General features: G+C 37.4%; 3 protein-coding genes and 2 pseudogenes across 4 annotated transcripts in view; 3 read left to right on the top strand and 2 right to left on the bottom strand.

Annotated features, from left to right (window-relative positions):
- The window catches only part of Riok2 (RIO kinase 2), a 16,778-nt gene extending 5,590 nt beyond the window's left edge, over positions 1-11,188 (top strand). Inside the window, exons 5-10 of the mRNA XM_076926538.1 lie at positions 942-1,030; positions 2,208-2,399; positions 2,892-2,984; positions 4,270-4,791; positions 6,989-7,085; positions 10,666-11,188. Of these exons, the coding sequence (XP_076782653.1) occupies positions 942-1,030; positions 2,208-2,399; positions 2,892-2,984; positions 4,270-4,791; positions 6,989-7,085; positions 10,666-10,830 (1,158 nt within the window). The 3' untranslated portion in view covers positions 10,831-11,188. The remainder of the gene's footprint in view (positions 1-941; positions 1,031-2,207; positions 2,400-2,891; positions 2,985-4,269; positions 4,792-6,988; positions 7,086-10,665) is intronic.
- A 9,315-nt stretch (positions 11,189-20,503) lies between these two features.
- Positions 20,504-80,057, top strand: Lix1 (limb and CNS expressed 1). The gene is made up of 6 exons (XM_076926537.1): positions 20,504-20,828; positions 46,995-47,158; positions 64,759-64,899; positions 67,593-67,688; positions 75,528-75,605; positions 77,972-80,057. The coding sequence occupies exons 1-6, from the start codon at positions 20,747-20,749 to the stop codon at positions 78,257-78,259; spliced, it is 849 nt and encodes a 282-aa protein (XP_076782652.1). The 5' UTR covers positions 20,504-20,746; the 3' UTR covers positions 78,260-80,057.
- A 63,817-nt stretch (positions 80,058-143,874) lies between these two features.
- On the bottom strand, positions 143,875-238,298 carry Lnpep (leucyl and cystinyl aminopeptidase). 2 transcript variants are annotated; one of them, XM_076926536.1, is made up of 19 exons: positions 237,227-238,298; positions 195,663-196,503; positions 190,730-190,868; positions 189,417-189,548; positions 183,991-184,111; positions 183,224-183,378; positions 181,996-182,109; positions 180,129-180,260; positions 174,250-174,381; positions 171,499-171,659; positions 171,206-171,294; positions 165,875-166,058; positions 164,574-164,730; positions 158,897-159,081; positions 157,394-157,555; positions 151,684-151,824; positions 150,996-151,077; positions 150,242-150,393; positions 143,875-147,415 (listed from the first exon to the last, which is right to left on the bottom strand). In XM_076926536.1, the coding sequence occupies exons 1-18, from the start codon at positions 237,243-237,245 to the stop codon at positions 150,262-150,264; spliced, it is 3,078 nt and encodes a 1,025-aa protein (XP_076782651.1). In that variant the 5' UTR covers positions 237,246-238,298; the 3' UTR covers positions 143,875-147,415; positions 150,242-150,261. The 2 variants fall into 2 exon arrangements, with proteins under 2 accessions (XP_076782651.1, XP_076782650.1); XM_076926535.1 differs by lacking the exon at positions 143,875-147,415 and having other exon boundaries at positions 149,290-150,393; positions 237,227-238,297.
- A 5,482-nt stretch (positions 238,299-243,780) lies between these two features.
- Positions 243,781-250,901, top strand: LOC143439918 (prohibitin 1 pseudogene; annotated as a pseudogene).
- Positions 250,902-255,797: 4,896 nt separating this feature from the next.
- On the bottom strand, positions 255,798-275,807 carry LOC143439917 (endoplasmic reticulum aminopeptidase 2-like; annotated as a pseudogene).
- Positions 275,808-288,358: the final 12,551 nt, after the last annotated feature.

Below are 288,358 nucleotides of genomic sequence, written 5' to 3'. Positions count from 1 at the left end.
TCCACAAAAGGTGATGGTTAGGTTGAAAGCTTTTAAAATTAAGTACTGTGGTAATGCAAGGTAAAGGAGTGAGTAGCAATGCACTAGCCAGTCTAGACCACTTTAAAGTGAGGGAGAGAACAGACACAAAGAACAGTTACAGGTTAAGGTTAAACTAAAGAAGAAGATAGTATGAACTGAATGGGAGTTTAGTGGATTCATAAAGATGGATATGATTTGACTTTAAGAAAGGGACTTTGCAGAAGATAAGTATTGATCAAGGCCTGAATGGATGTGAGCCCTATAGTATAGGTGGTACTGAAGTGGCTGTCCTGGCTATACTTTTGGTACTTTTGGTATTGTACTAGACAGTTGAATTAAAGAGAATTTTGAAAACTGGTCCACAAAAATACAAAAGTAACTCAGACTGAAATAAAATATCTGCATCCATTGTAGATACTTTTAAATTATGCATTGACGTAGACAGCATCTGGTCTGATACTGGTCTGTCTGGCTTAGACTGTCACATGTATCATACAATGTAATATGAAGAACAGCATCAGTGATTTACAGACTAAAGTGCCTGACCTTCAAGATAACTTACTTCTTATGCCAGGAAACGTAAATCAAAATTTGTTACTACACCATTGTAAGCACATATCAACAAGTGACAGACTTAGAAATGTAGAAAGGAAATATCCTAAGGAACTATAAGATTTTCTTTTTAGCATTCATTTTTGTGACTTGATGTACATAATACATAGTAATTGTATGTTTTAAGGAATAAAGTTAATTCAAAGAAACTTAAATTATTTATATGTATAGCTAATTCTTACAGTAAGTTAACCATGCATCAAATACCCTTAAGTAGACTAAATTTTGTAAAGCCTTGTTTTAGGAAGATACATTCTTTTGTTCTTTTAAAAACACTCTTTTATTAGCTTCTCATATTTTTGTTTTAGGCATTATATGAGAGGAAATTTCCAGTTCCAAAGCCAATTGATTACAATCGCCATGCAGTGATCATGGAGCTTATCAATGGCTATCCCCTGTAAGTATTTATTAAGCTTCAAAGCACAGTTCCTAGTAAATGAATTTAAGGTTCATGTTTTTTAAGTACAACATTCAATTGGAATGTTGCTTCTTAAAGGTTAGAAATTAAAGAGGTATAGAAAACTTTGGAAACCCAGTTTCATCCAGTTTGTAATCTCTGCCATTTTTTCATTGATTTGTTTGGTATTTATGAAGAATTTGTTGCGTACCAAACACCTCAAGTCCAGCAGTGGGAAAAAAAAAAAAAAAAAAAACAGTTCCTCCTGCCCTCAGACTAAACAGCACATATCTAGTATATCAATAAGTGCTGTTGATAAAGGTCAGTGAAGAGGGTAGAGGTAGGAGATTCCTATTTAATATAAGATAGTTGGGAAAGTGCCACTCACAAGGTGAAATCTTAGGAAACTAGCTAGGGCAGTAGTCCAGGTAAAGGAAGTGTATTGATCCTTGGGTGCTCACAGCCATGGAACAAACCAGTATTTAGAGCAGAGGTACTTAAGTGGGCTGGGGCCAGAGGAAGGGGAGCTGTGTACAGTGAGAGCTGGTAAGTAACAAGGGAAGTTAAGTTAGGAAAATGAGAGCCATCCAGGCAAGAGATGGCAATAGCTCTGATCACAGAGACAGTCAGAGGGGTGAGGAAGGTGCTCAGATTCTCAATTCCAGGCAACAACATAGTTACTTAGATTGCGTTTGGATGTTAAAGAAGTGGGAAATCGTCCATAGTGAGGATTTTGACCTCGGTGATGAGCAGCGGGGAAAGAAAATCTGAAAAGTGTCATCCCTGATAATTCACAGAAGAAAGAATTTCAAGGAGAGGAAAGAAGTCAACTGACTAGAAATGGAAATGACTAAGAATTTAGATTTACAGCATAGAAGAAATTAAGTCTTGAACTATTTTGTTTAAATGAGGTGGAAGGAAGTCTGTTAAAAGTGGATCATTGAAAGTAGAAGGAATGAAATTAGAAAAGCATAGGGGAAAAAAGGTGAGCTGTAAGGAAGATGTGAGAAAGGACATAGTAGTGGGAAGCAGACAGGATTGGAACAGCGTTTGACCTTTTAGTAGTTAGGACAAGTACTTGTGATGAGAATGAGGAGGAAACTGGCAAGATCGGGAATGGAAATGACACACTCGTTAAAATGCTGACCATGTCCACATAACCTATTCATACTTTCAGGTGTCAGATACATCATGTTGAAGACCCTGCATCACTATATAACGAAGCTATGGAACTGATAGTCAAACTGGGAAATCATGGTCTAATTCATGGCGATTTCAATGAATTCAATCTCATGTTGGATAACGATGACCACATCACCATGATTGATTTCCCACAGATGGTGTCCACTTCCCACCAGAATGCTGAATGGTATATGCTAAAACTGAGTCCAGTTGTAGATGTGTTTGTATGTCATAGAATCACTTTGTATTTATATTTTTCCAGTTTTTTATTTGGATCAGTAAATGATTTCAATCATGGAGATTTGTTTTTCGATTAAAGGATTTCTAACTACTAGAATTTTTCCTGTAAGAAAATCTTTAAAATAGAATTTTTAAAAGAAAAAATATACTTAGATACAATTTTAAACCTAATCATTATGCTAGTCCTGTGTTCTGGAACTGACTGTCCACCTATCTTATTTATACATAAACTGCAAAGTAAATACCACTAAAGGAATTTGGACTTAACACTCAAATCAAGCTTTCATAGCCAGGGAGCCATTTATTCAAATAGCACTTTAAGAAGTCTGATTTTAAAACCAAAGCTTGTTCATACATAGAAAGAATATGTGTCCTGTATAGAAGTAAATAAATGAACACTAAATAGAAAAGAATTTAAAATGAATGTTTACTTTTACAGGTATTTTGACAGAGATGTTAAATGCATTCGAGAGTTCTTCATGAAACGTTTTAGCTATGAAAGTGAGCTCTACCCAACCTTCAGTGATATCAGGTCTGCAGTACTGCTTATAACGATAAAGCCCTTCAATAGATTACTTGCTTAACTCTAAAGTAAATGTCCAGATAATGTATGTCTGAGTACTCTGTGAATATATGGTACATGCTGGAGGAAGGCATCAGATCACATTACAGATGGTTGTGAGCCACTGTGTAGTTGCTGGGAATGAACTGAGGACCTCTGGAAGAGCATCCAGTGCTCTTAACCATTGAGCCATCTCTCTAGACCTTACAATTGTACTTTTGGATGTTGAATTTATTTTCTTATTTTGCATGCTGTATCAGATGTTCACAACCCATTTTTAAGAAATCAAGTGTCAAATATTAGTGACATTGGTAGTTTTCTTTTTTTTTCTTTTTCTTTTTTTAAGTTTTTGTGTTTTATTACATGTATTTCTGTGTCTTAATTAGGGTTTCAATTGATGTATAAAACTCTGTGACCAAAAGCAGCTAGTGGGAAAGAGTTTATTTGATTCACAGGTTACAGACCATCATCCAGGGAAGCTTAGTCAGGAACTCAGGACAGGTACCTGGAGGCAGGAACTGAAGGGAAAGCCATGGAGTTCTTCTTGGCGTGCTCTCTCATGGCTTGCTCAGTTTTGTTTCTTAAACCTTCCAGGAGGTGGCACTACGCACAATGAGCTGGGCTTTCCCACATCAATCACAAATCAAGAAAGTGCCAGCAGGCTTGCTTATCGGCCAGTGTGGTGGGGACATTTTCTTAATTGAGGTTCTTCCTTCCCATATGAGTCTAGCCTGCATTAAGTTGACAAAACACTAACTAGCACACTGCATAAGTGCATAGAAGTGTGAGTGCCAACAGAGGCTTGGAGATAGTCCACTGGAGTTGGTAGTCGTGAGCCAACCAGGGTAGGTGCTAGGAACAAAACCCCCCTCCACTAGAAAACTAGCATATGCTAGGCCATGTCTCCAGCCTTATGTTTTTCTCTTATTTATATTATATATTTTTTGAGTTAATCTTTATTGGTTTTATATGCTTTTAAGATATTTCCTGTTTTGAGTTTTATTGCTGCATACTTTAAACAGCAATCTTTAGCCCTTTTTTGAAAGTTAATTTACTAAGTTAATAGGAATCATTAGTGTGTTGTTTTTATTTTAGTCTTCAGTTCTCATCTTTTATATTTCCATAGTTATTTAAATAACGTGTATAAGATTAAAGTATGGAAAGCAGACTGAACTACTTCACATTTATTAGAGTAGTGCTATTCATCCCAGATATCTTTTTTCTGTTATTTAATGCTGATACCTTTGTTTCCTAGGAGGGAAGATTCTCTTGATGTGGAGGTCTCTGCCAGTGGTTATACAAAGGAGATGCAAGCAGATGATGAGCTGCTGCATCCAGTAGGTCCAGATGATAAAATTACCGAAACAGAAGAAGAATCTGATTTCTCATTTTCTGATGAAGAAATGTTAGAAAAAGCCAAAGTTTGGAAGTCAGAATTGGAAAATGAACCAAACCCAGTAAATGAGTCAGGCGGCTCCTGTTGCTGCTCATTTGCAGACAGCAAACAAATACAGGAAGAGAGTTTACCAGAGCAGAGTGCTGATGTGTCCAGTTTTGAAGTGACTAAATTAAGTCAAGCTGTAGAAGAAATGGAAAGGCAGGTTCTTACCCACAGGTCTGTTACTGAGTTTTCTGAAGAGAGCGATATAATTGAAAATGATACCAGGGAAGATGGCCAGCCAGGTCAGAGAAGCCCTGCTGGCTCTGAGGAGTGTGACGATGAACTCCCCCATCTGATTTCCCTGTCGTCATTGAACAAGGAGTTCAGGCCTTTCAGGTATACAGTTTTGTTTGCTTTTTACCTTTAATCTTGAGATCTTTGATTCTATAAAGGGAGGATATTTGAAGGAAAAAAAAACCAACATACTGTGACATTGTGTCATGCCATAATCATGTGTAACAAAGTTAATTTTATTATATTGAAACAAATTTATCTTTTCAATTAACCTGATTCCCAACACTCTATTGACTAAATTTCACAGAATGCTACCTTAAACTAAGACTCAATGAATTAATGCAGGTTTCTTAGTAAATAGGTCTGTTTTTAGACAGGGTAAGTTGTTGTTTCATTGATACATTTAATGTATGTTTAAACTATGAAGAGGCGTGTAAGCATGTAAGACATGCAGTAAACGTTATTTCTATGTTAATTTTCATTAACATGTTCTATGTTAATTATTGTTACAGAGCATGTTTCCTAGAGCTTTGGGGCTTCTGTCATTTTATTTTCTCATGTGCATGTAACAACCCACATAATAGTATTATGTTTTAACTTTGTTCATTTGTTTCTTTGTTGTCTTGAAAGTGTTAAGCTCAAATTAGCAAACAACCTAAAGCCTAATTTTTAGGTTTGGAATAGTTTATCCAGAAACAAACAATAGTTTATTGCAATAGGTATTTTTTTTTATTTCAAAACATTAATACAACAAAACTAGATCAGTAGAGTATTGTTAAGCATTTTCCAGTGTATGTTCAGGGATGGATCCCTTATTCCTTTTGAATTACTTTATTAAATTTTAAGAGTATAATGGCTTAAGTAATTTTTAAGGAAAGAAAATCGTTGTCTCCTTATATCGTGATCCCAACTGATACTTTTCAAAACCTTGAGAAACATTTTTTAAAAGTTTCACATCACCTGGCATCTATAACCTTAACATTACCAAAGAAGGAATGCTTCTTTCTGTGCTCTCAGAAGCCACTAAAAAGATAATTAAGAAGCTAAGAACCTGGCTCTCTGTGTCTGCTCTGCTGTCTTCTGCCTTATCACTGCAGGTTTATGTATGACTGAGGTAGAAATTTCCTTACCATTGTTTTTTCAATAACCGGAAGTGGTTTTGTTCCTCTGGGTTCTCATCCTATTCTTAGTGCACAATGGAGCCCATGGCAAGTAAGAAGCTCTGTATTAGCCCCTCTCTTCTTCATATCCACCATTTCCTAGACTACCTCCAGTACCTGTTTCCTACACCATGTGATCACCTTGTGTTCCTGCTACCACTAAATTTTCCAGTGTTCACTGGACCATCTTTCCAGTGTCACTGATTATAGTGTCCAGATCCCATAGTTTCTTCCTCCATAGTTGTCATAACCAATTCCAGAATTCCTGCTCTGATTGCCATATTCGGTTTGTTTTCATAACCAGGGACAGCTCCAAAATTACCAAATCCTCTTCCAAACCAGTTATATCTATGCATCTTAAAGACACCTTTATCTTTGCAGTCACTTGCTACCAAGCTTGACCCAAGTTCAAGTCCCAGGACCCATATGGTGGAAGGAAAGAACTGACTCTAACAAATCGTTCTCTGATTTCCACGTGCATGTTGTGGCATGTCCCATCTACACAGAAAGATAAATATAATTTTTTTTTAAAATAGATGTTTTAGAAAAATACTGGCTATAAAAAGTTAATGTTTTCTGGGATTTGTGTACATGTTTATATTAAAATATTGAGCACTTAAAAATCATATTCATGATGATAGTATTTATTCTGACTAACAGTGCCGTTTCAGAGAACTGTCTCTGGCTGGGCATAGTGGTATGTACTGGAAATCCTTGTAGTAGCACTGGGGGGGTTAGAGGCCTGAGGTAGGAGGATCAGCCTTGGATACAAATGAGACCCTGTCTCAGAAAGAGAATGAGAATATTAAATCTGTACTATGTATGCTTTTGTTCAGAATGTGGCAAGAAAGATATAAAGAGTATAAGAAATAGATTTTTATGGTTTAGTGAAAAACACAAATGAAATGGATACATTTCAGTTACAAAACATTCTATTTGGAAAGTTTAATGGTGACATTGTATCAGAACATGCTATGAATGTTAAAATATAGTGGACTGAGTTGTAGGTAGTTTCACTTTTGTTTTTATAAATATAATTCTGAGGCATTTCATCTTTGCTTCACTGCAAAAAATACACATTAATTTTACATTATAAAAATTAACTAGATAACTTGTTTCTTAAATTTTATTTATTCTAGAGATGAAGACAGTATGAGTAGTGTTACTCAGCATAGAACAAGAACATTGAGTGTTACATCTGCAGGCAGTGCCCTGAGCTGTTCAACAATCCCTCCAGTAAGTATTACACATGTGCCAGCTGGTAGGGCCAGAGCTGTGGACACAAGGACCTTGGGTACTGTGAGGATTTCAGGTCATTTAGATAGTTGGGTCTCATATGTTAACGATATAAAATGATCAGCACATAGAAGTTTTAGAGACAAGAGGGTTCAGCTGGAATGAGCAAAGCTTCCAGGAATAAGGCAGCATATAAATTAATTTGAATTTTAGAGATAAAGTGTCAATGTATTTTGTATCCAGATGGGATTTTGTAGTTTCCATGTGATTCAGTCTTTGATTTTTAATAAGGAAGGTTATATGACTTTGCATAAACGTAGCAGTATGGCTGAAATGTAGAGGTATGTCACCGTCACTACTATCAAACTTTTGTTGGTCCCTTGGGCACTTAGCATTTGTATCCTAACAGTTTACAAAGGGATATTTTCTAGACAGGACAGTGAGCAAAATATTCTAGCCCCAACTGAGGTTCTGGCATGTAAGCCAGCCTTTGTTCTGACCTACCCAAAAGGGAGAATCAGTGTGGAGATCATCATGCCCCAAAAAGCGACACACACCCCCACACCCCCCACACCCCACACCCCACACCCCCGTGGCCTGTGGAGGAGTGTTTCTCTAACTCCATGCACATGTAGATTATGGAGATAGATCTCATTCATATCTGACATTTGGAAAGAGCAAGGATTTACAAGTCATTATCTCTCAGGAATTAAGCAAAATTATGTTGGGTTTGCTTAGTTTCCTGATTCTCTGGCAGTCAACAGAAGCCACTATGTAAGTTTACAACCCACTCACCTACCTCACTTCAGGATGATGCATTGTTTTGAAGACTACTGTTTAATTGTGCTTCCTACAAAAAATTTTTTTTGTCTGACACTAAGAAAGTAAACTTGACAATAGCCATGCAGCAAAGTAGTAATTTATCAAATTTTCCATACATTAAAGCCAATTTTGTTGTGTTGGTTTCTTTTCTTGTGTTTAAGTAAAATTGTGTGTTATTAAAGCTAGTTTTTTGAGATAATTTTCTCATAGTGAACAATGAAGGAAATGGTTTAGAAGGGAAGAAATGAGAAAGTGAAATGGCTATATACAAAGTAAACTCAAAAGATAAATGACTTTGTTTTTCTAAGCTTATTAAAATTCAGATGTTATTAGTGAGTTAGAATGTTTTGTTTTGGATAGGATGAAATACTATAATATTAAATGAGAACTATCCAGAATGAGATTGTATCCCCAGTGCACACATAAAAACCAGAGGAGGTGATATGTCTGTAACTCAGTACAAACAAGTGGAGACCAGAGAGTTCTGGAGCTTGCTGACCAGGTAGTCAAATCAGTGAGCTCCAGGTTCAGTGAAAGACCCTGTCTCAAAACAAACAAGATGGGCTGTGCTAGAGAAAGACAGCATACATTAACCTCTGGCTTCAGCACACACATGTACACACGTGTTTGCACACAAAGAATAAAGTAAAAAATAGTTGATGGTAGTTTATATTACAGTTCTGAGGCTTTTCAGAAACATTTAAGATTTGCCATACCAGTAATGGTGTAATTCTCAAAACGTAGTTGTTTTCACAGTTTCTTTCTAAGGGTTGGATAATTTACTTGATTTTACTTTTTTTGTTGTTGTTGTTGTTGTTTTTGTTGTTGTTGTTGTTTGTTTGTTTTTTGGGGGTGTTGTTGTTGTTGTTGTTGTTGTTGTTGTTGTTTTGAGACAGGGTTTCTCTGTATAGCCTGGGCTGTCCTGGAACTCACTCTGTAGACCAGGCTGGCCTTGAACTCACAAATCCGCCTGCGTCTGCCTCCCAAGTGCTGGGATTAAAGGTGTGTGCCACCACCACCCGGCTTGATTTTCTAAATATAAAATTGAAATCTGTGAAGCATATATTATATTAAAAGATAAAGTCTTCATTATAGATATCTCACAGTTCGTAATAACCCTTTTGTTTTTCGCTTTTATACTCTTTGTTCTTACTGGGATTTATTTGACCCCCTTTCTTTAATTTCGCAGTATCAAAACAAAATTAAATAGGAGTTAATATTATGTGTTGTTTTAGCACTTTACTCTTTACCAGGCAGAGGCTATCTTAGAAGTGTGTTGTGGTTTCAGTCTTCAAGTTTTTGTCTTGAGCTTTGTGAATTGTATATGAGCCTGTATCCTAAAGAGGGAATAAGACCTTCAGCCTAAGTCCATTAACAAAGATTCCTGTGCAGACAAGGCTGGACTTGAACTTTTTTAATTGAAAATAACTTTTTTCATAGAATATATTCTGATCACAGTTTCCCTTCACCCCTCCTTCCTGGCTCGCCTCCTTTCGTTCACTCTTGCTCCTCATGCCTCTGCCCCTCAACTGCTAGGATTGCAAGATGTACACCAACTTCTCTTGATATTTTTCTCATACTGTTTCTTTTCTATTTTGTCAACGTGACAGGAGAGAACTGTTTGTTACTTCAATGGACTTGGTGGTGATGGTTTTGGAGTTTGTACAAAGACAAAAGGGCTTAAATTAAATTCCTTGAAATTATAATCATAAAATCTGTTTCCTCTTTAGTTCCTTTATTATTTCTATGTATTGGCTATTATGCTAAACATAAACTTTTAATACAATAGTCATTTATAAATTCTGTTCTTGAAAACATATAACAGGACTAATTAATTGTTGCCTTTTAATAAATATACATGTGGCTAGATCTAATGGGAGAACATTTTTTACTTTTAACAACAAATAATGGTTTTCATTCATTTTTATATACTTGCTAAAATAGCACATAGTATTTTACTTCATGTTGTACCCAAGTTTTTCTTAACACACACAAAAAAATTATCTTGTAGGATTTGTGAATTGTTAGGAATTAGGCTATAGAGAAGCAAAAGCTCCTTATGAACTGAATTTTTCAAAAAAAAAGTTTTTAAACTTCTCAGTCATGTGATTTGTACTTATGACATTTATGGTTGTTAACTATGAGACATTGTTCTGCATCTCTAAAAAACCCTGTGAAGTCTTCTCGTGAGTGACTGCCATCCTCAGTCCTCTTTTGTATCCCAAGCACCACAAACAAGGTGCTGTTTCGTAATTCTAGCATTTGGAAGGGAAGGAAGGAACTAGAAGATCGAGGTTATCTGACTACATTCCAGTTTAAGGCCAGCCTGGGCACCCAGGCCACATGAGAGTTTACCTCGTTCATGAATAAATGAATGAATGATCAATTGATCAATCGATCGAATGAACAAGTAAAGAAATAACTGATTACAAAATCATGTCCTTTATCAAGAAAGAAGTTTTCATCTTGGTTTTTCCCCCTCAGTGTTCATGATGGTCACTAGGTGGCACTCTGGTTTGTAATTTCAGCTGACCACTTTTGCTGCATAATCTGTATTTCTGCAAATAATATAAATTTATAAATTTTACAGCAGCTTCTCCTGGTTTATCTACTAGTTCATATAGTGTCATTAGGATTTTAAAAATTCATCTTCAACATATAAATTTAAAAAATACTAGCAGTGTAAATCTTTGTTTTAATGATTTCTGCTCCTTATCAAGATGGTTAGTAATGATACTAATTTACAAAATCTTTCTAGGAACTGGTGAAACAGAAGGTGAAGCGTCAGCTGACGAGGCAGCAGAAGGCGGCTGCCAGACGCCGGCTGCAGAAAGGAGAAGCCAATGTCTTTACCAAGCAGCGGAGGGAAAACATGCAGAATATTAAATCGAGTTTGGAAGCAGCCAGCTTTTGGGGAGACTAATAAATTTGTGATATGTATATTTGTTTAGATACTATAATTCTATTTTTAGCTACTACATTGGTCTTTTTGGGGCCAGGCCAGTATTTATGGAAATAAACCCTTTTTAGACTCATGGTTTCCAAAGACTAATTAATAGTAATTCTGCTAAGCACTCTTTTTTTTTTTTTTTAAGTTTTTCCAATAACTGATTTAAATCTAAAATAACTTGTAAAAAAAATCTTCATTAACAGTAATTGCAAAACATTGACATAATTTTTACTTTATTGTGATGTATGGGCTCTGCCTTAAACAGGTAGATAGATGACTTGTCTCAGATCCTGGGTTGACATGTAATAAATAATAGAACAACTTAATGCAATCTCTAATTCTCTCTTTCTCCTTCAGTCGTTCACTGTTGGGTTTTTACTACATTGGTGAGTTGGTTTTAGGATTACATCAGATAGTACACAATTATTTGGCCTCTTGTTTCTTTAGACTTCTGAGGTAGAGATAAATCAGTAATGGGTAGTTAGGCATCCTTCAATCTCATTGATGCTGTTCTCATTGGCTGTTGGTCATGGGGAAGGAAATTTTAGAGAATCCTACCAGGATTTTTCCCCAGATTTGAACAGAAGTGTGGCTAATGGAGGTGGGAGAGTGAGAGATAGTGAAGAGTGTATTCATGACTCCAGAATGTGTTCCTACCTCAGCATTAACAAGTGTCTAGTACAGGGAAGGAAATAACGCTTTGTTATGGTTCATTCCTCAAGCATGGTCTAATTCAGTAAGATGGAGATGGAGTCCTTAGGCTTCCCTGAGCAGACCACTAGTAGAAGAGCCTCTTCGTCGAGAAATGACCACCAGATGGCAGTGTTTGCCAACAGTGACATGATGAAAACACCAGATTCCCTTTTATCTAAGCGAAATTAATTGGCTATTTGTAACTGATCATTATCTAAATTCATTTAAACATTTTGATATATGAATATATCAGCCACAGTTTCTTTGAAAATTAGACTGATTTTGCATGTGTTTTTATAGTCCTTTAAAATGTGATTGTCTCTTTAAGCTCAGATATTCACTTTTTATACTCTGCTAAGTGTTTTTATAACATAACCTAATGTTGAAGGCAGTTTAATAAGACCATAGAATGTTTATTTTGTAATACATTTTCTTATATCCAAAGTATTGAAAGCAAATTGGGAATAAAAGTGACCTCATTTTTCTTGGCTTTACTTCACAACTACTACATAAGAAGCTAGTTTCTATTTGATAAAATTAGAAGACAGATTTACATGGTTCTTACCCTTAATAGCCTAAGATTTCAAGTGACCTGCTGAACAAATTTAAATCAGAAACAGAATTCAACGTAATAGGACAAAGATTCTTAGTAACTACTAAAGCTTTAGTACTAAGTGATAAGGAACTTGAATTTTGGGGGCTTTATTTTGGAACTAGGATCTGATTGCTACAGTGATTTTATTTTGTGATAAAGGTTTTTTTGGATAGTATCAGTTGGGTGAAAAAAAAGTTTATCTTGCAGACAAGTTCTAACCTACATTCAAAATATCCATAGTCAGCAATGAAAACACAAAACCAAACCTGTTCCAAATGCATTAAATCTGTATGTTGAATGTAAATATTCCTGGGGGACGAGGATGTACAAGGAAAATGTGATCGTGTCTATCAGAGTTGTGAAGACTAGATGAAAGAATATTTGTAAAAAGGACTAGACATGTAACTCGGTGGTAGAGTATGTTTTATTTTTGTGATACTTTTTGTATACACACACAACCCCTTACAAAGAGCCAGGATGGTGGTGCCTTCTTTTAATACCAAGCACTCAGGAGGCATCCTGGTCAGGATAGCCAGAGCTATGTAGAAAGACCCTGTCTCAAAATAAAATAAGTAATTAGACAGGCATGGTGGCATTCAGCAGATAGACTGGAGTTTGAGGTCAGCCTGGTCTGGACAGTGAGTTCCTGGAAAGCCAGGATTACGCCAAGAAACCCTGGGAGGGAGGGAGCTGGGGGGGGACAAAAGAGCTTAATTTAGTTTATCAAACATGGTGTGATTTTAGTAAACTAAAGTTACTAAAGAAAATTAAATAGACTAACCATCCTTTATATTTCATTTAAATGTAAGCTGTGAGCCTTTCTAGTATTACAACTCAGACTGGGTTAGCATAGTTGAAACCTTAGGTCAGTATCCACCCAAACCACCTACCAAAATGTGTGAGAGAAGCTTTGCTTTCCAGTTTCTTTAATAGTTGACTTTGTTCCCATTAAACAAGCTTTTTTCCATTCAACATGTGGCTTTTATTTGTACTAACCTGATACTAACTAGCCACTGGTGTATTCAGCATACACCTAGCTTTGAACTAGGTCCAGAACCATAAAGTGTTTAGAGGGTACTAATCATAGGGTTAGTGCAACTTAAAATAAGTATTCTTTTTGTCAGGTACTTAGAAAGATTTCTGACACATAGCAAAATCATCTCTCTGATGCTATCTCCAGGTTAGCAACCAGCCTCAGGATGGGCAGGGATCCATTATCCATGTCCTCTGTCCCTCAGAACATCTCTCAATAGAGCATTAGGCTACATCTTAATTTGCCACTGGTTTGAGATATACTAACTAAATTAATGGTGCCAGTAAAACACGTCAAATTGTTTTTAAAAAATAAAATAAAATTATATACCAGAAGGAGGTGGCTCATTGGTAAAGTGCTAGCTGTGCATGCATGAGGACCTACATTTTAATCCTCAGCACCCTTGGATAGACAAACATACACTGTGTTGCATGTCTGTAATTCCAGTGCTGGGGAGGTGAGGACTCAGAAGTAGGTGAGTCTCTGGGACAGGCTGGAGAGCTAGTTTAGCCAAAATATAAATTTGTTGCTTGGTATGATTGTCACAATATATGCCTTTCCCTCCCCCCACTTGTGTTTGTCATAGATTAAGAGGTTAAAAAATATGTTATTCCTACATCCATTTTTCAAAACCTTGGTAGTGTAATGCTACCATGGGTTTTTAAGATACAATTTGTAATTGGCGCATCACCTCAGACAAATTAGAACTAAGCAGTCCAATCTTATGACAGGAGAGCCTAGTATCAAACTGATGCAGATCAACAAAGGGTTCAGGGCAGGGTTCCTGGGGGAAGTAATCTGTGGAAGAGGGTTTTGATTGAATAGACAGACTGAGAAAGACAGAATGTAAAAGAGGAAGTCATGCAGAAAATTTGGAAGACAGAAGTATAGTGTGATTTGCTGTAATCAAAAGGAACCCTGCCACAGATGACTTCAGTGGAATGGACAATGTTGCATTAGTGAAAAGCAGCTAGGTTTTGAACAGTACAGTGGCTTGATTTTAAAGAGGCATAGGTGGGCCTCAGGGATACTTGTCAAAGTTTAAAAAGATGAAAGGCATTTGGACTGAAATGTAAAAGGCAGAGACATTGTGGATCAGGGTGTATGCTATCATACTAGAGTTACTGAGATTCTCTATAACTTCATTTTAGCTGTAGCTGTAAGCAAACACCTTTAAATGTCAACTCTCTTGCCTCAAGTCACAGAATGAGTACGGTTGAGAGAGGGTTGATGGCAAGATGGAGCTGATGAATGATAGCAAGGTGAATTGCAGGACAGTCACATTTGGCTGGTGTGGAGTCTCTGTAGAGTCTCTGTAGAGTTCCTGGCCACTACACCTGTCTTACAGACACTAAGAATTGCTAAGGAGACAGTTCACACAACCAGATTTTGGTATCTATTCTGCCATACCTAACTTTTTAGAAAACATGGCTTTTGTTCCTTTAGGTGTTCAAGAAAATCCATCTCAATAGGTAAGTCCTCCATGAGAAGATTCTTGGAGTTCGGGGGAAGAGGGGCATAGAAGGGAGCACTTTGTCCTTGAGCTCAAGGTTACCCAAGTATTTTTTCAGAGGAGTAGATTTACTATATTGTACTTTGGGCTCTCTCTGGTTTACAACTTGTGGGAAAATAGACCCCCTTTGTGTGCTGTTTTCTGTTCCTCAAAAAAAAAATATTAAAAGACATAGTTCTTTGTCAGCAGAATGCTCGATAAGTGCAGTTCTCTGGTCATGACAGCTTAGGAAGTACATGGAAACGCTGGTTTACTGTGTGAAATGGAAGGGCAGGAGGCTTTTATCTTAACGTAAGCATATCCATAAGTAGCTGGAACTGAATTAAGTGTCTACTGATGATGCAACCTTTACAGGAAACTTCATCTAAAATAGATGAAGCTGTGAAATTACTGGTTGCTGGAACCTTGCATCATCAGCTAATCTCATACTTAAATCATTTGTTTGTAACCAATAAGCATTCCCTATGTTTGTTTAAGCTGATACTTTTTCTTCTAGTCTCTCTGTGTGTCTCTCTCTCTCCCCCTTTATATATATGTATATATATTCACTTTGATTATAATTTTTGCAAAATTTAAGCATTCTACACAACCTTACCTCCGGGAACATGACTTTTTAAAATGGTGTCTCAGCCCCCAGCACACTCTATAGAAGATCCCATCTTCTGCATTCGAGGAGTGGATCAAACACTGCTGGAGTTCAGTAGCCTCTCCACAGACAAATCTCCATCTATGCCTGTATCTTGTGTCAGTTTTTTCAAACAACCACCTGTATAAATCTCAGTCCTGAAGGGGGAACTTTGAGAGAGGAGAAGAAAAGGAACTAATAATTGGTTAAACTTTGAAGGTATCATTGTTTTTTTTTTAAAAACAAACAAACAAACAAACATTGACAAACTCACTCCATGAGCCAAAATTTTTAAGCAATCCTTTTCAAAACATGAATTGTTTGGAAGTAAGCCAGCTATCATTAAAGTATCAGTTCAGTGTTCATGGATCCATATCTAACGACCAGATGGCTTGACATCATTATCTCCAATCTTAAAAAATGGAACAGCCAAATTCTTCCAGCTTTAAACAATTCCAAGTTTATTCTAAAATGTTAACCTGTGGACAAAACCTTCCCTAATGGTATGATTGACCTGTAACATAGTTCTTAAAGAATAAACTGTGTGCTTCTCTTGGAGACCAGATTCTGAGACAGAGCTGGACAATGGGTCATGGAAGACACAAGTAATTTATATCTATGCAGGGACCCCAAATTTACCAATCAAGAAGCTCTAGTAGATGAAACCTTTATTTTTATAATGTTTTCTGGCTAGGAGGGTAAATTCAGACATCCCTAGCAATAATAAAGGACAGCTTGTAATTGCTTTTTAAAAATATTTGTATAACAATGAAGAAACATACATTCCCTTGCTGTACAGATGGGATACTCATATTTTTTATCATGTGGTTCAATGGATTACTTATTGAAAATTTCCTAATGTAGTCAAATAACAATGGATTAAAAAATCTAGAGTAAAATTCTACCATGTTACTTGTGTTTTTTAAACTGTTGTTTGGAGAAAGTGTTGGCATTTCCCTTTTCAGCTGTCTCTTATAAAAGCCTTTGTCCAAATACCACATTGGTCTCCTCCCAGAAGACAATAAAACTCTGAGCTGTCCATTCACTTCTTTTAATTATTAAAGTAGATGCTTAAAAGCATTTATTCCCCTTTCTAGCTTCTTTCTTGCTGAGGTGACACTAAGTCTCAACAACATCAACTTCTGAGTCTCCTATCATCTCCCACCCTTCCTGGGAAATACTACTGATCGGTGGCTTTGACCTTTTTTTGCCAGATCCCCCATTTGGCCCTTTCCAGTACACCCTGCCCATCTTCACTGGAATCTGTCAAGGTCTGTAAATTCTTTGTCTTGACACTTTAACTCCATGCCTTAGATTCCTCTTGATTTCATCTATCTTGACATAAACTTAGCATCAAAGGAAGTGAGACTTTATTTCAAAGAGATAGTGTTCCCAGCTCTCCCTAGGTTCCTCCTTCCCTCCTTCCCTATCATCTGATTCACTGGAAATAAAAATATGTCAGTGGCCACTGAGATGGCTCACTGAAAAAAGGTGTTTAGCATATAAGCCTGGCTACCTGGGTTGGATCAGCAGAATCCCTGTAAGGGAGAGACCCAGCTCCCCGAATCTCCTTTGATTTCCACATGTGCTACAAGGCATGTGCACCTCATATTCACCATTTACTCTCTTACACACAATAGAAATACTTTTTTAAAAGAGTGTATGTTAGTTGAGGCTCTGACTACAGCCCTATCCTTTGGGAGCTCCCTTGACAATGTTGGTCACCTTCTCCAGAATACAGCATGCTGTTGGCATGAGACATTTTCTTTTTCACTTTTAACAAATGGTGACCCTCTGGAACACTTAGTGTTTTCTAAATTCCAATTGGTAGCCCTCATGCCCATACCATTCTTATAAATGTATAGTGACTTGTTATTTAACACTAAGCATGCTACTGTGAAACAAGCAAAGCTCTTTGCTTGTATTCCGTGTGAACATCTGGAAGCTTGGAATGTGCATTGTCTCACTGAAGGAGCCCTCTTTTACCATTGAGTGCTGAGTTTCCATCACTGACCATGTCATTTAGATGCCATTTCTCATCCTTTAGTACTCTCACAGTGTTTGTTAGAACATCATTTTCCTTACTATAGTCTCTTACCTCATTTCCATATTTCAATTGTGCCTCTGGCATAACCTTCAGGTAGGTAATCCTCACAGTGAAAGCTCTGAACTTTAAAATAGACTCATCGAATAGGCTCAATGTTTCCTTGACTCTTCCATCTCTATTAGTTGCTTTTTACATCAAAGAAAGTAAAGAAACCACATAGTAGTTTTTCTGACTGCTAGTAACATAAGTTTGACTTAAGAATGTTTTTGTTTGTGTTTTGAGACAGGGTTTTTCTGTGTAGCCCTGGCTGTCCTGGAACTAGCTCTGTAGATGGTTGGTCTCAAAGTCACATAGATCTTCCTGCCTCTGTCTCCTGAGTCCTGAGATTAGAGGTGTGTGTCAACACTGCCCAGTAGACCTAAAAAAATTTTATGAGCATTTAAAGAAGAATGTGGAAACAGAGGCTTAGAAAAACTTTTATTGAAAGATTGACTTAATGAGGAAACAATGCTGTGATGTTGTGTAATCTGCCTTTATTATTTCCATTTATTAAATGAGACTCATAACAGGCTATAATGTTTCTTTGAACTGTCTTGGTAAATTTGCTCTGAAGGTCTTGTGAAGATGCTCATAGTTTTCTTACAAATTTCTATGTAGCTGTGGCAGTGAGCATCTTTGAATTTATCATATTGATATTGGTTATGTTTACTACAGATAAATTGTTAGGTTGAATGGGACTAGAGGTGACTTTCTGAATACCAGTCTAGCATTTGTGAAATGAGTATATGACTTTCTATATATCTAGAAAATCTGTGCTAATATTTGTGTTTATTTATAACCATTGAATCATAGATTTTAGAACTTCAAGGGAACATTCAGATTAACTCCCTGACTTTATGCATGAGAAATGCAAACTCAGAGATGAATCACCTTTCACAGTTAGATGACAAAAATATAATCCTAAGTCTATTGAACTCATATTTATTGTTCCTTCTAACACGCTATTTTTAAGATTAGAATTTGAGCCTCAAGATATGGCTGCTTTTCCAGAATATCCAGATTTAAGTCCCAGCATCCACAGACACCAGGTACATATGTGGTGCAGACACATATGCAGGCAAAACACCAATACACATAAAATAAACAAAATGTTTTAATGAATTATTGCATTCAGTTTGAATCTATGGGAAAAGCCCATTCAGTGATTGAACTCCAGGCATCAATCATTTCTAACTTTTCTGTTTTCTATTATCAGTATCACTTTCTGGAAAATTTATATTATTTGTCCTGGTTCTATAATGAGAACATTAATTGTCTTGGTCTCCAGCACTATGTTATTCTCAAAGTACTTACATTCATCCATACTATGTGTCTAACCACTGCATAACAGAGTTTTTTTTTTAATTAACCAGTCATACAGATGAAATTAAGAACTTCTTTCCCCAAAATAAAAAATAAATTTAAAATTTTTGCTCTACAGACAGTAACATTTATATTTTTCTGCCCTGAATTTATTGCTCAATGATAGATTGATTGTCTTGCCTGTGCAGGTCTCTGGGTTTGGTCTTCAGCAAAACACACACACACACGTGCATTCACACCCACACATGCTCACAATTTGATGCAGGCCATATATAGTATACTTTGTGACCCAAGATAAGTTTCTTCACATCAGGTTCAAGCATATATATGAAATATACATAAATCTATGTATCATTTCATTTAATGTTTTTGTCTATGTCACAATCCTGAATTTCTTCTCTGAGTGGCCTATATTTCCTGTGGGTATTTGCCAGGGAATAGTCATTAGAACAACATTTACTATCACTGCTACTTTTTCCTTGTCTGTTTTTTATTAAGCCCACCCTTCCACAACTAGCTGAAGAAATTGATCACATGAAAGACATTCTATTTATACAGTCTTTAAATAATTAATTTCATAATAATGGAATGTGAAAATTGGAAGGAACATGAGAAGACAATCTGTAGTGAGTTCTGTGTAAAAAGAAGACTTTAAATGAAGCAAAGAAGTCCTTCACAGCTCCCTAATCATAAGAGCGTACAGCCTGTAAAGTCAGTTCTTTCTGATATTACATATTATTACAGTATGATGCTTGATCATATGACATGTTTGTCTCTTGTCAAAGTATTATTTTACACATAAATGTGGATGCAACAGAGAGCATAGGTAGCAAAGAATTGTATTCACTGAGTTCTTTTAATAACTATTAAACTTTTCTTTTAAAGGTATTGCTTTTTGCTCTTTGTCACTAGAATTCTTGTCACTGTTGTTGCTGCTGTTCTTTTTGGTGGCGGTGGTGGCAGTGGTAGTGTCTGTGGTGTGTGCAGGTGTGTATGCAGGGGCATTCCAGAGGAATGATAGATGGCTTCTATCACTCTCCACCTTATTTTTTGAAACAGCAACTTTTAGTGAATATGAAACTACCCATTCCTGCTAAATTGACGGTAGACAGGTCCTGGGATCCACCTGTCTCAGCTTCCCTACCCTAGCGTTACCTGTACATGCAGCCATGTGCATACAACCATGCCTTGCTTTTACATCCATGTGGGGGATTTAAACTAAGTTCCCTTGCTTTCACAAGACTCCTTACACACTGAGCCATTTCTCTAGACCCTCACCCTGAAATTTTTAACAGAATAAATTATCAGGATTAATTAAAGTCAATCTTGGAAATGATTTGTCTTGGAAGGTAATAGATAAAGAAATATGGTCATGCCAACTATAAAATAGTCTACTAGGTATTGCTTGCTACCGCTCACCAGAAGTGCCTATCATTGGAGGGAGGATTCTGATTTCAGACACCATGCATAATCTAACTCCAACCATAATCTTTATAGTATTCCCTCTTTTCCAGAGGGGAATTTAGATTATGTTGGTTGTAGTGGTTGTTCAATGATGGCAGTCCCAAACCTTCCTCTTGTAATTTAGGAAACTGCAGAAAGATGCTTCTTGAGTCCATATTCTGGGGGCAGCACATTTAAAGATGGAAGGCAAAAAGAAATGCCCAAATGGGAAAGCAGCACAGCATCCAGGCAAAATCTGGCTGGAGAGGAGATCTGTTCTCATGATTAGTGAGTTTCCCCAGCCTGCCTGTAGGTGGGTGTGTTTAACAGAACGAAGCCATGGGAACCAGCCTGTCAGCCAGCCTTTCAGGCTAATTAGCTCAGCATACAACAAAGATAAGTGAGCCCGAGAGGAGGGCCCTGGGGGTCTTTAGATTCTGGGAAATGTCTGATTGGCAGATGTTAAAAGGGATTCTTTGGTAATCCAGTGCATCAATGAGCTGCACAAATTCAGTCCAGAGCTGCAAGAATTCAGGCATGAGGAGACTGTGCAGGAGGCTTGCACAGGCAGACCCGAGATGGACAGAACCTTGGAATCTCTGAGGCACATCATTGCCCAAGCCTTGCCTCACAGAGACCCGGCTTTGGTCTTCAAAGACTGTAAGTACTGAAGGGGGAAAAAATGCTTTTTTTTTTCCCTGACTTTTTAGAAAATAGTCCTAAGTGTCTAGTCACATCCTATTTAACTACTATTGCTGCTAGATCTTTGTAGTCGTGTGTTATGGGCTAAGCGATATTTAAATTGTTCCCGACTTCAGTCAGGAGAATGATTTCCTTTTACCTACATCCACAAGACTATGGGCTATTTTGCCAAGACAGTACTGTGTAGATGACTCTTTTTCTAACGTCTAAAACCTGCCAAGTCTTAATGAACTTTTCCAGATGCTTTTTAAATAAAACAAAGCTGACTGGAACTCAGTGAAAACTAAAAATAACTTGGAAATGATAATAAAAAAAATGCACTGCGTGGTTAATCTATTTAATCTTCCACAACATAACTAGTCATATTAAGTCAGGTATTGTTTTTTTATCTAAATTTTTTTTTGTAGCAAACAACATTGAATTTTAACCACTGAACTTCTAAATTTTAATAACAAATTATAATGCCAATAAAATGAGATGCCTTCTAACTTCAGCCCCATTCCCGACATCCCCGCCCCCACCCCACATGGCATGGCAAAGTTATTTTTAAATCTTTTTCTAAAATGATTATGAAAAATAATTCAGTCAAGCTTTACAATTCCAGCAATACTATTAAACCATTTGTCATATAAGTTCGCTTCTGGAACCAATTTGATTTCTCGCTGCTGCAAAACAGACTATCTTCATAGTGTATCTTATCTACAGTGGGTGTCAGATTACAAAGGGCTTCTGAAATAGAATTGCGCTTTGGATCTGCCCAAAAGGTGAAAATGCATATGGAATGTTTTTAGCCTGCAATACGTTACAGCTTTCCTCCTTGTGACTCTAGTGATGTGTGTCTCCATCAAAGTATCAGTGGTTTGGATTTTGCTTTCTGATTAGTGAATAATGGTTCTTTCCAGATGTCCCTGCAGCTTATATTTCTCATGTGTGTGATGAAAAGAGAGAGAGAGAGAGAGAGAGAGAGAGAGAGAGAGAGAGAGAGAGAGAGAGAGTCTGGCCTCTTTATTCTATAAAATTAAATTGTAACCAATTTCTTAGAAATTAAATTGTAACCAATCTGTCCTCTAAGGCATAAAACAAAAGCTACTTTCTTTCTTATTTTAAAAAGAATATTGCTTGCAAGCATCTGTCAATAGCTGTGTTAGAAATAATAAAAATCACTCCATCCTCAAGCTTAGCCTGGCATCTACTCTGGCTTGGTATGTTTCTCTCAGTGAAAGAGAAGGAAAGAATGTCTTTCTCCTTCAATGCATTCAATTCTTAGTGAAGGGTAAAAGGCTTTGGCGTGTTCAAAGCTTTGGATAAATTGTAAGAACTTACATCTAAAATTTGGAGAGCAGAAGCAGTAAAAGGAAATGGAGGGAAAAGTTCAAATCTGAGGCTGTATGATCTAGTTCTTAAGCTGAACTAATTTCTTCCAATTGCATACAGCTTAGAAGAGAGACTAGGAGTTTTTAAAGGGACAATGTTCTGTCACCAAAATTTTTGCAAGAACACTACATTTTTTTGTTGTTGTTTTCTTCTGAGAACCTTGTAATCCACACAAAGGGTTTTTTCATATGGAAAAACTGTGTCACATTTCATATATTTCATTCATTAACAACTACAAAAATATCCCAGCATTAGCATTTGTCATTGCTGATGTACTCTGGAATGAACCGCTTGTTCTGCAGCTACTCAGCTCACTGGGTGTGAATATGAGAATGTTAGGTCCTCTCCTTTCTGGCTTCTCTAACCTGTAAATAAAATGACTAAATGACATAAGGTAAATGACAAATATCTCTACCAATCTTTGTGGAAATGGGTTTGCTTTCTGAGGCAGGACATCAGATGTCTGTTTGAGGATCCAGCCATACACTGGCAACTGTGGATGCCGCACATGTCAGTCTGGCTCGTGAACTTTATTACTTTGGTTCAATTTTAAATTGCTGCCACCACACTCTTGCTGGCAACCTAAAAAGCTGCCACCAGCCTTAATGGCAGTTCTTTAAAAGTCTTCTTCCTGTCCTCTTAGCTCACTCCTGGCTCCTCCCCTGCCGCCACCCATCTGGTCTCTGCCCTGAGGAACACATAAAAAGAATTGCTTCCTTGCTTTCCTGGAAGATGAAAAGGGACTCAGAGAAATCATAAGACACAACTCAAGTGAACAAAGGAGTTTTAAAAAGAAACTGCTGCATTGTTTCTAAACTTCTGTGAATGCAAAGTGGTGTTTCCTGTACTCTTTGGACACACAGTACAGAGAGCAGAAATTGGCCTTCTGAGTCATTCATCACCCTCGGTTGGCTTTTGATTTGCTTACAAACAAGCAACCATGGGTAAATTTTCTCTTCAAGTTGATTAGGAAAAGCACTCTGAGAGTTTTCTGGTCTGAGGCAGAACCATGTGGGAACAGTTACAGTCGCTTAAGGAAATAATATTGAATGCATGGTTCAGCCTTCAGATGGCGTTTTACAGTATGTTCAGTCTGTTATAGTTTAGATAAGCTGTTCATCTACGATAACTGTATTTTTAAAGGTATTATTTTCTCTTTTAAAAGGAAAGGACTCCCACAACATTTTCCTTTACTTCCTAGTAGACATTCAAATGAAGTTTGGGATAAGGTGGGCTCCCAATATGAAGTTTGCTTCTGAAGGCTGGCATGGAACTGATCTCCACACCAGGAGCATCTCTGCAGCACTGGATACTTCCACACGGCCAGACAGAATCTATTTGCAGAGAGATCATGGCATATGCCCGTGATTTCTTCCACTCTGAGCTCTGTGACATCCAGTATCATTCCATGAGTCATGAGTCACAATCAAGGATGAGCTGTCTTAAGAGCAGCCCCGTCCTCTCTTGTGGAGTATGTACTTGCTCTTTGTTTGCTACTGTTTGACCATTCCTTGGCTTTCTCAAAAGGAACTACTACATGATTTCAAGATGGCTGTGTAGCAGATCCTAACTCAGGCATTAATTTTTCAGGTTACCAAAGGATAAGATAGTTACCTATCTAATCTGTAGCGTGTTACTTCACTCATTTTATAGAAACTAGGATGATAAATCCTCATTGTATGACAGATACTATTCCAGTAATATTTAGTCTGCATAGCAAGCCAGTAAATGTAGATAGTGTTGTAGGTACTGTTGTTATAAGTGAAGGAACAGAAGCGAATTGACTAAGTCCCACCGAAGTAGGGGTTGGAGGCTAGATACAAATACTGTCTTCCAACTCCTTACCTTTAGTCACTCACTACATGACACTGCCTCTTAGACCTTCCAGTTTCCATATTATCTGGGCTGTAAGAGAAAGCAGAGAGGGGAGAGAAATGAGCTTGTCTGTGAGGTAGGGCAGCCTAATAAGTAGTTGTACCTGAACAGAGTATGACAGAAGTACAGAGGTGGGAGCATTTTTAGAGGAGGAGAAGCCACTTGGCCAAAGGCCGTATACAAGGAGCATGGATTCAATGAGAGCTGAAGAGAAGCAAGTTGAATCGTGTTGACACAAGTACTGGAGTTAAAAATGATCTCAAACTATGCAGAAGTTTATGGCTTTATGCGTCCTGGGACAAAGCATAGATTGCATTTGCTGGAGGTGTGTGTACTGATACCTATGCTAGGAAGAACTGTAGCTTTTATCAGTAGGAATCCATTGGCCAATCCAGGCAAAAAGTAAGGTGAGAGAATGGTAAATATGTCTCTGGGAAGAAGTTACTTGCACTAACTGAAAGCCACATCAAAACAACTTTCTCCAAGAGATAGTTTAAAAGCTATCTTGATTGTTATTTTAGCTACAAGAGTTAGTGGGTGACGGGTTACCTTTATAAAGTTTTATGTTAGATTTCACTGGTATTTTTTCCATACTCTATGATGAAAAGGTAAGATGGAATCTTTGCTAAATGTTGCTCAGTTAGATGCAAATTTCTCACATATTTGAGGTGCATTAACTTTTTTTTATTTGAAAAACATTTCTCTGCATATATATATATATATATATATATATATATATATATATATATCAGATAGGTGAATACTTAACTTCAAATAGTACATTTCTACCCTTTGGAAAACTCAGACCAGACTACAAGGCTATTAAAAACATCTTAGTAATCATGAATCTGGCAGTGTATAGCCTGGGAGAACAAAAAATCTCTCCAGTCAAGTATTTTTTCCGCCCCATTCTCTCTAATGTAGTTACTTGAAATCTATAAAATTGATGATACATTTATAGTTTTCACATTTCACAGAGAGGGGTGGATGTAAGAAATTTAAAATTCCTGCACATGCTGCAGTGTATTCCACCACATAAACTGCCCTTGAAAGAGCACCATTTCAGGCCAGAACAATGATTGCATCTTAATTGCAATAGAGTAAATGTTGATACTTTTAGGATTAAACTAAAAATGCATGTTTTATGGAAGCCTGTTCAAATGCCAATTTTATTTGTAACAGGATACAATGACTTTTATTTGAATTTAGACTGATAAAATGCAAACTTCAGCTCAGCTATCAGCGGTATAGAAGACATTCTTTTTATCTTTTATCAGCAAATGTTCATTTGACAGTTTAAATATTGAAGGACAGTCCAAGGAGAAAATATTTCAAAGTCTTTTAAATAGGAGAGTAACTTCTCAGTCACTTAAAGGTCATATCTGTCCTAATACCTTTTTTCTCGTATATAAATACATTTAACAGGTCAAAATAAAATATGATAGACACTTATTCCATGGGACCTCTTTATAAGCTGCTGCTCAATCTCACCAGAGGTTTTTATTTTATTTTCCTTTATTTTATTTAACAGTTGAGATTTGTTAGCTTGAACTCAATTTTAACAACTTCTGAAAGTCATGTGCTAAGTTACAGCCCATAATAGAACACAGCTGCCCAAGGGTGAGGTTCTAAGTTATGATCTTTCTGTTTAAATGATATGGTTTTACTGATTACGTGCTACAGATTGATTTAAGAAATGTTAGACAACTTTAGAAGCCTTTCATAAAGGAATTTTTATTTAATATATTTCATATTCAAGTTTTAACCCCGAAGGCTTTTATTTCTTTTCCTCCATGTTCAAATGCCCATGTAAATTTAGTCTGAAGAGGCGTTTCAAACAATACCATTTTAAAAGCAAAAGAATCCTATTGAAAGTTTAAAGCTAACAAAAGAGGCAATGACTTTGTCCCACAGTTATCCCCATTGTCTCTCTGGAGTCAATGGAATGTTACGGTTTTAATTTTTTGTTGGCTTTATTTTTGTCCACTAATGCGGTGATAATCAGTTGATCCCTACTTCGATCTCATCCTGTTGAGCAGCTGTGAGGACCCATCACTAACCCGCCACTCTGTTGGTACTTATGGCCTATACTTTTCCATCTGCATGTCTTGACCATGCTTCTGAAATACCTGTTATAATTTCCCCAGGGTGGTTTTGTCCGTAACTTAAGTCCCAGGGCAGAGACTGACCTTGTGTTTTTGTCACATGCCAGAAGCCTTCTACAGGTCAAGGTACCCGGAAGGTATATGGCAGACATATTTAAACTACTGATTGGCTAATTTTTCTCCCCCATGAAAGGGGAAGAGTTTTCCCACCATCAAGTAGTCTCCTTAAGGATGAAATAAACTTCCCAGCACTACTCTAAAGCTTCCTCAATTGACACAATTGTCAGTGAATGTAGCTGCCTGCAGCCACGAGTAACTGGGTTCTCCTGAGAGGAAGCCTAGGAATGAACGGGAATGGAAGGCAAGAGAAACGTGGGGCCAAGACAAAATATTCTGATCAAAGCCCGAAGTTTAATAATTTGCTTTCACATATAAAGGGGAAGCCCCACCCCCAGAGTCTCTTCTCAGTTCAGGGGCTGGGCAAGGAGATAGCAGTCTGGAAGATGTCAAGGCTAGCTCAGCAGGCAGTCCATTCTTCATAGCTCAGGTAGCAGGCTCCAAGGCACCAAGGCTAGTAATGCAATGCATCTCCTAGGTCCTACTGTTGCTTGGTCTATTGTGGTAAATGACTTTGCAGGTCTGCTCAGGCCTGGGGGAAGGGCACAATTCCCTTTCCCCCTTAATTTTTTAAGATGGCAGTGCCAATATCTGGACGGGGCACAATATTTCATCCCGTCTAGGGTCTAGAGTAGCCGGGTGACCGTGCCTGGCTTAGGTTGACCTTTATATTACTCCTATATTACCCATCATTGAGGAAATCATACATAGCATATTGATGTATGCCTCTGCCTTAGGTTTATAGGAGCTAAAAATTACTCCTATAATTACCCGTCATTGAGGAAAACATACATAGCATAATGGTGTATGCCTCTGTCTTAGGTTTATAGGAGCTCAAAACACTCTTACCTGTCATTGACTAACTGGCCATCATTGGCACACTCTTTGGACCCAGACCACATTCAGACCAAAGGACCTGTGGGCATGCACTAGATGCACTTCTTCACAGCGATGTGTAACTGCCATGATGAATAGCTGAGCTTGCTGAGAGCGATCCTGTGTGAGGGCAACCAATCTGCTTAAAATACAAGGTTCAAAGGTTAAAAGCAACATGATTATCCAAGCAATGTAGAAAATAAGGTTGGAAGTGGAAGTATTTCAGTATCTAATCCAACTGCTAATTAGCAGGGATCAGACACAAGTCTAGCCACCAGGTATATAGTGGGTGGCTTTAAGTAATGATAAAAAACACTCTCCATTAAGAGTGGAGATTATATGTCAAGTTAAATCAGCTGGTTGATAAAGATTTTGAGCCACCTTCATCATTATAATCATAATTACTAGGCTCAAGATCTGTGTCCACTTGACAGACCAGTCTTTTAGGCAGCCATCAGGCTCCAATTTCTTTTTCTGAAAAAATGTAGACTGACCCACGACCCCAAATTAAAACAGGATCAGGACCACACCGAGTATTATTAAGGGGTCTCTCCACAAGACCCTGGCAAATAAGTTGGAAGTAACTGGATGCCAATGGCGATCCGCTGCAGACTGACCTTTAGCATCAGTTTGCAGAAAATTTAAAACAAGACAAAAGCAAGGTATGCTTTTGGTGACCTTGTGGTATAATTCCCCCTTTCTAGTTTTAAAAAAGCCAATTTTTTAGAATTACTTGTAAAACCAGGGAAAAAGCACCATTAGTTGCTTTTCTTACACTCAGAGAGTTATGAAGATATTATTTTAAAGTTTCATAATCTCTCTTTTACAATTTATTGTCCTTGAGGATAATAAGGAAATATCAGTAATATTAAATTGTCAACAAACATCTCAAATGTTTGACTGTAGCCAAATCACTGTAATAGTCAGTTCCATTATCTATCTTAGTCTTATATGGAACACCAAGCACAGGAAAATAATATAGGCAATAACTAATTATATTTTTAGTTGCTTCTCTTGTTAAAGTAGTTGCAACTAAAAAGTCTAAAAGGTGTCAACTCACATGTACATATTTTAATTTTTCAAAATCAAAAATGAGTAACATCTATTTGCCAAAATTGATTACATATAAGTCCTCAAGGCTTAACACCATTATGAAAAGATTGAGAATATTGAGAACAAGTTTTTGCAATTTAACTTGCACACGTTTTAGAAATGATAAATTGTTGTCTTAAGTTATTATTTTGATGTCGGTAGAGCATGAGACTCTTAATCTCAGGGTTGTGGGTTCCAGCCCCACGTTGGGATCCATTCTGTAGCTGCCTGCAACCACAAGTAACCGGGTTCTCCTGAGAGGAAGCCTAGGAATGAACAGGAATGGAGGGCAAGAGAAACATGGGGCCAAGACAAAGTATTCTGATCAAGGCCCGAAGTTTAATAATTTGCTTTCACATATAAAGGGGAAGCCCCACCCCCCAGAGTCTCTTCTCAGTTCAGCCCAGGGGCTGGGCAAGGAGATAGCAGTCTGGAAGATGTCAAGGCTAGCTCAGCAGGCAGTCCATTCTTCATAGCTCAGGTAGCAGGCTCCAAGGCACCAAGGCTAGTAATGCAATGCATCTCCTAGGTCCTATTGTTGCTTGGTCTATTGTGGTAAATGACTTTGCAGGACTGCTCAGGCCTGGGGAAAGGGCACAAGTGAATAACTATGTTTAGGAATAAGCTGATATAAAAATAGGCGGGAGGGACCATGAAAGTAAAAACGCACCGGGCGGTGGTGGCACACGCCTTTAATCCCAGGACTTGGGAGGCAGAGGCAGGCAGATTTCTGAGTTTGAGGCCAGCCTGGTCTACAGAGTGAGTTCCAGGACAGCCAGGGCTACACAGAGAAACCCTGTCTCAAAAAAAAAAAAAAACAAAAAACAAAAGAAAAAAGAAAAGAAAAGAAAAAACGCTAGACAAGAAGCCCCTTCAGGCAGCTCAGCCAGGAAGCTGAAGAAAGCCAGCCTCAAGAAACACTCCACAGTATCAGAATTTACCATCCCTACATTCATCCTCAGAGTATGACTCCAGCTATGGGTCACTAGAACATTCTTCTATGGCCCAATGCTATGTGTGTCTTATACACTGGCCCTGTGGCAGATACTGAAAAGCACTCTTTAAATCATTATTTCCAAGGAAATACATTATATACCTGAGACCATATTTTTGCAGACTTAATTATTTTCATAAAACTAAATTGTTTTTCTGATCTTCAGCTAGTTATCTCACATGAGTGTCTTATATACAGTGCAATGTATACAGTGTCTTATATACAGCCCAATAGAACATGGGGGAAGATAGATAACCATGGTTAGTAAATAGGTCACATCTATACAGCTTTTAAAATCAGATGACATCATCTGGCCCATGCTACACATGTAAAACACACATGTAAACTCTACCATGCAGCTGCTGTTTAAGTGTGATACATACAATTTAATTGGCCTTTGTGGTTTCCTTTTGTTCTTCATACTTTCTCTTCTCCCCATATCCATGCAAATATATATAACATGAATGCTATTTAACTTTCTCATAAAAGAATTTACAGTTCAGCCTTTTTAAATTCTAAAGGTGAAATGTAGTAAAGCCCGACCCCGGGGTGGGGGGAAGGATATTACATTTAAATTTTTTGTAGACCCTCCTGAAAATTGTTTTTAAATCTGTAAAACAACTGAAAGGATTTCTATTCCTTTAGAGAAATGTTTGGGGGAGAGGATGGAAGTGAAGAAAAAAAAAGGGGGGGGGGGGGGAGAAAAAACAAACAAAAGCCAGCCAGCCTCCAGCCGCTGAAGGAGCTGGGGCACAACCCTTGAAGACTGCCCCTGCTGGGAACAGAGAGCACTCCAGCTGCCTGTCCCACTGGGCCAGAGCAGCTGCTTTAAAAGAACTTTTACATAAAAGGAAACGGGCCAAGACTTGCCTTTTGCTGCAGGACACAGAGGCAGTGTCCTGGCCAAAGCCAAAGCCTGTAAATGTCTGGGCACCTGGCATGGCTGTTCAGTTTCTGGGACTCAGAAATACCCAGCACAAGATCCAGAGGCACCCCATTTTTCCACCTATTGTGCCTGCACTATAAATTAATATATCAGGAGTTTGCCTTCTACGTTATTTGAGAGTCCTTTTCCTGTTTTTCCTTAATAAAATTAGAAAATCACACAAATGAGAACAAGTTTCTGAAACAGTAAATACTATTTAACATTGTATAAAATGTCACCTGTTAACAGGTTTTTTAAAATTAAAGGTGATATTAAAATATCATAAACATAAATCCATCTGTTTAAAAGCAGAGATTCAATTTAAAAATAGGCTGTTTTGAAAGTTGATTAATGATTTGTAGGTGGCAGCCTTTCCAATGTGTCTTAATTGGTTTTGGCAAGCGATATTTTACTCAGCTAGAAATTTTTCTGATAGAAGATGAATGAAATTGGTTCTTTTTTGTAGTAGATTTATAACAGACTGTTACAATCCTTTGTGTATATGTGTGTGAACAAATAGCCTCTTCTAGGACTTGCATCTTAAGTAATTGAACTGGGTCATGAATTATATTGTTTCTACTTTCTTGAGGCACATGAAGTTACTAAGTATTAATTTAAAATAAAAGTTTTTATTTTTTAATAAAAAATAATTTAAGAAATCCTCTGTAGTTTTTGCTGAGAGAAGATCCATTGCCTGAAGTATCAGAAACTGAAAATGTAGTATACTAATATCTTGGGATATTGAGACATGAAACATTTCATCCACCTACTTTTTGGCTATTCTAAAATTTTTACTTAACCAATGAATGTTCATAAGCGAGCTTGGTCTCTACAGTCTCTGAATTCCTCATGTATTTGGGCAATAAATAGCACAATGTATTTAATAGAAGTCTCAGACATGCAGACTATTTTTAGAGTATATAATGATAAGGTTTCCAAATTTCTATGAGCAATTAGCTTCAAAGAAGCATGTATGCAAATATATAATTATGTCTTCCTTCAACATCTCTGATCACAATAGCTAAGACACTAGTACTTAGTACTATGTGTGGAGCCCTACTCTGAGCATTTTGTTCTCTCTCTCTCTCTCTCATCCTGTCCTCTAGTCTGCCTGTCTTTTTCTTTCTTTCTGTCATTCGTTGTTGTTGCTGCTGCTGCTGCTGCTGTTTTGTTTTGTAATGCAGGATTTCTCTGTGTCATTTTGGCTGTCCTGGAATCCTCTCTGTAGGCCCCTTGAATTCACCCAACCCTATCTGCCTCTGCCTCCCAAGTGCTAAGATTAAAGGCGTGTGCTACCACCACCTGGCTGCATTTTCTTTTTAAAGACACATTCCTTTCCTCAGATGAGAAACTCCAGTTTGGATCAGTTAGGTATCTAACCATGGTACAAACAGGATTCAAACCAAGGCTTGTCTGATTCTGGAGCTCAGACTTTTATTTCAGCAACTGCCCATCTCTTAATGATAAATGGAGAGACAAAATGCAGTAAACCGTTTAATGTATGTCAATTAGTACTTACCTTTCAATGCACATATAAAACACACTTTATAATCCACAGAGCACAGAAAATCTCGCACTTCCTATTTTTTTCTCTTTCTCTGTGTATACACGCATGCATATGTCTCTGTGTCTGCATGCATCTGTAGCCTTGTTTTATCACCATGGTGATCTGGCTTTGTAGCCAAAAAGAGTTTGACAACCCTTTCCTACTTTGGAATATTCTGATGATCATTGATGTATGTAAGAAAGGGGCATATTATTTCTTTTTCCCCTTCTTCTCTTCCTCCTTCTTCTTCCCAGACCATGATATTTGAGACAGGATGTGTCTTGAACTTGCTATGTAGCCTACTCTAGTCTCAAACTCATAATCTTCCTGCTTTTGCCTCTATGATTACAGGAGTCCGGCATTGTCTTAGTCTATTGTTAGTTCTATTGCTAAAGAGACACCATGATCACAGCAAGTCCTATAAAAGAAAGATTTAATTGGGGCTTGCTTACAATTTCAGAGGCTTGGTTTATTATCATAATGGCAGGGAACATGGTGACATGCAGGTAGACATGGTTGGGGAAGTAACTGAGAGTTCTACATCTGGATCCACAGGCAGTAGGGAGAAAAAAAAACACTGGGCTTTTGAAACCTCAAAACCCACCCCCCAGTGACACACTTCTTCTAACAAAGCCATACCTATTCCGATAAGGACACACCTCTTAATCTTTTCAGATAGTGCCATTCCCTGGTAACTAAGCATTCTAATCTATAAGCTGATGGGGGCCATTCTCATTCAAACCACCAAAGACACCATATCCTTCTTAATGTTAGTTTTTCTTTAAGGGTCTGGTAGAATTTAACAGAGAATATATCCAAATCCAGTCCTGGGCTTTTCTTTATAGGAGACTCCTCATTGGCTATTACAGATATTCTTGGGCTTTTTTTTTTTTTTTTGATATTTTCCTGGTTCAATTTTGATATGTCAAATTCAAATTTATTAAATAAGAATTTTTCAAAATATTTGCTACCTATTGTTTGGGACAAATGCTATTTGCTGTAATTTCTGTCATAATTTATCATGCCTAATTGGAGGGTGAGTTTGTCAAGGGGTTTGTTTATTTATTTATTTTTAAGGAACCAACCCTTTCATTAGTCCTCTGTATTATTCTTTTTATTCCCGTTCTATTAGAGTCAGCTCTGATCTTTATTATTTCTTCCTTTGAGTTTTCGTTGAATTATTCTTGCTTTTATAAGACCTAGAAGTACATTATGGAATTATTTAATTAAAATAGGCTTAATTTTTATAAGTTTAGGTATTCATGGCTACAAACCTCCCTCTTTAAACTGCCTTCATTTTGTCCCACAGATTCTACCTGTTGTGTTTTATGAAAAGATAAGAGAAAAGGAATATGTTTGGTGGACATGAAGTCAGGTTTGGGGGATGGGGGTACCTCGGCAGGCCTATGCTGAAGCATCCCTTCTCCCTCTGAGGTAACAGCCCCATGAAGGTATAATATAGAATAGAGTTTATTCAGGACATGTGGAGGGGAGTTGAGAAAAAGGCAGAGAGAGACATGGAGGGTAAGGGAGTAGCAGAATAGAGGAATAGAGGTCAGGCAGTGAGCACATGAAGAGAGAGTGGGGAGGGGAATGGGGAGAGAGAGGGATAGGAGTTGGAGCAAGAGCAATAGAGCAAGAGAAGCAAGATAGAGGAGGGGGCAAGCAGCCCCTTTTATAGTGAGTCAGGCACACCTGTCTGTTGCCAGGTAACTGTGGGGCAGAGCCTAGATTAAATGCCAACACTTACCATTTTCAATTGACTCTAGGAAACTTCAGATCCCCCTCTATTTTCTTCAGTTATCTACTGATTTCTCAAAAAATATATTAGTTGATTTAGGAGTATTTGTATATCTTGTGTTTTCCCTTGCTATTGATTTTTGATTTTACCCCCATTATCACCTGATAATACACAACAGGTTATTTCAACTTTTTGTTCTGTTAAGCTGGCCTACAACATGATGTATTTTGGAGAAAGTTAAACAACAGGCTTTAAGCACATATACTTTACAGCTATTGGGTTGAATATTCTGCACTTGTCTGTTAAGTCCATTTTTATCTGTAGTACAGTTTAATTCTGAAGTTGTTTTAAATTAACTTTCTTTTTTCTGAAGGGTCTATCTACTAATGACAGAGATATATTAAAATCACTTACTGTTCTTTTATACCTAAGTATTGTGGCATTGGGTACGTGAATATTTGGTTTATATATTGACAATCATTATATTTTCTTAATGATTTTTCTTTTATTAGTATTGTCTTAGTTAGGGTTTCTATTGCTGTGATGAAACACCATGACCAAAGCAACTTGGGGACAGAAGGGTTTATTCTGCTTACACTTCTACATCACAATTCATCATCAAAGGAAGTCAGGACAGAAATTCACACAGGGTAGGAACCTGGAGGCAAGAGTTGATGCAAAGGCCAGCAGGAGGGATGCTGTTTATAGGCTTGCCCTAAGTGGCTCACTCAGAAAATTTTAAAAATAGAACCCAGGATCAGGAGCCTAGGAAATGCATCAAACACAATGGGCTGGGCCCTTCTCTATTGATCACTAATTAAGAAAACGCCCTACAGCCATATCTTATGGAGGCTCTCTGATAATTCTAGCTTGTGTCAAGTTGACATAAAATTAGCTATTACAAATATGTAGTGACTCTCCTCATTAATTTTGTCTTAAACTGTGTTTTGTCAGTTTTTTATACCGATACTCCATCTTGCTTTTATTTGTTGAAAAATTATTTTCTGCTCTTTCATTTTCCTTCCATGTGTTTTTGTCAAAGGAATGTGTTTCTTAGACACAACAGATGAATGAATCTTATTACTTTATCCAAAGGCAAACTTTTATTTTAATTGGAGAGTAAACTTTACATTCCAAAGTATTTAGGAGATATATGCTAATTCTATATAGTTTTTGGGGGGTATTCTTTGTTCTTTTCTTTCCTTCATCATAGTAGAAGTTTCCTATTTATTGGACTAAAAGTGTTTGAATCTTTGACAATTATCTTTGATTGCTTATTCTCCTAATTAAATTCACTCTTTCTCATGCTCATGCAATTGTGACCAACATTTGTGTGTGTGTGAAAATCTTTATTGGATATTTTATTTACATTTCACATGCCATCACCTTTCTCCATTTCCCCTTCCTAGAAAACCCCTATCCCACCCCCACTTTTCCTTTTTTGCTTTTATACTATTTCTTAAATGTTAATCAAAGGCTTTATAAGTTTGGTAATGCTCAATATCAATCAGAAGTGTAACCCAATACCCAACCTAGATATATCAACTATCTTTGACTGGCAGGGACACGCAAACATCCACCTCCATAACCCTTCCCCTACCCCCACCTCTTGTCACCTAGCTCCTCCTCTCCTTACTCCTTATCTTCCTCTCTTTACCCCTCCCACCTTAGCTACTCCTACATATCACCATTCCTGTTAAAATAAAACTTTTCTCTTAGAATACAATTAGAGCATAACTATACCAATTGGTAACAGTAAGGCACAAGATAGACCTAATACCCAGTCCATCATTTTGTTGACTAAACAGAAACTCTGTCGTCCCTCCTAACTAAAGGACTTAGTTCTGAACCTGGCTTTTTTTCTTGGCTTTAGAATGAATGTCAGCTGAAAACAATCCTCTCAAATCTTTTCTCTCAAACTAAAGAGCCGGGATTGGCTATGAGATGATAACTCTTCAATCCTGTCAGAAATCCAGAATAACTGAGTTAACTGAAATTATGGGAAGCACCAAGCATAGCTTCTAAAACTTAGCCAAATTATAGAGACCACTGAGCACCTGGACAGTCCCTATACTACAAAACGATGGAGCATTCCATCTTCAGCCTTCTGGCCCAGGATCATCTGACAGACCTACTGATGCAGAATTATTAAGGGCTGATTACTCTGTCTTGGCAGATATAATCAGTCGACTATTTCGCAAGTGTGTCCTTTTCTGGACAGTGTTTTGTCTGTAGACGAAAAGAGGCAATTCTTGCCTAGTGGCTGTCTCACCACAAATGGAGTAACTCCAAAGATGCTCAATTTCTTCTTAGAATCCAAGACAGGAAGCTGTCAGGAGCAGAGAGGTCTCTAATCAAAATGGACATCAATACTGAAATGTTTGTAATGTCAATTCTGTGGACTTCTGATGTTTTGAAAACCAACTATCCATGTAAGGTAATCTGGACTATTGTTTGTTAACTCCTCTCAGCTAAATAAAATATAGAAAACACCCTAACAATAAACTCAGAGCCATGAATTTGCTATAGGCCCTTAACTCACAGGCTAACCATCTCAAATCAGTTTAAAAAGTTAAAGAAGGACTGGGTCTAAGCCTTGTATTCCTAAATGTGTTATATAGGCACAATGCCTATGAGGGTAACAATATTAATCTCACTTTTATATCAATAAGAAGCTTGTACCAATGAAAACGTTAAATTTGAAATCAAAGTAAATTTTGTATGATTTAAGAAATTATAACTTCATCTTAACAACAATTATACATATTCCTACGAATAGGTTATGGCTATGCAATAAATCCTAGCTATTCCTCCCTGTTCCAACAAAACCACTACTTTTCCCTGGAAAGAAAGTCCAATATTAACCACCTCAGTCCCCAAGCTCAGGGAATAGGGGTGCCGACTCTTCATTAACTTCTTTAAGCTAATTAAGGGTGTTGAGATATTAGAAGAGGGGTTGGGGGGAAGAGTAAAATGATAAGCCTCTGATGTCTGTGTCTTCACTGCATCCAGCTGGAATTCCAGGACATCAGAGGTTTGAGCAGGTCTGCTCAGCTCACTTGATGAGTAGAAACACTGAGGCTGTGTATTCTGCAATATACAATTCTCAAAACAAATTTTAGTGTCAAGATAATTTTTTTGTTTGAATTCTGGAATCTAGTCTTCTGGTGGCCTGCCTGTGTCATGTCTAATCTATATAATTCTGGGAGTTTCTATGAGGGTGTGCTCCCACCATCCTCCCATTTTCACCTCCCTGGTCTCAAATTCCCCAACACTAGGGAATTCAAACTTTCAGGCACCAAGGCCCTCTACCTCCACTGATGCCTAGCCCCTTACCCCATCCTTTTCCTCCAATTACTATGAGGGTGTGCTCCCACCATCCTCTCATTCCCACCTCCTTGCTCTTGAAATTCCCCAACACTAGGGAATCCGAACTTTCAGGTATCAAGGCTGTCCACTTCCACTGATGCCTGGCAAGGCCACCCTCAACTACCTATACAGGTGGAGCCATGAGTCCCTCCATTTGTGTTCTTGGGCTGGAGATTTTAGAATGGCTACTCCAGCTGGTTTCTTAGGGCCATCTGCTTGAGAAATTGTTTTCAGCCTTTTACTCTAAGGTAGAGTCAATCTTTGTCACTGAGGTGGGTTTCCTGTATGCAGCAAAATGCTGGGCCCTGTTTATGTATCCAGTCCATTAGCCTATGTCTTTTTATTGGGGAATTGAGTTCATTCATGTTAAGAGATGTTAAGGAGAGGAGATTGTTGCTTCTTGTTATTTTTGTTATTAGAGGTGAAGTTATCTTTGTGTGGCTATCTTCTTTTGGATTTGTTGGAAGAGGATTACTTTGTTGCTCTTTCAGGGTATAATTTCCCTCCTTGTATTGGAGCTTTCCTGCTATTATCTTTTGTAATGCTGGGTTTGTGGAAAGATATTGTATAAATTTGGTTTTGTTGTGGAATATCTTGGTTTCTCCATCTATGGTAATTGAGAGTTTTGCTGGGTATAGTATCCTGGGCTGGCATTTGTGTTCTCTTAGGGTCTGTATGACATCTGTCCAGCATCTTCTAGCTTTTATAGTATCTGGTGAGACGTCTGGTGTAATTCTGATAGGTCAGCCTTTATATGTTACTTGGCCTTTTTCCCTTACTGCATTTAATATTCTTTCTTTGTTTTGTGCACTTGGTGTTTTGATTACGTGACGGGAGGTAATTCTTTTCTCATCTAGTTTATTTGGCAGTCTATAGGCTTCTTGTATGTTTATGGGCATCTTGTTCTTTAGATTAGGGAAGTTTTCTTCTATAATTTTGTTGAAGATATTTATTGGCCCTTTAAGTTGGGAATCTTCACTCTCATCTATACCTATTATCCTTACGTTTGGTCTCCTCATCGTGTCCTGGATTTCCTGGATATTTTGTTTTAAGAACGTTTTGCATTTTGCATTTTCTTTGAGAGTTGTGTCAATATTTTCTATGATATCTTCTGCACCTGAGATTCTCTCTTCTATCTCTTGTATTCTGTTGATGATGCTTGTGTCTATGACTCCTGATTTTTTTTCCCTAGGTTTTCTATCTCAAGGGTAGTGTCCCTTTGTGATTTCTTGATTGTATCTATTTCCATTTTTGTGTCCTGGATGGTTTTTTTCAATTCCTTCACCTGTTTGGTTGTGTTCTCTTGTAATTCTTTAAGGAATTTTTGTGTTTCCACTTCAAGGGCTTCTACCTGTCTACCTGTGTTCTCCTCAAATTCTTTGAGAGTGTTATTTATGTCCTTCTTAAAGTCCTCTATCATCTGTGACCAACTTTCTTCTTCATCATCATTTAGGCTATGTTAAATGTCTTCTGAGATGATTCCTTAATGGTTGTGAGTTGGTGTAGTTTGAGTTTATGCCTCTCAATTGTGAAGTGATAGCTTTACTGGATACAGTGGTGTTGATCAGCAGCTATTACTCTCGGGACATAATTACATCGGTTTACAATTTTCTGTTTGGATTTAAAGGTTCTGCTAGGGTTCTGAGATAAATCTGAAGAGTTCCGATTTAAAAGTGAGTTGGTATTTTCTTCTTTTAATATTCTTTCTTTTTTTTTTCTTGGCATTTTGTCTTCAGTGTATAGACATATCTATTTAAGGGTTCTATATATCTCTTTTCCTTCTTAACATCCATACCTTTATTTTGAGAATTTTTCTAACCATAATTTTATTAAATAGTTTGTCTATGCCTTAGTTTTACATCTCTACTACTTTTTTTATACCAGAGAGTCTTTGGATTGGTCCCTTATTAATCTCCCAGAATTCTTAAAAATTATTGTCATGATTTCTTCTATTTCTTTATTGTTATCTGAATGCAATAATCACTCAGTTTCATCTTATTCAACTCAAAGGATTTTTTTTTTTGCCCAAGTTGTTTCTTTTGCTTGTTAGTTGTTAGGTTTCTTTATTTCCTTCTTATTATTATTATATTTTTAATGTAAAATCTCTGGTAGTCCAGGCTGGCCTCAAACTCATTCTACTCTGAGAATGATGCTTGAACTTCTAAGTTCCAATCCTTCTGCTCTCATCCCAGTTCTGGAATTATAGTCATCATCTGCCAAGCTCCACTTTCATCTAAGTCTTAAATTCACTTCTCTGCTTCACCCTCTATCTCTTTTTCTAAATCCTCTTTGAGGTAAAAGATGATATCTAGAACTATACTTTTGAATTTTTTATCCAAAATTTTAACCATTTCAATATTATAGTATTTAGTTACTAAAGAATAGTGAATACTTGAAGAAGCTGTATTGCCTAATTTTTTTCATATTTTTGTTTCTAAGTTGCAATTTCCATATATTTTAGGATATATACATATTTATATCTCCTTATATATTTATAATTATATTTGAGAGACCTCTTAGTGAACAGCCATTTTTTGAATTCTGAATCATTACTACCCAATGAGTAAACACAGACCACAGCAACAGTAATTTCTTTTTTTAATGATTTATTTCATGTATGTGAGTACACTGTCGCTGTCTTCATACTTACCAGAGAGGGCATTGGATCCCCATTACAGATGGTTGTGAGCCATCATGTGGTTGCTGAGAATTTAACTCAAGACTTCTGGAAGAGCAGTCAGTGCTCTTAACCGCTGAGCCATCTCTCCAGCCCAGCAAGAGTAATTTAAAGAGAATTGGACTAACTAGGAATTACTAATTAAAAATTAATGAGTGAAAATAGTATTTGATAAGAAAATCAATAAGCAGTGGAGGCAAGAATGAAGAATTGGATAGGATAGTGCATTCATTACTTTTCTCATTTCTGTGAGAAAGTATCTGAGAGAAGTAATTGAAAAGGAAGAGTTTATTTGGGATCATGTTTTAGGGTGTAGTCCACATGGAAGAGAAGGCATGATGGATGGAGGGTGAGGGAGTTGGTCACAGTGCATCTACAATCGGGAAGCAGAGACCAACAAACGCTGGTGCTCAGCTCACTTTCTCCTTTTATTCAGTCAAGGCCTCCAGCCTGTGGATGGTGCCCACTACATTCAGGTGTCTTTTCTTTAATTAAGCCTTGCTGGAAACAGCTTCACAGAGATACACACAGAAGTGTAGGCCCATAATGGCTATAATTTAGTGGAGTTAACAATGAAAATTAAAATCATTCAGAGAGAATAAAAGTATATGGGATGAAGGTATGAAAATGAATGCTAAAACAATAAAACCAACATAGAGCCAAATGATTAAATAAAATACTGAAAAGATAAACGCTGATGTTCTTCTTTGGCTGAAGGATTAGAAGATGGGATGTTTTGCCTTTTTTCAAATGTTTTGCCAAACAGTTCCACAGAAAAAGAATGATATTAAGTCATTTTTGCCCTAAAGTCCTAACATGTTAGACTAGAAAGGGCTTTTTCCTAGATAAGCTTTCCCGAAGTACTTGCAGTAGCAAGGCAGTAAAACCAAAGGCTTCTTTGCATTGGTGGTGATTGCTTGGGTACTGTGTCATCCTGTGTGCCTGGCCATGCCGTCTCTGTCCTAGCATACACCTGATCTTGATCCTCTTTCTAGATGTCCCACTATAGTTTCCAAATGAAACCTTCCTCTGTGCATCTTGGCCATGTACACCTATATATGTGCCTATGTTCAAGTCACAGCTAGTTTCCTGGGCTCAAACTAATTATCTGGCAATCTTTTATTTATCCAGTGATGGGTAGAGGTCTTTGGATCTTGGGGATATAAAAGAACACGTGCAGGGCCTTCTGACAGTAGGATTTTACTATAAGCTCACTCTTTTTGTTTGTTAGTTTGGTTGGTTGGTTTGCTTGTCTTGTTTTCTTTTGTTTTTCAAGACAGGGTCTTTCTGTGTAGCCCTGGATGTCTGGATGTCCTGAAACTAACTCTGTAGACCAGGCTGGCCTCAAACTCAGAGGTTTGCCTGTTTTTGTCTCTGGAATGCTGAGACTAGAAGTCATGTGCCACCTTGCCCCAGGTTTGTAAGCACATTCTTAAGGTGGCTCCCCACTTGGCTCTGGCAATTAAGCTAGGACATACAGGGACCTTTAGCATCTGCTCACTGTGTAGATAGCATATCTACCATCTTAAACTATGTTTTTGCAGAGTATCAGATTGTGTATCATAGGCCATCCTATGTTTTTGCTTAAAACCCTGCAGCAGAACATATTCCCCTTTCTACCATTTTCTCTACTGCTCAGTGTTAAGATTCGCTGTTTATTTTTTATAAATCTGAGGTTAAATCCTCCTGTATTTCACCCGGTCTTTGTTTGCTGTTCACAGTTCCACACCCATGCCTTGCCTCACTACCCGCATTCCACAGTGGTCAAGCACTTAATGATAATTTCAGACTTGTAAAGGCCTCAGAAACTGCTAGATACCTCTAATCTGCTGTCCAATCACCTTCTTACGAAATTCTTCGAAGAATGAATGATTGACTCTATTCATTGTTTCGTTTGTTTGTTTTTTTGTTTCTTTTTAAATTTAATATCATTGTTAATGTTCTGAGAGTACAATTTCTCTTCTTTCCCCCAATACCTATCTATCTCAGTTTCCTAGGGAGAACTCAGCTTAGGCTCCTCCTACATAGACATTTCTCAGATGCCTCAGCTCACATCCATCTTCTTTTCACCTTGAAATTATTTAATTACTGAGCTATGATTTTTTTTAAGCTTTAAATATTAACACTTCATTCTACAGTTTGGCACTCTAATATTTTATTCACTAATTATATAATGAATATATTACTTCTCCAGACAGACTGTAAATCTTTGTGGGCTGAGAAGCCTGTTTTGAATTTTCTTATACTTCAGGATTAGGGGTCACACATAGAATGTGACAGTGCACAACTGCTCGTTAATTGGGATGATCTGTTCCACTGATCTTAGAAGATATTTTCAGTAGAACATTCCAGGCATGGAACATAAATAAATCAAAATTGGTACCCAAGACAAATGGACCTACCATCCCTATTCACAATTTCCTGGAGCCATAGTTAATAAAGATACAGACCAAATGAGGCCACAGTTATCAGTCATGTATGTACTAACTCTGACTAGGCTTCCCCTTTCTTCACTCCCTCTAGCACATCTAACTGGGCAGGTTACAGAACTTTCCCATTCTTTCTATTCTTTCTATTCCTATTCCTGAACTCTCCCAGAATCAGGGAAACTCACTTACTTCCTATACTTTCAGTCAGTTGCACAAATGTTCAGACTATGCAAAGTGTTATTTAGATTCCAAATGAATGTGATGACGATTTCTAAGAAGATAGCTCTCTTCTCTTGGTAGATACCCAATCAGAGCAAAGTAGAATGAACCAGAGTTCATTCCTTCTTGGATCCCATAATCTGCTGTGAATTAAATCACAGAAAACTATAGTTTATTAGATGAACTGTTACCACAAGACATTCCATTCTTCTAGCCAGAAGAAAGTCTAGCCAAGTCTGACTTGATAAATTTAGCCAGGAGCACCATATCCATTTTATGAGCATGGTTTATAGGAGATTAAGTGCTAAGACACAGGACCACTAATGGAATGAGAGCTCAGGAAAGGAGAGGCAAGTGGACTACACTTAGTGAATAAGGCATGATGGAGGATGTGGTGTTTCTTCTGAAGTGTAGTGGGCAGAAGCATTCAAGGTAGGAGGGAGAACTTGAATTAAGCTCTTGCAAAAAAAAAAAAAAAAAAAAAAAGTCTCAGAAGCTCTAAGACAAAAAGAGAATGTTCTTGCTGAAGCCAGTGGAAGATTTCTGCTGATGGGGGTTAAAGGTTAGGTAGCCAAGGTGTTTCATGGTTGCTGTTGTTGTTGTTGTGTTCTTAACTTTGTTTTTGGTTAGTTGTGAAAGCCTCAACACTGGACTTTATAACATCAATGGAAATCTGCAGAAGGAGAAAATGAAAATCTGCCATGGGGAAGAGCTTTTGGGCAGTCTAATTGCTACTCCGAAAACACAGTTATGGTCAAGTTTTAGAATACATTTTTTTTTAAAGGGATGATATTAGCCATGGTAATATTTATAAACTGTGTAGTAAATTGTCTTATTGATACACAAGATATTCAAACTGCTGAAGAGACTTATCACTGCATCCAAAGAAGCAATTCAAGGCAGGGAGATGGATTAAGCAGTTTGAGCGACAATGGTAATTAGAGGTAAATTGCTTTCTTTATTCTCAGATACTCTAAGATGGTAGAAGTTATGAAAGAGAACTGGGTTTCACATAGTTTCTACGATCACGTGATAGTTCTTGGCTCTACTTCCCCTTTCAATGCAGCCTCAGCCATTGGACATCATACTTCTTCATGGTGGCTATATCTCTTAGCATCAGTTACCTTGATGAAAACAAACGTTCTTATCTTTTCATTCTGACTACAGCATCAGCCAAACTGTCCCTATGTCCTTTCTCCAGGTATCCAGCCAAGGGTCACTATCACACCCTTTGTCTTGGTTGTTGCTAAAAACTGTTTTGCTTTAGTATCCATTGAGAGAAAGTGGAGACTAGAAAGGGAACCTTACTAAACTTTGAGCGAAACAGTGCATAGCTCCAAAAAATGTGTCATAGGAGCATGTGTAGTCAATTGAATGTAGAAGTGACAAAAACCATTGGCAACAGCCAAGTATTTCTGAATATACAATGACCAAAAGTTAATTCAAAATCAAATGCATACCATATCCAGGGTGTTTAGGACACCGCTTATTTATGTTGTATCCAATGACTTCACTGTAATCTTAGCTCTGAACATACAACATGTATAGTTCACATTTTGTGTACTATACACCATCAGCTACAAGAAGAGATACAGATAGAAATATGTACTATCAGATAAGAAATCAAATAAATGAGGACTGAAAAATCATAATTTGGTGATACTTGTCAAAGAATTTCACTGGACTAGTGCAGAAGGAAGCCAGGCTATGGCATGTAAAGAACATTAAGGAAGCAGAGACAGTTAACACAGAATATTCTTACTAGCAGCTTGATTATAACATGAAGATTTCAATAACCAGTAATCACAAGTAGTTCCAAGGAAAAGTGATAAATTTCATTGATTAATTACCTCATTATTCATTCATTGTCTCAAACACATTGATGGCTGCTGAGCAGCGACAAGCAGAGAGTAAGCATTTAAAAATAAATCAAAGAAACAATATCTAAGAGAAAGAGCAAGAATTATTAGAGATGAGGACTATCCCACACTTGGTAGCTCAAGTTTATTTTATAACACTGAGAAAGCAAGATTTGGGGTTGAGGCAACTAGAGAGTAAACTGTGCAATGAATCATCCTCCTCACAGCTTCTTTGAGATAGTCTATAAACCTCACTGATGCTCCATAAACAAAAAAGGGAGCATGTGTTGTATAAATAGAACACCCTCCGATATAACTGACCTTTAGAGCTGCAAACAGCAAAGCTTGCCTTCTTTCTTCCTCACTCCATACATCTTAGTTTCCAGTCACAAGAAGAGATAGAGATAGAAATATGCATGATCTGTGTGCATGCACATATGTTGTACTTTTAAGGGTGATGACATCTGTAGTACCATCAAAGGAATCTTTTGTGGTTACATAATGAAAAAGTCAAAAGCTGAGTTTTTTTTTTTATTCATACAGAAATCTAAATTTATACTTTCAAACTCTTTACCTCAAATCATTTATTTATGTGGGCCAAAATTCTTGTGTGTATCTTACCTATATAATCATGAGCCTTCACTTTTCTACTCTAATCAGAGGAACAGTCTCATTCAGAGATGAACTTAGAACAGGAAGTACTAGTCTTTGTTGACTAGAAGACCAAACAACCACTGGTTTCCATTTTATGCTTCATACTTCAGAACATTTTTTGATGAATTTAGAGGGCCAATCGCATATAGAGACATAAACTGAATTCTTTATAAACCTGTCTTCTCAGAACTGAAAAAAAAAAAGACATGGGCCAGAAACACCTAACCATGTAAAAATATCTAATTTATACTTTGAGTTTTATCAACTAGTATAAAACACTATTTTTAAATCTGTAAATAAATTAAAAGTTCTGTGTTCACCAATGTTTAACTTAATCCTTTCCCTATATATTAATCCACTTTCCCCCTGTTAAGCCTACCTTTTCTCAGTATTTCCCAAGACATTTAAATACCAAACTAGTTTTTTAAGATACAAAGGTATCCAATATCTTAGCAATCTTCTGAAATTTTCTGACCTAAAGAGAAGGTGTAAGAGCCTTGTAGTCTCAGAGACACCTCAGAGCTGTAAATGTGCAGTGCTTTTGCGGTTAGATCAAACACTGTGATGCTCTTGACTTGAGGAGGAAGTCAATGTTCAGCATTTTGAAACATCTAAAACTGTGTTGTTGTGCTGGAGGAGAACCCAGGGCCTCACCTTGCTATGCAAGCACTCTGCAAGGACTGCGCTAACCCACAGTCCATGCATTGTTACACTTTCAAATGCAATTAAGAGAGAGCAGTTCAACAGGTCTTAAAGGAAATACAGATGCTTGTTTCAGATAATTCACTGTAAAGCAAGGAGCCTAGGTCGCACAAAGGTAGCCCCAGGTGTTCAGCCTAGTTGGAATTTCTTTTCCATTGCCTCTGCCACGTGTCTCTGTGTTCACTTTCTTTTAAAACCACCTAGCTTCTATTCCTCCAACACACACATGAAAAAAAGGAGAATTTCCAACAAAAGTCTTGGACTGTTGCCTCTAAATGCATAAACTTTGGCCAAATCCCCAGTCCCAACCATAAAGACTATGTGATACTTCAAGGGAATCCTTTGTCCTAGTAACACAAAAAAGTGAGCAAGTTACCCCATGAGCAAAACCTACAAACATCCAGTGTTGCCTTTAAATATGCCCTGAGATCACTAGAAATGCAGGTAGATCCCTTCCAAAAGCCTTAAAGGAAAGTAGTGTCAGCTCACCTTTCCAGAGAAACTCTCTGTGTACAGGCCAGACTGACAGCTGTCCTGGAAGCAAAGCTGACAAGAGATTCCTGCATCAGGCAAGGCTTAGCCTACATGACTCATAAGGTCACGTTTGACTCCACAATTCCATTATCCTTGTTAATTTTCCCCAATTCAATTTGCAGTACAGGATAAACAAACCAGCCTAATTTGATCTGGAACCTCTGCAGGCTATCACAGGTCATTTAATCTAAAACACATGGCCCTACCCATTCCCGTGTTTTCCAAAGTCGTCTAACAGACCTTGTCTTTACAAAGACTCCGAGTTATTAGTTTATTCATGGCCTTTCCAGCCTCTTGCTTATTTGATAATTGCTTTGATTTTCCTTTAGATTGGGGTAGAGGGAACATAAAAGAGTTTTCTCCTTTTTAAAATTTCTCCTCTCAAGTCATATAAATAGTAAGTTCAGATTAATATTACATTGCTTACATTTTACTTCACAGTGTGCCTTCTCGTTTCAGGGTTGAGTCTAAGAAATTGGATATGGACTATAGATAATCACAGGTCTGGAAACATCTACCAAGGCAGATTTTCAGAGATGAATGGCCGGATTTTTAAGTTTCGCTATTAATATAATTTATAAAATAAATTTGATATACTGCAACCTTGTTAGAATTGGGGTACTAAAACCACTTAAGTCTTACCCATTAAGAAATGTACACATAGGCCAATCAGATGGCCCAGCCACCAAGCCTGACAACCTGAATTTGATTTCTGGGAACCACATAATAGAAGAACAAAGCCAACTCCCCAAAGCTGTTCTCTGACCTTCTTATAGGTGCCAACACATGTACATTCCCATACATAAGCCCACATTCTGTCTCTCATATACATAATAAAGATATAATTTAAAAGGGAAATATATTTCAACATCCTTTTCACATGCTTAACTAAAGTGTCTTCACAGTTGAAAGCCACCCCCATGCTGAGCATATTCTGTTTAAAATGGCCACTGACACGTAGCAGAATCCAGCCTTAAACACTCGGTGTGTACTCACCCACTCTTTATAGCTGATGCTCTTTCTTGTCTTTTTGCAGTGAACGTTGTGTCGATGTTACAGGAATTTTGGGAAAGCAAGCAGCAGCAGAGGGCCACATTCTCCAGTGAGGGTCTGGTGGTCTATGAGTCAATGCCCTCCTCTGGGCCTCCCTTTGTGAGCTACGTGACTCTCCCTGGAGGGAGCTGCTTTGGCAACTTTCAGGTAAGAGCAGCAGCCAACCCCTTATTAACAACAACAACAACAACAACAAAAAAGGTAACTGGGCTAGAGCAGAATTACCCTCTCACAAAATAGCTATGAGGGGTTTTTAGATATAGTGGATAAAGCTGACTCCTATTTATCACATATACTGGAAAATTCAGTGAGATGGTCTAATTTAAGAAAGGAAGAAGGAAGTAGTTTGTATTGTGATGTGCCCCGATAATTCCGTTTTTGGTTTTGTTTGTTTGTTTGTTTGTTTTGGTGCTTGCCAAGATTTTAATTCATCAGTACAAATCCAAGTTTACAAAGAACTAATCCCATATAATGGATAAAGGGAGGAGGATTAATGAGGGAGTTTTTGAATATGTACATCTCAGGTTCACTAAATTCCTCACTGAGACTGCTTCATTTTCTTCCTTTTTTCCAATAGATATTAATTTGTTTTTCTTCAGAAAAAATGATGGTGATGAATAGTTATGACCTAAGAACATGCATGTGTGCTTAACTGACTGGAGGTTTTTGGAAGGGGTGGAAATATGTTAGTGACTGGAGCGTGGGAAGATGGCAGTTTAGAGTAACGAATCCTTTCTCCATGGCTTGCTTTGCCCTTTCAGAGTCAAGGCAAAACTCTGTTCCTTCTTAAGTTTCTCTCTCAGGCATGGAAAGAATATTCTTCTGGTGACACCTCAAATGAATGACTCAGTTCACTACCCATCAACAAAGTCTTCATGGGCTGGAGACATGGCTCTGTGATTAAGAACACTTGATGCACTTGTAGAGGACCTGAATTTAGTTCCCCAGACAGTTTCAGGAAGCTCACAACTGCCTGTAACTCCAGCTTTATGGGATCTGATTTTCTCTTCTAGCCTCCATGGGCACTTGCGCATGCACACACACAAGCCCCGATACTTCCTTACAGAAAACAAATTTTATAGCATAGCATTTTGTTTCCAAGATAGCTGTTGCATTTTCCTTCAGTAAGATTCTGGGGTGGGGGGAATGTATAGGACTAAAAAACAGTGATGAAGTCTTTCACTGGGGCTTTTCTAACAGGTGAAAACCTACACTACCATAATTTTGTTGTAATTAAGTATTGATCAATTTGGCCATCCTTGTGGCATATACCTTTAATTCAGCATTCACGAGGCAGAGACAGGTGGATCTCTATGAGTTAAAGGCCAGCCTGATTTACACAGAGAGGTCTAAGCCATCTAGGGCTACATAATAAAACCCTGTCTCAAAACTAACTAAATATTAAAATAAAAATATCTAATATCTAAATATCTAATATCTTTGGTCTACCTTACATCAAAGCATGGGTCCCAGTTGAAAGCTGGGCTCAAGTACCTAGTCTTACATCAGGTTCTGCCTCTGTCTGCTTGTGATCCTTTGGAAAATTTATTTAACCTTTCACATTTCCAAGCTTTGAGATGGGAAATATCCACAGGATTAGCCAGAGCTCCTAGAAAGTACATTTGTAATGTGTTAGGATGATATATCTGCTAGATTGTAGGGAATCCAAATATCATTACTGTTGTGTTTTATAAAAAGCCAAGTATATGTTTTGTAGAGCTTGGTGTGGTGAGGTGGGAAAGGTGCCTCGTGGGCCCTTGCTGAAACATCCCTTCCCCCGAGACACCAGCTATAGAACTATATAGTATAGAATAGTTTATTTAGGGAATGGGAAGGGAAGTTGAGAAGGGAATAGAGACACACAGAGAGAGAGAGAGAGAGAGAGAGAGAGAGAGAGAGAGAGAGAGAGAGAGAGAGAGAGAGACAGACACAGACAGAGAGACAGAGACAGAGAAACAGAGATAGAAAGAGACAGAGACAAAGAGAGAAGGACAGGAGGAAGAGGAAGAAAAGGAGGAGGACTAGCCAGGAACATGTGAAAAGAAAGGGGGAAGGGAAAGAGAGAAAGGGATCAGGAAGAGGAGGGGAGACAGACAGACCGAGAGAGAGAGAGAGAGAGAGAGAGAGAGAGAGAGAGAGAGAGAAAGAGAGAGAGAGAGAAGAGGCAGAGAGAGTGAGAAGCCAAACAACCCCTTTTATAGAAAGCCAGACCTATGTAGCCATTGCCAGGTAACTGTTGGGTGGAGCCTACAAGGAATGCCAACAGTTATAACAATACTTGTACATTTGGTTACACTTTTTTTCTCTTTGTGTGTAACTGTAGACATATTTCCAAACACTTCTATGCAAAGCACTTGCCTACATTACAATCAACATCTGGCTACCCAGTGAGTCAATAGGAAATATCAAGCAGGCCGAGGATATGTTCTATACCCTTAGGAAATCAATGTAAAAAAAAAGTTATGGTAATTATGGAGTTATATGTAAGGGTCACTGCAAGCACAAGCAAGAGAGCGTCTGAAATTACTAGTCCTCTTTATAAGTACTCCTTTAATGCAATAAACCATCCCTCATTCAGGGACTAACAGTGGTGCCTCATTTCTAACATATGGAAAAACACACACAGCCAAGTTTCTTCTGAGCCTTGGCAACTAAGAAGCCCAGATGAAAGTTTTCAGTGTATACATTTATCATGTATGTGTACCTAACTCAACATTTTAAAAGCCATCATCATACTCGGTGCTATTTTTATTTCTACCTAAATTCTCCCTTTGAATTAATTAGTTCACTCTATTTTATCTCATTGCCTGGTATATCTGCTTTATACTGTTTCAAATCCTTTGAATAATGAGAGAATGGTATAATGTTTTTAAGCTTTTAAAATGTCTTAAATATTACATTGTGTTTGTGTGTGTTTGTGTTCTCACATTGCCATGGTGATTGTATGGAGGCCATAGTACAGCTGTGGGGGTCATTTCTCTCCTTCCATCATGTGGGTCCTGAGACTCACACTCATATCATCAGGCATGGTGGCAAGCACCTTTACCAGCTGAGCCACCTCACTGGCCCAAGAAAGGTATAATTTAATAAACAGACTAGCAGTGTAGTTGTTAGGGGTTATTGGGGACTGTAAGTTAAAACTGAGATATATATGGCTAAAGGTATCTTAGTCAGCTGAGAAAAATAAAGGGTTCTCACTATAAGGAATGGTATGTGCTAAGGATCACCGAAAGAGGAAACCACAAGCACTTCCGTGACTTTCAAAGTGTAAGTGTGGAAAGGACTCATAGAAGATGACATTCAGACACTTGGCCATCACATGTTGCAAAGGAGTAAAGGTTCTATAATAAAAAAAAAAATCAGAACCTTGAATGTGAACAATAAATTCAGATATGTTTCTGAAAGACTGCTCTTATGGCAACGTGAAAATGCTTCAGAACTAAATGGAGCTAAGACCAAGAGCTCCAGGGTGTGACTGGTGAATAGCTATGGTGGTGGCTGCATGCACAGCAGAGAATATAAAAGGACTGAAAGGTGGTTGGGAGTTGGAGAGTTAGGATGAAAGCGCAATTTAAGCCTTAGCCACTAACTAAGAAAGAAGAGGCAGGAGGACACTCTGGAAGTTGTGTACAGTGGCAATGAGTAGGGCATTCTGCTTAAAAGGTGTGCTGAGTTTTTTGATACTACATTTATCCATTAATCTGTTTTTTTTTTTTTTAATTAGGTTGAATATATTGAGTGTATAGGTAGCTTTTGGGAAAATTTTAACATCCCTGACATTAAAATGGGTCAAAACACAGTAAACTTGGTTGACAAAATGGCATGGGGTCACTGAAAAGATAAATAAGAAAGACATGGAATTTCTAATTTAATAAAAAAACAAAATAAGAATTAAAAAAGATACATGTCTCAATTCTTATGAGACAAGCCTTACAGTCATAAAAGTGTAATACAAGTATACTACAAAATATCATTAGGTTAAAAACAACACAAGGTGTCTGTAGAAATGGCTAGGTGGTTAGTGTAACACACACACACACACACACACACACAAATTTAAAGCATTTAACAACCCACAAAAATATGTACCACTTTCTGGCTAGTAGAAAACTATATTATCTATATAACTATATTATAAATCTTCTCTAAGATTATTTCCAAAGAAAAACCTTGAGTAGAGAGGAAAACTAGTGGTTGCCATTATCTTATTGAAGTACAAATCCTTCTGCAGCAATAGACTATTCAGCTAACCCAGTTCTCCAGGCTTTATCTCCTGGAATCCCTTTTCTCACACTTGATGCTATGGCCTAACCTCCACCTCAGCCATGTGTCTTGATCTCTTCCAGTCATCCTCATACTCGTACTGTGACCCACTAGCCAGTGCTCATGCCCTGCCCTCTAGAACTCCATGCAAGAATACACTCCATGTAGATTCTCTGTATCTTCTGTTGAAAACAATCTACCTCTTCAAATTTCCCAAAGCAATTATTTGTTTCTCTATTAGCACCTTATGCTAACTAAGGTAACCTATGTGTATGTTCTGTCTCTGTAATAAAATATAAACACCTCAGGGATGGGGACCATATCCTTACAACCTTCATAATCTTAAGCACTGCTGCTTCACAAGGTAACAGCCTAATAAATTTTGCTGAATCAATACCCAAATGACTAAATAACAAACTCCAAGAATAACTTAAATGTCATTACTTTTGTATGTAATCAATAATCTGCAAAGATATCCCACTTAACTTTTCAAGGTCGTGCTATAAAGGCTAAGTAACCCTGAGCCTCCATATTGTTTATGTCTATGGCTTGTTTATATCTTGTCTATCATTATCTTGTTTATATCTATGGCTAAATTACTGAAATTGGATGAATGTGAAATAATTGATCCAAGACCCCTTCATTCTCTCTGAATTTTATGACCATGAACAACCAATGATGGCTATACTTCTACCCAGGCATGCATTATGTTTACAGTCAATAAATGCACTCAATTTAATATATCTAAAAAGGAATGCATTTGTCATATAAAATATATATAAAGAACGTGCATCTAAGAATTCTAGTGCTCTTACTTTGTTTTAACTACCAGGAAAATTATACCTTTCCCTGTTGTCTCATAAATTTTGACTCAAATGATAGGACTTCCCTTACATGGTAGATCCAACATCCTCCTTGTGGTCTTAAAAAAATAAAAACGAAAACTCATCAGCAGGGAGGCCTCTGGGTGACTTCTCTGATCATCATCTTTTTTTTTTTTTTTTTTTTTTTTTAATGTTTAAATCATCATAGTTTAAGGTTCTCAGGAGAATTGTTAACATCCTTGCTTTAAAAGATCCAGGACTTCCTGAAGCAAATACATTTTGAAATGTCTTTGGGTAGTTGACAACCAAATAGGTCTCCTTAATCTATTTGTCCCTCCAAAATATGATTAGGGGAGAAAAACCAGGAAAGAAAAGGAGAATAAAAAGTTACCTAGAGATGATATCTTGCACCTTTCCTTTGTCAGTTCAAACCATCTTAAATGCTTTTTTTGCCATATAACATTTAACCAAGTTTTGCCAGCTGCTGGTCTTCAAGCACGTATATGCTTCATCATGCTATGGTTTTTCACATAACCAAACGCCACCCCTGTGCATTGCAAATCATCTCATGATGCAATTATTAATCCCATGACCATCGCAGAAGCATGGAAAACCCATTATGCCATAGTAGGCTTCTTGCTAGGCATGGACATCACCTCAGTGTACCAATTAATGGGAAATACTCAGTAGAACATGGACTGGGTTAAAGAACTAATCCCTCTGCTTTCAGTTTCATGAAAGCTGTGAGAAATTACACTCACTCATTCTTTAAAGCAGTGGTATTCAGAATGATCCTTAGGTTTCTGACTAGTAAAAGGAAAGCTGTCCAACGCTGTGATGAATAAAAGCTAACACTAATTTTTATGCAAAGCACCTCTCATTGGACTAAATGGGAAGCTTGTGTCCATGAAGGCTATTTAAGAAACTGTCAGTTAATCTTGACACTACAATCCTCCCTCAACAAAATCCAAATAGAGGAGGAATGAAGAGAGAGCAAGAGAGCACTATAGTCCTACCTTCAGATCAGACCTTCATACATTTCTATAGTATGGAAAAAGACAAGTATAAATACCGTATTCTTTTTAAATATCTAGACAGTAAACAACATAACCTACTGATACAAAAGTTTTCCCAAGAAGTCATATTGGAACACGTCAATACAGTTCCTTATCAAAGAAAGCATTGGATATTATAAGCATTAAGTAGAGATTTGTGCATCCTGAGTGTGTTTTCATTATGCCATTTTTTTTTTTTTTTTTTTTTTTTTCAAGGGAGGTCTGGTCAGTTAATCCTTCTCTAGGCACATACCACATCCATGAAAACCAACAGCATTTCCCACATTCTATCGTAAGAACAAACAAGGTCTCAGCTCATCGTCCAGGCCTCCTTATGAATTCAGAAGAAGACCACCCATCGTTCTAGCAACTGTTTCTGTTTCTAAACCCAAAAGAAAACTTGAGTATCTTATCTTATGTTTTTATTTTAAAAGTTAGTGATCCAATTTCTTTTTAAAGATCATGTGGTCTCCGTATAGAATTGGCTAGGATAATTTGGAATTGAGTATTTCATTCTTATCAGTAAAAGCAAAATTTCCTTTAGGTATAAGACTATATTATGCAATTATTTACGTATGTGAATTATGATTAAAGAAAAATGTAAAACATTGATGTGTTGTCTGATATACTTAAAATCTAGGTTGTTTAATTTATTATGGTATTGTACCTTTCTTAACCCTTTGGGTGCTATTGTTAAAAGGGTTTTATACAAAATAAGCAAAGATGTTCCGTGCTATAGAGTGATTCTTAGACTAGTTGTATAATGCCAGTTGTACATGAGGTTGCAACACTCAGTATCTCTACCAGCAGATTCTTGATTACCTCCCACAACCCATTTTTAACTTCTACCTGGTGTTGTTCAATGGGATGGACAGTAGGAAACCAAAGAGAAAACACTCAGAGTAGATGAATCCTTGCAAAGCTCTTTGTTTTCATTTAATAGACCTTAATGATTTTGCAACTCTGCTTTTCAAAGTCATTTCTTATGAAAATGCCTATGAAAACCACTTTTACAAGAACATTACTGAATACAAGGAAAAGAGGGCTGCGAGATGTTTTCTTTTACTCACCTAAGGTGATAAGCACTCGTTACCTGTAAAATCAGACACAAACCACATTTTATACTTTCATAAATTACATGAGTCTTCCCAAATCCCAAGAAAGTAAACGTATATCTAAATCACAATAAAATCAGTTTATAAAACTGAGGTTTTGCCCATGACTGAGAGAACATTTGATCAGTTCACATACTTGACTAAACAGAACTGCAATGGTTTTTTTTTTTTTTTTTTTTTTTTTTTTTTTTTTTTTTTTTTTTTTTTTTTTTTTTTTGCTAGTAATCAAATAAGCCCTCATCTTAAAATTCCATTCTCCAGATATAAGTGAAGTTCCTGCCATAAAATCAAGACTATTGCCCAGAACCAATACTGCTATAATCCTAAATATTTCTGTTTGAAACAATTCTTGGCTTTTTTCCTGCCTAGGATGGTACTAGGCTCAGATGCACCACACACTATATAGTATAACACCTCCTAAAGGAAGAATTTCCTGGTGGAAATCTGCACAGAAAAACATCCTGTCATAACTGATGAAACCCAAAGATAGCAAAGTTAGTTATGACCCCATTCCATCTGAAAGGCATGTCAGCTAATGACAAGTCTTTAACAACTTGCATGGAACTTGGAAGTATGTATTATTTTAATAAGATTCTTTATTCCTCAGCCTTCTTCCTTAATTCTAGCCTGCTTCTTTTCTTCAAAAAAAAAAAAAAAAAAAAAATTGAATAGAGATGCTTGACCTCCAGGGAGAACAGTAGCATAGAGAGAAAGGAAAGCTTAGAGAAGACCCCATGAAAAAACAAGTATGTCAGGATATATCCACAGGAGTCTTATGGCCCTTGTAATATACACTGTGGGAAGATGTTCACTGTCTTCCCTTGCTGAGCAGGGAAGACTGACTTTCTTTCCATGACCTTCCCTCATCCCTCTTATGTAATCTATTTACACCAAAACTACTATAATAAATAAGCCAATTTTTAGAAGAACTCTTTTTAAAATGTAAGAGTTTATGCATATTCTCTATGAGTGTGTGCTGTGCATGCAGGTGCTCTCTAAAGTCTGAAGAGGGTGTTGGATCCTCTAGAACTAGAGTTACAGGTAGTTGTGAGCTATCTGATGTCAGTGACAGGAACCAAACATTGATCCTCTGGAAGAGCAGTGAGTACTCGTAATTGCTGAGCCATCCATCTCTCTAGGCACCAAAATAAGCCAAAAAATTTGAGCTTTGATTAATTCATTGTGTCTTCAACTTAACTTGAAAAAAAATGATGGAGAGAGAGAGAGAAATGAAGGAAGAAAGGCTGGGAGGGAGGGAAAGAGGAAGGGGGAGAGAAAAGAGAGAAAGGAATCAAGAAAGAAAGGGAAGGAGGGAGAGAGAGAAGAAGGAAGGGAGGGAGAAAATCCTGAAGGAGCATAATACAATTTAGAATTATAATGATTACCAGGGACTTTAGTCTAGGTACATGTATAGAATAGCATTTCAAGCAGAGGTAAATGAGGAGGGGGGCAGATGGTTTATATTATGAAAATAACATTCTGACCCACCATATGCCTGAAATATTCCTCCAAGCTAACAGGAACTTGTGAATTTTTTCTGAACACTGGACTCTTAAATGAGCCCCTCCTCCATGCCTAGCAACCCCTGTTCTCAGTACACACAGAGCTCAGAATTGTCCCCCACATACTTGCCTCCAGCCTGACCTGCAGAGATGCTATTAACCTGAGTGATGGAGGCTCAAAGGTTGCCCTTCTCACATCAACATTTGGAAGGGGCAGATGCTAATACATCCACAACCAAATATATTGGAACACATGCAAATGTTCATGCTTTGACCAGAGAGGTCAAAGTGTTAAAGAACTGAGAGCAGTAGGGTCTGGTTTGTGGAATTCTTTTTGTTGAAAGCTTGCTTGCTGTCAGGATGAAACTGAGGTGTTGGTGACACTGACCAGAGCCCACAGGCCATACACACAAACTCTGCAAGTCATTTGCAGAAACTTAGACTACAGGTTGCAAAGGCGAAATGTTCTTAACCACATGAAAGACAGACATTACAACATCTAAGATTAAGAAAAGAATTTTCACCTCTTGCAGTTAGTTTATTTGTTTTGTCACTTGCAAAATCTTAGCCTAGGAGAGTCCCTTGGATACAATGCACTGTTGAATAAGGTCTACTAAATTATCACTGATCTGTCTTTAACCCCAACAAAGATGCATCCTTAACTTGAGTTTTCATATCCTTACAGTCTTTAACTCTTGCAGACACTTACATTACAGTTATTCAAAACCTTGCTCAATGTGCCTTTGCAGATCTGCAGCTGCTGTTAAAAGGCACTAAGTAGAGTGTACTTAATTTAGCTCTATAGATTTCAGATAAGAAGGACTTTTTTTTTTAATCTTTAAAGCACATGGATGAATAATTCTGGGAAGTCTATTCATATGGAGTTGATGTCTTTCCACATGCCTTCCAACAGAACCTACCATATGTAGGATATATGTTCAATACAACTTTGGGTATGAAAATGATGACTTGGCACATGTATCTTGATTATTTTCTAAAAAAGTTATGGATGAAAATTAATCCATTGACAGATTCTATAAAAGTTATTCTTCATTCTGAATTGTGTCAGAATGACAAGAAGATATCATATAAGGAACACATCTATAAACAGTTTTAAAGTGTTTCATAAATTACTAAAAATGATACTAATTTCTTGTTAGGCGTTTCTACTTAAAATTTGCCTGTGATTACCAAATTTTGTTTAAGTTATTCTTAGAACTTCTTTGCATTCAAAACAAGAAAGAAAGAAAGAAAGAAAGAAAGAGAGAGAGAGAGAAAGAACAATGATTAACTACTATCTGATTTGAGGACAGCCTACAGATTAATCTTAATTGTATCTTGACATTGTATTTTTCACATAAGAAATAAAAAACTTTTGAGAATGAAAGCAGAACTTTAATGTAATTTAGAAAAGCCATCAACTTACGGCAGATAATGCTGATAAAATTATTCATGGCTTGAGGTCAGTATTTCCATTTTGGTCGAGTGTCAAGAATGGCATGTATATCTTGATCATGCTAGCCCTTTTTGTCCTGGGAATACTTTTATTCCTGTCCATCAAGTGAAAGCTTGTCTTTAACAACATCAACATGTTGGCAGCCAAAGTACATGACTTGAAACTGAAAATGGCCCCCCAGACAGAGTTGTTAATTTAACAGACTGGCAAACCAAGGAGGGGTAAGATTCTGCACAGAGCCTTACCAACCTAAGACAGAAATGCATTGCTTTTGATAATGCGTATTCCACAACAGGTAAGAAAGGCATTCTTGTCAGAATGACCAAAGACAGGCTTAATCTTGTTTATGAAATAAAAAAGGGGGAGATGTGGAGAGCTTTGGGGGCTGCTTGGCAGGAATCTGACATTGGCCAAGGACAAGGAAATGGGCTGCTTGGCAAGAATCTGACATTAGGCTATAACAAAGAAGTAATTTCAGGCAGGAATCTAAATCTTTGGCTACAACAAAGAAATAATTCCAAGCAGGAATATAAATCTTAGGCTAGAGCAAAGAAGTAGGCTTCAGGCATGAAAATGACTTTGGGCTAGGACAGGGAAGTAGGCTCAGATATTTTGGTCAACCTGATAAACCCTTAGAAATAGTGATCACTCATGATCACAGGACTTTGTTTATTGCCTTGCTTATTCTTTAACTATTTGTGTTTATTGTCTTGCTTGTTCCTTCCCTATTTGCATCTATTGTATTGCTAATTCCTCAACCTAGAACTGACCTTAATACATGTATGTAATTAAAATGGTATAAAAGCAAAAATAAATAAATAAATAGCCATATATGAATATCTAAAGCAACATTACTTAAACCACTAGAGAAGAAGTAACTCAAATGACCACAATTTGATGGGTAATAAAATGAAATATGCCAAAAAAAAAAAAAGTCAACTTTTAGAAGGACTATCAAAGAACTTTTTAACCTGAATGTTGCCTTACTTGATTCTTATGTAGAATAGATCCTCTTTTGAGAAATTAGCATTGTTCTATGTTCACAAAGGGGGACTTACCACGAAGACAAGGAAGCTTCTACACTGGCTGACTAAAAACATAATGTCAACATATATTACTTGAAATTTTTCATTGTTTTTCGTAAATAAGGTTCATGCAATATTGTAAGTCTCAAGTCATACAAAACTGGATTCTGCCACTGCCAGTTAGAAATGAGATAGGTAGAAGCAGCTGAAATAGCATTCCTCTAAGAATAGGTCTAGGGACTTCAGACTCATCTGGAAGGCTTATTAAAATGCATATTTGGGAGCTGGGGAATCAGGTCAGTTGATAAAGTGCTACACAAGCATGAGGTTATGAGTTTAATCCCCAGTACCCACATTAAAAAAAAAAAAAAAAAAAAGCAAGGCATAAAGACATGTACCTATGATCTATGTACTCAGTCTTCAAGCTTGCTACTGAAATCCAATTAATTGATCACCTCCAAGTTCAGTGAAAGATCCTCTCTTACAAAATAAGGTAGAAGGCCGGCCAGCAAGATAGCTCAGCAGGTAAAACTTTTCACCTGATGCTAAATCTCTGGGACAATAGTAAAAGGAGAGAACCAACTCCCCAAATTTTCTGCTTACCTCTAGACATATTCCCCTAAAGACTGTCCTCCAGGCACATTCAATGGTGCACATATGCCTGAAATCAGCATCCCCCATTCTAGATACATACATGCATACCATTCACTGAGTCACCTATCTAAAGTTATTTTGACTCAATCAGTTTGGTGCCTGGAAATAGACATATTTAATAAGTCACCAGTAAACAGCAACATGAACATTTAAGGTTTTGAACTACTGGACTTGAGTTTTTGGGTAGATTCAGTGAAGATCTTCATTGGGTCATCTGTGGGCTCCTCGTGACTAGCAGACAACCTAAACTCCAAAATAAAATACAAAGCCAAAGGATTTGGGCTTGGGGAAATTTTCTTATCCAGTAGAATTTGGTTTAAAGCCTGAGGGAAATGACTTTTACTCTTGAAGAATTAGCAAACACTTCTTCCAATTGTTGGTCAGTACTTACATTACACAATAGCACTTAACCCCCATGATATCTATGAGGGCACATCCAGCCAGAGACAAAATTATATGTGTTCTCTGATCAAGTCATAGCTGACCTTTCTAACTCTGTCTTGCCCTACAGTCTAGAAAAGAAGAGAATAGGAAAGAAGACATTAAGGTGACCATATTTTCCTTCCCAATAAGCTAGGTTTTTGTTATAATGTACTGCATTTTCTTCAGTTTTTCTTTTATGTAAAGTCAAGTTTGGAATCTTCTGTAAAAGTGACCCAAAGAGTATCAAGTGAGAAATATGTCTAGAGTACTATATGGGTTTAAAGAATAGCATGTGATTTTAGCTAAACATGGGTTAGCCTTCCTATGAAGTACAAAATAACCTACTGGTCAGATATACTTGAAGGAGAATTTTTGTTTTCTTTTTAAATCAACAATGCCTTGGGATGCATTACCTTTTCAAAATAAGGGTAATAATAAAACCAACCTCATGGGATTGTTGTAATAACTAGACATGATATTAACCTTAAAGTACTTAGCACAGTGCCCACATACTCAAGGTCAGCTATAATCTCTCTGCTATTAAGCTCTCGCCAGGAGCGTGCTAAGAAACTTCTAAGTTACCTGAAGCAAGCAATGCCTCTGTGATAGTTATCTTTTGCTGCATAATAAATTGCCTCAAAACTTACAAATATGTTCAGGACCCTGAAATTAATTTATCTGGGAATTTCTGGCTCACCATCTGCTGGAGGTGCCAGTCAGACTGTCCGATGAGGTGCTATTATCTGGAGGTTGGATTGGATCTCCTTCCAGCCTCAGCAAGGTGGTTATTGACAAAAGGCTTTTGTCATGACCATGTGTGCCTTTCCATAGGGCTACTCACAGATATCATCTAACTTTTCCTCATACAGGTAATCAAAGAAAATGCAAACAGGACCAAGTTGAAAGCCACAGGGTTTTTTATGAACCAATATCAGAGAAATATACTGTCACTTCTACCGTGTTCCACTGACTAACGCTGAGGTGAAACTGTGAATGCTGGGAAATGGGATGGATCATTGAGGGTAGTGTTTGGCCCATCATTTCCCAATCAATACCATATTCTGTGTTTGGCGGGGGGTGGGGGGGGTGGCGGGTATGAGGGGTTTGTAGCTTAACAGGGAGGAGAGGTTTTGTTTGTTTTGCTTTAGTTTTAGAAGACATTACTGATTATAATGGTTTACAATCTACCCACAAATAAAAGGCAGCTGAGTAGCTAGAAAAAATGTCTGAGTGGGGTCTGTTGGCCACTCACAATGCACCCAGTTTCACATGCCTAAGAAGTCCACAGCTGACTTTGCTAAAGATCATGACTGTTGAATATTCAAGCTCAGAACTTTCAGAGTGCAGAGGATGGAAGCTGTCTCTGTGTATTAGCAAGTCAGAATAGAGATCACATAAGGCACAGTTTACAGATCTGTATTTATGATGAGGTCTGGTGGAAAAACAGCAAGAGTAAACCATACAGGGAAGTCTGATTCCAGCAGGGAGCTGCTTTGAAATACCATCATACTTCACTTATTCCCATTGATGTCCTTGATAGCCAGTTTGGAAAACAATAAAACACCCTGTAACTTGCCATGTCTTATTTTCTTACAGTGGTCCTCACTGTTTGGTGGTGACGATGAAAGTGCTTGCTCTTACAGGAGCATCTGGACTTTGGTTTTGACACCCCAAACAGACTACAAATGAGCTAAATTGCTTGCCCAAGTACAAGGTCTCATGGGGGAAAGGTCCTCCTTAAAGCTCTCAAAACCAAACCAGGCAGCAGTTACTGGCTTGGATTTGTAGTTTCAAAAGAAAGCAGCTGGCTAACATTATAGACATTCTGAGGAACTTGTCTTCCAGAGGAAAGATCTTTGATGGCTCTGGAATGATTTTATTTTATGTGCTTATTAACAGACACACTTTCTCCCCCATTGGGAGGGAAAAGCAAGCAAGCAAGCAAACAAACAAAAACCCAAAAGTACACTGAAATAATAAAACAAGTAAAGGCAGGTGTCTGATTTCACATCTTGATATTAGCTGAGTCTCTGGCCTTTTTTTTTTTTTTTTTTTTTTTTTTTCCATGCTTCCTGGGTAAAGGCTCTGTCTATGGCCTGCCTGCCTGACTCTACTTTGATCTATGAGGCCATGCTATTCTGCTGTAAATGCACATGCTTCTTTTGATCTAGTACTTAGCTGCTCTTAATTAGATAGCTTCTTTTAACTATGTAGTGTTCTCTCTCTCTCTCTCTCTCTCTCTCTCTCAAGTTGGCTTAAACTGCTATTATTTAGACAAAAAAATATTTCTTAAGATTGCTTTGATCTGACTTTTATTTCCCAAATTCTAAAATCCTAAAACTCTGTTGTAGATTTTGTAAAGCCAAACTTATATTAAAATGAGTTGCTGTTACAGATATTGTGTAATATTGGCAAAACCTTAGCTTTTTTAATGAAAAGCTAGCTTTACAGGGAATAATAAACATAACACTGTTTTGCCTATACATTGGCAAAAATGCTCATATCAGGATCTAAACATAATAGCCAATTATTCTTATGATTTTTAGTCCATGCTTAATATATTTTCATATTGCTGGATCACAATACCATAAAAGTATATAGGAATTGTACTTTTTAAGAATAAGTAATATATATATTTATTCTTGAAAGAACTTCTTATACATTTTATTAGGTGTTTTATTGATTTGTTACTGACTAGCCTATACTTCAGCCTGTTATTCATTCAGTAAATCATAATAGGGCAAGGATGCAAAGAAATTACATCACAATTGTATAATAGGGGAGGAACACAAAGGAAAATGTGTAAGAATCAAGCCATGAAGGTAGGAGACAGCAGGCAAAGACCAGCGAACAATTATATTCAAATATGGTCAGTGCCTTCAGCCTGGCTTGAGAGTAGTAACAAAAATTCTCAAAGAGGCAGCATCTAAGTACCATTGAAGGACAAAATGACTCAAACCTTATGGTCTTTTATATTTCTGGCCAAGTCTACAGCATAAAATAAAGCTATGTATGCAGAAATTCTCTGATCTAATACAAGTATTAGAACCCATGGAAGATGTCTAATGTTTGAAAGATTTGCTGACTCAAGCTATACCAAAAGCCTTCTTGCTTGTCATCCAACACGAAGGAGACCCAACTTGCCCACATATATATATTTTTCTACATACAGTTTAGAACTTCAGCTCTATTCATTTAAAGGTTCTATTCATTAAATGTTGGTTATTTCCTTTCACTATACCAAATATCTGACAGAATCTACTTTAAGAGAATAAAAGTTCATTTTGCTTATGGTATTGAAGATCTATATGGTCTCCAAAAGTCAATAGTCCATTGGCTCTTCTGCTTTGGTGCTTACAGTGAATCAGAACATCAAGGCAGAGAGCATGCATGGTTGACAATCAGGTGGCAAAAAGAGAGAGAAGAGGTTATGGGCTTCCAATATTTCCTTCTGGGGCATGTCTCTAAATGGCTTTACTGTCTCTTACACTAGGCCCCATTTCTTAAAGTCTCCACCACCTTCCAATAGCACTGTAAGCCGGAGTCCAAACCTTAAACTTCCTCTCCCTCTCTCTCTTTCTTTCTCTCTGTCTCTGTCTCTCTGTCATACACACACACACACACACACACACACACACACACACACACATACAACGTTGCCCCATTGTTTAGAAAGTACTTATAATTACTACCTTTTCCATGCCCTACTGTACACAAACATCTTAAAGCACTGATCTTGGCTTGGACACTGAAGACTGTTGAAGCATACTTAAGCCATAAGCACAAAAGTTTGTAGTGGGGTCAAAAGAAGTGATCAATTGTCAACTGCATGATCTTTACACTAGAACATCCCTACTATTTGGAAGGTTTGGAGACCAGGAATCTGATCACAAAGATTCTGATTGGGTTTGTAGTAGTTGGGAGGAGAGACTGAGCTCTAAATGATATAAGTGTGTAAGTGTCTGGGAACTGGGCAGAAAGTTCAGTATAGGGTGAAAAGTGCTGAATGCACACAGAGCGGGTTGAGTTTCACTGTGTTGGGGAAATAAAAACCTTGAGGCTGTGAAACTGAAAAAATCAAGTGTGACCCTTGGTACTTTGCCTCTCCTTTCACTCTTTTTCCTTTTCATTATGTTTCTGAAACCTCACATCTCATGTAGAAGAAACTGCACGAGGAAGAACAGCCACCAAAACTCAGATAGACTACATCTTACAAGCCTGGGCTCCTTGGCTACACAACTGACTTGTCTTGGGGCTAAACTTTTCTTCATGAGACTAGTTTTCCACTGAAAACCTTAGTGTCTATAGTTCAGTGTTCACAGGAACCTCTGCAGTAATCACACCTTGAAATGCTGTAAAGGTGTGGTCTCACTGTAGCTCTTATAGGAAGGACTCCGACCTCTCTCTCTGGACACTCAAACTCCATACCAAAGTAGAACTTGAAGAATGGGAACTTTTAAGTATTAGCAAAAGAGACTAGAGGATAGAATGAAAGTGAGGTGCAAGTGAGCCTGTGTGAACAATGAGGGAGGACAGAAATGAAGCAGGATGTACAGACAAGCCCATATGAACAATGAGGGAAGCATGATAGGAGGATAAAGACTAATATTACTTGAAGAGCACGGGCAAAAACATATTTTACAGTCTTGGGATTCAAACCCAAGGCCTTCTACATACTACGAAAGTACTCTACAACTCAGATAAGGCCTCACACTTCCTCTTTAGCCTAGGCTAGTCTCAAAATCATTATCTTCCCTCCTTCAGCCTTTAAAGTACTAGAATTGCATGGGGCTTTTTGCCATGCACTTTGCCAAACTTGTAAAACAAATTACTTAATGAGTAATTAAAATTACTTATTAAAAAAATTACTTACTGAGTACAGGCTGTCTGTAATCCCTAACTTTGGGAAAACCAAATGGCTTTGGTTAAGTCTGGTTAAGTTTATTTTTCCCCAAATTTAACCAACTAGTTTCCTACCCAAACTATATAAGCAAATTGTAAAGGGGAATTCTCAAGAAAATCGGGGAACTATTCCTAGAAAAAAAGGTGTGGAACAAATGGTGGAAAATTAAAATCAGTAGGTTTGACAGTAGTACTCTTTGCACTAACTTTACTCATTCTTATCAGTACCACAATGGTAAAACGTATATGACTGGCATGCTTTCACGGAGCATGCCAATGTATCCAATACCATGATCATGCTTGGCTTTCTCCATATTAACTACTCAATTTCAAATTCAACCCCACTATTATGTTACTAAGAAGGATATCATGCACAGAGAATAATTAACTAGTTCAAAGGCTTATACAGTTAAGAGATGAATACCAGCAGTTTGAGTCTAGAACCCATGTAAATGTATGTGTGGGAGTGCAGTGTTGGAATGGTGAGATGCTGACTTCTTTAATAACTCCCTCTCCTTCCTTCTCAAGTGCTGCTTAAGTAGGGCTGAGGCCAGGCGGGATGCTGCTAAAGTGGCTCTCATCAACTCTCTCTTCAACGAGCTGCCCTCCCGAAGGATCACCAAGGAGTTCATCATGGAGAGTGTTCAGGAAGCAGTAGCCTCCACCAGGGTGAGTACCGAAGGGAGACAAAAGGTGGCCTCTATGAGAAAATGGGGACATTTGACTTTTGGGAAATACTAAAGTAAGCAAATTTCTCATTCCAACAATGTGTAGGTTAAATTTTGTCCATTGACTTACTAACACTCAGCAAAATGGAACCTTAGGTTGGAAATCATGAAGGTGGAGCTTGCTGCCCATTGTACATCTTACTAATTAATACTCTTGGCAACCCAGGATCAAAACCAATAAATTTTCAGACTGAGGAAGATCACATGATTACACTGATTCCAATGTTTGCTTTGTGAGGAATATAGGTATTTGTTTTAGGGTCCAAGAATGTATGCAACGGAAGAAAGACTTATACTTTAATAACAAATTAGTTCTAATCTTTCCTCAACTTAACTAATTATGAGAAATCCTTACTGTAAGTGTTAATTCCCCAACTAGTGTGCACTCTTGCAATTTATAGTGTTAAAAAAAACTGTGGGCCACTTAGACAGCTCTATGTTAGAATAATCATGGTTCCTTCCATGTTTGCATCTTCCAGTAAGCTTTGAGACTTTCCGTGACAGATACAATAAAATGCTTTGAGAGAATAGTGACATAACAAAATGTGTCTTAGAAATTTAAAGAGGGATATTTCCCAGCCACCCATGGCTGGATATTTACTTGTCCAATAAATGGTGGAGAGTTCCTGCCCAATATCTCCATCTATAAGCCACAGAGGAAACCTGAGCCCCACCTACAGCAGTCATTTTTCTGTGTGTGCTCAAGGGCAGGAGTTTGAATTATAGAACAAACTGTTAATTTTCTTCTGTTCTTTTCCCTTCCCCTTCCCCTCCCCCTCCCCCTCCCCCTCCCCCTCTCCTTCCTTCTCCCCATCCCTTCCAACCCCCACCTCCCACCCCATCCTCTCTCAAACAGGATCTTACAGTGGAGTCCTGGCTGTCCTATGTAGACTCACTTGTAGACTAAGCTGGCCTTGACCTCACAGGAATCCTCTGCCTGCCTCTCTGCCTCTCTGCCTCTCTGCCTTCCTCTCTGCCTCTCTGCCTTCCTCTCTGCCTCTCTCTCTGCCTCTCTGCCTCTCTGCCTCTCTCTCTGCCTCTCTGCCTCTCTGCCTCTCTGCCTCTCTGCCTCTCTGCCTCTCTGCCTCTCTGCCTCTCTCTCTCTGCCTTCCTCTCTGCCTCTCTGCCTCTCCTCTGCCTCTCTGCCTCTCCTCTGCCTCTCTGCCTCTCTGCCTCTCTGCCTCTCTGCCTCTCTGCCTCTCTGCCTCTCTGCCTCTCTGCCTCTCTGCCTCTCTGCCTCTCTGCCTCTCTGCCTCTCTGCCTCTCTGCCTCTCTGCCTCTCTGCCTCTCTCTCTGCCTCTCTGCCTCTCTCTCTGCCTCTCTGCCTCCGCCTCCTGAGGGCTGGAATTAAAGACCGTTGTGTGGTCCCCATCCCCCACCCCCTTTTTTGCCTCCTGAGCTGTATTGACAGGCTCTGTCTTTACAAGGCAGCTGCTGCTGAAGGAGATGCTCAGACTGTTGGGGACTCTTGCCCCTTTTGAAGTGCTCTTGTCACTTAGGGGAGAGATGGAGCAGCAGGACAGTAGGACTAGTACCCTGGCTGGGAGAAAGTAGAGAGTTCTGCACTCTATCTGGTCTGAAGATAAAAGGAAGTCTTTATTTTTCTGACCCTGTAAATTTCAAGTGCCTTTGAGAAAGAGAAGTTAGGAAAATAATACCTGATTTATATACATGTGGAGTTTACTGAGCGACAGGAAAGGGCTCTCAATGTAAATGTAATTTGTCATTTTTCATGGAAATTTCTAAAGAGAGAGAATATATATGGCTTGCAGGCTTCTGGATGGATTTCCCATAGGATATCTAAAAGGCCAACATAAATATTTCAGAAGCAGTGTGTTAATGTTATTGCATTCAAAGCTATACATTTGCTGCTGTCTGATGCTGACAGTTGTTTGTTCAGTCTCAGAACCTTGCTATTGCCCACCATCCTGGGAATCCAAGGCCATGGGGTACTGAAGGAGGTCTGAGTGCCATTCCAGAGAGCTTGTGTTTGCTGCTTAGTGCTGCTCCCTACAACCAAGCTTAAAAAGAATTTCATTTTTTTTAAACCTGGAACTGGTCCTGCTTCTTAAAGATTAAATGGTCTGAGTATAAAAAATATAAGCCAACAGACACCCATGTTGTCAACCAACAGCAGCTTATTATGAAAACTTCCCTTTAAGAGACATGCAGAAAGAAAGGAATGGGCCACACAACTGTACGGTTGTTTTAAGTTCTATTATACAATCTTGCCTGATTATCATTGAAATCAGAGTAAGGTCAATGTTGCAAGATTTCAGTAACCCACAGTGACAGTCATAGAGAGCAGACACACAAGCATTAATATAGAAATTCGCATAGCAAATTAATAAAGCAAATATATAGGAATTCCTACTTCGGGATCATCATCCTATCAGCAGTTACACAACGTGCTACCATTTTAAGCAAAAGCCACATTCAAGTTGATTATGAAACACTCTTTCCTTGAGTCACGTGAGACTAAGTATCTTATCCAAGAGCAACTGTATATCAACACCCTTAGGCCAATATAATAGGATTAGGTCCTGATCATTTAAAGAAGGGAAGAAATTATCAGTGTTAATAGTTTGATAGTTATCAGTGTTGATAGTTTCCTTGTTTGCTTTCCTTCCCAAGGGCACTTTAGACGATGCAGATGACCCCAGCACAAGCGTGGGAGCCTATCACTACATGCTGGAGTCGAACATGGGGAAGACGATGCTGGAGTTTCAGGTGCCTAACTCCCTGCAGCTTATTTGTTTGATGAGCCAATCTGGAAGCTTGGGGGATGTGTGACTCTTTTCATCTTATTTATTTATTTTTAATAAGTGTGTGTGTGTGTGTGTGTGTGTGTGTGTGTGTGTGTGTGTGTTCGTTCAGGTGCTTGTGGAGGGCAGAGCATCAGATCTCTCTGGTACTGAAGTTATAGGACACACACACTTTAGCTACTGAGCCATTTCTCCAGCCCCAAGACATGCAAGTCTTATCACCTGCACTAATATCTTCTGTTCCAACAGTCTGCTTTGAAAAAATTTGCCCTTTTAGACTCCAACATGGTAACTTCATTTTAGCCATATGCAATAAGCCAAATCAAGTAGTAATCAAGGTAACAGGCACTTAGGAAGCTCCCTGCCCCCAAACTTCAAGGCCTCTGTCTGAAAACAAACCAACAAAATAAAAGGAGAACAATAAAGAGTCTAATTTTAAAAAAAAAAAAAGACAAACCCAAAACATAGAAGAGAATAACAGGAAAAAGGGGAATGGCCCAGGAGAAAAAACACACCCATTTAAAACCACAGAACTACATGTGGCACCAGCCACATTCTATTTCTTAGAAACAGGAGAGTAATGACCGTTTTGCAAGCTGGTAGCACTTCACCAGATCCTCAGGACTAAGACAAAATTAAATAGTTAAAAAAAAAAAAAACAAACAAAACCTGCTTATGGCTTATGGCCATTTCTTCTTTACTTTCCAGAAGTCACAGATAAGGGTTTTCATGGAGGTACCTTCTAAAGCACTACTTCAGTTCTGATGTTTCTATTGAAAAACATGTGCTTCTCCCTCCATAGAGAGAAACCAACATTAGCACCATGTCATCCACATCTGACAAACAGTAACAGCTGAGGAACTCAGTTACTTATCACACACAACCGTCAATTTACGATTTCCCACTTTTATGTTGGCATGAAAACAATACTGCTCCTTGTCTCTTCAGTATATTGCTCAATAAATCACAGAAGATATTTAATACTATATTATAAACGTTTGCCTAACTGCAAGCCAATGTAAATGTTTTGAGCATGTTGAAGGTATATACTGCAAGGCTCTATGGTTCACTGGGTTAGCTTTACTATATACATTTTGGGCTTACTGATGCTTAATTACAATTGGTTTATTGTATCTGTATTTGTAGTATGAAAAATTACATTAATAACAATGGCATCAATATCTGATTCTTATATTTTGGGGAGCATAATATTGTGTTGATAATTATTTCTATAATTTAACCCTTACACCAGCTATATAGAGTAGTTGTTATTATCCACGTGTTATTATCCAAGGGAGATTATCTTTACTTAAGAAATGGCTGAGCTCCTGGCTTCAGACCAGCACGAGGCAAAATTTTCTGTTTCTCTCACTTCTGATTCTCACATTCTGGTCTGGACAGATGGGAATTCAGCAGTAATTTGGCAGGAAATGTATGCCCCTCTGAACAGCTAAGCTAGAATGAACTAAAATATCTGACCACAGAGAACAACAGTTAAAAGTAATATGTAATAGTACAGCCTTACCCACGGTGCTTCTATTTTCTTAGGTTTGATTTCAAGAAGTAATCAGTCCTACAAAATTTTATGGCCAAACAATGTTTATCATGGTAAAACTTAATCATTGTATTGCAGCTGAGGCCCAACGCCACTGACTTTTCTCTGGAGTGGTTGAGGACACACGGGACTGACTGGATGGTTTTAGTCTTACTCTGTTCCTTATCTGTAGATTTGTTTCTTCATTTGTGTATAAATCTGAGGAAATACCAGTATTACTCCACAGTGCCAGGGTGAAGGTGAAATAGGATGCAATGAGGTAATAATGAGACAAGTCTAGAACAGCCTGGCATATGGTAAACACTCCATGAAATTAAGGATGACTCTGGAGGATTGTATTACTTTAAAACACCAGAGGGTACTTGATGGATGAATTCCTACCCCTCCCCACAACACACACACACACACACACACACACACACACACGCCTTTATATAACCAAAAGCTTCACAAAAGGTTAGGTAACTCCCTGCCAAAATACTTTATGGCTCCCTCCCTTACAATAAAAGGAGGAAACTATAAAGGGTCTATAATGCTCCCCTAAAATCTAACCTCTAATATATATATTACTGTCACCCCGTGTCACAAAGAAGCTGTATGTAATTTAGCAGAAATTTGAAAAATGATGATTTTGAATATAGGTGGCTTAGTCTGCCAAAGCTGGTGAGGCAAAATTAGTTTTTTAAAAAAATCTTTTTTCTTAAACCTTCTTCTAAGTACTATGAAAGACTCTACTCAATCTCTGGTCCGTATCACTTTAACCCTTGCCTTGCTGGTCTGCTTTCTGTGTGGTCTATATAGTAAGGTATTTAAATGACATAATCACTTAAATCATACTCTGGAAATGCTTCATAAAGAAGACTGGGAGCACGATAAGAACAAAGGGAAAAGACAGAAGGCTGGAAAACCCAAATCCTCGGGGCAGGAGGGAGGACCCAGGGAGCCCTGCTTTTCCTTCCGCCTGCCTGCTGTGGCCTAGCTCGTTCCATGGGGTCTGGGCAGATGTTATCAGCTTGTGTCTATACATAAAGGGAAGTGAATAGAGACTTGTGCTATTTCTGCAATGGCACAATTCGGTGCCCCCTCCCGGAGCGGGGTTTGTTACAGAAGAGTGTTTGGATCGAGAATGGTTGACTATAGCGTAGAAAAACAAGGCTGGTGTCTCCCGACTGCTCTGGGGTTTTTTGGTGGGCCAGTCCTGCTGCGCTGAGGAATTGCAATGGACTTCTGCTTACCTTCACTCCTTGGGAGGGAAGGAGCTGCCTATTGTGAAGTAAGCTCGCCAGAGACACAACTGCCTGCTGTTAGGGGGAGGGACAGGAGGCGCAACCAGCGGGCGCTGGGTCTTGTCAAGGTCAGATTCTAGGCAGAATTTGACTGGAGCTGGTTAATATATTTATTCTGCAGACTAATGCAATCCAAGGAAGAGTTGTTTATTTACATCTGCGCTAAATTCTCCAGGTCGCCTTTTAAAGCCTCATCCCATAAACAAATTTCCTCTTAAACTCATTTTCTTGGGTGGGGAGATGGTGCCCACCTGTTTTCCAAGTTCTCCATTTACAGTGTTTGTTTTTCTTATTTCTGATGAATCACAGAACCCAGTCAGCCTCGCAAACTTCTAGAAGAGGCAACTCCAAGCGGCTCAGAGCGGCTGAAAAGCCGTGAAACCCAGCAGGCAGTTTCCAGAACAGAGCCCAGTTGTTGCAGGATTAAACGAAATGAAAGACGAAGTAAAACAGGGAGCTGTGGCCTGTGAACAGAGAGCAGCAACTGCAATTTTCCCGGCCGAGCAAAGAAAACACAGGCTTTTACTCACCACTCAGTTTACAATTCACTTTGCTGATCAAGACCAGTTAAATAATTCGTGGGGCTCAGTGAAAAATAAAAATGCCAGGGCCTTTGCTCAAAAACTATTAAGTTAAGGATCAAACCCAGGGCAGTTTCCTGAGACAAATCCAGAAAGGCCCAGACTAGGAAGGGCAAGTGACACATCAATCTTGGCACAAAATCCAAAGATGCTTTAAAAAGCTCAGTGATTAACATAGGCCATATTATACAACAATGTATTTTAAGTTTAAAATGATTGCAAAAAGCCATCCTAATAAACAAAATACAAAGAAAAAAGCCATCGGGTTTTGTTTGTTTGTTTGTTTTAAGACAAGATTTCAGGAGGTAGAACAGGCTTGCCTTGAACCCACAAGATCCGCTGCTGCCTCCTAAGTACTGGAGGTGAACGAACATGTGTCCTACAATGCCCGGCACAAAATACAGATTTTTTAAAAGATCCAGAACATTTATGAATAATCCCACCCAGTTTAAATCTTGCCTCACATACCTCACCCCAATGAGCTAGCTTCTCAGGTTCCTTTCAATCCAGCCAGACTCCCAAACCTGACTATCGTATTTAACAAACTCCACCACAGAAGAACAGAACAAGTCCTCACAGAGCAGGTGACTCTTGGTCAGATGCAAAGCCAGGACAAAAACCAGGTAGCAGGAATCACAGTGAAACCAGAAAAAAAGTTCTTTACAGAAGACTTCTGAAGTTGTGCATGGATTTCCCTTTAAGTCAGACAGAGCATAGAGGCACTGGACTAAGCTTGAACTAATACTCAGGAAGTTGTAAAGACACCCGTAATCCCAGCCCTCAGGAGGAAGAGGCAGGTGGATCTCTGAGCCTTGTCCAGGGAAGTGAGCTCCAGGACAGCCAGAGCTACATAGTGAGACCCTGTCTTGGAAAAGAAAAACAAACAAACCAAAACAACAACAAAACCAAACAAAAAACAAACAAACAAACAAAAAACCGAAACAAATCAAAACAAACACAGCAAACCAAACAGGACAATAAAAAAGAATTTGGTCTCACAGAAGGAAATAAGGAAATGGAACAGAAGTATGTGTAATTAGGTATACCTTATACAATAATGGCGAGTGTTTCTACACAGCAGGGTAAAAGCTAGACCAGGATAGAAAGAATGTGGATGAGAAGGTTTATAGACCTTCCATTAAGAAATGGAAGAATCAGAGCCACACTCAGAAGAAAGTACTTTTTTAGATAAACCAGAGCAGTAGAGAGGTGAGTGACCTTCCCCCTAGAGGAAAGAAGAGTTCCAACCTTTTGGGGAAGCCTTTGGGAGATGAAAGTTGCCAAGGAGCATGAGAAGGCTTTCTGGTTCTGTTCACAGTATAACCATGGGTTGAAAAGTTCTGGGAAATTCTCCAGGTGGATGGACAACAGTGCATCTACAAGAAGCAGAGATGAGAAAGTGGTCTCGGAAGATCCTAAAGAAAGAAGAGTACACATCAACAACAAAAACCATCAGAGAGGAAATCAAGAACCATATTAGCAATAAATTATTTCTCAGGGTTATCTAAGGGAAATGCTACAATGGGTACTAGAAGCTGTAACACAAGTCCAGTCTCTCTCTTTTAGCTGCTAAATTTACATAGGGACTGTGAATGTATATCAGTGGTAGGGGACTTGCCAAGCATGGACAAGGTCCTGCATTTGATCTGCAGTACTAGGAAAAATAATAATTTTAAAACCAACTGCAGATTAGTGATAGGCAAGCGTTCAACTAAAGAAGCAGAGTGATTTTTTTTGTTGTTGTTCATTAAAAACGAATACAGGGCTGTAGAGATGGCTCAGGCTGAAGCAATTGCACACAGACAAGAGGACTTCAATTCTGCCCTCAGCATCGACATGAGAAGCCAGGCTTGGCAGCTCAAGCCTGTAGTCTGAGTAGGAAGATGGAGACAGGAAGATACTGAGGGCTTGCTGAGCAGTCTAGCCAAATCAGTGAGCTCCAAGTTGGGTGAGACCCTGTCTCAAAAAAAAAAAAAAATAGAAAAGGTGGCGGCTGAGTTATTGAGTCACTGAGTGAGTTACTGAGCAGGACATCCACTGTTGACCTCTGGCCTCTACACTCATTCATATTCATGTACACATCCACCCACATGTACATGTACACATACATGACACACAAATAAAATACATAATGAGTGCAAAATTCAAGTAGATTTTTAATGTGAAATCAAACAGACTTCGAATATCTGCCTTTTATTACAACATAAAGCATAGACAATCCATATTTGGTGGCTACAAAGCCACAATGGCAAGAACATCAATAGCGTGTATGGGTTTGAAGGGAACATTGGGGAAGGCAGCAGAGATTTACCCTCCTGAGCAACAGAGAATACTCTGATGAATGGATTGATAGGCACGGTGATGAGAGCCCTATTAGGCAAGATTTGGCAGTTTGTTGAGTGCTCTGACTTTTTCATATTAGCGTAGTGTGGCGCTGGCATCATGAAACTGCGTGAGGTCAGAAAGAAGGGCTGTAACTGGGAAAGTCTCTGAGCATTTGACTTGGGACACTGAACAGTGGGGTCTTTGTTCGGCATAGAAGGACCAATTTAGTTTATATTTGTGTTATATTTAATTGATGGAAACAAATGGTTTTGCTTTTACTTCAAGTGCAATGTCTCTTGGGGTGTGCAGTGTATGGTGGAGTAAAGACAATGTGCCCAACTGCATCTCAGGATGCAAAGCAGCCACACTAGATATAGCAACTGTAGAGCTGAGACCTGTGCTGCTCTTTCCACTGATAAGTCCTCATTTCTGAAACGCATCAGCTAATTTAAGGTGCCTGCGACCTAAGACTATACCTTTCAGAAGAAAACTAAGTTCTTGAGCAAACAGAACTGAAGACAGTCAGTAAAAGACTGTTGTTACGAATCATAAATAGGACATCTGTCTAGATGCTAAGATTTCATAACTATTTTCACAAGCAGGAAGTTTCTTAATTATATAATGTTATTTTCCAATGATTACATGGTTGTGGTTTATGGTGTCGAGCCATAATTTATGTCTAGCTAAAAGCAAAGCAAAACAAAGAACAAAAGCAAAATCCTGAATAAGTAAAACACAGCGAATTGCAGTGGAAAACTGTGAGCACATTAGGAAAATGGAAATATTCAGCCTGCTGGTCTTCTGCTCACCTTGACACCAGGCAGGGAAGTGGGAACAGACCTGACAGGTCCCTGCTGTGCTCACTCAAGGCTGAAAACACTGAATGTGAAACCCTTTGTTTTAAGGTCAATACAACCATACTCTCCATATTTTAAGGCATTCTTAAAGCAGAGAAGTTTGCCTCTCTTTTTAGGCTGGCAAAACTTCTCTCTCCCCTCCCCCATTCCTCCCTCCTTCCCTCTGTTTATCCTGCCCCCTTTCCTGCTTTATGAAAAAGTCAGGTGAATAGCATATTTCAACTTGTTGACATGAAACTTTAGCATGAGTGAGTCTATTTTGTTTGGTCCATTTTGAGTCAAATATTGAAAAGAGTGTGGTCCAAAGCAAGTGGACTCCTATAAATTTTACTTAGTAATATAGGCATATTTATTTTTCAGTTTAAATTTTTAAAATTTCAATTGTTTCCTTTAATGTCAAATAGTCACATGATTTAATACCTAAAACGTTTTCTCTAGAATGTTGGAAAAAATCCCTCCCACCCCTTTCGCTCAAGTCAGACATGTTAACTAGATCAATTTTGTTTATTGTTTTGGTGCTGGAGATCCAATATTGAATCTCATGCACACTAAGTACCTATCCTCCCACCAAGTGAGACCCTCGGACTCTCTATTACCAGAAATCTCTTTTGCATTTTTAAAAACTCTTATAGGCATTTACAAGTAAATATGTATATAGGGATTGTCTATTCTTTTAAAATAAGATACAAAGTATACATTGTTGTGTGCTTTTCTCTTATTTTAGCAATATATCATAGACTTCTCTGTTTTATAACTTAGAGGGTATTTGTATCCGTTATGTATGCAGTGTTCAGTAATATGGACAAATCATTTTTTAATTGTTCTCTAAATGTGAACATTTGAAATGTTTTTAATCTCTGCCTATTAAAAAATGATATACCATAGAACTTTGTATGTTAGTTTTCCTATGTTCTGACATACTTAAGTAACATTTGGTGTGTACAATTATATTAATGTGTACATTTTTAGTGTTGAAAGATACTTGTCAATCATTTAGTAATTTTGTATTGAAAATAGGCTAAAGTAAGGGAATGGAGATTATATTTCAGGGGCCTCAAGGCTCTATGGAAAGTCCCAAGATATATGACAATATCATATATCTTGTTTCCTTTGCTTTTTGGGGTCAGACTTACCTCTGCTCAGCTCTGACTGACGTGTACTTCAGCTTTAAGATCAATGACAGATGTTTGGGTTTTGTAGGAACTAATGACCATTTTCCAACTACTGCACTGGAATGGAAGCCTGAAAGCCCTCCGTGAAACAAAGTGCTCTCGACAGGTGAGATGTTCTGGTTGAAACAGGTTAGCATGATGAGAACAAGGTTGGGAACTTACCAAACATTAAAGAGAGTTTCTTTGTTCAGATGCTTCTGTTTACATTTTACACATATTGACTAAAACCTCCTTTGTTTATGCATTTCTGTGTTTTAAATTTATATTTACTTATTGAGTCAAGAGCGGGGACAAGGGAAGAAATATTGAGTCGAAGACTGTCCACACTAAGAATGTTGGCTTTGCGTAGGGTTGATCTGAACACCCATTATACTGAAAGCAGAGTGAAGCAACCATTAAGACAGGGTCAAATTCTCAGTGAGGTACTGACTTACCTTGTGCCTCCAGTCTCTTACCTGAATCTGTGCCCTCTTGCACTCTCTAGTACAGAGAGAAAGAGAATGAGCCTCTTTTGAAATCTTCTTGCTAAACACACACAGAGTCATTATACGAAAAGGTTATTTCTCAACCACCAAAAGTTCCTCAAAAGCAGCAGAAAGGATACTGGAGTTGGACACCCTCAAAGTTAGTCACCATAATTTTATGGTTTAGGAGTTTGCCCTTGCCGGGCGATGGTGGCACACACCTTTAATCCCAGCACTTGGGAGGCAGAGGCAGGCGGATTTCTGAGTTTGAGGCCAGCCTAGTCTACAGAGTGAGATCCAGGTCAGCCAAGGCTATACAGAGAAACCCTGTCTCGAAAAACAACAACAACAAAAACAAAAAACAAAAAAACAAAACAAAACAAAAAAAAAGGAGTTTGCCCTTTGTTTTCCAGAGGCAATGTCTCAGTATGGCTTCATTACTTAGAATAACAACGCTTCCTCTGTTTAATACCAAATGTAAACCCTGTCCTGTGTGCTTCATACTTTTTTCATGTTGCCCTCTGAGATGTATTCTTTCTCTATGCACCATTAGAACTTGGAAGACAAGAACTGATTTTTGAGAATCTCCTAATAAGAATTTGTATGAAGAACTAAGCCTCTTGTAGACAGCAAGATGAGGGTGGAGGCACTGCAGCCCCAGGAGATTTGAGTCGTTATTTGCTTAGGAAGTCTGGCTCTCAAATTGTCAGTGATGGAAAAGACACGAGTAGCTGACAATTTTTTCCCCTTTCCTTTGATTTTATTAAAATCCTTTGAAATATGTTGGGTTGGTTATAAACACTTTTCCATGATTGTTTTTAATTTGTTAAGGTCATAAATAAATACCATATGTTCTTGAAAATAAAAATAAGCAATGCATCCATTCCCCATGATCAAACATGTATATGACAACATGATAGGTTGATAGTTTTTCAGAGAAGAATTGAAAGGACTGGCTAATTTTTAATTTTTTGCAAAAGCAAGAAACAGTATATATTACAGAGGTATCCTTGCAATACCAATAATGATAACGGCCCATTCTACCATTTATTTTTAAATATTCTTCTGTGTTTATTGTGAGCTACTTGGAGATTTATGTTCCTTATGTTCACAAAGTGCTTATTAATCTAAATCTAGTCTATGTCTGCCACGTGGTCTGTTACCTCTCATTCAGACCAGGCACAGGTTCATTTCACCCCTGCTTCCTATCTCTACCTGGAAGTCCCACTTTTCCTCTCCCTCTTAGCTATTGGCCATCAGATCTTTATTAAACCAATCAGGAGGTGAGAGAGGTGCATGCTCACAAAGTATGAGCAAGGAGATGATCTATAAAAATAACAATACCAAAATCCAACAATACTCAACTCTCTGCCTGTACAGAAATCAACATTTGAATAATACATAGACAACCTTTACCCCAACAGTCTTGTCTTGGTGTTTTCTTACAAGCACTCAAGATTCTCCTCATAAGACCCCATTCTTGAACTGTGTCCCAGCAGCAAAGCACAGAAGCTAGGAAGTAGAGTTGTGGGTTTCAAAGTCTTGTTCTGAAGTTCCCTTGACTGACTCCTTCCTCATTTTTGTAATAGAAATGTCCAAACCTTATTTTATCTCAACTTGTTTGTGCAGCTCCTTTTCTGCTTCTGTCTTGTCAAAGGCAACGGTACTGGGCCCAAGGGTCCGATGAAGAATTAAGTCATATATATACTAGTTGTTACAGGAATACATTTTCAAAGGACAGGCTTGTATTTTTTAGAGCTTCATTTTGTGAACATTGTTGTAATTTCTAGTGTTATATTTTGACTTAGCCTGGAGTGACAGGCTTTGCAAGACCAGATTAGTTCATTATTTCCTTTCCAGAAGTATGTCGATGGGATTTGGTTTCAGGGTTTTAAAGTTAGAGTTAGTTGTTTGAAGGCCATATGATTGGGGAGGTATGGAAGGCCTTGTACACATGCACCTTTGTTTCTCTTTATTGACACTCTGAATTTTCGTTTCTTGGTTCTAGGAAGTCATCTCCTATTATTCCCAATACTCTTTAGATGAAAAGATGCGCAGCCACATGGCCCTGGACTGGATTATGAAGGAGCGTGAATCACCAGGAATTCTCTCTCAAGAGCTGCGTGCAGCCCTGGGGCAGCTGGAGGAAGCCAGGAAAGCTGGACAAGAACTACGATTTTACAAAGAAAAAAAAGAAATCCTGAGCTTGGCTCTGACTCAGATCTATAGTGACCCTGACCCTTCCTCTCCTAGTGATGACCAGCTGAGCCTCACGGCTCTGTGTGGCTATCATTAGCATGGCCAGGTATCAGGAATCTACTTGACAGAAGCTGTTAGAGATTTTAGCATGGTAGTCATTACCTGAAAGCTGTACTACCCACACAGTCTGTTCATAGAATGGGAGGCTAGGGTGGACTGGTCCATACCCCAGCTTCCTACTTCATGTATGTTTTCAACCATTCCCTTAGTGGTTCTACTTCAGAATGAAAGAATGACAACAAAATTCCTGTAGAAAGTATTCTTCAGGGTTTGATCTAATCTAAAAAGCCTAGTTGACATGTGCCTTGCTAAATTTTATGCATTGCTTCACACAACAGTCCAGTATAGAAGCCTCCAAGAAAACACCAGCCAGGACTAGGGAATATATCGTGATAATGTGGATTGTTTGTTTGTTTGTTTTTTAATGACACAGTTTCTCTGTGTAGCCCTGGCTGTCCTGGAACTTGCTCTTTAGACCAGGCTGTCCTTGAACTCAGAAATCTGCCTGGTTTTGCCTTCTGAGTGCTGGGATTAAAGACATGTGCCACCACCACCTGGTTTATAACAATGTTTTAAATACTTAAGATTAAATAAATAGTACAGATGATTTTTTAAATGCACAACAGTCAGCATGTTTTTGAACCCTCCTGAAAATTATTGTACTCATCATATATTTTGAAATTAGCTTTAATAACAAAAATTATCACATATATTTCTCAGACAAGATTAAATTAAGTACATAACTGCTCTATTCCAATGTCCTAAAAAGGTAATGGTGTGTAATGTTAGATAGATTTCATTTTAAAACGATATTTTAACAAAAATCATATCACTTCCCATAATGAGACTAGAAATGTCATCAGGAAGAAAACTTTAGATTATTGTAATCTTGAGAAGGAATTAGGATTTTTTTTTGTTTGTGGAATAAAATTTTAAGTGAAATAAATTTCTATTTCATTTTTTTTCCACAAAATCTCTATCATTTTAAATCCAACACATTTTCACATGGTGCCTGTGATCTCTATATGCAGTACATCTTCACTTTATTTGGCAATGTCCACCTCAGAAGAATGATATCTGATTAGATACACCAACAGGGATTGGATGGGTCAATGTCAAGCTTCTCTTCTGCTTTATAATCATGACGCGGTACAACTTCTCTGAACAGAAAATTACATAGACTGCTTTTTCTTGGAATATCCCCCAGAAGCTTCAGCAAAAGTAACAAAGGTTATGACCATGGCTGGCTCTATCAAATAACAAATCAACTTCAGCCAGGGCATTGGGCTGAGAGTATCACACATGTCGATAACACTCGCACAGAGAAACATAAAAGAGGGACAAGACAAACACTGCCTCTTGTCTTGTTCTTAATACTGCACTGTGGAAAGAGATGAGAACAAAAGAGTCTCTAAGAAGATGGAGCCCTGAAGGTGGTGGTGGTTGTTGCTATGAACTCCCTGAAAATTAGATAAAAAGCCACAGACTAGCTCATAGCCAAATACAACAATTTCATACAGCATATGGCCCTGTCCCAAATTTATGGATTAGACCAGAGCATCATTGACCTAAGGGTTTGAAACTCACAATTTTAAAAGCATACATAGTCTTACACTTCACAACAGATATCTAATAACCCATAGACCATATTTTTAAGATTACTACCATCATTCTGAAATAAAGAGTTGTATTGTTTGGGCCATGATAGTTTAATTTTTATAAAATCAAAATATATCTTGTTGTTATGGAAAAACAAATTAAGACAAACTAAACACTAAACGTTGGCAACTGTATCAGAATATTACAGATTTAATAAAATCATTATTCCTTCAGTATTCTGAAATTGGCTACACATTTTTTTTTAGAGCTACAGTTCATGTGTACTTTTGCTCTTAACATCAACTATATCTAGAAAAGGAAAAGAATCAAGTCCTAGGTGTGTTCTTCACTGGGAATCTGGTCACATCGGTCTGGACATAAACAAATGGGGGAAAAAAGTTTTTAACTCTCCTATTTCTTTGGAAAAATGTTTTCAGCCAAAATAATTGTTGTAGTTGACTATAGTCTGAATGTTTTAGAGTTCTTATTTTATTTTAGAGTGTCTTTCTTTGTAGCCAAAGTCAGACTATCAAAGTTTTCCTTACGTTTTACCATGTTCATAGGTAAACACTAGCCCAAACATTGTCACCTTCGGGTTTTGTGGTGTTCATAATAATTCAAACCACAGCCTTCTTCTATGCTGAAACTTAGAGCAAATGGTCTAGAGTGCTGATGCTGCTTTCATCTAGGGTCCCAGTGTAATAGAACTCATTCTCTCTACCACAGTGTTTTTGGTTGTGCATGTAAAATACCTAAAGAGCTTTAAAATCATACATGGTCAGACTGTTTCAAGGTGAAATCAGACTTTTTGGGTGCATGGTCCAGGCATCAGTCTTGTATATATCTCACCAGACAGTTCTAATGTATAGCAAAGTTGACAGCTACTGCTTGCTTTCTCCAGGCATTACTGACTCAAGTCCATTACCTAACCTGGAGAGCCACGGCCCCAATTTGGTCTTGGACCAAAACCCAAATTTTGGAACTCTTCTAGGCCTCAAGAGTAGATACTTTTCCTTGAACATGTTTTCTCTGTAACCAAGAACAAAAGGAGGAAAAATGTTCTCATAGGCACGCGCGTGCACACACACACACACACACACACACACACACACACACGTGCACTCTGGCAGTGGGGGGGAAGGTGTGGAGTCAGTTTACATTATGACAGCTAAAAAGCAGAAAAGATGAATGCAGGAAGAAGCCATGGCAAAAAATACAACCCCAAAAGACACACTAGGTAACATATTCTACCTAGTGTCTATGTCCTATGAACTCACAATGATACCATCCTATTGTAAATCTGTAAAGGCATTAATCCATTAATTAGGTTAGAGTTCTCATGGCCTCATTATTCCTGAAAATGTTATCATAGGCTAATCTAATCTCCTAGGTGGTTTTCAATATAACTAATAACTTATCTGATCCAGATTCTGCCCCAAGGTATGTGTGGACATCTTATACTATATGTGAACGATGTACACAGATTCACCTGAGATCCTTGTTTTTTTTTGTTTTTTGTTTTTTTTTTAAGTTCTACTGTATTGCAGAACTACTGAGCACATTCTAGGTAGTTCTAGGTTGTTTAATACTTCTTTCCATGCTTCTGACCACACTCAAGTCTTTGATATCCCAACCTGAAATTACTTAATACATCTTTCACTGAGCAGTGTAGCCCTGGCCTCTCAGGTAAGAACATGCAGAGGAGTACCTTTCTGGAAGCTAGAGATTAGCAGAAGGGGCAAAGAGCTGTTTTTCTTCTCAAAAGAGCACCATGGCACCAACATTTGGTATTACTTTTAAGCACCTTACTAAGAGCCAAACTATTACAACCTCCATTTATTAGCTTATAGAAAACTCACTTCTTTCAATCTAAGTGAACCTTGGTCATATTTTTTATCTGAGAGCAAAACTGATGTAGGAAAGTGAACAGAACCTTACTCTTTGGGGTTTTGTTGTTGTTGTTTTGGGTTTTGGGTTTTTTGTTTTGTTTTGTTTTTTCGAGACAGGGTTTCTCTGTATAGCCCTGGCTGTCCTGGAACTCACTCTGTAGACCAGGATGGCCTCGAACTCAGAAATCTGACTGCCTCTGCCTCCCAATTGCTGGAATTAAAGGTGTGCGCCACCACTGCCCGACTGTGCTTTACTCTTAGAGCTTTTGATTTCTAATGGATGCTGGCATCCAGTGGGAAATACCAGGTTGCAATTTACAGGCAGTTCCTAATTTCAGCATGAATTGTATTCAGTAAGTTCATTTGTAAACTAATTTAACTCTGAGGGTGGTGTGTGTGTGTGTGTGTGTGTGTGTGTGTGTGTGTGTGTGTGTGTGTTTAAGAGCAAGACCAGAATTGGTTGCAATTTTCCCAGACTTAACTATAAAGTACCTAAAATTTTGATCCACGAAAATGAGTCTGATAAACCAAGCAATCTGAGTTTAGCTCAATGGTCAAACACTTGCCTAGCATGAGCAAGGCCCTTATTTGGTCTCCAGATCCAAATGGTAGAACAAGGGACAGCTGTGGGTATGGGCCTTATACTAAAACACCTTCCTGGGCTAATTTCTCATTTCCAGATTAGTTGTCTTTTTTTTTTCCTTCCCTTTACTTCCTACTCCCATTTAATCTTGGTTTCTTCTATCAAATTTCTGAAAACAAACCAAACAAAAAGGATGACTTTTCCTACAGGACAAACAAACCAGGATTTGACATATTTACTTGTTTTTTTTGTTTTTTTTGTTTTTTTTTTTTTCATGGCTATGCACACACATATGCATTATTGCGCATGTCTCAGGATTTTTTTGTTTTGTTTTGTTTTTTTCGAGACAGGGTTTCTCTGTGTAGCCCTAGCTGTCCTGGAACTCACTCTGTAGACCAGGCTGGCCTCAAACTCAGAAATCCACCTGCCTCTGCCTCCCAAGAGCTGGGATTAAAGGCATGTACCACCACTGCCCAGCCAAGGATTTTCTTTCAAGTACCATCAGGTGGCTTCTGTCCCAAGTCTCTTTTTGAGTTGATGTTTGTGGTCAGACCTATGTTACCTGTCTGTCTCTCTGTTTACTCTGACCTGTGGTCAAGTAAAGCCCATCTAGACAACTTAGACATAGTAGGAAAGGAGGAGGGCAAAATATTGGTTCAGTTACCAGAGGGAAAAATGGCAATTTTCCAGATATTTAAAAACTATTTCCTTCTCAAAGACCTTCAAAGACAGCACAAACAATAGAAGAAATGCAGTCTCTTCAACCAGAAATTGGGAAAAAGACTTCTGGGTAGACAAAAGCAACAGATGTGTACCATGAATACGGTTTACCATTTCCAAAAAATCAAATTCTTCCTTCAAGGACAAACTGCCACTATTAAAGATACTCAAAAGAATGTTCTCCCTAGAGGGGAAATCTAAAAATGCTTCCAGACCAATCACATAGGAACACACAGACAGACACCCTAAGGACTCTTGAAGGGGATGTTGCTCATTTACATGTAAGAGCTCTGTTGCCCACAAAAATCTAATCACTCATATTACTCTGCAGTCACACTTCATAGATCTTCAGAACTGATGAATTGATGCTATGCAAGTGAGTCAGAAATTTTCCTCTAGTCTGTCTCTGCTGGGCACTGGCTTTCATTATCAGTGGCTGCCAATGCTCCCAAATGAAAAGGGAAATTGTTAACCCAACAAATGCAAACAGTTGGAACAAATAGCCCAGATTCATTATTCATCCCTACTTGAGACTGAGTTATTTAAAAAACTTAAGGATGCCTTGCTGACCTGTGAGTTGTGACTTAGACAGTCATAATGTAATGTAGGAAACATGTTATTCTGAGGTGATCTGCTGTGTCTACCCAGACATTGTAGTAGTCCCATAAATGATTTGTTGTTGATAGCAGGAAATAAAGTATTATTTGGTGAAAGATGGTTTCCAAAGAGAAAATTTGAAAACACAGATGATCTCTTGAGATTCCAGATTGCTAGGAAAACTGAAAAGTCAATTTGAGGCTATACCTATTTAAAATTAAAAAGAATGAAATGTTTTACCCTTTCAGTTAATAAGTAAAATGATTTCGGCTAGCTATCACCTATCTATCAATATATCACTCAATCTATTACTCAATCTGTCTGTCTGTCTGTCTATCTATCTATCTATCTATCTATCATTTACCATCTCTACCTATTTGTCTATTGGGTAAAAACCTTTGATCACAAAACCACTGGTGCAAATGAATTTTTAAAAAAAATAAGAGGGGTGACTTTATGTATCATAAATGCCAAAATACAGTTCCTTTTATCATAAATGGTGACATTTATTAACGATAAAGTTCAGTAATTTAAGACAACTTTCTTTTAACTTTGCCTTTTATTTAATGCATTCTTGTTGGCAACATGTTTGGGATCTTTCTTCATTCCTTCATCTTAATCAGGGACAGTATCTCCTTACCCTGTTTACCAGCTGTCTATGAAAAGCCAACAGGGCTTGGCTCATACTCTGTGGAAGATAGGTTTCAATGGGCTGTGTCTTCAAACAGGAACCTTCATCCCAGACACTGCAAGTGTTACACTTGTTGACAGTAGAATTTACAGGGGAGAAAAAAAACCTCAGAAACTATATATTCAGTTAGAAAAGAGTGTGTCAGAGTAAAAATAATGAGTTAAGCTGAAAGTCTTTCTATGCAAAAGATGGGAGCAAGTCCATGAGGGTGAGTGACTAATTGTACTATTGGGCTCAGAAAATGAGATCTGGACGGACAGTGCTTTGACATGTTGAGTTCTTTGAACTAAAGATCTAAAATCTCTTTGGTCTTCTGCCGTTCTTTTTTCCCTCAGAGCACCGGGAGGGCCTTTTTCTGACATCCTATTTTTAAAATGGTTGACCTTCCTAAAAGGAACTCTACTCTCTTGTCCTGCCCCCTGTGAATCTTGCCAACCAAGGAAAACGAGCAGACCCATTGCCATAAATGACACCCTCTTGACAGGCTTCTCTGGGGGTAGTTTCTATTTCTCAGAGAGTTTTCATCTTCATAATCAGAGAGTCTTTATTCTCTACACGTCTCTTTCCGTTTCCCTCCCACCACTACTCAGTCTGCCAAGTGCTTCCTCACTACCCAGACTGCCAAGCGCTTCTTCAAGCCTTTGTTAGTCTGTTATGCTCATAATGAAAAGGATAGTTTTCCTGCTAATCTCTCTTCTTAAATTTATTTTGTAGATTTAATTTTTAAAATTTCAGAACACAATGTGTTTTCTCTTCCTCACCAATACCTATTGCAAAACAGAAAGCTTTGGTAGTTAAGTCAGAAACCTTATTTTCCCATAAGCCTACAAAAACAATTCTTAGCTGGACTCAATCTTCAGTTTCTTTTTCATGTTGTCTAGTCACACAGTGCATTTATTTGATTCAAAATACTTTGTAGTCGTATCAAGAATTAAAGTTCTGTAGGACTAGTCAAAGTAAATTGACTTTGTAGTAATAAAGACATTCTCATTTACATTTATTCCCAATAAAACTAATCTGTTTCATTTTCTCCCTACCTTTCTCCTTTTCTCCTGCCTTACTTCCTTTTACTGTTGTATTGGCTTATTACCCATCATTTGCAAGCACTATTGCCTATGTGTGTCATTGTACAACTAGCTGATCTGCTAGAAAAGTATACAAAGCTTTTCTTTGCTGAGTTGGTTTTTGTAACTATGAACTGAAAGTCCTTTCTTTATATTCAATTTTATTCAATATATTAGTCCTTTATATAGATCCTGCCAGTTTCTGTCTTAATAGCAAAAATACTTCTTGTATTCAACAGTAAGAAAAGATGGAAACCTTGCATTTTTTTTTTTTTTATGTTTAACTTTTACAAAAATGGGGAGCTTTCTCAGTGGCCAGTTCTCAGATGTAAACCATGAGATGCTCCAGTGGGTACAAGGGAGAAGTCCCAAAATCAGACACAAATGAGAATCTTCTTTTTTTAGCCCCCAAAGAAGGCAAGTACTCCATTGTGGGAAACATTCAAGCTTAACAGGAGTGACAAAAGAAGAGACCCCAGCACTCATAAAAGTTTTCTGGAAACCAGGCGGTGGTGGCGCATGCCTTTAATCCCAGCACTTGGGAGGCAGAGGCAGGTGGATTTCTGAGTTCAAAGCCAGCCTGGTCTACAGAGCGAGTTCCAGGACAGCCAGGGCTACACAGAGAAACCCTGTCTCGAAAAACAAAAAAAAAACAAAAAAAAAACAAAAAAAAAACAAACAAAAAAAACAAAAAAAAAAACAAAAAAAAAAACAAAAAAAAGTTTTCTGGAAGATAAGTGACAAAGTGAATATTTTGGAGTCAAAGAACAAAAATGTTCTCATTACTATTATTAATTTATTTTTACTGCAAAAAAGTTAATTAGAAAACAAAATTTCTTGTTCCTGTGGTAGACAACAAACAGGATTCCTGTTGCTCACTAAGTTGGTCCTTGTGTTGTGTCCCTCAGCAGTTGGCAACAATGGATAACAATTCCATTCTCCTTTATCTATCTGATGCTTCTGTTGGAAAAGTGAAACCATAGTTGAACATTCTTTAGGAAAGGAAGTCTCATGTTTTATGAAAGTACATTTAGAAGGAGAAAAAGGTCTAATAAATGTTAAACTACTTTATCTCATTTTTATAGCATCTTTGTCTCTGATTTGCGTTTATATTATTTGATATTCTAGCTTAGTCATTTAATGCTATTCCATGTACTCCTTTCCATTTGTTACTGTGTTTACCGAACTTGTCCTGAATAGTATGTCATCAGCAAGTTTATTTGCTCTTCAGAGGAATTTTGTTTCCAGTCTCTGGTCCCTTCAGTGGCAAGCATAGCATACACTGTCTCCTTCTGATTTGTTTTTTCAAGCAGTAGTACCCAAGCTCTTATATTAAATAGTTTCAGTGATTGTTTTATGACATTCTTCATCTAAATGAACTTGATCACTTTTTGAAATCATGATATTATTTAAAGTAAAATTAATAACATATAGTTGGATATTTTAAAATTCTCAACATGTAAAAACTTCTTGGCATATAAATCAGATTACTCTCCAAAAAGGGAGATAATTTTAGATGTAACATATGTGGTATAACTTCCCACAATGCTACCATTTTAAGTCTCAGATTTATTGTGATTGCTATTCAATAGGCGGTTTTTTTCTTTAAAACTATATATATATATAGTTATGAAAAGCAAACATGTTAAATTTCAAAATTAATCCCATGATCTGACAAATATTCTACTCAGTAACTCATATTACTTTGCCCTTTGAGTTTTCTGTTTGCCCTAGTGAATTTTCATTCAATCAACGTGGAAAAAAAAGAGATATCTATTATCATATATCATATAATATCTCTTATCCTAGAGATAAGAGGCCATTATCAACTTTATAGAAAGGCAAAGACTTACTACTTATAGAAAGCGGCCATATAAAACATACTATAATTCATCCTCATTGCCACTATTTCTGCCAAATAGAATGTTTATATACATTTATTGTAGTTCTCTGTCTGTTCCAAGCTTGTCTTAAATACAAAAAGTAGCCACTGTGTCTCCTTGACCTCCCTTACTGATTTTGCTGCAACCAAAGGACAAGGAAGATGTGTGTATTCTGTAGCTCTGCCCTGCAGAGGAAGACTTGGTCTCCATTGGAGATCTGTGGAGCAGAAAGAATACTCAAAGGACAAACATTAAAGACCCCTTTCAAATAATACTGGCAACTTCTCCGTTCTGTGCCTTCTTTCCTAACACCAGTTAACTGGGCTTTGCCATTGTATATTTTTGCTTCTAGTCTTTGATTCCCACCAAGACATTCTGCTATGTTTTAGAATAATATCACACAGATGTTCCATAGTCTATAACAGCCTTTGTGTGTTCTTGTTCCCTCCCCACCAAGGGAAAGGGGTGAACTCTGAAGAGCCAAATAGCAACATGGAAAGACAGAGGCTCACACGGGGCCCATGTGCTGGTTACATACTTAGTTTCCTCAGCAAGATTGGCAAGTGATATTCTGAGTCAGTATATTATTAAACAAATGAGGTCCTTCACCCTCGAAGTAGATTCCTTGACAAATTCCACTGGAATGCACCAAGGAACAAGGACAGCTGGACAGTTGTGAATTCCTGCCTCCTTCTCTCATTTCCTCTTACAAATGAGTTCTGATAGTTTTAAGCTTTAACTAAACTTTGAGTACATAAAACAAAGTCACTTTTTGTACATAGAAGAAATGGTCCACACAATTAAAAAGAATGACAAAACTTCAGGACTATGATGCCCTAGTAGAGCAAACTGAGCAAAAGCTGATACAAGGAAACCTCTCCAGTGAGGTTTTCCCAGACTCTTTCTTTAGGCTTTCATTTGATTGTATTTTGATAGTTTCATACATAGGGGTTGTATTGTAGATAGATGATTAGATTTTGATAATTGTATATATATAGGGGTTGTATTATAGATAGACAATTAGATTTTGATAATTTCATACATAGGGGCTGTGTTGTATAGGTCATTAGGGTGGGGCCAAGTCTCTCATAGTCAACTTTTTCTCTCTATTTTGGTTTTTGTAATAGTCTTCATCCATTGCAAAAAAGAAGCTTCTTAGGCTTACTATCTATCGCTGTAAAGGCCATATGCCCTAGAGGAGAACCAACCACTGTAATTGCCCCCCCCACCAACATAATTTCTAATTATATTCTAAGTACTTATACTTACACCAGCAGAAGAATTTTATTTCTCAGAAAGATATTGCATTACTTTAGACAAATATTACCCAGCACAAAAGGCAAATAATATCATGGTCTCTGTTTAGGAATTTATGTGACTCTTGGGGTTGAAAAGCTGTATCACTGGTTGAGAGGACTTGCTGCTGTTGCACAGGACCTGAGTTAGGTTCCCAGCATCCATACTGGTGAGGTCACAACTACATGAAATGCCAACTCCAGGGGATCTGATGTCCTAATCTGGCCTCCAAGGGCAGCTGTACTCAAATGTTCACATTTATTACACATGAATAAAAAATAAAAAAGATAAATTTTAAAAGAAAATTTACATAACTCAGTTTGTATCTTAATTGTGATTGGCTACATACCTGTATCTATGTCAAGGTATGTATGTGGGTTTATAGAAGAGTTCCCCCACTTGGCTATTTGAAGGAATTGTATGTATAAGGATGGAAATGATTCAAAAGGCATATTTTAAGTCAAACTGAAAACAATTTACTCCAGTTACCATAGATTAAAGGTGACTATGATGAAATAATCATCTATAAGTTAACATTTCAAGTTTGTGAGGTTTGTAAAATATTAATTCAATCATGCCCCAATTATGTTCTGAACAAATAATTAGAATCTTTTCCCACAGTTTCCTTGATCTTTCTTAATTACATTAAGAATATATTTTGTATATCTTTTTATGTTTCTGTCCTTCTGCCCAAAATAATAGTCATACAATGATTCCAACATTTGATAATTGTAGTAAGGTTGGATTCTACAGAATGCATTTTACCTAGGTGCAGTGGCATGAGTCATAATTCCAGTTACTTAGGAGGCAGAAGCAGAGGGATCACTTAAGTCTAAGTGATTCAAACCAGCCAGGGCAATTTAGTGAGACCTATTCTTGCTAAAAAAAATATAACATACACTTTAAAGCTAATTTTCTATAACTTGTAAAATGTATTTTATATGGGCTGGAAGTATATTTTAGTGGTAGATTGTACACATACATGCGTAAGACTGAGTTCAAGCCGGGCAGTGGTGGTGCACGCCTTTAATCCCAGCACTTGGGAGGCAGAGGCAGGCGGATTTCTGAGTTTGAGGCCAGCCTGGTCTACAGAGTGAGTTCCAGGACAGCCAGGGCTACACAGAGAAACCCTGTCTTGAAAAACAAAAACAAAAACAAAAACAAACAAAAAACAAAACAACAACAACAAAAAAAACTGAGTTCAATTCCTAGAAGATATATCACACATATACACAATGTACAGTTTTAAAATGCCTTTCTCGGGCTGGTCTGTTCCTGTGAAGACACCTTATCCTGAACCTTCCTAGAGCAGCTGGTAAGAACCCTCCCCTACAACCCTATGCCCTAGAACTGCAACTGGGAGCCTGGGGTACTCTGGACTCATCACCCACAAAAACCCCACCCCTCCAGAATACCACTTGCCTTCCACCCCTTGTATGATCCTTTTGGCTGGGGCAGACACCTATTGGGTCTGCTCCTGTGAAGACACCATATTCTGAACCAACTTACAGAAGTGGTAGAACCACTGCATTTAGAGCAGCTGAGAAACCACTGCACTCAGAGTAGCTGAGGAGCCACCACACTCAGAGCAGCAGGATTTCAGGATCCCAGATGAAGCCTGAGTCCTAGGAGCTCAGGACCACAGGATCACAGAAACATTTGGACTCTGAGGAGTTCTGACACAAGCAAGATAACTGGAAAGATAGGCTCCAGTCAGAGACAGTGAGTGCAGATAGCTCTAGAATTAACCAAATGGCAAAAGGCAAGTGCAAGAACATTAGCAACAGAAACCAAAGTTACCTGGAATCATTAGAACCCAGTTCTACCATAGCAAGTCCTGGACACCCCCATCACACCAGAAAAGCAGGATTCAGAATTAAAATCACTTCTCATGAGGATGATAGAGGACTTTAAGAAGGACATAAACAACTCCCTTAAAGAAATACAGGCGAACACAGGTAAACAGGTAGAAGTCCTTAAAGGGAAAACACAAAAATTCCTTAAAGAATTGCAAGAAAACACAATCAAACAGGTAAAGGAATTAAAGAAAACCATACAGGAGCTAAAAATGGAAGTAGAAACAATGAAGAAATCTCAAAAGGAAACTACCCTGGAGGTAGAAAACCTAGGAAAGAAATCAGGAGTCATAGATTCAAGCATCACCAACAGAATACAAGAGATAGAAGAGAGAATCTCATGTGCAGAAGATACCATGGAAAACATTGACACTACTGTCAAAGAAAATGCAAAATGCAAAAAGCTCCTATCCCAAAACACCCAGGAAATCCAGGACACAATGAGGAGACCAAACCTAAGGATAATAGGTATAAATGAGAGTGAATATTCCCAAATTAAAGGGCCAGTAAATATCTTCAACAAAATTATAGAGGAAAACTTTCCTAACTGAAAGAAAGAGATGCTGATGAACATATAAGACACCTATAGAACACCAAATAGACTAGACCAGAAAAAAAATTCCTCCTGTCAAATGATAATCAAGACATCAAATGCACAAAACAAAGAAAAAATACTAAAAGTAGTAAGGGGAAAAGGTAAAGTAACATATAAAGGCAGACCTATAAGAATTACACCAGACTTCTCACTAGAGACTATAAAAGCCAGAAGATCCTGGAGTGATGTCATTCAGACCCTAAGAGAACACAAATGCCAGCTCAGACTACTAAACCCAGCAAAACACTCAATCACTATAGATGGAGAAACCAAGATATTCCATGATAAATTCACACAATATCTTCCCACAAATCCAGCCCTACAAAGGATAATAGATGGAAAACTCTAACACAAGGAAAGAAACTACAACCTAGAAAAAGCAAGAAAGCAATCTTCCAACAAGCCCAAAAGAAGATAGCTACACAAACATAATTACACCTTTAATAACTAAAACAATGAGAAGAAGAAACAATCACTTTTCCTTAATATCTCTTAAAATCAATGGACTCAATTCCCCAATAAAAACATGTACACTAACAGACTGGGTAAGTAAACAGGACCCAGAATTTTGCTGTATACAGGAAACACACCTCAGTGGCAAAGACATACACTACCTCAGAGTAAAGGGTTGGAAAATAATTTTCCAAGCAAATGGTCCCAATAAACAAGCTGGAGTAGCCATTTTAATTTCAAATAAAATCAAATTTCAACTGAAAGTTATCAAAAAAGATAAGGAAGGACATTTCATACTCGTCAAAGGAAAAATCTACCAAGATGAACTCTCAATTCAGAACATCTATGCTCCAAATGCAAGGGCACCCACATTCATAAAAGAAATTTTACTAAAGCTCAAAGCACACATTGAACCTCACACAATAATAGTGGGGGATTTCAACACCCCATTCTCAGCAGTGGACAGATCATGGAAAGAGAAACTAAACAGAGACACAGTAGAATTAAGAGAGGTCATGAACCAAATGGATTTAACGAATATCTATAGAACATTTCATCCTAAAACAAAAGAATATACCTTTTTCTCAGCACCTCATGGTACATTCTCCAAAATAGAGCATATAATTGGTCACAAAGCAGTACTCAAAAAAGATTGAAATAATCCCTTGCATCATATTCAGATCACCATGGACTAAGGCTGGTCTTCAATAATAACAAAAATAATGGAAAATCCATATATACATGGAAACTGAACAATGCTCTACTCAATGATGACTTGGTCAAGGAAGAAATAAAGAAAGAAATAAAAGACTTTTTAGAATTTAATGAAAATGAAGGCTTGTCATACCAAAACTTATGGGACACAATGAAAGCTAATGGAAGAACGCATAGCTCTACGTGTCTACAAAAAGAAACTGGAGAGAGCATACACTACCAACTTGATAGCTTACCTGAAATATCTAGAACAAAAAGAAGCAAATACACCCAAGAGGAGTAGTTAAATAATCAAACTCAGGGCTGAAATCAACCAAGTAGAAACAAAAAGAACTATACAAAATATCAACAAAACCAGGAGCTGGTTCCTTGAGAAAATCAATAAGATAGATAAACCCTTATCCACACCAACCAGAGGGCACAGAGACAGTATCCAAGTTAATAAAATTAGAACTGAAAAGGGAGACATAACAACAGAAACCAAGGAAATTCAAAACATCATCAGATCCTACTACAAAAGCTTATACTCAACAAAACTGGAAAATCTGGATGAAATGGACAATTTTCTAGACAGATGCCAGATACCAAAGTTAAATCAGGCCCAGATAAACTATCTAAACTGTCCCATAACCCATAAAGAAATAGCAGCAGTCATTAAAAGTCTCCCCACCAGGAGAGTCCAGGACCAGATGATTTTAGTGCAGAATTCTATCAGACCTTCAAGGGAGAACTAATACCAAATCTCTTCAAACTATTCCACAAAATAGAAACAGTAGGAACACTACCCAATTTGTTCTATGAAGCCACAATTATGTTCATACCTAAACTTCACAAAGACCCAAGAAAGAAAGAGAACTTCAGACCAATCTTCTTTATAAATATCAATACAAAAATACTCAATAAAATTCTTGCAAATTGAATCCAAGAACACATCAAAACAATCATCCATCATGATCAAGTAGGTTTTATCCCAGGAATCCAGGGATGGTTCAATATTCGGATATTCAGCAGTATAATCTACTATATAAAAAAACTCAAAGAAAAAAAAAACATGATCATCTCACTAGATGTTGAGAAAGCATTTGATAAAATTCAACATCCCTTCATAGTAGAAGTCTTGGAAAGATCAGGAATTCAAGGCCCATACCTAAATGTAGTAAAAAAAAAAAAAAAAAAAAAAATATACAACAAACCAGTAGCCAACATCAAACTAAATGGAGAGAAACTTCAAGCAATCTGACTAAGATCAGGGACTAGACAAGGCTGCCCACTCTCTCCCTACCTATTCAATATGGTACTGAGCTAGAGCAATTAGACAACAAAGGGAAGTCAAAGGAATACAAATAGGAAAGGAAGAAGTCAAAATATCACTATTTGCAGATGATATGATAGTATATATAAGTGACCCCAAAACTTCTACCAGAGAACTCCTAAACCTGATAAACAACTTCAGCAAAAGTAGCTGGTTATAAAATCAACTCAAACAAAATCAGTAGCTTTCCTCTACTTGAAAGATAAACAGGCTGAGAAAGAAATTAGGGAAATGACACCCTTCACAATAGTCACAAATAATATAAAATACCTTGGTGTGAATCTATCCAAGCAAGTGAAAGACCTGTATGACAAGACCTTCAAGTCTCTGAAGAAAGAAATTGAAGAAGATTTCAGACGATGGAAAGATCTCCCATGCTTAGTTTGGCAGGATTAATATAGTAAAAATGGCCATCTTGCCAAAAGCAATCTACAGATTCAATGCAATCCGCATTAAAATCCCAACTCAATTCTTCACAGAGTTAGAAAGAGAAATTCTCAAATTCATTTGGAATAACAAAAAAACCCAGGATAGTGAAAACTATTCTCAACAATAAAAGAACCTCTGGAGGAATCACCATCCCTGACCTCAAGCTGTACTACAGAGCAATAGTGATAAAAACTACATGGTATTGGTACAGAGACAGGTAGTAAGATCCATAGAATAGAATTGAAGACCCAGAAATGAACCCACACACCTATGGTCACTTGATCTTTAACAAAGGAGCTAAAACTGTCCAGTGGAAAAAAGGACAGCATTTTCAACAAATGGTGCTGGTTCAACTGGAAGACAGCATATAGAAGAATGCAAATCGATCCATTCTTATTTCCTTGTACAAAGCTCAAGTCCAAGTGGATAAAGGACCTTCACATAAAACCAGATACACTGAAACTAATAGAAGAGAAGGTGGGGAAGCACCTTGAATACTTGGGCACAGGGATAAAGTTCCTGAACAAAATACCAATGGCTTATGCTCTAAGATCAAGAATTGACAAATGGGACCTCATGAAATTGAAGTTTCTGTAAGGCAAAGGACACTGTCAATAGGACAAAACGGCAACCAACAGATTGGGAAAAGATCTTTACCAATCCCACATCCTATAGAGGGCTAATATCCAATATATACAAAGAACTCAAGAAATTAGACTCCAGACAACCAAATAACCCTATTAAAAATGGGGTACAGAGCTAAACAAAGAATTTCCAACTGAGGAAATTTGAATGGCTGAGAAGCACCTAAAGAAATGTTCAGCATCCTTAGTCATCAGGGAAATGCAAATCAAAACAACCCAGAGATTCTACCTCACACCAGTCAGAATGGCTAAGATCAAAAACTCAGGTGATAGTAGATGCTGGCGTGGATGTAGAGAAAGAGGAACACTCTTCCATTGTTAGTGGGATTGTAAGCTGGTACAACCACTCTGGAAATCAGTCTGGCAGTTCCTCAGAAAATTGGACATACCATTACCTGAGAGAACCCAGCTATAGCACTCCTGGGCATATACCCAGAAGATGCTCCAACATATAACAAGGACATATGCTCCACTATGTTCATAGAAGCCCTATTTATAATAGCCAGAAGCTGGAAAGAACTCAGATGTCCTTCAACAGAGAAATAAATACAAAAATTGTGGTATATTTACACAATGGAATATTACTCAGCTATTAAAAACAATGAATTCGAGAAATTCTTAGGTAAATGGATAGAACTAGAAAATATCCTCCTGAGTGATGTAGCCCAATCACAAAAGAACACACAAGGCATTCACTCACTGATAAGTGGATATTAGCCCAGAAACTCGAAATACTCAGGATTCAACTCACAGATCACATGAAGTTCATGAAGAAGGCAGACCAAGTGTGATGCTTCAGTCCTTCTTAGAAGGAGTAACAAAATATTCAAGGGAGCAAATATGGAGACAAAGTGTGGGACAAAAATTGAAGGAGGGGCCATCTGGACACCATTCCACGTGAGTATTCATCCCATGTGCAGTCACCAAAGGTAGATGCTGATGTGGATGTAAGGAAGTGCATGCTGACAGGAGCCTGATATAGCTGTCTCCTTAGAGGTCTGCCAGAGTCTGACATATTCAGAGGTGGATGCTCACAGCTAACCATTGAACTGATCAAAGGGTTCCCAATAGAGGAGGAGTTAGAGAGAAGACTGAAGGAGCAGAAAGGGTTTGTGGCCCCATGAGGAGAGCAACAATACCAACCAACCAGAGCTCCCAGGGTCTAAACCACCAGCCTGGGAGCACAAAGGGAGGGACCTATTGCTTCAGCTGTATATGTAGGGGAATATGGCCTTTTCAGGCATAGATAGGAGAGGAGATCCTTGGTCCCTGAAGGCTGGATGCCTAGTGTATGGGAATTCGAGGGTGGGGAGGTGTGAGTCGGTGAGGGGGTGTGGTGGGTGCACATCCTCATAGAAGCAGGAGGAATGGGGATGGAATAGGGGATTCCTGGGTTGGGGGAGGGGAATGGGGTAAGGGTATAACATCTAAAATGTAAATAAAATATTTAATTAAAAATAAAAATAAAATACCTTTCTTTGGATTCTTAATTTCTACTGTATATGCATACTACTGTTAAACTAGTTCACTTGGTTAGGGTCAAATCAGAGATGTAATCATAGATTTTTATCAACAGGTTAGAGAGTAAAATCAAATTTCTATTGTAAACATGGATGATATTCTTGTAAATGTCATTATAACAAGCATTTTAATCTCAGAGTTAGGCATCAGTCATGAAAATAATTAAAAACAGACGTCTCCATTTCAGTGGCAAGCACTCTGCTTTTCTTAGCAAACAGATTTGAAGAGAAACTGAAGTTTATGATTATGAAAGATGGAAGAAAGAATTTAAGTGCATCTGGCATGCAATTGGTATGTAGGAAGTTTGCTGACCTTTTTGAAGCTATCTGATGAGATTTCATAGCTGATCTACTCAAACCCAACATTTCTCTTCATAGTTCTTCACCTGCAGGAACCAGACTTAGAGGCTTCTGAGTTAATGGCTGGAGGCTTATACTTTTCTTTTTCTTTTTTCTTTTTTCCCCCCAGTGGTTTTCTCTTTATTGATGTGCCTCCTACCTCCCCCACCCAATGTCAATCCCTTCCATCTACCCCCCAAAAGAAGGTAGTGAGAGGAAGTGATTATTGGGGTTCTGAGCCTGATGGGCAGTTAGAAAGGGAATAAAACCAAAACAATCATCAGATGTGACAGAGATTGACAATCAAGAAGTCTAAAGCAGAGTGGGAATGGAGGGTAAACAAAGGGAAAGAGAGATGTACAGAGGCTGTATCTACCACTACCCCTCCTGCTGAGAGGGACTGGAGAGACAACCTCAAACATTAAGTGCAGGTCCTGAAGAAAGGATATGGTGTTTGAGCCTGAAGGAGGAACTGGATGTCAAGGAAGGAGCACCACCTCTCTTTGTAGAACGGAACCCCCTACCTCAGGTACAGCAGCTTCACACACGGTAGACACTTTCATCACTCTAGGCAATGTATAGAAAGAAGTCCTCTTCGTGGTGTTTCTTCAATCCCAGTGCTCTGGAGGCAGAGGCAGACGGAACTCTGTGAGTTGAAGACCAGCCTGGTTTACAGAGTGAGCTCCAGGACAACCAGGGCTTATAATTTTCTATTTCTACTCTTGTGTTATATGAGTTTGTAAAACACAAACACTTATTTCTCTTACTGTGTTGTGCTAATGTTTTATAATTGTCAGAGTATTTGCCCTTCAATGGCTCTGTGATGTAGGAACTACTATATCTCCAATTTATCCAAAGAGATTAAGTGGCTTGTCAAAAAGACAAAATAAAAACAACAACAACAACAACAACAAAAAAAACCATAAAATGAGAAGTTAGATGAATCTGAGTGTAAATCCTTCCTCATTATTGACCAATTCAGTATTTCTCAGCCTCTCATGAGCATAAGAATCAGCTGCTCATCTTTTGAAGTCCAGTCTCTGTGACAGTAGGTCTTGATGAAACACATGAATCTGCAAGTTTCCAAGTGACACTGACATTATAGGTCTGAAGATTCTTAAAGCTAGACTATTATCAACCATATCTGTCAGTTTCATGGCTCTGGCCTGCAGGGAGGTCAACAGGTCAAGTTGTAAACTTTCTAGTATGTATATTGAATGTGGAGGAGATCACATTGACATGCTGAGACTTGCTCTGACAATTCTTTGGAGTCATAGGACTTATCTAAGTTGTTGGTCTCCTGTCAAATCCATTCCCTATCAACAGTAGAGAAAACAGGGTTGCATAGCATTTTCAGTTCATTTCAGTTTATTTCATACAGTTGTACTCAAGAACTTTAAGGACGTAGAAGCTGATGTACAACTCTGTTGCTTTTGTCCTGGAGATTTTTCCAGCAGGAAAGCTACTGACAGAACCTCAGATTCTCAAGACAGCAGTTGCTCTTGGCTAGAAATTATGCTTTTTTTTCCTTAAAGATTTATTTTTTTATGTGTATGAGTACACTATAGGTGTCTTCAGACACACCAGAAGAGGTCATCAGATCCTATTACAGATGGTTGTGAGCCACCATGTGGTTGCTGGGAATTGGACTCAGGACCTCAAGAAGAGCAGTCAGTGCTCTTAACCACTGAGCCATCTCTCCAGCTCAGTTTACTTACAAGTGAAAGTTAGCAGTAAAAAAAGTGTGGTCATACCATGGAGACCGTAATGTCTTCATAATATTGATGAAGCTGTGAACTTTGTTGACCACTTCAATTATAATGGCTTTATGTGATTTACCCAAGGTCATAGTGTTTGCTGAAACACAGTCCAAGACTGGAGTCACATAAAGAGAATTCTGAGTGTTTACTTGTGAGAAAACTCCATGAAAATGGGATAAGAGTCTTGTGACCTCAGTGTTTTCTTCAAAAACACAAAACTGTTCTTGGAATATGTTTTCATGCTTCTTCAGGTACAGTGGATAAGAATGAGTTTATTTAAGATTATTCATTACAACTGGCTATTGTTATTTTTTATATACCTCTATAAAAATGTTTTTGTCATATGTGATTTGTCCACCACGTGTGGTGGTTTGCACTTTTTGATTGTATATGTTACTCATGCGACTCCTCTTAACCTTCAGAGTATTGCTACTTTCCATGTCTCTCTCAAGGGTGACACTACATTAAAGTTATCTACCTTTGCATTTTAGTCCTTTCTAGATTATAAGCCCTGTCTTATTCATATTTGAACTCTCTGTCCTACCACAGTTCATAAAACCTACTAGGCATGTAACACATGTATATTGGCAATCAGGGCTTGAGCAGTACTATCCAGGAATGTTGGTAAACCACTAACTCAAGAAAGCTACCATGTTCTACTACAGTCCTGCCTGAGAAGGTAAGATCAATGTTACATCCATTTACTCTTAATTTAATAAATAGTAACAGAGTAAAACAGTGGTAGGTACTATGATAAACCTTATGTGCAAGGAACTCAAAATACAGTGGGCAGCCACACCCAGCCAGGTTACTGTATTGTGTTGTGACAGTGGTATAGGGGTTCTATGGAAAGGTAGAAGAGACATAGCCATTAAGGAAGAGAGTTATATCTGAACTTGAGAGTTCTTATTTTCGGCCTCTCTCTGTAACCTTGGGCTGGAAGTTATTATTTAGGCAACAGGGTCTTGATCTCATGGCAATCATCCTTCTCATTGTTGTCTCACCCTACCCTACCCCAGGATGAGAGGTATGAGCTCCAAGTTGTCTTAATGAGAACAGGAATCTTTAAGGATGAATGAAATAAAAGTTTTCAAAAAAGAAAAATCCATCTGAACTAGAAACTTAAGGGTTCTTTGGAGAGTCACTTGTGTTGGATGCCATCTTGCTGGGACAAACACAAGGAGTATTTGCCTGAAGTGGACACAGGAGAAAGGATGTTCTGCTAAAGCAAGGTCATGAAAGGACACGTGATGAAAAATTCTTTGCTAACAACATGCATGTATTGGTCCACCTTACATTGTGTAGTTGAGCTCCTTTTGTTGGGGATTCATAGAGAGAAACACACCAAAAAACTTCTAGTGATGTGCTGCACTTTCTTGCTGTTTCTGTAGACTAGGGCTATCAGCTGAGATAGATGCACATGCTGAGGCAAGACCCATGGAGGACACGTGATGTTTGGAGGGGACAATGATGGATGGAGGCTGAGTTTGACTTGCTTTAGAGCTAGCTATAAAATGATTATTGGTCTCAAATCTTTCCTAATCTTCACTTTACTGAGAGATGCACAGCTGGGAACTTTTCCTGGTGTCCCTCAGGGTCCCTCCTGTAGACTTGTGCTGAGGCTGAGGCTGAGGCTGAGGCTGAGGCTGAGGCTGAGGCTGAGGCTGAGGCTGAGGCTGAGGCTGAGGCTGAGGCTGAGGCTGAGGCTGAGGCCTGGCTTTCTCTGCTAGGTAGTGCTACTGCTGCTGATTCTTATTTGCTGTCTGGACTCTAATGTCCAGAGAAGTGCTGGTGTATCCATGAAGTGTTTGAGAGTGGATTGAGCTGCTGCTGCTAACCTGTGAACTGAACTGCTGATTTCCAGACAAAATGGACTGGAGTTGCTCCAAAGAACCCTTAAAATTTCTACTTCATCCATCAGTGAAAAGTTCAAGAAATAACAAAGCATTCAGAATTGTTGGCTTGTGTTCTCTTTCATTACCAAATGTGATTCCCCTGTCAGTGCAGAGTTTCTTGACTCAAGACATAATTTCCTGTAACTTTTTAATGACAAAGATGCACATTCTAAAATACTAGCTATAATGTCACAGAGGTGGCCAAAGGCACTGCTGTTTCTGCCACTACCAGGGAACTAAGACTAGAAAAGAATGATGCTTCTGAGCCAGGGTGTCAGGGTGAGTTTTGGTCCCTCAGCTCTGTAGGATCACAGGGCTCCTCTGCTTCTGTAGTAACCCTGAGAGCTACTCATAGTCACTCGGCCTATAAAGCAGGTCTTCCTTAAATTCTGGCTGCCTTAATCAATGTGTAGAAAAAGCTCTCTGCAATCTTTTCCCCAAAGATAGAGCCATGAGCCCACAATGCCTGGTCTTAAACACCTGCCTCCTACTTATTGGCAGTGTAACCCCAGCTCATAACTCTAACATTAACCTGACTTTTCTTTTACACAAAGCTTCTTTACCTTCATGAAGCCAATGGAACTGAACCTTAGTGAAGCTTAACTGTAGGTTTCTGTTGGGATACCTGCTCACAGACAAAGCTCTCCTCATAGTTTATACTGCTTTTGTATCTTTCCTCTACTCCATATCTTAGACACATGATTGATGTTTAATTCTTTTAAGATGGAGAGCTGTTAAAATAAATGTACACAGAGTTTATGAACTACAGTTTATAAACTCTCAAAAACTACTCAATGTTTTAGGCTGGGATGTAGCTAAGTACCTGTTTAGTACACGGTTCATTCTCAGCATCTAATTAATTAATTTAAAATTCATAAAGAATATTTAACATTTCATTTCTACTGCCAGCAGCCTGGTTCTGCAAGCTTAGCCAGTGTCTAATGCCAGAATGATCAGTCCTCTATATATACATAACAAATGAGCCACTAGCAAAAATACCTTATTTGAAAAAACAAATAGTTCTTACCCATGGAAGGTGCTGGCCTCAGGACATGTCAGTAGGCCATGACCTAAAAAGATTAACTGTTAAGACTTTCAACAAAGTTGAAATCTTAAAGACAATGGTGCTTTCTTTCCAATTAGGATTCTTAAAATAATTAGGATCCTTAAAATAATAACAGGCATGAACAAAGAAGCAAAATGAAAAAAAAAAAAAAAAAAGTCCTGGGTGACTACAGTAAGTTGAAACAGCTTCCTAAAGTTTGCCGCTAATAGAATCATCTTGATTCTTGGAAAGCATTGACAGCAAGCTCCATGCCCATATAAAATCTCCATGTAATTGATATGACATGTGACCTGGATGACTAAATCATATTTTATTCAGTGTGTGCATGTGTGCGTGTGTATGTGTCTGTGTGTGTATAAGCACTTGCGCATGCAGAGGCCAGAGGAGGCCATCCTATCATTGAACATGAAGCTAACTACATCTTTCTGATGAACTACATCTTAGCAGATGATTACATCTGCTAGCCAGGGATCCCCAGAGACTCTCCTGTCATCCCACCTGAACTGCTGGAGTTACAATAGCTCATTACTACACCTACCTTTTCTACATGGATGTTGAGCATCTATGCATCCCTATGTTTGCACCGCAAGAACTCCTGCCCACTAAGCCATCTCTTCAGTCCTTATGATTCTATTTAGCAACAAAAGATTATATGCTGAAGATTGGTGAGATTGACAGTAATTTTAAAAATTTGATGTCCTAGTTTTAGATGTTTAAAGTCACCAAGAGACAGACCGATATAAGAGAGAAAAAAAAAAAAAAAACTTGTAGAAACAGAACTTTTATTCACCCAAAATATTGGCATAACAGGAGAAACATTTTAAGTAGTTAATATGTTCAATGAAATAGAGGAAATAGTGGTAAATTAAACAAAAGTTAGAATTTATATCTTTACAGAGTTGAATGGAAATATAAGAACTGAAAGGATAATATATGAATAAAGAACTTTATTATTAATTTATAAAATCAGTAATAACCTAATTAATGATCTATAAGTCAAATGAATAGATATCTTCCAAAACATAATAAAAATACTTCATGTCCAATATTTTATTTAAATTAAGCATAGATTTTAAAAACTGTATATCCCTTGAATATGTCCTTTTAAAAATGGTATCTCCTATGTAGCTCTGGCTATCCTGGAACTCACTATGTAAACCTCAGACTCACAAAGATCTGCCTGTCTCTGTCTCCCCGGTGCTGGGATTGAAGCTGTGTGTCAGTCCTCATTGAAGAACATGTCACATGCTTCACGGTACTGTCTGCTTAGAGGTTTGGATTATTACACCCTCTCTGGTTTTCAATAACGAATACACTGCTCGGGCAGAGGATTGCAGTGCCCATGTGATTGATGTCCAGTTCCTGGGGTTGCTGAGTAAGTCCCCTGAGGCTTCATTTACACATAGGAACCAGAAAATGAGTGACACAGAATAGTTTCCCTTCCTTGTAGGCTAGCTAAGCCATGGACTCGTTCCAAGGAATAATAAGGGCTTTTCTCACCCCCAACTTTCAAAATAAAGTAACTGAACCACTCTAAAAATAACAGCAACAAACACTATATCATCAAAAACCAGGTATCAACTGAAACAATAAACTTCTCCTCCCTCTTAGTGGGTGGGAGTCAAAACCAACTGTCAGACTCCAATGTCTGCTTCTTTTCCACTTAGTTCAGCGTTCCTTCAAGTGAATCTTGTAATAGTCTTGACTGCTATAGGTGGAAGAAAGCCAGGAAAAGTAACTGACTGCTATGTATAGATTGTAGCACGTGACCTGCCCTTGGAAAATCAGCCTCTTACTCTGTCTTCCCCATCCTTTCCTCTTTGTCTTGAAAACCCATTCCTCTCTCTACATGTTCTCTTGCCATAAGAATCATTTCACAAAACAAAATATAGGATAAAATACATTTCAGGCTAATGTAAACCATTACCCTCTTGAAAAGTCATACAAAGAAGCCAGCATTTGGTAGGTTCAAGGAAAGGATGGTGGTTACCTGGGGATTCTGTTCAACTTTAAAAGCTTTCAAATTAGATTATTTAACGAGCTGAGAGGAAAAAGGAACATCAGTTAGAAAATGAGTTTGTCTGTTTTCAGTAAGGGACCATTAGAGTAAATGGGCCAGGTTTTTCAAGGCTATTATGTTTCACGAATTCTACTTCAAAATTCATTAAAGAACTCTAAGGAAATAGAAACTTCAAGTACCATTTTGTCTAAGACAAAGGTGCCTGAGATACAAAGGAGGGGGAAAAGTTAAGAGTGCCTCTGTAAGAGTCTTAGAAGTTTCGTGGGCAGACTGGTCATAAGGACATAACAACAAAGGATAGCTGTGAGCATTCTGGTTCCAAATTACACCCTAACTTCTTCATTAAAGCATTCTAAAACGATGTTAGCTGCCTAGTTTCATAAACATTAATGACAATGGTGTAACAGACCTCACAGTTTGCACAGCTGATGATGTGTGTGTGTGTGTGTGAAAGAGAGAGAGACAAAGAGAGAGACAAAGAGAGAGACAAAGAGAAAGAGACAGAGAGACAGACAGACTGAGGTAGAGACAAAGAGAGAGGGGGAAACAGAGACAGACAGACAGAGACAGATACAGAGAGACAGAGAGACAGAGACAGACAGACAGAGAGAGAGAGAGTGTGTGTGTGTGTGTGTGTGAGACAGAGACAGAAAGATGAGAGACAGACAGAGACAGAGAAACAAAGACAGAGAGACAGAATGTGTGAGAGAGAGAGAAAGAGAGAGACAGACAGACTAAGGCAGAGACAGAGAGATAGAGGAAAGGGGGGAAGGAGAAGGGGAGAGAGAGAGAGTCTTGGAAAAAACAATGGGCAAAATAACAAACATACTCCTCCACTCCTCCACTTTTTTCCTTCCTTTCTTTTCCTGTCCAAGGTGTGATTTTTAAGTGACACTTCATCATTTCCTTTTCTGCCTCAACAGCCCCAATATACTTCATTATGGTCACCATAATGAAGTCATCTGTCAGGTCTGGCTAATTAGCAAAATTTAGTAGGTGTTTGTACTCCTGAAGGTGGTGATTTTTATTAAAAGGCACATTCAGGCTAGTTTTCCACACTGAATTGAAACCAGAATGTGGTAATAGACCCATTATTTAAATTAATAAACAGTTTGGGGACACTGTTTTAAAATAGTGACCTTATTTTGAAATCTTAGTGGCACACTGCCTAGCCTAGTTTTTGTCAAAAAAAAATTGTTATTTACTTTACAACTTATTTATCTACATTTTTCTGCCACTTCAAGTGAAAAATGTAAAAATTAAGTAGAAAAATAAATAACATGTTTGGGGTAATTTTTACTTTTCCCCCCTTCTCTTATTTTTTGGTTTTATTTTGTTTCGTCTTTAAAAAGTACCATGAAATAGGACTGATTATTTAAATATCTGGGGCAAAGAGACACGTGTCCATTTCAGGAAAGGCCCAGCATCAAGAGACCTGAGGACATTGCTGAGGGGAATGTTTATCAGGCAATTGTGTCTCAAAGGGGCTTCACTACTCAGAGGTACCTTTCCTACCCCTTTCTGTTTGCATTCCTTGGAGTCAGATTTCAGCTAAGGGGATGGAAATTAAATAAAGGTGCATTAGAGAACACACACTTAGTCTTTAAATCACATGGTCTCAAGTTCATGAACGCCATCAAAGATTTAACCAAAACTCTTTAAGGAAATAACTCTGGGTCAGTCTCTCCAAGTTTTCACCTCACTTGTAATGTGAGCATAATACACAAATGATCATCACTCAGTGAGATGCTGTGTCTTACTATGCTAAGTGTCTTTATGACAGTCTTTCCCATCTGACGAATAAAAAAATTCCACAGAAACACTTTTGCTCAGACATGTTTCCATATAAAGACTGCTTTAATTTCTTTCTTTGGGCTTCCAATGTTTCTGTTGTTTCTTATAGTTGTGTATGTGTTGGCTAACTCACACCACTGAGTATCATTACAGTCATCTCAGAGATCCTCTCTGTGTCTGTTCCCTTTATGTAAGAGCCATCCTATGAAGAAAAAAGATATCATATTTGGTGAGGAAGCCTGAACTAAACTATAGGGAAGTACAGTTTTCAATTAGTAGCATTTTAAAGGTAGAGTAACATGAAGATCTACTTTGAATTTGTGCTAGTTTTACAGTCTTCAACCCTTTGAATCATTAAACCCAAATCAAAACTCAAAAACAAAACAGAAGAGGAAAGGTAATTGAATATTTGAAGTGAGGTCACTCTGGGTATCCCTTGAAAGGGAATAGATATTAAGACCCCAGCCCTTCATTCTTTCTTGGCTTTCTTGGCTGCCATGAGGTAAGTAGCTTCCTCCCTCACTTGTTCTCTCCCTAATGACCATAGGCTATAGCTATTATACAAACGTATATACAGTAATAGATACAGTTTATATAATATATACAATATGGTCAACTGATTTTAGCTGAACCCTAAAAATGTGATCCAAAACAAACTCTTCGCCATTTACTTTGGTTTAACTTCAGTATTTGTTACACAAAGTAGTCTTATATACCATTATACACCAGAATCCAGCCCAGGATGCACCACACATTGTATTCTTTTATACCTGTATTGTGTACATGAAAGCAGAAACTGTATGCAGTGTTTTTACTGGATGTTAGTTTCTTATGTTCCAAGTTTTATCACACATTATGTAATGAAGTACTCAATAATTATAATTAGTGGGTTTTACCAGCACTTATTAAATACTATTTTATAATAGTCAAAAGTTATACATTTTGTGCATGTTTGTCTTTTTTTAACACTCAAGGAAAGATCTAGGCTGCCAGTTGCCAAAAAAAGTTCTTTGGTGCTACAAGGGCATGGCCTATGATTTGGAACCACTGTATCCATAAAGCAGAAGTCCTCTGTCAAGGGTCCATGGACTTATAAAGTGACAAAGTGACAATGTAATTTCCCTTGATTCTAGAAAACATTCAGAAACTCTAAAGTCTTTTTTTTTTTTTTTAATTTTTTCTGAAAGTTAATTTTTAAGTACTCCCATCATGTACAGCAGTCAGTGACTGTGTTGAGTACTGGTGTAAACAAGAATAATCATTTTAAAATCTTAAAATATTGCTTAGCCTATCTCAGGAGTGGAGTTCTTCATAAGAAATGGCAGCCTCGACCAGAATGGTGTAAGACAAAAAAGAGACATCATGAATTATGAGAAGGGGTTGCTGTTTGTAAAAGCAGGAAAACAAATACCAACTATAAATAACGACTGTGAAATTCACAGGGAAAGGACTGTACATATCTCTCTGTGCAAATGATCATGGAAGAGAACCTTATAGGCTCACCAAAGTGAGACCACAGTGAACTAGGCAGGGATCAGGTGCAGGTAGGAGACAGAAGAACTCTGATAACTAGTGCCCTAAGGAACTGTTGCCTCAGTTACCCCCAGAAAGCTGAGGACCTGCCTGCTGCAGCAGCAGCTGCTGGGTCCAGGATCAGACTACTGAAGTCTATTGAAGTCTAAATCTATCATTGAAGAAACTGACTCTGCACTGGGGGGTTTTAGGAACACCGTGAGTTGCTGTTAATTGAGGGAATGAATTTACCCCCCTCAAAACCCTAGGCTCCAGAACCATTCTGCATCTGCTATTCCTGGACCTGCTACTACAATGAATCCCTGCTGCTCACTCCCTTCTGATTTAACTCAGTCTGTGCACAAGTCTTGTAATTAAGCTAAAGAGAACTCAATTCTTCAAAAAGGTATAGTAGCAAAAAAAAAAAAAAAAAAAAAAAAAAAAAAAAAAAATGGGGAAAGTGTTTTTTAAGTTTTAACTGGGAGCTCTTAGTCTTATCCTTTGTACCATCAGGCACTAAGAGCAGGTTTAGGCAGTTTCTCAACCCAATTCATCAATAATTGGCCATTTTTTTAATGTTAAATTTTATTTATTTATTTATTTATTTATTTAGGGTGTGTGGTATGCCACCTCGAGTGTGAAGGTCATGAAACAGTCACTCACTAGCCTGAACTTCTCTAAATAGGCTATGCTAGCTAACCACAAAGTGCCACAGAGCTACCTGTCCTTGCCTCCTCGGCACTGGGATTAGAAACATGTGGCACTAGGCCCTGCATTTTCACCTGGATTTGGGGGATCCAACTCTAGTCCTGTAGTTGAAAGGCAAACACTTATTGAGTAGAAATTTCCTCAGCCCAAATAGTAAATTTTCTAAACAAAAGTTAGGTAGAAAGTACTGAGATATCAACATTAAACATTATGTTACCAGTATTAATATTAAAAGCAATAGTAATACCGGTTTAGGAATATAACTGAGGGGGGGTACAGCTTACAGTTGGCATGCATGAGGCCCTGGATTCAAGGTTTACCAATAAGAACAGGAAGGATGCCACATTGTCATCATTGCTTGAATACCATCGCTGTGTACAGGCCATTTTCCCTCAAGGAAATTCTCACAGAACGACCTGCACTGCGGACAACCTTTCCTGTACATTGTGATGTGCTGCTGACAGAGAGCCCATCAGCACAACACCTAATTGCTTCCACAGGCCGGTTGCTCCGGCTTGCAGCAGAGCCCTGGGGGAAAAGGCTCAAGCCTTTTGCCTTAAATTCCCTTCAGCATCCCTTTACAAATATGGTCAAGTGTAAGCCAGATCCTTGGCCCTGACTATGTACAAGCACTTTCTTCCCTTGGGCTAAAATTGCCAACCTTAATGGGTTCCAGCTGTTGCATGGTTGGTTGCCTGCTCAGTCAGCCTGCAGCTTGTCCTGGCATATCAAAGGGCTCCTACCAGGCCTGTGTCCCTCATCCTACCCCCACCCCTACCCACCCCCGCCCCATGTAAATGGTGAAGCTACCTTTGAACATGTGGCCCTACCCAGTGCCTGAGCATTGCCTCCAAGGGAAAGGAAATGGCTTCCTTCCGCAGCATGGGATAGTCTGAGAGCTGGAGAGCTCAGGTTACTGGATCACTCCGGAGGCCTGCACCGGAAAGCAGGGCTGAATCAGTTCAATTAGGGCGCCGGTTTGAGCTGCACAAGCTGGACTCAGAGGACTGGAGACAGCACATTTTTTTTTGTCTGTAAATCTTTGTAGCTCTTGGGAACTTTTACACGCCAACATATTATGAGGTGAAAATCCTGTGGACATTTAGGCTGCACTGAGAAACGACGAGCATTAGGTATTTGTGGCACAAAAAATGAATGTGTACGTGGAGGGAGGAGACATGGCAAGCATCGAATTCTGTGCACACATTACGTCTAATTTCTCACCAGTATTGCCATGTTGTGGTAAGATTCATATACACCCCACTTCCACCCCTTACCCCCTGTTGTGGAGCGTGACTTGAATTAGGGGACTTTGGTCTTTCCAAGCAAGCTTAACTGACATTTTAACTCTTAAACATCACCTAACTTCTTAGAAAACTGAGATATTCAAACATTTTTTTATGCCAGGAAATTGCTTTCTGTCTCTCTGTCTCAGTCTCAGTCTCTGTCTCTCTCTCTTCAGATTACTAAATTATACTGTTTCAATACGAAAAAATATGTATGTTAACAATTGTCAAGGGTAAAGATTTCCAAGCTAAGCCATTTAGTCTGAGCGCCCAAAACTATGAGCCCTTCTCGGATGGCAGAATACTAGGTGTGGCCTGCACAGGGGTTTCAAGAAGCAACAGGGTTATAAACTGAAGTTGAAAAGAGAGGCCACTGTTTTGGAAACTGGCCAACAGAGGTAGTCGTTTCAAACTAGGAGCTACCATTGGATTCAGAGTGCAGCTTTCACAGGAAGAGACCCAACTTTTGAACTGTTGCTGCCGTGAGAGACTACAGCTCTTCAGGTTCTCCATGAGTGTCATCAAGGAACCTGATGATGAGCAGGTCCTGGCCTTCAGTATGACATGTGAACAATAGTTTTGTGTTATAGATGCACTGCTCCAGCTAAGATTTAGTAACTCCTCCCAAACCAAATTAACATGAATGTGCTGAAGCAAAGGACCTGGACATCCAGAAGATGGTGGAGGAGGGATGTGAGTAAAAATAATAGAATTCTTATTAAGTGAATAAGTTACACAACACCATTTTATAGCTAATTTATGTTGCAAGGGATGGGAAGTGTGTATAAATAAGAGAGATTTCTACAAGGTATCCTTGGAACCATCATTCTGGATTTTTTTTTTTTTTTTTTTTTTTTTTTTTTTTTTGCCTGATTAAAAATAAAAGTTTTCCCCAGAGGTCTGCTTTAAAAGTAGCAATGAACTAATGCGCTAAGATAGTACTAATTCCCAAAAGCTTTCTCTCCAGTTCAATGAGTTTATATGTGTTTGTAAGTCATTTCCTTAAAGGGACACTGTGGTCATCATTTTGAAGAATTATTTGTAAGGGCAGGAGTCTCAAGCAGTTGACAGAAGGATCTGGAGGAGTTCTGAACTAAGGGTTGCCTGAGGAATACCTCTTATGTAGCATGGGTCACTTTTCATTCCAACATTAGCCTCTCCTTTGTTACACAACTGAGTCCCAGCTGAAGCCACTTACGCCAACATTTAAAAATTCGATTTCATTACTCATATGCAAAACAATCTGCAAGATCCCCAGGCAGTTTGACAAATAATAACTACTTATTTTGGATACATATAGTACTTCACAATCCTTTATAAATGTTGGTCTCAGCACTTGGTTTTAAACTTATCTCTTTGCTTGTCTGTTCTCTGTCTTCTCACTCTGTAGGCTCCTATTTCCTCCCACCAGCTTGTGAGGTTTGGACCTTTAATTCCCCAAAGGTCATATGCCTGGCAGGGAGAAGACCATTTAGGAGATGGAGCCTTTTGAAAGGAAGTCAGGTCTTTGAGGACGTGTTCTTAATGAGTATGCTGAGGACTCAGGTCTCTGCCTTTCTCTCTTTTCCTTCCAGGCTGGCATAAAGACAGCCACCACCTCTGTTTTGAATTCCCACAGTGATGATCTGCTCAGCCATAGACCCAAAGCTACATAGTCTTGAAACCATGAGTGAAATATCTGGAAACCTGAGCTAAAACAAAATCTTTCCTTCTTTAGTTGTTTATTTTAGGTATTTTGCCAGAGTGATGGAAAGCCATTTAAAAGTTTTAGCAGCTACCTTGGGCCATCACAAATCCTGAGACAACCAGCCTCAAGCATCTACTAACGGTCAGAATTTTCTTGGAAACTCAGCTGGCCTTGCATGCTTTGAGGATCTCCTGAAAACCCCAATTCAGCACAAATCCCCTTCTCTAACTTAACACATGAAGGTATACCTCTTACTCCTCACTCTTCAGGACCACACATGAATAGATGATGTCACTCACGTTTCTCGGCTAAGCCAGAACATAGTTTAGTACCTGCAATACCAAGTTGATGTCAGCATGGGAACTGTCCTTCAGTGATACTCAGTCCTCTGCAGGGTCAAGCTTAACTTGTTATTCCTTCTTAGTCTGTTAGTTTAGAACCACATTTCTGTCTTCTCTAATATCTGAAGCTATGGAGTGAATAACCGAGTCTCCTAAATAAGAATAGCCCACACTCCTGACTTAACTTCTGCAGGAATAGCCCACACTGCTCTTCCTGGTGCATCCTGTCTGATCTCTGGGTAGACCTCCTAGACTTGGGTTTTTGACTATATTGTTTTTATTTTATTTTTTTTTCCAGGAAGGCCAGCTTCTTTCTTATGCGTAGCTCTTTAAGATTACTCCCCAGTCTAAGGTACAAGCTACACTCTAGCTTCTCCTTCTTCTCTCTCTGCTTCTTAATCCTAGAAACAGCCAGCAGCAATGTCTTGAACTGCAGGAAAAAATTGCTGCATTAACAACCACAGGAGGGAATCGGAGGGCATTTGTTTTACCTCTTTTGTTGGCTGTGAAGTGGTGCTCTCTTTTTTTTTTAACGATTTATTTATTTATTTATTTACTTATTTATTTATTTATGTATGTATATGAATACACTGTAGCTATCTTCAGACACACCAGAAGAGGGCATTAGATTCCACTATAGATGGTTGTGAGCTACCATGTGGGTGCTGGGAATTGAACTCAAGACTTCTGGAAGAGCAGTCAGTACTCTTAACCACTGAGCCATCTCTCCAGCCCAAAGTGATACTCTTTTATTTCATGCTTCTTCTCTGTATGGACAAAGTGCTTGGAACACATCCTACATATGTTCAATAGCTTTGTAATCATCTGCTTTATATTCCTTTCTTCTAGGGCTTTCCAGTTGAGCTTGTGTGACTCTATGACTAGCCTGCCATGGATAGACTGAGAACAAATAAGAAAAGGCCTGCTGGTCTTATTTGGTTTTCACAAAATGGTTCCAATCATGGGCATAGTAAATACTAACCCTGTCCTGTAAAGTTCTTGAACACAGCATTGTTTTCCTGATACAGAGAGAGAACTGTTGCAGGTTTGTTAAGAAGTGATGCTGAAAGGAATTGTTTTGAATCTTTTCTTTTAGATGTTCTTTGAGATTATAATTATATTTTCCCTTCCCTTTCCTCCCTCTAAACTGTCCCATATATGCCTCCCATGCTCTCTTTTAAATTCAAGGACTCCTTTTTTTTTTTTATTAATTGCTAGTACATGGGTATATGCATATGTATATACACATATATTCCTAAATAAAACCTTCTCCATCTGCATAATGCTGTTCATATGTATGTTTTCTGGGCTGACTATTTGGTATTGGCTAACAATTAATGTGCTCTTCTCTGCAGAAGCCTATTTCTCTTACTCTCAGCATTCCTTAGTTGCCTGTAGTTCTTTGTGTAGGGTTGAAGTCTCATGGGCTTTCCCCCATGGACTTTGGAGTGTCTATTGGGGTCATCCTTGCTCTGCTCATGTTTAGGTAGTCAGGTTGACAGGACTTTATGGATATAGCTTCTGATATTACTAGAAGACAAATCTCACAGCAATTTCTCTGGTTCTACAATCAGTCTGTCCTCTCTTCTGCAGTGTCACCTAAACCTCAGGTCTAGGAGTGTTTTGCAAATGACTGCACTGGACTGGAGAAGGATATTTTTTTCTTAAGCAAGTACACTAGGATTGTATTCTTTTCCGGAGCAAAAGAATACTTTTAGCCTTGGAAAAACAGATAACATAATCAGATCTTCGTTTATCCTGTACCATAGGGAAGAGAATAGAGAGTTAAACTACCTCCAAACTCAAATCAAACATAAAAATTGAACCCTGCAACTTAGGCAAGAAGCTAAGAAGTGATTACAGCAAACAATCTGGGAGTCTGGGACTCACATCACGACAGTTGCAATCATAGCAGCTGCTGCATGTAGTATATTAAGGTCTGCTAAGTACTCTGCTATGAAAACCCTATGAGGTGTTGCCTCAGAGCTGAGAAGACTGTAGCTTTACCTGAGCCCTTGCCATATGACCACAGTGTTTATTTTAATTTTTAATTTTCTGTGATAAGAAAATTTAAAAATTCAAGTATTGTACAGACAGATTAGGAGAAAAAAGAAACCCCTATCATGTGTTTTTTCCTTAGTTTGTTCTTGGGGCTTGTCCTTCAGGAACTCATGGCCACTTTTTTTTATATATGTACAATTTTTTTTTTTAAGATGCTTCCATTGAAAGTGGATGTGTGGCTCATAAAATCTCTCCTACAGCACTCACAATTACTGGATTTGAGAGTTCACAACTGTTCCCAGCAAAGTTAGATGTTATTGGTAACAAATAACATCAGCCCTTCAGAGAAAATCTAGTTCCTCTTTTGGTCCTTGTTGGTTTTCCTGAATCCCCGCAGTCAACTTGACACAAGCTAGAGTTTTCTGGGAAGAGGAACCTCAATTGAGAAGATGTTTCCATTAGATTACCTGGAGGCACTATCAATGGTGCCATCTCTGGGCATCGGTTCTGGCTTCTATAAGAAAGCAGGCTGAGCGAGTATTGGAGAGCAAGCCAGTAAACAGCACTCCTTCATGGGTTTTGCTTCAGTTCCTGCCTCCAGGTTTCTGCTTTGAGTTTCTGCCCTGACTTCCCTCACTGCAGGAGGATTACCTGAGAGCTGCCAGGTAAAACAACGCTTTCCTCTCCAACTTGCTTTTGGTCATGGTCTTTATTACAGCAATAGAAACTTAAGACCATTTCTAATGTTTATTCCACATGAATTTTATTCCTCACTAAAATAAAGTGCAACATTTTAAAAATATCAGTGTAACTGGTGATAGTATGAGACTATAAACATAGATCCTGGAAAACCCTTAGAATGCAACAAAATGTTTGCAGGTCTTTATCTGTATTTCTCCAGAAAGTCTCAAATGGATTATGATCCAAAAGATACCAATACCTGTTGATTTAGATATGATTGTTACAGAAGAAATTCTCTGAAGCCGTTATTTCTCTACTTCTTGCCACCGATACATTCTCACATTTGAGAATTTACCATAAGTAATGATATTTATATATCATTTGAATTATCTCTTAGTTAAAGATGAAAAACAGGAATTTGTATCAAGAGATGAGACGGGTCTGGAAAAGGTTGATTCTAGTCTCCAGCTGGCTGCATCTGAAACTGGTTAGTGCTTTTTTTTTCTTTGTTGCCAAGAGACACTACTTGGCGTTAGTAATAACTTCCTGAAGCTTAGAGCTCCTTTCTCAGTGTTAGGATTTGTAGCAACCAGCTTTGTAGCATGTGACTATATTCAACTTTTCTAATTATACTCACAGATAAATCGTGCCTATTATTTTTGTATTTGGTACTGTAGCCAAGAATCATGGGTTTCAGTGGTACATTCATAAAGCCCTAAGTTTCTCTCTGACTCTGAGGGTCTTGTGATTCCAGGGGGACCAAGAAGAAAATCCTGGTTTTCAGGTCAGCAGATTAACAGCCTTAATTCCATCTGCAAACTCAGTTCAGTTTTGCTACATTAGGTAAGAAAGTAACAGTTTTGGGGATAAGCACATGCATATCTTTAGGGAACTGTTTGCTTCTCACACAGTAGTGCCAAATCTCAATCGGAAATAGAAATGAAAAGGCTGCATATGCTCCTCAGTGGTGCAGCATGTACTTAGAATGTCTGAAGCCCTGGATCCAATCTCCAGAACCAGGAAAGGAGAAAGAGTTGAGCCCAAAATGTACCTACATAAAATAGCAAAGTGGCAACAATTTTGCTCCTTCTCTGTAAACATTTATGTGCTTAATTGATTTTGGAGTATTTGACAAACTGATTTAGCAGGAAGTGCAACTGTTGTGCCAGGAAACGTTTGTGAGCCCCCCCCCCCCCCCCAAAGGCCACCAAAGTGCTGATGCAATCGCATTAGGGTCTCTTTATTCAAGCTCAAGCTGGGGCTCCCCGCCAACCCACAGCGGGAAGGTGGATCCCTGAGCTTAGTTTTAGGAAATCATTTATAGAGGCAAGAAGGGGGTATCTAGCCTGACACACATCTGATTGGGGGAGAGGGACATTATGGCCTTTAACATAATTGGGTGGTGCTGGGAGCCAAACCATAAACTTAACTTCTTTCTGTTTTCCTCCTGTTTGGTGGTTGTTAGGAAGTGAAGTGTTAGGGGCAGGCTTGTAACCTTGAGGTACAGACTTGTTGGGGAATAACCTGGAAACTGGTGCTAGATACAGGTCTTTTTAGGAGGTAACCTAGAAACTGGTGCTAGGTAGCAGCCTGTTAGTTAACTGGAGTTCACCTTCAAGTCAGGTTCTCTAAGATGGAGTCTGAACCCAAAAGGTTTGGTTTCTCACTACTATCTAGGAATGCACTTTTCTCTGAAATGAGATACAGAAATTTCCATTTATATGTATCCTGTGCCACTATGAAAGTAACACATTCATAAACTGGGTTGTAAGCACTAAATAAGACTAATCCTTGGTATCTATAGCATGGAAGGAAAAAAAACTGACTCCTGTAAGTTATCCTCTGATTTCTATGTATTTAACAAAACAAATAAAAGGAAATAAGACTAGAAAACACTGCCTATAGTGAAGGCAAATAATTATGAAATGGTCATTACAGCTAAGTATGGTTATTTGTATTTTGAGTTGGTAAACAAATTTTAAAAAACCAAAATTCTATTGGTTAATCTATTGGTTAAATTAGACCAGGCTGGCCACAAACTCAGAGACCCACTTGCTCTGTCTCCTGAGTGATAGAATTAAGGACGTGAGCCACCACCACCTGGCACAAAAATATTTTTTTCATAATTTACAAAAACTATGCAAATTAAAGAACAATATGTGTACATCTGCTTAATACCTCTTCATTGCTGAAGAGCAATCCATGATGCTATCTGACATATTTTTAGTCTGCTTTTCTCTAGGTCAGACTAAAAAAGGTTTGAATACAAATGTTTCAGTAGACACCTAGAATTCTTTAGGGAACTCTTTCTCATCCATACTGGCTACCTAATTATACTGTTCTCAACCATTAAGACACACAGCTGTTACTGTTCCAAAGCAGGTCCCACCTAGGAGGGCACTAGTTGACATGTGCTACAGAGTATAAACCATAAGAGTTCTTTATGCACTGATTCAAAAGGTTAAAAGGTTGTGAAACTTTCAAGTCATATTTTCTAAGCATTCTATTATCTTAGTAGAGAAATTATTTATTTATTTTTTTAGTAAGACATAGCTTGGTTATAAGGAATAAAGACCCATTCAATGAAACATCAGGCTTATTGGAAGGGCAATAAGTATTAGGAAAAGTGAGAAGTAACCTCAGGCCTTAAAGGTCTTCCTATACTATTAGGTTTCCAGGCATTAAGACAATGTTCAATAAGCTTTTGTATGAGTGGGCAACTGAGTAGGTGGTAGATGAAGGGACAGAGAAGCATCAGAAATCAAGGTAGATAATCCCACTGGCGCTAAGTTTGCCCATGTAATTCTACAGTTCTGCTTACATGCATCAGCTCTACCTGTCTATTTCTGATAGCTGTAGATGGCTACTGTATTGTGGTTCTTCTATGCAATGATTGACTTGTCCATTGGCCTGTGGTGGAGTTCCTGGAATGTGGGGCTTTTAAAGCTGACATAAGGAAAGTCTTAGGTAAAACAGCATTATTTCCATGCATTGCCTCAGGGTACCTTACAAATTAACTCCATAAATTTATACTCTATAGTCCCTTTGAGTTAATTAATGTCATGACATTAATATCATGACACGAGGTCACAATATTTAGTGAACCTCACTGGGTCAGCACAAATTGATTTGCTTCCCTATCCCTGGATTTGAGGTATAAACAGTCTTCACTGGGATAGGTGACAGTTGTAGGCAGACACAAACCCCATTCACAATTCAGTGTATTAAGGTCTCCAGGAAGGGGGTATTGAAGCATTGTGGACACTAATAATCCACAGACATAACTCAGCATATTATTCAGAGGTTTACAACAAAAGTGATTGTCCAGGATCAGGAGAAAGGGATAAGAAAAATGGTGAGATTGCTGGGTGTCCTAAGATGACTCTCCCCACTTCCTTCTTCTATCTTCTTTTGTCTCCAATTATGGAGCTACCTTTATTTTTATGTATTTAATGACAATAAGCATCAGGTATTTATATTTTTTTCTAATGAGGAAGTGATATGTGGATCTTTGTGCATACTTAACAATGGTTAATCTTGATTGTCAACTATAAGAAATATAGACTCTGAAGATAATCCTCCAGACACACCTCTGAAGGATTATCTAGGTTAGGTTAGTTTCTGGGCATGCATGCAGTGGTATTATCTAGTTTAAGTTCATTGTAGCAAGAAAACTCATTCAATGTGGTGGACCATTCTTTTAGGTGGGATTCTGAACTGCATAAAGAATGAGCTACACTTGCTTTTATCTTTATTTTTTTTTGACTATTTGTATTTATTGTCTTGCTTGTTCCCTGACTATTTGCATCTATTGTATTGCTAGACCCTCAACCTAGAACTGACCTTAATACATGCATGTAATTAAAATGGTATAAAAGTATATAGAAGGAGGGGGCATGGGATAGGGTTTCTAGGGAGGGGAAATGGGGAAAGGGGATGACATCTGTATGGTAAATAAATAAAATATCCAATAAAAAATTTAAAGAAAGAGAAAGAAAACCACAAGGGTAAGAGTAAGAGGAAACAGCAAAGGAATTCAGAGAGTCTAGATCAGTCCTAAATACCTATCAACAGAGACCAGAGAAGAATTACAGCAAAGGCAGCTGAGATCTTTGTCATTGCCTATTTTTATTAACAACATACAATTTTAAAAAGACCAAACAAACAACACAGAGCATGCTTCCAAAAGAGCATCAGTTTTCTATTGCTACAGCCTGGACACTGGCTGAGCATCAGTTTTCTATTGCTATAGCCTGGACGCTGGCTGCATTTCGGCCAGCTCCCTAGTCCTCTGCCAATATTCCATCCTCTCTCTGAGTCTCTGTTTGCGTCTCAATGTCACTTCCATAAAATGAGGTTGAGTTTAGGGGGTTTCTGATGGGAAATGGGGAAAAGGGATAACATCTGAAATGTAATACCCAATAAAAATTAATTTAATAAAAAAGACATTAAATTCCAATAAATGTATTCTTGTAGTTTAAAATGTTAAAAATAAATAAATACACAAATAAATAAATAAATAAATAGGGAAAAAGAGAGAGAACTAAGAACAAATGTTCATTGCTCTGTGCCTATTGATTATGGATCTATTATGATCCATTGTTCAAGTTACTGCTTCCTTTAATTCCCTCATCACAATGGACCGTACCCGTGAACTAAAATCAATTCTTTCTCCCTTGAGTTGTGTTTGCCAGGGTATTTTATTATAGCAACAAGAAAAAAAAAAAAAAAAAAAAAAAAAAAAAAAAAGACAACATGAAATGTTCCTTCAGGGAAATCCCAACTCAGAACTATTTTCCTAGCATTGCTCTTAATTTTTACTATGTTGATGTTTTTGCTGATAGTGTAAAAATCACTGGTGCTTTGGAATTATCATCACTAAAACATTCTAGTAGTCATTTTTTTCCCAAAAACGTGTGGAAATAGTAAAAGTTTGCAAATTTTAAGTATTTTGCATATTGGACTATAAAGTATTTACAATGTACTTATTTCTATTCATTTCTGAGGCAGATAGTTGCATAAGGGCAAATTACTTGCACAATTAAGATGTGAGCCAAACTAGTGAAGGGACACCATCGCTAATGAAGAAACACTAACAAATCATGGCTTCTCAATCATCAATATTAAGTGGGTAATTTCTCACAAATTAATGAAATAATAATGTATAAAAGATGTTGCCTGTAAAAGATGCTCTACATTAAGGAAATGCAAATTAGAGTGATGATATCAAATAATTAATTGTGTAAATATCTGGAAACCCCAAAGGGGAAGGGTTAAACAAACTGCCGTGCATTTATACCATGAAATGCTGTCTGCTGAAGCATGCAACCACTTGGATGGGTCTCAAGGAAACTGATGAGTGAAAAGAGCAAAGGTGAAAGGGTCACATACTATGTAGCCATTTATTAATATCCTGGAAATCAAATTATAGGTGGAATTCAGATTTGTTTTTGCTAGAAGTTGGGTTATAAAGGGAGAGGGGTTTCTAACCCTTTTAGAAGTTTCTATAGGTTAGTTGTCACTTTAGTTACATAACCCAGTGCATGTAATAAAAATGACACCCTATACCACTGCCAGTTTCTTTGCTTGGATATTGTATTGTAATTATATAGTAACCACTAGAGGCCATTGGGTGGGTGAAGAGTACATAAGATATTTTCTGTTCCATCTTTGCATTTTTTTCTGTGAAACTATAATTATTTTAAACTAAAAATGTAAAATCCTAAAAATCCTGAGTATTGAGGATCTAGCTTAAGTTGACAGAGTGCTTTCTTAACATGACTCAATCTCTGGTGTCAATCCAGAGCATTGCACAAACTGGGCATGGTAGTGGACACCTACAACTCTATCACTGGTGGGATGAAGCATTCGTATGAGAAGTTCAAAGGTCTTCTCTGGCTAAACAGCTTGTTCAGGGACAGCCTGGACTTGTGACATGAAAGAAAGGGGAAAGGAGTTGAGAGACAGAAAAGAAAAAAGAGAATTAAGCTTGTTCCTTTGACAATATTACCTATGATAACATTTGTACTTCTGTTATTCACAGACAGCTATTTAATAACTGTATCTCTTAATATTGTATAATAAGAATAGTGACAATAGTAAATGTATCTTTCTTTTTGATGATATAATGAAACTAAGAGCCATCTAGAGGATCTTCATAATTCTGAACAAGCTTTTCTAGATTACCACTAAATAATGCTTCAAAGTGTTCATGAATACTAGTCTCAGTTAAAGTTTTAGATACACCAGAGGTCTTTAAACAGACAGAAGAAAAAATATTTATTGAAATGTGTGGTGAGACTTTTAGTTTTTTTAAAAACAGAAATATTATGGGAATATATTTTTGTTTTAATCCCAGATGTGGCATATGAAGCTGCTTCAGACTCTCCACAGCAGCTGACTATAATTTGCCTCGTGCTCTAGCAGAGGCGTGGTTTTTGCCAGCTGCAGATAGTTTCTGAAATGTGATGTTTGGAATTCTGGGAACTTTTCTGAGGGTATATAAAGGATAGGGCCCCCAAGAGGCATTGTTTGTCATTGTTGGTAGGTTGTTGTTGGCTGCAGTTTGTTAAATAGTCATGCATGAAGTAGAAGTAGAAGAATGAGGAAGAGGAAGGGGAAGAGGAAGAAGAAATTAGATATCCTGACAGTGAAGATCAAACTTGCCCCAAGGAACTCAACACCTTTAATCAGCAGAAAGCAGTCTAACAATAACATTGCCCCCTTTCTTCTCTATCCTTTTTTTCATTTCTATCTAGGGTTAGGGGGTTGAAGGGGCAGAGAAGGGTAGAAGAAGAAAAGAACCCACAAAGTAGCCAATACCGGATACAGAAATGGCTTTTTATCCTATCAATACTGTAACTAGTCTTTTATAAATTACAACTTGTGGGTCTTTGGTGATCCACAAGAAATAGTAAAAGTTATCTGAATCCCCCTGTATCCAACTGCATATTTATGTGAGGCTAAATCTTGTTTTACATTTCAACAACAACATCAACAAAAGCATATAACAACAAATCCATGAAGAAGTAGGTTAGAGAATCCAGCTGACTTCTATTAGGTCAGACATTGAAAGGGCTTTACAAAAATGTAAAACAATAGCTTTTGTGTTTTGGAAAACGTAGTTATTTGTCATAAAAATGTAATTTATGTTAATAGGTAATCAGATTCTTCTGTTATAAGTTTCTAATTCAATGTTTTTCAAATTCTTACTTTTAGTTTCAAATAAGGATAATATTAGTTCTCATGCATAGAAATAAAATCTTACTGGGGTCCTCAATAACTTGGAAAGTGTAAAGTAGTCCAGAGAACAAAAAGTCTGAGAATCACTGTTCTGCTATACGTAATTTTAGTTTTTGTTGAGATATAATTCACACACTACAAAATGTGGATAGAATATAAAATTCAATAATTTTGAGTTCATAAGATCATCATCACCTGTGTTCAATTCCAGAAACATTTTCATCACTCCATAAAGAAATCCCATGCTCATTAAAAACAATTCTACATACACCTCCTCCCTCCATCTGGCAGACACAAATTTCCTTCTAATAAATAGTTTCAAACAATATGGGGCTTTTGTGTCTATCTTTTTACATCTAGCAGAACTTTTACAGGTTCATCCACATTGCATCATTCCTTCTTGTACTGAATGATGCTCTATTATATTAATGTACTATATTGTTTAAATCTAGGTAGTTGACGTAATAAGTTTTGATTTGTATTTTCTAGTGACTAATGAGGTTTAGTGTCTATTTGCATATTTTCTGTGGAAAATGTTCAGATTCTTTGCCTATTTTATTCTTCAACTTTTTTAATGTAAAAAAATTTGTTATGTGTATTTGGTGTTTTTCAGGCATCTGTCTGAGGACCAGGTGTGTGCAGTGCCTTTGGAGGCCAGAGGATGGTGGCGCATCCTATGAGGTTGGAGGTGCTGATGGTGGTAGCAAATCATGGATGTTGGGAATCTAACTCAGTGTGCTCTTAACCACGGAGTCATAGCTCCAGTCCTACTTTGCCCGTTTAATCTGGGTTATCTTTTCATTGTTGAGTTCACTGTGTAAGATTTAGAAATATTTTGTGGCATTCTCTGTTGTTTCTTCATTTTCTTGAAAATATCCTTTCAGAAAATCTTTAATTTTGGTGAACTTTCTTTTTTTTTTTTTTAACCTATCTTATCTTGTAGTCTATGCTTCTACTGTCATATATTAATAACTGTCCCCTAATACAAGGTCAAAAGTTTATTCACATTCTTCTAAGAGTTTAATAATTTTAGCCATTAGAATTGTCTTTGATCCATTTTGAATTATTATTTTTTTATAGAACTAGAGAAAGTGGTTCCAGTTTATTCTTTCATATGTGAATATCCAGTTGATACAATACTGTTGTAGAGAACTTTTCCCCCAATGAATTGCCATGGTAGCCTTGTCACCTCGTCACAATCACTATCCTTATATATAAGGATTTATTTAGGATTTTCGTTGTGTGTTGTTGATCAGCCTGCCTGTCCTATATCATTCCAAGTACCGTAGCTTTATAGTGAGGTTGAGTCTGTGTTAGTATAAGTCCTCTGGCTTTTTCTTAATTCTAGGCTGTTTTGGCTTTTCTGGATTCTTTGAGGTTTTTTGGGACTTTAGGTTCATTTATTTTTAGTTTCTACAAAGGGACTTGTAGTGTGTTGTTTTAAAAGGAACCCACTCTAAATCCGGCTAATCGCTGGCATCTGCGGTCATGCACAACCCCTGTGGTTAGCTTGCTGCAACAGACTTCACCTCGCCAGAGCTCACAGATTGCTCTCTTGGTCTCTGCTTGCTGCCCCCCCCCCCAAGCTCTAAGTGTCCATCAGGCCCTAGTTCCTGAGCTTGGCTGCTGTGTTGACCAAATTAGTTTTTCCTGAAAATGCCTAGAACAAGCAGTGTGCGCTCACCAGGCCATCCACCCCCTGTGGCTGGCCTGCAGAACACCAACTACTACTGCTCACTCAGCTCCACTTAGCCCTGTGAAATGAAAACACTAGAGACTTATAGCAGCCAGATTTATAATGGTAAATCTCCAACCCCAAAATGCCATGCAAAGAACACACAACTCAGTAATATAATTACAAGCTGCATTCTTAGATTAGACAAGTATACCACTACACTACTCTATTGCCCATCTATGAAATCCCTAGCTACTTGCAGCTCCTCCAGGCCACACGGTTCTGGTTCATCTTCTTCTTCTTCCTCCATCCTCTGTCTCCTTTGACCCTGATCTCCTCCCCCTCTCTTCCTTTTCTCCCCAGAAGATCCTGCCTCCATTATCTTCCACCAGTGACTGACTTCTTGTCATTCTTATCAGGCAATCAAATAACTAGGGGAAATTCCCCTCCATCTCACCCTTTCTGTCCAATTAAAAGAAAAAAAAAAAAAAACTCCAAGATATAATTGAAAAAGGTATGAAAAGTAAATAACATAGTATGAGGTACAAATGACATCTAGTCAATCAATTTGTCAATTTAGAAAAACACTCTACCATCTATGTAACTTAAAAGATGGCACCCAACGTGGGGCACAGAACCCATGACCCTGAGTCTCATTCTCTACTGATAGATCAGGGTTGGGCAAAACCACCAAGGCTGGCTGGCCCATAGCTGGATTTAGTGTGGGTTCCTTTTAAATCTACAGACTACAGGGACTAGGTAGGATTCTGATAGAAGTTGTATTGACTCATCAGATCAATTTAGAGATATTTTTATCTTAACACTATTCAATCTTCTCCAATTCATGAACATATAGAGCATTTAATAAATACATTATTGCTGGGGTCCAGCCTCGACATAAGTCAGGGATCATCAAGGACTAGGCAATACCTGGTAGATGAATAAGAAAACACATCAATTGAGGAAGCTGACAGGCTGTTCTTTTTCTGAACTTGGGAGTCAGAGTGTTCATATAGATTCGACTCAGTCCCAATTTTTTATTGAAATCATACCAGGAAGTTAGGTTACAGAGTTCATGGGGGTGGGGGATGGGGTGGGCAGATGTTTCTCTATTTTCCAGTGCCAACATTTTCTTGTGATATAGAGTAGTTCAGATTTAGAACAGAAAAAAAAAAAAAAAAAAAGAAACTATACAATCTCAAATGTAAAAGTTTTACAGCAAGCATAACTTTTTTTTTATATCTCCTGACCACCAGTCTCCAGCGAGGTCAAAGGCAGCAGGATTGTGGTTACAAAGTCAATATCTTTCAGACCTCTGTGAGACTGTATGGTTTCATAAAAGGGCAAACACGAGGTCATACAGCTAACTCTGTAGTTTTTGTCATTCTTCCTGGGCCCGACCTGTACACCATCTATTTCATTCTCCTGGCTGTTTTAATTTTTTACATTTTAATTCTTCTTGTAGATGCTTAATTCTCTTTTCTTTGGGAATACAGTCCTATGGCAATGTGCTCCAAGTTGATTTAAAAAAATATATAGCAAAGAGCACATTCTTTTGCTAATATCCCTTTCTAGTACTGGGTCCCATACCCCAATCCCACAAGACTCCAATCTGGGTCAAACATCCAGGACCCCATCTGTCAGTCTATGAAAACATGCTCACTTAATCTGTATAGAGAATTCCTAGGGGACTGCCACCATTGTCCCTGAACCCATGGAACCCATTGCTGACTTTCTGGGAAATATCTGTATGTTATTCCATCCTCAGTTTTATGATAAGAATGTCCTGTTTTTATTATACAGAATTGAGACTAAGACTGGGGAAACAACTGCAGGTTTACTCATTCCTGCCCGCAACTCTAGGTTACTTTCATTTCCAGCTCGAGCAAGTGAGTGACTGCAACATATATTTGGCTTGAATTCATGAACAGCTTTCACTTTAATATTATCAGCAGCATCTAGTTTCTGGATATCAAGTGGACTCCTACTAGGTCTTGCCAGGTCACCAAATACTGGTTTAATCAAGGAAAGAGGAAAAATAAGGAACAGTAAATAGATAAGGAGAATGATAAGTACTAAGAATAGTTGTAGAAATGACATCACAAGGTGCTTACACCAAAGAAGCAGGCCTTGGGGCCTCTCAGTACTCAGAGCCTCAAGCTCTGAAACATGGTACCTCTGTCAAGTTCTTTTTCCTTGTCATCAGTGGTCCCAGGCATCTCGAGCTTAATAATGCTTAATAACACATTATTAAGTTCATTATCTGGGCAATGTTTAATAGATTTCTGTGGACAAGTACTGAATGGCCTCCACCTTTTCCCCTTAGCCTCCGTTTGTTATGGCACTAGGGATTGAAAATTGTACTTCATGCATAATAAAAATAGCACTAACACTGAAGTATATATTTAGTCTATGGAATTAGTTTCTTTAATTCATACTGATCTCATTCATTGTTACTGTTTTAAAAGAAACTGCCTTTATATACTGATGTTATCCTCTGCAAACTTGTTGCCTAGAATAGGTTTATATTTACATTGGTGGGTGTGCACTTTAAGGTCTTTTACACGTATAATCAAGTCATTTGTAATGAATATAATTTGATATGTTGTTTTCTAATATTGACATCCTTTTCTTTTGATATAGTTTCTAGGATAGAATTTTCAAATGATGCTGGGTAGAAGTAGCTAGAAAAGACATCTTTATTTCTTCTGTTAAAGGAATACATTTTATTTTTTTTTCAGCACTAAAGATAATTTTAACTGTGTGGTTTTTACAGGTTCCTTTTAAAAGTTGAGGAAGCTCTATTCTACAGCTAACTTGTGTTTTTAATCATGAAATACTTTGTTAGCATCTAGTCAAATGCATAGGTTTTATATTTAATTCTTTAATATGATATGTTATATTAACTGGCTTTCAGATGCAATCCACCCTTTCACTTCTGGGATATCTTATTTTGTAGTGATGTATAATTTTTTTAAATGTATGTTCTGGAATTCAACTAGTCATCACTTCATTCAGTATTTTTACACCTGTATTTATAAAGGCTATTTACCTTTTAGATACGTATCTGTAAGGTTTTGTTTTTTTTGGTGGTGGTGGTAGTGATAGAGGGTGTGTGTGTGTGTGTTATATCTTTGTTGTGACTAGGTGTCAGGGGAATGGTAGCATCACAAAATTGATTAGGGAGTTTAACGTTTTTTATTATTTTTCTTCAGAATTTGTCAAGAAGTGATGTTAAGTATTTGATATACTTCACAGCAAATTTCATGCCTGGTTATGGATTTACTTGTATAAGCAGATTTTTTTTTGAGTAATACCCCAATCTCTACCTATTGTAAGTTTATCAAATGTTCTATTTATTCTAAAGTTTAGTTTCAGTAGATTATGTATTTCTAGGTATTTGATCATATCATATAATTATATCTGACTTGCTGGACACAATTGTTCAAACTATTTCCTTCCAATCTTTTTAAATCTATTAAGTCCTTTGTAACATCCGTTCTTTCATTCGTGACTTTAGTAGTTGGTCTTTGCTCTTTGTTCTTGTTTAACCTAAAGAACCTATTGGCTCTTTATGAGTGTAGTATTAAAGTTTATGCATACTTGTAACTCCTTCACACTTTCTTATTAACAGTTCATTCCAGTGTGGTCAGAAGATATAGTTCATACCTTGTTCTTGTCATTAGGTTTGTTTATGTTCTTCTATATGGTCTGTGTTAGACGATACTCTGTATGTACTTGCAAAGACTGTATGTTCTGCTGTTGCTGTGTGGGATGTTCTATGGCAATCTTCTAAGTCAAGTTAATTTGTGCTATTTTCAAGTTCTCTGTACCTTTGCTTTCTGTGTGACTTTTCTAGCCATCATTGGAAGTGCAGTTTAAAGTTTTAAGTTATCATTGAGCTGGACTGTATTTCTTATTTCAAGTTAATTGTTTTTTTTTTTTTTTTTTTTAACTTGTAATTTGTGCCTGTGTTTAAGGTGAATATTTGTAAGGACTGTGCAGGAGGAACAACAAACTGCTTTAGAACTCCGGTTAGCACAGTTATGATGGGTGAACCTCACACATCATGGCCATGACGACTACATGTCCTGAGAATTTCATGTTCTGCTTGTAGTCTTCACTAAATTTAATTCACTTCCTCTTAATCTAAAAATTGTGCAGAAGCCTTAAAGGGGTTTATAGCACCTCACTGGGCACTATCCTTTTTAGCCATTGTGGAGCAGATTAATGACTCAATCACCACCCTGGGAAAGAACTTTGAAATGTAGATTATGAGCAGTGAACACAACCATTAGAAAATATTTGGAAAAATAAAATTGTTAGTGCAGCTAGATTGAGATAATTTTGCTACTGGCTCTGATGTAGAAAATCTTAGGGAACAATTTGAAGTTTGGAAAGGCGTGCTTCTAATAGTTAAGCAAGTTTTTAAGGTTGGGGAACAAGAACAATGGCAGCACTGGCCAATGTGGCTCTCACTGAGGCTGGATTGGTGATGATAGATTTCTTATACCCATTTTGCCTCCAGCCTCCTGAAGCTGTATGACTAAATAAAAATTGCTGATGAGTAGATATGCATTCTGATAATTTAAAATAGATATCACTGCTTTTATATAAAAATTTAGATTTGTGGTTCTTTTAAGATTCTTATAAGATTACTTTTAAAGATAAATAACAAAATAATTAATCCTTTCTTTGTAATCATAAATTGCTGCCTGCCAGTAAGAGAAACTGGTTGAGAACTACCTTGCTTGTTCACACTTTGTTAATTTATAACAAATTGCTTAGTTACGACTGTATGTGGGTTCTTGGGAATAATTTGCTTTGTTTATATAATGTTTTTCATGTAAAGGTTTTGGGAACATACTGTTTTTCTATAGTCATTCACTAGAAGAAAAATAGAATGTAATTATATTGTAATTTTATACTGCTTGAAAAATTTTGCTGGGACATATAAGCAAAAAGAAAAAAAAAAGGTGTGTTGGAGTCTGATCCATCCACCAACTGTGTGTATATGTGCATATACATACAGCAGGTGGTTCTGATGCTAAGGTCCTGTTTCCCAATCAGTTCTTGATCAATCAAGAAAGATGCCTGGAGCTAAGTGCTGGGTGGAAGAGGTGGGACTTCTGAGTCCCTGCAGGAGGCTAAAGGAAGCAGGAAGAGAAAGTGAAATTTTGCAATGCTTTGGTAGGAGAAAGTTGACCAGCCATGTGAGATCTTAGGCAGAGTGGCCATAAGCCTCTTCTCTAGGCAGGAGGTTAGAAATATAACTAAGCTGAGGGTAAATTTAGGGTTCTGAGCTAAGAGTATTGGGAAGGGCACGCTAACCACAAGAGATTAGAAGTACCCAGCAATTGAGTCAATAAGGCAGGTTTTAAATAGGTGTGTGTGTGTGTGTGTGTGTGTGTGTCTGTCTGTCTGTCTGTTTCATCCTCAGATCCAAGGGAACCTGGGTGGGACTGGTAGTACTGTTTGCCTGGATCTTAAAGCAGGATAGCAAAAACTATATGCTACGTATACCCATAAAAGTAGATATGTAAACAAGTATATATGTGTATTTGTGAAATGCGTGAAGCCTGCTTGTTGGAGCTTTGCTCCATCCATTCAATGTGTGAACGTGTTATTTCTGTCTGCCTCTCTGTAGGCATGTATGTATGAAGTTATTGGAGCCTGCTTTGCTGCATCCACTCAGTGTGTGCGTGCGTGCGTGTGTGTGTGTGTGTGTGTGTGTGTGTGTGTATATGAATTTTCTCTCTTTCCTTTTCTTTCTTGCAGGCCTCTAAAGAGTTAGAAGAGTTCAGAGTTTTCCGCTGGGAGAAACAACCCCAATGGATCCAGCTTTGTTCCCTCAGAGAAAAGTTGGCTGAGTAATTTTTTAATCCCTGGCTGCCATCAGCAGCAGTGCTCCCTCCTGGCCCCCATCAGTTATTATCAGCACCGACCCTCATCAGCTCTTCTAGTGCTGACCTCCATCAGCTGCTATAGCACTGACCCCAATAGCCATTGCCACACCTCACTGCCTGCCTCTGTTTACCCTGTGATGTCAAAGCTGATCTTTGACAGTTTTTTGACAAATATTGTTTATAATTCTTGGTTTTTGGCATTTTACATAAAATAACATCCTTTGTCTTTAGTAACAATTTGGTATTCAATTTATTTTGCTTGTTATTAGTTTAACAACTTCAGATTTATTTAGTGATTATTATACTTTTCTTTCTTTGACTATCAACTTATTTGTATCATCGAATCTAAGTGTGTTTCTTATATACAAGATACAGTTGGGTCATCTAATATAGTCTACCAATTTTTGACTTTTAATAGGAGGATTTCATTTATTCATATTTCATGTCCTATGATGATACACTTACATTTCTATCTACCATTTATTTTTTATGAATTTTGCCTCATAGTTGTCTACTTTGTGTTAATATTTATATTTTAGTGTTCTATTTCAAATATTGTTGGTTCTGGGCTGGAGAATGGCTCAGCAGTTAAAAGCACCAGCTGCTTTTCCAGAAGGACCTAGAATTGATTCCCAGTAATCACATAGTGTTTCACAACCATTCTAACTTCAGTTCCAGAGGACCTGATATTTTCTAAACTCTACAGGCACCAGGCGCATATACAGCGCACAGAAATGTATGCAGGCAAAACACCCATAAGTAAATAAATAAATCTAAACATTAAACATTGTTGTTCCTTTAACCTGATTACATGTTAATATACAATGATATAACAGTTTGAAAATAATACCTGCTTAATTTAAATAGTATATTTCCTTTCATATTTCTAGTTCTTTTCTTATGATGCTGTCTTTATGTTTTACCAGCTAATTTTGATTTATAGTTCTAGTAAAATGTGATTGTCTTTTTAAAATGATATAGTATTTTTATTATTTTTATGGATTTTCATTTATGCATACAATGTATTTTGGTCATGTTCACCCCTTTTCCCCCACTCCCTCATTCTTGTGAGGTCCACCTGTGGTTGCCTTTTTAAAAAATTGGTTATTTTATTTATTTACATTTCAAATGTTATCCCTCTCTGAGGTTTCCCCTCTGCAAACCCTCTATCCCTTCCCTCCTCTCCCCTGCTTCTATGAGGGTGCTCCCTCACCCACCTGCCCACTTCTGCCTCACTGCCCTAACATTCCCCTACACTGGAGCATTGAATCTCCACAGGACCAAGGGGCTCCTCTCCCATTGATGCCAGGTAAGGCAATCCTCTGTTACATCTGCAGCTGGAGTAATGGGTACTTCCATGTGTATTCTTTGGTTGGGGGTTTAGTCCCTGAAAGCTTTGAGGGGTCTGGTTGGTTGATATTGTTGTTTTTCCTGTGGGGTTGCAAACCCCTTTACCTCCTCCACGCCTTCCCCTAACTCTTCCATTGGGGTCCCCTGCTCAGTCTGATGGTTGGCTATGAGCATCCCCATCTATATTGGTCAGGCTCTGGCAGAGCCTTTTAGGGGACAGCTATATCAGGCTCCTTGTCAACAAGTACTTCTTGGCATCAACAAGAGTGTCTGGGTTTGGTATCTGCAGATGGGATGGATCCCTAGATGAAGCAGTCTCTGGGTGGCTTTTCCTTCAGTATCTGCTCCACTCTTTGTCCCTGCACTTCCATTAGACGGGAGCAACTCTGGATTAATATTTTTGAGATGGGTGGGTGACCCCAGTCCTCAACTGGGAGCCATGTCAAAATATCATCCTGAGTCAAAAAAAGTTATATAGGTTATAGTTTTGTAACCCAGTCACAAAAGAACACACATGGTATATACTCACTGATAAGTGGATATGAATCCAAAAGCTCGGAATACTCAAGATACAACTCACAGACCATATAAAGCTCAGGAAGAAAGACCAAAGTGTGCAGGTTTCAGTCCTATTTAGAAGGGGGAACAAAATAACCACAGGAGGTAGAGGAAGGGAGAGACCTGGGAGGGAGAAAGGAGGAGGGAAGAAGAGGGGCAGGATTAGATGTGGGAGGAGATGGGGAGAAGTACAAAGGATCAGGAATTTAAATGGAGGTGTGTAGCAGTGGGGGATGGGGAGCCAGGGGTAGCCACTGGAAAGTCCCAGATGCCAGGGAAGCAAGAGGTCCCCAAGACCCAATGGGGATGACATTAGATGAAATACCATGATCAAAGGGCATTTCATATTCTGTGAGATAGAACCTGTAGAGACCATATTCTGTGGTTACCTTTTTAATAAAAGAAAAAAATTGAAAATAAATATGTCCTTGTTCTCTTTTTTACATTTATCTATACAGTTGATTACCCTGTTTCTTCCTTTGCTTTGCCTTTATTATCTGCTGTCTTTATTTCAACTAAAAAAGTCCTTCTAGTAATTCAGGTACAACAGCTATGCTAACAACAAACTCCCAATTTTTGATCATCTGGGAATTTATTTCCCTTATTTTTAAATAGTTTTGCAGAGCATACAGTTCCTTTTCAAGGTTTTTTTTTTTTTTTTTTTTTTTTTCTTTCTGTCACATTGTCAGTATGCCATTACACTCTTTTTGGTCTCCACGGCTTCTGGTGAGAAACAGCTACCATCTAAGGGATTTTACCATGTGGAGGTTTGTAATTTTAATTTTTTTATCGTCTACTTTTAATGATGATTCTTAAATGCTTTAACCTCCCTTCCAGCCCACCTCCCACCAGAGGTAGTGGGAAAAAAAGGATATGGAGGAAATGGACTTGTTTAGAAAAGTTCTTAGGAATACATCTCCTCTGCGTTGTCGGGAAATCAACAGTTCAGTTCATAGGTCAATAGTGATAGCTTGATTCACTTACAAGCACTTCACAGATATACCAGCAGTCCAATTTGGTAGAGTCAGGATAGCAAACACGAATCAGCAGCAGTGGCACTGCCTAGCAAAGACAGGCAGGCCTCAGCCTCAGCATGAGTCAGCAGGAGAGACCTGGGTCAACAGGAATGCCAGGAAAAGTTTTTGGCTGTCTCTCTCAGAGACCAAGAAGCATTTAGCTATGTAAGCAAACCATGCAAGCTCCTGTCACTGTCCTCCAAACATCATGTGTCCTCCATGGGTCTTGCCTCACCATGTGTCTTGTCTTAGCATGTGTGTCTGTCTCAGTCATCATCACTCTGGAAACCAGACTGAGTCTATAGAAATGGCAAGAAGCAACAACACCAGAATTTTTTTGGTGTTTTTCTCTATGACAAATGGAACTCAACAGTGTAAGGCAGACCAATACAAGTATGTTGTTAGTGAAAAATCCTTCTTCACATGTCCTTTTATGTCTTTGTTTTAACAGAACATCCTTTCACCTGTATCTGCTTCAGCGAAATGTTCCATTATGAGTTTGTCTTAGCCTTTCGTCTGTGTCTGCTTAAGTCAAATGTTTTTTTCTTATGTTTGCTCCAGCAAAGCATTATCTAACACAACTGACTTTCCAAAGAACCTGTAAGTTCTCACTTTGGAGATTTTTACTTCCCTCTTGTTCTGGGATGTAGTGATTCCAAATTGGCCCTATCTTCTCCGAGACCCCTCTGACTTCCCTGAGAAGGTGTCACCTTGCATTGTTACTGCTGAACAGAACCTTATCCAAGATGCTTTCCTTTTATCAGTGGTCGTCTTCCAGTTGAGGACAATTTCTAAGCCACCTAAATTGGATTATAGGTCAATTTAGTTATGCTCTAGGAAGGGATAGGCTATCCTTTAGATACCCTTTAAATATAAAAGGGACACTTTCTATTTTAGACCACTTTACCTGAAATTCCTTCTTCAGTATCTTCTCAACCAAGTGCACTGCTTTTATTAAAAAAAAATTAAGTTTCATTAAAAATACATGAATGGAAATAAGCAGCCTTGGGGAGTGAGAAGTAAGGGGAACCCTCTAGAAAATACCAGAGACCCAGGAGGTGAGACACTCTCAGGGCTCATTGGGGGTGACCTTAGCCAAAATGCCTAACATTGGGGAAAGGGAACTTGAAGAATCCATCTCCAGTAGGTAGACAGGGCCTCAAGTGGAGGGACAGGATTATTAACTCACAGTCCAAACTGCTGACCCAAAATTGTTCCTGTCTAAAAGAACTGCAGGGAAAAAATAGAGAAGAGACTGAAGGAAAGGTGGTCCAATGACTGGTCTAACTTGGGATCCATCTCATGGGGTGTGCATGTGTGACTAAGGCCTGACAGTATTACTGATGCTATGTGTGATTACAGCCTGATGTGGTTGTCTTCAGAAAGATCTCCCAGGAGCTGACTGAATCAGAAGCAGACACTTACATCCAACCATTGGACTGAAGTCAGGGTCCCCTAAGTTGAATTAGGGGAAGGATTGAAGAAGCTGAAAGGGAGAGTGACCCCATAGGAAGACCAACAGTTTCAACTAACCCAGACCCCAGGGAGCTCCCAGAGACTGAGCCACCAACCAGGAGCATACATGGGCTGGTCTGAGGCCCCTGGCACATATGTAGCAGAGGACTGCCTGATCTGGCCTCAGTGGGAGAAGATGTACCTAATCTTCAAGAGACTTGAGGCCCCAGGGAAGGTGAAGGCCTGGTTGGGGAAGGAAGCACCTTCTCAGAGGAAAGGGGGAAGAGGAATAGGATGAGGAACTGTGGGAGGAGTGACGGGGGTAGGGGGGGAGGGCAATGACTGGAATGTAAATAAATAAAGTAAAATAAAGAATAAAAATACATACATTAGTACCTTTCCTTCAGGATTATTTCAGTTTCTGAGTTTCTTCTGGTCTTGGTTTGAGTGTGGTGCTGCTTCCATGAAGACTATGTAGACCCTAAGCCATCTTACGATTGTCTGCCTATGATGAGAATTGGGTAGGGAGAAACTACCAACTCCCCACACCCTCACCCTCCTACTCAGTCAAGCTATATCCCAAAGAGAGTGTTGTTAGAACAAGAAACTTGGACACACAAAATATCAGAATTCTTTCTTTGATTACTGAAGCTAGAAGTAATGAAGTAAGGTAGACAGTTGTACCTGTCATCTAGAAACCAAACTGATGAAAAGGTGCATTTTCTGTTTGAGTCATTTAACAAACTATATATACTCTAGGCTCCAAGTGCTTGCAGACTCTTCTTCCTCTGAACTCACATCTACATTGAGATTTCCTGCTTTGTGATTCTGCTTTGTGACTCTCACTTGGCCACACAGAAGAAAGTAGAGGAGAAAGGGTGTCTTTGAAGGGAATTGAAGGGAACCATGGGGTGAAATAACTCATTGCCTCACTTGGAACACCCTTAGGAACCAATGCATGACTGTGGTGTACTCAATGGGGAACAAAGTGCCTCTGGGTTATCTATCCACCATGCAGGCTGCATTTAAAAAACCCAGGAGGCACTTGCAGCTCACATTGTAGCTAAGCCTCCTTCACTCAGCCTATGCACACTAGATAGATCACAACAGTTACTGAATAAATTACCCATGAAAAACGCATGTTGTATGTCTCTCCAGTCTGAGGCTGGTTTCTCTTACCCAGAGTTTTCATGTTATCCTAGAAAATTCTAACAATATTTGCTAATATAAAGATTTAAAGTTTCCTTTTAGAAGAACAATAGTTTTTCTTATAACAAATACTTAGTAACTTGTGAGAAGTGACTCCAAGACATGATCACAATACAAAAGGCCAGAAACCAGTCTTTAAAATTGTGAGGCCATTTTTGTGGAGCTCCTGATATACTGGCCGTGTGGATCTGGATTTTGACATTGAGCTCTAAAGGAAAGAGACACTTCAAATAGGTATCGAGAACTGAGGAATCAGCAAGGGCTCTATGTCCCTGCCTCTGTATGTGCATGCCATGCACATGCATGAATGTGTGAGTGTGTGTGTGTGTGTGTGTAAGAAGATCTCCTAGAAACAGACAGGTAAGGGAGAGGCTCAGAAGAAGAAAAAATATCAAGAGGCTCAAGAAAGTAAATTTTCTTTTAGATTTCTTCACTCAGATGCCTGGGAAATCCTACATTGTTCAGCAACATGTTGGCTTTAGCACATTATGTAGATAGGGATCTTGGACTAAGTGTTAAGTTCTGAATCCAAGTTTGCTAATGCAGAAGAGAAACTACAAGCTGTACACAAGGCAGGACATCTGACACTCAGGTTGTGCCCTCTCAAAAACAAAACAAACAATCAATCAAAAATGACCTGAAGACACTTTTTAAAATTTATTTTTTATTGGATATTCTATTTACATTTCAGATGCCATCCCCTTTCCACATTTCCCCTTCCTAGAAAACCCCTATCCCATGCCCCCTTCTCTTTTTTGCTTTCATACAACTTTTTTTTAATGTTAACCAAAGGCTTTATAAGTTTGTTAATGCTCAGTATCAATCAGAAGTGTAACCTAATACCCAACCTAGATATATTAACTATTTTAGACTGGCAGAAACATGTGAACATCCGCCTCCATGTCCCCCCCCCCTTCTCTCTCTCATCACTTAACTTTTCCTCTCCTTCTCCTCCTCCTCTCCTTACTGCTCCTACCTTAGCTCCTACTAAATATCACCCTTCCTGTTAAAATAAAACTTTTCTTTCAAAATACAATTAGAGCATAACTATACCAATTTGTGTCAGTAAGGTACAAGATAGACCTAATACCCAGTCCATCATTTTGTTGACTAATCAGAACCTCTGTCATCTAACTCCTAACTAAAAAACTTAGTTCTGAATCTGGCTTTTTTCTTGGCTTAAGAATGAATGTCAGCTGAAAACCATCCTCTCAAATCTTTTATCTCAAAGTAAATAGCCGGGATTGGCTATGAGACTATAAGTTTTCAACCCTGTCAGAAATCTAGAATGACTGAGTTAACTGAAATTATGGGAAGCACAAAGCATAGCTTCTAAAACGTAGCCAATTTATAGATACCGCTGAACACATGGACAGTCCCTATACTATAAAACATTGAAGCATCCGATCCTCAGCCTTCTGGCCCAGAATCATCTGACAGACGTAGTGATGCAGAATTATTAAGGGCTGATTACTCTGTCTTGGCAGATATAATCAGTTGACTATTCTGCAAGTGTGTCCTTTTCTGGACCATAATTTGTCTGTAGATGGAAAGAGGCAATTCTTGCCTAGTGGCTGTTTCATCACAACTGGAGTAACTCCAAAGATGCTCAATTTCTTCTTAGAATCCAAGACAGGAAGCTCTCAGGAGCAGACAAGTCTCTAATCAAAATGAACATTAATACAGAAATGTTTGTCACGTCAATTCTGTGGACTTCTGATGTTTTGAAAACCAACTATCCATGTAAGGTAATCTGGACAGTTGTCTGTTAACTTCTCTCGCCTATTTCTAAATAAAATATAGAAAACACCCTAACAATAAACTGAAAGACATGAATTTGCTATAGGCCCTTAACTCACAGTCTAACAATCTCAAATAAGTTAAAAAAGTTAAAGAAGGACTGGGTCTAAGCCTTGTATTCCTAAATGTGTTATATAGGTGCAATGCCTATGATAGTAACAATATTCATCTCATTTTTATATTAATAAGAAGCTCATACCAATGAAAACCTTAAATTTGAAATCAAAGTAAATTTTGTACCATTTAAGAAATTATAACTTCATCTTAATAACAATTATACATATTTCTACCAATAGGTTATGGCTATGCAATAAATCCTAGCTAATCCTCTCTGTTCCACCAAAACCACTACTTTTCCCTAGAAAGACAGTCCAATATTAACCACCTCAGTCCCCAAGCCCAGGGAATAGGGGCACCGACTCTTCTTTAACTTCCTCAAGCTGATTATGGGCATTGAGATGTTAGAAGAGGGGCAGAAGGAAGAGTAAATTGATAAGCCTCTGATGCTGTGTCTTCACTGCATCCAGCTGGAATTCCAGGACATCAGAGGTTCCAGCAGGTCTGTTCAGCTTGCTTGATGAGTAGATACACCAAGGCTATGTATTCTGCAATATACAATTCTCAAAACAAATTTTAGTATCAAGATAACTTTTTGTTTGAATTCTGGAATCTAGTCTTCTGGTGGCCTGCCTCTGTCATGTCTAATCCATATAATTCTGGAAGTTTCTATGAGGGTGTGCTCCCATCATCCTCCCATTTTCGCCTCCCTGCTCTCAAATTCCCCAACACTAGGGAATCCAATCTTTCATGCACCAAGGCCCTCCACTTCCACTGATGCCTAGCCCCTTAGCCCATCCCCCCTCCACCAATTACTATGTGCTCCCACCGTCCTCTCATTCCCACCTCCTTGCTCTTGAAATTCCCCAACACTAGGGTATCCAAACTTTCAGGCATCAAGGCCTTCTACTTCCACTGATGCCTGGCAAGGCCACCCTCAACTACCTATACAGATGGAGCCATGAGTCCCTCCTTTTGCGTTCTCGGGCTGGAGATTTTAGAATGGCTATTCCAGCTGGTTTCTTAGGACCATTTGCTTGAAAAATTATTTTCCAGCCTTTTACTCTAAGGTAGAGTCAATCTTTGTCACTGAGGTGGGTTTACTGCATGCAGCAAAATGCTGGGTCCTTTTTATGTATCCAGTCCATTAGCCTATGTGTTTTAATTGGGGAATTGAGTCCATTGATGTTAAGAGATGTTAAGAAACAGTGATTGTTGCTTTCTGTTATTTTTGTTATTAGAGGTGAAATTATCTTTGTGTGGCTATCTTCTTTTGGATTTGTTGGAAGAGGGTTACTTTCTTGCTCTTTCTAGGGTATAATTTCCCTCCTTGTATTGGAGCTTTCCCACTATTATCCTTTGTAATGCTGGGTTTGTGGAAAAATAGTGTGTAAATTTGGTTTTGTTGTGGAATATCTTGGTTTCTCCATTTATGGTAATTGAGAGTTTTGCTGGGTATAGTAGCCTGGGCTGGCATTTTAGGGTCTGTATGACATCTGTCCAGCATCTTCTAGCTTTTATAGTATCTGGTGAGAAGTCTGTTGTAATTCTGATAGGTCAGCCTTTATATGTTACTTGGCCTTTTTCCCTTACTGCATTTAATATTCTTTCTTTGTTTTGTGCACTTGGTGTTTTGATTGTGTGACGTGAGGTAATTCTTTTCTCGTCTAGTCTATTCGGCATTCTATAGGCTTCTTGCATGTTTATGGGCATCTCGTTCTTTAGATTAGGAAAGATTTCTTCTATAATTTTGTTGAAGATATTTATTGGCCCTTTAAGTTGGGAATCTTCACTCTCATCTATACCTATTATCCTTAGGTTTGGTCTCCTCATTGTGTCCTGGATTTCCTGGATGTTTTGTGTTAAGAACGTTTTGCATTTTGCGTTTTCTTTGACAGTTGTGTCAATATTTTCTTTGGTATCTTCTGCACCTGAGATTCCCTCTTCTATCTCTTGTATTCTGTTGGTGATGCTTGTGTCTATGACTCCTGATTTATTTCCTAGGTTTTCTATCTCCAGGTAGTCTCCCTTTGTGATTTCTTTAGTGTTTCTACTTCCATTTTTGTGTCCTGGATGGTTTTGTTCAATTCCTTCATCTGATTGGTTGTATTCTCTTGTAATTCTTTAAGGGATTTTTGTGTTTCCACTTCAAGGGCTTCTACATGTTTACCTGTGTTCTCCTCAAATTCTTTGAGAGTGTTATTTATGTCCTTCTTAAAGTCCTCTATCATCATCATTAGAAGTGATTTTAAATCTGAATTTTGCTTTCCTAGTAATATGGGGAATTCAGGACTTCCTTGTGTGGGAGAAGTAGGTTCTAATGATGCCAAGTACCCTGGGTTGCTGATGCTTATGTTCTTGCGCTTGCCTTTTGCCATCTGGATCTCTTTAGTGCTACCTGCTCTGACTCTGACTGGAGCCTGCCTTTCCTATTATCTTGGTTGTATCAGAACTGTGTGAGGTGGGTGTTACTACTGGGGTAAGAGCTGGGGCCCAAAATCTGCTCAGTGCTCAGGCGCAGACAGGAAAGTATCAGTGCTCCTGGCCAGGAGTGACTTCCTGGGTCCTAGTGGGTCCCAGTTACTCCCTCTTTGGGGTGGGTGTTGCTGTCTGCTTACCTAAGATACTGCCTGGGTTAGAGTGCCTGGTAGCCCCGCTTCCTCTGGGTTCTGTGAGATTGGGGGCAAAGCTGCCGCCCAGGATCTGCTCAGTGCTCTGGCCCAGACCAGAAGGCCTGAAGACACTTTTCTTAGAACTACACTTTCTGAAGGTCCTACCTCCCTCGCAATAGAAAGCACAGGTGTCTGCAGCTGAGGGTCAATGGTTTACTTGAGGCTGAATTCAAACTACTTTAGGAGAATTGATTGTTAAAACCCAGTTAGTGAAGCTAGTATTTATTTTCCTTCTGCTTGACCTGTCACATAATGCAGCACCTGTTTCATTACCAGTGGTAATCATGCTCCTTGCTATACATGATTTAGTGGTGATAGTCAGAACCTCCTGACAGTATTGCCTTCAACAGCGACCATGCTACTTCAATGCAATGTATTTCATCTAAACACACATAAAAAAAGTCTCCCTTTACAAGGTCATGGTATTTGTTTGGGTCATTTACATTATCAGTCAGTTTAAACCATTTAACTCCAATCTTAATTTTATTATAATGTACCACCTCTTTTGATAGTGAATTCATTAACAGGATAATTTTTTTCTCATTAAGCAATTCTTTGAATTCCTTCAAATTCCAAACAGTGTCCTATAGGCAACATAATGTGCATCTAAGCTAGATGCACATATAAACATGTTACATGAGATTTTAGCTAAGGTATAATCTGTTAACTTAGTCTATAAAATGGTAGGAATAGACTAGATCATTTAGAAGGCTCCTTCCAGCACTAGAGATCTGAGATCTTAAGACATTTGATCAACATCTCTGTATAGGACATAATATATTTGTGTCATATAATACACACACACACACACATATATATGTATGGCCAAGTAAATATTGTTGCCAAGTAAATATTATCTCCACTATAAATCAGTCAGTAAGAGTTCACAGTTCCTTTTAATTAATCAAAATTCACCAACAGTCAGGGTTTTATTTCAGCTGTAAAACCAATATAACTGCATGCATTTGAATTTTCTCTTTTCTTATTTATATGTATGTGTGGGGACAGGATGCACATACTACAGCACATGTAGAAGTCAGAGGACAATATGGTGTGTGTGTGTGGGGGGGTCAGTTCTCTTCTTCCATGGGGTGGATCAAATTCAGGTCATCAGGCCTGACAGTGTGTACCTTTATTGACTGAGCCATTTTGCTGGCCTGTTTTCTAACATATAATGCTATTCCTCAAATAAATATAAGCAAATTCAAGGCTTACATTTGAAAAAAAGTGTATTAGACTTTATTTCTATAATTTCCTAGTTGGTATGCTGTATAACATTACTCAATTTACAGGAATCATCTCTACACACAGGCATCTTAGGAAGCACCTGGTACTTTTAATGACCAGAGTTGGATTTATGCTTCCTGAGACAAGTACCATCATGCAGTTACAGATGTTCTTATCTCATGTTAACATACCTAGAAGATAGGTAAAGGAGAAATATCTTAGCTAGTGGAACTAAAAACATCTTTAAGTAGAAAATAACAGGTGAGAAAGACATCCTGGTTCTAACTAGTGCCCATCTGTCCTGAAGCTTTTTCAGTATTGTAATTTCTTCAAATCATGAAGCTTTTGTTAACCATATGGTAACAGTAATATCTCAGTAATTTCTGCTCATGAAGCTTTTGTTAACCATGTGGTTGACAGTAATATCTCAGTAATTTCTGCTAAAATAAAAAAAGTAGACACATTTGAGATACACAGAATGATACCAAAACTAGTCACTGTGCAAAGTTGCATGTGGCAGCGACATGCATGAAGAAGAGACACTGGGAACAAAAAAGGCTTCCCATTTCCCAGATTTGACTTGTCAATCAAGAGCTTGTCACCTTAATAAGCAATACATCAACACCCTAGGCTTTTCCTGCCTAGGATTAACCTCTTTTAAAAACCCAGATTTCTCTTTCAAACTACTGCCACCTGGTGCTTGTCAACAACTTAATTTTGATACCTATTTTAATTGCATTATGTTCTTTTATAAAAGTGAGTGGGAAAGATGGATTATTACAAGTGAAGGTCTTGATAATCCCAAACCAAAAATATGTGATCTCAAAGTTGCATTTAACCTCACCTGGACTCTGACCAGTTAACTGGATGTCATACACAAAGGAAAATAAAAGCACATAAGCACAAGGCATTGGAAACTTATCAATTATGGGCATCAAGGTGAGTGAAATTGGTTATTTAAAGAGATATTTTTGCTTTGATAATAAAATACCACTCTGGCACATGTCAACTGTTCAATCCACATACAAATCTAAGTAAACTCTGGAGGCTGTGTGTGTCAAAAGAGGAAAGTCTTTTTGGAAATAAAGAAAAGCAGAAAGCTAATGTCAAATCAAATTCTTCTGCATCATGATTTTGAAAAATAGGGAGAGGTTTATCAATTCGAAACCCTCCCCCAAATCTAGTGGAATTAAGTGTTCCTTACTTCCTAAGTGTTCAAATATTTAACAGTTGATATCTGTGATTATAAAACATGTAGCCAGTTTTAAAAAATAAAAATCTGTGCAATTTCTGAGCATTTTGTAAATATTGGCAATGATCATCATAATTTTCTTTTTAAAAAGATACAACATAAAGACTTTTAAATCACCAAACCAGGTTCTGTGGGGAAATTAAGAGATTCGCTAGATTTGTCTTCAAATGCCCAACATTAAATTCTAGTAATTACAAGAAAAGAACACTAGTTATCATTCCTGTATCAAGAAACCTAAAACTTTCCCAATTCTCGATCAAAGCTACTAATGGAGATAGAATAGGTGAATTTTGTGGACCTAACTAGGAACATAACTGTAGCAATGCCCTTCCAGTAGGGGTGGTACCTGTATTCCAACTTACATGATCAAAGCAGGGGCAACTGTTAGCTTTCTGTGTTTTTATACTAACCTAGGTAGGAAATTATTGTGGAGCCAATTGCTATTTACAGGATCTGAGTGTTCATAAGGATTGCACCTGTGCAAGTAAGTAACTGTCCTAAAACCAGCTCCCATTACTGAGCCTGTTGTCCCAAACATCCACACACTTTTAATTGCCAATCCAGGGAACATTTTTCTATTTTGAACATAGTAAACATTTTTGTTTTTCACAAGGACTAGGGAGTGAGGGGTTGCTATGGGCAGCTGGTTTTCTGTAGATGCAACTGGCACCAGTGCATGCTGAAAATCTACGGTGTGCACAAGAGTCTCTCAAAACAAATAATTGCCCAATCCAAAATGTTCACAGTGTGTTTGGGTTTCTTTGAGTTTCATGTGTTAAGGACACTGGGTGAGGCAGGAAGCAATTCAGATAATGTATATGGGAACAGCTCTGATGAAACTCAGAATCTAAGATGAAAGACTTTTTATATAACCTGTCTAATAAGTTGAATCCAAACACTATTTGTATTTAAATACTTTTATTTTCATTTCACAAAGAAAGCAACAGTGTTTATAGTTAAACATGCCTTTCAGTCAGTGCTGGTCATATGCAAAACAAGTAAAACAACACAATTTGCATATATAATATTACACATACATACTATTTTCAAAATTTTGCACGAAAGACAGATTAGAATACAAATTCAGAATTCTACCCTTAAACTCAGACTGAAGGAACTGAAGGTCTTTACTGGTGATTAAAAAAAAAAAAAAAAAAAAAAAAAAAAAAAAAAAAAAAAAAAAAGGCAACAGCTTTGTAAGTTTCCAAGTAATCACTTTCCAAAGAAAAACTCTTCCTCACAGCCGCAGGAACACTTGGCTTTAATCAAGACAGCCAACTACAGTTTGTCTCAACATGATTTGCTGATGAATGCAAATGCTCCAATTATGTGACAATTCTCATTTCACACACACACACACACACACACACACACACACACACACACGTGTGCACACACAATATACTATTGTACTGATGATTTCTACAGCCCAACTTCTGGAGCATTTCTTTGAGCTAAGCCATGACCTTTACTTCCTTTGAAGTATTTCAAATTAAAAAATGGTTCAAAATTATCACTAATGACTACCATGACTAATTCCAAAAAGGTGGCTCTTTCTCTTTTATTTATGATCAAAGTTAAATGTGTCATGAATAAACTTTTTAAATGGATATGGCAAACCTTTCTCACGGAATATCAGTAAAAATGTGAGAACAAAACAAATCTAAGATGCAAGGAGAACAGGGAGGTTTTTACATGCATTTTCTTTGATGTAGACGATGTGATGTGGTGGAAGGGTGTGGTGGAAGAAGAGACAGTATGAAATAGAAGAATGCTGAGAGCAAACATACAGGCTCTGATGCATGAAATGCACACAGAATCACAAAGCTAACAAGAAGGCAGCGTTTGCTTAAACTTGTGAGTGTAACTTCAAATGACATCTAACAACAATGAAGGTACTAAAGGCAAAAGGACAAAGAATAGGAATGGTCCAGCTAAGAGAGAACTGGAGAAAGAAATGCAGCCACACGAAAGAGTTCTGGGTAAGAAAGGGCCAATGTGCCCTGCCATGTGTGGCTGTTCTAAGGGCTTGCCCCTGAAATTCTTTTAGGACCATGTTGTCTGTCAGCCACCAGAGGAGTAGCAATCACTCAAATGGTTCATTGTACAAATCACAATGACTTCTCCTGGGTACCTAAGAACATTCAACAGAACTCCGGAGGCAAATATGAATTCCAGGCCTCACAGGAGCACTACTCTTGAGGGCTCTTCAAACTAGTTACAAGCCACACTGATACCGGCTCCCTGGCTTCAAAGCTTGCCTCAACCACTGAGGCCATTTAAACTCACGTTTGCTCAGCAATGCCCTCTGTTTTTCTGGTATTTACAAAACCAAAGCTTGCCTTTCACCATCTCAGTTTAAATCAACACCAAAAACCGCTGGATCTGATTAGTTTCCGCAACGCAGCCAGATCTGAGTGTCTTCTCCCATCTTACTTGCTGTAAGCCCATTGCCACTGTTACACATGGAGTCCTAGGGCTACACTTTCAGTCAGATACTCAACATGTAATGAGCCTTTGTTTTGTTTTTCTTTCTTTTCCTAGGTTCATGTAAAAACTTTCAAGGGAATAAGTATTAAAGGGAAAGAATATGTATAAAAACCAAAACCAAAAAAATATGTATGTATAATATTTGTATACTTAAAGATATATATTCTACAGACTAACCAGGAAAAACACAAAACAACTGTAGTAGCTACTACTAGTAAGGAAATATGCAAGAAATGATGTGCTCTGTCATCTTATAAAACTAACTTTCATTATGTTCTTTATAGTTAGGCAAACGGCTGAACACAAGATGCAATAAAGAAAATAAAAACTTTATATTAAGAATAGTCTAACTATCAAAAATATAAATCCAAACCAAGTAAATAACATACAGCTGCTTTACTCACTATTGCCAATACAGACATACAGGAAAGGGTAGAATGGGAGATATGTCATACACTGATCCTCAATTTTGATTAGGTACCATCTATCCATGTAAAGGACTAGGGGCCTAATCAGTACCATGAAAAAAAATATATTTGAAAATCATGCACTCGGGGCTGGAGAGATGGCTCAGTGGTTAAGAGCATTGACTGTTCTTCCAGAGGTCCTGAGTTCCCAGCAACCACATGGTGGCTCACAGCCATCTGTAATGGGATCTGATGCTGCCTTCTTCTGGCATGCAGGTATACACAGAGCACTCATATGTTAAAGTAAATAAATCTTTAAAAAAAACATCATGCACTCATCCCTTTCCCCTAACCACTACCCACCTAAGCAATCCCATTCCCACCCACCCACCCACCCCCCCCCAAAAAAAAACAAGTTATAAAACTATTGCCTCTGTAGGCAATGAGGAAAAGGGAGCAGGGGAGAATTATCATACCTCTGGACCTCAATGTTGCATTATCTATCTACAAATCCCAGCAAAGAACTGGTGCTATGTGGAATAATATATAGAATATAGCAATATTGTATATACATTAAAAATATATAAACACCCAGACCCCCACAAAGCAAACAAAAGATAAGCAAATAAAACATCTAGTCTACCACTGCCCACCAGGCAATGAGGGATAGGGAGTGTGGAGAGTTTTCATAGAATCAATCTCAGTGTTCATTAAGTACATAGTAAAAATAGTCGCACCAAGGACCACGTTCAACATGAAGTTAACACCACAAGGCATTTACAATCATATATACATATATACTATATGGTTATCTTTTTTTCTAACAAGCTATGTTATAAGCAACAGACAGAACAAGAACTCAAGCCTTATACTACTGCAATATGGCACAGGTGACAGAGTGAGGGGTAGATGTTCCACACTTCTGGGTATAGATACAGACTCTTGCTTTGTTTGATAAGACAAACACAGACTGAGAGTGAAAAACTGAAATAACTGACAGACTTTTAAATACATCTAAAAAAGTAAAGTCCCAGAACTCTTTTCACCCTACACTCCCATGCCAAAGCTAAACAACTACTCTACAAGCCATTGCCCAAACAGGCAATGAGGGAAGGGAAAGGGGAGATTTTTCATAGAATGAACCTCAATATTTCTTATGTACCTAAGTGTCCACAAATAGATTTAGGTACAAATGAAGTAACAACAAAAATATTAAAAAATTTTATATTTACATTTTAAAGTATATATACATACAGCACCCCTCTGGGTGGAAGAGAATAGAAAATCTATGCTACTCTACAGCTATTGCCCACAGAGGCAATGAGGAAAAGGGAAAAGAGGAAGTTTTCATACATCCGGACCTCCACGTCTCATTAGGTACTTTTATGCCCATGTAAAGGATTCAGTACCAAATGAAATAACACAGTATAGTAACAAAATTATTTATATTTATAGAGAATATATTTCTCGCCCTTAGTCCCCACTAAAGCTAAGAGAAAAAACTGAAAAGAAAAATCTACTCACAGAGATGGAATAGGGATAAAAGGACACTAAATTCAGAGCTCTACAGTTCATCAGGATAGGTACTCAATGAAATGCAGTGACTAAGAAGCAAGAGCACCTAGGGAAACATAGGAAAAGCAGATGCCAGCTCCTCAGCCCCCAGGAGTAGCTCCACATCATTGTCAATGCTACTAGATACTCACTGCATGGCCAATGTAACAGAAGGAAGAAACCTCTTAGAGAGATCCCTAACTTTACTCATAAATCAATAGAAAGGATAGGGAAAGCAAGGAAGTAAAAACACAGCAACATGTTTATACACTTGAAAAGTATATACTCTGCCCCCAAACTACTTTAGGAACTTATCAAAAACAAACCAACCAAACAACCACCATAAACCCAAACCCAACTTTCAAACACTCAAAATACTTTAACAAGTATTGTACCCAGGCAAAAAAGGGAAAGAGGGCTCTGTTATACATCTGAACTCCATGGTACACTGGGGACCTTCCACTCTGACCACTCAGTGAATTAATACAATACAGTGTAGTAAGAACATATATACAGACATTAAGTACATTTCCCTCCATCTTCCACTCAGATAGCCATTCTATTAGCTATCAGGCCGTAAGAGGTGAGAAGAAGAGAGGACTGTTCACATGTAGTCTTCCACATTTCATCAGGTATTTTCACATGTGTTTGAAGGGCATAGGACCTAATGAATTAGTAATAAAAGGCCATAGCAAGCACTACTCTACTCTTCCACAAAGTTATTGCCTTAAGAGGCAACAAGAAAAAGGGAAGAATCTGTCATACTCAATCACAATGGTTATTAAGTGTCTATGTGATAAGTGAAATACAAAGTGGCACTGCATTTATAACATGTTTGAAAGAATGAGAGACAGCCTAAGTTCCTAAGACTAGAACAAAACAATAGGTACTACTACTATACAGCTATTGCCAAACATCTGTGTGACCTTGCATGGGTTATGTACATGTCTACAAGAAAAATGTACAGAGGGCAGCATTAAAAAAGTCCTAAATAGTAGCAAAACTATTTCTGCACACTCTTAAAAGAAGCTACCTTGTTCCCCTCTTGAAACCCACATTGTTTCAAAACTTAAAATCAAATTATTCTATAACTCTTGCCTACAGTAGCCAATATGGGAAGAGGAGAGATTATAAGAAAGCAGTACTTTACTCTTTCATTAACAGGACAAAAATTATAAAATATAAAAACACCTAAAAATACATGTATATATTTCAAAATATATATCACCCCCCCCCAAATAAACCTTACAAACTCTCTAAAAGTCAATCACTTATTCTACTAGTTATTGACTAACCAGGCAATAAGGGGTGGGGAAAGAGTAATCTGTCATTACTTTGGGACCTTATTTTTCATTTGGTACTTTTTTGATATTTTAGAGGTTTAAGAACAAAATAAAAGAACGACAACAACAACAACAACAAAAAACCCCAGCAAAAATATATACCTGAGTTTCAAGAAATACAATGTAAGGAGACAGAACATTTCCAGAAAAGAGAATTAATTCCACATAAACAAAAGTAAGGCAAAGGTGAGAAAACCTACATTATACCCATGGTCCCAATTCTTAGAGGCCTATGTAAAGCAGTCCATTCCTAACGGCAAACTCATTACACTCCTTGGCAACAAAATACCTGAGACATACCGTGCCATCCCGGAAACTCACCGAACACATGGTCTTATATAAGTGCTCAGATTTGGCTGAAGATTATCATTTCAGGTGCTTTAGATTAAGTAACCATCTTTAAAATCCAAATTAACAACAGACTAACTATCATGCAACAACACAAGACTTGATTTTAATTTCTTGCTTCCCAATATTCAAAGAGGATTGTTGGTTACTCAGTAAACCTCATGCAGCTGGATGTGTGTGTGTGTGTGTGTGTGTGTGTGTGTGTGTGTGTGTGTATGTGTTTTAAAGTTTTACCCAGGACTCTTCTGGCAGCTTTTGCTCTAATTGTGGCTAAATTAATTTCATAAAATAAAAGCACATATGGCAAAGAAAATTAAGCAGAACCTGTGATAGCAAGAAAGTCTGTGAACACTCTGAAGCAATGACAAATACAATGAGACAGAAAAAGGCTTAAGCTTCTGGGGTGGGGGCACTGCCACTACTTTATTAAAGCTAACTTCATAGCAGCAGAGTAAACTTGTCTCCTCCAATTCCTAGCTTTAATAAACTCTCAGATCTCCAAAACAACTCTTGTCCTCAAGTCTAGATTTCCAATTCTATCTTTCCTAATAATCAAGCTGTATCTTTCACATCACATTCAAGAACAGCCTTTCTCTGTAGTGAGCAGAATCCTCATCCAATTGCTACCCAATGATGTCAGGTATTTGTGTGTTTATGCCCAAAGCACGAGCTGACTCCTGTGATTCAATCTTCCTTCCTAAAAGTACAGAGAGAAGAACTTCTCAGACTATAAATACTATCTCTCAGCCTTATTGCCTTGACTTTGAGTTAGCTAAGAAGCTGCACATAAACAGAAAACATACAGAATTCTGTGGGCAAATTAAGAGGCCTGCTAAAATTTTTAAAAAGTCAGGTGAAGGTTATCGGTAAGACTTAAAATATGGCTCCCGTATCCTGGGAACGAGCAGCTACTAAGAGCACTGGATCAAGAATTACCTCTTCCTAAGCCCACAACCTTGTAAGGCTTTATTTACAACCCAGCACACCACAAACATTCACACTCATACATGGAAAAAAGTGTTATTTAAGACGAGATTTGCCATATGCAGAATTACAAAGAGTTTAAGATCAACACTAAGATGGGCAGGTAAATCTCAAGACTGAACTGATCTTGAGAAGTAGCAAACGTTAAACTCTGTTATCAAGGTATAATTTAGTAATACAACATGGTAAAAAATGAAAAGGGGCAACCAAAACCCACAAGAGTATTTTTCCTTCACTCTAAAAATATAAAACTCTACTAACTTCCAGTATCAACTGAACTGTCATACATTCACCAAAAGCACAAGGGGAATAGAGATCTATAATTACCTATTTCAGTAAAATATCAAGATGATTCTATGATTCTCAGGAATAACATTTTCTACTAAAAAAAAAAAAAACCAAAAGCATAAAACCAAAAAATGTTTAGAAAAGACTAAATTGGGAGCAAACTCTAGGATTAAAGCAGGCTATTTTTCAGCTTGTCAGCCATTAAAATTTTGTTATATAAAAATATTCTCATAAAATAAACTATAACTTTGTATATAACTCCACATATTTTAACATTACAACAGCCGAATTTAAAAAAAAAAAAAAAAAAGTGGCGGCCCCAGTCTTCCCGACGCTCCGTGTCCCACCCCCTTCTCCCGCAGCCTTCCGCAGGCCATTTCCACCGAATAGTATTGTATGTCTGATATCCAGAACCTCCACTCTTTCGACCCCTTTGCTGATGCAAGAAAGGGTAATGACCTGCTTCCTGCTGGCACTGAGGATGATATCCATATAAGAATTCAACAGAGAAATGGCAGGAAGACCCTTACAACTGTCCAAGGGATCCCTGATGATTAAGATAAGAAGAAACTAGTGAAGGCGTTTAAGAAGAAATTTGCCTGCAATGGTAATGTTGGACTGGCTAAGGATGATCAGCTGAAGGTTCATGGGTTTTAAGTGCTTGTGGCTCTTGGAAGCTTAAGTGAGGATTTCCTTGCAATGAGCAGAATTTCCCTTCTGTCCCTTGTTATAAGTTTTAAAACCTCACAGCTTGTATAATGTAATCATTTGGGGTCCGCTTTTAACTTGGACTAGTGTAACTCCTTCATGCAATAAACTGAAAAGAGCCATAAAAAAAAAAAGTGGCCTTTCTATGGTCTGACTCTGTGGAGTGTTTTCGGTGTTGACAAATGAGTAATTCCCTTTTTATGTACAGGGACACTGTTTTCAAACAAAATATAGAATTCTCATGAGATATTAAGAAGAAAGCTTCTCTCCTAAGAATCAAAGAAACACAACAATCTAGAAATAAGTCTGCATAGCTCAAAAAATTCAAGTACAAGACTTCTCCTTCAGAAGGAGTGAAAGTGTCCACATTCTGCTCTGGGTTCCTCCCTCACTTGTCCTCTGTTTGATCCTCGGCCACTCTAAAGTAGTTTGGCCATGATAAATGAAACAAAAAACAAAAAACCCACCAAATCTATAATTTTTTTCAACTAAATAAAAGCAGTTTTTAACAGTGAGAAAAGAATTCACAGCCCACCATATTTTCATCTTCCTCCTATTCCACGTTCGCATTGTTCTTTTAAGGTACTATGGTGAACTTCAAAATAAAAAGCTTTAATTTCTTGAAGAACCTATTTAAGAAATGCTTCTAATATACACTCTAATATAAAGTAAAAACCCGCACATGGGTATGATTCACAGAGAAGAGGGAACGATTTGTTAGGTTCAAAAGGCAACTTAAACAAATGACATTCTTGGGTCAAAGTAAAGATGAAGTCACCAGTTCTCACAGAAAGCCGACGGACAGAAGGATACAAAGGTGGGGGTATTGGAATTCATGAGTAAAGTAATTAATGTTAGTTAATGCAGTTCAGAACACTTCCTACATAGTACCATAAAGATGAAGCAGAAAGTGTTAAAAATTTGGATAACTGAACTTTGGGCCTGACTAAAGTTCAATTTAACAGAACTTTCAGCTATTCAATTTAACAGAAATATGAAAAATTCTTTAGAACCTGCCTATCCTGCAGGAAAATAAAAATCTGGACATAAACCATAAACCTTTTTAAAGAACCCCTAATCAGGTTTAAAGAACACCTGAGGTCATCTGTCTAGAGCTACACCTTCAATGCATTTGTCACTGCACTCTTTAGAGTAACTACCAAAATCCAGGTGTATCTATTTAACAAGAAGCAACAAACAGCTGCCCAATCAGCAACCTATAAACACAGTTGTTCTTACAGCACAACTGTCTTGGTTGCACTGTAACAGTAACACTCTGGACACTAAGAAAGAGAACAAAATTTCAAATCTGACTTTTTTCTCCATTTGTGTGTCAAAGAAAAATTATTCATTCTTATTGTAGATGGTTGTCATACAGGTGAATACAATTTTGTAATAAATAACTACTGCCTAAAGACATTTCAGAAAATATATGAAAAATACAATTGGGCCCTGAGCTAACTAGAACTCCTAACAGTGCAAACAACTCAGCAGCACGCCAGCCTTCACTCAACCTTTGCAAAAGCAGCAGAGCTGTGGGCACCTGAAGATCAGCTGTGAGTGCTACAGCCACAGTGTCAGAGTTTTCAGATTCCTGGCCATCCACTGGATATTCAGTTGAATCACTTCCAAAGCCTCCTGAATACACCGAAGCTGCAAGGTTGACTCTGACTGATTTTCAAAGAATGCCTGGACCTGCAAGTTCCATAAAGAAGTATTTTAAACAAAGAAAGGCTGAGGCTCCCTGACTGGTCTTTGGAAGTAAGTTTTAACTGTGATGGTGGCTCAAAAGTCTGACACGTAGAAGTAGGGGGAATATGGTAACATATAGGAGCAGCCCTATACTTTAACACTCAAGTATTTGCCTCAACCAAGTGGGTAATATCTGAAGTGATCTTAAAAACAAAAGCAACCTTTTCTTCCCTGCTGGTGCCTTTACTACTTTGTCTATATGTCTTCTTTCCTTATTATTTCTTAAAATAGAAAAAGAACTCTGAAGAAAAATGAGTCAATCTAACATTAGGCTTGATAAATAAAGTCTCATTTTTGAATGGGATTCCTCAAAATAATTTTATTACTACTTAAATTATTTGTATTGAGGATATAGCAAGTAGTGCTGAGAATGGAATCAGAATTTTATCTCCTTGCTATACATGCAATCATTTAAAATAATCTCAATGCAGAATCATTAGAGTTGATCAAAGAAGACAGAAGGACTAGAATTCACACAAAAAGCCTCCATTTCACTTCAACAGAGAAGCATTGCAATTTCCCTGCTAGCATTTTGTACAACCAACCTCAGATAAATGTGTCTTTGTTGAAAATAAGTGAGTAGATCCAGCAACAATACTTTGTATGGTATAGGAGCCCAGATGGAACCTGAAGAAACACAAATATAAGAGAAAAAAAATGAAGCAGCTGCTGACATCCAAAGCACTGTTCTAGAGCATGAAGGAAACACTTTAATGTGCAGGCATAGTAGGGTCTTCCTCTTGGAAATGCAGCCCAGAAGCTGGGGCATGTTTACACACTGCTGCTGGGCAGGAGAGGAGGTAGGGGCTTGAGATATTTTGATAGAATTTTAATTTGGTTCTCAATAATTATCTATATCCAGAAAAATCATTATTGCTTTAAGAGAAGAAGAAAACACCTATATGTGCTATCTAGCTGATGTCTTGGCAATCAAGAAATATTTCTAATATTTCTAATATTTCAGAATATTTCAAATATTCTGAAATAGTCCAAGGCCAGGTTAGGATGACTAGCTGATCAGGTGTACCTGGCCTTGATCAGTATTTCAATGGAACACCATGGCTAAGTGGCATGATGTTTATAAATATAGATATCAAATAGAAAGCTGCTGAGTACGAAGTGCTTCACCACTTAGGATGAGTCAGAACCCCAAAGAGCCAGCAAGGCACCCAGAGCATTTTGCAAATGCACAGCCTGAGAATACGAAAGTCATTCATTTTCCAAGAAACTTACTTATGTACAAGCTTATTCCAGTTTTCTTTAACAAAATCCCATGCCAGCAAATGTCCAGGAAAATGTCTGCCTACTGTTCTAATGATAAGTGACAACTTCTGTGTTCGGATGATATCACCATCAAGGCTACTTTTCATTAACCTGGAAAAGAAAACAGATTTAGTCTTCAAAATAATTGTGTCTGAAGTGATGACTAAACTTAGATTAGTGTTGGGTTCCAATGTAAAGCTTTTTATCAATTCAAGGTAAATCAGGTTGGACTACACTTAGTATACAAGTTAAAACTTGTTTGATTATTTTATTAGTCATTATACACATTCAAGTTTTGGCACATAATGATTTATGATATATAAAGGAAAAACTGCAACTTCAATTTTGAAAAGATTTTTTTTTTTTCAGGTAGGTCAGGACTACTCAGTCTACTGGACACAAACACACAGACAAGCAGTAATTCTACTAAAAGACAAATAAAAATAGGACAAAGTGAAGGGCCCTAAAAAATTAGAGCCCCAGGACCATTCAGGTCCACCTGGGGGAACAGCCAGCAGAGGTAAGCATCACACTCTTCCCTGAGCTGCACCACAGCTTTGCATGTCTCCTAGAGGAGTCCTACTGGAATAAGGAATATCCAGCCAACACCAGGGACAATCAGATGGCTAATGGCCAGGGCAATATGGTAACACCAGAGCCCAGCTATCCTACTACAACAAGCCCTGGATATCTTAACATAGCCAAAGCACAAGATGACCTTAAATAAATAAATCCCTTAAAGAAATACAGGAAAATAGAATCAAACAGGTTAAGGACAGGAATACAGTGGTTCAATACCTAAAAATGGAAATAGAAGCAATAAAGAAAATACAAACCAAGGGAATCCTGGAAATGGAAAAACCTAGGGAAGAGAACACAAACTATGATGTAAGCATCACCAACAGAATACAAGGGACAGAAGAGAAAATCTCAGGCTGAGAAGATACTATAGAAGAAGCTGATACATCAAAGAAAATGTTAAATTCTAAAAAGTTCCTGACACAAAACAACCAGGGAAATCTGGGATACCATTAAAAAAAAAAAAAAACCAAACCAAACAAACAAAGAAAAAAAAACTAACCTAAGAATAATAGGAACAGAAGAAGGTGAAGAGGCCCAGCTCCAAGGCCCAGAATATATTTTTAACAAAAATCATAGAAGAAAATTTCCCCAACTTAAAGAACAATAGACATATAAACATACAAGAAGCTTATAGAACACCAAATAGATTGGGCCAGAAAAGAAAATCCTCCTGCCACATAATAATTAAAACACTAAATGTACAGACTAATGAAAGAATATTAAAAGCTGCAAGGGAGAAAAGCCAAGTAACATACAAGGCAGACCTATTCAGAATTACACCTGACTTCTCAACAGAAACTTAATTTTTTCTTTTTAATTTTCATTTGTGTATTTTATATGTGAATGTTCTATTTGCCTACATGCCAGAAGAGAGCATTGGATCGTTGTGAGTCACCATGTGGTTGCTGGAGTTGAACTCAGGGCCCCAGGAAGAGCAGGCAGTGATCTTAACCTGCTGAGTCATCTCTCCAACCCTCAACAGAAACTTTAAAAGCCAGACTCCAAGAGACCACAGACGTCGACCTAGACTTCTATACCCAGCAAAACTTTCAATCACCATAGATAAATAAAACAAGATAATTCCATGACAAAAGCAAAATTAAACAATATCTATCCACAAAACCAACCCTACAGAAGATGCTAGAAGGAAAACTCCAACCCAAGAAGGCTAACTACACCAAAGGAACCATAGGAAACAGATAACCCCACATCAGAAAAAAACACAAGCAAAAAACCCCCAAAATGCACACATACGAGTGTGTGCCTGCATGCACATGCGCGCGCGCGCACACACACACACACACACACACACACACACACTTGCCAATTATTGGTCATTAATATCTCAATCAACATCAATAGACTCAATGGACTCAAAACCTCAATAAAAAGCACAGGCTAACAGAATGAATATGAAAACAGGATGTAGATGGCAAGAAATAATCAAACTCAGAGCTGAAATCAATCATTTAGAAACTGAGAGAACAATGAAAAGAATAGACAAATCCTTAGCCAAACTTACTTAAAGGCAGAGAGACAATATCAAAATTAACAAAATCAGAAATGAAAAGGGGGACATAAGAATAGACACTGAGGAAACCCAAAGAGTTATTAGGTCTTACCTCAAAAGTCTGTACTCCACAAAGTTGAAAAATCTAAGCAAAATGAATGATTTTCTTGATAGATACCACTTACCAAAGTTAAATCAAGATCAGATAAACAAGTTATAAATAATGATAGTCCCTATTGAAATAGAAGCAGTCATTAAATGTTCCTCAACTAAAACAAGCTCAGGTCAAACAGTTTTAGCACAGAATTCTATCAGACTTTCAAAGAAGAGCTAATACTAATACTTTTCAAATTAGTCCACAAGATAGAAACAAAAGGAACATTGCCAAATTCATTCAATGAAGTCAGTCATCCTGATACCCAAACCTCACAAATGCTGAAGAATTACAGACCAATTTCCCTTGTGAATATTGATACATAAATACTCAATAAAATACTCGCAAACTAAATCCAAGAACACATCAAAAGTCATCTACCAGGATCAAGTAAGTTTCATCCCAGAGATACAGAGATGGTCTAACACATGAAAATCCATCAATGTAATCCACCATATAAATGAACTGAAAGAAAGAACCACATGATTATCTCATTAGATGTTAAAAATTCTGTGACAAAAATCTAATACCTCTTTGTGTTAAAGTCTTGGAGAGATCAGAGATACAAGGCACATATCTAAAAACAATAAAGACAATATACACCAAGCCAATAACTAACATCAAATTAAACAGAGAGAAACTTAAAGCAATCCCACTAAAATCAGGGACAAGACAAGGCTGCTCACTGTTTCCATATCTATTCAATATAGTACATGAAATTATAGGTAGAGCAGTAAGACAACTGAAGGAGATCAAGGGGATACAAATTGGAAAGGAAGAAGTCAAGGTATCTCTATTTGCAAATGATATGATAGTATATATAAGTGACCCCCAAAATTCAACCAGAGAACTCCTTCAGCAAATAAACACCTTCAGCAAAGTGGCTGGATACAAAATTAACTCAAAAAGAATCAGTTGCCCTCCTTTATACAAATAAGGATAGGGCTGAGAAAGAAATTAAGAAAACAACACCCTTTACAATAGCCATAAATAATATAAAAGATTGGTCTACCAAGCAAGTGAAAGACCTGTATGACAAGAACTTCAAGTCCCTGAAGAAAGAAATTGAAGACGATATAAGATGGAAAGATCTCCCATGCTCATGGATTAGTAGGATTAACATGGTAAAAATGGCCATCTTACCAAAAGCAATCTACAGATTCAATGCAATCCTCATCAAAATTTCAACACATTCTTTACAGACCTGAAAAGAACAATTCTCAACTTTATATGGAAAACCAAAAAACTCAGGATACCTGAAACAATCCTATACAATAAAAGAACTTCTGGAGGTATCACCATCAAGTTGTACTACAGAGCAATACTGATAAAAACCACATGGTATTGGCATAAAAACAGACAGGTTGATCAATGGAATAAAATCAAACACTCAAAATGCACCCACACACTTATGGACACTTAAGTTTTGACAAAGAAGTCAAAACCATACAATGGAAAAAAGAAAACATCTTTCAAAACACAAATGCTGCTGGTCTACCTAGATTTCTGTTATGTAGAAGAATGCAAACAGACCCATATCTATCATCCTGCACAAAGCTCAAGTCCAAGTAGATCAAAGACACACTGCAGCCAGACACACTAAATCAAATATGAGAGATAGTGGGAAACTGCCTTGAACACATTGGCACAGGAGACAAATTCTTGAAGAGAACACCAATGGCTCAGGCACTTAGATCAACCATTAATAAATGGGACCTAATGACACTGAAAAGCTTCTGCAAGGAAACAGACACCATCAATAAGACAAAACAGCAGCCTACACAACAGAAAAAGATCTCCACCAACCCTACATCTGACAGAGTACTAATAGCATATATATATATATATATATATATATATATATATATATATATATATATATCTTGATATATATATATCTTGATATATATATATCAAGAAATTAGGGACAAACAAACCAAATAATCAAATTAAATGGGGTACAAAGCTAAGCAGAGAAATCTCAACAGAAGAATCTCTAAAGACTGAGAAGCTCTTAAAGAAATGTTCAACCTTCTTAGTCATCAGGAAAATGCAAATCAAAATGACTCTGAGATTTCATTTTACACATGTAAGAATGGCTAAGATCAAAAACGCATGGTGGCGAGGGTGTGGAGCAAGGGGAACACTTCTTCATTGCTGGTGGGAATGCAAACGTGTATAACCACTTTGGAAATCAATTTGGCATTTTCGCAGAAAACTGGGAATAGTTCTACCTCAAGACCCAGCTATACCACTCCTGAACATATACAAAAGATACTCCATCATACTACAAGGTCACTTGCTCAACTATGTTCAGAGCAGATTTATTTGTAGTAGCCAGAAGCTGGAGACAACCTAAATGTCCCTCAAGGGAAGAATGGATACAGAAAATGTGATATATTTATACAACGGACTACTACTCAGTTATTAAAAACAAGGACATCATAAAATTTGCAGGTAAATGGATGAACATAGAAATATCCTAAGTGAGGTAACCCAGGCCCATAAAGACAGGCACGGTATGCACTCACTTATAAGTAGATATTAGCTATAAAGTACAGGATAACCATGCTATAATCCACAGACCCAAAGAAGCTAAATAACCAGTATGGTCTATGGGAAAATAGTTGATAGTTGAGTCTTACTCAGGATGGGGAAAAATATAGACATCAGAATCAGATGGAAGGAGGGGAGTAGGTGGGAGATGGGGTAGGGAAGGGACAGGGGTGGGAAAAAATAAAGAGAAAAAAGTATTTACAGAGTATCATTTAGAAAGTAGGTCTGGGCAGGGCCCAAGGATGTCTCTGGGAGACTGTTAGGATTTAGCTGAGTGAATTTATGTTACAGAAGCAACAGGCTAAAATGCTCCCTTTACCCTCTGCATGGCTCTCAGTGTCCTAAATTGTATGCACCTTTGAATTTCTTCTGGCCACTTGAACCTTTATTCTGCTTTTTCCTATTCTTTGTCAGAACTTCCTGCCTTTTTTTCACCCACAAGCAGCTCCTGTTCATAGGCCATGCAGTTGGACATTAAGATGTAGAAGCAATAAACTTATAGAAAGGTAGAATGTACACAATTCTATAGTTGTCTTTTTCTGAACTGTTTGTATTTTCAAAACGACAGAACAAACAGATCAATATCTATTACCAGCAGGGTTTAGAACATCATGCTAAGGGAGGACATTTCCCAGCAGGGCACACATGGAGTTTGTGATTACTAACATCTTCACATCTCTCAAACCAAATCTATTCTGTACATATGTTAAGGTTGAGTCCCCAAGAGGAAATCCAACTCACGGAAACTCCTCATCATAATGTCCAAGTCAGGAGCAAGTCAGAGTGCAAACTCACAAGAAAATGGCCTCCTGCTCTAAACAGCAAAGTGCTTTTATCTTTTGGTTTTTTTCTATCACATTCTTTGAGTGGTTCCATACCAGTAAAGTTTATGTACATCATCTGAGCTGGCAAGAGCTTCAAGTATTTTATTCTTTTCTGCTTCAGAGCCCATGGAAGAATACATGCTTAACAGGAACAGCCAGCCTTTCTCGGTTCTTGCTCCAGCTTTGAACACAGTGATCATAACATCAGTAGGTAGGCTGCAAGAGATGTAATGAAGAATGAGAACAACAAAGAAAAAATATTTGACTATAAAGGCGAGGAGTTGACTGGTTCAGATTAAATAATAATTGTAAACCATACAAATCTAGAGTTAATTCAGTGATGGTTAAGTTTCATGATATAAAGCAGTACATGTATATTTGAGAGGCAGGGTATAAGAAGGGGATGAAACATGGCCAACTGCCTTTATTAAAGTCTCAGAGCTAGGAAAGACTGCAGACCATTATTAAAATTTCCTATTTCAACTTTCCAGATGATATTTTAATCATTGCTCCAATATTCTCAATAAGGAGCCTGGAAAGAATTAATTACATCCAAGAGCATTTCTCCTAACTGCTCACTTCACCAGTCATTTCATATCCAAATTAAAGGAGACCTCTCTCACCCTCTGAGAAGTATCTCCTATCAAAAACTCAAAAAATTGGAGTCATGGAGTTAGCTCCATCATTTAAAGTACTTGCCACACAAACATGAGGACCAGAGCGCAACAACTTCCCACCCAGCCCCAACCTGCTTGTTTTAATGTCAGTACTCAGGAGGCAGAGATAGGTCAAGCAGGGGTACACAGTTAGACTCCATCTCCAAACTAAATCCACCAAGCAAACCCAGAAAACATGTGTTGGCAAGGATGTTAAAACAAAAACAAAAACAAAAACAAAAACAAAAACAAAAAAACACCACACCCTGGAATGTTTCTCTGTTGGTGGAAACAAAATCACACAATTACTATGTGAAACATGATATCATGAAAGTTCTTTAAAAATTAAAAATGGAATGCTAGGGAAAATAGTTTAATCATAAAGAGCTTGCCAAGTAAGCATGAGAACTTGAGTCTGATCTCCAGAAACCCATATAATAAAGTCAAGGAGGCGGTATGATATGAAATACCGACATTCAGGAGACAGAAACAGGCAGATCCCAGGGACCCTCTGGCTAGCCACTCTAGACTATTTAGTGAGCATCAGGCCAATGAAAGCTGCTGTTTCTGAGGATTTACATTAGAGATTGTTTTCTAGTATCCATACACATGTGTACTTACACAATCACATATATAGATATATGATAAAACAAAATGAATACTAAATTCTCTATAATCCAGCAATATCACTTTTGGATATATACGAAAAGAGTTTAAATCAGATCTACAAGAGCTAAAAATTATATGCTTCAATTCGCGGCAGTAATATTTACAAGGGCCAAGAAGTAGAAGCAATTCAAAGGTCATGAAAACATATTAATAGGGCAAGTGCATACAGTGGGCTATCTTTCCTTCTTTAGGAAATAATGGAAAGACCCATTCAAGTAAATGTGCATTTCACCTCTGAGTTCCATTTGATGCCATCCAATTGTCAAACAGTTTTGTGGCCATAGTGGTACAGTTCTCTAGGCTGTGGGCACAGGCAAATTCCAGCAAGGCTGACCGAAGCTCTCGCATGGATGGTGTGCCTTCATCCGTCCAAGTCTGCTGCTGGATTTGGTTCTGTAGCAATTTATGTACTCTGGTCTACAGACATGAAATATGATTGATTAAAATGGTATTGATAATAATTTAATCAATCAGGAAATCAGGATTACTACATATCTTTTCTCCAACATTTACCCAATAATGAAAAAAGACATACATATTACTTATTAAATGTTAACTGAAACATAAAGTCCAAGTTTAGTTGGAATGAAATTATCCAATAATAAAGCTACAAGTAGGACTTAAAATGATACAACTCAACTCAGGAGTTTCCCCCATCCCCTGATTTAATTATACAGCTCACGCTGACCCTGAATATACAATTCTCTTGCTGAGATTATAGGCACATGTCACCATCTTCTGCTAAAATATACTTCTTTACCAATGATTTAATGTTTAAAAAGTTCTAAACTTATTAAAAGCATATTAAAAGTATATTATTATTAAAAGTATATTAAACATACCACCTAATTTTAGACTATTAGCAAATTAACCTAACAAAATTGAAGAGAAAATGGCATTACTTATCCCATTTTTAATGTAAAAAATTCAAAACTACAGAAAAATGCAGAAATAGATGTATAGTACATATCCATGTTATTTACCTAGATTTATCAGTTTCTAATTCTTCATTTTTATACATATAGTACATATATACTTTATTTTAGCTAACCTGTTTGTAAATTATAAATATCATGAAATTTCATTTTTATACCTAGTTTGTATATGATCAAAATTCCCTGTTATACTTCAGAAAATAGACACTTATTCAATACTATCATCACCTGCTATTCTAACCAATTCATTGTTACAGTTACTTCTGAATGAAAGGACATTGTGAAATATATGTGTATTATAGAATTGGCAATCCCCTTTTCATTTTTTTCCTCTGAAGAAACATAAAAGCTATTCACAGTATGTGGAAATCCTTCCATGTTACAAGTTATTATGCACCAGGGAGGGAGAAGATACACAAAATTTAACAATAGTGTAAGAAGTATGCACTCAGGAAATATCAATGGGAAAAAACTGATATAAAATGCTATTTTTTTCCTGTAAGAAATATCTTCAAGCTATACATAAGAAGAGTCAAATTAAAAAAACAAAAAACAAAAACCCTACAGGTGTCCGTCCCCTCTGCAGAACCTTAGCACCAGCAAGTTTCTCCTCACCAGTTACTTCTTTACTATTACCCATGCTGACTACTTTTATGTCAACTTGACACAAGCTATAGTCATCTGAAAGGAGGGAACTTCAAATGAGAAACTGTCTCTGTAAGATCTGGCTGTAGGCAGGCTGGTAGGGCATTTTCTTAATTAGTGATAAGGGAGGGCCCAGCTCATTGTGGGTAGCTGACTGGTTCTGTGTGCTATAAGAAAACAGGCTGAGCAAGCCACGAGAAGCAAGCCAGTAAGCAGCACTCCATGACTTCTGTTTCCAGGTTCTTGCACTACTTGAGTTTCTGATTTTCCTCAATGGTGGCTTATTACCTGGAAGTATACGTGAAAAAACTTTTTCTTCCCAAGTTGCTTTTGGTTGTGGTGTTTCATCACAGCAACACAAACCATAAATAAGACACTACTTTATCTCAATATAAAGCATCACAGATGAGTTATAAAAAAAAAAAACAGCCCCTTTAAACTCCAAACTTCAATTTAAGTTCTTTCAAAGTATTATGCTCTTTTTAAAAATCACTGTCCATCTCTAAAACCGAAAGAACTAGTAAAAGAAGCTCTCAAAGCTTGTGATAACACATCAACTTGCCTCTGTTTGATTAAAGGCAATAAAATAAAGATCAGACACCTTGTTGAATGTGTGAGGTGGGGGAGCTTGAGAGTTACTGGGTAAACGTGGAATCAAAACATACTGCCATGCTAGCTGTCATTTGCAGGACATTCCATGGGGCTCACTTGGCTGTGTTGGTACCTGCTATCTGCAACTGACTGACCCATTTAATATCATCAAGACAGCACTATCCCTGATTGTAGACACAGACCCTAAGCCTGATGTTTTTGTCCCAAATGAATGGAGAGTAAAAGAAAAAAAATAAAGGTATTTATAATAAAAACAAAGAAACAATGTATAAGAAAGTTACAACTTGGAATCCTATCTTCAAAAATCTCAGTGGAGAGCCACAGCAACACCAATTGGAATGGCACTGTGACACACTGCAGCAGAGAAAGGCTGACACTTGAAGGTGCTTAGACTAAGCTCTGAGTATTCACACCCTACAATCAGAGGGCACAGGTTTTGCTAGTCTCTTTATGCCAATAATGATTAAGAGAGAATCTCAAAATATGTTAAGTATATTTGAAAGTATGATAAATATTTTACAAAGATAATTCTATTTTCATAAAAATCCTGCAGTTTTAAATGTGACCATTTAATAAATGATTCAGGTTATATCCTCAATATTATTTATATTAATAAGAGCATAGCAGGTATCTCAAGTTGCCTTTTCCTCTTATACAATAAAGTGAATTATACTTTTCATATGGTTTCTAAATGAACCTCTTTTGAAATTAAGGCAATTAAACAACTAACACTAATTTCATATAGAATGGCAAGAAGAGAAAGGGTATAGAGAGATGCACCACAGAAGCTACCAACACTGTGTATGCCACACAATGCAGCAACAGTAACAAATGGACTTTAAAACAGGAAAAGATCCCAACAATTGGCTATATATTACATTTTTATTTACTGCTTTAATTTTACACCTATATACTCGGGAAAGTTCTTTCCTAAGTTAACAAAGTTTCTTAAAAGAGAACTGTCAGTTTTATTGCAAAGGTTTATCCCATCAATTCTTCATATGTAAGAGAATGACATTTGTAAGTTATAAAACAGGAATCTGGCTAAAACCAGACACTAATTTCAGATGTGAACAACTTCACACAATTCAAATATACCTCCAGACCCTACCCACCAAACCATGGCATATTTCACAAAATGATGTATACATCACACACAGGTTTTATAACAAAATGAATGTGTTTTGGTTATAATGATAAAAATATTAATCAGGCACCAATATTAAATACCAATACACTTGAACATTGGATTCAAGGGCTTGAAAATGCCTGCCATCCCACTTCCTGAAGTGGTTTCATGGTTTGATTAAAGATTAAAACAAGAATTTTAATGTTTTTCTCTTTATGCATCAAAGCCAAGTGTGGGTCCGTGTTCCACCCTGCTACCAGGCACAGCTGCTGGGGAGATGAAATGTGGGGAGATTTATATGGTGCTTATCCCAGTGCCGCAGCAAGGCAGGTGCTGGGCTTCAGGGAACCATTGAGACACTGATCATGGGGGAGGGGGGATGAGATGCGAGAAAGCTGAAGCTGGCATTCCCTAACTTCCGGGCATCTGGTTTTAGCTAGAAAAATCACACAGAGAAGTCGGGCACAGAAAACGACGACGTGTGTCTTGGGGGAGGGGAGGTCCACAGGCAGGCTGAATTGTGAGGAGTTGAGAGCAGAGAATGGGGACTTGCTCATCAGTGAAGGCCTTTAGCTTGGCTGCAGTTGTGGCTGGGAGCGCAGAGAGGCCTTCTGTGGGAGAATTAAGGGGTGGCTCTGTAGCTGAAGGCCTGCTCCGTGCTCCCCATGGCGGTTCTGGATGAAAGAGACAGTCCTTGGTTCCAAACTGTTTATTGGTTGCTCATCGTGGAAAATGGATGCATGCCATACCGAGTTCTCAGGGTGGACCAGAGATTAAATACCTTTTGCAGGGAGGAATGTCTGGAAGGGGAGCTTATTGACTAAACCCTTTAGGGTTTAGGCCTTTAGGTACCTCATTAGCATTTATGTGGAAAGTATGGCACGCGTTCCAGGCCAGGAATTTGGCAGAAAGGTGCCTCCGTCTCAGGTGTGCATCCACTGAATTTCTGGGGTCTCAATCCTCTCTACCCACCAAGATTCCTGGCATGGTTTACCATCCCCCAGCCAAGTTGGTATTTGGTATTTAACAAAAAAAAATTTAAGGAGTTATAGCACTGATGGGCCTAAGTCTTAGAAATAGGCACCAAGCCTCCCACCCCTGCCCTTACCAGTCCCTCAGATCTTACTCTATAGTATGTTCCAAACAAATACCTGAAACCAGAGGATGAAGATGCATTATTTGAACATCAACAGGAAAATATTCCAAAGACCCAATTTGTGTTTTCAACAAAGGGATAGCTTTCGATAATTACCAAATGCTTCCTAAAACTAATCTTTTTTTAAAAAAGATTTATTTACTTAGTTTATGTATATGAGTACACTGTAGCTGTCTTCAGACACACCAGAAGAAGACATCAGATTCCATTACAGATGGTTGTGAGCCACCATGTGGATGCTGGGAATTGAACTCAGGACCTCTGAAAGAGCAGTCAGTGGTCTTAACCTCTGAGCCATCTCTCCAGCCCCCTAAAACTAATCTTAACAAGAACAGAGAAAGGCATGTGGAAGAAGGACTTCTGCTACCATGAAACTAACTCGTCAGACAGCTTTAGAATAGGTAGACGTTCTGTCTCCATTTAGGGTATTTTTAAATCCCTTCAAATCAGTGTCCTTCAAGAGTGATGAACATGAGCGATGTGTATTATCTTGTCTGCTACTATTGACACTACATTGAATAGTGTATTTCCCCCCAATTCATACAATCTTAATTAGGCACTGTCTCTGTAGATATAATTAAGTGAAAGTGAAGTTATACAGGGTTACTATGAGCTCTGACCTAAGGGTTAATATATCTATGACAAGTGGCAAATTTGGGCACAGAAACACAGACAGTATAGTGCCTTGTCAACAGAGATAGGACAGGAGCGACATAAATTTAAGGAAGGAATGCCAAGGCTTGCCAGCATTCACTTGAAGCTAAGGAAAACGCATGTAGTAGATACTCTACCCTGCCATCACCTTGACTTTAGTCTTCTAGCCTCTAGGGGCATAATAAATAAGTTTCTGGTATTTTTATATAACAAGTTTGTAGTAATACATTAAGGCAATCCTAGGTAACTAATATATGACTTTAATTGTTGAAGTATCAAAAGTAATAGCTGTTAAGATGAAGTGACTGGTCTTAAGAGAGGGGAGGTCTAATACTAAGACTCCTTGAGAGCTCATACTCTTACTGCCACCTAGTAGTCAGCAACAACTACTAAGCAGAATATTTTCAGTACAAACATGCTACATTTTATAATGAACACTAGCAAATTAATAGGATCTCTCTTTTTTAAATGACTCTATTTTAATGTTGTATAAAAACAAAAGAGAGTCCTCAGGGACATTTTCTTTTTAGATGGCTCTACTTAACAGTAGTCAAAGGTCTACATTTTGATATTAGAAGAATACTATTTCATATAAAAAGCTTCATCAACTTTTCATGGTAAATCATGGCATTTTGATCCAAAATAGATATTTTACAACCAGTAAAATAAAGAAATTAGAATTTAACTGCTTTTTAAAAGAAAGGAATGTTAAAAGCTGAATAGAATTGCGAGTAACAGTATTAAAGGTAGGCATAAGAGAAACTGAAGGAAGACCTACCACCAATCTGGAGGACAGGTCCATGTATCCCAGTTTTTCCAGGAGGTTATAGATGAGGTCTGTCTGGAACAGGGCTTCAGTGATGGGTGCAGTGTGGGTCTCATTTCTAAGATAGTCAATCAACTCAAATGCCATCCGAATATGCACTTTGCCAAGGCTAGAGAATAAATGAATATGAAGTATAAATCTTCTGAGACACACACATAACTTCATGGAGGAAAACTTTATAGTGAGTACTGAGTTGTGCAGACAAGAAACTTAGGTTTACAGTAGCATCAGACAAAGTTAGACTCAAGTAAATGTATTTATGTGGCTCATGGGTAAAGATGCACTTTAATAGAAAGCTCACTTTTGGATCCAGAAGTCATCTATTATTTGGCACTAATTAAAAGCATTACACTGTCTTGGAAATGACAACTGCTATTAATTTTATTTACTAATTACTTCTATCTACCACAAGATTAGGGGTAGCATACCCCCTGTCTAAATTAGTATCTGATTCAGAATACCTGAATCAGAAAATGGACAAATCTTATTTCTGGCTGTAAATTCAGTTTGCCAAACTGTAAACTCTCTGAAGCCAGCCTAATGAAGTTCCAAGCCAGCCAAGGCTACAAAATGATACCCTGTCTCAAACAAAAAAGTAAACTACTAACTAACTAGGCAGTTTGTAAAAGTCATAGCAGTAATCATTGAAAGAACATAACAAGGCTACTTCATATTTAAAACATAAGTCAAAATTTGGAAAGTAATAATGATGAGTAATCTTTGTGTTTCTAGGTCTGGAGTCAATCAAAAATTGTAAACTCCTCAGAAAACACTTCTACAAAAGACCACTGCCATTTCTTGGCTTTGGGCTTCTATCACGTATATGGTGGTTGGAGAGGTAACCCCCACATATATAAGGAGGCTCCAGTCACTAGAGAGGCTATTCAACCAATAGATTAGCACTAAACTTTAAGCAGAAGCCAATTGCTACAAAATAACGTGAATCTTGAATTCTTAAAACATTTTTACTAAACAAAATATGTATCCTACTTGTTGGTATCTATTCTTGAACTAGTAGTGGATCCTATTTTATGTTAACTATTCAATGTGTCCATAGCTAATGTTTCTAACACATTATAAAATCTCTGAAAGCAATGATCATGCTTAACATTTTCCAAATCTTCTAAAACTCTACCTAACAGTCAATATATACTTGTTCTTTCAACCTGTTTCAACCTGTTCTCTGACTTGATCTTTATTGCAATAACATTTAAAAAACATGACAATAACAATGCAAATCAAGCATACTCTACCCTGCAAGTTCAAAGATGTTATTGATCAGGTTGGCTCGGTCTTTGTCACTCAGAACATAAGGATTTCTTTTTAACTGATTGATTAGAGCTGCCCAGTCATCATCAGCATAGTGAACAATGTAATAGCCAGTCATGTTTGTATTGACTTTGACCCATTGCACTTGTTCTGTAAGATTGATGACATCTAAAATAGAGAAAAAAATTAAAACATCAAGAGAGAAGACAATAGAGGGCTTTGGTTGTTTCAAAGTTAACAAAGTATGTTTTCATATCTATGCTTCTTTTAAAAAACTAAATGCCTATGTGCTGGTACAGTAAGTTTCACATTAATGAGGGTTGCTACTCATTCATTTAAACATTATTTATTCATCATACATTATTAGTTCTAGGATTAGGCACTGGAGAACAAATGACAAAGAAGACAGAGGAACCTGTTTTATGGTCTAATAAAAGCACGTAGAAACAACATCACATAAGTGTCACTCACGGAAAAAGAAAACACAACATCCATGGAAGCACATAGAAACATCTCACTCTAAAGGGCAATCTGGAGAGGCTTTGTGATGGAAGAAATGTCTAAGATTGTCAGAAAACACAAGCCTTAGGAAATTATGCATGGGGGAAAGGGATGGTCTAAAGAATGAAGTTTTACTTAAAGACTGTCAAGTTCAAAAGCATAAATTATTAGAATTTATCTGATTCCCTTTATTACTCTAATTTTGCTGATATTCTGGACGTTCTGAAGATGGAAATGCTTCTAAGTATATCTTAATAGAAATATCAGTCCTTTTCATTAAAAGAGTCAATATTTATTTTTTTATTCTTGATAGATGGGAAGGATCAATTAGGTGAAATAAATTCATATTACTCTTTTTCAGAGTAATATGTAGTTCTGGTGAGTATTTGTGAAGAAATAAGTCATGTTTCCAGGTTAGGGCCATTGTAAATAGGCTTCTAATTGATGAGAATAATTCTATTATTAGCTAATCCAAAAAGTACCAATTTTCTCCATTTGGGTTAGCCAGCACAACCTTGTGTGGCACTTTTAAAAATAAAGCCTGGTCAAGAGGTATTACACAGCCCCATCTCCACTGACCTAAAAAAAAAGTTTTTAATTTATTGTAATAATTAACAGATTAACAGTTTGGTTTTCATAGTCTACTGTATAGTAAAATAAAGAGTGAACAATTTAATCTTAAATGGCAAAAACCAAGACAAAGTAATCTAATTGTGATTTTAAAAAACATTTGTTAATAAGCTATGAAAATCAACTACTGTTTTATGAGGAAATATTGAAGTCCTGAAACAAACAAATAAAAATATATGTTTTTACTATAAAATTAGGAAATGTGACATCCAGGGAGTTACCATCCCACAGGTTAGCTACAGCCCTTGCAAAAGCCCTTCTTTGTATCACTTCCTTTACCCTTTATCTTATTAAGTAGAAACAAAGACAAGATAACAACACACAAAAGCATGTCAGCAAATTACCTCCCTTCTTTTCCTTTCTAATTGCTTTCCTTCCAATGATACAACTTTTAGTTTCATAGAAATATTTCTGAGATAATGATATACTTTTTCAGAAACAGACCATTTCCAGTTAGAATTAAGTATCTCCTAGAGTTAAATATTTTGGGTTTACATATAAAAGCTAGATAACAGAAAGGTAAGAAAGACAAAGTAAAAAAAATTTTTTTAGCATAACCTAAAATAGGATCTCCTTTAGCCTGTTACTATATGTTATTATTCAACAACAACATGTATGGGAAAAGGTGGCAAAGACTATTACATAAAACTGAACTAGTAAATTAAGCTTAGAGCCCTGTTGTAGACCTAAGAAACCAGAGGATCTTATAGTTCCGTAATTAAAGTCATCTTCTCTGCTACATTTTGAGAATAGAAAAAAAAAGAAAAGAAAAAAAGAAAGAAACTCAACTAAGTTGAGAGTAATTACTATTGGGGTATCAGGGACCAAGAAGACTCAAGTATCCTTAGGGTCAAGCATTTCCTTATAAGAGGAAAGTGGTTTCAGCGTGTACAATTAAAATCTGAACTGGCAGAAATTAAAGCAGCAACAGTCAGAGGGGAACTATGTTATTAGTGACAATTATATCAAATTGAGCAAGTTCTATCTGGAGACTCAACAATTATATTCCTTTTTGTATATTCCCTTTTACTGTGAGTTTTACCAATGAAGAAAAATAAGACATCTCATCTGGCTGTAAATGATCTTTCTTGAAAAGTTTTTATAGTCAACATTATAATTCAGTGATTTCATTTAGCCATTCAGTAATTGTTTATGCACCTACTACACATTAAGTTTACAAATGTGATTTATAAGCCACAATATTTACCCTCAAGGGGAGATAAGTATAACATGGGGAGAGACACAGTAGACAGTATTTACAGAATATTCTGAGTAGAAAGTACAAACTGTTATTTGAAACTATAAACTAGAAATCTGCCTTTTCTTGGGATGCTGAGGTCTTTGAGGAGCAAGCCATGGCTTAGCCAATGGCTGAGGAATGAATAGGAGGTCAAGGGGGTGGGAAGTCAGGGTGTTCTTCAAGGAGAAAGCACAGCACACAGAAGAGTTTAGACACAAACATAGCCTGTTTGAGGTGCTAGAAAATATTCTGTGCAGCAAAAACAGGTAAGAGAGATGGGTGGGGAGTAGGGGGAGGAAGGGTGGGAGGGGGATCATAGAAAAGAAAAGGAGAAGGGGTAGAGGAGGGAATAGAGGAGAATCCGGGGAAGGGAGAAAAAGGAGGAAAGAGAGAGAAAGGTGAGAAGTAAATCGAGGTGGAAAGAGAAGAAGAGAAGGAAAGGAGGAGACAGGGGACAGGGAAGGAATGAAGACGAGAGGGAAAGAAAAACAGGGAAAGATAAAGCATAGTGGGGAGCGGGGGGAAGGCAGGCTATGGTTCCAGCATATTTGTCTCTCTACATGCATATGTTGAAAGCTCAGTCTCAAGCTAGAAGATCCAGTCATTGAGAAGGAACTTCTTATCTCCCTGGTAAACTGGTAGAGAATGGGCTTGGAGGAAATAGGGTCTGGAGGAAGAAGGTTATTACTCTGGAATGTCTCCACAAAAGTATAACCTGCTAATGTTTTTCTTCTCTTCGACCAGATGCCAGGATCGGAAAACTGTCAAACTGTGAGCTAAATCTTTCTCCCCTTTAAATTATTTTTGTTTTTCTGTTATAGCAACTAAGAGTTGACTATGGTAAGGAATAAGTCAGAAAATTGGAGCTATTTTATAAAGCATAAATCTCAAAAACAGTTTACCACACACATATAAACGGAAGCAGATTTCTTATTGCCAACAAAATACCAACAAAAATTTAAATACTATTTTGAAGTTTGCACATTTTCTTTACTGGCTCCTTTTAAATGCTGCATTGCATTTGGACTATACTACTTTATGCCTGGAGGGGAAGGTTGCTCCTCTTCTTTAGGTCAGAGCACCGTTTTAGGAATTCCTAATGTTTAGAGTTCTGTTTCACCAGGGAAGACAACACTTTTTCATACATTAATCAAAGAGACGGTGGGCTCACTTTCTGCTTCCAGCACTATACACAGTGAGAGTGTTGTGTGGGTTCTGTGCTCTGCTGTAGTGTGTGGTAAAGCTACAATGAAATGGTACATTCATTGTTACTAAGTTGCTCTTCCCAGTAAGTAACAATCTTAGTGTCAAGTACCGGATCTCAAACCTAACAGTCTACAATTTTGAGAAGCACAGATTAAAAAAAAACAAATCATACAATAGGAAAAAAAATCTTATCTAATATTTTTATTAGGAAATAATTTAGTAAGACAATTGATGAATCATGGCTATATAAGAATAAATAGCAATTACCATATATTTTTAAAAGGCAAGATATAGAAATCATATGTACATAATGATTTCAAGTAGAAAAATTGTAAAATGATACGCAAGCACTAAAGGTTGTTTAGTAAGGACATTAGTAATAGTGTCTAACATGATCTTAACACATGCCAGACATTATTTTAGGTGCTTCATATAAATAAACTCTAAGAACCCTTATCACACCCCTATTGTAGAGTAGGTGCAGGGAGGCCAAACACGTCATCTAAAATCTAGTTAAATGGAAATGGGAGAGCCATGGTGTGAACCAGACAACTGGGCTTTACTCACCCATCAAAATGTAGATTTGAAAACAGATTCAAATTTAAGCAAGAATGTTCCCTTTTCATAAGTCTAAAGTATTCATTGCTGATTCACACATAATCCAAGAGCCTTATGTTCTTTTGGGATGTAAATTAAAAAGACATATATGTAGGTACCACAGATGTATTTCACAAATGGTTAGAAATCACATTTCAATAGTTTTTATGGATTCCTTATGGTTAAATGTATACAGATCAACTACCAATTTTCTGAAAAGTTTGGGGCTAGAGGTTTTTCAAATCTGGAACACTGTAGATTTTCTACCATTTGTACAGATTTTACTAATAGAACATTTGTAGTCTGGAAATCTGAAACCTAAAATGATCTAAAAATCTGAACTATACTGAATGTTATAATGAAGCTCACGTAGGAACACTTGGTCTGCATCACTGTCATGACTTATTATCTCCTTGTTATCATAGCTCCTTGGGCCGTTTTCATTACCAAAGAATGTACATGTCTAAGATACGTTGTTATATGCATGTACTGTAAATTTAAGTTATGAATCAACTTTTATTATGCATATAAAGAAGCTATAAAATGCTTGTTAAAATGCATTGGCTCCAAGACAGACCTTGAAAGTAGATAATAACATTGTAAGCAACTGCTCTGGTTCTTTTACTTATTTTAGAACATAAAATATTTATCTAGGGGGCTGGAGAGATGGCTCAGTGGTTAAGAGCACTGTCTGCTCTTCCAGAAGTTCTGAGTTCAATTCCCAGCAACCACATGGTGACTCACAACCATCTGTAATGGGATCCAATACCCTCTTCTGGTGTGTCTGAAGACAGCTACAGTGTACTCACATACATAAAATAAATAAATAAATCTTAAAAAAAAATATTTATCTAGGACCTAAAAATAAAATATTGTCAAAATATTCCTTAACATTTCTTTAACCTTTTTAAAATTTAAATTTATTATCTTATTTATTCACTTTACTAACCTTATTTCTTACAACTAAAAGCCAATTCTATACATATAAAGAGTTAACCTTATTGTAGTCTAATGTTGGACGGTGATTTATGACATTAGATCAGAGAATGTACATACTGGAAAATATAATCTATTATCTGCCCTATGTTAAAATTACACTATTAGTAATTTTCTATCAGAAAGGTATTAACTATAGTCACACCTGATTTCTTGTCCAGTAGTGAAACTGATCGATATTCTGAATAGTTTCTTCCATCAGTGACATAGGATATTGGAATATGCCAAAGGTGTCTGCAGAAGGAAAAGATTGGAGGTTAGCTCTCTTCCTGTTATTTAGACGTGATTTCGGACAGTGACTGGAAATTGAAAGCTTCCAAACTCCTTCTAGAGAGGGAAGACCTCATTGGATTTCACAAGAAGGATGGTATAAAACATGTAAAATTCTTATGCCTGAAGGTGGAAACAAGACAAGCTGGGAAAAAAAATGGATGATACCTTGTATCTGAAGCTTGAATTTCTGGTTGCATGCTTAGAAAAAATCTTTCTTGTTGTAGATGAAGCTCAGTCCCTTTCCTCTGGACGGTCACTAATGGGAATCCTTTCTGTAGGGTCCAGGTTTTCATCATTTTCTTTACATCTAGAGTTTTGTCTGTGACCTATTAAATTAAGAAGAATAATTTCTTAATTCTTAACATAAAATCAGTATAAAAGTTTTAGTCTACTTTGCTTGTACTTTTTCCTTTTTCCTTAGTCTATTCCATGAAGACCACATAGAACTGATACTGAGTTGAGTTTACACTTTTTATCACACTAAGTAAGGAGCTGCTTAAGCAAACTAGCTTGGAATGTAAGGGGTAGTTTCAGCATAAACAATACCATGCTGAAAAGCAGCAGGTGCACTACCAACCTGCAGAGTTTAACATCAGAATTCACAGAGGGTAGAAGTGAACTTTTGAGCCACAGCACCTCCACTTCACAAAGATGCAATGGGTGATAAGTATTCTAGGATTCTAGCATTGTGACTCAGTCCTGAGAAGCACTACACTCTTCTTTATCCCCTACTCTGTGTCTTCACTGTCTTTTAAGTACACAGTTTTGGGCGGGGGAGGTGATAAAGGGTGACAGATAATGCCAGCAGAGGCTACAAAGAACTCTGCTCCCTTAACTGACTCTCTTAGAGAACAACAGTAAACTCTTTTTTGGTAATCGTAGATCTTATTTCCCCAAACATATATACAATTCCCTGCAAAATCTAAAATCTAATGTCACAGGTTATTTAGACATTCTAAAGCTCATTCCCTCCAAGACATCTGGTATCAATGATCAAAAAGTAGTTTATGATAAATGGTCTCTTTAAAGTGGGAAGGTTATATTTTTGATTTAGCCCATTTTCCTGGATTACTCATAGATGTAAATTCAAGCCACCACATCATCATAAAACCTGAACTATTACATCACCAAGGCAGGTTCTAACTCAATCACTACAAGCTGTTTAAAGTATAGAAGTATGAAACAATGTTTCCCAGTTTCATTGAGGTATTAATTTTATCTTTCTCATGGCTACAACCTATTTATTTCAGGTCCAGTGGCTGGGAAGAAAAGCAAGATACTTTGAGAAGTTTAAAGCAGTAATCTGAAAAGAAGAGACTAGTGTATAGTTTGATGTGGATGCTGAAAAAAACTGAGAGTGTTAGAAAATAGGTTGGGATGGAACAACATTATTTGCAGTGACTGATGAAGGCAGGCATATGTTCCACATTTCAGGATATGTGTGATGGGAATCAAATAAGCAATGGCTCTTGACTGAAGTGCCAACATATGACTGGAGGGAAGATAATACAGAAACTAATGTTAGGAAATAAAAATTATTTTCTTCTCCAAAGCAGAAATCATTAGGAAAGTTCTATCTTTTGGGTGAAAAGTTAATACTAGAAAACACTACCATTCAGAGTAGGTGATGAGACAGATCCAAAGTAAGGGTTCCTGACCCAGCATCCATGAGATTGAAACTATGTGTGGTGTTTTGCATGCATGTGGTTTTGCTGAAGCAGATGACATGAGATTGTATCAGATTCTCAGCTCTATCTGTGATTGTGCAGAAAACAAAGAACCACCAATTTAGATCAGAGTAACAAACTTAAAAGCCTACAAGGATTGTGCAGTCAACAAATACGCATAGGCAAGCTGGGCTCATACACTGAACTGAAGAAGAACTTCTATCTAATTACACTGCTAGTTATAAAATGTCAGTGTAACAAAAACCAAGAGACAAACAATTCAAAGACAGTATGGAACTTGTAGCAGTATAACCTTTCCCTCCGCCTCCCCTCCCCATTTTACAATAAACTCAGTAATTTGGGAGGAGCTAATGTGGGAGGAGCAAATGAGAGGAAGATGAGAAGGAAGAGGAGGAGCTAGAAGAAGAGGAGAGATGTAGGAACCATGGAGAACCATGCATGGGTCCAGGATGGTCCTGGGTAACAATTTATATCTTAAGGTTAGATACTGGAAAACAACTCTGTGTGGGCAAATTGTTAACTGAGCATTTCTAAGTATATAAGGTCTTTGGATAATAATTAAGCTTTAGAGTTTCATTTCTACCAGGTACTGCGTGGATGGTGGGTACTGTCTGGGGCTCGGCCAAGCTTTGTGGAGACAGCGTGGTAGATTGGCAGAGACATATCATGGATGTCAGGGCCGGTGCTTCTGGCTAGACTGAGCCAGTGGCCTGAGCTGAGCAGCAGAGGGAGTATACCATGGCTCATGGCCTCAGGCTTTGTCTAGTTGGGCCCCATAAAAACAAGCCAGACTGGGCCAGCCATTTTAAATTTTAACTGCAACAAGAACTCATGGTGATCATCTTGTGATATATCACTGAGAGGTATCAGGGCTCCCAAATCAAGAAGGTCATAGGGCTCTATATAGAATTATTAATTGAAAATAGAAAAACTAGAAAAGGTAACTACTTCAAAATAAGTGTTTTGCAAAAAGTATCAAAAATATGTAATATTCATTACTATTGAGGAGAAAATTTTTCCTTACTTAGCAAACTATGAATGTAGATTCAGGTACAGAATGATATGAACATCCATGGCCAGATATACTTTTTTAATACAACAAACAGTATTTTCATTTCTTGACTTTGATAATACTTACATGCGTAGTTCTATCTTCTTTCTTTTAAATAACTCTCATTGGTACCATTTCTGTATGTGTTAACTAAATTGAGTTATCCACATTACTTACCTCATTGAAGCTGTCCCAGAGATCATCACTTTCAATAGCTGCATAGCTGTGGTTGTGCAAGTAAAGAATGATAGCATGCTGAAACACATCTTCACTAAGGTAACTTTTCAACATCAATAAGAGAGATGCTCCCTGTTCAAAACATTGAGAAAGAGAGAAGAAAATACCAGGCTATTATAGGCTATCGAATCAAGAATCTAAAACTGAAAATATATTATTTCTAAAATACATGATTTTATATATACAACATAGTACATTGTTAGTCTTCCATGTTCATAGATGTAGACTATATTTAAATACAATTATTTAAAGATATAAACATTAGCAAAGGGAGTTAGATTCCTATGTACATTAAATTGGCCATGAGCCGTTCTTTGTGGCCTTTCAGTGTACTTTCATGTCAGCATTGAAACGGTCAGCATGTGTGTATTTTTAATAGAAAAATGACAAATTTTCTATGGCATCTCTTTCTTTATCTCCAATGAATGCACCCATGAGCATACAATGAGGAAACACAATCAGTTAGCAAAGCTTTGCAAATCTCTCTGGTGGCAGTAATTACATTCTGATTTTAGTCTCCCATGTTACTGAGACTATCAGGATCTTTCTTCTTCTGAAGAAATGTATTATACTAATAAATGTACAGATGAACGAGCAAACACTAAGACTCCAAACTGGGCTTGCAAGTATTCAAGCAATAATATACTCCCTCACACACACATCACATTTCTAACCACGAGACAACTATCTGGTGTCATTTCTGATTTGTAAGAGAAATCAGGTTGCTCTATCAGCAACTGATATTATTTTCTATCCCTGGCATATGTTATATTTTCTATACTGAAGGCTAGTTAAGTGACCAGTTCAATGATGCAATTACAAAAACAGTGCCTACTACAAGGCCTAGAAGCACTAAATACAATATTTGAATGAATTTCAGTCGTGATAAAAATGTAGCAATATCAAGCCATCAAGATTATCAGCATAGATAAATTTAATAGCCATTACACTCATTTTTCACTCTAGAGCTATATTTATTCTATAAATATGAGCATTCTTTTTCTCAACAGTCCCTTCTTTTCTCCTACATGACTTTTTCCTTCTCCTCTATAATATTCCCATCAGCAAAACACTGTCAAACATTCTCTCATATTCTCATTCCCCCCCCCTCCAGCTCTGTGTGTGTGTGTGTTATTGACTCTTTAACTTCATACTTCCTCTAGTTATCACACTAGTTCTTGCTTCTCATTTGTAGTAAAACTCTTTAGAGTCACTGGCATTTTCTCTTTCCCCATGTTCTTTTGAGCCACAAACTAACCATTGTCTACCAGCAATGTCATAACCAAGGTCCCTGGTGAATCTCCTGGTGCCAGATCCATCTCAGTTCTCTTACTCAACTTATCAATAATGCACCAATAGCAGTTAATATGATTAATTATCTTCTCCTGTTTGAAAGTCTTTATGCACACAGCCTTAGGATAGTGTTCCTGATTTATCTAATCTTTCTGATGACTAAAGTTTGGCATGCCCTGCCATTTAATCCTTGGACCTCTCTTTTTCTCTACCTAAATTTGCTTTCTAGGTGTTCTCTACTGGCTTTAACCCCCTGATTTACATGTACTTAGATTTTTTTTTTTCTGAATTCCAGACTCATATTCAGCTGCCCACTTGGTGTCTCTACTGGTCTATCTAATATACATTTCACACTTAAAAAATTCAGTTTTTTCTTTGTCCTGTATCTACTTATCTACTTATCCAGTGGTCTTCTCCATTTTGGTAAATGACAATTCTAATTTCCAGTTGTTAAGCGAAAATTGTTTTTATCGTGTGTGTGTGCACATATGGGCACAGGTGCATGCCCAGGTGGTGGATAAGTGTAGGCTAGAGGATAGCTTTCAGGAGATGCTTCTCTCCTTCCATGATGTGGATCCCAAAAATAGAACTCATGTCTAGCTGGCCCTCAGAAAAAAAAGCTGCTAATATTATGCTTGACTCTACTCAAACATTCTACATATAATCTATCAGCATATGCCAACTGGATAATTTTTGTATACTTTCCAGGTCCAACCATATCTCATTGCCATTATAGTCCATCCATGACAACTACCTAATCAGTCATCTTGACTCCATGTGCTGTTAAACACTGGGCATAAATTTTAAAACAATAAGACATGTCATGCTACTTCCCTGACCACATGTTCTTCACCTAGAATAAAACATTCTTACCATATATTATACTTCATAATGATTTCACTCCACAATTCTGTTGATGTCATCTACTTTCCATTACTTACTCTATTCTGCTGCTTACTTATTTTATTCCTACCTTATGCTTGAACATGAAAAGCACTCTGTCATCTTAAGCTGTGTGGGACTTGCTAACTTCAGTCCCAGGCTTGATGCAGCACTAAAAGGATTCACAAAATTCAACTGATAGGCACACTCACAATTATAATCTATGACAGTGAAAAGATTCAAGGAAAAATCAGCTGAGGAGCAGTTACAAAGTTTAAAAGAAGCCAGCCCTCAATTTTCCTCAGCCCTTTCCTAGTATACAGGATGTACTTTCCTTTAGCAAGTTGTAATAGTGTATAGAATATTGTTAATCAGGGTAACTGTTAAAAGAAGTTTGGCAATCAAATTTTGTTTTGTTTTTCCTAGTGGTAATGGGTGAGCATAGACATATCCTCTTATCTGTACATATCCAAATTCCACAGCTCCCAAAGAACAGAAGACACTCATTAACTACATTTTTGGTATAATTTTGACAAAGTAAATCAATTTCATTATAAACACTACAAATGTCCCTAAACCTGGTCTGCCAGATGCCAGCCAAGGAATAGCCTTATAGGTAGACTACCAAAGGGTAGTTGTTCTGACATTGTGATATTAACTCTTTTCTGCACATGGGTCTATAGTTTAATTATCTCTGCCTAAAATATTTGTTTCTAGGAACCCATAGGCTTCATTCTCAAATGGGTTACAATATTGCCTCCTCACAGTGGCCTCCCTAATGATGCTATATGAAATGGCATTTTCTTTGTTACTCTTACTTCTCTTCTTTATTTCATCTAATACATGCTGTATTAGATATTTTGTCTCTAATATCTGTCTCTACATTTGAACAAAGAAATGGATACTCAACAGAAACACTGTCAAGTTGGTCTCCTGAAGAAAGTCCAGAGTTTACGACAGTGTCTGGCACATGGTACTTTCAAATCTAGGTAATGAATAAACCCTCACAAGGCAGCCTGCATCAGTGGCTTGGTGACTATGAAGAAAAAATGGAATATATCTGTCAAACATCCTTCCCCAGCCATTGTTTCTTCTTACACAAAATACTGGAATTATTCATTCTGTGTGATGTGGGATATTCGTCAAATTTCCAATTTTAAAATAAGTAGTTACCATATTGTCAGGGGTTAAGTATGCTACTGAAATCTCAAAATCAGAAAGCATGAATTCTGGGTTTAGATTGGTGTCAAAATTCTGTCATTAATACATCTTGAAATAACAAATTTGTGTACCTTTTCTATAGCAACAGAAACACATTTTAAAATTTTCCTTACTGACCATTCAAGTATAATCTATAAAAAAAAACACTATAGTAAATAACTGGAATACTTAGCTTCCTTATCCAGAGGGGGGGTAATTTATAAGACCCCTAGTAGATCATACAGCACAACACTTTATATATGCAATGCTTTCCCCTATAATACAGTTTAATAAATGAATTCAGTATATATAATATTAATAATTCTTAATAAGATAAATAATTGTAACAATATACTATAAGTCATGTAAATGTCGTCTGTTTCAAAATATTTTATTATAGTACAGATCTTAGCAAGACAGGCTGATGATTTTCTTTCCTTATAAAGTTAAGAACTTTTGACTTAGTCACTTAAAGGAACCACTTTATACCTTTGCTTTGGCAACTTTTGGCAATGTAACTCTTGTACATTAAGGATCATTAATAAATAAAAAATATTTGACCACAAGCCCTAATTGAACCAGTTAATCTGGTAACTGAGATGGTATTTAGTGATGAATGGATAGGTTGCATATACAACGATTACACTGGAGAAATGTTTGGCTTATGCCTGCACAGGGCAGTATGAGCTTTTCCCATTATTCTGAATGATATGTAGTTTAAAATTTATGGACTGCTTATTTCTGGACTTTTCCTTTTAGTGTTTTTCCTAAGGTGTCTAACAATAGTTTTCAGAAGCCAGAAAGAAAAATTGCAGATAAGGAAAAATTAGTGTGTGTGTGTATTTAAATTAAACTCCTGATTTCTTATTAAAAATACTATTACTTACTTCATCAGTCTTTAATCTGGAAAACATTTCTGCCTCTCCTTTATGTCTGACCCTGTCACTAAGTCCTTTGAGTACCAAACTCACTTTAGTTTTAGATCTGTTCTCTTTCCATTGTTATGACCATTTGCTGTAAATGTTCACTACTGCATGTCTGATTGTCAGTGCCATGTCCCATTTGTGCTCTCAAAATCCACTTTATAAACTGAATCCAATTTAAATTTTCTAAATATCAAGTTTAATCAAGTCATCCTTATGTTAAAAAAAAAAAAAAATCATAGATTTCTTATGGTACTCAGGATCTCCTGAGGCTGAGGCTCCTGTGCCAGGAGCCAGCCTGACTCCATTTTGAAAGAATAGTTTCAGGTTTTGTTTTTCCTCAGCTATCAACTCCTGAGAAAGCAGATGGCCAGTGGTCACTGCGCCCTAAGGAAAGTGGTTGCTGCAACCTGAGCCAGACAAAAACATCAGGGCTGTAAGATATCCTCTGTGGCAGAATGCACAGCTTCTGTGAAATTCCCCCAAACACATTATCCCCTTCCCTCCCTGTAGAAATTGCCTGAGAAAATACAGCTTAGATGGACCTTGATCAGAAAACTTGACTTGATCTCATTGTTCACGTCTCCTGTCCCTTCCATTCTCTCCCCTTTTTCTTAGGGTGCCCTGTCGAAGGTCCCGCAGGTCAGGGCACTCACGCTTCCTTCCTTACCTTGCTAACCCTGGTCCCATCTCTGAACAAGCCCCAGCCATCAGCACTCCTGGTTCTTCCCTTCAAAGTGCACTGGTCCACCTCTGCCCTCCCCTCTTCCCTGTGCTGTTTGGATTCTGTCTTCAGTATGCACATGTTTTTGTACTACTTCAGCACACACAACATCTCTTGCTTGTCCATATGTATTTACTCCTAATTTTGAGCTTTCTGATAGTATGGGGTCTGTCCTTGCACTTACTGTATTCTCTTCACTGTCTAGCACAGGGATTTACACTTACTCTGACAACCAAATATCAGAGACTAATCAGCTTTAGCATCACCCCTTCTGCCAGCATCCATTCAGGTTAAGACCAGTACCACACTTCCTCTGTCCTCCAACCTGTTCAGATCCTAACAGAGCTTCTACTTCCCATCCACTGCCCTGGTGTCTATGCTTCATATCCTGAAGGGTAACTGTCAACTACTAAAAATAACTTTTTTTCCTAATTTCCTTGGTGATCTTGATTCTAGAAAACACCTCAATTCTAAGTACCACAACAAAAGGCTTTGCTCAGGATGCTCTTCTGAGCACATGTTCTGTGTGTAGATCCATGGAGAAAACTAGCTTTGAAAGATGAATTATTACAGGATCTGCTTCACTGCCTGAATACTAGTCACACTGATTAAGAGGAAGACAGAAACACAAGTTAAGACCAAACTTTAAACAGATTTACATGTTTAAAATTTAAACAGTTAAACTTCAATAGGATACCCAAAAACAACACTTACTCAGTCTTTAATGTGAATCACGCTGTTTGCTGACCTACAAAATGAATTCTATTAAAAGTACATTTCTTTGTGCACAGTGATACCTTAAAATAGGAAAGAGAATCAAACATTTCTTCTATTTGTTCCGAAGACTGAACAGATGATGATATTGGATGAGACGAGTTCAAGGAATCTTTCCTCATGGTTTTAAATCGAGCATCTAAGAAGTCTTCATACTAGCAAAAAAATAAGGCAGTAGGAAGTTATGACCAATATAAAGGCACTTATAGCATTTATTTGAATTAAACAAATTGCTACAGAATGAAAAAAACCTGGCTCACTAAACTGCAGCATATAAACAAATAAAAGTAAATTGTATGCATTTCCTTACACATAAAACTGCACTTAGAACTGAGGGATGTGACAATTAGCATTCCGAAAAAAGAGCATAACTGTAAAATTGAGAATCTGCGACTATCAGAAGCAAATTCCAAATCTGAATACCCAAGATAAATATTCAACAAAGGTTAAAGTAAATTTTTAAAATAGAAATTGAAACTTAGAGCAGAAAGGTGGTCCTTACTTTGATTTTTCTATTAAAACGATATATAATTCTTAGTTAAGGTTACTTAAAATAAAAATACAACTCTTATTCTGAAAGCATTAAAAGTTCAGCCAAGAGTGTCCCTAGAATGTATATTAGAATTCAAAGTGTTCTGAGCACCCCCAAGTGGTGAAACTATGTATTTCATTGCTTAATTAAGTAGTACACATAATTTAAACTACCTATTTAGTATCTCAACTAAAAATTACTTGCAGTTGTAATCAAGCTCTATATACAGAAATGTCAAACTGGAAACTCTCAAGAATACTTCTTCTAAGTACCTAAAAAAATATATGTAGGGAGTCTAACAGCAAGTCACAGAATTTCAGGGTTGTTGACACTACTATGTGGGAGACTGTTCTATAGTTTGAGGGGCTCATGTTTCATGCTTCCCCTTAGTTACCTAACAATATTCGAATTACCTCAGCAATACCTATCAAATTATGGCCTATTATATCTAAAAATCTTTGAGTACAGGAGATATCTTCAAGCCCTAATGACACACACACAGCACAATGCCTGTCTATAACAGGATGGTATTCAAGTCTTTGAAACAAATATGTGCTTTGTATACAGCAATAGCAATTTATTTATTTTCTTATTTTTTAAAGATCTATTTATTTTATGTATATGAGTACACTGTTGCTGTCCTCAGAGACATCAGAAGAAGGTATCAGATCCCATTATAGATGGTTGTGAGCCATGTCCTGGGAACTGAACTCAGGACCTCCGGAAGAGCAGCCAGTGCTCTTAACTGCTGAACCATCTCTTCAGCTCTTGTATTTTTATTTAAGCAACTTATATGTTATTTAAGAACTGTTTAAAGAATGTACTCAGTGATAATATAAGAAGCAGTATTGAAGTTAGTCTTTATTTCTTTTCTTTTTATACAAGGATTTTTAAATTACTTTCCAACTTTATTTAAATTCCTTCAAACAAAATGACCATATCTAATAAAATAAAATGTAATGGTTAAAACATTCATCCTAAACTAAAAAATAATCATTTTAATGTTTAATGGAATACATCAATATGCAAGAGTGGGTTTCATTGTTAAGTCTCCAGAATTATTTATTTTATTTATTTAGAGACAGGGTTTCTCCGTATATAGCCTTGGCTGTCCAGGAACTCACTCTGTAGACCAGGCTGACCTCGAACTCAGAAATCCGCCTGCCTCTGCCTCCCAAGTGCTGGGATTAAAGGTGTGCACCACCACTGCCCAGCTAAGTCTCCAGAATTATTGATTTTACTATAGCTTTTAAACATTTTTTTCATTATCTCAAATGTGTAGAAAATATATGGTAAATACTAACTTATAATGTGTCTATTCCCTCCTCATAGGACTCTTGAAGAAACACAGTACTTACACTGTTGAGCTCTTTGAATATTTTTTCCACAGAGAAATACTCCATGAAAGTGGCAAAGCCTTCATTCAGCCACAGGTCATTCCACCACTTCATTGTAACCAGATTACCAAACCACTGTAAGAGAGACAAACCAGTAACCAGGAGGAGAAATATTCTCAGGAATTTCTTAACTGAATGCACTATTAGGCTAACTGAAGATAATCAAATAAAAATATCTTAAAACAAAGTATACCCAGAGTAATTAAAGTCTCATAAAAGTTATACAAACTATCCCAAAAGTAAAGGATTTTAAAAGTTGTATAGACTGATTTTAGAAGTAAAATAAAAACTTCAACATTTTACCTTAACTGAATGGGAAAAAAGTAGCAAAGACTATATTTATTTATTAAAATATGTACAAATTTTAACATGCTATATACATCATGCTATATAGGTACTGAAATTTTTAAGCTGATTCATTAAAGTGAAACTCCTTAGATAATGAAATTATTTGATCTAATATCAAGTTGGTAAGATTATTTTCCATTATATATATAGTCATCTATGACAAGTAAAGATTTTCCTATTGTCAGAGGGTCTGGATTTCATGTTTTCTTCCATTACCTGAGTTCAAAACACTGATTCTGACCAAAATTTGAGTAATATTCCTATAGAAACCTGGCATGTGTGTGTGTCTGTGAATGCGCGTGCATGTGCGTGCGCGCGCGCACACACACACACAACAGAGGAGGCCAGAGAAATCTTTCAATGGTTTATTATATATGGTAGTAAAAAGATAGAAAAGGGTAAGAGGCCTTCCTAAATAACATACGTTCAAAATACTTTCAGGTATGGAGAGATGGCTCAGGGTTAGCACTTGCCCTACATTCCTAAGTACCTGAGTTTGGATCCCAGCACCCATGTAACAAGCCACAACAAACTGTACGCAATCCCAGTTTCACAGACATACAAACAGGCAAATCACTGGTGTCACAGATGTGTGAGTTTGAACAAATCATTTCGTAGAGCTAAGTCAAAATTTGTCTACCTGTCAAATGGGATTATCACCCACCTCAGGATGTTTATGAGATGAGACAATGGACATGAAATGACTAAAAGGTGAAATCCTTCCCTTTGTCATTTTATATAATAGCAGTACTAAAATCGCAGAATAGTAATACGCTTACTAACATACAGGTGTTTACTAAAACTCTAGAGAATGAGATATAATGGTACTGGTTGGTGATACCTGATGTGCCAGTTCATGAGCAATGATTTTAGTGACCAGTTTTCTATCTGCTACTGAAGAAGTGGCATTGTCATACAGAAGAGTCTCTTCTCGGAATGTAAGCAGGCCCCAATTTTCCATTGCTCCAGCTTCAAAGTCAGGAATGGCCACCAAATCTGCACATGACAAGACAGAAGAGATTAACTTCTCATCTAAAGAACTCCCCAAGTCTCTGCCCAAAAGGTCTTTGATGATCCTTAACACACTGAATCTTTCTTTTCCTAGGTCTAAATGCTCTCTGTGCCTGGATATCAGCTGAGGAAAACCTAATCAGCAATTCCACTGTCCCCTAACAATGACAAAACCAGCCCATTTCCTTCACACTGAATCAGATTAGAGTGAGCAAGACAAAGCCCAGTCAGAACCCCATTATATTCTTCAGAACCACTGTCACACTAAAGAAAACTAAAATCTCCCTGTCATGGGCTCCCAGTATATACTTTTATCATCTGAATCAGAAATTTCTTGGAAGTTAGAATTTATCAAACTCCAGATGGAGCTTTAAGCAAATTTCGACAACACCATAAACTTTAAGTTATCTAAGTAATTTTAAGTCTAAGTTCAGATGTATAGATTGTAAATAAACATTAACAAATAAAATCTTTACAGCATTAAAATTTTCTTTTCTTTTAAAAAAATTGGCAAAGGCTTTTTCTAAAAAAATCATTTATGAGGCAAATCTTTGTTATAAATTGCAATAAAAATCAAAGAAATTATTTAATTCTTACCCAATTTCTTAAGTGGGTATTGAATTTCAAAGTAATTTTGATAAAACTCAAGGAGCTTTATAGTTGTGTCCAGGGCATGTTGAACTTGACCGATTTTTTCTGGTACAGCATATACAGAAACCTGAAGAGAAACATAACCCACAGTGTAACAGCAGGTAAAATAAAAATGACACGCCACTCAGTTGAGCATTGATAGGACCAGTGAATCCTCATAATTCTTCCAGCCACACAGAACAAGTCATTCATATTTATACTTACACAAAAGAATTACTTAGTGTTTTAATTTTTTAAAGCTTTCCCTGGTATCCCAAATAAACTACTGTGGCACATCTCAGAGCAAATTATAAGCACTGTCACTAATGTAATGATACATTCTTACACTCTTGTAACTGACAAGTGCTCTTGCTTATGAACTGTTTAGATGAGTTATATGTAGTACAAAACTAAGGTGTTAATCCTTTTGGTACCTGTTACTGTGTCTGTTATCCAGTAGGCACTAACTATATACTCATAAATAAATATTAACTTCAGTTGTTGGCTTGCTTTGATGGATCATGTAATATAAAAAACAATCATATCATGAGACACCCTCACTATGATTCAGGTCTCGCCTTGCCAATTCACTTCAGGCTACACACAGAAGAAAATCATATAGAATTACACAGATTGCTTAAATACCTATGCTTTCTCTATTTGGAAGATAAGTGCATAGCTTAAGTAATACAATTATAAAAGAAACTGAAATTTGACCAAGGGATGCAATTATTCTCAATTCTGGCATATAATTAGGAGAAAGGGTTTGGAAGTTTTTCTTCCTCTCTCCTTTTTAAAATTCTCCTTAAAAGAACATGTGCTTTTAACTTCTTAATATACATTTATCATCTGCCCGTTATATTTATACCAACTTTATTCTAAAAAAAATAATAAAACAGTGGAAAATAAGCAAAGAGAACAATGTGTCTCAGCAGAAATGTCTTTTTGCCATTTTGTGGTCTTGGAAATTTAAACTATGGCCCCACACATGAGGCCAGCACTCCACTACTGAGCTACAGGCCTATTTTTACTTTTTATTTGGACATACAGGGTCTCATTAAGTCTTCCAGGCTCAGTCTTGAACTCATTTTGTAGCTCAGGCATGTCTTGAACCTGTGATCCTCCTGCCTCGGCATCCTGAGTAGGTAAGATTACAGTCTTCACTACCATGCATACTAGGAGAAAAATGCCTTAAACAATATTTTGGGTTGGGTAAGAGAATACCAATTACTACTGTATGGGGGTTTGGGGTACACCTCTGTGGTACAGGTGGTTAGCAGGTTTAAGGCTCTGGATTATTTGTTTACTAAAAAAAAAAAAAGAAGAAGAAAGAAAAAATAAAACAAACAAAAAAATCTCCTAGTAACAGTCAAATGAAAGGCTACTGGCAACTAGGCCTTGACAGTTATAGCCTAAATGCTTTCTTGTCATCTATTGCAAGAACGCTTTAAGGGATTTAATAACTACAGCTATGAAGGTTCCTGGTTACTCACAGCAAAGGGTTCTTTACAACTGAGGAATAGAGTATTTGGTAGGTTTAACCTGTTTGTACCAACAAAAGCAGGCCCAAACCTTATCATCTGCATGAAAAGGGGTAATAGAGCCTGAAGGATCTAAAGGACACACTGGCCTTCCAAAACAGGTTAACAAACACATTACAGAAAGCATAAGTTCCTAACAAAGAAAGCATTGAGTTTCTTCCTATTGACTGATTAGATGCACTAGTAGGAAATGAAATCAAATGTGCAAAGTGTACCAGGATGCTTGAAAGACACTTAAGATATGTCCTGGCTAGTTTGACATCAATTTGACACAATCTAGAGTTAACAGAAAGGAGGGAACCACCTTTGAGAAAATGCTGCCATAAGATTCAGCTGTAACTATGGGCTTTGGAGATAGTGAACTATGCCCTCTTCTTGCCCATGTACTCATCCACCCTTACCCACAACAACCCACACTAGTCTTTTTTTTTTTTTTTTTTTTTTTTTTTTTTTTTAGAAGCTTGGGTCTTGGCTTACATTTACACTGTGTGTCATTTTGAGGGGTGAGGTTTAAAAGTATATACAAAGTATAAACATTCATTCAGATATCACGGCTACTCTCAAGGATGAGACAGAAAGATCAACAGTTTGAGGGTAGCTCAGATATACAGTAAGTTCAAGACTATGTTTAAACAGTAAGACAGCATCTCAACAAAATAAAAGATTAAAGATTTCACCTATAAAGGTGCTTGGATTTCCTCCGCATCTAGAGTTCCATCAAGAGAAACTTCTATGTTAATATCTGTAGAAAGATGTTTATAATTGACTATACCATAATAAATCAGTGTAGGCTGGACTAGTTTAAATAAAATAAAACACTAATTTAAAAAAAAAAAAAAAAGATTCAGCTGTAAAGCATTTCCTTGATGGTGGAGGGCCCAGCCCATGGTAAGTGGTGCTATTCCTGGACTGGTGGTCTTAGGTTCTATGAGAAGGCAGGTTGAGCAAAGTCATAGAATCAACCTATTAAGCAGCACCCTTTCATGGCTTCTACATCAGCTCCTGGTTCCAGGATCCTGCCCTGTTTGAGTTCCTGTCCTGGCCTCCTTCAGTGATGAACAGTGCTGTAGAAGTGTAAGGCAGATAAGATAAACTCTTTCCTACCCAAGCTCCTCTGGTGTTTATTACAGTTACAGTAAGCCCTAACTAAGACAGGATAGAAATTACTTTAGAAACTCTGAACAAAAACATGTTTGTGAATAAATTAAAATTACAGCTATACTGATAGTACTGTTGAGGATTCTAGTTAAGTTCTACACGTCAGATGTAGTACTCATAGCTGACTAATTAAACGGATTCTACTATCTAGTCTGTCTATAACAAAAACAAATGTAGGAAGCAAGGAAACAAAACAGAAACTTCAAGAGAAGCATGAAGCAGCATTTTTCAAAACTGGCCTACAATTTTCCAAGTAATTCTGACATTTCTAAGAAGGAGAGGAAAAAAAAAACTTTTTCCCCCCAGACCTTCTACTAAAGAAAAAAAAAAACATTTATGGAACAACAACAAAAAAATTAAGTATTGAACCTTTGGGTGTGGCTAGTGTCCAGTGAACTGGACTATATTCCTAAGTCTTGTTTTTATTTTGAGGCTTTGATATGAAAGCAGAGTTCATTAATAAACAAGGCATATATAGTAATATACAGTCATTGATAAAAATCAGTTTATTGGTCAATTCTATCACTTTATTCCTGAACCTTGTTAAACAGACCTACTATTATTATAAAATAGAAAGTGGATTTCAACATCTTAATTAACAAAAACCCTTCAGAACCTTCCAAGTTTTAGACTCTTGCAATACCTACACAAGTCACTGATGTCAGCAATATACAGAGGGGGAGAGTGAGACTGTCTCCTATTGGCTCTGTGACCCTAGCTTAGCCACTCACCCTCTCAGCAACATTCATCAATGATAAAGGACTAATGTTGCCACCTTCACTCTATAAAATAAGATGTTTATAAATGAGTTCCTAGCATAGCTGCTAACACAAAGCATATTCTTATCCATTTCCTAATTTAAAAAGGAGAAAAATGGTAAAACTATTGTTTATTCATGCTAAAAAAATTTACTACTAGGTAGCACTAAAAATGAGATTATATCTCTTGGTATGCAAGACAACTATAAACAATATAGTTACTTATGGAAAAAAGAAATGTGGACTTTATGCATATATAATACATATGGACATATCTATGGTTTTTCTTTTCTGTGTCTGCATATAATATCATAGTACTGGGAAATGAGGTATACAGGGGATTAAAACAAAGTCTCTTCAAGAGATTAGAACTAGTAATCGTGAAGAGGAGATTCCTTGTTAGGCTATGCTACTGCCTAACACAGATGAATAAAACCCTGCCCATCCACCCAAAAAAGTTATAGAAACTCCTTTCTTAAACATCAACTATATATAAGGATGGATTATATATGTGATAATAAATTATGACACTAGGAAAGATGGAAGAATTCACACTAGAACAACTGAAAGTACAGCTGAGCCTATAGAAAAGGGTCTCAGATATCAAAATGATGAATTCTTTTTTTAAAATTTATTTTTATTGGATATTTTATTTACATTTCAGATGCCATCCCCTTGCCCCATTTCCCCTCCCTAGAAAACCCTATCCCATGCCCCCTTTTCCTTTCTGCTTTTATACAATTTTTTAAAAATGTTAATCAAAGGCTTTATAAGTTTGGTAATGCTCAATCAGAAGTGTAACCCAATACCCAACCTAGATATACCAACTATCTTTGACTGGTGGAGACACGTGAACATCTGCCTCCATGTACCCCTCCCCCCCCCACCTTTTTCTCTCTTTCTATCTCTCATCACCTAGCTTCTCCTCTCCTTCTTCTCCTCCAATCCTTACTCCTTCTCTTCCTCTCAGTATTCCTCCCACCTTAGCTCCTCTTACACCAATCACCCTTCCTGTTAAAATAACACTTTTTTTTCTCAAAATACAATTAGAGCATAATTATACCAATTTGTACCAGTGAGGTACAAGATAGTCCTAATACCCAGTCCATCAAAATGATGAATTCTAATGTAATCCTGATGACAATACTGAGCTAACATAGCAGATGGGGGACAGGTTTGCAAAGGTGTGTAGAAAGGAAGTAGGTACTTAAAAAGAAACTGTTGTGTATTGTCAGTGCATCTCTACTATAAATAAAAATTCAAATCAAACAAATATTTACACATAAATGCAAAGAAAAACAAAAAGTATCACTAAATCTTAAATTATGAAAAATGGAAATAAATTAGGCCATTAAACAATTGTATTCATTCTCTATGAAAAACTCAACTAGGACTTCCTTTTATCTTCTGTCTTTGGTGATTGAAAGTAGAGCCTTACACATGCTCAAAAAACACTGCTGATCTGTACCCTAGCACCTAAATTTTGTTAGAGTATTCATTTCAGTTTTACCACCAATCCAGTATTATAACCACAGTTACACAAATTACTATAATTCCTAAAGTACAGCAGGCAGAGAATCTCACATTTTATTTTATTTTAAACTTAAAGAGCTATATAAGGCTACTGACCATCATATTTCATAGTACAGTTCTGGAAATGTCAGTATAATATGTCATCTTACTGTAATTCTCACAAAATAGAAAACTTGAAAACTATTGTCTTTCAGATACCAAAGGAACAGTAGTAAGTATGAGTTAAGTGAAAGTGGTAATTCTGGTATAAAATGTTAGAATCCGATCTAAAAGCTTGTATTCATAAGGCAACCACCAAGAACCACCACCACCACACACATACACACACACACACACACACGCACACATACATACATACACATATACACATACAGGCTTTCAGACAATTAGAACATCATCATACCAGAGTTCCATTTACATCACGACTCAGGTTTCTCATCTCCCCTACAATGACAGCAACCAAGTATGTGCTCATTTTCACACTTTCAGAAAACTCATCTTGAACAAGTCCTTCTTCTGCAGGGACCGATGACTTCTAAAGTAAAAAAAAAAAAAAAAAAAAAAAAAAAAGGAAAAAAAAGATGATAGTTCTGTAATTAAAGGAATCAATGACAAATATACAAAGAAACTAAAAATTCATGTAAGTAATAATTATATATTTTAATCTTTCAACACAAACTTCTAGAAAGTATAGATGTTTGTTTCAGTTTCAGGACACAGAGTATAATGAGAACCTCAACACGACTCTCAATATATTTAAGTTACCTGTAGCAGTTGTTCTGTCTCTTCAATTGTAGCAAAACTCAAATCTTTCCCCACCTCTATAACCTGAGAATCACTGACCTCAAGAAGAAACTGTAGCTGAGACACCCCCTGACAGGACCTAGTACTCCACGGAGGACCCCAGGAAAACTTAGTGGAATCAAAAGCATGAAGTCACTAGAGAACTCTGCAACAGACAGAAGGTGAAGAAATGCCAGGAAATCTCAACATTTCCCAAACATGAATCAGGTTTTGCTTTGGGTTATTGTAGAAGCAGATGCCCACCTCTTTTAAGAGATAGACTGAGGTAAAGAGTTGCCTATATCAATGAAAGCTCATGCTGTCTGATGTCTATGGGAGTAGATTGTATTGCCTGCTGCCTGTGGCTACTCCTTACCTCTAGCCATACAGGTTCTAGAAACACACAGGCTGCACAAAGCCATTCAGGAAGACACAAAAAAAAAACCCAAGTTCTTTTAGCATAAAACTTCTCTGCTTGGTGTTAACCCTACTACCTCCCATGCAACTAACACTCAAGATAGAGGCTTCTGTTCTTGTTTATTTCCACACAACAACATCCAAAATTTCCTTTGCCAAAACACTAAGAATGATCATAATTCCATATCTCAACAATGCTTACAAGAGCAAATTCATTATATCACAAGTAACTTACTGGGCTTGTACTAGTTCATAGTGCTAATATTTTGTTACTGTAGAGCAAAAAGATACCTTACACCTCCTACCCATGCATTCTAAGTCCTGCAGGGTCTTTTCCTTCCTCAAGTGTTCCTCAGACTGACAAAGTACTGTTCTTTCCATTTTTATTTAACTATATGAGAAAGAATATATACACATGTTTCTAAATATTCTTACTAAAAGTACAGTGAAGAGGAATCCAACTGTTCTCAGAGATTAAGAGATCTATCCAAATATTTCACCGTCATGTCCCAGTACCTTAGGCATATTTGATAACGCAGTATGGTGCTCATTCCTTGTGATCTTGATGATAAATGTGGCCTTAAATGCTGGTTCATCAAAACAAGGAAAAGCAGATCTTGCTGCCAAAGGTTCAAACTGAGTTGCTGCAAAGTACCTAAAAACAAATGCAAATTCAATCCAATAGTTAAAGTGCCTACTAGACAGGGAATCCTACCAAGTACTAGGGCTATGAAGAAAAATACAATTCCAGTCTTTAAAAGACCCACTATTAACTAAGGGGGCAGGGAGAACAGAGGTCTAGAGGGGACAGAATCTTCTAGCAGGCTTTAAATTATATTCGTAACAGTGGAAGGACATTAGTGGGATCAAATGGCATGAAATAAATTCTGGAGTTGAAGACACTGTAGAGAAACTAGTAGAGAAACTGTAGAGAAACACAGCCTGAATGGGTCCTTGAATTTCAAGCACAGAATTGAAGAGTACACTTGAGAAAGATGACAGCATAAGGAAAGAAGGCAGTTATGTGTCTATAAGCTGGAGCAGCTGCTGAGTGCAGTGGGATTCACAAACGTAGGCGCTTGAGTGTCTGACAGAAGTCCATAGGCAGAATTGTCATTAGTTGTTACTAAACATCTTGGTTAGCAACCCTGAATCTCAAATCTACAATATTCACTTTCATGAAAATAGAAAAAAAAACAGTTGTTCTTTAGTAGTATTCTGCTTTCCTTTTTCTTCTTTTCAGAGATGAACAGAAATGGTTTTCCCTTCTGCATTACGACAGCAACAGTTAAGACTATAATGCATACAAAGGTCCTGTGTGTGAAAAGCACAAATAGAAGCAAGGGCTAACGGTAGATTTTCAGTAAGGAGAAAAGTGATCTCCATGTAGAAGATTATACAAGCAGAGTAATAGGGCAAAGGTCCTCCCTCATACCAGATTCCATACCATCCACAGGGACTCTGGTCACAACACCTCCTCTGCTTCTCAGTCCTTAAGACTCCACTTTTAGAAGATAAGCAGAAAAGAGAGAACTGAATTTGGGATCTACATTTATTAACCACATGACTCTGTCAAGGCTGTAACCTATCTCAGGCTTTTTTTTATATGTTATATATTAAGGCTAAAACAGGTTTCCCTGCACCAAGCCCAGGGTTTTGTCAGAATCCAGGAAAACTTTACAATAAATCAAACAAAATGTTGTTATACTACCTAGGTGGTTCTACATTGATGCATATCACTAGCACTCTCTCTCTCACACACCTAAAATCATTGTCTTTCCTGATAAGCATAGGCCCAGTAAAGGCAGAGTGAACTTCATCTGATAATATGCTATTTCTAATGTTCATTCCTTTTATTCATCCCCTGCCAATATTTTCACCTAGTAAAAAGAATAGGACAAAGTCTAGTTACATTCCTCCTACTTACATTAGAGAGCCCTATTTAAGGACAAAAATTATATCATAATGTTCTTCTCTCTGTTTGAGACCAAATCATAAATAGCCAAAACTGGCATCATACTCATTGTGTATACACACACACACACACACACACACACACACACACACACACAACCTTGACCTCCTTGATCCTCCTGCTTCTACCTCCCAAGTGCTGGGACTACCAATGCATTCTATCATGCCTGACTATAGATCCTAATATTCTAAGTCAAAACAAACCAACAAAAAATATAACACTATCTCATACAAGTCTATGAGAAGGCTACATTTTGAAGACAATTACAATGTCTTCTCTATTCTGAACTTGATACCCATTCTTTCCTTGTGACTATGTTTGCTTTCAGAAACACTTGCTAAGCATGTCCCCAAGTCAGGACAGGAATTTACTGGGAAGTGAGTAAGAGAATCCTAAGCACTGGCAAAAAAATAAAAAATAAAAAAATTAAAAAAAAATGTGCAAAAGAAAAGAAGTATGAACCAGGGAAGTAGTTCAATACAAAGGAAAGGTTTGAGATCCCTCTCTGTTCCCTGCCAGCCCTGCCAGACTATTATTACTTTATGCACTTTTGTCCCTGGCTATTATATTAGCATTTCTTAGTGAGTTTGTCAGGGTAGAAGACTAAAGAAACAGCAGTTTCTAGTACTTCAGTTCCCAACAAGTACTGGCTACTGTTATGCTTAGTTGTAGTTAATAGAGTTCAACATGATAGGAGAATAAGAATTGTGAGAGAAAACAAAGGGCCAGATAATAAAGATCATCAAAATGTTAGACATAAGAACTGTGAAATGGCTGCTCACCAAAGGCGACCATAAGCACCTCCACTAGCGGAAACAAGTGCAAAGATAAAAATAGGCATAGGTTATGTCGGTAGCAGTGTGGAAAGTAGGTAACGTTTCCTGACCACAGCAGTGTCTCTTCAAAGCATATGACATTTACAGACATTGTAATTTTCCAGGCACCAAGAGCATTGGTAGTGAAGTGGTAATAGCTGCCTTTCAAGCAACAAGAAATGCATTCCCTAATTACTCTATCAGTTTAAATATTTGTTCTAATTATAGTGGGGCTAATATAAAAGGTTCCGGCAAAATAAAGCCAAAGTGAAAAACATACAGCATTGCTTAGGATTAATAGTTTTCAGACATCCTGAAGGTAAGAATGATCTAAACTTATATCTACTTTCAAGATAGACAATCATGGGGGACTTTACTTTAACAGGCAGGTAAATGAACTCATTTCTGTTCATTCTAAACTTTCAGTTTAAGATACAATTTTCTCTATTTCTTAGTCTCAAGGATCCACATTTTTTCTAACATAACTCAAGCCAGCCCATTCCAGTAATTTACACATCTATACCAAAAATCACTGAATTCTACTACACAGTATTCATTTTTCCCATTATGTAGCACTAGGTCCAAATATTTCAAGGAATAATCAGATTAGACAAGATAACTCTGAGGCTTCTCTTAGAGTTCTACTTGCAATATTAAGTCACTGTTTTTGTTTGTTTATTTGTCTATTTATTTGGTTTTTCATGACAGGGTTTCTCTGTGTAGCCCTTGGTGATCCTGGAACTCTAAGTCATTGTTTCATTATATGAGCGATGTGTGTGTGTTTGTGTGTGTGTGTGTGTGTGTGTGTGTGTGTGTCTATATGTACGTTTATCTATCATTATCTATATATGTGGATCATTCTACCTACAAAATGTGTAATGCAAATAGGGTGTTAAATACTGTATTTCCTAGGGATAACAAAGATTACAACTCAAAAGTTAAAGCTAAAAACTCCAAAGCTGCCAAATCAATCACAGATTTTTGTTCAACTTTAGATAATCACTCAACAACTAAATCATACAGACTGTATGCTCTTTGTTTAAAAAGTATATATAAAGAAAAAGTCATTTATCTGGCATTTGTAGTAAGCAGAGGTTACTAAAATATAACCAAATGTTTCAAATTCAAACTACCAGTGGAAAACTTGATGTAAAAAAAGAAAATTATAGCAGCTTTTGATGATTCTTAATTCCCAGCAGAGGGCTGCAACTTTATACTTAACAATTCATTTAGTATTTGAATGTTTTCTGATGACTGAGAAAGAAACAGAGTAATTTTTTCTATTGTTTGACAAAAGCAAAACTGCTCCCCTCCCCCTTAGCCTTTTTGCTTTTTCAAGACTGGGTAACAGAGAACTGCTTTTTCCCTGTATAACAGAGAACTGTCCCAGAACTCACTTTATAGACCAGGATGGCCTTAAACTCATAGAGATCTGCCTGCCTCTGCCTCCTAAGTACTGGGATTAAAGACATGTGCTTCCATGCCTGGCTGAAAACACCCATTCTATAGCTAATTAAATATGTCTCTTGGGTGGAGAGAAAAGAACTAATGTATTGTTTTAATGTTTAGTTAGTTAAATTACTCTTAAATATATATATTAGAGTAATTTCTTAATATTTTATATATTATTTTATTATTTAATAATATTATATTATATATTAACATTTTATACATTATAGTAACATTTCATATATTATCAATATTTTATATTTTATTAATATAACATTTATTTAATTAATATTTTATATATTATATAATATTATTATATATAATAAATACACAAATATATAAATATATATTATAATATATAATATAAATTAGTATATTATATATAAATTAATATTTTATATATTATAAATATTTCTTAATATTTTTTATATTTCTTTCAATGAATTGAAAATTTAAAAAAATCTCTGAAACACTGAACATAACAATATGTTAATATATACTAGCCAAATGGTCATATTAGTAATTCTTAAATTGGTCTACAGAACATTACGAGAGTACTATGTAATAATGCTGTACTAACATAAAGCTCATATAAATGGTCTTTGTCACAGAGGAGAGCTAACATGACCATAGTAATGTGCACTTTCAGAAAACCCATTTATGATAAAACTATGAAGATTAAACAACAAAGTGTGATCCAAACAGGCTGTGGAATACTCTTATATTTGTTTCTCTCTTTGGGTTTTTTTGTTTGTTTGTTTGTTTTGTTGTGTTTTGAGATGGATTCTTTCCTACACTTTTAGAGATTCTGCACTCAAACTGACATTTTAAAAAGTAAACCAGTAAAGATTAAGGACATCAAGAATGATATTCATATGCATATTTCATTCTCTCTTTCTCCAACTAACTAAATACCTCCTAAATCCTGCCTGTAAGCAGATTAGCCGACTCCCCTCTCTTCTTACAGCTTCATGGAAGGATGACAATTAATATTCATCTCATAAAACATGAAAAGCTCAAAAGAAGGATATTCTTCCATATTACCATTCTACTTTGTATATAACTTCCTAAATTTAAAACCTCTATGGTTTTATTTAATTCAAATTAAATTTAAAATATTTATGGTGTGGACAAAGGGACTTATTTGCATTGTAGAAGTTACAAGTAGAAGAGCAGAGAACAAGAGCAATCCTTTCAGAGTTTTACATACTTTTTCTCATTACTTTTATCTGTGTAGGTGATGCCATAAAACCCATAATAAGAGTTAGATATATTTGCTGAATACTCTATCTTCAAGGTATAATTGTGTCCTGTTAGAAGGGTTTCAGGAGCAACAACGGCGATTTGTTCATGATATGGATATTCCAGGATTTCAACGTGTGTTTCTTGACTTGAAACTGCTGACATAAATGTCACTCTTGAAATATTATGTCCTGTGCTATGGAGAATGATATCCCGTGTGTCTTGAAGAGCCTGAAGTAAAATTGTCACAGAACCCCTGAATGTCATTGAGGTTAGGTTTGGATGTAGGCTAAGTTCATAGCGTTGAGGAATAATGGCAGTGGGAAGCCTAATTTGTGCCCATGGAAACACTTTCCCATTTGTAGCAAATGGCTGAATGAGTTCTGCTGACTGGTTTGTTTTGTGGCAGCCTTCTTTGGTAAAGGTACATCTAGGCAGTAGATAAATCACCATGATTACAGAGACAGCAACCACAATGACAAAAACACAGATCACTAAGGTCCTGGCAGAGGGTACTGAACAAGTTCCATCTGGACTCTGCCTGTAGCCTGCTGCACTATTCCGAAGGCCTGAGCTTCTGTTCATGAAGGACATGCCCAGCAGCTTTGCAGATGATTCATAGTCCTCTTCATCCTCATCCATCTCATGCTCACCAAGACCTCTCACCAGTAGCCTCGAACCTCGGGGCTCATACTCAACTTCATCAGGTTCCAGAGGATGTAAACAAGGCTCTTTGGCTAAATCTACCACATCTGGTTCTTCTTCAAACATGCTGTTTTCAATCATATTCCTTGGAAGCTGAAGTCGATCTACAAAATTAAGACATAAAGATAAGACAGAAGTAGGGGAGAGGGAAACACCAAATTTAGTATATTTTTAATCACTTGAGTTTTTTTTTAAACACTAAGACTTATTTCCATTTTAATGCTATTTGAATTAAATAAAGACTTCATAGTATTCTTGAATTATCCATTATAAACCCAAGTATATATTTAAAAAAGCGCACTACACTCATGAGCCAAGACCAATAAAATAAAAACCTAGTAAGAGGGTATAAAGCTAATTGTTTGTCTAGCTGTAATTCTGACAGCTCTCTCATTGTTGGTAGTCACTGAGTGCATAAAAATATATGCAATGGTGAAAAAGAATGGCGACTGTACCTCTACTGAAGCTTACTGAGATGTATATGGGCTTGAGCCCTGCATCATTTTGGTATGTGATATATATTTTACTTGAATTTGTTTTCTTTCAATAAAGAAAGTATATTGACTTTTTTTTTTTAAACAGCTGTGATTTCATAGTACTTACCTTAATACAGTCCTACCCAACATCCTGGGCCCCTGGCTTGACTTTAGAAGATATTACTTTAGTCATCTCTAACTGTGTCTGTTCCTAAATAGCTAGAAGTAAGTGGGGCCAAAAGGAAAGGACTATACTCAATGTCTTACTTCTAGGTCTGGACACCTGAGGCCTATAATTCTTGGCCGAATACTGCAAAACCAGGTTGTGAGGCCTGTATGGGCCTCTTTCCTGTGTCCCATTCTCCCTCAGGCAAATCACAAAATGGTCTGCCTGCTTCTAGGCTTAAAAGGTAGCTTCTCAAGACAATGGGCTATTGTTGGGTAGGATGTTGGATAGACATACTGTATTAAGGAAAGAACTATGAAATCACAGCTGTTTTTTTTTTTTTTTTTTTTTTTTTTTTAATTAATATACATTCAAGAGAAGGATGTTTCTGGCCCATAGTAAACTAAAAGCAGAAAATGACTTATGATATTTTGGTAAGCAAGAAACAGTAACACAGACAAAAAACTTAGAAAACAGGCCAACTACAGTTCAAACACCTGCTTTTCACCCTCCTGTGGCATTCACAAGTATGACAGCTCCCATGGGTATCAGCATGTCTTAAGGCAGGGAAGTAGTGGGGGCTTTCTAAGCTATAACTCCCCCAAAACAAACACACTTGTCAAGAATCACTGAAGAAAGGTCTCAAGAAGCAAAGGGATAGATAATACTACGCATCTATCAATAACTCAGAATTAGGACATTCAATATTTTATATTAAAAAATCACCTTTTAATGGATTTCAAGAGTTTAACAAATTGAAATCATCTTTAACTTGTTCTCACAAAGCACTTTACAGTTATTTCTAATCTTCACAAAAGTTCTATAAAGTGGGAAAATTTAATTTAAGGAATGAAAACACAAAGAGAAACGGATTAATTTAAGTTTAAAGCCATACAGGCATTTAATTGTATATTTTGGTCCAGATCTAAAACAATTTATTTCAAAGTTTAATCTTCTCATTAACATAATGCATCTTCTGACTCATGTTAATTTAATGGAAGGTAAGAGCTTTTAACAATTTGGTGTCTGGTAATGAAATTAAAAACATTATTTCATCATCAATAGAACAAAACTGGAATTACTTAATATACAGAAAAACATAGTACTCAATAAAAAATAACACTGGTAACTCACAACTCACAAAATAAAAGCACTTCTCATACTAAGGTTTTCAACTGGTGCTCAAAGTGCAGAGTGAAGACCACAGTACCCCTATTACATCACATCTTCTTACAAAAGCAGACTTCTTCCATTCTAGGCACGAATATCAGGCGATTACCCAGTGACCTGCGTGCATGTCAGAAGCATGGATCAGATCCTACAAGCACCAATCACACTATTCCTAGGTGTGCTCAGACCATAGCAGGCTGTTTTACTCTGAGAACAAGTCAGGTTAAATCTCTCCCTGACGGGCCTTTTTTACTTAGTTCCTCTGCCTGGATGTCATGATTTCCTTTTTTCATTCAGTCTGGTACTCATCTGTTATTGTGTAACTAAACTCACTAGAACATTAATCAAGAAAACTCATTTCCTTTTAAGAGTTAACTGACATTCGTACTTTTGTGCACTTCTGATTTAGGGAGAAAAGAAACTAGAGTAAGACAGTCAACCACTTTCTACTTCTCCAGTCTGAAATTGGTAAAAATTATGATACCGAGAAGCACCTAAAGAAAGGTTTGACATCCTTAGTCACCAGGGAAATGTAAATCAAAACGACCCTGAGATTCCACCTTACACCAATAAGAATGGCTAAGATCAAAAACTCAGGCAACAGGAGATGCTGGCAAGGATGTGGAGAAAAATGAACACTCCTACATTGCTGGTAGGATTGCAAGCTGCTACAACTACTTTGGAAAACAATATGGTGGCTCCTCAGAAAATTGGAAATAGTTCTACCTGAAGACCCAGCTATACCACTCCTGGACATACATCCAAAAGATGTTCCAACATATAACAGGGACATGTGCTCCACTATGTTCATAGCAGCCTTATTTATAATAGCCAGAAGCTGGAAAGAACCCAGATGTCCCTCGACGGAAGAATGGATACAGAAAATGTGGTACATTTATACAATGGAATATTACTCATGTTATTAAAAATGATGACTGTACAGACTTTATAGGCAACTAGATGGAACTATAAAATATCCTGAGTGAGGTAACCCAGATCCAAAAAGACACATATGGTATGTACTCACTGATAAGTGGATATTAGCCCAAAAGCTCAGAATACCCACGATACAACTCACAGACCATATGAAGCTTAACAAGAAGGCAGGCCAAAGTGTGGATGCTACAAACCCACTTAGAAGTGGGAACAAAATAATCACAGGAGGTAGGCGGAGGGAGGAACCTGGATGGGAGAGGGAAAGGAGAGGAAAAAAAAGGGGAGGGGGCAGGACTAGGTGTGGGAAGAAATAGAGAAGTCCAGAGAGCCAGAAGAATGAATAGAAACAAGTAGTAGTGAGGGATAGAGAACTTGGGAGACTACTAGAAAGTCCCAGCCACCAGGGATTCTAATTTTCCCTGTCTAAAGGAAAGGCAGAAACAAAAATGGAGCAAAGGCTGAAGGAAATGCCATCCAGACACCACCCTATTGTGGGATCCATTCCATCCACAGACACCAAACCCCAACACTATTGCTGATGTCAAGAAGTGCTTGCAGACAGTAGCCTGGTATAGCTGTCCTCTGAGAGGCTCTGCCAGCACCTGACTAAGACAAATGCAGATACAGCCAGCCACTGGACTGAGCCAGGGGGCCCCAATGGAAGAGTTAGGGCATAGGCTGAAGGAGCTGAAGGAAAATTGCAACCCCATAGGAAGAACAACAATATCAACTAACCAGAACCAGGGAGCTCCCAGGGACTAAACCACCAACCAAAGAGTACACATGGGCCTGTCTATGGCTCCTGCTACATGTGTAGCAGAGGACTGCCTTGTCTGGCCTCAGTGGGAAGAGGCACTTGGTCCTGTGGAGGCTTGATGCCCCCACAAAAGGGTGATGCTACACGAGTGAGGCGGGAGTAGGTGGGTGAGTGGGTAGAGGAGCACCCTCTTAGAGGCAAAGAGGAGGAGTTTGGGGTAGGGGGCTAGTGGAGGGGAGACCAGAAAGGGGATAACATTTGAAATGTAAACAAATAAAATGATTAATAAATTAAAAACATAAAAAATAAAAAGACTTCTTTGAATAAAACTTCTACTCATTTATAGGTGTGGGTTTATTAAGTGGCCATCTGCTCATCCCCGGTAAATGGTATGTGTAGAGAACAGTGGTTACAATATCTTGTTTGTTTGTTTGTTTGTTTGTTTTTGGTTTTTTGTTTGCTTGTTTTAGAATTTAATTTTCTCAGGTTCCAAGTGTTCCCATTGCCTTGTGATGGTTGGTTTCAATAGATATTTGGGGGTTGTATCAATTACTTCTCTGTTGTTGTGATAAACATCAAGAACGAAATCAATTTGAAGAAATGGTTTGGGTTTTTTTGGCTTAGGATCCAGAGGATTAGCAGGTAATGTATGACATGCCTACAGGATCAGAAAGAGAGAGAGAAAAGGAGCAGGAAGGGGGATGAGGCTATAAACTCAAAGCATGCCACAGTGATATACTTCCTCCAGCAAAGTTCAATCTCATAAAGGTTCCACACCCACCCAAAGAACACCACCATATGGGGACTGAACATTCAAATACATAAGCCCATCAGTGTCATTTCTCACTCAAACCACCAAAGGAGTCATTTCATTCATGTAATCTCACATTGAAATATTCAAAATTGTTTGTAAGCCCTTAATAAATTCTTAACCTTTCTGATGTGTTTACACTCCTATGAGAGATAAAATTATGCCCCTAAAGCATCTCGCTTACTCTATGCTAGATGCAGACAACCATGAGCTCTAGTCAGCATGGTTTATTCAGCAAAAGCCTTTCATTGGGTAATATTAGAGCATTCCCAGTCATCAACTAGGATCCATCAGAACTTTTTGAGTGTGAGTGTTTTCTTAGGGTTTCTATTGCTGTGATAAAACACCACATTCAAAGGAACTTGGGAAGGAAGGTGTTTATCTTACAATGCTGAGGTCATACTCCATCTCTGAGAGAAGTCAGTGTAGGAACCTGAATGAAGAGTGCTGCTCACTGGCTCCATCTTCCTGGCTTATTGTGTTGTTTGTTTATTCCTTATATATCCCAGGACCACTTGCACAGGGTAGTACTAGCCACAATGGGCCCTCTCACATCAATTAAGAAAATACCCTACAGATTTGCCTACAGCCCAATCCTATAGAGGTTTTTTTAAGATTCTTTCTTCCCAGATGATCATACCTTGTGACAAGTTGACATTAAAAAAAAAAAAATGACTGCTTAGCCATGACCTGTTTAAAGCCAAGGAATATTTAACAGTTGATTATTTGCCCTGTCTTCACCAAATTTGAGAATTGGCCAGTCAGTACTCTGCCAAAATGCAAATAACTTATTTTATGATTAAACACCTCGTCAAATTAATATTTACTCACAGCTTTACCCTTCCAGTAGCAAAGCAAACTAACTGCTATGTTTTCCTGAATATTTGAAGCACACAGTTTTGATATATATAATCATCTTCATCTAAATACCAACCTGGTGGAACCTATTTTTATTACAGCCCATCAAAAGACATCACTTTAAACCTGGTTTGTTTTTGAAATATCTTGAATCTTACATCAATACAATTTAATTTTAGCATAATTACAAGGTTACTCTAAACTGATATTGGGCTTATTCCTTCTTTAAAAAAAAACAGCAAAAAAAAAACCCACCAATATCCTATATCATTTCCCTCCCCTTTCCAAAAATAAAAGAAACAAAAAAGAAAGTGAAGTTTTGTGTGTAACATATATAAACAGTAAAGGCATGATTTAATTCGTATCTATCAAGTCCTACAAATTCATGTTGGCCAGGAAAACAGAAGGAAGGAAAATCAGATGCTGAGATTACGAATACAGGTTTTCAGTTTGTCTTTCTGTAGTTTACTTCATCTCTCTTTCTGACCTCCATGCTCCCACTCATGAAAGAAAGCAGTAAGTACAGCATATGGAGAATGATATATTTAATATGTTTGTCAGATAGCTGCTTAAAAATGTTTAATTAGCAGCTATCTAGACAGAGATTAGCAGCTATCTAAACAGAGATTACAGTTTCATTTTCAGATAAATGTTTGAATCTTAGCTCTTTTATTGATTTATTCTTTTAGTCTTAATCTCCAGACCATAATGTAGACAGACACCATGATTTTATAAGACTACAGCAGGACTGTAGTATCAAGTTTTGGGCTCAAAAGCACAATGCAGACAGATGATTAAGATCACTAAATCATAACTTAAATCACACAGTAGCTGAAACCACTGGAAGTGAAATGAGTCATAGAGTATCAGTTTCTAAGTGGGAACAGAGGAAGAAGGGCAGCCGAGGAAAGTAAGACTGAACAGAGGAGCAAATCAGGAGAGTAGCATGCCAGAACCAAAAGTTTTCATATGGTTTTTATATGAAATGGGACTGACAGTAAATGCATTTAAAAGGTCAGGTGAAACCAGGGCTAGAAATCACCTCCCAGCCCCTAGATTTGGCAACTAACAAATTAGGAACTTAGAAGATGTGCTTTTGGTGGAAAGATGAGAATGCAGGCCCTATTCCAATTTTCAAAAAAAAAAAAAAAAAAAAAAAAAACAAACCAACAACAAAAAAACCAATGATCAAGGTACAAGCTGTTTATTGAGGAAAAAACACAGGATTAATGTTTAAAATATATATGGTGTAGGTAGGAAAGTGAAATCCTTTGGTTTTTTGTTAGTGTGTATTTAAGGTGGAAGCAACTTAAGCACGCTTTGCTAAGAAAAAGGAAAAATAAGAAAAATAAAATATGGAGGTGGAGGAAGCTCTGAGGGAAAACACAGGGACGGTATCTCAGAAGGATCAAGAGAGGTCACAAGAACCCAGAAGATGATCATCTGAGCCTGCAAGGTTGGAAGTGAAGACTGAGAAACATCACATCCCAGCAGAGATTCAGACAACTTGTGTCCTCTGTGAAAGTAGAAACAAGTCCATATCCCCAGCACAACAGGCAAGAATGGAAAAGGCAAAGATATCCGAGGAGAATAATAAAAGACAGGTTCCATAAAAGAGGATCAGAGCGCTCTGACTCACGAACAGGGTAGAGCTGAAGTATTTACATAGCCCTGTGCTTACCAGCCCAGGCCTAAAGAGAGAGAGAGAAAAAAAATACAATCCCTTTAAATGACCATCTCATTTTCTGAGAAAATGAAATTGTATGTATTTTTAAATTAACATGATAAAATCCCCCCAAAAGCATAACTGAAACAAATTTTCCTGGGCAGATACAAGGCTTGCTATATTTAAATGAAGGTATAATAATGAATAACCATTGTTTTGCTTCTGAGATCGGCCCCACGCGATCTACTGATATAAAACCAAATGCTGTAAACATGGAAAAGCATTTACATAACATATTCTACACTATCTACAGTTAAAAACTCCATTCCTGTTCTTTTAATCCAATGTGTTTCTTTTGTGAAAAAAAAATATATGGAAGAAGATATAAAACAAGAAGATCATGGAGAAATGATTCTGCCATGGGGGAATCAAGGTTGACTTTTCCAAGCTGAGTGGCAGTGACTGGCATACACTTCTTGGTCCTGCTATTTCTAAGGCTGAGGTAGGAAGACTACCCAGGAATAGAAAGTTAGCATAGAAAACACAGCAAGACCTTATAGAAAGAAGGAAAAAATAAGGAAGAGTGGGAGAAAAAAAAGATATATAGGTATATATGTGTGTGTGTATATATATATATATATATATATATACATATGTGTATATATACACATACACATAGATGTATGCATATATGTATATATATACACATATATATGTATATGTTAAAGTTCATTTCAACACATTAAAATTACTGTTCAAATCAGACAAAACTACTGTTGGTATTAAGCAGTTTTTATTTAGTTAGTTTAGTACAAGATTATAACTTATAATCTACGAATCATCTGCACAAATGATGCAAGTATTTCCAAATATTAGACAACAGACAAATTAAGAATGTGACCTCTAAAAGAAAAAAGAGGTGAGTATGAATGTAAATTAGGACAGGTAGTTATGCTGATCCATTTCTGACTCAGGGCAAGACCATCACTGGCTCCAGGCCAGACCTTTGCTAACTACTACAAGCCCCTACTGCAGGTGTTTCAGAACACTGTGACGTTGAAACACTGCTTGACTGCCCACCAGAAACCCCACTTCCATAAAAAGCAGCCCCTTGAAGTGCCTCTAGACAGTTTCTCTTTGCTATCTCGTCTACTGCAGTTGTACCACAGAATGGCTAATAAAGTCTACTTCTGCATTTTCCTTTCTTGGTGAATTCTTTCTCTATCTAAATGACAAGACTGTGACCTTTATTCTACATAGTAATGAGCCCCAAATAACTCTAGTTCTATGCCTCGGGACAATTTTCTAATCGTAGAAGGACACGCTAGAGTCCAAGGAGAACAGGACTGGAATACAAAGATTGTAGCAAGAGAGAAAAGGAGCCAAGTGTAAGGGACCACATAGGCTTGTGCAGAATTTCCTGAGAGTCCTTTGTCAAATGCAGCACAGCACAGGCTCATAATAGAGGGGGAGCAATATCCCTGAAAGGAAATAGAAGTACCAGAGGTCAAGCAATATAGGGAAGTGCCAACAGTACAACCTAGCCCCAGCAAAAATCAGTAATACTTTTGGCATCAATTTGAAACACTATGGAGAAGAAGTCACATTCTCAAGTAAGGTCTATTATATAAGCCCTACGGAAATCCATAGGAGAAAAATAATTTGAAAATGAGTATTGCTAAGCTAGCAAGACCCGAGAATCATCCTGAGATAAAACTAATGCTATAACCAGGTGATCAGTAATTAAGCTTCCTTTAAAATACCAACAATCCATGGGGGGAAAAAACTCTACACTATTTCTTCAGTATTATCCAAATGTAATTAGAAAATCACTGATCACTCAATTACACAAGAAAATGTGACCTATAAGAAATCAAAAGTCAGTTGTTACACTTAACTTTTAAAGCATCTGCTGTAAATATGTCCCAAAAATAAAGGAAAGGGGCTTTAAAAAGTAAAACAGAGTACTATGTGAACATATAGAATTTCACCAGAAAAACTGAAACAATACAAAAGGGACCAGAGGCCAGGGAAATGGCTTAATGGGTAATACTTGCTACAAAAACATGAAGACGAGGGTTTAAATCTCCAGCATCCAAGTTAAATAGGTGGATGTGATCCTGCACTCCTATAACCCCAGCATTAGGCAGAGAAGACAGTCTGAACCCTTCCAGCCTAGCAAAAACTATGGGCATCAGATTCAGTGAAAGATCTTGTCTGAAAGGAACAAGGCAATAAGCAACAGGGAACACAGAACATCTTCCTCTGGCCTCTGTACATGCCTATAGGCACACATCTGCTCCATCTAACACACACACACACACACACACACACACACAGAGAGAGAGAGAGAGAGAGAGAGAGAGAGAGAGAGAGAGAGAGAGAGAGAGATTGGAGAGGGGGTCAAAATAGGCCTAGGCCACTGAGTAATTGTAGTACTGAAATCTTCAAGAATTAAAATGATAAAGAAAATCAGCGAATAAGACTTAACAGCAGCTGGAAATAGCAGGGGGAAAAGCCACATGATCTTGACAGGCCACTAAAAATTAAAGTTAAGGAACAAAGGGAAAGAAATGTTGAAGAAAAATGAATACTCCATCAGGTATTTGTGGCTTAATATCAAATACTAAATATTAATATAAAATAAGTTAACAAGAGCCCAGAAGACATGTAAAAATTAGACAGAAATATTTGAATAGTTAAAATTCTCTACTTAATAATAAATAATAATAGTAATAATCCAAATATGTTGAAATTATCCACAAGAAGAATAAATTCAAAAATATCATACTAGACACTTCATAGCCAAAGTCCTAAAACAAAGAGAAGCATAAACACTTTAAAGGAGCCTCAAAATACCACATTATTATAGTGTTAGAGAAAACACTAACTTCAATAGCTAGGCCAGAAAATAGTACAGCATTTTTAAGGCAAAGGTAAAACTTTGCTCCCATCCCCAGTAATACCATCCTTCAGAAACAAGGATAGTGTTTAAATACTTTCAACATAGATGAAAGATGACAAAATTCATCTCAAGCAATTATATTCTATTAAAAGACTTTTTAGGAAAGACTTCTTAGAATAAACAAAAATGGTATCAGACATATTAGATATAACATAACAGACATAACATCAGAAATGATATACAAGTATTAAAAATAAAATATGTTCTTTGTCTATAATTCCCTTAAAAGAATATGCTTAAAATAATAAATACCATTGTAGATGTTTGTAAAATATGTAAATAAAAGCTACAGGAGGTATGTTGGGAAAGGAAGTGTGGTGATGGCAGATAAGGAAGAAGCTGAATAAGGAGAATTAAAGTGTGAATTAAGGAGAACAAATGAGTTATTTTAAGAGAAGTAGAAAACAAAAAGGGTTACATGCAAAAAAGTGAAGTTACTCAATGTACTGTGTACATAATTTCAGTAAGTTAAAAATGAATCCTATGAGCCACACAACACCAAAAAACATTAGAGATGTATAGTTAGCAAAAAAAGATAAAATACTAAAATTAGATAATATAAAATAAAATGTAAAAAATACTAAAGAAAGAAAGATACTAAAAGAATGCGCAATAACCTGAAAGATACAATATAAGAGAAATAAGAGGAAAAATGCAATATAAGAAACAAAAGTAAAGGGTAAATGAAAATATGATAAAATGGTAAGCTCAACCTCGTACAATTAAGTTGATTTTAAACATTAAATTTGGAACTAAATTCAACTAAATGTTGTTCGTAAGGCATATTTTAATTTTAAAGACACAGACAAGTTAACTACATTGGAATTTTACAATTTGAAAATTCAATAATATTACATACCCTTCTTAGTTACGCATATACCTAATTATAGAGTTCCCAAATCCATCAGGAAAATGAAAGTCAAAAAGCAAAAGAACTATCAATCATCATGGCTGAAGAATCTATCACTGTTATGTTTATAATTCATAAGGCAAGAAGACAAGGTCACAAAAGGTACTGACAGTGCTATTAGTTAATTCTACTGAATTGACATCTACAGAACTTTGAGGCGAACAAATGCAGAATACACATGAACCACTTAGCAAGATGGAATAAGATAAGTATCAATAAATTTCAGAAAGTTATATATTTGATATTAGTATTGCTGGTGGCAATGGTGGTGGTGATAGAGATTAAACACAGAACGTCATAAATACTAAGCACAGGCCCTAACACTAAGCTATATCACTGCCCTGAAACCAGGAAACAATCTTCTGACTTTGTTCTATAATGGAAACAAACAATTAAAAATTCAAGCAGCAAGTTTCTAGATATTTGGAGAAATAAAATTCCATACAATCACTTGTCAAAGAAACCACAAGGAATTTAGAAAACATTTAAAGCAAATAATAAAAGCGAAAAATTCCTATATTTTTTAATGTCTAAAAAAATGTTCAAAACTAGTAACAGAACTTTTCATTCTAAGAAACTAAAAAAACACCCCTAGTAAATCAAATATTAGTAATTAGAAGAGGAAATAAATAAAAGAGCAGAAACTAGTGAAATACAAAACAGAAACAACAGGAAGTCAAAGTAAAGCATGCCACTGAGGGGCAAGGAAAGCAGGGCTTTGCTTCTAAATCTTACGAACTGACCTAAAAGTCCACACATCTCAAGCACTGGTACAGCTCCAAGGCAAATCAGAAGTTCTAGGCCAGAAACAGCATTTGCCCTTCTCTCAAAGCATCTGGCAAACAGAACCAGCTAGTGACACTGCTATACACCCAAGCTAAGACAATACACCTCCCACCCTCCTATCCCCGACTCCATCTATCTCTGTATTTTAGTTTTTGTACCTCTTTATTCCATATAAGGTTCCTGTCCGTTTAAAAATTTTAACTGTGTAGTTCTGAATACTAAAAGGGGAAGGGGCTCATTTATATATATTTGCTTTAAAATTCTTATTTCATTTGATAATCCCAACACTAAGGCTCATTTTGCAAATATATGGCCATCCTACACAGAAGTTTAGGTTACAGCTATATGTAATAAACTATCGCTAGTACCTTTGCTGTGAATCGCAGAGACCCTGACCAAGCTTATACATAAGCTAACTAAATCAGATCTTGTTTTAGCTGAGCTTTTAGAATTCCACAAAGCACATGCCATGCACAGTGCTGATCTACTTGAGGGACTCCAAGACCACAGGTGCTCAGACACTGACTTCTCTGCAGGCCTCTGAAGGGTGCACGGCTGCCACAGCACTTCTGTGCTTCGTTTTCCACCTCTTAGTCTACCCATACCAGAAATCCTTCTCCTTCTTTACCAGTTATACCAGTCCAATGTAAATTTTTCATATCTTTAGTCTCTTTTAAAACTCAATCCAACTAACTTTAGAATGTCTTTCTATGAACAATTCTCCTCTATTGCCTAAATGAGCATAGCATAAAATACAAGATACATAATTCATAGGAGGAAAAGTGTAAAAATACTATGGCAAAGAACTATTATAGGCCCTAAAAATTGATAACCATTATTTCCACAGATATTACTGTCATATAATCCACTTTATCTCTACGGTAAACCTTCTTTCTGGTCAACCAAGGAAAAGCAACATAACTTTTAGTAAACTTAACATTATTATTCTAAATTAGTCCTACCAACTTGAAAGATTATCCAGCCCAGGATTACTTCCTGGTAACCACTGTACATAGAGTTTTGTTTATAATTAGATGTGCAGTGCTAATTATACCCATAGCCCTGCCAGTGTTCTATGGAGGACACAGGAAGAGTCAAAAGATTCATTCCAGAGTCATGAATCACCTCCCTCCCCACAATTCACACCACTAACCACCTGTCAAACTGGGACATTGGAAACTGTACAGGGAACTTGTCTATATGGCTTTTGAGAGTTTAGGGTGGAATATAAGTTCCAAATCTACACTCTATGTAGTTCTAGCATAATGAGCACACTTTGATACTTAAAGTTTCTTTTTATTAAAAATTGAAGGAAGTAAGAGTAATAAAATTCCAAGGACTGGTTTACTCTGTAGAACAGAAATTTTTCTATTAAGTAAACTGTTCTTAATACATTTTGCTTCACTCACAGATAATTCTTTGAGGGAGAGATTCAGGTCATTTGCCTTGTTAAATGCTGTGCCTAAAGGGGGAGAAGCCTGCAATAACACGTGAAATAAAAGCCACATACAACACATTAAAATTAAAGCATAATTATTGAAGATTACTACCCATGTCTATGCACTAACTTTTCAGAGACTGAACCTAGGTTTACTGATACTTGGGATCTGACAGAGATCATATACAATGTCACAGTTATGACACTGGCAAGCTCCTTCTAACACCAAATCTTAAAGAAGGCCTAATAACACTTTAGAGCTTATGAGCAGTATACACATTTCATCTCTACTGGACACCAACTCTTGAGGTCACCAGTTACATCTTTTCTTCTCCTAGAAGCTGGTTATAATTTAAGTTTGTTATAATTTATATATATAAATTAAGTATAGTACAAGAGACCTAGGGGATCTCATCCTGGTTCCACCACACAGTAACTGTTGAAATCTTGTTCAGAAGTTGGGTATAGCATAGTGGGGTAACTGGCCTGTCTATTTATGAGTATCAAGGAGTCAAACAAGATAATACTTGAAAACTATGAAGTCTCATAATAAAAATAAGTTCATTGCTATTTAAATAATAGAATAGAAATTTAAAAATTGTGAGTAAATAAATACACCATTTTACTTTTCAGTCAAGTGTACTAGTATTTCCTTTCAATATCCATAAGAATAATTACCTTGCCAATATCTTTACTTAAAAAATACTACTAAGATGTCAATTGCATCATATTAATAAATAAATTCATAAAAAACAAAGTCCACAAATACCAACACATTGATTTATTTTAAGATCTACAACAATATTTATGTAGGACCTCAGCGACTATGGATTTATATGCTTGTTTCTGGGAGATTTCAATGTCTACTTTTCACACTTTAAGTCACCTGACCTCCTAGGCATTTGCCAAATGGCTATCTTGACATGAAAGATGCTACGATTGTTCCTAAAACCTCTAGGGATTAGGTGTACCTAAAGCTATGCTCATTTGCCTTTACACAACAAAATAGGTAACTTGCAGCTATAGTCTTACAACCATAATTTGTAAGAAACTTTTTTATTATATTTAATATTTTTTTTACAGTCCAGTCATTATCACCCTCTCAGTTCCTCATCCCATTCCTCCTCCCCCTTCCCTGTCTCCAAGAGGATATCCCCGCACCCCTAAACACCACCACATGTCAGGCCTCCCAATTCCCTGGGGCTTCAAGTCTCTCAAGGGTGAGGTCCGTCTGTAAGACAATTTAATTTTACATAATTTTCAGACTTTTCTGGTTAAAATAACCTAAAAAGCAGTATTACACAAACACCAAGTATAATTTACCAATCTGATATATTGATTCAATGAATTTCCTACCACTTGCAAATTACCTACCATGTTATATGAAGAGCCTATTCACAAGTTCTATTTTCTTTAGTTTTGTATACTATGGGCAAAAAGTAATACTTCTGTACTAGAGAGAAGCGCAAAGATGAATGCCTAGTTGGTTTAACTTTACAGCTATGAAACACGTTTTAGGCACTAATGTAGGAAAGCATTTAAGTTGAAAAGGAGAAAGTCTGCAAGAGAACTGCAGGACACAAAGTATCAGTTCCCAGAAGCTCTGCAAAGAGAACATAAAGGATCAAGGGTAGAGGCAAGAAGCATAAGCAGCATCAATCCTGAACAGAGACTGACAGGAAAGAAAAAATGAAAAAGGAAGAAAGTTCTCTACCTGAACAAACAAGAAAAGAACTCCCACCAGCAGATCTGTATACAAAATAAAAATTTTAGTCAATCAGCCAACATAGCAACTACGTCTGTATATTTTAATCTATAAATAAAATGTTAAGAGAAGAATTTTCTACATTTTCCACTAGCTCTTCAAAACTTCTCTTTAACATGATCTCAACACAAAAACCTCAGCTTTGAAAAGTTACATCTATTGATGAGCTTATACCAGAAGATTCTTAAATTCATCTCATCAATATCTATCAAGGTCTAAAATGTTTTTCACAAAGTCCACAAAAGAAAAATATCAATTACACTGTTTTACACACACACACACACACACACACACACACACACACACACAGAGAGAGAGAGAGAGAGAGAGAGAGAGAGAGAGAGAGAGAGAGAGAGAGAGAAATGATACATAACTTTTAAAAAGCCTCCAAGATGGCTCAGTGTATAATAATACTTGGCAAACAAACATGATAACCTGTTTGATCCCAGAACCTATAGGATTCGGTGGGTACAGTGGTACATCTGTGGCATGTGGGAAGCAAAGACAGGAGAATCTACCAGAAGCTGGTGGGTCAGCTAGTACAACAGAAATAGCAAAAGATGCTGCCTCAGTGGAGGAAGGAGACCAGTGAGTCCTCCATTTCCCCTGAGCTCCACACTTAGACTGTGGTATACGCACGGCTACATTCACACATATATCATACACAATGCTCATACTTCCACACAAACAAAATGATAATAAGTAAACTTTTAAAAAAATGTTTAGGGGCTGATGACGTAACTCCGTCAAGTCACTTGCAACCCAACCTTGTGTCCCACATGGTGGAAGGACTAGACCAAACCAACTCACACAAATTGCTCTCTAACTGCCACATGCAGGCAACTCAACACACAGACAATAAATAAATGTAATAAAAAAATTTAAGTGAATGTTTACAGTATTCATTTTTACAAAGCAAAAAAAAAAAAGGCAAATGACTTACACTCGACCTATTTATTCTTACTATTGATATCTGGGGTTGGGTACTTAAAAAGAAAAGCGATATACTTGGCTAACAGTTTTGGATCTTGCTGAATCCAGAGAGCATGCAGCTCTGATTATGTGTGTCACCTCATGCTAGATGGCATCAAAACGGCAGCAACATAGAGGAAGACAGGAAGACAGCCAAACCAAGGAAGTGTCCGGTTCTGTAACAACACTCTCTGCACTGCTAATTCAGAATTCCAGGAAAAATACATTATTTCCGTTTAAGGACAGTTCCCTCAATCACCTTCCAAAGACCTACCTCTTAAAGGTTCCATCACCTCCCAGTACCACACTGAGAACAAGTTGCCAGAAATCTATGAGCCTTAAATCTATGAACCTTTAGTAGACAAACCATAGAACAAAGCTAAGTGTTTAGTAGCAGCAGATGAGTATGTTCATATTTAATGCAGTATTATACAGACAATATATATTTACCTCAAATGCAGAAAGGTACTCAGAATAAGGTTTAAAGGAAGAAAAGCATGTTATAGAAATTTAAATAAATTTGTACCCAATAGGATGCAATGCTGATAAAAACAGTGGTTATTCCAAAGATGGAGTTTGGTTATGCTAGGTATTTTTATTACCTAATTTTCCCTTTATATATAAATGGAATAAACTTTCACACATATACAAATAAAGTAAACTAATGAAAAGACAATATTGTTGGCCTAGAAAGAAATCAGGAAACTTGGATACTAGGATAGAATTTGCTATATCTCTTTCTTGGGATCTCTTATTAGGAAGTGGAATTTTAACTTTACTACTTAAATTTTTACTATCCTTGTAACTTGATTTAATCAATGAAATGAAGCAGAAAAACTTGCCAGAATTTTTAATGCTGGGCTTTGGGAGGCTGTGTAAACTTTACTGCTCATTACTACTCTAACAGTGCTATTAGAGAAAATCCAAGCTAGCTTCCTTGTGGGTGGGTAACCACATTAAAAACATACAGCCAGCAGCCAGCCTCCACTGCCAGATACATGAGAGAAGCGATCTTAGAAGTATGTAATCTCAAGTCAAGGCAACAGCCAATGACTGCTTTAAGAGTGACTTTAGGCAGGAAGAGTGGAAGACACATTCACCTAAACCCAATCCAAATTATTGACCTAAAGAACAATTAGCAAATAAAATGGTTGTTGTTTTAAGTCATATATTTTGTGAAATGCTCTGAAATAACATATAACACCCTTATTCCTTATACAGTATAACCACCAATATTTCAGTGATACTGTTTTCTGAGGGACTCAAGTTTTACCATTGAGCTAAATGCCTGTGAATTATTCTCAAAAAACAATCTATCCCCCCGAGACCAAACTTAAAGCACACTGTACATAACAGATCTACAGTTCCATGGCATATCTGAGACTGCAACACACTGAGCATCAGGGCCTCACTGATACTTCAGACACAGCTCAGAAACATAAGGAAAAAGCAGAACATTTGTCATTAGAACAATTTGCATTCTTCATACAAAACTCCTGTATACAGATTTTCATCCTAAGCCTAAGGGGTTTGATGTACATGACATGACTTCATTATCAACAAGCACACCGTAACATCCAGTAAACACTGATGATGAGCAGCTCTCTCACATAATAACAATGGGCTGATCAACAGAAATAACAAAGAGCTAAGAACTTCTCAGGAACCAGACATTCTGCCACCTCCTATGTAACCCTGGGTAACCCTTCCAAGCTCAGTTTGCTCATCTGTAAGCAGTACCAATAACAATACCTACATTGAAGGGAGAAAGATGATAATATATATACATATACATATATATACATATATACACACACATAATATCACATCACTGAAATGTATTTTATAATATACAATATATAAAATCACTGGGAAGAACTACCCACCTCACTAAGTTATATAAGACATAAAGCATTCAGAACACAACCTAGTACATAACAAGTACTTAATAGTTAGCATCATGTACTATTACCAGAATTTTTTAAATATTTATTTATTTTATGTATATGAGTACATTGTAGCTGTCTTCAGAAACACCAGAAGAAGGCAGTGGATCCCATTAAAGATAGTTGTGAGCCACCAAGTAGTTGCTGGGAATTAAACCCAGGACTCCTAGAAGAGATGTCAGTGCTCTTAACCACTGAACCATCTCTACAGCCCCGAACAGAATTTTACATAACATCTCATTTCTTAGTCATAGATATTAAAAAATGTTTCTTTGTTATCCACTAAATTTATTATCTTAACAAACATAAGCAGTAAGATAGATTTTCTCCCTCTCTTATTAAAATTAAGAAATTAAAATTGAGCATGGTGGCACACATCTCTAACCCCAGCACTTGGGACATAAAGGCAAAGGAAGAGGCAAACAGATCTCTGAGATCTTTGAGGCTAGCCTGTCCTACACAGTAAATTCTAGGACAGCTGGGGCTATATAGAAAAATGAGACAGTCTCAAACAAACAAACAAGTAGAAGAGGAAGAGGGAGAAGAGAAAAAGAAACGAAAGAAAGGAAGAAAGGAAAGAAAAAGAACAGTGTCTTCTTTTTTAAAATTTTTTACTGAATATTTTATTTTCATTTCAGATGCCATCCCCTTTCCCCATTTCTCCTCCCTAGAAAACCCCTATCCCATCCCCCCTTCTTCTTTTTGCTTTTATACATTTTTTAAATATTAATCAAAGGCTTTATAAGTTTGGCAATGCTCAATAACAAGATGCCCATACAATCAGAAGTGTAACCCAATACCCAACCTACATATATCAACTATCTTTGACTGGCAGAGACTCGTGAACATCTGCCTCCATAGAACAGTGTCTTCTATACTAACACTTAAAAGTTTGCTGTTAGAAAACTAAATGCTGTTATAAGAAAACAAACATTTGCATCTTTAAATAAGCCTTTAAAGAGAACCCTAAGAATATCATGCATAAAACAATTACAGTTGCTAAGAATTACAGAAACAAAAATATTTTTATAAATAATTATTTTTATTTTTGAGATTATAATTACATTAGTCTCCTTCTTTTTCCTCCTTCCAATCCTTCCCATGCATTACCCTCTACTCTCTTTCAAATCCATAGTATCTTTTTCTTTAATTGCTGGTGTGTGTGTGTGTGTGTGTGTGTGTGTGTGTGTTATGTGTGTGTATGTGTCGGTAAAATTTACAAGAAGATGGAAGTGAAACAGTTCAGTTCACCTCAGACTCAGCACAGTGACTCTGAAAGCAGCCAGTTTCTCAGAGTCACAGGAAATGGTTAAGCAACCTCAGAGCAGTCATTTGTTTTTGCATCACAAATATTTTTCAAAATAATTATTTTCAAATAATAGGATATTGTAAAACTGTCCAAAAACTCACATACAGAAACAAGTCTGCTGATATTACAAGTTACTACTCTATTTGAGATATTCTTATTCCCTCCATTAAAAAAAAGTAATGGGAAGTCATATTTTAATGAATTTTCATACTTTTTTGGAACATAAATTCTTAAAATCTAATCAGAAAGATAAGAATAACAATAAGAGTCAAACTTACCAGTAAAAACTAAGCAATGCAGTTCTATACCAATCTCATACAAAACAGACTAAACATGACGGAGTGGGTAGGTCCTATCCTTAGAGAACTCTCATTCTATCAGGGTTGACTCTTTTTAGGAAAACTGTATCTGTTGTTTCTTTTTCTCATGAACTACTTGTTGACTGAGTCCTGGTACAATAAAAATAAGTATCTAGTGGGGAACAACTATAGTTTAATTTTTTCTAAGTGAAAAAATTCCACAAAATTCTTAAATGTCTTTATAAAATCTTTAAAATATGCCTTACTATTTTCCATTTCTTAAAAGCACTATTCTGAACATATGGTCATCACTGGTGAAGGGGGCAATCAATGACTGCACTGTTACTTTTAAAGACACAGAACTCAGTGTTCTGTCTGAAAAGCAAACTTACCCAGGCACTGCTCCTTCTCAGCCAAACCTCAGAAATTGGCCAACTTGTCTCATATGCCTCATTCCAATTAAAAACTTAAAGTTCATAGCAAATCCTATTGCCCTGGGTTTTGCTGCTTAGTTTTCTTTAGACAGGATTTCACTCTTGGCTCAGGCTGGCTTTCAGCTCACTATGTAACCCATGGCTGGCCTCGATCCAGTACTCATGCTCTCGGCTTTGGCCTTGCAAAGACTGCTAGTACGGAGAATACTGGTATAAATCACCATGCCCAGCAGAGTTTTGTTTTGTTTTTAAGTTTTAGTTTAGATTTTTTTTCCACAGCACTAAATTTTACTATAGTTATATTTTTCAGGGGATTTATAATTTGGTTATGACTTAGAATATCAAGTAATGAGCAGTTCTTATACTTAAAATATTAATTGACTATTCAATCTCTGAGTTACAATAATATTTAAAAGAAATAGGTTAGATTAAGATATATGTTTACTACTATTAATTACCATTAGAGACATTTGTAAGGTTTGTGATTTTTAAATACAGAGAAAATTCCCACCACCAGAAATTTTCTATCTTCCCAGGTTCAGGCACCATTCCTGGCTTTGACTCCTAGTACCATACCAAAACAAAAATAAAACAAAACTATTCAACAGCAACAACCAACCAACCAAAAAAAAAAAAAAAAAAAAAAAAAAAAAAAAAAAAAAAAACCCAAACTCTATATATTATCAAAAGTTAAAATGAAGATTTCAGCAAATTATTAAATTAAGTGAGTATCATCATTGCATGGCTATTTGGGTGAATGACCAAGGATCAAGTATTAGTGTCACATAAACTGAATCACAATAATCTCACTCATATCTCTTCCTCAATTCTGTACATAGAACACCTCAACAAAACACAGGATATGATTCAACTAACTGTATAATAATCATGAAGAAAAATTGAATCTCACTAGCAGATACAATCCTGGGTTCAACATAATCAAATCAGTCCTTATCAGTGAAGGTGAGAGGCAGAGAGATCAGGGTAAAGTTATATAAAAAAGGGCATGGCTCAACTTTTGCAGCTTTGAAGATGAAAAGAGGGAGCAGAAACAAAGAAATGTAGTGGTCTTTAGAAGCGGGGAGACTGAAGGCCACAGTTCCTACCCAGAACCCAAGGAGTGTTTACTGGTAACTCCTGCCTAAGACATGTCATGAATTTGACCTATAGAGTTGTAGGAGAACAATTTTGTATTTTATTCTCTATTTAACCTGAGATTATTTGTCATAATGGCAATGCAAATTAGTAAACTTCCATGCACAGCATATTCACATTTGCAGCTGGTCAGCTCCCCTCTTATAGTACAGGGCAGTAGGTGGGGGCATTACCCAAAGTCAGAAGTGATATTTCCAGTCATGCATGCTTGGTATAGCCATTAGGTAATTCAACTAGCTTATGAAACATAAAGAAATCTATGTGACAAGTTGACTGAAATCTCTGGAAAAGTTCAATAAAGGGAATGTCCTAAAACAGCCCTTGAATTAGGTAAGAGACAACTCTAAGACACTGGCAAAAACTACTAAGGTCTAGACACATTTTGTCCTTAGATTACTTCATAGCTGTCCATGGTTCACTTCGCCTTATAAGAAATAATGGGGAAAAAAACTTGGCAAAGCAATATACATGAGGATCAGTGTCTATTTTAATACTGTTCCCTTTCCTTTGACCATTCTGCCCTTAGGACAGGCTTTAGTCATAAAACAGTGTGCTAGTGCCAATTAGGTAAAATTTCATTGAGCCAGCCTGATATTTCTGTATACTAGAACCAGGAAAAGTAGCCCTGCAGGCTACAGTGTTGAGAGAATGCCAGAGGGAAGAGAATTTTTCTATGAACCTACAGACATTTTTCTATGAACCTACAAAAATTACGGAATAGCCTCCAGAGAACTAGATAAACAGACACACACACACACACACACACACACACACACACACACAAATATATATATATACATAGATATGGTCAAAACTGCAGTGTAGTAGTGTGCATTAGTGTCTATTTCTGCTTAAAATAGTTGCTATTCTTACCACTGTGACAAAATATCTGACAGAAACAACAGAGCATTGACTTTGGCATATTGTCCAGAAGGATAGTTGATCATAAGCAGAAGGGATTATGACTCAAGGGGACTGAGCTGGTAACAGTGGGAGTTGGAGCACAATGTTCACACCATGGCAGAAAGGATGCAGAGAGCAGACCTGGAAGCAAGGGGCAGCCTACAATCTCAAAGTCTCACTCCTAATAACCAATACCCACCATCCATCACCATGTCCAGGAAATTCAGTAACTTCCACCAACTGGGATCAAGTCTTCAAACATATGAGCTGATGGAAAATATTACATTTACATCATATACTGCTACAACAGTTGCCACAAACCTGACAAGCTTATTTTAACAACACAAATTAATTCTCAAAAGTTCTAGAGGCAACTAGTCCACAATGGGACACACTGAGGCAAAATCAGTTGTTAGCAGTGCTTGGTTCCCCTGCAAGCTCTTGGAAGAGTTCATCTCCTTATCTTTTCCATATCCTAGAAACTGTCTACATCCAGCAAAAGCCAGCTGAATCGTTCTCATCCTGTATGATATTAGTATTTTAACAAATCTGTGACTTCAAAGGGCTCACATCACTAATCCCAGATAATTTCTTTAAGATTAGATAACAAAAAATTTTATTTTGTGGGGTTTTTTTTTTTTTTTTGAAACAAGTGTTTCACTATACAGTTTTAGCTTACCTCCTGAATGCTGGAATTGGAGGTGTCTACCAGCACACCTGACACAACAGTAACTCCTACCTGAAACTTTAACTCCCTTCAACTAGTGACCTAATTACCACCAGGTGCCAGGCTCAGAGCGTCAAAGTGCTGACATGCCTACCATGCAAAAGCTAAGAGACCTGAACTGATACTGGAACTGCTGTCCACACAAAATAAAACAGGTTTTAAGAGCTGAACCCGAGCAAGCTGAATGTCTGTTAAAATAAAAATATTCTCCAGAGGACTAAAACAGACTGAATCTACACTCCATAACACTAGCAACCTAAAAGTCACAATCCAAGACTACTTTACACACAAAGTATTAAAAAAATGTTCATTTTCCATATAAAAGGCATTCAAGACCAGATAGAACTTTCAGCTTTAACCTGTTGTTATAACACTGATCTGAAATAAAAGTAGAACATGCTGAAATAAATGAAAATGAAAGTTTCAGGAGAAATTTTTTAATTAAAATATTAAATTGAAAAAATTTTAAAATTAAGAAGAAGAAAACAAAACAAAAAACAAAACAACAACAACAAAAATCTGAAAAGTGTTTGTGGTGGTTTGAATGAGAATGTCTTCCAAAATGCTTTTTTCCTTCTTTTTTCCCCATTCTGAATGTATGGCCTAAAACCTTCAGGGAGTTTTCCCTCTGCTGTCTGTTCAGGAACCTATGGTATCTGAGAACTAGAGAGGTCATGTAGCTTACTTACACTGAAAGGAGTTCAGAAGACAAATTTAAGGCCCATGTAAAAGGATGTTACATAACGTACCTCACTGTAGGCATAATATTATATTTAGAAAGAAGATCAAGAAAAGGTGATACTGAGTGATGGGGTAGGCTAACACGCAAAAGGGACACATGCCAGGAGTCCTTAAAGATAATATAAAGCTATTTCTTTTCTAGTTTCAAATATGCCATATTCTTTTATTTTTATGGCTTATAAACCATAAAAATATAATTGATAATGAAAAAATAAAACCCTCCATCCCTCTCCCCTCCCTCCTCACTTCTTCCCACCTCACCTCTCCAAGCAGTTGTTCCAGCCTCTATGTCTGCAGCCTGCTGCCTGCCACCTACCAGCCACATGGCCCTTCTTCTCTGGAACTGCAAGTCTAGAGAATCCTTCCTTCCTTCTGTAAAGTTGCTTGCTCATGGTATTTATCACAGCACCAGAATGCTAATTAATAGTCTCAAAAACAAAATGGAATGATGTCAAAGGGAAGAGAATCAGGGCCTCAGCATTTTTTTATGAAGCAACAAAAATATTGGAGGGAAATCTGTGAGTTATTTATGTGCAGAACAGATAAAAATCAAAGTAGCAAAATCTACTAGTTTCCATTGCTGTCTCTATTACTTAGTCTTCTTACAAGTGTGGCAAAATACCTGGTAGAAACAATTAGATGGTTGACTTTGGCCTGCCATGGTCCAGAGAAATAGCTCATCATGTCAAGTAAAAAAGCTAAGATGTAAACAAATATTAACACCTGTAGGATAATACCAAATGGGCTAAAAATACATGTAGTTTGGGGTTCCAAAATAACAAGAAAAAATGTAACAGTAAAAATTATCTGAAGAAATAGCCCAAGTCTACAATTATGACCAAAACCATATACTTACAAGTTCAATGAAACAAAAAAAATACGGTGAAAAGTGTTACTGAGGAAGCATGCCAACATCTACTGCTGTTATTTATGTATGCACAGGAACATATGCAACCACATGAACATATACATATACACACAGAAAACTATTATTGCATATACTTGTAGAAATACATATAAATACATACACAGAGTTAGTATCTCATATACCCAGAATATCTAAAAAAAATTCTTATCACTCAGCAAGACACAAAATTATCTAATTTGAAAAAATGTCAAAAGATTAAACAGCCATTTCCAAAAGAAGCAGAATAGCCAAAATATAAAAATCAGAAAAAAAATCAATGTCCTTGGGAAAATGCAAATTAAACCACACTAAGATAATCACTATGTACACCCACTGGATTGTCTAGAATTAAAAGATTAACCATTGTAAGTTAGTAAGCATTCCTAAGTAAGTTAGTAAGTTTGATCCATATATATGCTATATACAGTAAAGTGACACAACTAATTTAAAACCTGTGACTGTTTCTTAAAACATAAGTAGCATATATCCTAAAAAAACCACCAACAACAGATACTCCTAGATATCCAAAAGAAGTAACAACAAGTGTCTACAAAAGACTTCCTGAGATGTTCATAAACTGGTAAGAGACAAATCATGGCATAGCTATACAGTGCAATGCTAGTCAACACTTTTTAACAATAAATACTTATGAAAGGAGCCAGTCCCAAAAGAATTACTGTTTGTTTACACTTATAAAAATTGATTTATTCCAATAAACAACTTTAGTTTTTTTTTTTTTTTTTTTTTTTTCAAAACAACTGCAAAATTGTAATGACAAAAAGTAGATTTTGAATGCCAAAGAACTTGGATAAAAGGAAGGATGCATTGTAAAGCTTTTTGTATTTTATGACTGTTAATTGCCCTGACTGTAAGCTTAGAAAGTTTAATACCCCAAATCAAAAGTTTGCAAAAACTGGGTACACTGATTCTAATTACACTCAAGGTCAGTCTGAGAGACTTATGCATTTGAGCAATTGCTACACACTCACATGATAAATTCTAGGTCTTTGTTTCACAACCACCTTCAATTCATTTCCACAAAGAAACCATACAAATCCTGTGTCTAAGTATTTTTGATACTTATAATAAAACCAGAAAAATGAAGGGCTAATTGTTTAAATCTAACAGTGGGTATTTCATATGGCTGGATCAGAGTTGATAGCCAAATCATCTACTTTTATAGGACTCTAGTTCTGTCAGCAGAACCTATGTGTATACTACAGAATGTACATGTTTACATCTGAACACAGTTTACCACATCATCAAATTTTAGAAAGAAGGGAAAGGAAGACGGTTTTAGAATAGCCACTGATAATGTAAACTAAACTTCACAGACTCAATGACCAGTATTTTATCATGTTATAATACAAACAACATCTGTAGAAATCGTAAACTGACAACCATGTTGCAGCTACATTAATAAAGATACAGAATAAAATATTATTTATGCTATAGTATGACTCTATCAAGTCAGAGGCCTGAGGAATATTTTTAATTAACTACTGAGCATTTCTTAACTTTGACAATAAAAAGTATAAACTGATCGATACTGGTTAGAAACAGCCACAGATTTCAAATTAAAAATAATTTTAAATTATGCCATAGAAGTATTATTTATTAACTTTTGCTTTAAAAGTCAAGAGTATAAACTACAGTTTGTACAAATTAAGGTCTAATTTGCTTCTTACATATTTATTATTTTAGTTAAAAAAGAAAATACCAAAATACAATTGGGTGAGTGAAAACATTCAGACCTATAGCAAAGACTCATGAAAGTCCTAGAAATGAAAGAACCAAACACCATGTGTGACAATATATTTGCCCACATTTTATGATTCTTAGATGGGAAGCCAATGTAGGGAGTGAATACCTTTTCCTTCTTGTGTTATTGGATGGGATAAAATAAACCTTAACTGACCTCCTAAGTCTTTGTGTGATAGTCATATGGCTGGTGTAGCAGCTAAGTATTGCTGATATAAAGAAAGAAATTAGTAGTTTGGACTTAAGCAAGTTTTACATGGTAAACGTTTATTACATTTGCTCTAAAAGAAGGTAGACAAAAAATGTCTACCTTTCTGTGATAAAAACCTGTTTCTGTTTATACCTGACCAGCATTTTAAACTAACAATACACCAGTTGGGTATTTAGATGAAAATAACTCATAGCTCACAGGAATATCCTCCTCTTCCCACAGTCACTCAAATGGGAATTATAATTTTGACACGGTAATGATAGATTAGCTATCTATACTAGATGATGTCTAACCTCACAGGATAGTCCCAGCTGACCTGGTTAAGCTCAGGGCAAAATTTGTGGTGTCTGACAACACAGAAAAAAACGATTCAATTCTGGTCCTCTTAAAGGTCTAGAACATTATGTGTGACGAGAGGGACAAAGACCATTCTCTGAAGAGAAAATCTCTTCATAGCTGTATGGAAGCATCACCTGTCAATAAGAAAGCCTATGGCTAATGAGCTGAGGCAGGAAATAGGAGGTGGGAGTTTAAGCAAGGGGAGGGGGGTTCTGCAAAAGAGTCACGTGCAAATTTACCCCAAACTCTGGAGGAGACAGTAGCAAAACACTGAGGAGAAGGAACCAATCACGTGTAGGGACTTAGACTAGAATAAACAGGTCATTAAGTTATGAGCTAGTTGGGGAGCAAGTCAAAGCTTATGGGCATTTATTTATATATAATTAAAATCTCAGAGTCATTATTCCTGGGAACAAGGAGGCCAGGTGGAAAAGAGCTACAATTCTCCACTCCTGTTTCCATGTTAGAATATGCAAAGAAAAAAAAAAAAAAAAAAAAACAACTTGGCCATGGAGATCTTTAACTCACTAAAATCCTACTAAGATAGCTCAGGGGGAAAAATGAAAAGGGGCTAAGAAGTGAAATGATAATCTGTGCTCTACAGAGAGTTTGAAGTCTGAGTGCTGGGAAAGGAGCAGCATGTTGAAACCCTATAGACAGAAACAAAGATAACAATGAATCAAAATAGTATTCTCATTCTTTTGTGTGTATGTGTGTGTGTGAGTGAGTTTGAGAAAGAGCAAGAGCGAGTGCACAAGTGAAGGCTCCTTGGTATTGAATTGTATTTCCTGAAGTTTTTTTGTTTGTTTGTTTTTGCTTTTAAACAGGGTCTTATTTAGCCCTGGCTGGCCTGAGACTTACTACTTAGAGCAGGCTGACTTCATGCTTGCAGAGATCTTCATGTCAAATGCTGAGATCACAGGTGTGCACCAGAGTGCTCTACCAACTAAGGTTTAACAAGGCCATGAGAACAGGTTCTCAATCTGACAGAAATAGTGTACTTATAAGAAGAAAAACCACTGAAGCTTCCTTGCTTGTTCCACATCTGCAAAAGGAAGGCCATTTGAAAACACAGCAAGAAGATGGGTATCTGCAAGCAAAACAGAAAACCCTCACTATAATCTAACTATGCTAGTACCTTGGTAATCTTGGATAAGCTTCAGAACTATAAGAAAATTAATCTGTTGTTTAAGACACTCACTGTGTGTCATTTCATTATAGGGGAAAAAGACTACTATACTGCCTCTACTCTACCCAATATATTCCAATACTCTATAAGCACAATGAGTAAGCGAGGCGAACTCAGTGGTGAATCAGTCTTCACAATATCATGTACCAGAATGTACATTCCAACAATGTATACAAACTACTTTTATGGTTCATATGTCAAATAAGGCACTGTTTTGGCTCTGTTCTCAAAGTGTCCATTGATTTTTAACAGATTATCATCAAGATAAAAATGTCCCTCTAATTTTTCTTCCTAGATAGTTTCATGGTTTCATACCTTAGCTCAGAATCAACTAATGAATTCCACTTGTCTTTCCATTACATCACTGACATCCTTGCCTCTCCATGGCCTTGCCATCAACAGCTACAACATAGCTTCAGTTTCTTTAAACTTTTCATAAAATCATATCAAAGGCTGTGTGAGATCCACTCATGCCTTCTTACCAGCCCTTTAGAATATGAGAAAGCTCAGTTTTAAAAGCTCAAGCTAATTGGTTGGGGACTGACTTTGTGGCTTTCTAATGCCCCATCCAAATCCCCCAGAAGGCCCCACAGTACCACAGGAAGAGAAGCTGATTTAACTACACTGCTTAGGCCTTAAATGGACAACAGCTCTCTAGCTATGAAATGAGCATACAAGATGAGAAATGAAAAAGGAAAATACTGGTTCACTTTCCAACTTAAACTTTAAAAAGTTTTCAGATAAAAACCTCCCCAAACACTGAGGCAGTGCTTTATTAGCTAGTCTTCTCTCTATAAAGAATAGAATCTGAAGTTCAGCAAGAGTTCAGCTGTTAAGTTTCAAACTCAGGACAAGCAGCTGAGATGCCTATTTAACATAGCAAAGCAGACCTGGTCACCAGGTTCTCCTAGCATCCCTCATTCCCTATCTGTAACAGGGTATGGTTGGCATACCACACCTTCTAACCTAAACTTTCCAGCCCAGTGGCTAGGCTGCCATTCCCACTGAGGCTCTTCCCTATATAATTCAGACATTTTGGTTACCTGCCCCCTTTTGTACCTCTGGCCTCCTGGCTGCTATACTTGGTTCTCCTCTCTCCCTCTCCCTCTCCCCACATGCTTCAGGGTTATGACCACTCGGGACTCTCCCAGAGGTGTCTGCCCCAGCTATGTTCTCCTACATCTCTATAACAAACTTTCTCCTCCACTATATCTAAGCGTAGTCATGTCCTTTCCTTTTATTCTTATTTTTCTCATACATCAATAAATGCATTTCACTGAAAAGGGAAGTTAAGTGAATAATTAAGAATGTTCTAGAAAGGGTGTGATGGCTCATACAAGTAAATCCTGGCACACAAGAAGAAGAAGGATTGCTGCAAGTTTGAGGCCAACTTGGTCTAGATATTAAATTCTAAGCCAGCTAGTGGTAACCAGTGAGACATTATTCCAACAAACAAACAAACAGATCCTTTGCTATAGAGAAGTTTCTAGGAAAAGGAAGAGGAAAGGAAAACTTCCAAATAAAAGAATATAAATAAAGTTATTTATTTTGAGGGTTTTTTTAAAAAAGTAATCTTAACCTAAAATAATACTCAGTAAATATGGAGCATTTTGGAACACTGTTAGATGACAATTAGAATAATGAAAACACAGAATTGTGAGTTTGTTTGTTTGTTTGAGACAAGATCTCAGGATGCTGCCTTCAAACTGGAGATCCTCCTGCCTCAGCCACTGAAATGCTAGGATTACAGATACATTTCATGGTTAACTAAACATTTTGTTTTTATTTATATGCTATATGTAATTAATGGTTCCTGTATGAGTAAACATACATTTTATAATGAACCAAATATTTATAACATTTAGCAAATGAAATCCTAAGCATACAGCGTCTCTGCTTTTATAACATTCTATTTATCCTTTTTCCTATGGGAAAGTATAATCTCTTTACCTTTGGTTTCTATACTCTGCTCCCCTGTAACCTACACACACAGTCTCCAAATACTTAGAGGAAAATAACTTATGTCCATCATCTTAGTTCCTGGTTCCTCTAGTTCAAAGTATCTTTATGAAGAAAAAAAGAATACAAAAAAGAAAAAAAGATACAAAATCATGGCAGGGTGGAAGTAGAAAGGTAAATTGCAAAATTCATAATTATTCTCAGAGCCAAAGCTCCTGCTAGGTTATACTCATTCAGCAAAAATAATGGCAGTTAAGGAAATAAAATTCATTCCAAATATTTCAAAAACCTCACTATGGCTGGTAAAGTGGTTTAAATGAGAATGGCTCCTAGTAGGCTCAAATATTTGAAGTGTTAACTCACCAGGGAGTTAAACTGTTTGGGAAAGATTAAAAGGTGTGTCCTTGCTGGAGTAGGTGTGTCACTCCAGTAGGTGGGCCTAGTCTCTTTCTCGGCCCAAGATGCTTGTGAATAAGGATTATAAATCTTTCAAATATTGTTCTAACACCATGCTTGACTGCTTCCCACCACAGTGAGCAGGGATTAATCCTCTAACACTGTAGGGAAGCTCCAATTAAACAGTTTCTTTTATAAGAGTTGCTTTGGTCGAAGTATCTCTTTGCATCAATACAACAGTAACAGAATAATAAGAGCCAGAATACAATCAAATAATAATAAGAGCCAGAATACAATCAAACTGTTTCTTCAACAACTACTCTCCCTTCCTACCTTCCCAGCTGATCTTTTTTGTTCCCAAACCCACCAAGCCCCAGTGTGCCTGCAGAAATCTCTTTCATTTCCTCTTCCCTGGGAAATCCTTTCCATGCACCCCTTAAGCCCTCCTAGTTATTTGGCCTCTCTGAGTCTGTGGACTGTAGCATGATTTTCTTTTACTTACAGTTCATATCAACTTATAAGTGAGTACATACCATGCATTTTTTCTGAGTCCGGGCTACCTCATTCAGGATGATTTTTCTAGTTCTATCCATTTGCCTGCAAATGTCATGATGTTAACAGCTGAGTAATACTCCACTTGTAAACATATCACATTTTCTTTATCTATTCTTCCGTTGAAGAACAATTAGGTTGTTTCCAGTTTCTGACTATTATGAATAAAGCTGCTTTGAACATAGTTCAGCAGGTGTCCTTATAATAGGATAGAGTGTCCTTTGGGAATATGCCCAGGAGTGGTATAGCTGCATCTTGAGACAGATCAATTTCCAATTTTCTTTGCACTCTTCTAAATATCAACATCCAGTTAGACCAGAACCATTTGTTGAACATGCTTTCTTTTTTCCATTGTATATTTCTGTCTTCTTTATCAAAAGTCAGGTGTCCACATGTGTGTGTCTTTGATTCAATTCTGTTGGTTAATGTGTCTGTTTTTATGCTAATAAAACAGCTTGAGATCAGGGATGGTGATACCTCCAGAAATTCTTCTATTGTACAGGATTGTTCTGGCTATCCTGGGATTTTTGTTTTTCCAAATGAAATTGTGTATTGTTCTTTCACAGTCTCTAAAGAATTGTGTTGGAATTTTGATGGGGATTGCATTGAATCCATGAACTGCTTTTGGTAGGATGGCCACTTTTACTGTGTTAATCCATGAGTATGGAAAATCTTTCTATCTTCTAATATTTTCTTCAATTTCCTTCTTCAAAGACTTGAAGTTTTGTCATACAGGTCTTCCACTTGCTTGGTTAGAGTTACCCTAAGATATTTTATATTACTGTGGCTATTGTGAAGGGTGTTGTTTCCCTGATTTCTTTTTCAGCCTGTCTGTCATTTGTATATAGGACAGTTTTTTTGTTGTTGTTTTTTTTTTTTTTTTTTTTTTTTTTTTTTTTTTAATCTAGCCATTTCAATGAAGGAGTTTATCAGCTCTAGGAGTTCCCTGGTAGAATAGGGGTGCTTATGTATACTATCATGGCATCTGCATATAAGGATATTATGACTTCTTCCTGTCCAATTTATAACCTCTCGATCTCCTTTGGTTATTTTATTCCTCTAGCTAGAACTTCAAGTACTATATTGAATCAATATGGGGAACAAAGCCTTGTCTTATTCCTGATTTTAGTGGAACTGCTTTAAGTTTCTCTCTATTTAATTTGATGTTGGCTATTGGCTTGCTGTCAATTGCCTTTATTATGTTTAGTTATGTCCCTTATATCCCTATATCATGGAGGGGTATTGGATTGTCAAAGGCTTTTTCATCGTCTAATGTGATGGTCATGTAGCTTTTTTCTTTCAGTAAAAATTAGTTTTTAAACTAAAAGAACATCCCATAACATCTTTAAGTCAAAAATTACTTATACAAGGAGAGAAAAGCCAGAATTTGAATGAAGCACTTTGAATTGCAAACCATAACTACTACTACATCTTACAAATTAAGGTTGATTCATAGACAGAGTTCCACAATGAATAAAGAAAAGTACAAAACCAAATGCACTTGGGAAAAGACCAAGTTGCAAGAAGGGACCTATAATTCTCAACTCGACAGTGTTCAAGGAGAGTGGTTAGCTTGGCTCAGAGCCTGTTAAAAAGTTACTCCTTCTACAACGTAAGTTCTCCAGAGGCAGGAGTGATGCCACAATCCTATCTAAACTCTCTATTTAAGAATAAAGCTTGAATTAAGTTAAAATATGGTAAAAGCACAAGTTTTATGTTTTATTTGTGTTTTTAAAATATTTAGAAAACAGACACAAACAAAAAAACAAAAAAAGTTATAAAATATTGATCTATTGACTAAGACCAGCAAACGTGAAGAAAGGGGAATTTGTGTGTAAAAAAGACGGTAAAATGATCAAAGTACCATATATTTTTGTGTGTATGTGTGAACTATCATAATGAATTCCATTATTTTGTATAATTAAGTGATAAGAATGTTTGTTAATTAAAGAAATTTAAATAACACCCAAAAATTTATATCAAAATTTAGCTCTATGCTCAGTTCTAAATGGAACATCTACCTCTCATCCACCATGTAAGGCTCAGGGAATATCACAGAGAAGAGGCAGAAAGAACAAAGGAGCCTTAGAATGGTGCTATAAAATGATATCTTCAGCACATGGCATGGCTACTCACAGCAGATCTGGCTACAAGTCAAGACAGTCAAAATTCTAGCATGGATTGGGGAGGGGCTCACAAGGCCTCATGTCCAGTTTAGGAGCTATTGCTAGCTGATAACTCCTGGGATAGATAGGGTCATTTTTCTCCAGAAGTATGGCTAATGCTCCACATAGGTTGTCTACATTCCAGGGAAGGGTCATGCCCATGCATATAAGGACAGTACTAACTGGAGTCAGTAAGTTATGGAGATGAGGTAGAAGGGGTGGGGTGCTAAAAGAAGTTAGAATGAATGTAGGGGATTTGACCAAATCACATTGTACGCATATATGAAGTTCTCAAAGAATAAATACAAAGTATTGTTTTTAAAATTTATATTAGAAAGGATCCTTCCTGAGCAGTTCATGACATTTTTAAAACAAAGGATTAACCTTAAGTTTGATGGAGTTGTTAATACAAAGTTAAATAACAAAAATTGTCTGGTTTTCTTAAAAACTGATTTACTAGGCTTAAGTTGATTTTTAGCAAATATTAATCAAAATCTTAATTTTTTAATTTTTGTTTTTCTTATTATCTTGTTTCTTCATTGTTTCCTTTGAAAGCTAGTTTCACATCATAGAACCAAATGGCCTTAAGTGTTACTCTAATACACAGGCTGGACCTAGACCTCCCCACATATATGTAGACGTGCAGCTTGGTCCAGATGTGGGTCTCAAACAACTGGAGTGGAAGCAATCCCAAGAGCTGTTATCTGTCTGTGGGATGTGTTCTTATAGTTGGGCTGCCTTGTCTGGCCTCAGTGGGAGAAGATGCACCTAGCCCCACAAAATACCAGAGTAGAAGGATACTCAGGAGGGCTCCCATCTGCTCAGAGGAAAAGAGGAGGGAGGCATGGAGGGAAAAGATTGAGGGAAGGTGTGACCAGGAAGAGTGTAGTGAGTGGGATGTAAAGTGAATAAATAAAAAATAAATAAAATAAAACACAGAAAAATGTGGAAGAAATCAAAGAAAAAAAGAGTTGCTCTTTTGGAAGTAGGGTGGACAACAGTTGATTTCATGATAATAATTTTCCAAAATTTTGTAGCTTATAACCAAATTTTTAATACTTGTACTATAATTATTTTTAAGATATTGTAATTATACTTTAAGTTTATATAATTCACATTTCCTCTTTTACCCTACATAAAATTAGAAACTTTAACTCTGAAGATGAAATAAAGGACTAGCTATAGTGTCATTTTACAATGGATTTCATGTGCTCTGAAATCCGAAACATCAGCAGCCCAGGAAAGTGGAATTCAGGCATAGGAAAATACACTTAAAAATATCAATAATAGGATCTGTAAGGGAAATGAATACCATTTCAATATAAACAAAAAACTCCTGTCAGAAAATATTTTAGTTGGTGAATAAATTTGCTAGGCCCAATATTTGCTAGATTTTACCAAGTAATTATTTTGCAGATAACTTGTTGAAATACCTTTTTTTTGATAATTCTCAGAAATACTTTTCATCTGATTCATCAGACTAATAAAAAAAAGTATATGACAATCTTAAACCACTAAAGCAGTAATTTTCTCACCAATTTACATTCATGTGTACTAGTTTTCTTACTTAATCCATCCAAAAAAGTATGTAAACAGATGTATAAATTCTTCAGCTTTTAGTACTTTTACTATCTAGTATTTTAATATTTCCAAAATTGTCAAGTACATAAATGTGTGTTCATCTGCAATGAACAACTAGACTGGAGCAAAGTTAATCACATCTTAATAAACCTGTGCTTATTCTACTTGAAGAATCTTTTATTTAGATTCAATGATTTTTCTACATGCACCTCCAACTGAAAAATTTATCAGACCTCTCAATAATCATTGTACAAGTAAAGCTGCTGTATAACACAATAATACACTTCTCATCCCCACTGAGAAACACCCAATTCTGTATGCTTAACCTAAACTGTCTTCCTAATCTAGCCACCTACTCTAAACAGTGAAGACACTACCCAGGATCCCAAGGGCTGACACAGCATCCAGTGCAAAGAGCAGAGAATTACTGCTACTAAGTGTATAGATAGACCGACTCAAGCTCCTACATAGGATCTTGGTAAATCTAAACAGATCAGTTCTATCAAGTCTCAAGGGCCACAGCAACTTGCCCTAACCAAACCATGAAACGTTTTTTTTTTTTGGTAACCAAAACTAGATAGGTATTATACTGTCTTCATATCACTGTACCAATACCAACTTAAAGAACAATCTCTTAGGCACTTAGCTCTCTCTCCAGTCTCTACTAATAATCTCTATGCACGTTTTCTCTTATTCCTAGGATGATGTAACACCTGTTGGGTGATGAATGTTCTGATAGTTGTTTTAAAATCTTCCAAAGTAAATTTCAGCTGAAAGAAATGCCATGCTCCCAGTGGTGGCAATAACTCAGTGAGTAAAAACCCTTGCTGTAAAAGGATGATGACCTGAGTCTGACTCATCAGAACCAATTCTCTCCCTGAAAACCCTGGGCATGGCCACATGTGCCTCTAACCCTACAGGAGGGAAGTCAGCAGAGTCCTCGGGATTTATTGGCTGCCAGCCTAGCCATAAAACACACTGAGCTCCAGGTTCAAGAAAAGAGACTATCTCAAGTGAGTTAAGGCAGAGACTGAGAGCGAACAATAACACACACACAAACACACACACACACACACACACACACACACACACACGAGCTCAAGACTAATACCCAGAGCCTCCTCTGCTATCAGGAATTTCCTTTATGACACTTGAAGCAGTTGCCTGGGAAACACTTCCACAGAGCCATCATTTGCTACAAGAAAACAGAATACAGAAACCCAAGGAGGTGACTTCTCACTGCATTCCCCACTCTCCTATCTCCTCAACTTAAGAAGCTCTCCCCAAAGAAACATCAGGAAGCCTACTAACTCTGCCCATCTCCCCATCCAGTAGAATCCTGTAGCTTAAAAAAAGATTTGGATCCCACCCCTCCCCCAGGACACTGATACCTGAGTCAAATTTTGTTTCAGTGACTCCATTCTAGAAATATGTGGAATACCCAGGAGGCCTTTCACTAAGCAGTACATATGAGAAGGAAAAGAACTTTAAAGAGTCCCTTATAATTAAACTTAACACTCCATTGGTTTTGAAAACTTCATTGGAAGCCTCAATTTTATTTGATAAAAGGCTTGGTTCCTAGTTTAGATGCTAAGGTTGAAATTAAAATCAATCAGCTCTCTGTTCAACCATAAGCACCAACAGCAAAGTGAAACAAAAATCAAGCAATACAGATTGCTATCATGGTAGGAAAGGGACTATACTTTTTCTATCTTTTGTTTTCTTCAAATATAGAATATTCTAGTAAATAGTCCTACCTTTTTTTTTGTTTGTTTTTTGTTTTGTTTTTCGAGACAGGGTTTCTCTGTGTAGCCCTGGCTGTCCTGGAACTCACTCTGTAGACCAGGCTGGCCTCGAACTCAGAAATCCGCCTGCCTCTGCCTCCCAAGTGCTGGGATAAAAGGCGTGCGCCACCACTGCCTGGCAATAGTCCTACCTTTAAGTGACTGAATTCTTCTGACTACAAAAAAAGGAGGCAGTCCAGTTAAATCCCTAACAGACTCTTTCTATCTCCTGCCAGCACATTCATTCCTTGATGACAGTCCTTCCTTGGACAGAAAGAACACCTCTTACTTTTCTGTTGTTACTTTCAATGTTCTCCACTAAAGCAACAAGTAACATTCTCTACAAAGGTCACTAGATATTAAAAGAGCTATGACACCAGAAGGGCTCCAAAATTTCATTTCATTCCTATTCCTGGTTTTCCATTAACAGAAAGGGTATCTCTAAAGGCAAATCCTTACAAAAAGCTTTGTAGTGGGAGCTCAACTCCAACCCCATACAGTTTTCCAAGTAGCTGACAGAACACAGCTGTACCACATACACCCTAACTGCCAAGAACCTCGGCCCTGATCTGACTTTATCCCAAAGTCTACAGTACTCTTGGTTAAGTTTTGAAAAAGATAAAAAAATGTTGTTTTCTAATAAAGGTATAAATGTGACAGTGAAATGTATCTTTGTTAGTGATAAATGCTATATGAGCAGGTTAGAAAAACAATTGTGCACATTTCTTTCACAATTAGAATATTATCTTAGGCAAAGTTACATTTCTTATAGGCTACTACTATTTGATGATATCCTTGTGAAATTCTAGCAGAAAACCTACCTCTAAAGTAAGCATTTAAAAGAAGCTGTGTGACTAAATTACTGAGCAGGAAATCACCACTGGATTTTTCTTTTTAGTTCTCTATCTTTCAGATTGAGCTCTCAAAGATCACAGACAGATAGATGACAATTATTGCTATAATATTTTCTAAAATATGCTGTTTTATTTTGTCTCAAGACAAAAAAAATGTTGCTAACACTGCTTCCTCGTTTAAACTTTAAATACTTTCTAGCTACCTTTTTTATCTTTTTTTTTTTAATGCTAGCTAGGCCTTGATTTCTTTTTTGTTGTTGTTCTTGTTTTATTATTGTTGCTTTTTGAGATAAGGTCTCACACTTCTTAGCCCTGGCCTGCTTGGAACTTCCTATGTAAACCAGCCCAGCCCAGATCATCTGCCTCTGCCTACCAGGGTGCTGGAAATAAGGCATGAGATATCATTCCTGGCTACCCCTTAATTTCTATATCAGATTTCCCCAACTGTAATTTAAAAGATAAGGCAGGAGCAGAAACATACACACACACACACACACACACTTTAATTCTCATTACATTACAGAAAAACTTTAAAGTTTTCTTCTAATAAAGTAATTAACCATAGAACAAAAAGAAATGTATATATGTAAATGAACATACAAACATTACATGGTAAGCTCATTTCTGAGATGATACTATATATAAGTTGTTTTTAGAGAGATACACACATCAATAAAACAACTGTTACTTATAGGATAAAACTGGTATCATAATTTTATACTGCTTTACAATCCATAAATAGATAATTTGTTGTCAAGGCATTCCATTCTAAAAGTTGGAAAACACTTTTAACTGGATATTAATCTAAAAACAAACATATACAATTTTGAAAGACAGGAGGTCTTCCTTGTATAATTATATACCACTGTACAGTAATAAAATGATTTGTGTGGAGGCTATATAATTCATATAAAAATGACAATCTCTACTAAGCTTTTAGTTATGGTACTTCAATATATCAATGATTTTCCAATCACTAGATTTACCTGTAATCACACCAAAAACTAATACCTGTTAGCAAAATATATACTAAATAATAACAGAAAATTAATTTATTCCTATGTTTGTAAAGTCTCCATTTGTTTACCTGACAAACTTCCCCCAAACTTTAAATAAGTATTTCTACTATCCTCAAAACGCAGTCAGATATTTCCAGGACCTCCTCAACCAGATTTTGCAATTAAGCCATGAATTTTAGCATCTCTTAAGTCAAATTAAAGTTATCTTGAGAGATCTCAAGCAAATGAGGATAAAGGCAGATGGATGTCAAATAATTAGCTGTCTTAATCTAGTATCTCTTAGAAAACCTAGATAGTTTCCATGAACTTTCTGTGGTGCTAATAAATAAACAGGTCACTACTTCTAAAAGTTTCGTCTCTACCTGCCTAACAGGACAAGGCAGCTACTGTCAAACCATCGTAAGTACGAGTCAACACATTCCTGTACCCATAAAATGTCACCAGAGAACCAGAGCCAGAGCAAATGTCTAGCACTCAGTGTGGTGAGAGTCCCTCTCTCAAGGTCAAGGCAAAAAATATTTCCTGAGCCAAATAGAAATTTCTGGCACTAAAGCTCATCTTTATAGGCCTTTTCTAGAAACATTAATTTTAAATGGGTTGAAACTGTTATTAACTGAACTGATGAACACAAGATATTTATTAATACATGAACCTATTACTTCGGGCAGAGAGCAAGGCTCAAGAAAATGAGCCACCCCAGCAGCTCATTTCACAGAAAATAGGAAAAATATAGAAAATGTTACTGAAATCACTGAGTTCTGAAGGTTGGAATGACAAGACTAAATTCATTTACTTTACAAACTTGTCAGTCAATGAACTGCTGACAGTATTTTAAAAATTCCAAGGGTCCAGAGTTACTGAAACTTTAATATACATCTATACATACCTCTTTATGCAGGGACATATAAGAACATGTAAATGAGAAAGATTTTCTAAAGGAGGATCAATTACAAAAGCCAATATTAATCTTGATAAATCCTTCATTCATAAATTGTAAAATGATAAGATAGTCTATAAGGGAATATCTAAAAAATTACATGTGGATATTTTGCACTATAAAACCTAAATACAAAAATAAATACAGTTTCCACTATATAATATTTGAAGACACTAAAAAATTCTACAGCAAACTTTTAAAAGTTTTAAAGTAAATACCTAATCCACCTTAAAATCTGCAAAGCACCTTAAATTAGCAGTATCCAAGGTATTGGTTTTGTTATATGTTATAGTTCTTACTTTCTTTGTTAAAGGAGGACAGATAATATTAACTAAAATGACACATTTGCCAATCAGTCTCCAACATCAACTGTGAAAAACTGGTAGATAAAACTAGAAATACAACTTCCTATATGAAAGTTGAACTTTTGCCTCTTTTCTCTAGGATTTCTCCATGGTCCTCCCAAATGAGACAATTTGTAAACTTTAAGGTGTGAAAATGAACTTTAATTTTGTAGGGAAAGGTTCTGCAAATCAACCATCAATAAACCTGACTAAATAAATGATTCATTCTTGTGTAGACATTGTTTTCAGTTGGGTGAAATTTCATCTTCAAAAATCCTACAAACAAGGAGGCTCCAATAATTCTGCCTAGAAGAAACAACAATCTTGGAATATTTAATATCTCTCTTAAGCATATTTTACAACCAAACACTAGATGGTCTCTATGGTGCCTTTCAGTTCAAATCTTTCTTAATTCTCTGAGTAAGTTTACCAGAGTATTCTTAAAGCCTTGGTAATTACAAATAGAACACAGATGAGAAAGAAATTTGAAGTTAAAGCTGTCATTACTAAACCTAATTAAACACTGCAGACAGAAAGATGGCAGGAGAATAAAGCAGGAGAATTAGGGAAAAGGAGAACATAATGAGTAGGTCACAGCTCCCGCAATGTGGTAAAGAATGTTAAAGTGCACAACAAAGTCCGGCCTAGGCCTAAGAGTGGATAGAGTGGGTGTCCCCTCCCCCTGCCCAGTTCCTTAAGTGGCAAGCAACCCACCCAAACAGTAATACACTTCTCTCCCATTAATTTGATTTTCTACCTACCTGAAGTAATCAACCACACTGGAAATACATGCCAGCTAGAAAGTGGACCCTCTAATCTCAATAAGTCCTACCCTTTATTAGCAGTTTTCCTATTTTACATCCTAATGGGGAATCCATATATTTAAACAGCATAAAATGGTGAGACATCTCACCTCTATATTGAGACTCAAGCACTACTAGCCCAGACAAAAGCCATGAAGTTAAGGGCTGTGGCTATTTTCTGGACACAGACTGCTTTGACTTTCACCCCCATGACACCTTATGATATAAGCCCAACAGAGACCATTGCTATTCAATGGGTCTCTAACTAGAAGATCAATACCCCTAGCTGGTAAAAAGAAGTTTAGTCGTCCTGCGGAGCAGCAGCAGGCAGACGGATGGCAATGCGGGGCGGCATCTTCGCCACACGGAGCAGTGCTAGCCAGCCCCTGGTAAGTTTCCTTCCCTGCGGTGCACTAAATCACGCTGCCAGCCCCGCGGCCCCACCCCGCCTTGTTACGGAAAGGCATGCAAACAGCTCCGGTGAAGGACAGGCGGACAGCTCCCCGCTCCCTGCACGAGTTGGCTTTCGCCCGGGCCGCAGCTTATCCCAGCCGTGGCTGCTTCCCCCGGGAACAACGCAGCTGCCAACTTTGCCGCCGCCCCCCTCCACCGCTCAAGCATCCCAAACTTTGCCGACTACCTCACCTAGAGGTTCGGTGCTGGCAGCCGGGAGAGGGCTGACCTTCACGCCTGCCCCTGCCGCCTCTGGCCCCTCTGCCGCCCCCGGCCCGCCTGGGAAACCCTTGGCGGGGATGCTCGCAGCCCGACCCCCGTGCCACATCTGACCCTCTCGACCCTGAGGGCCCAGGAATCCGCGACTCGGGCTAGCCACTCACCATTGGTAAAGGGCTCCATCTTCGCCTCGCCGCGGGTCCTTACCAGCCCAGCGCCCCAAGCTTCCTATTCCGAGAGCTGAAACGGCCCTGGCGACTGAGCATGCCCAGCAAGGCCTCCGAAGACTGCCGGGGAGGTGCGGTGAGGGGCGGCGCCGCTCCGCCGCACGGCAACAACACCTTCGTTCCGGGTTTTCGCAACTGCTGCAAAAGACCCACTGAGGCGTGGACGCAGAGCATAGCTCAACCCTTTGGCCCACTCCGCCGGGAGGCGGCGGCCAGGCGCGCAGGGCTGGGGCGGGGCTTAAGCCCCGCCCCCCAGCGGCGCACCCCGAGCCGCCGCGCTGTCTGTGCCGCAGAGCAGTCGTACTCCGGTTCAGACAACTGGTACACCTACTACTGCATCCGGCCGTGTTCCGGGTCCGGCAACCCCCAACACTGAGCCCGGAAATGCGACCGGTGACGCTGTGGCCAGAGGGGCTGTTGCCAAATTCGCGATCTGAAAGCAGGGCAAGGCCCGCGGTGCGTCGGCCTCTACGCTGAGCTAACCCGGGACGGCGCTCTTCTTAACCGCAGGAGCAAGTCCTGCGGCGGTGGTCGGCAGGACTTCCATCCATTAGCAGAACGCCTCGCAGCTACTGCTGCAAAGCCGGAGGCCAGAGGAAGGGAGGACGGGAGGACCGGACGACGGGAGGAAAGGAGGAAGGGAGGAAGGGAGGAAGGGAGGAAGGGAGGGGCCCGGGGCTCGTTTGGTGCCTTTTGCTTAGGGCCGGGCTTAGAACAGCGAGCAGATCACAAAACCCGGTGCGGGGTGCGGGAGAACGGACCGTGCGCGCAGAGGTTGTGGGCAGAGAGGCCCGCCTGCCTAGTTCTGCCCTAACTTGACACCAGCAGTTGACTGCCCCTAGCTTTCAGGGCACCCTGCCTGATCCCGCGGGGCTAGACAGGAGGGAGCCAAGTTTCCCCTTCCCCTTGGACTCACGCCATTGCCTCGGGCCCCATTGTTTCCGGTGCCAAATCGGGAAATCGGGGCAGCCTACGAGACCGTGCTAGCTCTTGCTAGCTCTTGCCTCTCCAACTGTGGGACGCCAACACCCGGCGGCGAGGCCCCCCACCCCTCCCACCAGCAGCCACAGCTTTCCTCTCCTCCCTGCACACTGCTTCAGCCCCTGCTGCGACTTGGCTAGGCCTCGGCCTCCCTGCGCTATCCAACTGTCACACACTCCTCCCAGGCTGTCAACCGGTGCAAACAAATCTAAGCTTGTACAAATATCCTGGGCGAAAGAGGGGAGACAGCGATGTTGTTCGACCGATAAGGAAATTCTAATTACGTTCGAAAAAGTAAACCAGAAGTGCAATGTTTTTTAAAATACTTCCCACTCCTGATTTGCAACATCCTATGAATACCAACTGTACTTGGAGTAATCACTAAACTGCTTACCTAACTCTGGGTCCTCATTAACATTCTAGTCCTTTGATGGCCCCTGAGGCTTTCATAAGGCTCCTAGAAGTTGCCATGTTTCTTTCAGCATCTAACCATTCATTTATTTGACAAATGAAACAAAAAACAAAAACACCCTCCTTGAAAAATTGTTCCACAACTTGGTGTTTTGTTTGCTTACTTTCTTCCTGTCATTTTCTTAACTCAATTGTCACCCCTGCAGAGAATCCTCTGACCATACACCTAAAATAGCAACAAGCACAGTGGGTTCTATAAAGATTCCTCCTAACATTCCCAGAGCAGCCTTAGCTGTCAAAAGGCTTATTGTTTATCAAGAATACAAGATTGGTGGGGCAGGTTTTTTCATTTTTTTTTTAAGGCTATGTCCAATTTTCTAATCGTTATACAATATTTTAAATAAGTACAGTATAATATTTAGAGTTCTAACTTATGGCCCACATTGAAACCCTTCCACTGAATGTCTTTATAGCGAATGTCTCCAGTTAGTCTGTTTGTATTCAGTAGATGTTCATGACATCAAATCTCAATGCTGCTGTCTTTTTACTGTGTGAAAGATAGGCTGAGTCCTTAGGCTAGTCCCTATATCAGAGCAATTCAGAACCCAAAGTTGAAAATGAACCACAAGATTTTGGATTTTGTTCAAATGAGCCTGTTTCACGTTGGTATTGCTTAGCTAAGAAACTCTTCCCTATTAGGTCATGTTATGTTCCTTTGGTGTTATTTTTGTTGCCAGAGCACTTAGTGGCAGAGTTATTTTAAACTCCACAATATGTTAAGTCACCTCACCAGTAAGCTACAGTCTATTATGCTTTTAAGTGTGAATCACATTATCTTAGGTTTTGTTTTTAAATTTTCAGCTCTGAAGACTTTGTGCTAAAGTGTTTCACAATTTGCATTCATAAATTTGGGAGAATCAAGAGGATTGGTTTTTTTGGTTTTGTTTTTTTGTTGTTGTTGTTGTTGTTGTTTTGTTTGTTTTGTTTTTGCTATTTCTTTGCCAGTCTCTTGCATCTCACCTCTGCTATTCAGGAATACAAGCAAAGATACTGAGGACTATTTACTTTAGGACTTTTTTTTTTAAGCAAACAGTAAATAAAACAAACATGAATAATAGTGAACTTTGTTCTGTCAAATACTGCTTATACTTGATTTTGTAAAACCTTTTTGAGGAAAAAACAGGTTTTGCTCTTGCAATCTATTGTTTCTATCTTTAATGTTTTCTTTCTTCTACACAGATTCTCCTCTTTCTTAAGGGTCTAACACTTCAGGTTATTATGACATTACTGTTTATTTTCAGAGAAAGCAGTGTGATGCTATCTAATACACGCATCTTACCATTTTTAGACTCATCACTGCATACTACTTAACATTTAAATTATATAACACAGAAAAATATTAATAACTTGAACTGAAAAAAATATTAGCACCTGGATAACTAACATCTGTTTATAAAGAAACAAAAAACAGGAGCATAAATTAGTATAGTCATTACAGAAAACAGTAGAGATCAGGAGACCGTCAATAGATCTGTGCTGGGATCTGGCTGTATTGTTTCTGGATGTATATCCAAGAGAAATTGTATCTGCTTTCAAAGTATCTGAACACTCATTTTTTTAACTGCACTGTCCAATAAGGAATCAAACTAGATACCCAACAACAGTGGAATGTATACTTACAATGACTATCACTCAGCCATAAAAAGAAATATCCTACCACCTACAGCAAAATGAATAGTACTTGAAGACATTATACTAATTTAAGCTAGAATGGCAAAACTTTTCTTATGTATGTGTGTAAAAAATAAATCCAAGTTTTTTCCTCCCAGCCCCTGCTCCTGGAATGACGACTCTGAGACTAATTATTTATTAATAAATGTCTAGGCCATAAGCTTCAGATTGTTCTTCAATTTTCTCTCACTTATTATCCCTTTTATTCTAACCTGGTTTCAGCTATCTACTGTTTTACATCCCTGTTGACTCTCTCACAACTCTGAATATTTCCCAGAATTCTCTCTATCCGGACCAGACGTCCCACTTTTTATTTCCTGTCTCAGCTCATTGGCCATAAGCTTTTTTTTATTGACAGGTGATGCTTATAAGAGATCCGCTCTACATGTGTGTGCTAAAAAATGACAACCTGAAGAATAAGTAGTGATTACTAAAGGCCAGGAAGGTGAAAGGTAGAAACAGAGAAGTTGGCATGCTAGGATAGAAGCAATGAATTCTATAGCAGAGTGGGTTGACTCTAAGTCACAATAACTTATTAGAGTTGTCATGAATAAGTGGGATCACACTATATCTCAAATATGTATAATTTTTATATGTTTTTAAATTAAAGGAGATAAAATGCTAATTACCCTGTTTGATAATTACACACTGTACACATGTATGAACTCAACACTGTACTCCATGACCCTAACCCTGGGTCACAATTCCTTTAGCAAACCTCTATCTCAAAAAATATTTATATTACAATTTATAACAGTGGGAAAATTACAGTTATGAAGTAGCAACAAATATAATTTTGGGGTTGGGATTACCCACAATGTGGGGAACTGTATTAAATGCTCACAGCATCAGGAAAATTGAAAATGTGCCATAAATACACCATTTAAAACTGTAGATCTGCAAGATGGCTCAGCATATAAAGACTCTTGCCACTAAGCCCTGGAACCCACACAGTAGATAAAGAAAACCAGGATGTTTCAGGATGTCCATATAAATGCCATGGCATGTGTTTTGCACAACATATAATCATGTATGTACAAAACTTAACACTATTAAAGCCCATGGCATTTGAATTTTTCAGTTGAAATTAAAAGTTGTATTTTTCCATTTAAATAAACGATTCCAATTAAAAACAAAAAAATCGACAAAACAGATTGTGAGATAGTAATTTTTTTAAACATCAAAATAGAGTACTTGTTCTGTTATGGGTCAGCTAATCCACAGCTCACATTAAGTATGTGAGATATAGCCGGGTGGTGGTGGCGCATGCCTTTAATCCCAGCACTTGGGAGGCAGAGGCAGGCAGATTTCTGAGTTTGAGGCCAGTCTGGTCTACAGAGTGAGTTCCAGGACAGCCAGGGCTACACAGAGAAACCCTGTCTCGAAAAAACAAAAACAAAACAAAAAGTATGTGAGATATGAGAATAGGTAGATGATCTACTCATAACCCTGGGAAAGGCAAAGACCAGAATTGGAGCAATCTGTGTTTTAAACCAGTGCACTGAGGGTTGCTATTCCTTGCCTACAGATACAAGGGAGTTGGTGTCAATGACTGAAGTCCATAAGAGTACATATCCATAAATGACAATTTATTTTCCATATCAAATTTGCAAGCATTTGAAAATGTTGTTTCACAGTAGTGAATAAATGCAAGATGCTGCTGCTGACAAGAGAATGACCATTGTGAGGTTTCTCACTGGTCTAAGATCTGGAGTCTGTGTCTCACCACTCCTGTAACTCCTTTGCTGCACACAACCTACACTGACTGGTGATGTTTGAAGTTATATAAATTTTTAAAATACTTATAAAAGCAGAATTACCCAAAATAACTCTTGTAGAGCTCTGATATTAGCAAGAAGATTTATCCAAAATTTAAAAGGATTTTATCAGGGAGGAAGAGCTACCTACTAGTCCAGATGCTTTTGACTGCAAAATCCCAAACTCCCAAACCAAAATTGTTTAGATGATAAATAAACAAGCTGTCATTATACAGTAGAATACAGAGACATGAGCCTCAGCCCACAGCTCCATGGCCTCAGCAGAAGACCAGCTCTTCATTTCTACCCTCCCCTCAAAGTGACTGGTTTTCTGAAAGCCTGTTACATAGTCCAAAAGGCAGAAGCTGAAAGAGGGGAGGCGTAAGGGACACTCTCGTTCATGTCTCTTTCTTAAGAACAAGAAAACTTTTCTTGGAAAACCCTCAAAATTCTTATGTCTCATTTGCTGAAACTATATTTTGTGCATTTTTAAAGAAACCACTGGAAATGGAAGAGTTTCTTATACAACAGTCTTAAAGGGCTGAAGTTAGAGTTTATTTGTTTCATGCAAGGACAGGCTGGGATTATTTAAATACAAATTTAAAATTTATATCTATTAAAGGATTTTGATACTTTTAATACTATCTTGATAATTTTGTATCCTAAGATGCTTGTACAGGAAAATTAAGATAGAGCTCATCAAATGCAATGTAAATTTTCACATAATAATATAGTATAAGTAAGCCATATAATTAAGACTAAAAACCAAGAAATATTATATGACTAGACCCTGAATTTTGATATAACTACTAAAAATAATTAATTCTAAGTTTCATGAGAAGCATCATATTAGTTTTCTAGGATTACCTTAAAGACCACTGAAATCTGCATGATGGAATTTGTAGGATCATACTTCTAGAGAATAGAAGTCTAAGTTCAAGGCATTGGCAAGGACAAGTGCTCTTTGAAGGTACTAGAGAAAGATTTGTTTCAAAACTGTCTTCAAGGTACTAAAAGTTTTGTGTCTGGAGATAAGATGACCCCTGTGCTCACATGACATTCTCCCTGAATGTGTGTGTTTCTACATTTCCCCCTTCTTACAAGGATTTCAGTCACATTAGGCTAGAAGACTAATCTATTCCATACTGGCATTAAATAATTTTAATCTTCGCCAATTCTATTTTCAAGTGAGATCACATTCTGAGATACTGAGAGTTATGACTGTAGCATAAAAATGTTTGGAGGTAACTATCTACCTCCTGACATCTTTATAAAAGAAAGAAGAGTGAAGTATCAAGATAGACTTCACTTAAAAGTATAGCATTAGGAAATGAGTAAACAACCTACAGAACAAAAGAAAATGTTTACAAATCATATGCTTCACAATAAACTTATATCTAAAATATATAAAGAACTCTTAGAATTCCATAATAAAAATAATCATGTATTCATTCCTAAACCACTGAGGCAATATAATGCTGCTAGTATGTGCATGCACCAAGCCAGTTGTTACTGTAACTCAGAGTCTATACCTGGGTAACGATGATTTTATCTTACTTCCCAAGTAGTGTGCACAGCACCTTCCAACACCATCAAGGATAGTCCATAGTAATGACGCTTCCAGGTCAATATCAGCTTAATTTCCCCATGTCCTATGACTCAAGTATATGATGACTTCAGCAATAGGGTCTTGCCATCAATTTCTAGAGGATGATCAAAAGCAATAGCAATAATCTGTATTGTCTTGGGTGTCTATAGAACACCAATGACTATCAACTCAGAGAGAGATAACCTGGCACCTACCCTCAGAATGGCTAAGATCAAGATCAAGAAAACAACCACAAATGTTCATGGGGGTGTGGGGAAAGAGGAGAACTTATTGACTGGTGATGGGAATGTAAACTGGTGTGGCCACCATGGAAATCAGGATGGAGGTTCCTCAAAAAGTAGAACTAGAACTAGCATATGACTCAGCTATCACTCCTGGACATATTTCTTAAAGACTCTATATCCTACTACAGATATACTTGCCCATCCATGTTCAACTGATCCTCTATTCATAATAACCACGGAAGAAGTATACATTTACACATTTAAAAAATTTATATGGATTTATGCTCTACAGAGAGATAATGCCTCTCCCACATGGATCTAGGTATCAAAAGAATATGAGTTTTTATTGGGGGTGGTTATACAGATGGTATTCAGTTTAGCTACATGCAATTGTATTAGTGGGGACACAAGGAACAACACAAAACTGAAGAGGAAGCTGCCTTTCAGGGATCAGTTCACAGAGGTCAAACTCTGCCTCTGCCACTTCCAACCTATGTAGCTGAGCAAGTTGCTGCAAACTGATTATTTAAATTGATTTACTGAAGAATCCAAGTTTGGGTGTTGAGTTGGTATCAGATCTTCAGCGAAACTTGATCAAGGAAGTGATAAATAGAAATTATTTTCTGTATTTTAATTAAGTTCACATTTCTCAGACTTTCTAAGCATTTATCCCTATAATTATTAGGAAATCTCTTGACTTAAATTTTGGATAAATGACCTGGTGTTTTGTTTTTGTTTGTTTGGGTATCTTGGTTTTGGTTTTTTGTTCGTTTTGTTTTTTACTGATTCAATGACATTTATGAGAAATCAGAACTTACAGGGTCAACACTGAGAACCAATTTCTATCCCAAGGAGTTTCTTATGTAAAAATGTTAAGCATATAAAAATTACAATATAGATTATAATGGCTTCTGGGAATATTCTGGACTAGGTACCCTGATTGAATTTCTTGCTAAAAAATAATTTAAATTAAATTTTGTTTTGATGTATTGATGCTCTGAACTGTTAGTATAAAATTCTAGTGAGTCAAAAGAAGACAGGAATGGGATGGAGGGGGCCAAGGCCAAGGAGCAATTTTTGCCTCAGGGAATTTGAAAAATCGTGAAGTTTTCATGCCACTGAGAGTGCCTGAAAAAGATGTCATGTTACAGGTTCTGCTCAAGTTGAGCATAATAGGAAGTGAAACCAAGGTATAATAAGTCTACTTACAACAGACTTGTATAAAACTAAAAGACACAGAGTCAAGGTCAAAGAGACTGAAAGTATAAGTATAGGTACATCAGAGGAAACTGATTTGCATGTAAGTATAACAACAGATAAAAGTTTAATATCTGGTGCTGATAAGTATAGGGTCTAAGGAAGCAAAGAAAGCCAATGAACACTGCTCTTGGGAAATAATACAACACAATCTATTACAAATATAAGGTTATATAAAATGCATATATACTTTGACATATAAAAGACACTTTTTTGTGTTACTTTTCTCCTTTCCACCAGTGACTTAGGGACTAGATTTTGATGAGATCAAGGTACAGACAACCTGATGAAACAGATAACCTGAAGCAGTCATCCTTTTCTGTCACTGGAGCATTAGTTTCCAAACCTCTGAGAGTAGCAAGATGCATAGATACAAAACAGATTGGATAATCCCCTCCTGCCCTGAAACCCCCAGCTTCCCTCATTGTTCAAATAACAGTCAGCAGTATGTTGATTCAAGTTTTTTTAATGAAACTAGTTTATATTATACTAATTTGTTGAGTTTACTACTCTGTGTGCATGCGCACGTGCGTGTGCGTGTGCGTGTGTGCATGTGAGTGTGTGTGCGTGGTTTCTTTATTAAAATTTGCCTTACTCAAAAAGTTGAGAAGCATTGAGTGCTCAGCCTGGGACATCAATATTAAGCTGCTCCTCTCCCCATACATACCACACTCAGAGAACATCCTGGAAGAGGGACAGAAAAAAAATATCAGAAGCTTACAATGGGGAGAAGCGATATGAAATGCTACCTGCAGGACATGATGTGGCCGTTGCATCCATGAACTCACTGTAACTATGGTTACCCACACAATCTCAAAACAACCTACTCAGTCAACATTTCAAGAGGCAGCACTAACTGAACTCTGTGGGTTATTAACAGAAAAGTAGAAAGACATGAAGGAGGAAAGGGGATGTGTGAAGGGTTGGGATTTATTGTGAAAAGTTGAAAATTAGGCCTGGCATTGTCTTTGGTATTGATTACTAAAGAGAAAAAAAAACCCACTTTTTAAAATACAAGATAACTTTTTAGTATTTCACAAACTTGTAGTGTGTTTTAGCTGTGTGTGTACTTCACACTATTATTTCTAATATCTTTGTCTTTAAAAGAGATCACTTTTAGAGATTTGGGTCCCGTGTACAAACCCCTTGGCTACCTTGTTCCTGTTGCCACACCAATGTTTCTCTTTCTTTCGGCTCATTACTTTCCAGGAAATCTTTTGAGCGCCTACTATGTAGGATCGTGAAATGAAATATGTAACTCCTAGCATTTCTTTTTCTTTTCATACTTATCAAGGGACTAAAGTCTTGCTTGATCAAAGGCTTTTCAGTCAAAGGAGAAGAACAAAGAATAGGACTGAAATCTAGTTCTACTTTAATATTCCTCTGGATTCCATCCTTTGGGTGAAGAGCTTCATTACTTTCTGGATAGAAGAAGTGTGCTGCAGGTGGTTGGCCAACTTCAAGACAGTGTCAGAGTGAGCCCTTGTGAGTCAATCACTGGCTTGAAATAGTAGAGAATGTAAAACTGTAAGAAACAAGAGTTGGATTACAGAATGAAAAAATTTAGTTCTGGCCACTCTTATCCTGAAAGGCCTACTTCTGAACTTTCTGCATGAGTCAAGCTCATCTTTTTCTAACTCCTTCCCAACACACTAATACAAAACAAAATTTTAACATAAAAAATATGAGGCAATTTTCTGTCTGAGAGAAGACCAGGAGATATATGAAAAAAATCTTCAGTACTAAATTTGTTGTGATTCTGGAAGATTCATGGTATCCAGATCTTAACATTAACTGTGACAAAGAGGCTATTCAACCATTAGGTACTAGGCTGTTGACTGGGCTATTATCCAGTGGCATCAGCTTCTCAGTGGTTTATCTCCAACAAGTTTACACAGAACACATTGACTCTTGCCAATTGTCTTGGCACTGTGTGTTTGCTTAACAAATATTTTGAAAGTTATAGAAACTTTGAGGTTTTCAGTGACATCTGAAATGTTCTGTCTGTCCATTATATGATAAAATATTTTAAGTAATTCAGACCTTTGAGAAGTTCAGAACTACTTGTTTCATGCTAGAAATATCAAGACAGTTTAAGGGTGTTGCCTGGGGTCAATTTCCCTGCATGGAAGTTTAAAACAAATGTGGGTGGTTTGTACACATTCTTACAGTTCTTAATATTCTTAAAGTATGTATACATGGAGCAATAACAGAAGTAGTTCATCATAACCATACTGTTTAATTTAAATCCTAGCTTCATTACTGAATAGCTATAAAATCTTGGGTAAATTATCTAACCATTTTAGACTTGATTCTTTCTCCTAAACAATGGGAATCAATAGGAAGTGTCTTCATAAACCTGTTATGGAGATGCTAACAGTAAGAAGTTAAAAATAAACAAACATAAATAAAAATTATTGCATGTTCATTTCTTTTTGTTTTGTTTGTGGGTTTGAGTTGTTCCTGTAAGCAACTTTAGAGACAAATGTCACTTTCCTCCTGACTTCCCCTCCGTCTTGGCCCCTGATAATTGTCCTTATAAAATAGAGAAGGGATCTGAATAAACCTACAACTTCACTAGTTAGTTCATTTTTAGTTACTTGCTCTTAGATTTTAGCAGATTTTAAATATCCCTAGTTTAGGAAATCACTTGTTAAACAATATATTAGCGTCCCTGGCTTTGTTGTAGGTAACAGCTTTGACTTGTGGCTTATGATGATAATGGTTGCCTCAGTTACTTTTCAGGGACTTGAATAACATTTTTTGTTGAACCACAGACTTTTTACCTGGACCTGTATAGGTGCCATTTGTAGATTAAGAGGCTGAAAATTTTATCCTCAGAACATATTAACATTGCCATTTTCTGAACATGTGTCCCATGAAGAGATAAGAGATTTGATTGTGCTTATGCACACCACTGACTTCTTCACCATGATAACCATTTCCTAAACCAAAGATCATCCTGCCTTTGTATCCACCAGTGTTCCCTAATCCCAACTTCCAGGAGATAGGCTTGAGACTTGTCTTCAACATCATCATTGGAAATAAGTTCTTCACCTTCTGTAAAACCCATTTTAGTGCTTTGGAGTAGGAAAAACAGGCAAAAGTTGTTAGCACTTAACTCTGTCAGAAGAGTAGTGATCATCAGGAGAATAAAATAGATGTTTTTCTATAATACTTAGATTCTCAAATTATGACATCTGTTTATCTTTCTTTAATAAGAAGACTGCTGTGGTGTCTTTTGTGAAGATAAACTATATTCTCCTTATAAAATGTTTCTCAAATGACAGTTTTAAAATTTGTTTCTTTAAGCATATGGTAGCCTCACAAAACATATGGCTGAGCCTTCTTCTGTTGAAAATTTTGGAGAAATTTCTCTAAATCTGCTGTAATGTAGTATGTCATTGTGATTTAGAAAAGTAAGGCCACAAGATAGCTTATTACTTTTTCCTTTTACATCTTTCTAGTTTCTAGTCTTTCTTTTTAGACAACAGCTTAAAATCTACATGTGCAAAGGAGTAACTGTATTATTGTCTGTGGTCTGTAATCTATTTGTATATTGTACAATAGTATTTAATTGGGAGTTGAATACCTTGCCTAAGCTCAGACAATAAAAAGAAGGGGTAGGATTTATTTATCTCTGATTAACCCCAAACTTTTATTTTTTTTTTATATTGTATTCCCACAGAAGCATCAAAAACTATAGTACTCTTCCTGAAAACTTTAAATTGTATATATATTTAGACTAAAACTACAAAAGGATTGTTTATGCTGCTTAAAAATTTGGATTCAGTTTGAAGAATTGTCAATATTCTTCATTTTTTCCAAGTCTTAAAATTTAAGTCTACCAAGCCTCCTGCCTACTCAGCCCACCATGACACATGCTCTTATGTAAAATGATGTTCTTTCCTCATCTCAGCCTCCATGTGACCCCATGTCGTTTCAAGGTCCATGACAGAGAATAAAGATTTACTCTTCTGCTTTCTAGCTAAGAAATCTTGCTGTGCTAAGCAGACTCAACTGAGAGATGTCTTGTCAGCTATGTTCCTTCAGTTCAAATAAGCATGTAAAAGGAGACAATGCACCACTCTGAATTAAATGAGTACATTATAGTACTTCTCAAATAGAAACAGTTTACAGTGCTCAGTACACAAGTAAGTCTTCAAAAAATTTTCTCCATTGACAATCTTGAAACTCAATTTATTCTACATATTATTCTGTTTGTGTTAAACCAAAAAGAAAGGAAATGTTTTCTTTCTCAGAAGGTCTGAAGAGGAACAAATATAAACAACCAGTTCTTGCTCCATTTTCTCACTCTAAGTAAAGCAATAAATAGCTTGTGCTCTAATATAACACCTTATTTAAAATCAGAAACAATAATTCTGTATCTATTACTCTTAGATTAGATGGATATTTGATATGAATGGTGGCTAAAATACTTATTTTCAATTTGAGGTCAATCTTAGATGACTACAAGGCTAGTCAGACAGCTCATGCTTTGAGACTTCCATGCATAGGAGACTGCAGGCCTGGCCTGAATGTTTGCTGGCTAATTACATATTTGTCTGTGTTGATCTGCAGGAATGAACACCAACAGTTGTCAAATTTCACTTTATAGAGATACCCCAGAAGTCATGATTTATATATAAAGTGTTACGGGGGAATTCATGTGGAGGTCAGAGTGAAAGCAGGTGTGAGTGGAAGCAACAGAAAGAGTCATAGCTGCCAAAGTGTTTGAGTCCATCGGAAAGTTCGGCCTGGCGTTAGCAGTTGCAGGAGGCAGTCAACTCTGCTTTATATAACGTGGATGCTGGACACAGAGCTATCATCTTTGACCGATTCCGTGGCGTACAGGACATTGTGGTAGGGGAAGGGACTCACTTTCTCATCCCTTGGGTACAGAAACCAATCATCTTTGACTGCCGCTCTCGACCACGGAATGTACTGATCATCACTGGTAGCAAAGACTTGCAGAATGTCAATATCACACTGCGTATCCTCTTCCGGCCGGTGGCCAGCCAGCTCCCTCGTATCTACACCAGCATTGGCGAGGACTATGATGAGCGGGTGCTGCTGTCTATCACCACAGAGATCCTCAAGTCCGTGGTGGCTCGGTTTGATGCTGGAGAATTGATTACCCAGCGAGAGCTGGTCTCCAGGCAGGTGAGCGATGACCTCACGGAGCGAGCAGCAACATTTGGGCTCATCCTAAATGACATGTCCCTGACACATCTGACCTTCGGGAAGGAGTTCACAGAGGCAGTAGAAGCCAAACAGGTAGCTCAGCAGGAAGCAGAGAGAGCCAGATTTGTGGTGGAAAAGGCTGAGCAGCAGAAGAAGGCAGCCATCATCTCTGCTGAGGGTGACTCCAAGGCAGCCGAGCTGATCGCCAACTCGCTGGCCACCGCCGGTGATGGCCTCATTTAGCTGCGAAAGCTGGAAGCTGCTGAGGACATTGCATACCAGCTCTCCCGCTCTCGGAACATCACCTACCTACCAGCGGGCCAGTCCGTGCTCCTCCAGCTTCCACCGTGAGGCCAACTGGGCCCCGCCTCCATCATTCTGAATGATGCCTTCCTTCTGCCCCACCCCAGAAATCACTGTGAAATTTAACGATTGGCTTAAAGTGAAGGAAATAAAAGTAAAAACTTTTAAAAAAGTGTTACAAATTTGATAAGAATTAAATTTGGCAAGCATGTAAATACTATGCTTGCCCAAAATATCTCATTATTAAGTAATATTTGGCTGTGTAAGAAAGATCAACATTGAAACTTTTATTTTGAAATCTAGCATATCTGGTCATGAGATAGGTGTTTCTTATGAAATTAAATGACATTTTGCATTACCCTCTGGAAGGTGTTATGAATCAGAACCACTCTGTCCTTAGATCTTAAAAGTGTATGATTCTAGTTCAGAGCATTTATTCTGCAACTACCATGCTAGGGTCATCATTGTTCCAGAATGGCAACAGAGACAAAGACATTCAAGTCCCTTTTATAACAGAACTGCTAATTGCTTCTGAGATAACAACAGACTTCTAAAACACATTCAAAATAGTTACAAAAACAATTAATGAAGGGTCATAAAGAAGATATACACCACAGGACCACAGATACAAAAAAAGGTGGGAAATAAGATATTAACTGGGCTTATCTATACAAAACTGCAAGGATAGCTTAGTTATGGTCTTTAACTTTCTATGAACCTGTAAGCTAGTAAAAAAAAAAATGATAAATGTTTAGTCAGATAATTGCTCCTAGTTGGTATGCATGTAAACATTTTTGTTATAAATCTTTTATTCAATTTATGACCTGAATTTATGTGCAATATTGTAGTGAGCTTTTTACCATGTGATCATTCACTCTGTAAGTAGTACAAGCATTGAGAGCAAAAACAGGCCTCCTTCCTCTTTTCCTCCAGGAGACTTTAACCCAGAGTCAGGAAAGAAGAAACAGAACAAATGGCTTCTTTACCTAGCATCCTGTTGTTCTCACCACAAGGTGCTAAATCAGAGACCACAGCCTCCAGCCCCAGAGCAACTCAGACAGGCCGATCAGCTGTGGAAGCAAAGTACCTTACATCCAGGATAGAAGGCAAATGGTCCATGGCCTAGTTTTTGAGAGAAAACAAAAAGGATTTTTCAAGCAGGAATGTGTGTTGATGGCAGCATGCCTATTAAAAACATCATTAACCTATTAGATTTTAGTCTTAACAATCTACTACAACCCAACATAGGGCTTACACTGGACAGACTCCCATAAATCCTCATTCCTGGCACTTTTTGTAGCTGTACTTCTTTAAGTAGTGAATTATTCCTTTCCGGAATTTCTCCTCACCCAGAAAAATCACTGAGCATATTCAAAATGCAAGCTCCCTAAAATGAAAACTAAGAAAATGGAGATCAAAAAAAAAAAAAAAAAAGATGGCACAATATGTTATCAAAAACTTAAATGTATGAGAATATGTGTGATATCTAGAAATGAATAGCAAATAAAAAATGAAATAAGAAGCAATAACCTAGCACTAATGAGTTAACCTGCTGGTTCTACAAATGCATCTCTATTTCTTCTGAAAAAAGAGCTTGCTTCTGCACATTAACTAACTTGTTATAGAAAACTGCATCAAATGTCTCCTACATTTGAGTAGCTGTTTCTGCTGCTTTGGAGATGGGCTGAGATGAAATTAATGAATCTCTTGTGATTACTTCAAAGCACATATCCAAGACATAGTCACCCTGAACAGGGAAGAGAAAAAAATCTTAGTTTCAATTTGGTACTGCAAACACTAGGAAATGAGTTAAATTTAGTAAGATATGCTTAGAGATAAACATTCAATCAATATGTCTTTTGTTTGTTTTTAATTTAAATTTAGTTTAATTTTACATGTATGAGTATTTTGCCTGCATATGTCTGTGTACTATATGTGTGGCTGCTGACTTTGAAGGTCAGAAGAGGGCAACAGATCCCCTGAAATTGGGGCTACAGATGGTTAGTGTGGGTGTTGGGAATCAAACCTGAGTCCTTTGGAAAAGCAGCCAGTGCTGTTCTGAGCAAGCCTCATACTTAAATACTCTTAATCTGAGTGGCAATTTTAAATGAAAAGGCCAAAGCAATTCACATAAGCAAGTTGTCTCCTGTATAAAACTAGTAGACTCATACATAGCTCAGGATTAATGTTTTGTTTTATTCTATTATTCTTTTGGGTGAGGGTTGTTTGGTTTTACCTTCCCTCACTCAAAGGACCTCTAATAGATGTTATTCTAATGAGATGAAGAAAATACCTGAAAGATGCTGATAGCAGGGAACTTAACCCAATGTTTCAGTTCCAGAGAGGGTGGAGGAGGGGAGGTGAATCCTGGTTTAAGGGAGAGTAAGCCCAAGAACATATGGAACACAAACCAGTTTGTAGAATTCACTTGTGGCTATGCTCAGACAACCCCCAAGGGTGTTTATAAGGTAGACTCTGAAGACAGTAAGGAGAGCTCTTGCTGGGGATTGGTTCTAATGATTTGTCTTAATTACTCTCTGAAATTATTATCTAGCTACTCAGAAAAATAAAACTGAATTGCAGTGTTCTTATTTTCCAAGTGTAGGGCCATTTTATGATTTGAATCAACTGAAGTCTTTGAGAATAACTGTGCAGAGAATATGTAAATAGTGCTCTCTTTTTCATTTAATTGACCAGGCAATGTACAAAGTGTTGTATATAAAATCTAATTTAATACTATAACCCTCATAAAGTAGTAGTGATAGTATATTATAGATAAAGCAAAGAGAATGCAACACAAGAGATTATAAGATGTGCCCAATACCACTCTGGTAGGACAGTATAGAAATAAGATATGAAGTCAAAAAGGCAGACAAAGATAAGTAGTCATGTGACCCTTCTTCATATTATGATTATGTACATACATGCAGAGAGATACTATGATATGTAGGTATGTAGAGACACAAATTCATAAAACATATCTATATATCTATAAGTATAATATGTTTGCCATTGGCCATTTTGGAGCCATTTTAGTATACATTATGTCATGATTCTTAGAAGTTTTAAGTCTATAGTTTGAATTTTTATGGTATGAAATTCTTTTTATTTCTTTAGTGCTTCAGATTGATATTAATAAAATAAAATTACTGGGCACAGTCATAAATTTTTGCAAATAATAAAGATGCTAAAACTTAAAAAGTTGCATTTCATTAAGAAAACAAAGGTATAGAAAACATGATTTGCATAGAAAGAGTATTACATTAATTGCTAGCACCACTGCTTCTGCAATAGCTTTGACACAAGAAGTTAAGACAGCTATTTTTGTTAACCATCTAGCAAAAAAATGCTACTAATGTGTTGAATATACAAGAGGATTTATAAGTGTTTGGAACAACAGATTGATTCTCTATATCCTATTCTAATTATCGGAAAAAAGTTCAGGGTTTAAGAGTTAGGAGCCATCTCAAGTGTGATGCCAAATATCATTGGAGTGGTGTTACTTCTAAAATTTACAATGATAGTCATTATAATTAGAAAAAAGTTTAAAGACATTTATAGGGTACTTGGCAGAATTCTAACACCTCTCTGGATGTTTTAACTTTGCATAGTGAGATTACAAATGTAAAGAATGCTGCTCTGTTGAGCTTTGATGCTGCAGATAATGCTGATAAAATTACCCATGGCTTAAAGTCAGTATTTTCATTTTGGTCAAACCTCAGGAATAGCATATATAGCTTGATCAGGCTAGCCCCTTTTGTCCTGGAAATACTTTTATCCCTGCCCATTATGTTAAAGCTTGTCTCTAACTACAGCCAAAGTACCTGACTTGAAACTGAAAATGGACCCCCAGACAGAGCTATTAATTTAACAGTCTGGAAAGCCAAGGACAGATAAGATTCTGCACAGAGTCTTACCAACCTAAGACAGAAGTGCATTGTTTTTGATATTGCATATTCCACAACGGGTAAAGAAGGAATTCTTGTCAGAACAACCTACGACAGGCTCAGTCTGGTTTATGCAATAAAAAGGGGGAAGATGTGCATAGCTTTGGGGGCTGTCTGATAGGAAACCAACAAGGGCCAAGGACAAGGAAATGGACTGCAAGCAGGAATCTGACATTAGGCTAGAAAAAAGAAGTAATTACAGGCAGGAATATAAATCTTAGGCAAGAACAAAGAAGTAAGCTTCAGGCATGAAAATGACTTTGAGTTAGGATAGGGAAGTAATCTGAGATACTTTGATCATCCTGATAAGCCCTTAGAAATAGTGATCACAGGAGTGATCATGGGACTCTGTTTATTGTCCTGTGTGTTCTTTGACTATCTGGGTTTATTGTCTTGCTTGTTCCTTAACTATTTGCATCTATTGTATTGCTAGTTCCTCAACCTAGAGCTGACCTTAATACTTGCATGTAATTTAAATGATATAAAGGCAAAAAAGGAGGAGGACGGATGAGATAGAAAATTAACGGGGAGGGGGAATGGGGAAAGAAGATAACATCTGAAATGTAAATAAATAAAATATCGAATAAAAAAATACAGATAGGTGCTTCAAATTATAAATATATATGTGTATGTATGGTAAAACAGTAAAGCATGACTGTTAAAATTTATTTTAAAATAATATTAATATGTCATAAACTTAAATGTCATTGTTTTTCTATGATACTATATTTATATTTTTATAGAGGTTTAGAGGGTTTTTAAAATTAATAACCTATCTTAGCAAATTGCTGTTTGCAGTTGTTTTTTAACCATGTATACTGGCACAGATAGAAAATATTTAGGAAACAAAACATATTAGTATAAGTAGTTACATCTCAGTGATAAGATTCAGGATCACTTTAAAATAAGTTTAACCTATTTTTAGTGTGAGAAAGAAGCTTAAACTTTGCTATAAAAAGAAGCAAAGAAAATCAGCAAAAGTGCACCCGTGACTCTATAGTGGTTGCAAATTCAGAACTCAGTCTCACCTTGACCCCTGATGAGGCTGTGTATCATAGAGTCAAAATCAAAGACTATATAGACTATAGACTCGCTAGCTTTGCACTAGTCCTCCATAAGGCCTTCTTCAAGTTCAATTGTTTCAACCTACAGCAAAGGCAAGGAATCCATATGTGAGATTGAAATGTCTCATGGCTGTATCTGATTTACAGCAAGAAAAAATCCTCTCTATGAAGGACACTCAGTGGCCTTTTAGATAAATGACCTCTGCTCTCTGTGGCCTGTCTTGGCTATATTTCTTTTATCCTTCTTTTAAAGACACAAAGCAGTGCTTTTGTTGCCACAAAAGATACTCACACATTGCTGCTTCAAATCCCAAAAACATGTTAGATAAATGTTTCTACTTCTAGGCTTCTCAGCAAAAAATGCTGGAAAATGGCTCTGTTCTCTTTTTTTGGTGAAATGATAAGTTAACCTCTGCAGCAGAAAGAAACAGGAAGCAAGACTTTTCTAGATGCATCCTTTTGCCTTTGAATCCTCTTATGTGGGTATAAGGCAACTGTTATTTCACAGGTGAGGAAATAGATTCCCAAAAATGTTAACTGAAATGCCGGAAGGTCACAAGACTAGTTTCGCAGCAGAACCAAAATGTGGATGTGATTTTACATTCTTTTACAAACTGACTATACAATAATTGGAACCATCATCTTATTTTATCTTTGCTTCATTGATTCGGCAATGAAAGCAGTCATGCCAAGATGGTCATTAGTAATTTAAGCTTCTGCTCATCTACTGAGAAAGCAGGAAGTTTTCAGCCTGCTGTCTGGTCATCTACATCCATCAAAATCACTAGGTAATTACTGTATTCTTTGCTTAGTCTGAGTAGCTTGTCTTAGAGAAAGTTTGCATTGTAATACCACTCTCCTAAATTCTGAATATATACAGATCCCATGATCTGAAAGCCTCACTTCAAGTGAATTACAGTTCTAGCCCTCTTGCCCTTTGCTCCAAGACAAGCTTGTGGCAATGCTGATGGTGGTTTGTGAAGCATGTATGTACTGGCTAAAAACAGTTTGCTTTGAGCTAGAGAGAACGGCTTGAAACATTACCATAAACTGCTTACCATATTTTTAATAATAAATGTTTTTGCTATTAAGCGCTACAACCTCAGTGCTACACAGTTCTACTGAAGAAAAAAAAATCCAATTTTAAGGCCCAGTAGAGCAAAAGACACTGACCAGATATCCTAGAAGATAAGAACACACAGAAAACTGTCATCTTTAACTTTGTACAGCAAATAATTTTGCTCAGCAACATCTATTTATAGAAAGAATTTGAGCCAATTAGGGCTTGAGTTATCCCATTATGAAGGTTCAAGCGCAGAGATTTACCCGAACTCAGAGCAAAGTCACTCCCCCAAGTGTGTGGAGGAGTGAGAAGAACAAGCTGTGAGAATGAAACTGTGGGGAAAGGAGAATCCGGGCTGCCCAACATCTGAAGGAGGAATAGTCAGATAGCAGATGAACAGCAGCACTGATTTCTGATGCTCAGATAGTTTATAGAAGTAAATGTTTGTTAAGGAACATGGAGTGATTTAATGTTGTGGTTTAAATGTGGAATGCTCCCCATAGGTTCATTGTTTGAACACCCAATGTGGGCTATTTTTGGAAGGTTATGGAATTTTCTTTAGAATACGGAGCCTTGCCAAAGGCAATGAGTCACTGGGCCATGCCCCGAGGTTTTATAGCCTGACTCCACTTCCTATCTGTTGTCTGTTTCCTGTTGTGTTGAGATGAGTAGGTAAGATTCTTACCTTGTCACTCTTGCTACCACAACCTTTTGATACACTTTCCTTTCTGTGATAGATTATACACCCAAAGCTGTAAGCCCAAAATAGACCCTCTTGGGGTTGCTTTGTGTGTGTGTGTGTGTGTGTGTGTGTGTGTGTGTGTTTTTAATGCTGTAATAGTATACCATGACCAAAGCAACTTACAGAAAGAAGTTTTTAGAGGGGCAAGAGTCTATCATAGTGAGGAGGTATAGCAGCTAGCATAGGCACGGTGACAGGAGCAAGAAGCTAAGTGCTCACATATTCAAACATAAGCATGAAACACACACACACACACACACACACACACACAAATGATGGGGCATGCCCACTGGAAGTGATATGAAGCTTTTTTTTACTCTCAAAGCCTGCCCTTCCTCCAGCAAGCCTGTTTCCTAAACCTCTCAAACAGGGCCACCGTGTGGGGAATCAAGGGTTCTAATAACTGAGTTTATGGATAGTAGAAGTCTTTATTCAAACCACCAGACTTGTTAGGTATTTGGTCACAGCAACAAGCGAAGTAATTAATTCATCCATTTAGATTAGCATTTTTAAAGTCACTGTGTATAAAGTGTTTATATGAGTACTTCCAGTATGATGTCATAAACACTAAGTATAAAACGCTTATTATTGGTAAAGATTTAGCTGTTTCCCAATGCCACTCGGGTTCTATTTTCGGTAGGTAGTAGCAAATGTGCACTCCATTCAAAGCACATGTGTGTTTGCTTAAAGGAGCAGTTCTCAATCTGTGTGGTGCAACCCCTTTGGTGGGGTCAAAAGACTCTTTCACAGACATAGCCTAAGATCATTGGAAAACACAGATATTTACATTGTCATTCATAACAGTAGCAAAATTACAGTTATGAAATAATAACCAAAAAACCCAGTATTTTATGGTTGGGGCATGAGGAACTAGATTAAAGGGTTACAGCATTAGGAAGGTCGAGAACCACTGTCTTAAAAGATTCAGGCTGAAGAATGAGTGCCCCAAAGCATATGCTGTCTGTCCTAGGATTAAGATAAACAGACTGAGGACTTAATATGTTGTCTTTCCCCACCTACTACTTGTCTCATGGGTTAGTACTGCTGTTGAGGGTATGAATATAGCATTATGTGGTTGTAAACATGAAAAGTTTGATTAGAAATATCAGTAAAAAGCAAGCTAAACCACTATGTACTAGAAAGAGCAAGATTCAGAAAATACCTGAGACAACGTAAAGATTCAGGCATTATTTAAGATATTTTCAAAGTATTCCTTATTTTTTTAAAGCATGAGACATTACCGAAGGTTTCTAAATATATAAACTCTATAACCATATAATAAAATGGTAATTTGCATTTGAATCTTATTGTAATTATAAGATATTATAAACTATATTTTTACTTTCTCCTCTGACCATTCATATGAATAGTTATATTAATAAAACCTTTCCAGGAAAAGGACTCAAGTGATTTCCTGCTTTTATATACACATGATGCTCCAAAGGGGACTCAGAAGTAGCAGATGATCATATTCAAAGTGAGGGAAATTTCTGTCCGACTGATCCTGTACAAATTATGGGTGCATGTCACTTCCAAGCCTGCTCTGTCACTGAGAACGAATGCCTTTTCCAGCATTCAACAGAAACCTGGGAAAATGCAGTTTGGGAGCTCAACCTGAGATACTCCTGCATATGGAGGGGCCGGGTCATAAGTACAGCAGCAGAAAAGAAAATAGCTGTGAAAGCTGGCTGCTTTTAGGGTACCATCGTTTTGATGCACTGCTGGGAGAGCCTTTGTTTTCATATTATTTTTCAAGCAGTGATGGGGAAATGTTCTTCATTTTGTGCACCACCAAAAGTGGTAAGCCCATCATCAGTAAAGCAACATCAAAATGCTCAATGTCCCCTGAGCCTTTCAACCTTTATATTTTGAGTATCACCATCCAAAGTCCCTTTCTGTTAAACATTTGTATAACCATAACAAATAGTATTCTTAAATATGTTTTAGACCTATTTGTGAGCATAAGAAAAGAAGTGGAAGGGATCATAAATTATGTTACAGAGTACAAGGTCAGAATTTTCCAGAACAAGGTGGGGCAGAATGCTGAAGTTCCTTGTCCCTGCAGATGTGACCTTAATTCAACATCAGAGACAAAACTGAGGAACTTGTTAGAAAGCAACTCTGTGAGCTTCTTTCTAAGACCTGTCGATCGTCAGTTGGATCTTCAGTTGGTTGATTCTTCTAAACACTGAAGTATGAGGAGTGCTGCTCTAGGCAGTTCTGAATTTCATGTGTGGCCCAGTTGTGTTCATTTAAAAGAATACGTAGTAATGAAAACAAAGACAATATAATTAAGCTAGTTTGGAGTGGGGAAGAAGGGGGCAGCTTTTTGTATAGTGTTGCTTCAAACAGAATGATATTAAATGTAGGAGATCTGGCATTGATATGTACATAATATGTAGGTAGTAAGAAAAAAGTAATGGATTTTTGCCAATATCATGCACAAATGAGAACTGCAGTTCAAACAAGACAAATCATAGCATGGAGAAGAGAAAAAGGGCATGAGTTCCACCCCTAACCAAGAAGCTATTTTTAATAGATAGCTGCTAGGAGAAGGGATATCATTTTCCCCCCAATGGGGTGACCCTGAGTGTATCAACCACACTATAGGTTGTCTCATACTCAGAAGTAATTGGCCAATACAAAATGGACTCCATAATTTTTGTTTGTGTTGTTCTCTGTATGTGTTCTTTTGTTGTTGTTATTGTTTTATTTTATTTTCTTAACAGAGAGAAAAAACATAAAATTGGTTAGGTAAGGAGGATCTGGAAAGGGGCTGGAGGGATGGCTCAGAGGTTAAGAGCATTGACTGCTCTTCCAGAGGTCCTGAGTTCAATTCCCAGCGACCACGTGGTGGCTCATAACCATCTTTAATGAAATCTAGTGCCCTCTTCTGGTGTTTGGGCATATATATAGGAAACTGCTGTACACATAATGAACAAATAAATCTTTAAAGAAAAAAGGAGGATCTGGAAAGAATTGGAGATGGGGAAATATATGGTCAAAATATATGGAAAATCTTAAGATTACTAATAAATCCAGAAAGAAAATATAGGATAGATGATTAACCTGAGAATAATGCACAAAGTTTTTGAAGATGGCAGTGCCTTTGGCATGTTTGATAGTGCAATGTGTCTGTTCTTCCTGATCACCTTGTTCCCAGAAATAATGACTCTGAGACTAATTATTTATTAATAAATGTGTAGGCCAATAATCTTGGCTCAGTTCCTTGACTAGCTCATATCTCAAAACCCAGTTTATTCTAGTCTAAGTTCTTCTACTGGTTAGTCACCCCTCTTCCGGTTTATGCAACTGTCTTTCTCTCTGACCAGGAGAATTTCCAATGCCTAACTCTTTCACAGAATTCCCCTCTCCCTCCACAGGAATTCTCACCTTCTATTTCTTGCCTCAGCTCATTGGCCAAAGGCTTTTTTATTGACAGTAGAATGCTTTAATCAGTGCACAAGAGATTCTCTCTACACTATACTGGATGGAAAGTTGACTTTGAACAGTGATTCATCAAAACAGGGGAAACCCATCCTTACCTGGGTTGTTTCAAAATCTGTTACTGCAATTGTCCTGTGAAAAGGGCCAGTTTCAGTCAGAATAAAACTAAAACCAGTAAAGGAACTTGTAGCTTCTGGTATCACACCACCAATCTGGGAGATAATATATTTAATTTATCAACTTATAATTTTACTCAATTCAAATTCAGATTTTGAAAACCAATGAAAATAAAAACTTATCCAGAGCTACTTGTCAAGAGTAATGTACTAGACAGACACTCAACACTGTTTTCTTCATGCTCATGTTATTGTGACAAATTGAGGCTAAGATAATTTGAGTGACTGTACCAGGATTGTTAGCTAGTAAAGGGCTGAGATCAGAGTTATTTGCAGGCAATCTGACCTCAAAATCAGAGTTATTTGCATGAAGTCTGACCTCAAAATTGACTAGCAACGTATTAGTACAATATGCTCTCTAAACATCAGTCAGACATTTAAATTGTGTGTGTGTTATTTAAAACATGCTGACAGCGTGTGGGGAAAGAGATATTCCAAGCAAGCCCCAATTTCAGTCCTATACCCCAGGAGCTGTGAAATTGGATATTCAGGGTGGTCTACTGAAGGCAAAAATCAGGGCTTTATATTTGTGAGCCATTATTAACTAAGGGTCTCCATTTGTCACTATACATACCCCAGGCATTTCTAATGCTCTCTGGTTTCAGCAAAGCTACTCAGCCTTTGGATTGTAGTCTACAGATATGTACACTAACAATCTTTATCCTTCCATGTCAATACTGCCTGTACTTAAATAATTACAAACTTTTTTTAGGTTTAAGCTGAGAGAGAGAGAGAGAGAGAGAGAGAGAGAGAGAGAGAGAGAGAGAGAGAGAGAGAGAAATCTGGAAAGGAGACATTGGCTGAAAAGGGTGATGGTAGTAAAAATGTCAAGTGTCAGAAAATCGAGGGACAGGGCAGAGACCAGAAGAGCTGTCAAGACCATTTTACCTCTGCTTACTGTGTTTTTCCTATAGAGACTAGGAAAATTGGGTTAAATCTATCAGCAATTGAATGTAAAGGTTTGTGAATCATAGGGCCTCAGAGTTTCATTGCATTTGGTAGTAGGTACTGTAAATATAAAGAATTCCAAGTTTCTGAAAAAAAATTGCTAATGTGAAATTTGGATCCTATTAAGCTACAAAATACTACAAAAGCAAAAAGCTGATTTTTTTCTTTTTCTTTGCTCTTAAACAATGTTAACTCCACTACATGCAAAGTATTGATTTTCTGCCTCTCAGAAAACTAATAAAATTACCTCTTGATTTATAAAAAAAAAAAAAGAGGCAGACAAAACTACACAGAGATAGATATATCTATTAGATTCAGTTGACATTGTGCAACTGATGATTAACCCTGCAGTATAAGTTATAAAATTTATATATATAGTATAAATATATTATATAAAATATAATTTATACTGCATGATAGATGAGCAAGTAGAGACAAAACTGACTAACCATTGTAAGCAGTAATAGTCTTGACTTCCTCCAGCTATTTTCCCAAATGCATAGCCCAAAATGGTATTCCAAAGCATGTGGGCTGAAGCATATTTTATTTTGGAAAATGAAATCAATAAAAATCACCTACAGGTTTATACAATGTTTTAGTGGTGCAGATAATGTGTGTTTCCTTTCTCATGCTAGGCCCAAATACCAAGCTCTGAACTGAATCTACAGTGATAGCAGGTGGCCAAATAGAAGAGGAAAGAGATGGTCCCAGAGGCCTCGGGGGACATTGAACAATCCAGTGAAGAGGAAAACCAGATTCAGCAGACATGTTAATCATCCACTCAGTGTTCACTCAGCTTCCTCACATCTAGTCTGTGTTGTTTTACTTTCCAAGGGATTTTTTGACAGTTTTGTATTTGGTGTATTCAGCCTCCAATACCCTCTCTTATTCTTCTCCAATTATTGGCCCCCTTCTTCTCAATCAGCCTTCTTCCAAGGATTTTTTAATGCATGTGATGATACTATTTTATATCTGGCTATCACATAGATTGATATTGTCAAAATTTCGAAGCAAGGATTTACTCAATAGACATGAGACAAAGGGAACATAGACAACACACACACACACACACAGACACACACAATCAGAAGTAAAAACGAGCATGAAATAGTGTTCAACCACACTAATAAACGGTTAGTCCAAAATTAAGGAGAAATTAAATGGATTTACTCTGTAAGCAATGATGCTATACTGGCCCAAATTACCATCATTTTTACTTGTTTTACTGGAATAACTTCCCAAAATGCTTATTCTGCTTCAACTTCTTTGTCTCCATTATATACATTCAGAGTACATGTGGTCTTTGTAGAGCATAGATCATACCAGACTTTTCCAATGACTTACTTCCATTGACTATAATAAAAGACTACTCCTTACAAGAAGCTATAAGATTCAACATCTTCTAATACCTTTTCACCCAGATCACTGTCCTTAAACATCAGAGACTTTCCTAGTCAGACCTATGATGGAGTCTTTGCTCTTGCCTTAAGATGTTCTCATGAGTGTGCTCTGTTTTTCCCTTGGCTCAATCTCTATCCTGCTTTAAACTCAGATGTCAGTTTAAATACTTAACAGACACTTACTGCAACTCATCCAAATTGGTATTAATCGACTTTCTTTATATTGTAGCAGCTTCCAGTTTTGTACTTCTAGTAGTTCACCTTGCTTTTTAAGATTCATTCTGTCCTTGATGTATCTTTATCATGTCTCACCACTTTACATTTGATACCCAAAATTATACTTGGCATATAGCAGGTGCTCAGTGTGTGTGGGTTGACTGAATAGACCACATTCATTAATTCCTCAAACATGCTTATTTCATGTTTTTGTCTCCTGTATTTGATTCATTTTACTTCCTGGAAGTGGACACTCTTTCTTCACCTCTTCCCACATGTCATACTTTCTTCTGGTTCTAGGTCCATTGTTGTTTCCTTTGAGAAGCCTCTTTCTACCTCTGCACTGCCCATCCGTACCCAGAGTATCAGTCACAGTTATCTGATTATTTCCCTTCTATTTGTTTAAACCTCCACATTCTGTCTCCTCCCTCATCTCTATTATAGTGTCCTTAAGGGATGGTAGAACTTTCACTTCTGAGTCCCCATATTTATTTGACTTTTCCTATACGATTTGTGAAGCATGCTGCTGACCAGAGAGATATCTCATAAGAATCACAAAAATTATAAATCACTTTCCTTGTTTCACCATCAAGACTCTTATATGTGCTTTTTAAAAATCCTTCAAATCCATCAGCCAAGTTAACCTGGATATCTGATAGCCACATACTATTTCAGACCAGCTGTAGGTTTCTCTGGAACTAGTAGTACAATTTGTTTATGAGTAGGGTAACCCAACACATGCAGAGTTTTGTTTTGTTTAATTTTCCCCCTGATTTCTTTCATCTTAAATCTTCTTCTGGCTAAAGGATGGGTTTGTAGTTTCTAGAACTTTGGTGTACAAGATGAAGCAGTATAGCATCTCTGACTGAAACTTCAATCTTCTCAGAGGTAGTGAAGTCCAGAGGTGAGATTTACATGACTGAAAAAGTCATAGTGGAGGGGAATGATCACACTGAGGAGCCATAACTCAGGCCAAGGAAATAGTTCATTGGTAGATGTGGGAATAGTCCCAGATTTTTGATTCATTTTATAACTACATAATGTTGTAAACTAGAACAAGTACATAGCTGGGGAAGGATGACTTCCAAGCAACAAAATCCTGTGTGAACATTAAATATCAGCTTTGGGTATGATTTGACCTTTACAAAAACAGTGACAATAAATCTATTCCAGATGATACATTAATATTCAGGATAAGTTCTCCATCACACTGCATTGGCTCCATTATGACATTACAAAATGAACAATGTGTTTCAATAAATTGATTTAACATAGGAGGGAAAATACACTTAAAGCACAAAGAAAAATAAAGTATAAATAAAATCTTAAAGTGTAAAGAAATTTGTGTAAATAAAAAAGAAATTGTGACCAGAATTAAGCCACATATTCCTAAAATAAGAAGAAATTAAGCTACCACCTATTTGTCACAAATAGAAGCCACTTAAAACTCAAATAAAAATATTTTTTCTTTAAAACTGTATATAACGGAGTCCTTCTACCATCCTATGCACTGAGCAGAGGCTTAGTGTATAAATGAATTGCATGTTGAATGCTCATAACATATGATTGTACCATCTTAAAAGAATGCCTCAAATCTTGAAGAACTATGGAAAAATCTATATTTTATCCTAACAAGTCATAAAAAGCACTTTAAGTTAGATATTGTTACATTTTATTCACGGTACTGCACTTACCCTCTTTCAGTATGTAGCATCACCTTGTGTGTATGACTACTGCTTTAAGGAGGCTACTTAAGTTGGGTATCAATCCTCAGTTTATTTTCAACATAACAGAAGCCATAGAAATAAAATTTGCATTTATAATATTCTAACAAAAATATTTTTTGAAGTCGCAGTTGTGTTGAAACGAACAAGATAAATCTAGTTAACTACCAGAACAAAACAGCTTTGAGTAATCCTAGCTCAATTCCCACTAAAGTCACCTAAGAGTCAAACTGCAGTCTCTTGATGAGAACAAAAAGGAGCAAGAGCTTCATCTAGGAGTAACTGCAGGGGTAACTGCAAAGGCTCTGCAAGCCCCAAAGCCACAACTCAAGAAACAGTTCCATAGGCTAGACACATAACTGAGACCTAAGGTCATGTGTAGGTTTGAATTTCAGGCATATCAAGTTAAAGATTCACGCATAATCCATAAGGTTTATTGATCATTCTAATTTGAATGCTTTACACTTCTTTATATAACTTTATATAACTTTTATATAACTTCTTTTTACGTACATTCTACAGCAATGACTTTTTTGTGCCTACACTGACTTTATTGCTATAAGCTTTTTATAAATTTTAGACAAAAGGTTCTCTATGTAAGAGAGAATTACCTCATAAATAAAATGTAGCATAGAAGGGGAGTTCCAGGCCGATATCAATAACAAGTTCAATGCAGTGTTTCATAATGTATGCTCATAAATTAAAAGCAACAGTTTCTACATGGCCTTATTTTATCATGGTGCACAACTGTGGCTTCATTCTTGCACCTGACCTAGAATGAATGTTTTTCCTTGATCACAAATTTGTCCCAAGCCTATTTCTCTTTTTAGTGTAATTGGGAAAGCTCATTGTACTCTTTATTATGTAGCCTTTACTAACTTTTATGAGGAGGGGGCACATTCTATTCTTGATTCTACTTTTATTGTGTATTTATGGCAAAACAACTGAAACCATTTCTTAAAATTTTGTTCCTAAAATTATTTGAGTCAAATCTGGAGTTCTATAAAAATCATTGTTTCTTCCAAACAGTATTAACTCATGAAATTTTATCTTTATGTTGATCTACAGAAAATTTGCTCAATAGGGTAGGCTAACGGCCAGGCATCTGTCAGGCATATAATAGTTACATGAAAGGCATATCAGCTGCAAGAAGCAATCCTGAGATGAGGTTTCTAGGGACCTTGCCTCTCAGAAAATCAGTCTCCATTGCTGTTACAGTACATCTCTGTGACAATCTTCATTATAACCAACTGCTACATATTGGGAAAATACTATAATTTTCATTGTATTCTTAAAAATCTCATTCTACTTAGGAATGCATGCTTTGCTATACTAAAGCAAGAGATTTCAGAGTACTTCAAGCAATTTTATGTATTGTTGCCAATGGAGTTTAAATAAGCCTTCAGAAGTAATACAATGATGTTTCAAATATCTCATTGTTAGGTGTACTCATCACAAGTGCATGTATTCTGTTAGGTTGACACTGTGTACAGCCTCTGTTAGAGATGTGTAATCTGTGGTATGTATGAAGCATGCTGAGTTGCCAATTCATTTTATTTGATTCTTACCTAGTATTCTTTTTACCATGTTTTCTTCCATCTACATTGCTCTTACATAAGATATGGCTTCCCTTTTCTGTGTAGTGGAATCTCACCAACGATCTTTCATATTCTTCACTTACTATAGAATTGCAGTTATGTCTTCCTTGACAGTCAGGGAAAGTTGGGCCAGAGTGTATGTAAGTACTTATCTTGATATTTTGATGTTTAAAGCTTAAGTTTGACAAGAAGATGTAATTAACTTTTTAAAAAATGAATCATACCAATGCATGGTATACTGAATACTATGCTATTTCCTAGAACTAAAACAAAGTCAGCTCCACAAACTATTGAATTTTTCACAGTACAAAACAACACTACAAGTATTTATGAGATATGCATAAACTTCACTAAAAAAATGTTGTGGCTCTTTATGAAATATAATTTATGTCATATTATACTATAATTATAATTATACTATGTTATAGTATAATTATATACTATATTATAATTATATACTATATTATAATTATACTATATTATAGTATAGTTATAGTATAGTTATATACTATAATATAGTATAATTATAGTTATACTATAATTATAGTTATACTATAATTATAACTATAATTAATATATTATAGTATAATATAGTATAATTAATATATATAATTATACTATATTATACTATACTATAATATAGTATAATTATATATTATATATATTATAATATAGTATAATTATATATATTATTATATTATTATATTATAAATATATTTATATAAATATATATAAATTTATATATTTATAAATATAAATATAAATATAAATATATAAATATATAATATTATAAATATATTATATTATAAATATTATTATATTATAAATTATATAGTATAATTATATATATTATATACTATAATTATACTATACTATAATATAATTATACTATAATATAATTATACTATAATATGATTACATATATGATTACATATAGTCATATATATACATATATATATACATATTATATACATATCATATACATATTATACTATAATATGATTACATATAGTCATATATATGATATATTATATCATATTATAATAATATATAATATGTTATAATATGTTATACAATATGAATCTTATAGGCTTAAAATGATACAATTATATAAATATATATGAGTATATGTAATATAATTATGTAATATATAATTATAAAATTATGTAATATAATTTATTTTATAATTATGTAATATAGTTTATAATTTACAATATTATATAATTATGTAACATATATAATATTATATATATCATATGTTATACAATATGAATCAAATAAGCTTAAAAAAATGAGACAATTTTGCATTATGCTCTGTAAAGCTGTGCCCCAGAGAAAAAGTTCTGAAAAAAAAGCAAAAAGATTGACACACCTAACATAAGACAATTAGCATAACTAAATTTCATGGCCCTTAGTTACAGTCTTTTTACAGACATAAGACAAGTACCCATAAGAATGCAGTAGGGTAGAAAGATTTATCATTAGTGAATAGCACTTGATGGTTTTGAATTAGGTCTGAGTTGAGTTCCTAGAACCCATACCAGACAACTTATAAGTTATAATTTATAACTGTACCTCCAGTTCTAGAGGATCCAGTATACTCTCATGGACTCACAAAACACTTGACCTCAGTATTGTTCAAATACATAGACTTCTACACACATATCCATCAATGTAAAACAAATATATTTTAAAAGGCTATTTAGGATAACAATATTAGAACTTTATATAAATAAATAAGGCTACATTTTAAATTTTTAATGCTTTCTCAAATACACCTCTTATTTATTGACTCAAAAATCAATGCATGCATTTAAACCTGTAAAATAAATTAAGATTCCCAACAGAAACTACATAAATAAAAACCAGAAAATAGCTAATAAATAAAGATGGTAAAATCAGAAGAAAAGGAAAAAATCCGAGTATTATATGTTCCTTGCAGAATTAAAAAAAATATTGTAAAATTGACAAATGGAGGTACTGTTATATACTATGTAGAAAAATTATGTTGTGCATAATGGACTTTTAAATCTATTTTACTTGTGATATTAATGAACTCAGTGCAACATTATTCTCCACTAAGGAGATTGTTCGAATGTTTCAAATATATGCATAATGAAGACAAAACTACATTCCTAGTGCTAGTTTTTGTCAACTTCGGATAATAGTTTTATTGTAAACAACAAAAAGTTACTTTCATGGCAATGGGAGTAAAAGACTGTTGGATGGTAGTGAGTCACTATGACTAATTGTACTATCCACAGAGAGGTATCAAAACATTTGCTTTTCATCCATAAAACAACAACTATTACTGTACTCCTGATAAAACAATTTTAAAATCTTATATTTTGAAGTCTTATATGGATGTGAAAGTCATTATACAATTGCCTGGTCTATTTATGGAACTGAGCACTGATAACCTTTCAACCCGACTCTTCCTTGACCCTGTTCTCATAGGATCAGGTGAACAGTAGTTGAGGTTAGTCATGAGAGCAGTCATTCAAATAAAGCATTCTGATGCTAAATTTTTCTAAAGAAAATAAAGAGCAGAAAGTTGAAAGGAATAATATTTTGGAGATATATCAGAGAAAAGTTGAAAGGAATAATATTTTGGAGATATATCAGAGAAAAGTTGAAAGGAATAATATTTTGGAGATATATCAGAGAAAAGTTGAAAGGAATAATATTTTGGAGATATATCAGAGAAAAGTCGAAAGAAATAATATTTTGGAGATGTTCAGAGAAAAGCATCCAGAATAGTCTAAAACTTTACAGATTATCCCATACAGTCATTTAAAGAGTATGGTGTAGGTCAGTCAGTTACCAGTAGGGGTCTCTGCTATGGAACTCAGCACTCCTGACCCGGCCCCTCCCCTCTCTAAGCCCAGGTGCTGAAATGATGTCATCATCTGGTGCTAACCATCATTTTCATTGTGGTTGTACGGGGCTGCCTCAGAACTGCCTTAGGCCTAGCAGTGACTATCACAGTGATCCCTCTACCCCTACAAGATTAGCAGCACAGTAGTTCCAGTTAGATATGTAAATTCTCAAACTTTGTGCATTGGAAAATAGAAATTTGCACACTAACAAGGACTCCAAGTAATATTTGCATATTAAAAAGATAGTGACAACTTTAAGGGTAAGAAATCAAGAGCCTTAAAAATCCTGTTTTTTAAATATCTCATTTCAATTCCTGAAAACCTAGATGGCCTTGCATAAGCAGCAAGTTCTCCACTTACAGAATTAAAGTATACAACACAATTCAGAGCATAGAGACACTATGTTGCCTTAGTCTAAGTCCCTATCCACGGAGGGTTCAAGTCAATTCTTAGATGTTGATATTTCATTGAAACTGTAGAAGTTTCCAAACACAGCGAAATTGGTCCACAGCCTATCCCACCCACACACTTCTGTCACTGAGGTCTCTGTTTCCTTCCATTAAATCTGAGCAAATCTCATTACTGCCTTTAGTAAAAAACAACAGTGCAATAGTAAATATTGTGCTTTATAGCTGTGCTATGCAAAGGGGATGGCTTCCATGCCTGTGGAGTGCCAGAGTTGACTTATAAGTGAGAATGTATTAAACATATCTCTTCTTAACCTTAGTGTCACTGAATTCAAATAGGATGAAATCTACTGCAAGTTGTATAAATACCAGCTAAATCAATAAATTACACAAAAGCATAACAAGGCAATAGAGTACAATCAAGAGAGAAGCTTGCTTTTCTTTATTTTATTAGTTCTTTGAGAATGTCACTCAGTGTATTTTGATCATATTTATTTATCTACTTCCCATATTGCCCCTAGATTCAACCACCCCTTCCCTACTCTCTTAACTTTGTATCAATTTTCTTTTCTTTTTTTTTAAATTTTTAAATTATCAAATAGAGTTTGTACTGTCCATATACTCACAGATGTATCGCCTTCACTGGAAAGTAGTCAACTCAACAGAGGCTGCACTCTTAAAAAGAAAAGACTCCAGCAGATATCAAATGCCAAAACTCCTCAGCCAAGGATGGGAATTTCTGCTCACTCTCCCCTTTTATGTTGGAATTTTATCTGGTCTGAGCTTGTACAGGTCTTGTGCACGCTGTCACAGCTTCTGTGAATTTGTATGTGCAACTCCCTGCTGTTTCTAGTGTAGAGAGACTTTTTACATATTGTGTGGAAGCATTATCTGTCAATTTAAAAAGTCTATAGCTAATGAAATGAGGCTGGAAATAGGAGGTGAGAGTTCTGTCAGAGAGGGGGAGGGAGAAAGAAAGGAAAAGGAAGAGGGAGAGGGAGAGGAAGAGGGAGAAGGAGAGGGAAAGGGAGAGGGAGAGGGAAAAGTATTAGTACAATTCACACAAATATTAAAAGGGTTTACCTCAAAGTTGTCACTTCTGTTGAAAAGTCACAGACCAAAATATAAATACATTGTATAAATATATTTGAAAAAATTAATTTTGAGAATGCCTTTCTCATACTTGGAGTTAAGTTAGAGCACACTGGATGAGCGAAGAGCGAGCCTGGCCTGGGGACATGGGATGAGCAGAGAGTGAGCTTGCACCCAGCTGTGGAAGGAAAGGCATTCGGATCCACATAACACAAGATACACAGCATGTAAGAGGCCACTCACGTCACTGCACAGGCTCCATCAGTTTCACCCTCTGGGCATCTCAGGGAAGGTAGATGTCAACTCTGTTATGGGTATCCTCTAGGAATATCAGAACCCATACCAATAAGCTCTCACAGATATGACTACCTAAATATGAGCTGAACAAAGATTACAACAATAGGCATGCTAACATGAATGTGGGAAAGACCCAGTCTTACATAAAGAACTTTAGGCAGCTAAATATCATGAGTATAAATTAATCACAGAGTTGAGTTTGTGCTAACCCTTGACGGCAAGAGCAACTAAATCTATAATTAATTGGCCAAAAGAGAAAGGGAAAATAATAGGCCTTAGATCAGAGGTCTGTGACATTTAGATGGCATGATTAGGTCTTTTCATGGTTTTAGCTGAAATCAACATAGTTCATTTTCTAATGTGGCCATTTGTAAGACTGTAGTAAAGTAGCTTACAATTCTATGTAGCCAATTACTATTTGTATGCATATATGATGTGCTGAGCACAGAGTGTTTCATAGTTTTGTGTGAAACACAGAGTATATGTGCATGATAAGTTTTTATTATTCTGGGTATAACGTGTTTAGAAAGAAAGTTTGGGGGATAGGCTACTGAAAGCAGAAGGGCTTGCAACTACTGTATTTTGTGTATCTATCATATATTACGTGCCTTTTCAAGTTAAGGCCACTCATCTGTTCGAAAAATAATTCACTGAATATGCTGCGGGTCCAGATTTGGGAATATCAAGGTAAAAATAAGTAATAAATCAATTTTTGGAATATTGGTGTGGCATAAATAATGCCATGAGCAAGAAAATACCACAGAAACATAGGCATGTAGCTCAGGTATAGAATGCTTGAGGACATGGCACAAAGCCATGAGGTCTTGGGTTTAAATTATAGCTGGGGACGGGGAAGGAAAGAACAAGAGAGGAAAGAGAGGGAAGAAGGTGGGGGTGGGTAGATGGGATGGGGGCAGTTTGCAGAGAGAAAACTGGGACAGGACGGGAGACAACATTTGAATGTAAATAAATTAAATAACCAATAAAAAGGAGGGGAGGTGCCAGAGATGCTGCTTCCCTGCTGTGATTATCCTACAGGTATACCCACAGATCCAACAGAGTCCACGCCATCCTCTGGAACCTGCCTGAGATGCCAAGCTGCTTTCTCCCAGCCACCTCATCTGACTGCAGACTCCAGAGACACGCTGAGATCCAGAGACAGTGCCACCTCCTGGAACCTGCCAAGCTGCCTTCTTCCAGGTCGGCTGAAGACCCCAGAGCATGCTGAGATCCAGAGACCCACACCAGACTCCAGAGATACACACCAAAACCCAGAGACGCTCACTACAGAAGACAGATCCAGACCTTCCAGCTGCAGATGAACTCTTTTGCCAAAGTCACATAGCTAAAGTCACATGTTAGTGAGGAAAACATAATGTCTATTTAGATTAATCAGATGTCATTACCCTCAAACTGTACAACCTGTGTTTAATTGTTTCAATGATCCCCTGCCTTCCAAACCCTACCCTCAATTCCCATTACCCTTGGCTTAGTTATGCTACACCCTCTGGCCTACATAGTGTTTTCTTTTGACTACCTCATCCAAAATTTTCACTAAAAAAGAGTGAGATTTGGGCCATAAAGAAATGGTTTGGTCTCCCCGGCAGAGCACTGGGTTTGAGATAGCCAGGGACCCAACAGGACATTGCCTGTCAGGGACTGCAATTATCGCCCCATGCTCTCGGATTCCAGACTACTCCACACGGTCCACATCTCTCATTAACCTACACCTTACAGACTACAGATGATACAGAGTCACCCCTCTTTTTATGAAAGAAAAAAGAGTGGGATGTTGGGCCTTGGACAGGTAACTCCATTTAACCTGCGCCCTTCAGGCATGTAAAGGGCGTGATTAACAAGTCCTCCAGAGATTTAAATATTAATGAGTTATCTAAAGGCCAGGGGCGTAGCTAATTAAGTTATTCCATCCCCTTTTTCCCCTCCCTATAAAAGGCCAGGTGAGCCTGGCTTTGGGGGAGCACTCATCGTCTACACCCACTCACCATGCCATGAACAATAAAAGCTTCAAGAAACTCAAAAAAAAAGGGGGGGGAGAGGAAAAGAGAGAGAGCTAGAGAGAAATGGGGAGGGAAGAGAGATAGAGAAAGGGGAGAGAGAGAGAGAAGGGGAAGCTCAAATAGGATAATATTACCTTGGGTTTTGTGTGATTAAAAATATGTTAAGAAACTGGACAGCATGCACACCAGCCTGGTCCAAAGTAAGTAAGTAAGTAAGTAAGTAAATGAATAAATAAATAAATAAATATTATCTGTAATTTTTATATGTTTAGACTAATAATTACTAATTTAGGTTATTAAACTTTAGATATACTGTTATTAATGACCAAATAATTTAGCAAGTATTCCTACTCGGTTATTTGAATGTTATATCTGTAGCTTACAAACTTTAAGCAAATCTCTCATTTTAAAATTAATTTACAAGTAGTTCATACTTAGGAAGGAAGCATGGCTTCCAGATGTATGTCTACAATCAGAACAAGAGTAAAAGCAAACAGGTTCAGTTCTTAAGTGGAAGGGAGGAAACTGCATCCCTGTCTGCCGTGGTTCAGTGTTTTAATCAATTTTAAAACTGTCCCTATGATGCAGGTCTTTGGGGACTTTGTGTGCAAGAAAATTCTGAAAATTTTCCCACCGTTTGGATAAGAATCTGGCTAAGCTAAGGGTAGGAGGAGGATCAAGGAGCTCATACACCAGTCCAAAGGGAAAGAGCCTGTTTGTTTGTTTTGTCTTTGTTTTTCGAGACAGGGTTTCTCTGTGTAGACCTGGAAATCCTGGAACTCACTCTGTGGACCAGGCTGGCCTTGAACTCAGAAATCCGCCTGCCTCTGCCTCCCAGGTGCTGGGATTAAAGGCATGAGCCACCACTGCCCAGCAGGAAACAGCCTTAGTTCAAATGCTAAACTTAATGAGTATTGGCAACATACAAACCAAACCAAACCAAACTACTAGAAAGAATTGAAAAAAAGACAACATACAAAAGACAAGGAATGAAAATGAAACTCTAGTGTTGACGAAGAGTTTCCAAGGATTTGAGCTTGTTGCCTTATACTCAGATACCATCACTGGCATGGACTTGCATAGATCTACTTATAAAATTCCCACTAAACATGGATAGCTTTCTAAAAGTTGGATACCTTATGAGATATCTATACTTTCATCCAACAAAATCATGTCACTTAACAAAAAGTGTTATTTCTTTGTTCAGCCAGCCAAATCTTTTCAATATTCAAAAAAACAAAACAAACAAACAAAATGCCCAAATATTTAATTGGCATCTTTAAAGAGAACCAAATCCAAACTAGTTTTTATGAGGCAACTGACTGAAAAGCTTTATTAATTTTCAAAGCATAGTAACATTTCAAGGTATTCTGCAAGTTTCTAGACAAAACAATTGATTTGACTTTTTATTCTATGAAAATAATATTAGTGCCTGCTAATAGCACAGCTGAAATATCACCTGTGTTTACACTTGATAGACTTTGCAACTTGTAGAAACCTGATGCATACAAACCATAGCAAAGTAAATGTAGGGCTGTGGAAGGGTATCCTGGTTCTTGGGTTGTGGGTTTGGCCATGCCTTCAGAACCCAGGCTCCTGAAAGGAGGCCTGACCTCCATTCAACCTGCACCCTTCAGTCACATAGGATGCAGGTAGAGGGCATGATTAACGGATCCACCTCCAGAGATTAAAATATTAATGAGTTATCTAAAGGCTGGGGGTGTAGCTAATTAAGTTATTCCCTTCCCTCTTTCCCCTCCCTTAAAAGCCAAGCTCCCCCTGGGGGGTGGGGGAGGGCAAACCATCTACATCCATTCACCACGCCATGAACAATAAAAGCTTTGGAAAACTCCAGGACTCCACATGTCTCCTGTGCCTGCCGCCAGGTTCCCAACCTTTGGAACCCTGAACCTTCCTGATGCAGCCACCAACCGGCCTGTGGTGGCTGCGTAAATGTGGGACCCTCCGCCGGCAATGTGGGAAGCCCACCAGGGACCCTGCCACAGGCCCTTGCGACTTTGTCCCTGCCGCCGGACTCCCCATGCGAGTTTTTTCCCACAAGTAAATATGATTTTTTTTTTTTAGTGTAATTGCTTTTGTTCTAAGAATTCTAAAGTTTTTAATGCACATTTACTCTCCTTCAAGTGCCGAGAACATTGAGTGTTTTAGAGAATAAGGAAGCCCATGTTTGTCAGTCTGAAAGAAACCACATGGGTTTGAACAATTGAGCTTAAGTTACACTACTTTCAGTCACTTACTATGTTAATAAAAGACAATATTATTTTCTTTGAAAAGTAACTATCAGATCATTACTAAATTTTGTTAACATTATTTACTTAATAGATGTGTGTGGTTATTGACAAAGTATTGTATTTGATGCTACCAGGGGGTAAATAACTCTTGCCTCTGTTTGAAACATTTTGTGTATAAATAAATGTGAACATGTTGTGAATGTTTTTATGCAGAATAACCTTAATGAAAAGCAAGTGTGCCCCTCTCCTTCTACCTCTCAGCCACACTTTTTGGAAGCAACCTTATATGAGATTTTTTTCCCTGACTTTTGTTACTGCTGCTTATTTTCTGATATTTGTTCCCAAAACTGTGTAAAATTTCCTCCGTTTCTATATCTTTTACAACTATTTGGGGGAAGCGCCTAGCCTGACAGTCATACTGGAAGACTAGGTGAATCCTCTTTTATTAAGGCAAAAGTAAGCAACTCAGAAGGAGAAAAGGGTTCCAAAGGCAGGCAACAGAATCAGAGACAGCCCCTGCTCCCACTGTTAGGAGTTGCACATGACGATCTACACAAATCTAACATATGCAGAGGGCCTAAGTTCTATAGAGGCTCCCAGGTTGGCAATTTAGTCTCTATAAGCCCCTATGGTCACAGGTTAGATAATTCTGTGGGTTTTCATGTGGTGCCTGGCTCTCACAATTCTTCCTACCCCCTTTTTCTGCAGAATTCCCCAAGCTCTGCCTAATGGCTGTGGGTCTCTATATCAGTTTCCATCAATTGCAGAATGAATCCTCTCTAATGATAATTATGCTCAGTGCCTGTCTATGATTATAGCGAAATATCATTATGAGTAATTTCATTGACTTTTTGTTTGTTTGCCATCTGTGTTCGGCTCTATCCTAGGTCTCTGGGCTATCCAGTCTCTGGTTCCTGACCCTCTGAGCAGTGTCAGGGGTGGGCTTCCTCTCATGGCATGGGTCTCAAACCAGCCTGTACCAGTCCAGCTGGTACAAAGTTGATCAGTCTTCTCAGGGCGGTGTGAGGCTGATTATAGGAAAGATAGAAGAGGCAAGAGACAGATATGGGAGGGTTGATTGGTGAATACCAGCCAGCAACAAGTGTATTTCTCATAGCCTTCTTATATTACATACTGTGGGAAGCAAAACAACAAGCAAACAAAAACAATTTTGCTTAAAATGTACTCAAGACATTTGTTCCCATCCCCCAAACCTCTGTTTTTTTCCACCAAGATCAATAGAATCTTCAGCCCGTAGCCTTGAGATTCAAGTACACCTCCTCTTATTTTTCCATTCCTTAGCAGGCAGAGAAATCTGCCAACAGGCCTTGACCTGTCTTGACTCTGCATAACAGGCAGACATTTTAACACTTTTTTTTCTTTGCTTTAGAAAAGTGGCAAAACAGCTCCCAACACTGGACCAGTCATTGATTCGTCATGCCCTCAAGTTTTGTGTCATCTTGTAGGCACCCCAGCACATCTTGTAGGCAGGACAAACTGTGGCTGGGTTTGGGATCCCAATCCCTCCATTGTAACCATTTTGCCTGGTTACAAGAGATGGTTAGTTCTTTTTCCAGGTTTCCAATTGATACAAGTTTTAGCCATTTTGGCAGGTACAAAATGGATTCTCAGAGTCATTTTGATTTGTATTTTCCTTATGGCTAAGAATGTTGAACATTTCTTTTAAGTGCTTCTTGGCCATTGAAGATTCCTCTCTTGAGAATTCTCTGTTTAGATTTGGACCCCTTTTTTGAATTGGATCATTTGGTTTGTTAATGTCTAGTTTCTTGATTTCTTTATATATTTTGGATATCAGCCCCTTGTCAGATGTGAGGTTGGTGAAAATCTTTTCCCATTCTTTGGGCTGTTGTTTTGTCTTTTGGCTTATAGCTTTTCAGTCTCATGAGATCCCATTTATTGATCGTTGCTTTTAGTGCCTCTTCTATTGGTGTTCTGTTTAGGGAGTTGTCTCCTGTGCCAATGCATCCAAAGCTATTTCCCACTTTCTCTTCTATCATGTTTAGTGTATGTGGTTTTATGTTGATGTCTTTGATACACTTAGAGTTGAGTTTTATGTAGGGTTATATGGATTTATTTGCTTTCTTCTACATGCAGATATCCAGTTAGACCAGCACCAACTGTTGAAGATGCTTTAATTTATCCATTGTATAATTTTGGCTTCTTTGTCAAAAATCAAATGTTCAGGCATGTGTGGATTTACTTCTGGGTCTTCAATTCTATTCCATTGATCAATCTGTCTGTTTCTATTACAAGATAATATAGTTTTATTACTTTTATTCTGTAGTAGAGATTGAAATCAGGGATGGTGATACCTCCAGAAGTTCTTTTATTGTACAGTATTGTTTTTAGCTATCCCATTTTTTTGTTTGTTTGTTTTATTTTATCTTTCCATATGAAGTTAAGTATTGTTCTTTCAAGGTCTGTAAAGAATTATGTTGGAATTTTGAAGGAACTGCATTGAATCTGTAGATTGCTTTTGGTAAGATGGGCATTTTTACTATGTTAATTCTACCAACCCATGAGCATGGGAGATCTTTCCATCTTCTGATATCTTCAATTTCCTGCTTCAAAGACTTGAACTTCTTGTCATATACGTCTTTCACTTGCTTGATTAGAGTTACCCCAAGATATTTTATATTACTTGTGGCTATTGTGAAGAGTTATTTTTCCTTGATTTCTTTCTCAGCTCATTTATCACTTGTATAGAAGAAGGTTACTGATTTTTGGTTGTTGTTAATTTTATACCCAGCCGCTTTGCTGAAGGTGTTTATCAGCTGTAGGCGTTCTCTGATAGAATGTTTGGGGCTGATTAAATCTATTCTCATATTACCTGCAAATAGTAATACTTTAACTTCTTCCTTTCCAATTGGTATCCCCTGAATCTCCTTTAGTTGTCTTATTACTGTAGCTAACACTTCAAGTACTATACGAATAACTATGAAAAAAGTGAGCAGATTTGTCTTGCCCCAATTTTAGTAGAATTGCTTTGAGTTTCTCTCCATTTCATTTGATGTTCAGTATAGGCTTGCTGTATATTGCCTTTGTTATGTTTAGGTATATGTCTTGTATCTCTGATCTCTCCAAAATGTTTAACATGAAGGGGTGTTGGATTTTGTCAAAGGCTTTTTCAGCATGTAATGTGAGGATCATTCCTTTCACTTTGTTTATGTAAAGGATTACATCGTCCTGGAATCACACAGCACTATATTTTTATTTTATTACTTTATTCCATTGTTATTTATTTTGTGATTAAATGGTATCTATAGCACTATTTTACAACATGAGTAATCCAACTTAAGGATTCTCTGCTAACTTAATTTTATTGATAAAGACAATTTCTGTCACCCAAATTTAGGGATTCTAGAAATCTCTGAAAAACAACCAGTATTCTTTCATCTATGCCCATAAATTAAATGGCTTCAAGTCATTACTTCAAAGTTATTAGATGCAATAAAGTGAAAAGGCACTTATAGTTGTCAACAGTAGCTCAATGTTGATTGAAAATTACTCAGATATAAAATTATCTCCCCCTGTGACTAAATACTAGAAACCTGCTTGTAAACTCTATGCTTCAGCTTCTTTGATCTCCAGTTAGCCAGTGGCTCTTGTCTAATTCCCACACTTGCTTCTGTAATATGATCCCTCATGAGCACGTTTTGGGGACTCAATCTTGGTTTTATCCTTTGGACATGTGGTTTACTATCTTCCTTCTGGTGCTATCTGCTTGCTTTCTTACTCTGTAAGATTCCTAAGATCCTCCCAGCTAGGCCTGACATAAATATGAAAACTAAGGCAGGGTTAAAACAGCTTGCTTTCCTTTATTATACAAAAACTTACTGAGAGTTTTCTGTATGCTGAGCTAATGCTACTTAAGATAAAATCAGCCCAAAATAAACTTTTCTTCCTCAGGGGGCTCATTTCTAGTAGTGATAACAGTTAAACAGAAGGGTAGCAAGAGCTGAATGAGGTGAAAGCTAGAGTAAGACAAGCATAGGAGAAGCCAGCTGAATCCAGACCCAGGATAGGAATATGACATTGAGCCTAGAAGGTGAGAACAAGCTAGTGCATCAACAAGTAGAGACCATATCCTAGCAAAGGCAACAAAAGTATGGGGGATAAAAGTTATTGACCTTTGGAAGACAGAAGGCCAGTAAGTTGATAGAACAACCGGGGCATGTACATATGGGCTATTAGGATGAGGCTGTGAGGAGAGGAGGCACCTGAGGGCATCAGAGTAAAGAAAGACCTGTTGTGTGTGAAAAGAAAGAGAAGGAGGGGGAGAAGAGAGTGTACTCTGCAAGGTCCAACAGTCCATAGTAGGTAGGCAATGAACAGAGGAGTGAAATGGCTAATAAGTATGAGGTTGCAAATAGAAAATCCAGCAGTGAACAGTGACCCTGAGCTGTCCCAGAGGGCAAAAGACATCAGAACCTGTGCAGTTGGAAGGCCAGATCATGGCTCTACAGACAGAAACTAAGCAGAGAGATGAGAAGGAGGCAAAGAGACAACAGCTTTTTTGAAAGGAACAGCTAGAAGAGTAACAAAACAACTCCTTCAAATTCCTTAATGACAGGATGGGATCCAGGCTGAGGCAGGCCTTAAGCATATTGTCCATAAGGTAGACATTGATAGAAATCACTTAAGTCAGACTAAGCCAAAACATACATAGTTCAAAAAAGGATTGTAATTTGTCCCCCTTTAAATTAGTAGTCTTCAAGTATTTGTCCAATATATATTTTTATGTTTTATGTTTAAATTTATCAAAATATATTTATGCACCTTATTGCTTGCCAGGAAGGCAAACTATTTTTATTGCCATTCCTGTTGTTATAATGAACAAAACCCACTCTTTCTAGACAGCCACATGCCTGAATGTGCTTCTTGAGGTCTCATCTCAGTTTCTGTCTCAAATATCTTAATACTGTATTTCCCAATACCATACAGTGGCTTTGTTGGTAAAGGCCTCAGCAAATATAATTTGGATTTATATGACATTCCCAATGTACATTTAGCTATGAGTGATATTAAATTTATTCAATAATCTACACTACATAGATGCCTCAGACCAATTGGAATGCCTGCTGCCTTGGTGAAGAACAACATCTGGGTACCCATCTGGGCTCTACATCCAGTCTTTGATTCTCAGTGGTCAAGTCTAGACATTGGTAAGTTGAAGTTGGAGTCTCTGGGGAAAAATGGGGGGACAAAACTGATGGAACAGGCAGTTCGGTGGCTCAGGGAAAGCAGTAAGTAAGCATGCTGGCATGCAAGTGACTGGGACAATGGTACTGTCACATTGTTAATTTTCAGTCAGAAAGCTTTTATGTTAAGATGGCATTTTATTACCTTTAAAGGATGGTTTCATTTTGTAGTCTATGCTGGTATTGACTTTAGAATCCTCTTGTCTCAGTTCTCTGAGTACTCACGCCTACATGACTCACCCCTAGTTTAGAAATCCATCAAAACTAGGAACTTAGGGAACTATTTTGCTGCCATTTTTTAGTCTACCTCTGGAATCCAGCAATAGTAAGATGTGTAGGAAAGCATATATAATACTCCACCAGTGACATAAAACTCATACTTGAGAAGGAAAACATGCTTCTATGTACATGGCTGTGTGCATATGTATTTATGTACATTATCAGAGGACTTAATAGCTCTCTGCATCTTTCTATTCTTTTATCTACTGAATGAGAAATATGGTAAATGACCATGGCAGGATCACCTAACCATGTAAGCAGATCTGATTGTGTTGTCAGGTAAATGGGAGAAAGGTGGAAATGGTGCAGTGTTGGGCAATGTTCTGCTGCAATGCTGCAATTGCCTTTGGGGTGAATCAGAGTTTAAAAATGTCATAACTCTTATTTTTCTTTGGAGCAAAATGCCTGATTAATGTAAGTCATAGAAAGGAATGGGTCAACTTTACCCTAATATTGCAGGTCAGTAGGAAAGCCCCACAGGGAACACTGACCTAGTTAAACCCTTGTTCACCCACTTAGGTTCACTTTCTCTTCAATGTCTTTCAGAAGCTCAGTTGTCTCATATCTGAGACATACAACTTGTTAAAGTAACTCTTTTCTATTCCTACAGCTTAGTTTCATAAACTATTTATTCAACATTGCCATAATCAGTTGTTTCAGAAGATTCCTTTTAATTGATTGAAATAGTTTTTCCAAGGTACTGGAACTTAGGAGCAAAAATCATGTGTTGAGGTTATATCATTTATATTGGTGTATAGACTGCTTTTCTGTGTTGTGAGTTTCATGCGTCTGTGTTTCCCTAACACTAATTAGGTTATATGTGATCAGTAAATAGAAGGAGGTTAGTGGAAGTTGTAGCCGTCAGCAGTTTGTCCCTTTAAATCTGTGAAAGACATTTCACAGAGACAAAATGTGAATTCTTCCTATAGAAATGCCTTCCTTAGAACAACAATATCAACCAACCAGACCCCCCCCCCCCCCGAGCTCCCAGGGACTAAACCACCAACCAAAGAGTACACATGGAGGGTAGAGGATGGACTCATCTGACATCAATGGGAGGGGAGGCCCTCCGTCCTGTGAAGGCTCAATGCCCCAGTGTAGGGGAATGCCAGGAAGTGAAGCGGGAGTGAGTGGGTGGGTGGGTGGAGCACCCTCATAGAAGCAGGAGGTGGGGGATGGGATAGGGAGTTTGTAGAGGGGAAACTGGGAAAGGGGATAACATTTGAAATGTAAACAAACAAGATATCCAACTTTAAAAAAAGAAAAACTATTCTTAATAATATGGAAAAAAAGAAATGCCTTCTTTTTGTGAAAAATACATATTAAGTTTAGTGGCTCATTTAATGCCTCCAAGAACTGTAGACTGCTTTTCATTCCCTTAAGGGTGCTGGAAAATTTCAAATGGAGATAAAAGCTTGAAGATACTTCTATCATATTAAAAGAAACAATAATGATAAAGAAGGTTACCCTTGGGTTCTATTTTAAATTCTATTTAAACTGTAAGTGGCTGTCTAAAAGGTCATTCATTTTCCAAAAGAAAGAAACAAAACTATAGCTAAAGGATAATGGTGGTTAGGATGATTAAAATCTACAGCAAATTGTCATGAAATTTTAACTATATTAGTCTAATTCTTTATTAAGATCATTTCAAAATGGTGGAGGCTGGAGAGATGGCTCAGTGGTTAAGAGCAGTCAGTGTTCAATTTACAGCATGCACATGGCAGCTCACAACTGTCTGTAACTCCAGTTCCAAAGAAATGCTGTCCTTTTTCCACCGGATGGTTTTAGCTCCTTTGTCAAAGATCAAGTGACCATAGATGTGTGGGTTCATTTCTGGATCTTCAATTCTATTCCATTGATCTTCCTGCCTGTCTCTGTACCAATGCCATGCAGTTTTTATCACTACTGCTCTGTAGTACAGTTTGAGGTCAGGGATGGTGATTCCCCCAGAAGTTCTTTTATTGTTGAGAATGGTTCTCACTATCCTGGGTTTTTTGTTATTCCAAATGAATTTGAAAATTGCTCTTTCTATCTCTATGAAGAATTGATTTGGAATTTTGATGGGGATTGCATTGAACCTGTAGATTGCTTTTGGCAAGATGGCCATTTTTACTAAATTAATCCTGCGTATCCAGGAGCATGGGAGATCTTTCCATCTTCTGAGATCTTCTTCAATTTCTTTATTCAGAGACTTGAAGTTCTTTTCATACAGATCTTTCACTTGCTTGGTTAGATTCACTCTAAGATATTTTATATTGTTTGTAACTATTGTGAAGGGTGTCATTTCCCTAATTTCTTTCTCAGCCTGTTTATCTTTTGAGTAGAGGAAGGCTACTGATTTGTTTGAGTTGATTTTATATCCAGCCATTTTACTGAAGTTGTTTATCAGGTTTAGGAGTTCTCTGGTGGAAATTTTAGGGTCACTTAAGTATACTATCATATCATCTGCAAATAGTGAAATTTTGACTTCTTCCTTTCCTATCTGTATCCCTTTGACTTCCTTTTGTTGTATAATCGCTCTAGCTAGGACTTCCAGTACTATATTGAATAGGTAGGGTGAGAGTGGGCAGCCTTGTCTAGTCCCTGATCTTAGTGGGATTGCTTCAAGTTTCTCTCCATTTAGTTTGATGTTGGCTACTGGCTTGCTGTATATTGCTTTTACTATGTTTAGGAATAGGCCTTGAATTCCTGATCTTTCCAAGACTTTTAACATGAAGGGATGTTGAATTTTGTCAAATGCTTTCTCAGCATCTAGTGAGATAATGATGTGGTTTCTTTTCTTTGAGTTTATTTATGTAGTGGATTACATTGATGGATTTCCTAATATTGAACCATCCCTGCATTCCTGGGATAAAGCCTACTTGATCATGATGGATGATTGTTTTGATGTGTTCTTGGATTCGGTTTGCAAGAATTTTATTGAGTATTTTGCATCAATATTCATAAGAGAGATTGGTCTGTAGTTCTCTTTCTTTGTTGAGTCTTTCTTATTGCTTAAGCAAGCAATGAAGAATAAGCCTCACTCCATTTTAGGCTTAAAAGCCATCTTATAGTAATGATAACCTAGATTCATTTTTATTTATGATTAGAATAGGCTATGCCTGAAAGATCAAATCTTTTGGGTTCAGCCTCCGTCTTAGAGAACCTGACCTAAGGTTAAACTCAAGTTAATTAACGGGCCAACATTTAGCACCAGTTTCCAGGCTATTCCCCAACAAATCAACACCTCCTGGTTCCAAGCCTGCCTCTCACACTACACTTTCTAACTACCAATCAGGAAGAAGAAAAATCCATAAGTTAAGTTTATGGTTTGGCTCCCAGTATCACCTAATTATATTAAGAGCCATAATGGTCTCCTCCTCTCCCCATCAAATGTGTACCAGGCTAGATAACCCCTTCCTGTCTCTATAAATGCTTGCCAGAAACTAAGCTTAGGGCTGCCTCTCCAGTTCTGCTGCATCAGAGACAGTGATATAGCCCAAGCTAGTGCTTAAACAAAGAGACCTTAATACAATTACATCTGAACCAGTTCCTTGGTGGTCTTTTAGCGTTCATGAAGGCTTCCTGGCATAACATTTTGGCTCATTGACCAGGAACTCCAAGGCCTCCAGGATCTGACCTGGAGGGTCTCAATAGCAGTAATGTCTGTGTGAGTTCATGAGTCTGGCCATGCGTTTACATACAGTAATTCCCGTCTGTGTCTATGTGCCTGTGTGGTGCCTCAATAATTCTGCTCTAAACAATCCTATAATGTTGTGCTAGAAAAAGGCCTAAAAGGTATTTTGTTGTCAGGTGTGGCTAGACCTACATGCAACCACACAGGATCTGGAAGATGATTCAGGCCCTATAGCAGGGTGAGCCTGCGCTCAGAAAGCCACAGGTGTCTCCCCTATTTGGTTACTTTAGTTTCTCTCCTGACAGAGAAAAGAAGATAAATGTCTTTTCTTGTGTGTGAGCACCACCTACTGGTTATATTTTGTTCCTGCCTGTTAGAGAAGAAAGGATGAATTTTTCTTGCATTTTGTGTTTGTTGTCTGTCTTTCAGGGTGACTTTCTGACAGAAGTTTTCCACAGGACAGGCATCTTCAGACCTACTAGAATTGCTCCTCAGCCATTTTAAGGATGTTAAAAGTAGGGGGAGGCAATCTGTCAGTATTTAAGAAAATCAATTAACAATATTCTGCATGTCAGAATGGCCCACTTTCAACACCGGCTTTGAGATTGGTTGCATCCTTTAACGTGGGATTGGTCCAAGGGATTGAGAAAGTCATTTTCTAACTCAAATTTGGCCACTCAAGTTGGGCAGTGGTGGCGCACGCCTTTAATCCCAGCACTTGGGAGGCAGAGGCAAGTGGATTTCTGAGTTTGAGGCCAGCCTGGTCTACAGAGTGAGTTCAGGACAGCTAGGGCTACACAGAGAAACTCTGTCTCGAAAAAAACAAACAAACAAACAAAAAAAAATTGGCAACTCAAACAAAATACCTTATGTGGTGGTCAGGCAATACATCTCTTGGCTTATACAATTTCTCCCCAGATAACAGGCAGAAGTTTTTGCCTTAGATTTTCCCAATCCCACTTTATTCAACTCCTCAGGTAGAACTGCCAGACATTTCTGCAACAGACAATCCTACTGCAGGCAGGAGTGGGTTATGTGGGGTGGAAATCCTGCTGCAGGGACTCTTGGCCTTTTGCCTGAGCCTGAGTCTGTTGTCCTGCTGGTTGGTGATCAAGGAAACTAACCTCATCACTGTTGGCCCTTTGCCACTATTGACCTTTATAACTGGAGAATTTAGTACTTCCCCTTTTCAGTAATTAATCTCTTCATCCACAAGTCTAATGGGAATGACTTCAAACAGCTTTTGCAGGTTCTCTTTGGCACAGAAGAAGGGGAGAAAATCCAGGCAGTGGCCAGGAAGCTGATTCCTGGCTCCATGGAGAAACCCACCAATAACAAGGAAGTTATGGAGGCTGGCTTTCTCTTACCCACCCAGATTACCACTCCAATACTGGTAAAGGTAAAGAGAGAGTCTTAAGCCAGCAGGCTCTATTGGCAGGTCTCAAAGGGGCTACAATTCAAAAGCCCATTAATTTGGCCATGGATAAGCAAAAACAATTATAGCTCTAGTCTTTATCAACCAGGCAGCACCAGATATTTAAACAGAACAGAACAAAACAAAACAAAACAAAAACTCCAAAGGATGTAGGGACTAAGAAAAACAAAGTCTATGAGTGTAGAAGCATGAGGAGGGGGATGGGATAGGAGGTTTCTGGGTGGTGGGAGGAAGTGGGGTAAGGGGATAAAATCTGAAATGTAAATATTACAACCAATTTTAAAAAGGGGGGGAGGGAAGAAAAGTTGTTAAAACCAACATCTTAAAAAAATGTCAGCTCCCTAGGGGAAAAATTTTTTTTCTTGATACTAAAACTTGTTCTGAGAATTGTATATTGCAGAATACACAGCCTTGGTATATCTACTCATCAAGCATACTGAGCAGACTTGCCCAAACCTCCGATGTCCTGGAATTCCATCTGGATTCAGTGAAGACACAGCGTCAGAGGCTTATCAACTTACTCTTCCCCCCACCCCTCTTCTAATATCTCAACGCCTGTAATTAGCTTGAAGAAGTAAAAGAAGAGTCAGCACCCCTATTCCCTGGGCTTGGGGACTAATGTGGTTAATAATGGTCTGTCTTTCTAGGGAAAAGTAGTGGTTTGGTTGGAACAGGGAGGATTAGCTAGGACTTATTGCATAGCCATAACCTATTGGTAGAAATCTGTATAATTATTATCAAGATGAAGTTATAATTTCTTAAATGATACAAAATTTACTTTGATTTCAAATTTAAGGTTTTCATTGGTACAAGCTTCTTATTAATATAAAAGTGAGATGAATATTGATACTCTCATGGGCATTGTGCCTGTATAACACATTTAGGAATACAATGCCTAGACCCAGTCCTTCTTTAACTTTTTTAACTGATTTGGGACGGTTAACCTATGAGTTAAAGGACTATAGCAAATTCATGGCTTTGAGTTTATTGTTAGGAGGTTTCCCATATTTTACTTAGAAATAGCTTAGAGGAGTGAACAGACAACAGTCCAGGTTACCTTACATGGATAGTTGGTTTTCAAAACATCAGAAGTCCATAGAATTAACGCTACAAATATTTATATATTAATGTCCATTCTGATTAGAGACCTGTCTGCTCCTGACAGTTTCCTGTCATGGATTCTAAGAAGAAATTGAGCATCTTTGGAGTTACTCCAGTTGTGTGGTGACAGCCACTAGGCAAGAATTGCCTCTTTCCATCTACAGACAAATTACTGTCCAGAAAAGGACACACATGCAGAATAGTCGACTGATTATATCTGCCTAGACAGAGTAATCAGCCCTTAATAATCCTGCATCACTAAGGTCTGTCAGATGACTCTGGGCCTGAAGGCTGAAGATTTGATGCTCCAACGTTCGGCAGTATAGGGGCTTTTCAGGTGTTCAGCCGTCTCTATAAATTGGCTAAGTTTTAGAAGCTATGCTTAGTGCTTCCCATAACTTCAGTTAACTCAGTCATTCTGGATTTCTGACGGGGTTGAAGACCTATAGTCTCATAGCCAATCCTGGCTATTTACGTTGAGAGAAAAGATCTGAGTAGATGGTTTTCAGCTGACATTCATTCTAAAGCCAAAAAAAAAAAAAAAGCCAGGATCAAAAGTAAATGTTTTAGTTAGAAGAGATGACAGAGGGTCTGGTTAGTCAACAAAATGATGGACTGGGTATTAGGACTATCTTGTAGCTCACTGGTACAATTAGAAATAAGTATGTTCTAATTGTATTTTGAAAGAA

Source organism: Arvicanthis niloticus, chromosome 28 (genome assembly GCF_011762505.2).
Source record: "Arvicanthis niloticus isolate mArvNil1 chromosome 28, mArvNil1.pat.X, whole genome shotgun sequence".
In the NCBI taxonomy this organism is placed as follows: Eukaryota; Metazoa; Chordata; class Mammalia; order Rodentia; family Muridae; genus Arvicanthis; species Arvicanthis niloticus.
The sequence above is the reverse complement of the archived record's forward strand: the minus strand, read 5'-3'. Positions and strand labels throughout refer to the sequence as shown.

Excerpts from the sequence above, each read along its gene's own strand:
- Lix1 (XM_076926537.1), top strand. The coding sequence starts at position 20,747 with ATGGACAGAACCTTGGAATCTCTGAGGCACATCATTGCCCAAGCCTTG. Across the intron at positions 47,159-64,758 it reads GCTGCTTTGGCAACTTTCAG|TGCTGCTTAAGTAGGGCTGA; the intron begins GTAAGAGCAGCA and ends TTCCTTCTCAAG. Across the intron at positions 75,606-77,971 it reads AAACAAAGTGCTCTCGACAG|GAAGTCATCTCCTATTATTC; the intron begins GTGAGATGTTCT and ends TCTTGGTTCTAG.
- Lnpep (XM_076926536.1), bottom strand. Across the intron at positions 174,382-180,128 it reads ATTCTCTTTCCTATTTTAAG|GGAGCATCTCTCTTATTGAT; the intron begins GTATCACTGTGC and ends TGTTTTGAACAG. Across the intron at positions 151,078-151,683 it reads TGGAATAAGCTTGTACATAA|GTTCCATCTGGGCTCCTATA; the intron begins GTAAGTTTCTTG and ends GTGTTTCTTCAG.